The 288,358-nt window shown below is 42.4% G+C and overlaps 1 protein-coding gene across 1 annotated transcript; it reads left to right on the top strand.

Moving 5' to 3' along the window:
- The first annotated feature begins 71,537 nt into the window (after positions 1–71,537).
- klf7b (Kruppel like factor 7b) lies at positions 71,538–216,162 on the top strand. The gene is made up of 4 exons (XM_061724336.1): positions 71,538–71,971; positions 178,141–178,795; positions 193,878–194,001; positions 213,831–216,162. The coding sequence occupies exons 1-4, from the start codon at positions 71,870–71,872 to the stop codon at positions 213,880–213,882; spliced, it is 933 nt and encodes a 310-aa protein (XP_061580320.1). The 5' UTR covers positions 71,538–71,869; the 3' UTR covers positions 213,883–216,162.
- Positions 216,163–288,358: the final 72,196 nt, after the last annotated feature.

Below are 288,358 nucleotides of genomic sequence, written 5' to 3'. Positions count from 1 at the left end.
ATATATAGATAGATAGATAGATAGATAGATAGATAGATAGATAGATAGATAGATAGATAGATAGATAGATAGATAGATAGATAGATAGATAGATAGATAGATAGATAGATAGATAGATCTGTAAATGTAAATGAAGATATTAAGTGTTAAAGTATAAAATTCTTTGTTGTTTTTTTTGCTTATCTTCTCCTTTAATTGTTGTCTTTTACATGTACAAAATAAATCAATCAATCAATCAATCAATGTACAATGCTGTTGTGAATTAAAGCACTTTTGAATGAAGCCTATTCATTTCAGGTTCAGATAGAACTAGACATGTTTGTCTAAGTTGGAAGCATATTGCTGTTTTCAGTGGATGTGTAGGTGTGTGTGGGTGGCTACAGCATGTGCAATAAGGTTTCAGATCCACTAAAGTTTGGAGAAAACCACCAGGAGCACAAAACAACAAAACTTTATTTTACAAGAAATGATTTAGTTTCGTTTTTTTTTTAAAAACCTTGCTCTCTCTCTTTTCACTTTGTTTCTGCTTTCCATGACCTTCACTGGTGGGGGAAGAAAAGTCTTCCAGTAACATGATGTCATCTCTGAATAAAACATGCCGGAGTGAAGCAATGGTTCGCTGTTCTACGAATGATGTCATCTTTTTTTTTTGGTTACAGGAAAAATCTTCTGCTTGAAAGATTGAATTGCCTGTGTCATCACACCAAAACACATCAGATCTAAAAATACAGTGACACGCATTTTAAGATGCACAGGCATATACACAGCTTATCAGACTGGATGACTCATTATACATGATGAAATCATCATACATCCCTTATTGTGTCAGTTCTTAACAGTTGTAAGAGCTCTTGTAACTGAAGACATTTCACTGCTGTCAGATTTGTGTAAAGATACATTTACAGCAGGGCTGTAAATGTACTTTTTCGATCACCAGCCAATGTGGCTGGTAAGTTTCTGAAGTTACCAGCCAATCAGATTTTTCAAAAAAGACAGATTATAAGAGCCAATGAATGAATTTGATCATTTTATTAACAAAAGCTTTAAATGAATCTTACAGTGAAGTAGGGAATGTATATCCAATTAAAATAATTACAATAAAATGAAGCTTAAGTACATACAAAATTATCCTAACATTTCAATACTCATGAACCCTTGCATACTATCCAGGGATCTAATTTTACCCATTTTTGGTTCATAAAAATAAAAAATAAACTAACACTTTTTAGCTAGAAATTTGACAATTTATTTTAATGTGACCCTTCAAAATCCATAGGAATGAACAGGTTATGTTAGTAGTTAATTTACTCAGGAGAATGCATTATCAATTTTAGCACCGCTGATATATGTTACGTTTTATACACTAAATTACATTTCTTGGTATAGATAAGAGTATCGATAAATATCGGTACCGATAAGGAGTATCGGTATTGATATCGATAAATTCCTAATGATACACATCCCTATTTATCACCAGACACCACTAAACACTTTTTAGACGTAGCTTTCTTGTACAAAGGGACTGTTGTGTTGGGCGGGAAGGGAACAAAAAAAAAGAAAATAATTGTAGCAGCTGAACCTCCTATGTGATTGTTGCTGTCGTTTTCTCCCAGATGGAAGTTACTTTGGATAAAAGTGTCTTTGACAGTAGTAGTAGTAGTAATAGTAGTAGCAGTTATTGTTGTCAGGAAGGTTGTAGTGAGGACCCAGATGCAGGAGAGCAGGAGGCAGGAGTACTCAAAAACTGTGATTTATTAACTTAAACAAAACGCACGGTCAGAGCTCAGTCCACGGGACCGGGCACACCGGCGAGACAGTTCGGGGGCTCATCCTCGGGACGTAGCAGACGGGACGGGGGGGTCGTCCTCGGGGCCGGACAGACCGGCGAGACAGTTCGGGAGGTCGTCCTCGGGGCCTAGGCTTGGGGCGGTGGCTGGGGCAGGAACCTTGGCTTGGGCTGAGGCAGGAACCCGGGCTTGGGCTGAGGCAGGAACCCGGGCTTGGGCTGGGGCAGGAACCCGGGCTTGGGCTGGGGCAGGAACCCGGGCTTGGGCTGGGGCAGGAACCCGGGCTTGGGCTGGGGCAGGAACCCGGGCTTGGGCTGGGGCAGGAACCCGGGCTTGGGCTGGGGCAGGAACCCGGGCTTGGGCTGGGGCAGGAACCCGGGCTTGGGCTGGGGCAGGAACCCGGGCTTGGGCTGGGGCAGGAACCCGGGCTTGGGCTGAGGCAGGAACCCGGGCTTGGGCTGGGGCAGGAACCCGGGCTTGGGCTGGGGCAGGAACCCGGGCTTGGGCTGGGGCAGGAACCCGGGCTTGGGCTGGGGCAGGAACCCGGGCTTGGGCTGGGGCAGGAACCCGGGCTTGGGCTGAGGCAGGAACCCGGGCTTGGGCTGGGGCAGGAACCCGGGCTTGGGCTGGGGCAGGAACCCGGGCTTGGGCTGGGGCAGGAACCCGGGCTTGGGCTGGGGCAGGAACCCGGGCTTGGGCTGGGGCAGGAACCCGGGCTTGGGCTGGGGCAGGAACCCGGGTTTGGGCTGGGGCAGGAACCCGGGCTTGGGCTGGGGCAGGAACCCGGGCTTGGGCTGGGGCAGGAACCCGGGCTTGGGCTGGGGCAGGAACCCGGGCTTGGGCTGAGGCAGGAACCCTGGCTTGGGCTGGGGCAGGAACCTTGGCTTGGGCTGGGGCAGGAACCCGGGCTTGGGCAGGAACCCGGGCTTGGGCTGAGGCAGGAACCCAGGCTTGGGCTGAGGCAGGAACCCGGGCTTGGGCTGAGGCAGGAACCCGGGCTTGGGCTGGGGCAGGAACCCGGGCTTGGGCTGGGGCAGGAACCCGGGCTTGGGCTGGGGCAGGAACCCGGGCTTGGGCTGGGGCAGGAACCCAGGCTTGGGCTGGGGCAGGAACCCGGGCTTGGGCAGGAACCTGGGTTTGGGCTGGGGCAGGAACCCGGGCTTGGGCTGGGGCAGGAACCCGGGCTTGGGCTGGGGCAGGAACCCGGGCTTGGGCTGGGGCAGGAACCCGGGCTTGGGCTGGGGCAGGAACCCAGGCTTGGGCTGGGGCAGGAACCCTGGCTTGGGCTGGGGCAGGAACCCGGGCTTGGGCTGGGGCAGGAACCCAGGCTTGGGCTGAGGCAGGAACCCGGGCTTGGGCTGGGGCAGGAACCCGGGCTTGGGCTGGGGCAGGAACCCGGGCTTGGGCAGGAACCCGGGCTTGGGCTGAGGCAGGAACCCAGGCTTGGGCTGAGGCAGGAACCCGGGCTTGGGCTGGGGCAGGAACCCGGGATTGGGCTGGGGCAGGAACCTGGGTTTGGGCTGGGGCAGGAACCCGGGCTTGGGCTGGGGTAGGAACCCGGACTTGGGCTGGGGCAGGAACCCTGGCTTGGGCTGGGGCAGGAACCCTGGCTTGGGCTGGGGCAGGAACCCGGGCTTGGGCTGGGGCAGGAACCCGGGCTTGGGCTGGGGCAGGAACCCAGGCTTGGGCTGAGGCAGGAACCCTGGCTTGGGCTGGGGCAGGAACCTTGGCTTGGGCTGGGGCAGGAACCCGGGCTTGGGCAGGAACCCGGGCTTGGGCTGAGGCAGGAACCCAGGCTTGGGCTGAGGCAGGAACCCGGGCTTGGGCTGAGGCAGGAACCCGGGCTTGGGCTGAGGCAGGAACCCGGGCTTGGGCTGGGGCAGGAACCCAGGCTTGGGCTGGGGCAGGAACCCGGGCTTGGGCAGGAACCCGGGCTTGGGCTGAGGCAGGAACCCTGGCTTGGGCTGGGGCAGGAACCCGGGCTTGGGCTGGGGCAGGAACCCGGGCTTGGGCTGGGGCAGGAACCCGGGCTTGGGCTGGGGCAGGAACCCTGGCTTGGGCTGGGGCAGGAACCCGGGCTTGGGCTGGGGCAGGAACCCAGGCTTGGGCTGGGGCAGGAACCCGGGCTTGGGCAGGAACCCGGGCTTGGGCTGAGGCAGGATCCCGGGCTTGGGCTGAGGCAGGAACCCGGGCTTGGGCTGGGGCAGGAACCCGGGCTTGGGCTGGGGCAGGAACCCGGGCTTGGGCTGGGGCAGGAACCCTGGCTTGGGCTGGGGCAGGAACCCGGGCTTGGGCTGGGGCAGGAACCCAGGCTTGGGCTGGGGCAGGAACCCGGGCTTGGGCAGGAACCCGGGCTTGGGCTGAGGCAGGAACCCGGGCTTGGGCTGAGGCAGGAACCCGGGCTTGGGCTGGGGCAGGAACCCAGGCTTGGGCTGGGGCAGGAACCCGGGCTTGGGCTGGGGCAGGAACCCGGGCTTGGGCTGGGGCAGGAACCCTGGCTTGGGCTGGGGCAGGAACCCTGGCTTGGGCTGGGGCAGGAACCCGGGCTTGGGCTGGGGCAGGAACCCGGGCTTGGGCTGGGGCAGGAACCCAGGCTTGGGCTGAGGCAGAAACCCAGGCTTGGGCTGGGGCAGGAACCCAGGCTTGGGCTGGGGCAGGAACCCGGGCTTGGGCTGGGGCAGGAACCCGGGCTTGGGCAGGAACCTGGGTTTGGGCTGGGGCAAGAACCCGGGCTTGGGCTGGGGCAGGAACCCGGGCTTGGGCTGGGGCAGGAACCCGGGCTTGGGCTGGGGCAGGAACCCTGGCTTGGGCTGGGGCAGGAACCCTGGCTTGGGCTGGGGCAGGAACCCGGGCTTGGGCTGGGGCAGGAACCCGGGCTTGGGCTGGGGCAGGAACCCAGGCTTGGGCTGAGGCAGGAACCCAGGCTTGGGCTGAGGCAGGAACCCTGGCTTGGGCTGGGGCAGGAACCCGGGCTTGGGCTGGGGCAGGAACCCGGGCTTGGGCTGGGGCAGGAACCCGGGCTTGGGCTGGGGCAGGAACCCGGGCTTGGGCTGGGGCAGGAACCCGGGCTTGGGCTGGGGCAGGAACCCGGGCTTGGGCTGGGGCAGGAACCCTGGCTTGGGCTGGGGCAGGAACCCGGGCTTGGGCTGGGGCAGGAACCCGGGCTTGGGCTGGGGCAGGAACCCGGGCTTGGGCTGGGGCAGGAACCCTGGCTTGGGCTGGGGCAGGAACCCGGGCTTGGGCTGGGGCAGGAACCCGGGCTTGGGCTGGGGCAGGAACCCTGGCTTGGGCTGGGGCAGGAACCCGGGCTTGGGCTGGGGCAGGAACCCGGGCTTGGGCTGGGGCAGGAACCCGGGCTTGGGCTGGGGCAGGAACCCGGGTTTGGGCTGGGGCAGGAACCCGGGCTTGGGCTGGGGCAGGAACCCGGGCTTGGGCTGGGGCAGGAACCCGGGCTTGGGCTGGGGCAGGAACCCAGGCTTGGGCTGAGGCAGGAACCCTGGCTTGGGCTGGGGCAGGAACCCTGGCTTGGGCTGGGGCAGGAACCCGGGCTTGGGCAGGAACCCGGGCTTGGGCTGAGGTAGGAACCCAGGCTTGGGCTGAGGCAGGAACCCGGGCTTGGGCTGGGGCAGGAACCCGGGATTGGGCTGGGGCAGGAACCTGGGTTTGGGCTGGGGCAGGAACCCGGGCTTGGGCTGGGGTAGGAACCCGGGCTTGGGCTGGGGCAGGAACCCTGGCTTGGGCTGGGGCAGGAACCCTGGCTTGGGCTGGGGCAGGAACCCGGGCTTGGGCTGGGGCAGGAACCCGGGCTTGGGCTGGGGCAGGAACCCGGGCTTGGGCCGGGGCAGGAACCCAGGCTTGGGCTGAGGCAGGAACCCTGGCTTGGGCTGGGGCAGGAACCTTGGCTTGGGCTGGGGCAGGAACCCGGGCTTGGGCAGGAACCCGGGCTTGGGCTGAGGCAGGAACCCGGGCTTGGGCTGAGGCAGGAACCCGGGCTTGGGCTGAGGCAGGAACCCGGGCTTGGGCTGGGGCAGGAACCCAGGCTTGGGCTGGGGCAGGAACCCGGGCTTGGGCAGGAACCCGGGCTTGGGCTGAGGCAGGAACCCGGGCTTGGGCTGGGGCAGGAACCCGGGCTTGGGCTGGGGCAGGAACCCGGGCTTGGGCTGGGGCAGGAACCCGGGCTTGGGCTGGGGCAGGAACCCTGGCTTGGGCTGGGGCAGGAACCCTGGCTTGGGCTGGGGCAGGAACCCGGGCTTGGGCTGGGGCAGGAACCCGGGCTTGGGCTGGGGCAGGAACCCAGGCTTGGGCTGAGGCAGAAACCCAGGCTTGGGCTGGGGCAGGAACCCAGGCTTGGGCTGGGGCAGGAACCCGGGCTTGGGCTGGGGCAGGAACCCGGGCTTGGGCAGGAACCCAGGCTTGGGCTGAGGCAGGAACCCTGGCTTGGGCTGGGGCAGGAACCCGGGCTTGGGCTGGGGCAGGAACCCGGGCTTGGGCAGGAACCTGGGTTTGGGCTGGGGCAGGAACCCGGGTTTGGGCTGGGGCAGGAACCCGGGCTTGGGCTGGGGCAGGAACCCGGGCTTGGGCTGGGGCAGGAACCCGGGCTTGGGCTGAGGCAGGAACCCGGGCTTGGGCTGAGGCAGGAATCCGGGCTTGGGCTGGGGCAGGAACCCGGGCTTGGGCTGGGGCAGGAACCCGGGCTTGGGCTGGGGCAGGAACCCGGGCTTGGGCTGGGGCAGGAAACCGGGCTTGGGCTGGGGCAGGAACCCGGGCTTGGGCTGGGGCAGGAACCCGGGCTTGGGCTGGGGCAGGAACCCGGGCTTGGGCTGAGGCAGGAACCCGGGCTTGGGCTGAGGCAGGAACCCGGGCTTGGGCTGAGGCAGGAACCCAGGCTTGGGCTGGGGCAGGAACCCGGGCTTGGGCTGAGGGGCGTCCAGGACCATCACTGGAACAGCAACCGGGGTTCCGCTGAAGGAGCTGGGAGCAAAGCTAACGATGATTAATGTGCGTGTCCCAGAGGGCTTGCTGAGTGACATGGCTGCGCTCTGTACGAAGGACAACGGGCTTCAAAACTGCCCTTCAGAAACCAACGGGTCACGTGACCGAATGTTTCGTCCATTGTTATATACAGTCTAAGGCTGCACCGGGCTCTATATTGTCCTCTTTCATGAAATCTAACCAAACTTTGGTGCGTTTCCACATCCACATTAAGTTGAAAAAATTCTGACCCCAAATACGAAGCGTGTACATTGTGTCATCAAGCAAATGCGTCAGACGTTGGCAGAACCTATAACTATTGGGGGCCGGTTCTCTTTGAGAGCCTATTCTCAATTCCAATCCCTACTGTTGAGCTGAATCTCAGAAATGGGTCTCCCAACTACACTTCCCAGAGTGCACCAGTAGCAGCAAGCAGGCTGCTGGTCACCTGATCAGTCATTGTCTGATTTGGAGCACCTGAGAAAGACTGGGGGAAGCTGAGGGACAAACAAACCTTAGAGAAGGAAGAAAGAAGCTCCAAGTCCACTAATGGATTAAGTTCAAAGACGCCAATGGTCGGGGAAATGGTTTATTTATTTTCATGCTGCTTAAAAGATTAATTTAAAAATGTTTAAGATATTAACTTTTGTTTCAGTCTTCAAAGGTTTACAACCTATTAAGCTGACGTGACCAACCAACCTAAAGAGAAAATAAAAGTTGAGTTGGAAACTGAAACTGAGTTGTCCTAGCGTCCTTTGGAGAAGAGGTGGACTTGACACCTACACTGCCAGTTACAGTGCTGCAGACACCTGCACCTCCACCTCCGTCTAGCCTTTGCTAGTGTAGAGTGAGGCAAATAATAACTAACAAGTATAAATGCCAAGAACGGCACGAGCCCCATATGAACGTGTTGTGTATCGTAGTAGTAGAAATAGATAAAATCATAATTCATGCTTCAGACTCTTGTGCAGACTTTCTAGTGTTATTGTTTTCAGAACAAATTACAAAGACGTATACATGGTCCTCCATAGCTGGGATACTTGTGCTTCAACCAGCCTCTGTAGCTTCACATGTACTTTCCTAAAAATGTCCCTCCAGGTCGTGGATTGCAACACATGTGATTTGTCCTCTGCTGCTGCTACTTTTTCTTACTTGTTTTCAAGCTGGATAAAAAAATACATTGCTGTAATGTCACTAAAAATATTACTGTTGCTCAGCAGTTACCAGCTTCAAAGATATGGATCCTCTGCCCTGCTGCCCTATTTGAGGAACAGTATATGAATAAAATGAAAAAAGAAGCTGCTGCAAGCTACAGCGCTACAAACAAGAACCTGCACCACCGGCCAGCGTTTGGTGTAACAGAGTGACACAAATGACAGCAAACTAATGCAAACGCAAACATAAATGTAAACTAAACTTTGGCTTTACACACACAGTTACACATACAAACACACCTGCTTACTCACCTACATACTCACTCTGCAGTTTTGGGGGACAGATAATCGCAGTAGCCTAGCTTGATTCAGTCTCAGGGACCTGGAATGGTTGCTGTTTGTTTTTTCTCTTACAGATCTCAAAGGCTTGTGTGTTCGTTGTGCGTTTCCCTGTTTTTCTCGTTTTGGACTAGCAGCGGATGTCACCCCCCACCCCCACTCCCCACCGCGACCCCCCCTCCCCTTCACAATTTAAATTTGTGTAATTAAAAAAATAAAAAATAATATATATATATATATATATATATATATATATATATATATATATATATATATATATATATATATATAATATATATTAATATGCCTCAGGTTTTTACCAACATGGTATTAACCATGACATTTAATTTTGTTAGACTAAAAGCGCGAAAAAAGGTTTTAGTTAAGGTGTTACTATACACACACACACACACACACATACATATATATATATATATATATATATATATATATATATATATATATATATATATATATATATATATATATATATATATATATATATTAATATGCCTCAGGTTTTTACCAACATGGTATTAACCATAATATATATTACGGTTTTAGTTAAGGTGTTACTACACACACACACACATTATATATATACACAGCCAATATAAGATGATCATGGCTTATTTTAGAAGAACTCAACTCTTGAAATAAACATCAGAAAATTGAACATGCAGTCATAACAGCAGAAAATCACAACCCCCCCACCAGGGGCACAGGAAGTGACACGTGAGAACAGGCAGTGGTTAATTACTCTTAGCCCTCCACCGCCGTCCCACCAGGCGTCAGCCTCAGTTGCTCCCTATGCTAAAATAATTAATGCTGTCGCTGTCATCCCCGGTCCCTGTAGCCATGGCAATGAGAAGATTTCCCCCCCGGGGACCCCCCCACAGCTGTGAAGCAGCAGTTGGCCAATGAGGGAGTCAGTGAGTGAGTGAGTGTACGGTTCAGTGGTGATCTGAATGATTTAAGCTATGGCTTCGAGCTGCAGGTACCAGCTGCTTTCAGTCAGGTTAGGCTCATTGTCTCTCACATTGTTCATTTCCTGTGAATCAGTGCAGATGCTGTTTTATAAACTAAGAATCAACTACACACACACAAAAAAAGGGAAAATGTAGTCAGATCATGTATGGCACTGGTTCTCAACCTGAGGTCCCTGCCCCAGGTTTTTATTATGTTTTATTTTGCCATCACTGACTATTTTTCCTTATTTTTATGACATTGGAATAAACACCTGGAAGTTTTATGTACATATTGAACATGATGCAGTGCTAAGCTACACTGACTAGATATGATACTCATGAAGATGTCTTGAGTGCACAAAATAGATCATATTTAAAGTCTGTCCAATAGCTTATCATTGACATTATTTTTTGTTTTTGTTCCTAAATCATGCATGTTTTATCTGCATAATCACTATTACAGTTTCAAAGCTCTTATTGTTCCTTAGAAGTAATACAGGACTGTCTCAGAAAATTAGAATATTGTGATAAAGTTCTTTATTTTCTGTAATGCAATTAAAAAAACAAAAATGCCATACATTCTGGATTCATTACAAATCAACTGAAATATTGCAAGTGTTTTATTATTTTAATTTAGCTGATTATGGCTTACAGTTTAAGATTAAGATTCCCAGAATATTCAAATTTTTTGAGATAGGATATTTGAGTTTTCTTAAACTGTAAACCATGATCAGCAATATTATAATAATAAAAGGCTTGCAATATTTCAGTTGATTTGTAATGAATCCAGAATGTACGAATTTTTGCATTACAGAAAATAAAGGACTTTATCACAATATTCTAATTTTCTGAGACAGTCCTGTAATAGTAATTCCTACAAGAATATTAGTCAAACTGCAAGTTGTGTTTGTGATACTGCCAGCAGAATATCTTCAGCTGCAACTTTGGTGTATCACATTTTGACCAGAACAAGTGATGAAGCCCACTGTTTGCCATTAGCATCCACATCACATGCTGCACTGGAGTTTGATGCAAAAACGTGATTCATTCAGGAAAAGGGAGATAAGATGCTGTCTTGGAAATCTAAGTGTAAAATATCAGGGCGGTGAGACACTGCACTGAGCAGGTGTGAGGGGGTATAAACGATCAAACGCGTGAACATCACGGCCCTGCCTGCGCTCTCAGAACCTCATTTATGGGAACGGCACAGATGTGAACAATTGCAAACATACTTCTCTGCTCATGAATAGCATGGCATTCATGAGCGACAAATGTTCCTCGATGATAGTTTTTCACTTTTGAGTAAAGGGTTCGCATTAAAAATTCTCACAGGTAAAATAAAATGAAAATTAGGATGAAAATGTTACTTTGTATGGGGTGCACGGTTATGATGCTTTTTGATGTTTGCGTTATCAGGTGAATAAGTGTGTTTTCAGGGCTGGACATGATATATATCAATGTGTATTTCACGCCTTCTTTCAGCTCTTTCCTTTAAGGGAAAAGCCGAGCACAGCAGTGCTGATCGCCATGTTATTCAGACTGTTTTGGCTACGGCTGATAGTTCCTACTTTCTGCCATAACTTTTGAATGGTTTGACATAAAGACTCGTGGGTGGTGTCATCAGACTCGGTTCTGAGTCCTTGAACATAATTGGTGCAAATTAGCCCCGCCCCTTCTTCTGATTGGTCGATATTTGATAGTCCCCTTTTCTCTGCCATAACTTTTGAACGGGTTGTGATAAAGACGTGTGGGTGGTGTCATCGGACTCGGTATTGAGTACTTGACCTTCATTTGCATGAATTAGCCCCGCCACTTTTTCTGATTGGTCCATATTTGATAGTTCCTATTTTCCGCCATAACTTTTGAATGGTTTGACATAGAGTCGTGGGTGGTGTCATCGGACTCGGTTTTGACTCCTTCACCCTAATTGGTGCAAATTAGCCCCGCCCCTTCATCTGATTGGTCGTGAGTCGTGGGTGGTGTCATCCGCTAAATGTCCAGGCCTGAAAAGTCTACATGCAAGTCATACAAGCTTCCACTGCAGCCTGATCGTGCACAAGGGTGGAGGGCCCGTTCATCGATGCTTGCAGCTTTAATTGTATTTGACGAATAAATAATTCTCAACAGGAGCTGTGTTGTACTGTCTGTTGCTAAAAAAGTAGGGATAAAATTAAATGTTTAAAACACAGTTTCTGGTGTCCTCACTGAAAGAAACATTTCTGCAAAAACATCCTGAGTCTCACGAGTCACATACTTGTTCTGTCTGTAATGATCTTGCACCATTTCAAGTCACATTGATTTTCACTTCTGCTCGCCACAGTAATCTTGTTCACTCTCGCCATGTCTGTTTTCCTCTTCCTCCTCTGCTTTGATATCTGTCAACTACACTAGCTTTTAATGGATTGTGTTGCCATGATTATATGGGCAAACAGTCTGTTGCAATGCTCTTGAAACAGATTAGGGGATACATGTGTGTGTTTGTATGTGCACATCCCCATGGGCTTCAGAAGATGTCCTGTGGTCCTCTGTTTCTGTTGGACCCTTTAATCCTTTTAAATCAGACCCCGGTAATCCCACTTTCCTCTCAGAGCTGCTGTGGCTTCATGCAGGTGCATGCGAGCAGTTTTATAGCGCTTTTCCACTAGAACCTACTCAGCCCGACTCTCCTCCACTCAGTTTGGTTCTTTTCCACTAGGGGTCTAACGTGCCGAGTAGATACTTTTCTGTATCTATTCTGAGGTTCTAAGCTGCTGAGTCGGCTGTATCTGACATCATCACACTACAGGCCACCGATTGGTCGTGGGGTTGGAGTCAGACGTCTGAGTCAGGAGGAAAATCAGAAGAAATCAGAGAAAGAGACTCTGACGGATTCTTGTTCATTTTATTCAACAGACAATGGCAGCAAAAGTCTGTTTCATGATCCAACTCTGAGGGTCAGATGTTCATAAACCTGGTGCTGAGGAGAGAATTAAAAAGATCTAGATGGAGATAAGGAACGACCAGATCTACCAGGAGCTCTGTCTCTTCATAGCTGCTCACGGCTCCAGCTGACTTTTCAGCAGCGCAGAGACAAACTAACAAAAATTAAAAAGCGACACCGCTTGAAGCTTCTTTCACTCTTATTTTTTAACTTGATATCGAACACAAGTCACAGATCCAGCAGCACATCTATCATCTCCTCCAGGTTCTACATCTTTAGTGTTGTTGTCTTCTTCTCTTGTCTCCCACCCCCTTCATGAGACTGTCAGAACCCTGGAGAGCTCTATCAGTGACCGGCTTTGTCACCCGCGATGCACCACTGTGAGGCATCGCAGGTCCTTCCTCCCCGTTGCCATCAGACTGTACAACCAGGCCTGCTCTCAGTAGCCAAAGGACAAAAACTTGTGCAATAACTTAACAAGATGTGCAATATCATACGTGCAATATCTGCCTGTCTACCTCACACACACACTACCTGCTTTTTTTGCACTGTTTCTTTTCTTTCAATCCACTGTATATACTGCTCATATTTTGTGATTATATATATTTTTTACTTTTTAGTCTCTTTTACCCATCCCCTGCATGTGTGTGCTAAGTGTACTGCTGCCAACAAAGTAAGTTTCCCCACTGAGGGAGAAAATAAAGGATTATCTTATCTTATCTTATCTTATCTTCGTTTAGATACACAATCAAATACATCTCAGCAGCTTCTCCAACCTCCTACTTCTGCTCCAGGTGCTGAATTGTTATGGAAAAGAAACCAGGCCGAGCTGAGTCGAGCCGAGCTGAGCTGAGTAGGTGCTGGTGGAAAAGTGCCATTAGTGTGCATGCAAACTGAGGATTGGTCCTCCTTCAGATCCTTATAAATGTCATTAAATACCTGTTTTCTACATTGTAGCGATGGAAGGACGTTAGCATGAAGGCACTAGCAGGTACATTCATGAATAATCATCTCTAGCTGATTCATTTCAAACGTCTTTCATTTACTCTTCAGCCGTTCATTTATCCATTTTGCTGTGTGCTTCAAATAGTTTTCCTTAATGAAGAAAGATAATGACGTGACTTTTATTTGAAACCTAGTTTTCTCACACTAGGTGAGGGGTGCTCATCCAAAGTGCTTTAGCTGTTGTTTGATTTCAAGTTTTTTAGGATTATTTTAATTCCCTTCAGAATCAAAGAATGAGGAGCATGATAAACATGTGCTGTGATTATGCTCTTCCTTCCTTCAGTTAGTCCCCCATTAAGCCGATGCAATGCCCTCTGCCGGAGTCCCATTGTTGCATTTTGCAACATTTTTCTGTGATGGTTTACGCAGGACCTTAGAATTTCCCTTTCCTACTTCTCCTTAACTTTCATGCACAGCGTTCTTATTGTGCAGCAGGTTTTGTCTAAACAACGCCCTCTCCACCTATAGTATAAATGTTTACGTTAGCCATGCGGTTGGCGTCTTTTATTGCACGCTTCTGGTGAATTTTGATCAGATCACAACCTTATTTCCAATTTTTACGGAAGAGTAAGGGCCAGGCATGTGAAAAATAAAAATAATATTTTAAAGGAGGAAGATTTTTTTTTCATTATTCTCTTAGAGAAAAAAGGTTGAAATTTCGAGAAAAAAGTCGAAATGTCAAGATTAATGTTGAAGTACAATTTCGTGAAAAAAGTCTAAATGTCGAGAAAAAAGTCAGAAATGTGTGAATAAAGTTGAAATGTTGACAAAAAAGGCAAAATTTCGCCTTTTTTCTAGAAATTGTATTTCAACATTAATCTCGACATTTCAACTTTTTTCTCGACATTTCAACTTTTTTCTCGAAGTGCACAATAAAAATTTTTGAACATAGTTATACTCCTTAAAATACAAATAGGAAACAATTATCTTGCTATTATGCTGCAGAGCCGTCACGATCTGCCATCTAATCTGTTTGACAAGCCAAGAGTCTTTTTTTTTGGGGGGGGGGGGGGGGGGGGGGTTAACTCTGCATGCTTTGGCACAAAATTGTCATTGTAGTGTTTTTCTCTAATTCAATATTGGAAACTGTGCTACAATTCAACCATGTAATTAGCCAACTTCATAACCACAGCAAGATGTCACCAAAAACACTGAAAGTGAAACCCATCTGCTTCCTGATCTGACTCTGTGAGTGAGACAGAAAACACAACCCCTCCCTGTGACCATTGGGGATTCCTTTTTGTTTCACAACGTTGCCTGATTTTAACCTTCAACGGATTCCTCTCAAATATTCTCTCCAACTCTGTCAGCACCCCTTTTTCCCCAGGATCTGTTTATAGAGACAGAGTCTTTGAACCCCAGCAGCCTTTATAGTTCAGAGCCTGCGCGGTGGCAGCCGATAATGTCAGTGCTAATGATACTTCAGCTGGAAACACCTCTGCAGTGCCAGCCAACTGAGGCCCACGCCGCTGCAGTCCTGAATCCTAATTGCAGAGAAGTTATGTGAGGTAAGGGTTTGAAGGAGTTTTTTCAAAATAAGGAACTCCACAAATGCATTCATGAAAAAGATCAGATGGGTGAGAGGAAACAAATGGCCTAAAACTTACGTAGTTACGGAGGGGACTGCAGCCAGGATGCATTCTTCAGCTAGTATGTTAATATTGAACTGATATCGCTCTAATAACAATGATGTGATCATGTGTTTGCACCGCTGCAATGTTGCACTTTTTGTATATATACTGGGATACAGAGTCTATTCTGTTTTATTTTGTACTATTTTATACTTCTACTTTTTTTACTTAACCCTTGTGCTGTCTTCAGGTCAAGGAAGGAGGAAGGGAAGAAGGGAGGAAGGAAGGAAGGAAGGAAGGAAGGAAGGAAGGAAGGAAGGAAGGAAGGAAGGAAGGAAGGAAGGAAGGAAGGAAGGAAGGAAGGAAGGAAGGAAGGAAGGAAGGAAGGAAGGAAGGAAGGGAGGGAGGGAGGGAGGGAGGGAGGGAGGGAGGGAGGAAGGAAGGAAGGAAGGAAGGAAGGAAGGAAGGAAGGAAGGAAGGAAGGAAGGAAGGAAGGAAGGAAGGAAGGAAGGAGGAAGGGAGGAAGGAAGGAAGGAAGGAAGGAAGGAAGGAAGGAAGGAAGGAAGGAAGGAAGGAAGGAAGGAAGGAAGGAAGGAAGGAAGGAAGGAAGGAAGGAAGGAAGGAAGGAAGGAAGGCAGGCAGGCAGGCAGGCAGGCAGGCAGGGAGGGAGGGAGGAAGGAAGGAAAGAAGGAAGGAAGGGAGAAAATAAGGAAGGAAGGGAGAAAAGAAGGAAGGAAGGACAGACAGAAAGAAGGAAGGAAGGGAAAAAAGAAGGAAGGAAGGAAGGAAGGAAAGAAGGAAGGAAAGCAGGAAGGAAGGGAAAAAAGAAGGAAGGAAGCAAGGGAAAAAAGAAGGAAGGAAGGAAAGGAGAAAACAAGGAAAGAATGTATGAGGGGAGAAAAGAAGGAAGGAAGGGAGAAAATAGGAAGGGAGAAGGAAAGAGAGAGCAGGAGGAAAGAAGGATAGGTCATTTTGACCCAAAGACAGTACAAGGGTTAGATTTTTGAAGGAAAACACCAGTCCGTGCTGCTTTAATTTCGTTGTAATCCTCGTACAATGACAATCAAAGTCTGAGGTCTGAGGTCTGAAGTCTGATGCAGACAGACGGAGAGAAAGTTAAACAGACTCAAATCAAAATAGAGTAAATCATGTAGGTCAACATATTTTGTGCACCTTTGTTTTATTTGTTTTCCTTTATTTGAAACACGGCATTGCCAGCATTAAACATCTTTGCTGAACAGATGTCTTCGGTTGGCTGGTGAATTAGGAAAAAAACAATCCATCAAAGAACGAGAGTCAAAGCATCAAGTTTTGCAACTTTCACTTTCTGTGAGATTATGTCTCTGAATGTTTGCAGCTGCTTCCCTGCAGATTGTCCTTGAGGACTGAAGGTCAAGAGGCTTTTTATGCAAGGTCCCCAGAATTCAGAAGCCAGTAAACAATTCATTTATGATCAATCTGTCACCTGTGTGAAGCTGCCCCCACTCCACGCAAAACTCAGGGAAAATATTCTCAATTGTTTGTGCTGCGTTAGTGCTGGTTTGTGCAGAAATAATTTTTGTTTGTGCTGCTTTAGTTTTGAAGATATAACCGGTTTATTATGACACGATGACATCACGCAGCCCCCCACCTTTGTTGATGTCTAGAGCAGGGTGATTGAAGTAATGAATGAATGTGTGAATATTCACCTGTTCACCGCGGCGGCTGCATGGAGAGGGGGTGAGTAGGGAGAGTGTCATTCTTTGTTGACGGCTTGAATTACAAACTGAGAGTGAATATCTTGCCTTGCCTTGCTTTTAACTGTTTGTTCGGCATTGGAGGAAAATAAATACGGACACAGTTGGATAACACGGAAATGGCTGTCGTTTGTGTAGCGAGTCAGCAGTTTCCACATAGCCGGGTATTTACAAAACCGGATATTTACAAAAACGGATATTTCCCCCTCTACGTTTTGAAAAATACCATCATTTCCAGGAACCTGCATAAATATCTGTTAAGGTGCTATGAGCATCCAAACCTGCAGGGGGCAGTGTAACGAGAAGATAAAGTCATGCTAGCCAATCAGAATCCTGGAAAAAAACATCAACAAATGACACGAGTAACTTCCAGTTACTTCCAAGATGAACCAGAGTCTTTGGTTTGGAGTAACAGAGAAGTGGAGTTACTTTTAAGTGTGACTTTAGAATATAAAACAAGTAAAATACAAGAAAATATTGACGGTGGCCAAACAAATTGTAAACACAGGTCGCACTCATGATGCTGGTGACGTTTCTGTTGCATAATGCCTGAATTATGGTTCTGCGTTAAATCGACGCAGAGCCTATGCCGTAGGTGCGCGTCGCCACATACCCTACGGCGTAGGCTCTGCGTTGGTGTAACGCGAAATTTATGGAAATTAGCCATAATCTGACGTTCTGAAGCCTAAATATCCGTTTCCCTCTGTTTACAAGCAAACGTGAAAACAGAGTTTTTGCAAATCTCCACTTTGGCCGGAGTTTTCAGAAATGATGGTTTTTGGTGACTTTGAGCTTCGTTTTTGTGTAAACGAACGGCCAGAACGCATGAAAACACCACCGTTTCTGCTACGTGGAAACGGGGCCTAACATTAACAGCGGGCGTTTTACACGCCTTAAAATACAGCTCCTCTCTAGTTCCTTTCTGGAATCAGCACATCCACACAAGCACATCTCTGTGTCAGATGTATCCTCCGTTTCATTTAGCCAGATTTTTTCTACCTCCAGGGTTGAACCACTCTTCTTCTTCGCAGCTAGTTTAAAACATTTGTTTTTGCCTGCTAGCAAACATTGCCTCACAAAAAAAATCACATACTCAAGCAATGATTGTTGGTCTCTTCCCTCTCCTTTGTCTGAAAAAATACATCAAACAAATTTAATTAGTCAGACAAAAAATTATAAAATGCATTATCTTATCAAGCAAATGCAAATGTAAGTCAGGTAACAACAGGGGGGGTCAGTACAAATGATAGATTTCTTTAAAGATTTGCCAACAGATCTTTAATTGCAACAAATTAATTTTTCTTACCCCACTGGCACAACTGCTTAAAATAAGATAATTTTGACCAGATTCATAGAATATAAGGTTAATTTTATAAGGGCTGTTTTTGCAGTGTTGAAACACTTTACTCATGACCACACGCAGAAAAGCAGAAAGTCCAAACATATTGCTATGATGGATCACTTCACAAATTGCATAATGAGACTGTGTTGGAGCATTGCTCTCTGTTCATGGGGTAGACTTTGACATTTTCCTGGTGAAAAAAAAATCTTCATATTGCAGCCATTTCACATGATTTTAAATTCATTTAAGAAACAAAAATAGCCAAAGGCACATTTCTACTCCTGATAGGCTGCAGGTGTTGTTGCCGGCAGCCTGCACTGCTGTTATGTGTATGTCACTCAGCACCAACAGAACTGATCTGGAAAAAAACAATACAATAAGGTATTCCAGGGGAAGAAATAAACAAATAACTAGTCTGTCAGAAATTTGAAAATAGAGAGAGAGAGAAGACGGATGCAGTTGGTTGGGGAGATGGGTAATTGTAATCCTGAAGAGAAAATGTCAGAAGATTCAGTCATGCAACAGAAAGCTATTTCTTTTTTCTCTTGTGCAGAGCTCAAATACTGAAGCAGGTTTCACTTTTAAGCAATTAGAGATAAATCAACACTTTGCAGAATATGACAGTTAAGAATCTTCCTTCTTCTCAAGTTACAGTGTATTCAGTGGGTTAAAATGTATTTAGCTTACCTTAATATGTCATCTATAAAGTCATTTTATATGGCTATTATGCAGAAGGCAGCTCATCATTGATCATTGTGATTGCTAAACACTATTTACATCTACAGGACTGTCTCAGAAAATTAGAATATTGTGATAAAGTCCTTTATTTTCTGTAATGCAAAAATGTCATCCATTCTGGATTCATTACAAATCAACTGAAATATTGCAAGCCTTTTATTATTTTAATATTGCTGATCATGGCTTACAGCTTAAGAAAACTCAAATATCCTATCTAAAAAAATTAGAATATTCTGGGAATCTTAATCTTAAACTGTAAGCCATAATCAGCAATATTAAAATAATAAAAGGCTTGCAATATTTCAGTTGATTTGTAATGAATCCAGAATGTATGACATTTTTGTTTTTACAGAAAATAAAGAACTTTATCACAATATTCAAATTTTCTGAGACAGTCCTGTATATTTGATGTAGTAGATCATGGTGTCATCCTGTCTTTTGGGTAATTTGACACACCACAGCTGTCTTGCACTCAACCATTTTTCCATCAATCCATCAAACCTTTATTTAATCAGGAAGAGCACATTGAGATTTGAAATCTCTTTTACAAGAGTGTCCTGGACAAAAGGCAGCAGTTAAAAAAGGAATCTATGGACAAAGATGTAACGTACATAAACACGCTGGCACAACATGTCAAAGACATTATAGAATAAAATGAAGATTTGTATATTAAAGACAGCATAGCAGTGTGAGACGAGTGCACAAGTTTAACAAAGCATCTACACACGGATGAGTCCAGCACCACGGCATCCAGAGCTCCCATGAATTTCCAAGGAAACCAGTTCAGCCAACGTCAGGGTCTTTTGCAGGTTTGCTTCAAGCATATGGAGCTGCAAATGAAATTTTTTTTTCCAGGCACCTTTGACACAGTCAATAAAAATATATGATACAGCCTTCGGTCCGAAGGCTGTATGGGCCTGTATGGTTTCTACTCACGCTGGTCTGGAAATAAAATGGGAGCAAACCAGGAATATATTTATGAATAAAAATATGCGTAAAATATGTGTTTTAGTCTGCATGCTGACAAAAAAATGTAATCCAGCTTGAAAATATAAAACACAATGTGATTAGGGCGTACTCTGAAGTTTGTTATAGACCATGCATGACGATAACAGCGTCCAGAATACTTAGTTATTGTGGGAAGCATGCATATAAATCACATTACCATAGTCCGCCTTTTGTAAATATGTAAAGTACAGCCTTTTTTCACAAATTTTCTGATTTAAAAATGTTATATTATATTATACTTTTTATTAACTTGTTGATATATTAACCCAGGGGTCGGCAACCCGGAGCTCTAGAGCCGCATGGGTCTCTTTAGCGTCGCCCTAGTGGCTCCTGGAGCTTTTTCAAAAATGTTTGACCTTTTTTTCTCTTCTCTTTTTTTCCTTTTTTTCTCTTTTTTTCTTCCTTTTTCCTTTCTTTTTTAATCTCGATATTTCAACTTTTTTCTCGAAATTTCAACTTTTTTCTCAACATTTCAACTTTTTTCTCAAGATTGTACTTCAACATTAATCTCGACATTTCGACTTTTTTCTCGAAGTGCATAATGAAAAAAAATTCTTCCCCCAGTTCTAACTAATATAGAAACATGCAGCATGTGTTGCCTTCATTCTAAGGCTTATACAAGAATTTCCATTTTTTGCGGCTCCAGACATATTTATTTTTTGTGTTTTTCTTAATTAATCTTTTTGTTTAAATAAACAACTTTTTCTGGGATGTAAATCATCAAACAAGATATTTAATGCCTATAATACCTGCAGAATTTGTTTCATTGCTGTTTAGGTCCACCTTTGAGAGATTACTTAACAAGACTGTATCTCCATTTGTACGTTTTCACGTCCACAAGGAAAAAGAAACGTATGGTCATGTCCTTGGACATGAAGTAATGGTTACAGGAATGTCCCCCATGTGTCGTCCAATGAAGTGGAGTTCCTCTTAAACTGTTATGAACTCATTTCCTACAGCACTCAGGTTCTGTTACACTAAAGGGAGTTATGGCTTTGGTCATGAAAAAAATACGATTGTAGGTTTTAGGCTTCACATAAAATTAAGACATTGAAAAGCTTTTCATTTGAGAATCACTTGCTCTTTGGTCCTGGCTGAGGTTTCGCTGAAAAGGGTAAATAAACAGTATCAACATTTTTTACAAATGCACTATACAATGATATCCAAAATTGCATTATTTAGGATGAATGCTTTCAAGCATCTCGCAAAACTATAGTTTAAGTCAATGACGTAACAAAAAAATGTAACAACTGTGCTTTCAAGCCCTGCAAAGGGCTTTTATACACAGGTGTGATTTGCAGCAAAGATCTGAAAATAATGATCACCTTCTCAGTATAGACTGCATTAACCTTTGGGAAGTGTGTGTGTGTGTGTGTGTGTGTGTGTGTGTGTGTGTGTGTGTGTGTGTGTGTGTGTGTGTGTGTGTGTGTGTGTGTGTGTGTGTGTGTAAGGAAGTAATTTGAGAACAACAAAGGGGCTAATTATTTTTTTGGTCCATTCTTTTTATTTTATTTTCTGTAGTTCTTGCTTTGTTTAATTTTAACACCTCCAAAAAAACTCTCATTAAAATAAAATCCAACAGTGTCGTGACCAAGACAGCAATTAACACCACATGCGGACACATGTAATCAGTATACAATGTACAAGAAAAACAACTTTATGTTCATGTGACTACAGTGGGAAATGTAATTCAGAAGTGTACGCTGCACAGGACTGTAGCCAACCTCCCAGGATGTGGAATATGACAACCTGAAGAGAGGATAAAACGGAAGAGAATCAAGCTGAAGTCCAAGGGCAAAGTACATTAGTTTCAGATCACGCCATCCAGGCACAGATTTCTTGTGTTTTGTTTCAACATGATTGTTTGAACTAAAGTATGCGACCGAGAAGGGCTCCGCAGTTAAAAGTAATTTTTTTTTTTTTACTGGGAATGTCAGAAGAAGATGACATCAGAGCATACTCTTTGTTTTTTTTTGTATCATATATATTTATATATATATATATATATATATATATATATATATATATATATATATATATATATATATATATATATATATATATTTATATATATATATGTATATATAATTTTTTATTTTTTATTTTTTATTTTTACATTAGGGCTTTCAGTTTAGCACATTATTCAATTAATTAATTACACTGCTAATTAACGTATTATGAAAATTAACGTAATTAATTATGAGTGGCAAAATAAGCAAGCATTTTAAATTTGGCCCATTGAGGGACCCGCAGGTCACTTGGCAGTAACAGGTCACTTCCCACCTGCGTTGCTAGTCAAACAAACAAAGTAGGGTGACAACAGACCTGGATGCGACTCAGGGGAGCGACTCAGCAAATCTTTGCTGGGGCTTTGAATGGCAAGTTTATGTATAAAAAGAAAGAAGACGGGACTATCAACAACAACGCAGTGATTTGTACATTTTGTAAAAAAGAATTTTCCTATCAGCGGCGCTGTTCCAGCCTGAATTTTCATTTAAACGCTAAACATGTCCGGACAAGTTCCACTGTAAACGTTACAGCTACTAGTGCTAGCGTGAGCTCACTACGCCTCTCCTCCCGGAGGCACATGCCTGGAACACCTCCCTAGGGAGGCGTCCAGGAGGCATCCAGTAAAGATGCCCAAGCCACCTCAGCTGACTCCTCTCAATGTGAAGGAGCAGCGGCTCGACTCCGAGCTCCTCCCGGGTGACCGAACTCCTCACCCTATCTCTAAGGGAGCGTCCAGCCACCCTGCGGAGGAAACTCATCTCGGCTGCTTTATCCGCGATCTTGTCCTTTCGGTCACAACCCAAAGTTCATGACCATAGGTGATGGTAGGTGCGTAGATTGACCGGTAAATCGAGAGCTTCGCCTTTCGGCTCAGCTCCCTCTTCACCACGACGGTCCGGTACATCGACCGCATAACTGCGGACGCTGCACCGATCCGTCTGTCAATCTCCCGCTCCATCGTTCCCTCACTCGTGAACAAGATCCCGAGATACTTGAACTCCTCCACCTGAGGCAGGACTTCTCCACCCACCCGGAGAAGGCATGCCACCCTTTCCCGGTGGAGAACCATGGCCTCGGTCTTGGAGGTGCTGATTCTCATCCCTGCCGCATCGCACTCGGCCGCAAACCGCCCCAGCACATGCTGAAGGTCCCGGTCTGATGAAGCCAACAGGACAACATCATCTGCAAAAAGCAGAGATGAAATCCTGAGGTTCCCAAACCGGAACCCCTCCGGCCCCTGGCTGCGCCTAGAAATCCTGTCCATAAAAATTATGAACAGGACCGGTGACAAAGGGCAGCCCTGCCGGAGTCCAACATGCACCGGGAACAAGTCTGACTTACTGCCGGCAATGCGAACCAGACTCCTGCTCCGATCATACAGAGACCGGACAGCCCCGGACTCCATACTCACTGAGCACCCCCCACAGAATGGCACGAGGGACACGGTCAAATGCCTTCTCCAGATCCACAAAGCACATGTAGACTGGTTGGGCAAATTCCCATGAACCCTCGAGCACCCTGCGGAGGGTATAGAGCTGGTCCAGTGTTCCGCGACCGGGACGAAAACCGCATTGTTCCTCCTGAATCCGAGGTTCAACTATCGGCCGTAATCTCCTCTCCAGTACCCTGGAGTAGACTTTCCCGGGGAGGCTGAGAAGTGTGATCCCCCTGTAGTTGGAACACACTCTCCGGTCCCCCTTTTTAAACAGAGGGACCACCACCCCGGTTTGCCACTCCAGCGGTACTGTCCCCTTCCTCCATGCGATGTTGCAGAGGCGTGTCAACCAAGACAGCCCTACGACATCCAGAGACTTGAGGTACTCAGGACGGATCTCATCCACCCCCGGTGCCCTGCCACCGAGGAGCTTACGAACCACTTCGGTGACCTCAGCTTGGGTGATGGATGAGCACGCCCCAGAGTCCCCACTCTCTGCTTCCTCAGTGGAAGGCATGTCAGTCGGGTTGAGGAGATCCTCGAAGTATTCCTTCCAACGTCCGACAATGTCCCCAGTCGAGGTCAACAGCTCCCCACCCGCACCATAAACGGTGCCGGCAGAGTACTGCTTCCCCCTTCTGAGGCGCCGAACGGTCCTCCAGAATTTCCTCGAGGCCGACCGAAAGTCTTCTTCCATGGCCTCCCCGAACTCCTCCCAGACCCGAGTTTTTGCCTCCAGGACTGCCCGAGCCGCGGCTCGCTTGGACTGCCGGTACCCATCTACTGCGTCAGGAGTCCCACCGGCCAACATAGCCCAGTAAGACTCTTTCTTCAGTCTGACGGCATCCTGTACTTCCGGTGTCCACCACCGGGTTCTAGGATTGCCGCCACGACAGGCACCGGAGACCTTGCGACCACAACTTCGAGCCGCCGCGTCGACAATGGAGGCAGAGAACATGGTCCACTCGGACTCAATGTCCCCCGCCTCCCCCGGAATCTGAGAGAAGCTCTCCCGGAGGTGGGAGTTGAAGATGTCCCTGACAGAGGGCTCGGCCAGACGTTCCCAACAGACCCTCACAATCCATTTGGGTCTGCCCGGTCTGTCCAACCTCCTCCTCTGCCAGCGCATCCAACTCACCACCAGGTGGTGATCAGTGGACAGCTCAGCCCCTCTCTTCACCCGAGTGTCCAAGACATGCGGCCGAAGGTCAGATGAAACGACAACAAAGTCGATCATTGACCTCCGGCCTAGGGTGTCCTGGTGCCACGTGCACTGATGGACACCCTTATGCTTGAACATGGTGTTCGTTATGGACAAACTGTGACTAGCACAGAAGTCCAACAACAAAACACTGCTCGGGTTCAGATCGGGGAGGCCGTTCCTCCCAATCACGCCTCTCCAGGTATCACTGTCATTGCCCACGTGAGCGTTGAAGTCCCCCAGTAGAACAATGGAGTCCCCAGTTGGAGCACTATCAAGTACTCCTCCCAGGGATCCCAAGAAGGCCGGGTACTCCCCACTGCTGTTCGGCCCGTAGGCACAAACAACAGTGAGGGACCTTTTCCCGACCCGAAGGCGCAGGGAAGCGACCCTCTCGTTCACCGGGGTGAACTCCAACACATGGCGACTGAGCTGAGGGGCTATTAACAAGCCCACACCAGCCCTCTCACCCTGGGCAACTCCAGAGTAGTGGAGGGTCCAGCCCCTTTCAAGGAGCTGGGTTCCAGAGCCCAAGCTATGTGTGGAGGCGAGCCCGACTATCTCAAGCCGGTATCTCTCAACCTCACGCACAAGCTCCGGCTCCTTCCCCCCCAGCGAGGTGACATTCCATGTCCCCACTGCGAGGGTTTTGGTCCAGGGATTGGGTTGTCGAGGCACCCCGCCACGACTGCTACCCAGCCCACATTGCACCGGCCTGCCATGGTCCTTCCTGCGGGTGGTGGGCCTACGGGAAGGCGGGTCCCGCGTCGCCGTTTCGGGCTGAGCCCGGCCGGGTCCCACGGGCAAAGACCCGGCCACCAGGCGCTCGCCAGCGAGCCCCAACCCCAGGCCTGGCTCCAGGGCGGGGCCCCGGTGACGCCGATCCGGGCGACGTTACGGTCCTTCACCTGGCCCGTCACCCAGGACCTGTTTGCCATGGGAGACCCTACTAGGGGCATAAGTGCCCCCGACAACATAGCTCCTAGGATCACTCGGGCACACAAACCCCTCCACCACAGTAAGGTGGTGGTTCAAGGAGGGGTATATATATATTTTTTTTTTGTGAAAAAAAAAAAATATATATATATATATATATATATATTTTTTTTTAATTTATTTATTTACTTTTTCTTTCTTTGTCTGCTATATATTAATGGTTAATACCAAGTTGGTAAAAACCTAAGGCATATATGCATTTTTAATATATAATATATATATATATAATATATATATATATATATATATATATATATATATATATATATATATATATATATATATATATATATATATTATTTTTTTTTATGTGAGGGTTGACATCCGCTGCTAGTCTAAAACGCGAAAAAACAGGGAAACGCACAACGAGCACACAAGCATTTGAGATCTGTAAGAGAAAAAACAAACAAACAACAAGACAAGAGAACAAGCAGAGACACAAACAGCAACCATTTGGTCCCTGAGGCTGAATCAAAACTAGGCTACTGCGATTATCTGTCCCCGAAAACTGTGGAGTGAGTATGTAGGTGAGAGAGCAGGGGCCTCATTTATAAAAGAGTGTGTAGGATTCATACTAAAAGTGTACGTGCGCTCAAAAGCCGAAAATGGCGTGCACACAAAAATATCCAGATCTATGAAACCGTGTGCACGAACATCTGCACCCAATGTTCTCTTTATAAATCACAGTTCAGCTGGAAGGTTGCACAGGTGAATTCGCCTCATATCCCGCCCTCTACACGCCCACTTTCTACCATGAATGGTCAATGCAAATTACTTGATGACTGTATTTGCATATGAATGAGCCTGCTGATCATGCGCAGCGGCTCCTGCAGCCTGTTTGGGTCAGGATGAATGAGACGTGTCGAGCCACCGTGTCACTTAATTTCATGGAGATGGAGATGTTGTGGATGAGGTGGAGGCAGGAAAACCACATTATTTGGTGGTCACAGTAGTGGCATCACTAACAAAAATAAAGCGAGTGAGTGGCAGCACGTCGTTGCTGCTGTAAACGCTGTGAGTGCCACGGACAGATCTGTGGCAGAAAAAAAAAAGAAGTGGTGCGATCTGAAGGTGGAGGCCAAGATGAGAGTGGCCCAGTGTTGTACCGGTGTCATGCCAAAAAGTGATTCCCTGCCAGAATCTGATTTCTGGACACGCGAGCGCGCACAGCAGCCGGTTGAGCGATAGCGCTAAAACGTCAGATTTTCAGATTATGAAGCTCAAGAATGAGATCAAATCATATTTAGGTAGAAACAACTTTTCATTAACTGTATTTGGCCTTCAATCAATTTTTGGCAGGTGAAAAGACCCATTTTCAGGGGGGAAATCAGATTCTGGCAGGCAATCACTTTTTGCCACGACACCGGCACGGCGTGTCCTGCAGCTCCAGCAGCACCAGAGTCCTGACTGACGCTGTGCTTCAAACACAGAGGGACACGATCAGCGCTATTATATTATAAGTCTGATATGTGATGACATTAAAAGTATGACATGAATCTGGCTTCATTTCACCACCTCACCGTCTGCCTCACCAGTTCCCCATATCTTCAAAATGTTCGTGCGCTAGGATCAAAGTCTGCGTAAAGATACGCACATTTTCCCATTAGCTTTTTTTTGCGTAGAAGGTGGCTTGCGCATCTTTCAAGCCCTGTTTTGTGTGCACGCAAGCTTTATAAATGAGGCCCCAGGTGTACATGTCTGTGTAACTGGAAACTGGAACTTTTTTGACAGTTCACATGTTCTGGAGATGCTTTGCTGAATCTGCAACAGGGTGTCTTGAATCTTTCCAGATACAATTAAATCTCAAGCATATCGAGACATTCTGGACTCAAATGTGCTCCCCAGTGTCAGTTGCAGGTCATGGATCCTCCAACTGGATAACGACCCAAAACAACCAACAAAAAACAGCCAAGAAAGAACTAAACCTTGGACTATTCTGAAGGGTCCTGAAAGAGCTGAAAAATGGAGTTTGGAGAAGACTCTCTGAACTTTATCTCTTTTCTAATCTCACCTGTTCTTCATCAATAAAAGTTATTAATTAATCTTTATACGGTACACTTTAACTGTCATATTTCAAATGTATTATACCTATTAATTTCCATAAAGTTATTATAAGATGCCTCCTAAATATCAATAAAATCCTGACTGTCTCCATCTGCAGAAGTCTCTCCTTCTGGCCTTGACTTACTCGGTCTAGATTTCAATACGAAAACGTATTAATAGTGAGTGTTTTATTCGTTTCCATTTATTATACAGTAAGATAACAAGCCAACAAATGAGCTAAGTTCTTTTTGTTGTTGTCTTTCTTTTTCTTTTTCTATAGTGAACACACATGTCACTAAGTTTTTGCTTTGTTAAGTAGGAATGATTCTCCTGTTTGTTATTTGGAGTGATGATGATTTACATTTATCTTGAAAATTAATTTATCTATAATGATTCTGCGGCTCTCATCAGTGTTACAGCAATTTCAGTCTCTGTGCAGCTGACTGAAAAGCAGCAGAAAGAAACGCGAACTGGATGTTCATTGGCGTTACAAAGCTCACCGAGGAGCGGTCAGTGTCACCAGTAGGATGAAAACATGGAGCCGATTTTCAATGAGATTCTCTCATTGAAAATCTGGAATGAAGTGTCACTCTCTCTCAATTTTACCCTGAAGTCATTTGAAACAATAAAGAATGAGATTGATGAAGCTGAACATCCAGCTTTGGGGCCCCTGATGGCTTGTGGGGCCCGACGTATTTGCATAGTCTGCATATATCAAGAAACGGCTCTGAGCTGAGTGAAACAAAGCTTCATATTCCCTGCATGAATAAGGATGTCTTTCTTTTATGCAAACAGAAAGTAATTAGTTATGTTCATCATCTTCTTCATCCTTTTCTTCTTTTGTTTGTCACTTTAGGAGTCAGCACAGTGGTTCACCTGTTTCTACTGGACCCCATCTTATGCATCTTCCTCTGGGACACTAGCCAAATCCAGAAATCTCCTGTTTGGTGTTTTTCTGCTGCCTGGGCCAGGGATGCACACCAGCCGGGACTCTTGGCCTAGTCACCTGCATGTTTTAGATGTTTCCCTGCTTCAACGCACCTGATTCTAATCACTGGTCGTCATCAACATGCCTTGACTATCAGCAGAGCCGTCCCAAGGCATAAGCGAACTAAGCGGGGCCCCCAAGAGTTAAAAAATAAGATAAAATAATTTTTACATAAATACACATATGGACGAGGTACTGTTTATCTAATAATCCGTGTATAACGGATCCCAATTGACTTCGCATAGGTACAATATCCGTGGTGCTCACACGGAATTTTACAACCTTCCGTGCTGGTGCCACGGAAAATAGTGGTAAGAGGTTGTGGGCATTTCACAGATTTTTTTGAGATCAGTTTGGTTTTTCCAGGGAAGCTTTCTGTAAATAGAGGGTATGCATTGGCGTCACTTCCCCACTGGACCACGCCCCCTTAATCGCACTGAGTTCCAAAACATCAGCAAAACTGGCTGCAACTAGTAGGAGAAACTGTGTAGAAGACGGGATAACAGACGATTATCGGCTTAAATTAAAGGCAGTTGGACTTGACAGTGACCCGTACAGTTACCCCAAGAACCAGTGGTCCATGGACATTAATATTTGGTACAGTTACCCCAAGAACCAGTGGTCCATGGACATTAATATTTGGTACAGTTACCCCAAGAACCAGTGGTCCATGGACATTAATATTTGGTACAGTTACCAAGAACCAGTGGTCCATGGACATTAATATTTGGTACAGTTACCAAGAACCAGTGGTCCATGGACATTAATATTTGGTACAGTTACCAAGAACCAGTGGTCCGTGGACATTAATATTTGGTACAGTTACCAAGAACCAGTGGTCCATGGACATTAATATTTGGTACAGTTACCACAAGAACCAGTGGTCCATGGACATTAATATTTGGTACAGTTACCAAGAACCAGTGGTCCATGGACATTAATATTTGGTACAGTTACCAAGAACCAGTGGTCCATGGACATTAATATTTGGCCACCAATCCAGTTTCCTGATATTTATATGAACTTAATTTCTACGCCGGGGAAATACATGAAGCAAAGCTTGAAGGCTTACAAAAGTCTTGACGCTTGGTCCGACTTCAAGGCAGGATTTGTTGTAGAAATTAAAGTGATGAGGACACCGAACTTTATGATTTGACCGTTTAACGTTAGCTACCCAAAAATCCAACATTACCTGATACAAAATGGGAACCACAAATCCACGTTTCGGTGCCTGGAATCCAATTGTTTCTGAGAATTACAGCGATCCATTTGTCTCTCTTAAGCTTATTTTTCGGCAGTCTGTAAAACGATAACTCTGAATTTTTGCTAAATCTATGAGTACAGTCGATCGCACAACAGCTTTTTCCCATTTTAGATGTTTTCCAGTTGCTCATCTGAAAGTTTACGCTGCCACTCAGTCTTTCTGCCACTCAGTCTTTCTGACACTCAGTCTTTCTGACACTCAGTCTTTCTGACACTCAGTGGGTGTAACCGGCTGTGAAGTTGCATCTGTGACGTCATGCACATTCCCTCTATATGGTCAACATGGTCAATCCACAGAGCAGTGTTTGGGGCAGTGCAGGGTAGAGTAGCACAGGATCGACGCTAACTGTGCCGATCCTCCCTAACCAGTAATTACTCTCAACTGTAGTTGTATGTACATGAGTGGATGTGATTTGGGGCGTGGTGTATTAGTTGAAACAAGAGGTCTTTGTCTGTTTGTCCCATCTGGCAGCTCCTGTTTGTGCTGAGCACTGAGACTGAATGTGTAACATCCAGAGTAATTACCTCATCCTCTTCCAGTCTCACGCACAGTCGGAGGGACGTCCGTATGCTTCCACTGACTGACCTTGTGTGTCTGGCTGACCGCTACCCCACTGACAGTAAATACAGGACTGGCAGGACCTGGCCCAGGGCGCAGTAGTACACCCTATTTATTCTTCTGGTTATTACATGTTACTCTTCTCACCTGGTGGTTGACTAACGACACTATATATAACGATAATGACCACAACGTTATGATTAGACAGTAAACCACAGCAGAGCTGAACAGCTGAAGGATGTAAACACCTTGTTTCCGGGTTTTAACCCTGGTACAGTCTTTGGGTCAAAATGACCTAATTCTCCTGTCCTTCTTTCCTCCTGCTCTCTCCTTCCTTCTTCCCTTCCTCTTTCCTTCCTTCCTTCCTTCCTTCTCCCTTCCTCTTTCCTTCCTTCCTCTTTCCTTCCTTCCTTCTCCCTTCCTCTTTCCTTCCTTCCTCTTTCCTTCCTTCCTTCCTTCCTTCCTTCCTTCCTTCCTTCCTTCCTTCCTTCCTTCCTTCCTTCCTTCCTTCCTTCCTTCCTTCCTTCCTTCCTTCCTTCCTTCCTTCCTTCTGCTCTCTCCTTCCTTCTTCCCTTCCTCTTTTCTCCCGTCCTTCTTTCTTTCCTTGTTTTCTCCCTTCCTTCCATCCTTCTTTCCTTCTTTCCTCCTGTTCTCCCCTTCCTTCTTCCCTTCTTTTTTCCCTTGCTTCCTTCTTTCCTCCTGCTCTCTCCTTCCTTCTTCCCTTCCTCTTTTCTCTCCCTCTTTTCTCCCTTCCTTCCATCCTTCCTTCTTCCCTTCCTTCCTTCTTTCCTCCTGCTCTCTCCTTCCTTCTTCCCTTCCTCTTTTCTCCCTTCCTTCCTTCTTTCCTTGTTTTCTCCCTTCCTTCCTTCTTTCCTTCTTTTCTCCCTTCCTTTCATTCTCCCTTCCTTCCTTCTTTCCTCCCTTCTTCTCTTCCTCCTTCCTTGACCCAAAGACAGCACAAGGGTTAACTATATTTATTCCACACACATGCAGTCAAACTTACAGAGTAACTTTGTTTAGTTTTTTTTTAAACAGAACTAATTCTGCCAGCATACATTTACCAACCGTATGTGGAGCAATCAGAATGTATTGTTTGTGAATGATGCCAATAAGCCACAATTAATTGTTGAGGATGAACTTCAAAAGAGTTTGAACATGAACATTATCAAACTATTTCAGTACAGGTCCTTAAAAAGGACAATTTTAAGCTGCTCCACAGTCTATTCCAGTGATCACCAACTGGCGGCCCGCGGGCTGAATCCGGCCCTCCGAACCGTCCGATCTGGCCCGCGACTGGATTGTTCTCTGACAGCGCAGGATATGAATCCTTGAAATGTGTATGTTTAGTGATGTGGTGACGGAACAGATTATATTCTTTTGCAACAGCAACAGTTTTGTTGCAAATGAGGCAAACAGGTGACGCATTTGGGAAGGTTGGCATGATAAATGTGTACTTTTCAGTCCAGTCATCATCGTTAAAGGATCTGTTTTCCACATCAACTTTTCGTTTCATGGCCTTTGAGAGCCATTTTACCTGTATTAAGAGGCTTTTCCTATCACTTCCGTGGTGTTTGTTTTTCAAGTGCTCTATAAATAAAGTTGACTTAATTTAGTTGAGGCTAAATATCTCTATCACTCCCGGTGGATGACTGTGGTCTAGGTGATAGGAGACTGACTCATAAAGGCTAAAAATGCCTTCAGTTTTGTAATGAAATGGCATTTAAGCAGCGAAAAGGATATTTAGCAGTTTTTAGCTCAGTCAGCCGTGCTGCAGGACTGAAGGGTTAAGCCGCTCTCGCCCTCATATTTTCCATCATTCCATCAAAAACTCCTTTGTGATGCTCTAAGGGAGACCACATGATTGTTAGAAAAGATGGATTAAGATAACAAGAATAACGGAGGGAACAGCCCTGTTTTGACTAGACTTATGGATTTTAGTGTGCTTGATGTGTGAGAATTTCAGATAATTGATCCTGTGGCTAAACAAACTTTTGACCAGGATTTTAAAAGGTTGCAGCAGTTGAAGTGCTCCATCATGCAGTCATGAGCATTAGCCTGTGGCTGAAGACGTACACAGTAGTTCACCGTGGTGGGAATGAGGAGGGTTGGCCAGGATGATACGATCCCCCTCTCCATCAGGGCTCCAAGACTGGAGGCCTGGTGAGTCCTGCTCTGCAAATTGATAAATAAAACAAGAAGAACATCTGTAGTTATCAGCTGCACACGTCAAAGAACTTGCACTTTCATCCCCAAACCCAGCTCCAGCCATTTTCTACTTTGTCTGCATATAGATTCATGGTTAATTCCATGTTGGTAAAAACCTGAGGCATGCATATATATATATATATATATATATATATATATATATATGTTAGGGATCCTGTCCTTGGACCCAAGCGCACGACACCAGACAGGTTCAAGATTAGCCCAAAAAAAGGCGTAGTTTATTTTCAAGAACAAAAAGCGCTGCCTCCTTAAATGGCAGGGGAAGAAACTCACTGTAAGAATACAGGAACAAAGTCAAAAACTCCACAAAGTAATCCAAGGGAAAAGTCCTCAACAAAAACCCAAAAAGTAATCCAATCTTTCCAGGAACCCACGACCAGACACAGGAGTGACAACACGAACTCACAAGGGTCTGCAGCAGTTCTGATCCTTATAAGTGCTTCCTGTAATTGACCTGATGCGCTGCAGCTGCGTTCAGGTGCGCTCCCGTGTTGGCTCAGCTGCGCCACCGGGCTCGTCGCTGGGCGCGCAGATCTCTGGCTGTGCACTGTGCAGACTCTGCTTCTGCAGGGCGATCGGGCCGAGGGGAAACCCCAGCAGGCCGAGACATAACAATATATATATGAATTTTTAATATATAATATGTATCATGAATGTATAAGGGCTGTCAGTTTAGCACGTTAATTAGATTGATTAATTAATTACACTGCTAATTAACGTGTTATGAAAATTAACGTAATTAATTATGAGTGACAGAATAAGCAAGAATTTTAAATGTGTCCCATTGAGGGAGCCGTAGTTCACTTGGCAGTAACAGGTCACTTCCCTCCTGCTGCTGGTCAAACTAACAAAGACCTGACAGACCTGGACGACTCAGGGGAGACTCAGCAAATCTTTGCTGGGCCTTTGAACGGCAAGTTTATGTATAAAAAGAAAGAAGACGGGACTATCAATAAGAACGTGGTGATTTGTACATTTTGTAAAAAAGAATTTTCCTCTCACCAGGGCTGCTAAACGCTAAACATGTTTGGACCAGTTCCACTATAAACGTTACAGCTACTATTGCTAGCGTGAGCTCACTTCACCAACCCACGCTTGCAGAATCTGGGAAACGAAGGAGCAAAGCCACGACAGAAAAACTGACAAACTCAATGGCAAAGTGGGTTGCTGCTGATTACAGGCCGATTTCAATCGTGGAAGACGAGCCTCGAGGAGGAATGGTGTCATGACCAAACCGTATTAAAACCACATCGCACAACGAGCACACAAGCCTTGGAGATCTGTAAGAGAAAAAACAAACAGACACGAGAACAGGCAGAGACACAAGCAGCAACCATTCCAGGTCCCTGAGACTGAATCAAAGCTAGGCTACTAAGCTCCACCCATTTTCTCTCAACGCAAAGATAGCTCCAGTGTGTTGGTCCAGTCCAGTTTATGTTACAAAATGTCTCACAAATCCACATTTTTTCCAAGTCCTCCTGCATAATGACAGGATTTAACTTGTCCCTTGTCCATCATGGAAGTCCACAGTGCAGTGTGAGTTTTACAGGATGGTTTAAAAGTGCCGTCTAATGATATTTTGATGAACTGAACCTTGACATTATAGTTGCTGATCTTTTCAACATCTTCAGTTGAGTTTATGCCTGTTGGGTTTTTCTTTTATTTTCTTTCCCCCAAAATTCCTTCAGCTTCCTTTAATGGTCCACCAGCGTGCATGTTCTTGTAAACAGCAGGTGTGAGTGTGAGCATGGATGGCTTCTTAAAACTTCCCTGCATACAGTATGTGTGGGGGATGGTCGTGGAGCAAGGCAGCGTTCTTTTTAGGATCATGTATCTTTGTTGCCTGATTTAAGATTCAATACACTCCGGTGGCATGGAATGGACTGGTTTTACAGTCTGGAACCAGATTTAGTACATTTAATGAATTTGAATAGAACATCTGTAAGTATTTGCATTACGGTATGTTGCAAAAAAGCAATCTTCATCTGAGTTCAAATCCTTTTAAAAGAAATGCAACGAGCTGTTTAATTCAGCTGCAGTGAGAATCAATTGCCCCACTGCTTCTTATGAGTAGAATTTTAAAAGTGTGTGTGTGTGTGTGTGTGTGTGTGTGTGTGTGTGTGTGTGTGTGTGTGTGTGTGTGTGTGTGTGTGTGTGTGTGTGTGTGTGTGTGTGTGTCCATCCATCTTCCATCCACTCTCCTCCCTCCCATTTTTAAGCCCAGTGCTGAGCCATTAATGGAGGAGAAGCCTGTTAGAGCAACACGCCACGCTATGTCAGCAGCACACCAGGGACAAACACGCACAAACACCAGCACACACCCTGGCATACAGGCTGGAAATACTCTCACGCAAACAGAACGGCTGGAAAAAAACTCACCTTCACATATCTATATTCAAAATACACACACTCGTAGAAAAAAAGATAACACGGAGAAATCAACCATAATACAGAGTTGCTTACACACAGATGAATAATCAAGGAAATGGCAAACGTTCGCTTCCAGAACATGCACGAGCGCACCCTCTCACGCATCCCAGCAGAGCACACCGCCATAGCAACAGCCTCAAACAGCTAATCTATTCGGTGATGCAGCAGCCATCTCTCAGCAGGAGGCGTGCATCCAATTGTACCTCCGTTTGTTTGTCAGTTGTTGTGAAGTTGACAGGAATCCAATGGAATGGCAGGCCTACCGTGTCGTTTAGAGCACCTCTGCAGCAACTCAGAGACACACAGGGCAACTTTGAAAGAAAAGTACCTCATACCATGGGGGCGATTGTTGTTAAATGTTCTACCATAGTGGCAGAGGTGGGTAGTAACGAGTTACATTTACTCCGTTACATTTACTTGAGTAAGTTTTGGGAAATGTTGTACTTTTAGGAGTAGTTTTGAATCACTATACTTTTTACTTTTACTTGAGTAGATTTGTGAAGAAGAAACTGTTCCTCTTGCTCCGCTACATTAGGCTACGTTGAGCTGTTACTTTTCTTTTATCCCTTTTATCCGCGTACGTGTCAATCTCATGACATCACTGGGTGATTCTTTGGGAAAAATGTTTGTTTTTGCATGTTTTGTCACATTTACACAGACTCAAACACACACAGAGTTTCTATGAGTTCATGTTTGTTCTAGTTCTGCCTGGTTAAAAAATAAAAGTACAAAGGCTGGACATTTTGTGCTACTTGTGCTTAATTTATTTTTTTAATATGTTATTTTTATTATTTATTATATTTTATTTATTTTATTTATTAAAGAACTTGAATTTACTGTAAAATTATTTTAATTTAAGTTATTATTTATCCATTCTAATTTATTTTATTGATTTAATTTGCCTGAAGATGATTATTTTGTACTTTGTCTGTTTGAATGGTTGTGTTAAAAAAAATAAATCAGATGTTACTCAACAGTAACTAGGGTAGTTTTTTCACCAAGTACTTTTTTACTTTTACTCTAGTAATTATTTGGATGACTACTTTTTACTTCTACTTGAGTCATATTATTCTGAAGTAACAGTACTTTTACTTGAGTACAATTTTTGGCTACTCTACCCACCTCTGCATAGTGGTGAAGGCCCCCACAGTAAGTAGTCAAATCAGAATATCATCAACAATGACATGAAGATTCTGTCAGAATTTTGAGACTTGCTGTTTTTTGGTCACTGAAGCTCTAAATCTACCTTCAGTCGAAGTGTTTCACCTTGAGATCTAAGCTTATTATTCCCCGAACTGACGTGAGGAACCAGCAGCGATGAAGGGCCCCCTGCTGCGCGTCTCCACGTTGCAAGTGTCGTCAAAAAAAGCTAGCTCTTGAGCATTCTGCAAAGACGACATCCAAGTGCCAACGAGGATCAATGCTTTCACAACACGACATAACTTTGAAATGCAGAAAGCAGCTTTGGTCTATACATTATTCAATAAGAAGAAAGAAAACAAAGCAATGTTTGCATGAAGTCGGTTTGTTATTAGTTGAATTTTCAATGTACGACACGCTTCTAGCTTAGCTGCTTGTGTTTTAATGTGTAGACACTCAAAAACCTAGGTTTCCATTTAGATTAACATATCATATAGATTTATTGAAACAATATTATTTGAAGTATCTACGCTGTATGCACTGAATAACAAGAAAGGTCACATTAATGTGAAGAGCTCCATCTCACACTGAACAATCAGACGGAGCTCCTACACTGACTGACCCGACATGTTGAATCAGATTTTAAAACGTTGAACGCCGTTCACAAACTCAAGACAGATAGACATTAACCTTTGCTCCCAACAGTCTCTGTTGAACAGCTTTTGTATGAGGGCCATAATAAAACTGGTTTGTGTTTGCTGCCTATTCTGTCCTCTATTCTGTACCCGGACAATAGCTTGACAGATAGCTAACAACAAACTCCAGGAAACCATTTTCTTCCAAAGAGTATGGCTTTACTGTCGTTTCTGTAATACAAAATGTGTGTCAATATACTGCATAAATTATACAAATGAAATATCACAACATTATAAATTGTGGCATCTTCTTATCAACATGAAATGAAATACTAAACAGCAATGAACTAGTGAATATGAAATAAATGTACATGAATTGTAATCTTCTCCCTTACAGGTGATAAGACAGGCTACTGCCAACATAGGCAATGCACAGGTATCGAGCACGCAGAGACATTGGCACTTCCGGTCTTACCAAGTTCGATGATTCACCTGAAAATTATCGGGCTTGGAGGACGTCCTTTAAGAACGTCATTGATGGTCTACTACTCAGTGCCAATGAAGAGCTTGACCTTCTAGTTAAGTGGTTGGGAAGTGAGTCTGCAAAACATGTGAAGAGAATGCGTGCAGTGCATATAAGTGATCCAGATCTCGGCCTGCACAAAGCTTGGCAACGCTTGGAAGAATGCTTCGGGTCTGCGGAAGTAATTGAAAAGTCCCTCTTTGACAGGCTGGACAAATTCCCAAATTGCCAATAAAGACCCTATGCAACTGAGGGAGCTCAGCGACCTACTCCAAGAGTTGGAATCGGCCAAATTCGGGGGTTACCTGACTGGTTTGGGGTATCTAGACACTCCACGTGGTATCACACCTATTGTGGAGAAATTGCCCTACAACATTCAAGAGAAGTGGATCTCACAGGGTTCCAGATACAAAGATGAGAATCTAGTTGCCTTTCCCCCTTTTGAATTCTTCTGTGATTTCATCAGCCGAGAGGCAAGAGCTCGCAATGACCCAAGTTTTAGCTTCGCACAGGCCTCCACATTGGAGAGTAGAAAATCACATGAGTAACTCACATTTATCAAACAAATTACAATAACATTTTGCTTACACAAAGCCATCTTTACCAATAAGCTCTCAAATCAACAATGTTTTGCATATCTACTTACAGACATATCAACTTCAAGGCTTATATCAGGAGAAAACGTCTAGACGTGTACACTGTTTGGTGTCCACTGCACTAATGAGCACATGGTGTGTAACTAATTGAACACTACTGACAGAAGTGAGTGGAAAAGTACTGGCAGAAATAAAATAATACTAGCATTGCCCACTAGGGGTCAGTAATATTTAAACTGAACAGGTAACAACTGAACAGGTGACAAGACACTGCCACTTGTGACTGTACTGTGAGAAAGTCGCTGTGTGAAGTTTTCTTATTTTCAGGCATGTTATTTTGCCTTATGTGGTTCATATTGTTTTATTCGTAGTGTAAACGGTTATTCTAACGGTAGCAATATCGACCGTTAATTTTCTTCTTCTGGTTTCTTATACTGCGACTCGGTTTAACCGGTGAAGCTGAGCTGGTGAGTTTAATAAATCATTTTAATTTGTGTTAAATATCATAAATGTCTGTGAAATTAACATAGTGATGTTTATATTTATACAGTTTATATTTATATGTTTTCAGTTGATTAACTGCTGACAGCACAATCGCTCTTTAAGTTAGCATGTGTGGAGTTGCTAACCAGGAAATAAACCTGTGGAAAGACAACGGTTGTGAGTTGGAGCTGAGTGTTGGAGCTGACACTGTTTCGCCGGTCAAGCGCACGCCGTGCAGTGGGATTTATTAGTCCGATAACGTTAGGCTGGTAAAAACCGTACAGTCGCTCTACACGCCAGTTTTCTTTTAAGAAGTTAATCACTGATTGATGGAATAGTTGAGCCTTTAATAAACTGACAATATCCAGGAGCTTGTCGTGCTTCTTTTTCATATTTCCTTAAGATGCCGTGTGGGTGTCAGTGGGTAAACATTGTATGACTGATAGCACTTTTCCACCAGCACCTACTCGGCTCTACTCATCTCAACTCGGCCTGGTTTCTTTTCCATAACAATCCAGCACCTGGATCAGAAGTAGGAGGTTGGAGAGAAGCTGCTGAGACGTATTTGATTGTGTGATCTAAACCAAGAAGACAACAACACTAAAGATGTAGAACCTGGAGGAGATGATAGATGTGCTGCTGGATCTGCGGCTTGTGTTTGATATCAAGTTAAAAAATGAGAGAGAGAGAGAGAGAAGCTTCAAGTGGCAAAGCTTTTTAATTTTTTTTTTAGTCAGCTGGAGCAGCGAGCAGCTATGAAGAGACAGATCTCCTGGTAGATCTGGTCGTTCCTTATCTCCGTCTAGATCCCTTTTTAATTCTCTCCTCAGCACCAGGTTTATGAACATCTGACCCTCAGAGTTGGATCATGAAACAGACTTTTGCTGCCGTTGCCTGTCGAATAAAATGAACAAGAATCCGTCAGAGTCTCTTTCTCTGATTTCCTCCTCCTGACTCAGACGTCTGACTCCAACCCCCCGACCAATCGGTGGCCTGTAGTGTGATGATGTCAGATACAGCCGACTCAGCCGCTTAGAAACTCGGCAGAAAAGTATCTACTCGGCACGTTAGACCCCTAGTGGAAAAGAACAAAACCGAGTGGAGGAGAGCCGAGCCGGGCTGAGAGGAAAAGCGCCAATAGATAAAGCTAAACAAAGAAATTGGACCTCTGATCATTCAAAGCTGCGCTGCACTCTTTGCAAAATGTATTTCAGCTTTAGTGTAGGATCAATTGTCTTTGGCACCACAGTTTGAATCTCTTCGGTGAGACTCTTTTCATCTGTTTCTTACTTATTATTAGGTTTGCTTTGGTTTGGTACCGCAACTATTTGGTTAGAAGTCAATCATAATTAATGTAAATAACACGAGTTAGCATCACAGAGCAGCATGAGCTAAGTTGAGCCAACACAGCTAACTTGTGGTAGCTGAGCTATGGTGAGCGTAGTCCAGGCACCTTCCAGGCTTGCTTGTTCTGCCATTTTCTTATTTTTGGATTGATCCAAGTCAGCTCTGGTAAATATGGAATCCAGAATCTCTTTAATAAAGTCTGATTTCCACCCCTTTTATTGTTATGTCATACAATTACTTGAAAATTGCTAATTTTGGACTGTTACATTTTTAATTTGTGTTTTGTCAAGCATGTATTTCCCCTCATGTCTACAACCATAACAAAATATTACTTAAAAACACACCAGAAACTTTGCTAGAGAAATTAGTGCTGGTTAGACAAAATAACTTGGTTCAACTCTAACATATCAAAGGTGGATATTACAGACTATTTTTGATTTGATTTCATTTGAAGATTTTATTTCGAACATGCATGTTAAAAAAAGAATACAAAAAAGTAAAAAAATTAAATACAAATGTAGCAAACTGAATTGCTGATTTTATTTAATTGATTTATTTTATTTCACGATATGTTATTGATATGAATCTGTTAGTCCCGCCCCTTGGCGGCCCGGAAGTGTCGGGGTGACGAGTTCCGCCTCGCGGGTTTTGTTGTCCGGCAGATGAGGTGTTAATAAAGGTGCCGTGCCGTGCACGGCTGAGTTCCGACCTGACTTCTCTCTCATTCTTGTCCACACTCATCGATAACGTGAGTAACCGCTCGGCTACACAAATATATATAAAACACACATACCTACTTTAATAACTGTTCAATACAGTGATATAATACTCAATTATATGTATATATAAATATAGTCAAAAACAAAACAAACGCCCAGCATTTACTATGTATGTAGTTAATAGAAGTAATTAAAGCTGCAAGCAGCGATGAACGGGCCCTCCAGCGTGCAATTTTCACCAATAAACTCAATACCAAGTCCGATGACACCACCCACGACTCTTTATGTCAAACCATCAATTTCTTTTGTGTCTCCTGAGCGAGTTTTATGTCGAACAGACGATCCTGCTAGGAAGTGTTTGTTAAAGTACGACACATGAAAATAAATATAAATTGCATAAATTGCACCAAAATTACACGATTAATTCAAAATGGCCGACTTCTGTTCGGTTTCGGCCATGGCGCCAAGAAACTTTTCTTTAAGTTGCGACATGATACAGGTGCATGTACATCAAACCGTATTGTGGGGCTTGAGGCACAAAGTTTTCTAGGGGGCGCTGTTGAGCCATTAGGCCACGCCCATTAATGCAAACCATTAAATATCAAATTTATGGCCAGGGTTGGCTTGGGGCAAAATTTGGTGACTTTTGGGGCACGTTTAGGGGGCAAAAAGGCCCTCATTTCGTCAGAAAAATAAAAATAAAAACGACGAGAACGAGAACAATTCCTACAGATACAATAGGGCCTTCGCACTGTCAGTGCTCGGGCCCTAATAATACTTTCCATTGTTTTAAAAGCCCAGCAAAGACCGTGTCAACATGACATCAGTTCAAACTCCAGGCTTTCACCATCATTTCTTCACTGAGATTCAGGAAAGTAGACAGTAAAAGTGGGTAGAGACAGAGGACGGTGGAAGGAGAGGGGGATGTAAAAAGGAAGGAGGGACACAGCAACATGTTAACGGGAGCGAAGCATGGCAAATTGGACAGAATTTTCCGCCTGTGTGATTTCAGCACAGACCCATGCGTATATAACCACACTTAATAAGTGCCTGGGCTAATGCATTGTATAATCTTCTCTAAATTAATATGTTCAACACAATTGCCTGGTAATTAATTCCTGTCACAGCATATCCAAATGAGAAGATTAATTCAGATGTGTCAATCATAAAACCTGGATCCGTAGGCACATTATTGCTCATTGTTATGTGGTGCTGTCAGGTTTATGGTGTTATGTGTGGTGGTATATGTCTGATATGTATAAACATCCATTACCTTGGCCTTTAAAGAGCCGATGAACACGGCTGGTCATCAAGTGAAGGTCATTGCGATGACGGGATGAAGGGAAAGGCAGCAGCCTTTTGTTTTATGACTTCATAAAGAATGTAATGTCTCTGGGGGCTCTTCAGCTATCCAACATCCACCCACCATTCACTTTCATGGCCTTTCCTTTCCCACACTTGTCTTTCTCCCTTATTGTTTCTTAGTTTTCCCTTCATGAAACTCCATCTTCAGTCCGCACATCAAGCTGCTGAAACACCCACAAATGAATGTTTCTTCAATTAAAGTCTCACTTTTGGCGCCCTGAAGCAGTGCCTAGAGAATAATAACCGTTGATGAATGGCACACACACATTTGTTGTAATGTTCAAATTCATCTGATTTTGTAAGAGTTTTGGACACTTACTGATCCTGACATGAGGCTTTTTTTTTCACTTGTGCTCAAATACAGGACTGTCTCAGAAAATTAGAATATTGTGATAAAGTTCTTTATTTTCTGTAATGCAAAAATGTCATACATTCTGGATTCATTACAAATCAACTGAAATATTGCAAGCCTTTTATTATTTTAATATTGCTGATCATGGTTTACAGTTTAAGAAAACTCAAATATCCTATCTCAAAAAATTTGAATATTCTGTGAATCTTAATCTTAAACTGTAAACCATAATCAGCAATATTAAAATAATAAAAGGCTTGCAATATTTCAGTTGATTTGTAATGAATCCAGAATGTATGACATTTTTGCATTACAGAAAATAAAGAACTTTATCACAATATTCTAATTTTCTGAGACAGTCCTGTAAGAAAATCTTTTTACTGACACAGTTCACGTATGATTCAAGCCCAGTCATACAAACCAGGGCGAACTAAAAACCATTATCAAGTTATTTTACAACAACAATACTTTTTGTGTATACGATTTATACAAAAACTTGACATTGCTTTAAAATGTTCTGCTACACATGCTACACAGGTGAGTCACGTTCCAATAACAGTGTGTTGTCTCAATGAACAAGCATTAAAGCATTATCCATAACAATCCAGTTAAAAAAAATACACTTAAAAAAATACAGTCACGTGATAGAGAAATGATTTGATACTTTTTATTTTACTGGCTTTTACTTTACTATTATTTTAAATAATAGGCAAGGCAAGTTTATTTGTATGGCACAATTCAACACAAATTAATTCAAAGTGCTTTACATAAACATTCAAAGCAGAAAGACACAATTAAATAATAAATTACAAATAAAATAAAATGATGAAAAGAGGTAAAATAATAAAATATAATAAATAACATAATATAATAAACAAGTTAAAAAGTAAGGGCACTACGCTGATACAAAAACTGCTGTAAAAAAGCTGATAATCAAAGAATTCAAGTCCTCCTCATATACAGTATATATGTATGTATGTATGTATATATACATATATATATATATATATATATATATATATATATATATATATATATATATATATATACATATATATATATATATATACTGCCACAAGATATAGAATGACGGATGCAGACGACACGTGCACGTGCTGCTTAGTGCATCCAGCGTTAAAAACATACGTACTTATGCAGCGCTAAGATCTATTGTGTCCAGATATGTCAGAACCTTAAAAGGATTTTATCTCTGCTCAGTTTCATATCAAAGTAAAAGCTTTGTAATGGATGTGGGTCTCCTAGAAGTTTCAGGGAGGATTTACGGCCTAAAAATATAAACTAACTGATTGAAATTGATATAACAGACACAGACATGTGTCACACACACACACACACACACACACACACACACACACACACACACACACACACACACACACACACACACACACACACACACACACACACACACTGTCCTGCAGGCTTGTGGTTTTTCTTTATTAAGAACCAGAAAGTGCAATTAGCTGCAGAATATGGTAAACCCCGTATCACTCCCTCAGCTGGAGGATAGATGGAGGAGGGGGAGGAGGAGGGGGAGGGGGAGGAGAGGGAGGAGGAGGAGGAGCAGGAGGAGGGAGGAGGAGGAGAAGAGGGAGGAGGAGGATGAGGGAGATGGAGGAGGATGAAGAGGGAGGAGGGGGAGGAGGAAGAGCAGGAGGATGAGGAGGGGGAGGAGGAGGAGAGGGAGGAGGAAGAGCAGGAGGAGAGGGAGCAGGAGGACGAGGAGGATGATGATGAGGAGGAGGAGGAGGAGGAGGAGGAGGAGAGGGAGAGAGAGGAGGAGAGGGAGGAGGAGAGGGAGAGGGAGAAGGAGGAGGAAGAGGAGTAGGAGGAGGATGAGGGAGATGGAGGAAGGGCAGGAGGAGGAGGAGGAGAGGGAGGAGGAGGAGAAGAGGGAGGAAGAGCAGGAGGAGGAGGAAAGGGGAGGAGAAGGAGGAGAGGAGGAGGAGGAAGAGGGAGGAGGAGGAAGAGGAGGAGCAGGAGGAGGAGGAAGAGCAGGGGGAGGAGGATGAGAGGGAGGAGGAGAGGGAGAGAGAGGAGGAGAGGGAGAGGGAGGAGGATGAAGAGGAGGAGGAAGGAGGAGGAGAGGGAGGAGTTGGAGGAGGAAGAGCAGGAGGATGAGGGAGATAGAGGAGGAGGAGGAGGGGGAGGGAGATGGAGGGGGAGGAGGAGCAGGAGGGGGAGGAGGAGGAGAGGGAGGATGAGGAGGAGGAAGAGAGAGGAGGAGGAAGAGCAGGAGGAGGGAGATGGAGGAGGAGGAGGAAGAGGAGGAAGAAGATACCATTAGTTCTACTGAAACAGGAGGCAGATGTATTATGTTTATGTATAGATGTATTGTATGTGTATTGTATTGTATGTAGCTGGTGAAGGCAGACGGATGTCCCTGTTCCTGACCACACCACATGCTTCATGTCCACATGTTGGAGGGAGATTGTTTGGATTCTCCGGGTGTCAGTAACATGAGAAATATGTGAATGATGACAGTTATTGCTGGACTGTAAAGCTGCTGTGGGCCATGACGTGTCTGGCCCTCATGACTGACACTGAAACATGCATGAGTGGACGCCTCGCGGCCATTCCTCACCGTAATGGCCCGTCCATAAAACTGCTCCCATTAAGATATTGTGGTCTTTTTTTTTTTATTTCCTTCGACTGAAGCTGCATTTCCATTGACACTGTGTTTGGCATCGTCACTTAGAATAAACCTCCGTATAAATGCTTGGAAGAGGCTGTTTTACATTTTTTCTACATTGTTCACAATCAGTGCGTTTACATGAGAAGTTTAATTCCTCTTTAACTCAGAATTAAAAATTAAATCAGATTTAAAATGAGTAAAAATTACCATGTAAACACCTAATTCCGAATTAAAATGGCCATTCCGAATTAAACTTAATTCTGAAGTAAGTGGCTAGTTTATTCCGATTATCAAATCCGAATAGAATAATTCCGCAATCATTCCGCTTTAAATTAATTCCGGTCTTTCTGCGCTGTTTGTTCCCTTGCTTATATTCCGCTGGTTTTGTTTTGGAAACAAAGTTTCAAGATGGCAGCACACAGTGGTTAAGAGCAGTGTCACGACTGATGTGGTGAGGACCCAGATGCAGGAGAGCGAGAGGCAGGAGTTCAACAAAAAAAGGGTTTATTCCACAAAAAGGGCAAGGATCAAAAACCAAAGCGCTGCTTAGCAGGATCAATAACACAGAAACAGGGATAAAAAAACTGGAGGAAAAACTTGGCAGGACACATGGAAGAAAACACAGTACGGAACCACAAGGAGCAAGGGAATGACAAGACCAGATATACACAGGGGGTAACGAGACACAGGTGCAGACAATCAGGGCAGATGGAACACAGGCGGGGCAAAACAGAAACACAAACTGGGGGAAATGTCAACCACTGACAAGCAGAGACGATTTATTTAATAAATAACTTGGAGGACCCGGAAATAATTAAAAGAACAGGTGGCAGGAAACATAAAAATGGTGAGCTTTTAAAAGTTGTAGCGGATAAGCGACCAAGTTTGTTTTTCTTCCGGTAGACGTAATTTCCAGTAGACGTAACTTCTGGTCCGCCCCCCTATCCAATCAGAACCTTCCCAACCCCCAGACCTTAAGAGGAATTGGATGGAAAGCCGATCAAAAGTGTTTTCCATGTAAACCTCAATTCAGAATTACTATTTACATGTAAACTCGAAGGAAAATAGTTTAATTCTGAATTATTTAATTCAGAATAATTAATTCCGAATTAAAAAACATCATGTAACCGTTGTGAATGATTTGAAGCGCGATTAGTAAAAAGTCCTCTGACTGTGTCCTCTTTTGTGACGCTAACTGTAACCAGGTGGGGAAATACAGCCATCAGTGGTTTATCTCAATGCTCCCACTTCAAAACAGTGTTTAAAGGTTAAAGGAGTTATAGTTTTTATAAAGCACACGTCTTCTATTGTTGTTACATTTGTTGTTGCGTAGGCATTCCTGAGTTATCGTGAGGCCCTTCGACCGTCATGCTTGTCACAGTTCACAGATTGCGCTATCACTCCAGGTTCCCTCTGGCAAACAGAAATGTTCTGCTGCCTCCTGATCATCCAGCTCAGTGGTTTGGCGGTGTCTCTTGCAGCAGAACATGGTATCTGTGTCGCCTTCCTCTGTCAGGTTCTGGCAGACATGAGCAGGAGAGTTTTCTGATGGAACGCTGCATTTTTGATGTAATTCTCCGGACACAGTTACCAACTGGCTTACCGTTGGATAACATTTATCACCTTGTTACATTGTAATAGCAGAATAACAGATATACATGTAATATAGACTCATTTTTAGTCAAAACAATCTCATTACACTTAAAACAAGAGTCATTACCAGAAAAATAACTTATTATTTGACACTTTCCACCTGTTTCAAGTACATTTTCACTTGAAATAAGTAGAAAAATCTGCCAGTGGAACAAGATTTTTTTGCTTGTAATGAGGATATAAATTTTGTCCCACTGGCAGATTTTTCTACTTATTTCAAGTGAAAATTTACTTGAAACAAGTGAAAATTGTCAAATAACAAGTTATTTTTCTGGTAATGACTCTTGTTTTAAGTGTAATGAGATTTTTTTGACTAAAAATGAGACATTTTAACTAGAAATAATACAAATATTCCTGGTAAGATTTTGAGTTTTTGCAGTGCATCGTGGAAAAAATGTCCAGTCTTCCGGAAATACTATGAAATACTAATCAAATACTCCCCTGGTGTCTAGAATTGGCATCGAAAAGAAGTTTGCCAATCATCCAGAAGATAGATTTGATTGCAGCAAAAGACGCACATGGCAATTTGACAAACATAGCCATAAAAACAGGGACACAGAACAGTAACACAGACACGGTGCATCCATTTGTACACAGTGCTGGGGTGCTATTTCCTAGCAATATTTAAAAGTTTAATGGTTTGGGTATAAAGGACTTGTTTGACCTGTTTTTAGTGAACAAGGGGGGGCAATAACGCCGAGTTGATGGCAACAGTTTAAACCTGGAGGTAAGTGGGAGCCTCTCATCAGCCACAATGGCCTTTGCCTTGTTTGTTACCCGTCTGTATCTGCTTTCGAGGCTGGGTAGGGTGGCTGTTGTTACTGTCCTCCTAACAGACCTCTGTTGTGCCTCAGACGCATTCCCAAACCAGCAGATGAGGATTTCAATAAAAGCACAATAAAACATGTGGACCATTTTGCCATTAACATTAAAAGACAACAGTTTCTTTACAAGGTACAGTCTTTGTTGGGCCTTAGTGCACAGACAGTCAGACCAATTGTCCCATTTAAGTTTGTGATCAAGTACAACCCCAAGGTATTGTATTCGGTCACAGACTGGATCACCTCCCCGTTGATAAAAGTGGGCTGAAATGAATTTTGCTTCCTGAAATCAAGGGTCATTTCCTTTGTCTTTAAGGTGTTGAAGACAAGGTTTGCCCTCCCACACCATTTAAGAAAAAGGTCAAGAACTGGCCCGTGCTCCTCCTCTCCATCATGCAGGAGGCTCACTTATGCAGTAATAACAGGTCCTTACCTTCATGTGGAGATGACTTGGTCAATCCAAACCATAGCAACCGCGTAGGAGCACAAGCCAAACTGTAAGATGATGGCTCCAAACTTCAGACGCATCTGATTCAGCATGAGAAGAATGTATAGAAACTTGAACCCTGGGAGACCTCATACCCACAACCCACAGGATGAGAAGGAGCTGCTATCAAACATCGCATGGCACAGCACAGGTTTTCGAGAGATTGAAAGAAACCAGGGAAGTGGGTTTAATGTTTTACCTCATCAATGTATGTCACTGATATCAATTCAGATTCAGATTCAGATTCAGATTCAGATTACGTTTATTTGCCATTTGTGTAACACACATAGGAAATTGTCACGTTGGTAACAGTGTGCCTACTCAGTATCCTGTATCTGTCAACACTTCTCTACAGCTTTTTACACAGTGAACTGTGGCTTTCTGCTGTATGGACCCTTGGCTGGGTCTGTTATTCACTTCACCTCAGTCAGTCAGTCCATTCAAATCAATCAGTCCTACACAGCTTTGAAATATTGTAGGCTCAAATGAATGATTACAAGTTGTCTCTTGGAAGAGGGCAAGGTTGTCTCTTAGGGAGCTTTCAGACCTGTGGCCCGTTAATTTTGTTCTGATTCAGGGGCTAAATCGATACAGTTGTTTTGTTTTTTCGTTTGTGGCATTTGTGGTTCACAAGGCAACCGTCTGTAGCGGTTCAAAGCTGTTAACAAATGCCATGAACCAACTGTTCTCTCATTGGTCAGAAATGAACACGGAAGGAGTTTCCTCTTCCGTACTCGAGGAAAAACAAAGGTTGAACCACAGTTATGAGTGAGTTGTGTTGGTTGCTGTGTGGATTCTGTTCTCACTGCAAACAAACCGCTCCAGGTCTGGAATGGAAGCGAGCAGAGACCACCTCTCCTAGGATCTCGGCTCACTTGTTTTGTCCCACATCCGAGCGTGATTGCTGTGTTCACATATACCAAACCAACCGATCTTTAGGGGGAAACGCTCCCGGTTTCGCAGGGGTGTATAATCCAGGTGCCATAAAGTAAAAATCCTGTCCAGCAGTTGTTCCAACCATCACTAAACCAGCTCCTCTGCAGGTAGATGGTCGTTAGTAAAACACCTGCTCTAAATGTACAGGCTGATCCAGAAACATGGCAGGGTTTTTACTTTATGGCACCTGGATTAAACACCTCTGCTGTTTCGGAACAACTGCTCCAAACGGGACAGGTGTGAAAGCACCTTTACTTTGGCTTCTGCAATTTTATTCAAACACGTCCCCCATAATGCCAATAAAACTGCTAAATGACAATCCAGGGCAGTACATCTGGTGTTTGAACCACCAAAGAAAAAAATATTGTCCTTCACTCACACACCCATGGCTGTCTAGACCAAATTCTCTTCTCTGGAGAAGCAGATTCCCGCAGAGTTCCAGGAGTCTGTCCCAGCCATTTAGACTCATGTATACAGGCTCATGTTCCTTCTTGGCCATTGCATTGTTCTCTACAAATGTCACCTGATCTTGATTTTCATTCGAGAAAAAAGTTGAAATGTCGAGAAAAAAGTCGAAATGTCGAGATTAATGCTGAAATACAATTTCAAGAATAAAGTCGAAATTTCGTGAATAAAGTCGAAATTTCGTCTTTTTTCTCAACATTCCTACTTTATTCACGAAATTTTGACTTTATTCTTGAAATTGTATTTCAACATTAATCTCCACATTTTAACTTTTTTCTCAACATTTCAACTTTTTTCTCGAAATTCTACTTCAACATTAATCTCGACATTTCGACTTTTTTCTCAAAAAGCATAATTAAAAAATATCTTCCTCTAAAATCTTATTTTTATTTTTCTCCTGCCTGGCCCTGATACTCTTCCGTACACACATGCATCAGTCTCCCTGCAGCGGTTTCATTCGTACTGCTATCAGAACAGGCCGCGCCTCTCTGACACCATCTAATCAATGAACATGACTAACCTACTCTTAAGCTTAAAGGTTCTTCCTCACTTGCAGGTTGCTTTGAATTTGCATGTGCTAAACGACTAAACATAAGACAGTGTAAATGTAATATGAATGGTAATATCCCAATATATTTAAATGCACATCAGAACATATTGTCCCATGTCAATTGTTGTGCTCTTTGATACATGACAGATGAAATCATGTTAAAATCTCTTTTGTTTTGTCCTTTAGTTTCTACCATTTAATGAACAACAATAAATAAATGAATAAAATAAACATAAATTCATAGTCTGTATCCGTTTCTTTTTTCCCTAAAAGGAACTATGAGACTGTAAAGTCTGTAAATTACTGTGATGTGACCTAAAATTTTTATCATTCCCGTCTCATTGCGGAGCCATAAATTTCTCTAACTTCAAGCTCTCTGTGGAATTTATAGCATGTTTGCCACTTCTCTCATCCATCATCTCTTCTGAATTTAGTGAGGCGGGGGGGGGGGGGGGGGGTGTCATTTCATACTGAACAAAACGGTGAAAAGCTTCTTCTGATTTCCTGGATTTGGTCGTGTAATTGTGTTCAGCAGGAGTAAAAGGAGTTAAAGGACTGAATATGTGCCATGTTGAACTTGCCAACACAAAAAAAGAACAGGAACTATTTATAATATTATTTCAATCAAATAATAAAGATTTTGAAGATTAGTATAAATGTCAAAGTAGAGTATATAATATTTGGATTCTGCAAATGCATTGCTCTCAGAGTGACTCACATCTCCACAGACTCCTACATGCCAAGATCAAACAAGACATTTCTTAAAGGCAGCATAAATGAGTTTCTGGGTGGATATAATAACATGCGTGCAAATAGAACCGTGTACTAAAACCTTCATAATAGCTGGCTTTTAGGAGATTATGGGACTAGTAAAAGGCTTCTGTTCTGCCTTTTATTCACCGCTCATTATATCCGTCACATTAGGATTCTGTGTTGACTTTGGAAACTTAAAAATTTGACTTCATTACCAGCCTGAAAAGTTATAGTTATTATATATTTTTTTTATTTGCTCATATCCACATAAAACCTTGACTAGTAATAACTGGAAATGTCATCCGTGGAATCTTGAAAGTTCCAGCTCTGATCAGATTATGGAAATAAAGTGACAAATCCTTTTCCTCTTCTCTCCTCCACCTCTCCCAGCCGCCCTCGTCCTTGCTTGTGCAGAAACAACAAAGCACAATAAATTATATTACTAAACTGTTTGTGTGCGTGTGTGTGTGTGTGTAGAATTGGGCATAGACAGGCACATTTTAAAAGGTGTGTGTAGTGCAGAGATGCAGCCGGTACACACAGCCACACGGTATATCTCCTCTTCTGGTTTCACGTCTGCTGCTTTTCCCAGAAACTGACAGTAATGCAGAATATCGGAGCTCCATTTACCCATGAAATCATTTCTTTTATTTTTCGCCTAATCCTCTTTGTACTTCTTATGAGAATAATTTGTATCATTTTCTTTACCTTTATGTACTTGTGACCAGCAGCAGGGGGAACATAAGATAAGATAAGATAAGATAAGATAGTCCTTTATTTCTCCCTCAATGGGGAAATTCACTTTGTGCAGCAGCAGAACACTTAACACACACATGCAAAGAAAGGGTGTAAAAAAAAAAGTAAAAAAATATATAATTACAAAATATAAACAGTATATACATTGGAATGTAAAGTAAAAAGTAGTGCAGTACGGGAAAGAAAGAAAAAACATACAAAAAAAGCAGGTAGGTTGTGTATGAGGTAGACAGATATTGCACATGTTGTTATCGTCCATTACTACTGTGAACAAAGTCAGAGGACATGATTTTGTGTTTGTAAATATAAAATAAACGTCCCCAGTGCTCAAGACTTACTTTTAAAAGTGGTGACGTTCCCCAAAACCACTGAGCCCCGAGTGGGAGCCCTAGTGTCACCATTTTTCCACACTGGTGATTTCCATTTTATCTGTCCTTTATGTTTACATTAGGTTTTCAATCAAAACAGCTTGCAGAGGTTTGAAAAAACCTTATTGTTTGGCCTTAAATACCCCCTTTGGCAGTTTTAATGTTCCCATAAAATGCCTATCAAGGTATTATTTGCAGTTCTATGTGTGCTTGTTTCCTGTATAAACAGAATAAAGGGAGGACATCCCTCTCTGCTCTGATTGCTCTGCTTCATTTGCATGTTCAGGTGCTGGCGACCAGGTCATGCTGGGCTTTTCATCTGTGCGTGGAACTGCTGTGGAACTGCTGTGTTCTGTGCATGCGAGTGTTGGTAGAGTATTAGGGAGAGAAAAAATATTTGAGAGGAGGAGGATCAAGGAGGATACCCCTCCTTGAACCGCCACCTACTGTGGTGGAGGGGTTTGTGTGCCCGAGTGATCCTAGGAGCTATGTTGTCGGGGGCATCACACCCCTGGTAGGGTCTCCCATGGCAAACAGGTCCTGGGTGACGGGCCAGACTAAGAGCGGTTCACAAAGCCTGTCATGAAGAGGAGACATCAGAGGACCGCTACGTCGCCCGGATCGGCGTCACCGGGGCCCCGCCCTGGAGCCAGGCCTGGGGTTGGGGCTCGCTGGCGAGCGCCTGGGGGCCGGGTCTTTGCCCGTGGGACCCGGCCGGGCTCAGCCCGAAACGGCGACGCGGGTCCGCCATCCCGTAGGCCCACCACCCGCAGGAAGGACCATGGCAGGCCGGTGCCTTGTGATCTGGGTAGCAGTCGAGGCGGGGCCTGGACGACCCAATCCCTGGACCAAAACCCTCACAGTGGGGACATGGAATGTCACCTCGCTGGGGGGGAAGGAGCCGGAGCTTGTGCGTGAGGTTGAGAGATACCGGCTAGAGATAGTCGAGCTCACCTCCACACATAGCTTGGGCTCTGGAACCCAGCTCCTTGAAGGGGGCTTGACCCTCCACTACTCTGGAGTTGCCCAGGGTGAGAGGCGACGGGCTGGTGTGGGCTTGGTTATAGCCCCCCAGCTCAGCCGCCATGTGTTGGAGTTCACCCCAGTGAACGAGAGGGTCGCTTCCCTGCGCCTTCGGGTCGGGGAAAGGTCTCTCACTGTTGTTTGTGCCTACGGGCCGAACAGCAGTGCGGAGTACCCGGCCTTCTTGGGGTCCCTGGAAGAAGTACTTGATAGTGCTCCAACTGGGGACTCCATTGTTCTACTGGGGGACTTCAACGCTCACGTGGGCAATGACAGTGATACCTGGAGAGGCGTGATTGGGAGGAACGGCCTCCCCGATCTGAACCCGAGCAGTGTTTTGTTGTTGGACTTCTGTGCTAGTCACAGTTTGTCCATAATGATCACCATGTTCAGGCATAAGGGTGTCCATCAGTGCACGTGGCACCAGGACACCCTAGGCCGGAGGTCAATGATCGACTTTGTTGTCGTTTCATCTGACCTTCGGCCGCATGTCTTGGACACTCGGGTGAAGAGAGGGGCTGAGCTGTCAACTGATCACCACCTGGTGGTGAGTTGGATGCGCTGGCGGAGGAGGAGGTTGGACAGACTGGGCAGACCCAAACAGATTGTGAGGGTCTGTTGGGAACGTCTGGCCGAGCCCTCTGTCAGGGACATCTTCAACTCCCACCTCCGGGAGAGCTTCTCTCAGATCCCGGGGGAGGCGGGGGACATTGAGTCCGAGTGGACCATGTTCTCTGCCTCCATTGTAGATGCGGCGGCTCGAAGCTGTGGACGCAAGGTCTCCGGTGCCTGTCGTGGCGGCAATCCTAGAACCCGGTGGTGGACACCGGAAGTACAGGATGCCGTCAGACTGAAGAAGGAGTCCTACCGGGCTATGTTGGCCGGTGGGACTCCTGAAGCAGTAGATAGGTACCGGCAGGCCAAGCGAGCCGCGGCTCGGGCGGTCCTGGAGGCAAAAACCCGGGTCTGTGAGGAGTTCGGGGAGGCCATGGAGGAAGACTTTCGGTCGGCCTCGAGGAAATTCTGGAGGACCGTTCGGCGCCTCAGAAGGGGGAAGCAGTACTCTGCCGGCACCGTTTATGGTGCGGGTGGGGAGCTGTTGACCTCGACTGGGGACATCGTCGGACGGTGGAAGGAATACTTCGAGGATCTCCTCAACCCGACTGACATGCCTTCCACTGAGGAAGCAGAGAGTGTGGACTCTGGGGCGTGCTCATCCATCACCCAAGCCGAGGTCACTGAGGTAGTTCGTTAGCTCCTCGGTGGCACCGGGGGTGGATGAGGTTCACCCTGAGTACCTCAAGTCTCTGGATGTCGTAGGGCTGTCTTGGTTGACACGCCTCTGCGACATTGCATGGAGGAAGGGGACAGTACCGCTGGAGTGGCAAACCGGGGTGGTGGTCCCTGTGTTTAAAAAGGGGGACCGGAGAGTGTGTTCCAACTACAGGGGGATCACACTTCTCAGCCTCCCCGGGAAAGTCTATTCCAGGGTACTGGAGAGGAGATTACGGCCGATAGTTGAACCTCGGATTCAGGAGGAACAATGCGGTTTTCGTCCCGGTTGCGGAACACTGGACCAGCTCTATACCCTCCGCAGGGTGCTCGAGGGTTCATGGGAATTTGCCCAACCAGTCTACATGTGCTTTGTGGATCTGGAGAAGGCATTTGACCGTGTCCCTTGTGCCATCCTGTGGGGGGTGCTCAGTGAGTATGGAGTCCGGGGCCCTCTATTAAGGGCTGTCCGGTCTCTGTATGATCGGAGTAGGAGTCTGGTTCGCATTACCCGCAGTAAGTCAGACTTGTTCCCGGTGCATGTTGGACTCTGGCAGGGCTGCCCTTTGTCACCGGTCCTGTTCATAATTTTTATGGACAGGATTTCTAGGCGCAGCCAGGGGCCGGAGGGGATCCGGTTTGGGAACCTCAGGATTTCATCTCTGCTTTTTGCAGATGATGTTGTCCTGTTGGCTTCATCAGACCGGGACCTTCAGCATGCGCTGGGGCGGTTTGCGGCCGAGTGCGATGCGGCAGGGATGAGAATCAGCACCTCCAAGACTGAGGCCATGGTTCTCCACCGGGAAAGGGTGGCGTGCCTTCTCCGGGTGGGTGGGGATGTCCTGCCCCAGGTGGAGGAGTTCAAGTATCTCGGGATCTTGTTCACGAGTGAGGGAACGATGGAGCGGGAGATTGACAGACGGATCGGTGCAGCGTCCGCAGTTATGCGGTCGATGTACCGGACCGTCGTGGTGAAGAGGGAGCTGAGTCGAAAGGCGAAGCTCTCAATTTACTGGTCAATCTACGCACCTACCCTCACCTATGGTCATGAACTTTGGGTAGTGATCGAAAGGACAAGATCGCGGATACAAGCGGCCGAGATGAGTTTCCTCCGCAGGGTGGCTGGACGCTCCCTTAGAGATAGGGTGAGGAGTTCGGTCACCCGGGAGGAGCTCGGAGTCGAGCCGCTGCTCCTTCACATTGAGAGGAGTCAGCTGAGGTGGCTTGGGCATCTGTACCGGATGCCTCCTGGACGCCTCCCTAGGGAGGTGTTCCAGGCATGTCCCACCGGGAGGAGACCCCGGGGCAGACCCAGGACACGCTGGAGAGACTATGTCTCTCGGCTGGCCTGGGAACGCCTCGGACTCCCCCCGGAGGTGCTGGAGGAAGTGTCTGGGGTGAAGGAAGTCTGGGCATCTCTGCTGAGGCTGCTGCCCCCGCGACCCGGGAACGGATAAAGCGGCGGACGATGGATGGATGGATTTTTTTTCCATTATGCACTTCGAGAAAAAAGTCGAAATGTCGAGAAAAAAGTCGAAATTTCGAGATTAATGTTGAAGTACAATTTCGAGAAAAAAGTCTGACTGGGGGGGTCGGGGACGTCAGCAGCACACAGCAGGCATGTGGAAGCAGCAGCGGGATGACCAGAGGGGGGGTGGGGGTGCGGCGCAGGCCAGAACGCAGCTCCCGAAGCTCCGGCCTGCAAATATGCACAAAAGAGATAAAAGGGGGGCCAGCACAAGAAACTACAGGTACGATGGACAAAAACGATGGCTATGAGATACTTATAATAAATAAAAATGGAAATGGAGAAGAGAGGAAGGGAAGGGGAGAGGAGAAGAAGGGTGAGAGGCACCTCCCAGTGGATCATGTCGGTGCCCCCCTGCAGCATAAGCCTATAGCAGCATATCTATAGCTGTTTGAGACTAACTATTATAGTCTTGTTCTATAGCTGCAACTATGATTACTGACTCTAACACACTAGAGTTTACACTACCTAGAGATTTACTAACACCAGCTAGAGGTTTACTAAACACTAACTATAGGCTTTACTAAACAGAAAGGTTTTAAGTTTAGTTTTAAAGGTGGAGGTGGTGTCAGCCTCCTTAACCCAGATTGGAAGTTGGTTCCATAGTAATGGTGCCTGATAGCAGAACGCCCGCCCTCCAAATCTACATTTAGATACTCCAGGAACTACTAATAAACCTGCACTCTGAGAACGGAGAGCTCTGCCAGGAACATAAGGCACTATCAGGTCTTGCAGATATCACGGAGCTAAGCCGTTTTGGGCTTTTTACGCAAGTAATACAATTTTAAATTGGATTCTGAATTTTACAGGTAGCCAATGGAGCGACGCTAACACTGGAGAGACGCGGTCTCTCCTGCTGATTCCTGTCAGCACTCGTGCTGTTGCATTCTGGATCAGCTGGAGCCTATTCAGCAAATTACTTGGACATCCTGCTAATAACACATTACAGTAATCTAGTCTAGAAGATACAAACGCATGACCTATTTTTTCTGCATCACTCTGCGAGAGGATTTTCTTAATCTTTGCAATATTACGGAGATGGAAAAATGCTATTTTACAAACTTGATTAACATATGGTTTAAACAACAAATCCTGATCGAAAACAACACCAAGGTTTCTCACTGTTGCACTGGAAGCCATCGCAACACCATCTAATCCCTTCCTAAGATGCTCTGGACCAAGAATGATAACCTCTGTTTTATCTGAATTTAGAAGCAAGAAATTTACGGACATCCAGTCCTGGATGTGAGAGGAGTGAGAACATGTGTGATGTAGCATGTCCTGTATTCTGATAAACAACCTTCACAGTGCAGTAATATCCACACCATAGATCTGATTTGTTTCAGCTTCCACAACTGGATGGTGTTTGAATCCACATGGAGCCGGCGGTTCTGCAGAGAGGGTGTTTGCTCCAGCCCCTCCCGTCCATTCGTTGGGGGGTCCTTGGGCGAGATACAAAACAGAACGTTGCCCTCAGTCTGTTCGTCTACGGAAGAGTATTATGGCCATGCAAGAGAAAAAATATTTGAGAGGGGATGATTTTGTTTTTATTGGGCACTTCGAAAAAGTTGAAATGTTGAGAACAATGTTGAAATACAATTTATAGAATAAAGTTGAAATTTCGCCTTTTTTCTCAACATTTCAACTTCATTCACAAAATTTTGACTTTTTTCTCAACATTTCGACTTTTTTCTCGAAATTGTACTTCAACATTAATGTCGACATTTCAACTTTTTTCTCGACGTTTCAACTTTTTTCTCGACATTTTTACTTTTTTTCTCGACATTTTGACTTTTTTCTCAACATTTCGACTTTTTTCTCGAAATTGTACTTCAACATTAATGTCGACATTTTGACTTTTTTCTTGACATTTTTACTTTTTTCTCGGCATTTCAACTTTTTTCCGGACATTTCGACTTTTTTCTCGACATTTCGAAATTTTTCTCGAAATTGTACTTCAACATTAATGTCGACATTTTGACTTTTTTCTCGACGTTTAAACTTTTTTCTCGACATTTCGACTTTTTTCTCGACATTTCGACTTTTTTCTCGAAATTGTACTTCAACATTAATGTCGACATTTTGACTTTTTTCTCGACATTTTGACTTTTTTCTCGACAATTCGACTTTTTTCTCGACATTTCAACTTTTTTCCGGACATTTCGACTTTTTTCTCGACATTTCGACATTTTTCTCGAAATTGTACTTCAACATTAATGTCGACATTTCAACTTTTTTCTCGACATTTCGACTTTTTTCTCAAAATTGTACTTCAACATTAATGTCGACATTTCAACTTTTTTCTCGACATTTCTACTTTTTAATCAACATTTCAACTTTTTTCTCGACATTTCTACTTTTTTCTTGAAGTACATAATGAAAAAAAAACTTCCTCCTCTAAAATATTATTTTTATTTTTCTCCTGCCTGGCCCTAATACTCTTCCGTAGTTCTTCAGTGTTGTGAGAGTGTGTACGATGAGTAACGACAGAACAGAACAACTATGTGTGAACGTGTCTGTGAATGGTTAAATGTTAAATGCTGTAAACCATTTGAATAATTCAACTAAACCAGAAAGGTATAATAAAGTCTATTGACCATTACTCAACCCCTCGCTTCAGCAGTTAAAGCCAAAGCCTAGGTCTGCTGTGTCAGCACTATTATATCGTTCTGACGTAGCAGACGTGCTTAGAGAAGAGCATTGATTAGATTTGTAAACGGGAGGTGATACAAATGCGAAAACAAAAGAACCTGTCAAATAAAACATTTCAAGTTGGAGTTTACAGTTGTAAATAAAAACCAGGGTAAAAGATGACTTTTAAGCAATTAATGGTGCTCTTCACGTTGGCCCAGTGGGTTTGCAGAAATGAAGTGTGAGGCTGACAATAGATGAAAAACAACTAAATGGATGGTATTTCAGATATAGGCCACTTTGATCATGTGACCACATTTAAAACAACAGCAAACGAGTATTGTTGGTGATCAGGTTTATAGACTTCACTGCAAAAACTCAAAATCTTAACGAGAATATTTGTCTTATTTCTAGTTAAAATGTCTCATTTTTAGTAAAAAAAAATCTCATTACACTTAAAACAAGACTCATCACTGGAAAAAACAACAATTTTCACCTGTTTCAAGTAGATTTTCACTTAAAATAAGTAGAAAAATCTGCCAGTGGAACAAGATTCTTTTGCTTGTAATGAGAAAAGATAAATCTTGTTTCACTGGCAGATTTTCTACTTATTTCAAGTGAAAATTGACTTGAAAGTGCTGAAAATTGTCAAATAACAAGTAATTTTTCTGGTAATGACTCTTGTTTTAAGTGCAATGAGATTTTTTCACTAAAAATGAGAAATTTTAACTAGAAATAAGACTTTTGAGTTTTTCCAGTGTTCTACCAGTAACAGCAGGAGGAATATGTTGCACTGCTGCACTGTTGCACATTTCTTTGTATATATACCGTTTTTTACAGTCTATTCTATTTTATTTTGTACTATTTCATTTTACACTTATTCTACTTTTGACTTCAATTTTTTTTTAAGGAAAACACCACTCCGTGCTGCTTTTAATTTCCTTGTATACCTCGTATAATGACAATAAAAATCTGAATCTGAATCTGGAATCAAATGTAGTGCGCTGGGAGCTGGGTGGGATGAGCATCCTCAGTGCAGAACATGACAACAATTCTTTTGTTCTTTTGATTAAAACAGGCTCTCGTATTGCAGGCAGATCTTATTATTGGCTCTCAGTAATACATTGATCCCCCGCCCTCGACCCCCGTCCCCTCCCTGTGTTTCTGCAGTGGCAGCCGGGGCAGGAAAATCAATGAGGAGCATGTCCTGAAACAGCCGATCTCGGGGCCATCTGGCCCCGGCTGGTCCCCGGAGAGACGGCCGTCCCCGGAGACCAGAGACACAATGAAGGTGCAGAGAGAGAGTAAGAGCAGGCACACGCTGCACAACAACACACGCAAGTGTTAACTCAATAACTCGTAAATCCCCAGGAAGGGCTCCCCATCACGGATGTTACATAAGACGGAGGAAGCAGGTGGAAACGTTTTCAGGCTGATTTCAGGAACATTTGGTCTGGTACTGGATTTAGCTGTGTGACGTGTGTATGTAGATATATATAGATGTAGAGCAGATGGAGTTAATATAGAGATGGTATGGTGTTATCATCTTATTCATCATTTTATTCAATCTTATTTATTTACTGTCTAATTATGTCTTGCCGCTTTTAATGTCAATGTAAAGCACTTTGAATTACCTTTTGTTGAATTGTGCTATATAAATAAACTTACCTTGCCTTGCCTAAATAAGTATATTTATATAATGGGCATGTGTGTACAAATATATAGAAATACTCAACTATGTGTATGTATGTATAGGTAAGTGTGTGAGTATAATTATAGTATAGTTAGTTATTATAAATGATTAGTGAATGGGGGTAGGATTAAATAAGTTTACACTTCTTCCTACGCCTTTTTGCACATGTAAATTAAGATATTAAGGGCCCGATTTACTAAGATCCTAAATAAAGAGTACTAAATTGCGTGTGCACTGAAAAAGTTTGGGCGTGCTGTTGTTGCGTGGTTTGCGGGTGATCAACTAAGAATGCTTGCGCAATTGATAACAGGTGCAAACCGCAGTATTTAAATGAGGTGTTGTGTCTTAAGGTTTGCGAGCGCAGATCTGCGCCATGGAGAGTCTGGATGAATCCGTGTATCATTCGTTCTTTCCATTTTCAATTGCCAATCAAAAACCAAAACATGAAAAAGTGACTGGTTATGTTGTTATTAGTTTTTTATTATAACACAAAAAACGGAAAAACGTCTGGTTTTTCATATTTCAATTTTAGGCACAGATCAAAAATACGAAATAGAAAAACGGGCCACAGGACTGAATTTGATTTTAATATTGAATTGGTCGGGTTTGCGTGACCCGGCGGTGCTCGGCATGATCTGAGGAGAAAAAGACATCAGACACAGAGCTGGAGAGCGCTTTGATTCAATCTATTTATGAGTTAAGTTTTTATTCAGATGTCCACAGTATATTGCAAATATTATATATTATATAGCAAACACTGACAGTAAATGTGTGACAGACGGGACCATCATATGGCAAGAAGAGAAGAGAAGTGTTCAGAACAGCGCACAGAGCGCACACTAAAGGCTGATTTATGGTTCCGCGTCACACCAACGCAGAACCGACGGCGTAGGGTACGCGGCGACGCACACCGCACCGCGACCCTACGCCGTCGGCTACGCCCTCGATTTAACGCAGAACCATAATCTGTCTGCGCTGATACTGACACAGCGGGTCGGAGCGGATTTGGTCATGATGTTTAACCTGTGTTTTGTGATTAATAAGCACGGGTTTTAATTAAATGTAATTTACGAAGGATGATTTCACGTTCAATAAGATAAGTAATCAATAAATTACAAAGTTTTGCACAAAGGCTTGGCCTGCTTGTGGGCGAGTGGAGGGGGGCACAATAAGAGAAGGTGGCAAGATATAAGGCAAAGAACTAAAGAAAAAGTGGCCTTTAATAAAACTTGTGCAACCGTTTTTAAAATAGCATGCAGCAGAATAAAGACTCTCTCTCTGCGTATTCTTTGATTTTGGATGTCGCCTCCTTGCCACAATAACAGCAGCAGCAGATTAGCACCTTCCTTTCGAACGTATTAAATACAGACGCAATCACAATACGCGCAATTACTTTCAGGCTTGGTAAATCTCATTGCGCGTGTAAATGAACATATTTGCATCTTCCCCTCCCAGTATTCAGCGCTCTCTGGCGGTTACGCCCCATATTGATTATTCATCAGGACAAAAGTACTAAATGGATTGCGTGCGCTATTCTGCGGATTTCAGAGACGCAATCCTCTTTGCACGCTGTTAGTAGATCAGCTCAAACTTTGGTTTGCGGGTGCTGTCAAGTTTGCACAGGTTAGTAAACCTTTAGTAAATCAGGCCCTAAGTGTTAAAGTATGAAATTCTTTGTTTTGTTGTTTTTTTTTTGTTATCTTCTCTTTTAATTGTTGTCTTTTACATGTACAAAATAAATCAAATCAATCAATCAATACCAAATAGTCATATAGAAACTTTTTCTGTTAAGTTTTCACATATCATTATCAATAACGTTGTGGATGAACGTTTGGGCCGTTTGAATATTTCTGACATTCAATGTCTTTGTTCAGTTCTGAAAGCAGTGTTGTCTCAAATATCACATTTGAGTTTCAAATTTTGACCTTTCATTCTTGCACCCTTACTGAACTAATTATTACCAATTTGTAAGATTCACAGTTTGTGTCAGTCACGTTTAGGATGCAGGTGATGAAACCCACAGTGGGAGAACTGCAGGTGTCTGTAAGGAAACTTTGTGTAATCATGAAAACGCAGGAGGCTACTGGTGAATTAAGGAATTAAAATAGAAGAAAGAGATTATTACAATGTTACTAAAAGGTAGAACAAAATTAAACTATAAGAAAATAAATGACATGAATCTAAGGATGCATCTAAGCATTGCAACAAGTTTAGTTACAAAAGAGATAATATTTTCTTTCTACTCAAATTCATCGGATTAACATGAGTCGCCTTCAAGCAGTCTGACAGCTTTATGTGATCCTTTAAAAGCAGAGCTCACAAACTGAACAGAAAAACCAGACTGAACCCGAGCAATGTAGATCACTTTAGTATGTAAGTATTAGTGCTGTCAAGCAATTAAAATATGTTGGCGATTAATTAATTAAGATCTTTGATTAATTAATCTAATGAATCTCTTTTTTAATCTCACCTAAAAATTGCTGAGAAAAGCCCTCAACTTGGGGTGTTTTCCTTTAAATTCATTACATTATTGTAGCAGATCAAAACATTGATATATAACAACAAAAAAGTGTCTTTATAAAGTAATTTATGTATTTTTTAAAAGACTTGAACATTTCAGCCCTAGTCGTTTACATCCACTTGGCAAGAACATCCGCCAGCCGGGGTAACATCGTTGCTGTGGTAACATCATCGCTGTGGTAACATCGTTGCTGTGGTAACGTTGTTGCTGTGGCAACATCGTCCCTGTGGCAACATCGTCGCTGTGGCAACATCGTTGCTTTGGCAACATCATCGTTGTGGCAACATCATCGCTGTGGTAACATCGTCGCTGTGGCAACATCGTCGTTGTGGCAACATCGTCGCTGTGGTAACATCGTTGCTGTGGTAACATCGTTGTTGTGGCAACATCGTCGCTGTGGCAACATCGTCACTGTGGTAACATCGTTGCTGCTAACGTTAGCTGTGGCTGCGCTCCCCATAGACATATATATACGTAGACGCCCCATGGAGCTGCTGCGATACATCAACTTCATATTGGATCTTCAAGACTGCGCTGTAAACTAATACAAGTAAATGGACTTATTTTCATAAAGCGCCTTTCTACAAAGAAATGTACGTTTTACGTCTCATTTATTCATTCACACGCGCACTAGTATACTTGGGAAACAGTTAGGCACCAAATATAATATATTTAATTTTCTCAGATGGCAAAAATAAGAACTTTATTGATCCCACATAGGAGTAATTCATGTTATACCAGCTATAGAGAACAAGGTAGTGCCGAAAAACAATATATATCCCCCTCACAAAAATAAGAAAAATAGAGAAACATATTTTCTCATCAACAAAACAAATTTTAAATTTTTCAAATAAAATAATATATTTGAACCATTTTTCAGACAAAATTATACATATATATATATATATATATATATATATATATATATATATATATATATATATATATACATATATATATATATATATATATATATATATATATATATATATATATATATATATATATATATATATATATATATATAGCAGCTGGTATAAAAACATCATTTTGAACAATAATTTTTAATTCAGGGATTCTTTATGCTATTCGAAAATGAAATAAGCCTAAATATTTAACATCAAGGTGACTTATTGCTACAAAAGTATTTATAACTTATTTTTCACTTTTATTTCTCTTAAGTTGGTTTGACGTCTTTAAATCCATCTTTCCTTCCTTCCTTTAGCAGGTCGCTTCATCACATATTTACATAAAATTTGCACAATTCCCTGTCCCCGTCTGACTGACCATGAGGCCACACCCGAATACCAGCTGACCTGAATACCAAAGGGAATATTGGAAATTTCCACTTGCCATATCGTGGACGCAGGTAATGATTGCAGTTTGGGATAAAAGACAATGTGGCTTGTGATTCTAGATGGAAAGAACCTGAGATTAGTTAATTTAAAGTACATTAATAGTTACACTGACATTTACAATGATGACAAGTCCAGAAATCCTGCCATACATGTTTGAGCCAGAAGTGGATGCAGAGTAAGACAGTCGTCCGCCGGAGGAGCTGCACGTCAATGAAGATGACACACTGACGCCTCTGCTGGGGGAGGCTGTGGAAGCAACGACAAGATGGAAAAGGTTGCTGTTTCAGAAAAATTGGCAATAAGTTTACTAAATGATCATATGCTGGTTTATTTAACTTTTTTTTTTGTTGTAAAACATTTTATCTCATACCGAAAAGGAAAACCACCCAAATTTCCCTGTACAACGGCATTAAAGGTATTTGTATTGTACAGGTAATGGTATTAATCAGCATGTTAGTGGTGTGCCAGCTGGAGGTGGAGCCAGTTTAGAAAAGCTCAACTCACATAGGCAAGTTTATTTGTATAGCACAATTTAACACAAGGTAATTCAAAGTGATTTACATCAACATTAAAAGCGGCAAGACACAATTAAAACATAAATAACAAATAAAATGAAATAAAATGATAAGAAAAGAGCTTACAGATAAATGCTTGTACTTAAATGTACAAGTTTGCAAAACTATGGTTACAGATGTTTTCAAGCACTCCTTTCTGAATGATACAATATTCCATAAAAAAGGGTGCAACCAAATCATGTGCTGGTGTAACCAACTTTCTCAGTTGGTCGCACCAGTGCTACCAGTGGACAAGTTAGTCTGGAGCCTTGTGCAAGACATTTTTGACAGACCTTCTAAAGCTGTATTTACACACTTATTTTTATCCTGTCACTTAAAGCAGCACAACGTAACTTTCAACTTTTCTGAGTTTGGCGGCATCTTTTGGACAAAAGCGGTAGAGCTTTATCAGAAAGAACACTACATTTCCCATGAGCACCAGCGCGTACTGCCGGAAAACTCCTGTCCCATCGCGTGCATTTGTTTTGAGAGAAGACGGGACGCTTTTCTGTTTCACCAAGTGAACAGACGGAACGCAAAAAAAAAGATGTTAAACTGCTGGAAAGGAACTGGAATTTACCGGGATACCTTAAACAAGGAAACCAGGGAGCGGTATATGGAGAAAATAATGATTATTAACGGTCTGGATCCATATGAAATCCCTATTAAAGAATGGAGCTCCTTGTCGGAGCGCCACTCTTTAGAAAGATTTACTGCCGCAGTTCTGCAGAACCACCGTCTCCGGCTACCTTGTTTAGGAGTGTTTGGCAGCTGCTTTGGTAAATGTTTGACTCGCCATGTGTTTCAATAAATTAGTATAATAGTACAACATACAGTACATGTTTTGTATTACTCTTATTTTTCTTTTCTTTTTTTTGACTGCTTTGAAGAGGCTCCGAGGCGTGAGCAATATTTTTTTTTCCTCGTGAGATTATTTTTTTCCTCTGCAGCTACAAATCAAATCAAACAAAATTAATGGCACCGCAGAGAGCTGGCCAACAACTGCGTTTAGGTGGAGAAGTGGGGAATAAAACCCGTTTGAATGATCCGACCCCGGTCTGTGAGTGTTTGTTTGTGGTTTAATAAACCTGTGTTTTGATCCGACGCCCGTCTGTGTGCGTGTTTGTTTGTTTACTGAGGAACGTTATGTTTGGTCGGACTCGTTACAGCCGCGATCCAACCGAGCTGACGACTCTTTTACTCTTTTAATTTGTTATCTCAGATACTTGGCCTCCGTGGTTCTGCCTCCGAGCAGGAAACCGGTGAAAAGTTAAACCATTAGCGATCTTTTCCCCACGTCTGTTGTGTGGAGCTGCTGCAGCTACAACGCAACAACGGGTTACCAGCTTCTGCAGAGCTGCGCTCCAAGCCCCGCCCATTTTCGTCTCGACTACGAATCGGGAAGGAGGGGGAAGTGACGTATGCCGTAAAGCAGTCAAAGCCGTAAAAATGTGTAGTTTTTTAGTGTGGCAGGGTTCCTACCATGCTCCTCAAAGTTACATAGTGCCAGTGAAGGTGATACAGACCCCTCAGACCATGACAGAGGTTCATTAAACCTGTTGGAAGTTGATGTACCATCACAATGACTCTGGAAATATTAGATTAAGGTGGAAAAGTTACGTAGTTACGCTTTAAAGGAAATGAACTAATTAACACCGGCAGACCACTGTGTTAATTTAACACATCTGCTCTTGTTCTCTATCTTAGATGGACACTGAGAATCAGTTCTGCAGTCCAACTGAAAAGGATACAGTTGTCAACAGTGAGAGGGTAAGTTGAATGTAATGTAGACATTTGATGGAAATTAGTTTGTTTTTTAAAACTTTTAAGATACAAACATAGGATTATGAAATGTCTTGCTGCTCAAACTGTCTGGTAACAATAAATGTTACAATAAAAAAATTCCAACAGTGTCAAAAACATAGCCTGGTGTGTGCAACTGTATCCTCCTTGGACAATTGCATCCAGTGTGTGGGACCTGTGTCCTCCCTCAAGTGGCTTGGCTAATGCAGAGGTGAGATATTAAATGAATTGGCACTGTCTGGTGAAAGGTAGTAGGTGTATGTGTATAATAGAAAGCACCAGTTGTTAAAAAGTAAGGGCAGTAAAGTACAGCAGGTACATCTCATTCTTACAATGGCAAGAATTACGTTTCTATACAGTCAAAACGTACAAAGACCGGGTCAAATACAGTATTACAAAAGTAATCTGTGCCGATTCGTGCGGTGAATCAAACCAATTTGACTATTCTACGTCACAATGCCTGCATTCAGGGCTTATCCATAACTTCACGCGGTTTTCAAAAAGTATTTCATTTAAGAGTACGCTTAAATAACAAATAAAATGACTTAAAATGATAAGAGAAGAGGTAAAATAATAAAAAGCACAAGTTATTAAAAAATAAGGGCGGTTGGGTACAGCAGGTAAGTATTTACAGTAATTTAGGAGTACGCTTCAGTAAACAGTAATGTTTTTAGGCCTGATTTAAAGGAGCTGACAGTTGGAGCAGACATCTGTTCCACTTTTTGTTTTTTTATTAATATTTCATCTTTTGATCCTTATCAAACTAATATAATACACCAATACCCACCAGGTACCTGTTTGATGGATACCCTAACAGCTTAAAGACATCAGAAAGGAACATTTTATAAGACAATGATGACTGAAAAGTGAAAAACAATTGAAATATCTGAAGGAAGACGTAAACATTATGGAGCATAAAATAGAAATATTGAAATAAACTACAAGTGTTAATCTTCAGTACAGACGCTCTGCTTCTTGTATTCAAGCTTTAACACACGGGATGTGTAAAAAGACAGCAGCTACTGCTATCTGAATTAGGTTCTGTAAAAATGGTATGAGCAGAGGTGAAAGTATGCTGCTCGCTCCAGAAATACGTCCCCTCCTTGAACTCCGGTCCTGTCTTGAATGGACCACAGTTCTGGTAAGAGAAGAGAGCAGCTGTCATTATATCTCCTTAAAATTAGTCCAAATTACGAGGATAAATATGTTTCAAAATCCACAAGCTTGTGGAATATGATAAGAGAACCTGTACAACAAAATATGGGGAGTGAGCAGCTGTATAATAATAAATATAATAATAATAATTAAAGCTGCGAGCAGCGATGAATGGGCCCTCGCACCAACTATGGTCAAGGACTCAAAACCGAGTGCGATGACACCACCCACGAGTCTTTATGTCAAACCATTCAAAAGTTAGAAAGCAGAAATTAGGAACTGTCAAATATGGACCAATCAGAAGAAGAGGGGGCGCGCTTTTTGGCGTCTAGCGTCACCATGGTAACGCTTTTGACTGAGAAAAGTAATGCCCATCGTCGCAGGATCGAGACGCACATTTGGGTGAACGTTACGGTTCAGGCGAAGAAACGGCCGAAAAAAATGGCATAAATTGCGCCAAAATTACACGATTCATTCAAAATGGCCGACTTCCTGTTCGGTTTTGGCCATGGCTCCAAGAGACTTTTCTTTAAGTTGTGACATGATACAGGTGTGTAGCGATTTTCGTGCATGTACGTCTAACCGTATTGTGGGGCTTGAGGCACAAAGTTTTCTAGGGGGCGCTGTTTAGGCCACGCCCATTAATGCAAACCATTAAATATCACATTTTTCTGGCTTGCGTGCAAACTTTTGTGATTTTTGGGGCACGTTTAGGGGGGCAAAAAAGCCCTCATTTCGTCGGAAAAAGAAAAAAAAGAAAAACAAGAACGAGAACTCCTACAGATACAATAGGGCCTTCGCACTGTCAGTGCTTGGGCCCTAATAATAATAATAATACATGGAAACTATTATATGAAAAATACAAAGAGGTTTGTCATGTTTTCTGATCGTACTACCCCAATTTGACTTTCTGGACTTGCTGGGTCATGTGGTTTGGAATATATTGAAATAAATACTGACTTTTTCCATGAAAATATCAGTATGAAATAAAAGAAGTCCTCTGGAAAAGAAACTACAGGAAACAAATATTGCACAGATGTAGATCCAGAGGAAACATAGCAAACTTAGTAGCTGATCCTAAGTTGTTCTGAATGACTTTTGAATTGTCTCCATCATCATCTTCTATCCCAGCTAACTAAAGCAAATGCTGACTTTTATCAACACACTGCAGCTGATCTGACTGATATTAAGCTCTATGGGGTTTTATAAACTCCCCCAAGTATAAACATGTATTGGATAAGTTTGTTTGTGATATTCTGTTTGTTCCAAGAACACAGGCAGCTGCTTATTAAGGACACCTGAAGTTGAGGAAAACTGTTGGGGTTTAGAGATTAAATCGGCTTTCACCCCTTCCAGAGCCAAGTGTTACACATTTTTACTGTTTTATGTAGCTTTTTAATTTCTTTTTTTTCTTTTTTTACTCCACATAAAAACTTTGAGCCATCAAAAAGTGAACTATAAATACTTTTCACATCATTTCACAAATATGTTAGCAGTGCGAGGAGGTAGTTGGTAAAAGGTCCAGTGCATATTTTACTTCAATGGAAGGACCAAAAACCTCCATCTCCCAATTCTTTGTTGAAATACCTGATGTCCTTTTTATATTTAGAGAAAATTAAATACGGTATTAGGGGTTGCTCTGATAAGTTTTCTCATATTTGGGAACCTATTCTTTCTCTTGTTAATTCTTTGGCATCCTTGGAAGATTAATTTAATTTGATTTAATTTAATTATAGGGAAGTATGATATTGCTAACCATTTCTATTTTATTTTTATTTAGGGTTCCTCTTATGTCTGTTTATTTTATTTTTTATTATTTTCTATTTATTTCATTTCATTTTATTTTATTATTATTATTATTGTTTTTTTGTGTGTCCTGTATTTTATTTTATTACTTTATTTTTCCTATTATTGTCTTCAGTCAGAGTTTGATTGGTAATTGGTACTTGACTTGTTTCTAATTATGTATTTTATACACGAATCCAGCAAAACCCGGAAGTCGAGCGGCCGCCATTACTGCGGTGGCGGCTCCGCTCCTCCGCTCCAGCCCATAGACATATATACATATATAGATCCATGCTCCGCTCCCATGGATCTATTACTCCGCTCCCTGCCAGGCTCTCTTAATGTATTTGTATCATCGGAAAACTCCTGTCCCGTCACGTGCATTTGTTTTGATAGTGAATGAAGACGGGACGGACTTTCAAAACTACTTTTCTGTTTCACCAAGTGAACAGACGGAACGCAAAAAAAAGATGTTAAACTGCTGGAAAGGAACTGGAATTTACCGGGATAACTTAAACAAGGAAGCCAGGGAGCGGTATATGGAGAAAATAATGATTATTAACGGTCTGGATCCATATGAAATCCCTTCTAAAAAATGGAGCTCCGATGAGGATTTACTGCCGCAGTTCTGCACAACCCACGTCTTACTACCTTGTTTAGTGTTTGGCAGCTGCTTTGGTAAATGTTTGACTCGCCATGTGTTTCAATAAATTTGTATAATAGTACAACATACAGTACATGTTTTGTATCCCTCTTACTTCTCTTTTCTTTTTTGACTGCTATATTATGCTGAAGAGACTCCGAGGCGTGAGCAATATTTTTCTTTTCCTCGTGAGATTATTTTTTTCTTCTGCAGCTACAAATAGAGTTGATATTTTTTCCTCAACAAACTAGTTTTATCTGAAGATTGGGGTTATGTATGTATGTATTCTGTATCATCCGGAGCTGAGATAGTTCTGCCCTTCAATTAGAGACCTGTAATTGCGTTTTTTTTGGTCATCGGACGCCAGGCGATCAATAAAATATTCTTGGATACCTAAAATAAAACAAAACATAAACAGGTGTTGTTGTTGTTGTTTTTTTTAATGACGTAGCCTTTCCATAATGATTACATTTCGCGCTGCTAACGTCACACGTAACGTATGCTATATTACAGTGTTTAATCATACACTCCCTTATCTCCCTATTCCTCTATTCTTTCCTGCTTATCGCTCAAACAAATCATTATTTATAAATTAACATCAGCATTAATTTAAGATACCTTTATTATTTATGGAAGGCCACTGTCTAACATCATCAATCCAGCTATAATGATGCTGTAGAGCGTCAGGTTACAATAACAGCGCTGCGGTGGCAGATTGACACCTGCCACCGCAGCAATGGCGCCGCCGCAAGATGGCGGCGCACACAAACCGGTCGCCGGATTCGTGTATAGTGTGTGTTTTGGGGGGTTTGTTATGTTAAGTTTTGTTAGGTTAAGTTTTATTTATTTACTTTTTTTTGTATGTGTGGTAAAATATAAAAGTCTTAATTTGTCGAATCCTTTTAAAAATGTTTATTGGGTAATATGCATTACATCGACTACCCAATAAAGAAACATGAGAGAAAAAAAAAAGTCCAGTGCAATTGTATTATGTACGACGGAGTATTAGGGCCAAACTAAGACAAAAAATAAAAAAGTAAAGTCATAATAATATGAGAATAAAGTCGTAAGATTACGAGAATAAAGTCATAACATTACAAGAATAAAGTCGTAATATTTTGAGAATAAAGTCGTAATATTTTGAGAATAAAGTCATAATATTACGAGAATAAAGTCGTAATATTTTGAGAATAAAGTCGTAATATTACGAGAATAAAGTCGTAATATTTAATATATTATAAATATATAAATATAACTTCACAAAATGCTCAATATTCCTCATTTTAACAAGAAGATGCTCTTCCTGTTAGAGTTCTCATAAATTATATTCTCATAATATTACGACTTTATTCTCGTAATGTTACAACTTTATTCTCGTAATGTTACGACTATATTCTTGTAACATTTTGACTTTATTCTCGTAATATTACGACTTTATTCTCATAATATTACGACTTTATTCTATTACGACTTTATTCTCGCAACATTATGACTTTATTCTCGTAATTTTACAACTTTATTTTCATCATATTATGACTTTATTCTTGTAATTTCCAATTTTTTTTTGTCTTAGTTTGGTTCTAATACTCGTAATTATGTACAACTAGATGAGTATTTTGTGTTTGTACACTGCACACTGGTTCTTACTTTTATAAAAAACTTATAGAAAAAAGATCTTCCCTCTGCTGCCACTGCATCCCTGCCCTCCATGCAAGCACCAACACTTGAAAACCACATGGAAGGACTCCATGTTGAGATGCTACAAAAAAAAGAAAGAATAAAAGAAAGAAAAAGGAGGCGATCTCCATATCCTCTGCTCTGCTCCTGCTTCTGATGCTCACACACTTCTTTCTGTGGTTTCACAAGTCACTTTTGCCACGTTTCCTCCTCCCAGAAGCAGAGCTCTCTACCTCTCACCTCTCTGCCTGTGCAGCCTGTTATGACTGAGAAAGGAATGCTGCCGCTTTTATATAGGCCTCTAAAAATAACTCACCCCGGCGCCGGAGTGACAGCCCGCGGCGGCCAATGGCCGCGCTCCGTCCCGGGGAAGCCCCGCCCACTCCCTCTCTCCCCAGCACCTCCTTTAATTGGCCGCCAGTGACATCATCAACCCTATTTACCATATACGGTCACGCACGGGGTTGAGTGACAGCCCGGCCCCGCCCCCTGGCCCCGCCCCCCCTCTCGTGCCGGGTCGCCTGGATTGCGGCGGAGTTTCAGTTCCTGCTGCTTTTGCGTGCGGAGCGAACCTGGCAACCTGGCAGCCTTGCGCGGAGACGGACTGGCAATCTGGCAATGCGGAAATAGACCTGGCACCCCGAGCCCGCACCGCGGAGAGAGGCGTGACGGCAGGAGCCGCTCCGACTACCAGAGAATAACACACACTTTCTTTCTTTCTTTCTCTCCTTCCTCCGAGATTTTTAATTAAAGTGCTCAGGTGCGTTCATCTGCATCAGAGCTGGAGCTTTCTTTTTTTTCTTTTTCCTAATTGGTCTGGTGTGGGGGAAAAAAGAATAAGAAGAATAAGAAGAAGATTTTTTTTTTTTCTCATTTGGATTCCGGACTTCTTCTTTCTTTACTGACTTCTTTTTTTTCCCAAGAATCAAGCATGGATGTGTTGGCGAATTACAGTATTTTCCAGGAACTCCAACTCGTGCATGACACTGGTTATTTCTCCGCGATGCCTTCCCTGGAGGAGAACTGGCAGCAGGTCAGAGATGATGCTTGTTTCCTCCCACTGTTCTGATCGGTCCAGGGCGCACGGATCAAATATCATTATTATGCGCCTTTGCTTTCGGGATTTCTTTGCGGTGGTTTTTACTTGTTTTTTTTTCTTCTATCTTTCTTTTGCAAAGAGGGGAGTGGCATTCACAGTCCCCCCCCCCCATCACATGGCGCACGGCGAGGTTCGCTGACAGGAGAAAACACGCACATAGATGGAGGGGGGGGTCTCTATACGCGCTAATGAACAAACATCATTAAATAAATGCATTAAAACCCTCTAATCGTTTTTAAACACTCTCTATAAATGAATGCTTCCTTAAATGCACCTTAGACTTAATGAAAGGTGTGATTTAAAGGCAGCAGCGTGTCCATACTGCTGCGTCTGAAGCATCCACGTTTCTCTCCTCCAGCCGCTGGTGCGTAAAGCTCCCAAAACGCAGGTGGCAAAGCTGGATATATGGCTCTCCCCTCCCAGCTTTAAGGCAGGGAGCTTGTCTCATCACGTTATTCTAACCCTCTAAAGTTACTCTGTCACTGCACATTAATGGGGATTGAAAACTTTGACTAGTTTTTTGGGCATTTTCACTTCATCTGAGTTCACATTTAGGTTATTTTGTGTCCCATGAAGCAGACACTGCAGGAACATGTACATGTAGACAGTTCAGTGTGTCAGTTCAGAGCAGACTTGGAGTGAGTCTGCATTTCCTTTTTTGAGCTGATGATGGAAAAAGTGAAGGTTTGAATCCCAGAGCGTGACGTGGTTCCTTAGTGTGGCTGATATGATCAATACACCAATCTGTCAGCCTGATGTATGTGGATTATCTACACATTCTCTCTCTCTTTCTCTCTATCTCTCTCTCCCACACACACACACACACACACACACACACACACACACACACACACACACACACACACACACACACACACACACACACACACACACACACACACACACACACACACACACACACACGCTATGCAGGATGGACACGTGCCTAATAGGAATTGACTTATTCTTAAATAATACATCCACATCTGCCAGTGTTTGTTTGCAGATAATCCCGCTGAATAATGCATATCTCCCACTGTAGAACATACAGTTGACAATGCAGGAAACCCAACAGACCGTGTAATAACCTTTATTTATTGTATAAAACATTCACTTTGTTATTTAAATTGAATGAGAGCCGGTCCTCCATGTATGGACCGTGCATGTACTGTAGCCTATGCAGCATGAATGGTGAAGCTCTGAGGATTTCACCATAAAAAAAGTTCACGTGGAAAAGATATAAAACAGTTTAGTACTGAAAAATAAATGCCCCCCCGCCCCCAGTGGTGGCACCTGGAAGTCACCTTCCTCCAGTCTCTGCTGGACCTGTGAACAGCCCCATCTTCCTCCAGATGATGCCTGGTTGGTGCATTGTGTGCATTTCAGACATGTGAGTTTATTCATGAAGTGCTGAATGAAGCACAAACTGTGTTTCTCTTCAGTGACTGTCTTACTGACACCAATTGTCCCAGTACTTCATCCTATTTTTAGTGCAAACATCACACAGTTTCATCCCCAGCTACCTTTTTTTTGTCATCTGTTATCATGTTTCTAATTGATTGCGTGGGGGGGAAGGAGCAACACTCATTAGGGCTATTCTGGAGAGCTGCAGCAGCATCAGCTGCTATAGCAGGATTAATTCATCTAGGCTCCTTCAAAAACCCAAAGGATGTGTCATTTTAAAGCACAGAAAAACATATTGGGGAATGCTTAAATTAGAAATAACCCAACATGCACCTGATTCCCGGCCTCACTGTCCTGGACGTCCATGATACACCCACACACGCATGCAACAAATGCTTTAGGACCCAAGCAGAGCTGCAGCCAATTCATTATTCTGGTCATTTTTTTTAGACGTATTGACTAGTCAACGATTATTCCGGCCATGCCGTCCACATGGCGCAGCTTTAGTGCAGCCGAGGCGTTCCAGCTGCTACCGTAGCTCAGCACCAGCATGGACGAGGGGGATGTGGGGGCCGCAGCATCTTCACATGCTGCTGCTGCTAAACAAACCATCATTCCCTTCTGAGCTGTCCAGGATGATAATATAAACTCTTTAGGATTCATCTACAGGAATCATTTTGTTGATGGATTTCTATAATCAATTGGATTGAATACATCGACTTACTGTTGCAGCCTTAGAATAAAATAGTTAGTGAAATAGATAGCTTTGCTACACGTGGCAAGCTAACATGACCATCTGAGAAAACACAGAGAAAATACATATTCTTAACGCCTGGAATTTATTAATAGTGGTAAAATACACTTTAAATGAATCTTGAAAACTTCAGGTATGAATCTGAAACTGAGACTTTGGCTGCGTCCGAAATTGCATACTTTCACCCTAATGAGTAGCAAAATGAGTGTGCAAGATTTTTTTAGTGCGTCTGAAACATTAGTACGTACTCAATAGTATGTACTATCCATACTCATTCCGGAGAAATGTATTAGCGTGGATTGATGGACACTAGCCGAGCAGAAACTTCCCACAATGCAATGCAGCGGTGTTTGGTTGCTAAGTGATACGTATATGTCATAAGTATAATATTAAAGGAGCTTGAGGCCGGATTGAAGCAGAATTTATGAAAAAAATTTGTATCCGTTTTAAGTTTTCTAGTAATAATGTCAGATGAAGCGTTCCAAACAAAAAGAATGATTCCTCTAGTGTATCTCTCCTTTGCCTTGAACAGGCTGTGTGCTGCAAAATGTGCTGCAATTCGGTCCCGAATTTCCCGCGCTGTCCTGTGGATGTGACGTCACATGACGCTGCATGTGCGTTCTCCCCGTTCTCCCGTGCCGGCTTCACTGTTGGTTGCAGTACCCCCGACGGCCGTCGTGATGAAGGGTGGCGCTAGAGAGTCTAATTTCTTAAGTATAATAATATTATTATATAATATTAATATTATAATATTCGTATATAATTATATTATATAATGTCATCTTTTTGGGCCAGAATAAACGGGAAAGAGCGGAGAGGTGCTGCTACTGCTGCTATTACCATGGTAACAGCTGCTACTGCTGCTATTACCATGGTAACAGCTGCTAGTGCTGTGACAGGAGTTGTTACCATGGTAACAACTCCCCCTCCCAACGGCAGGAAATGCCGTGTGGCTCTGAGTAGTACGTCCCAATTAATGCATACTACTGATATTTACTCAAAAGTGTGCCGAACTTAAGTATACTCTTTAGTATATACTGTTTAGTATGGCATTTCGGACGCACCGAGAGAAAATAAATATTCTTAACGTCTGGAATTTATGAATAGTGGTAAAATACACTTTAAATGAATCTTGAAAACTTCAGATATGAATCTGAAACCGAGACTTTGACTCAGATTTGGTGGTAAATGCAGCAGAAATGGTCCTAACACATTTTTCAGTAATATTTTTCGTATGACACAAGTGTAGCAGCGAGAGCTTAGCATCCCCCGATCCAGCAGCTAGCTAGCTCTGACTGATGCCACCGTTCACAAACGTAGTAATAACAACTTAGAAGGTATGGCAATGTTAAACCTTACCTTTAATCATATCTTCCAGAGTTTTAGATATTAAAGCATTGTTTCCTTGGCAACAGGGAGAACCTTGTTAAGAACAGACTGCTCCTGTATAGTTCAGCCTGACGCTGGGAGTTTACCCTCCACCTTCTTTTAGGTATTTACATACATCTAATTCATGTTCAAGTTTCTACATAGTTCTTATAGTTGTGATTAATCAAATGACTTACCCTGATAATTAAATAGCATGCTTTTCAGTCACTTTATGTTTTTGAGAAAGACAGAGAGAGAAATTCCTTCTTGCTTCAGGTATGCTGAACGTAGAGGAAACTATCTTATCCTTAACAATTAACAAGACCCATAAAGGCTAAATATTTGATAAGACGAGTAGGGAGTGAAAAAAACAGCTAATAGGAGCTATTGTTTGACCAAAAAATGGATACAAATAAATGCAATTTCAAGCTAATACAGCTTATTGTAGTTTATTTTTATTTTTTACATTGGCACAAACGTGAAGGTGACTCTAAGCAAATGACCCAAATCCCTGGATTCTCCACGTGTCTGTCATGGCTGTGTTATTTCCTAAGCTTGCTTGTGAGTGGAAGTTAAAAACATATTTCATGTCATATAAGTTAAAGCACTGTGGGTTTTCATTTTTTCGCCAAAGAGCATAATTATGAAGTACTCTCAGTTTGTCAGGGTGGAACATTCTGGTTAATGTGGTTGGAAGGCCAAAACTGAAAAGAAAAGATGAGTTTAGCTGCCAGATGGTTACAGGATGTTTTTTAATTCGGAATTAATTATTCAGAATTAAATCATTCAGAATTAAACTATTTTCCTTCGAGTTTACATGGAAATAGTAATTCCAAATTGAGGTTTACATGGAAAATTCCTCTTAAGGTCTGGGGTTGGGAAGGTTCTGATTGGATAGGGGGGACATGGAGGACCACATTATTAGCATCCTTTTTGGATTTGTTTAGATTTTATTTTTGAAGCAGCAGCACGACAACCTCATGTTGATGATTTTCTTCCGTGTGCTGAGGAGGAGGGAGATAGAAGACCGTGCTTTGGCACGGCCAGCGTTTACTGTCATCTTGAAACTTTGTTTGGAAAACCAGCCCAGTGCGGAATATAAGCGTCATGGAGACAGACGGGAGAGGGAACGAGCAGAAAGAAAGACCGGAATTAATTTAAAGAGGAATGAGTATTGTGATCGCGGAATTATTCTATTCGGATTTAAAATCGGAATAAACCAGCCACTTACTTCGGAATTAAGGCCACGTTTCCACATAGCCGGGTATTTACAAAAACTGATATTTCCTCATCTACGTTTTGAAAAATCCCATCATTTCCAGGAACCCACATACTGTAAATATCTGTTAAGGTGCTATGAGCAGCCAAACCTACAGGGGACAGTGTAACGAGAAGATAAAGTCATGCTAGCCAATCAGAATCCTGGAGAAAAACATCAACCAATGACACGAGTAACTTCCAGTTACTTCTAAGATGAACGAGAGTCTTTGGTTTGGAGTGACAGAGAAGTGGAGTTACTTTTAAGTGTGACTTTAGAATATAAAACAGGTAAAATACAAGAAAATATTGACGGTTACAAACTAATTGTAAACACAGGTGTCACTCATGACGCTGGTGACGTTTCTGTTGCATAATGTGACGTTCTGAAGCCTAAATGTCCGTTTCTCTCCGTTTACAAGCAAACGTGAAGACAGAGTTTTTCTCCACTCCACAGTTTTCAGAAATGATGGTTTTTGGAGACTTTGAGCTTCGTTTTCGTGTAAACGAACGGCCAAAACGCATGAAAACACCACCGTTTTTGCTATGTGGAAACGGGGCCTAAGTTTAATTCGGAATGGCCATTTTCATTCGGAATTAGGTGTTTACATGGTAATTTTTAATCATTTTAAATCGGATTGAATTTTAATTCTGAATTAAAGCGGAATTAAACTTCCCATGTAAACGCACTGCATGGTCTCAGAAAGCAGAGAGACAAATACACACATGCATATCCACATTTTTTCCACTCTTGTTCCATCTCGCACTCTCTATCCCTCTTTCAATCCACCCATCTCTATCTCTCTCTCTCTCTCTCTCTCTCTCTCTCTCTCTCTCTCATGCATGCATGCACACACACGCACACACACACACACACACACACACACACACACACACACACACACACACACACACACACACGCACACACATGCTGGGCTGGCATGCACTAATGGAAAGCTATGGTCTGGCTGGACTCATCCTGCCACTTTCGACAGTAATTGGCCGTTTGCTGTGAGACGGACAGAACCACACACACACTGAAACAAACACACACACACACACACACACACACACACACACACACACACACACACACACACACACACACACACACACACACATACACACACGGGCAGCCTGATTTGTGCATGTCATTTATCTAGCTGTCCCTGCTCCGGGTCTTTGTTTCCTCATACAGGCTGCTTTTATCAGCTGCTTTGCATCATTGCAAAACATGTGGAAAACAGTGTCTTTATTTCTGTCTGTCGGTCTGTCTGTCGGCCCTGCTGCCTCTGACAGGGAGCCATATTCTGTGTATAAATGCAACATCTTTGCAGGTTAGGCATCACGTGATGGGCTTTAGGGATTTGCGTGTGTTTGTGGAGTGGTCAGGGATCAAACCCAGACGTCCCAATTAGATATAATCCATTTATTTCAAGGCAGACCTGCTCCAAACTCTGATGAATAACGGGTAGAAAATAGAGATAGTGAAAGCAGAAGGGGGATGAAAGTGTAATTGAAGCAGAGGTTCAGGTTTCATGTGGTTGTCGCAGAGCCGCATCACACAAGCTCAAACACTATGTGGAAAAAAGGTCTGCAGGTATCTATTTAAAAATCTTACTGTGATTTAAACCGGCTTACTCAAGCAATCCCACTCTCATCTCGCCTCCTGATTTACATGCTCTGTGTGTCTGTAGGTCTTTTCAGGCTTATTGATTTATCTGCTGTGGAGTCATTACGACACTGTGCTAGACCAAACAGCTCCGTGTTGCCCAGATACTGTGTCTCCTTTGGGCCAGGGATGGCTACTAACCTGAGTCAGTGGACTACCTACTGCAGATATGCAGACCAGGGTCCAATCACCTGCAATTCAGGGAAAGAAACTCACAGATTTGAGTGTTGCAATAGAGGGTCTGCATTGACGTCACTTCCCCACTGGACCACGTCCCCTCACTCACACTGAGTGGGTAAAAACATCAGCAAAAACAGCTGCAACTAGTGAAGAAGACGGGATAACACCAGATTATGGGCTTAAATTAGGGTCAGTTGGACTTGACAGTGACCCATACAGTTACCCCAAGAACCAGTGGTCCATGGACATTAATATTTGGTACAGTTACCAAGAACCAGTGGTCCATGGACATTAATATTTGGTACAGTTACCAAGAACCAGTGGTCCATGGACATTAATATTTGGTACAGTTACCCCAAGAACCAGTGGTCCATGGACATTAATATTTGGTACAGTTACCAAGAACCAGTGGTCCATGGACATTAATATTTGGTACAGTTACCAAGAACCAGTGGTCCATGGACATTAATATTTGGTACAGTTACCAAGAACCAGTGGTCCATGGACATTAATATTTGGCCACCAATCCAGTTTCCTGATATTTATATGTACTTAATTTCTACACTGGGGAAATACACGAAGCAAAGCTTGAAGGATTACAAAAGTCTTGACGCTTGGTCCGACTTCAAGGCAGGATTTGTTGTAGAAATTAAAGTGATGAGGACACCGAACTTTATGATTTGACCGTTTAGCGTTAGCTACCCAAAAATCCAACATTACCTGATACAAAATGGGAACCACAAATCCACGTTTGGTGCCTGGAATCCAGTTGTTTCTGTGAATTGCAGAGATCCATTTGTCTCTCTTAAAGGAGACCTATTATGAATACCAGGTTTTTTCTTGCTTTAACATATATAAAGTGGTCTCCCCTCAGCAACTCAGAGAAGGAGGAAAGCAACCAAATTCTGCAGTGTCTGTACAGCCGCCCGGATGATCCGTCCAGTGTGATGTGGATCTACGAGCCAATACGATTCTGCTCCCGTCGTTACGTAACGACAGGAGCGATGCGTGAAACCACACCCACAACTAACTCTGTCGGCCGGAGCTACCACCATTTTTTCGTAGCGGTGTATCGCGTCATTCAGGCAGCCAATCAGCACAGAGCCTCATTATCAAAGCCCCGCCCACTCAGAATCCTGCATAGATAATGAGGTTAGAGAATGGGAACATAAAGACATGGATCAGAGGCTGAATTTCTAATTTATTTAGCAAAAACAATCAAAAGCTTGTTTTTTACGACATTCAAGGCCTGTTTAAAATAGGTGTTAGATGCCATAATAGGTCCCCTTTAAGCTTATTTTTCATCAGTCTGTAAAACGATAACTCAGATTTCTTGCTAAATCTATGAGTAGAGTCGATCGCACTACAGCTCTTTCCCATTTTAGATGTTTTCCAGTTGCTCAAGCTGAAATTCTACGCTGCCACTCAGTCTTTCTGACACTCAGTCTTTCTTTTCTTTCGTAACCCGCTGTGAAGTCGCATCTGTGACATCATGCTCATTCTCTCTATTTAAGTAAAACAGAATCGAAACCTTGAGTCCAAGGACATGGAATAGGGAGACTTTTCCCTTTAATTTGTCTTGTCAGGCAGCATTGTTCCCCTCTCGCTCCAGGTTATGTCACGCTGTTGAAGGTTCCATCACGTTGAATCTTTGCAGGATTGAACCTCCGGTTGTCTGCCCCGTCTAGACAACACACTCATCTAACCTGGACGGGTTTTGCCAAATCGTCTGTTGTCGGATTCACAGGATCCACATTCCCCTTCAGATCTGGTTTCATTCAAAGTCATCAAGGCGAGGGATTTTTCCTTGTTTTTTTTTTTTTTTTAATATTTTTATCCCGGTTTTTTTCCCATTTTTACCACCCCGTGCTCCTACCTACCTAACAGTCCTGGGCATTGCCATCCTCTACCAACCCCTGCACTGAGCTCAGGTCTCCTCCTTAACCTGAGGAGTGAGCAGGCCGCATCTTTTCACCAGACAGGGTGGGGCTTCTCCGGCCGAACGTAGCGCGTGGAAGGATCACGTTATTCCGGCCAGATCCTCCCCACCCCATCTGGCGCCCCGGTTGGCCAGAGGGGGCATGTATAGCCCAGGACTGTGTGCATGTTTTTTGTGAGGGTAGCTCACACTAGCTACCCAGGGGAACACGGGGAGAACATGCAAACTCCACACAGAAAGATCCTTTCGCCAACCCCACCCATGGTGTGGGCACTGAAATCATGGGGGAACTAACACGCACTTCAGCACCCACAGCGTCCCCCGGCGGGAATCGAACCCAGGACCTTCTTGCTGTGAGACCGCTGCACTACCAGCTGCGCCACCGTGCCCCTGTCCGGGATTTTTCCTTGTTGATAAGAAAAGAAAAAATAAAATAACAGACAATACTTGGTTGCATTTGTATGATTAATAGCTATAGTGCATTTGGTTCTGTTGTGTGTTTTAATTGTTAAATCACCTGGAAAATGCATCATTATTATGTGTTTCTTGAAACCTGAAATCTGAAAATGTCTACATTTAGTGGACATTTCATGTCATTTTCTTTTCTTCCCAGTCTGCTCGCCCCATGTCTCTCATCTGCATCTCTCTCGTAGTTTGGGACACATTTACACTAACGTAAACCTTTTACCCTGAAGTGCACAATCGCTTTCTAACCTTCGCTTATTTGCACTGGTCCAAATTACTGGATAAGTCTGTAAATGTTCAACATTTTCAACTTGGTTTGGTTTGGTTTCACACAGAAAAAGAAAAATCAAAGTGTACTGAAATATGTTGCTTCAGACCACATCAGAACTTCCTCCCTTCTAAGTGGTCAGATATTGGTCATGGGAAGGAATATGGACAGACAGGAGGAGGAAGCGACGGTACGTTGTGAAGATGGAGGCTAAATGCCTGTCCTGCTTGTCCCATGTGACGGCAAACTGACGTGGATTAGTTAGAAGTGATTTACTCCTGTTTCTTGCATTTATCATGTCTGCTAAAGGCTTCAGTTCCAACACGAAGCACGGCTGACGCTGGAGAAGAACTTAATGCTCTCAAGTCATTGAAGGCACAATAACAAAGTCTGTGCATTAATCACACAGAACTATAAACTATATGATTTAACTTAGTGTGAATCCCCCAAAAAGGAACTTCTAGACTTGATGCAAGGCCTTAAATCATGTGTTGCGATCATCTTTAATTCCTGTCCTCTTCAATACAAAAATGAGTTTTACAATGAAAGCTTGTTGATCAAAGCTGTTATTAGTAATGTTGCGCGTTATTTAGGCCTGTGTTGAGAAGATTGATTTTCCAATTCTACATCGATTCTCATATTAAATCCTAAAAATCAATTCATATGTCTAAAGACCAACTTTTTTTTTCTCATCATTACATTACAACTTTTGGTATTTTTTTGTTTATGCCCAAAAAAGGAATGTTTTGTTGGACACCAGAATAACTGGTGCCATGTTTTTGCCTTTAAATATGTTTAAAGGTATGAAAACATTAAAGTTTTCAGTTATAATTGCATAAATTGTCTATATTTCTTTGCTTTATTTACCGTCTTGGGGTTACATTAGCATAAAATGATAAAAACCAAATTCTCAAAAATGGGAAAAAATAAAACCGATTTCATCCGTCTCTGTTTCCTCCCTGGATCTGTTTGGTAATTCTGACCCACAATGTTTCTGTTTGCAGCTCTATCAGCATTCTGGGAGCTGATTGGTCCTTACAGCATCATTAGCTGCAATACTTGCTGTTGAATCACAATATAATACTAGTATTATGTTGCATAACTACACAGTCATATAATTAATGCAACAGTTTAAAAACAGTTTTAATAACACTAACACAAATCAATATTGAATTGGATCCAACCAAATCTTGATAATTGATTCTGAATCTTAATTATCATAATCAAATCTATTCTTGACATTTGAATGGATCCCCAGCCCTAGCGTTATTAGTAATTGAGTATCTCTTGATTGCTCCGGTGTGAGTTTCATGTACGGCCCCCCCACCTCCCCACTGCCATTCGCTTGGTAGGTTCTGTACCGATGGAAACAGCAGCAAATGAGACAGTTACCAGACTTATTTTAAAGGAGCTTGAGGCAGGATTGTGGCAGGATTTATGAAAAAAGTTCTTATACGTTTTAAGTTTTCTAGCAATAATGTCAGATGAAGCGTTCCAAACCCAAAAGAATGTTTCCTCTAGTGTATCTCTCCGTTGCCTTGAACAGGCTGTGTGCTGCAAAATGTGCTGCAATTCGGACCTGAGTTTCCCGCGCCGTCCTGCAGATGTGACGTCACATGACGCTGCATGTGCGTTCTCCCCGTTCTCCCGTGCCGGCTTCACTGTTGGCTGCAGTACCCCCAACGGCCGTCGTGGTGAAGGGTGGCGCTAGAGAGTCTCATTTCTTAAAAGGAGCCTCATGCTCCTTTAAAAGAGATCATTTTAATGAAGCGTCTTCCAGTTTTGGCCCAGATCCAAGAAGGATACTGTGTTCACACTCACTACGTTTACATGCAGCAGTTCAATCAGGTTTCTGATCATATAAGACATCGTTCAGGTTTTTAAACTACATGTAAACACCTCAATCTGATCTACTTCAGACCTATATCAGACCTGTATCGGACATTTAATGATCGGATAGCAACACCTAGATAACTCGTTCACAGTCAGAATGTTAACACCATGTAAACGGAGACATAGGATATTTCAGTCTGAGCAGCTGGAGAATTTACTCTGGGGCTTCACCCGGAAGTGAAAGGAGACGGCGCGTGTTACATAGTTGTTTAAACACCTTTGAAAACATCGCGAAAGAGATGCAGAAGCTTCATCAGGACACCGGAGCAGATCAAAATAAAGTGGAAAAATATATGGAAGGCGTAACATTGGAGCCAAACAAAACAACCGTCAACCGGAAGTGGCTCTTTGTTGAAATGGTTACCATGGTTACCGTGGTTACAGCGCCACATAGGAGTCAGCCATGCTCTGGACATTTATCCCATTCTCTGAACAGCAGGTAAACTCAGACAAGTGATTGGTTTATCTGTCAGGAATCATCAGAAATCCCATTTCTTTGCTGCATGTAAACGTACTGACAAAAGAACCTGCACCAAGCAAGAAAGCAAGCTCAAGTTTGGATGAGGAAGACGCCTGCAGGTGTGAAAGAACCCAAAGTTTCCCTGCTTGCTCTGCTCCTCAGAGACGCTCCCACTCTCTCACAACACTGGTCTTTAAACATAAATGAAATCACACACGGCCCTGCTCCAGCGGCCCGGTATCCGGGCTGGAGAATGTGCTTGCAGGCGCTGCAGCTACTCATGCATAGTCTGTTATTTTCCCCCGCTCTCCTCTGCGCTAACCTGTTGACCCGCTGCACTGACCACTGCATGAACTGTCTTTTTCTCTCCGTCTCCGTCTCGTTCTCACTCTGTTTTTCTCTCTCACTGGCTGCCCGTGGCTCGAGGCGGGCCGGGGGAAGTTTGACAAGATAATGAATTGCCATACATGCTGCAGTTTTTCACATTTCACAGCCCAGTAACTCTGCATGTACGGATAAAATGAGTGGGTGGAGGGGTGGGGGGGTTGAGAGAAAGAGTGGGGGAAAAGGCCGTGAGAATACACCAGCAGATAAAAGTGCAGATGAAAGTTAGTCAGATGATGAAAAATGTGTCTTTCTTTTCTGGCACCTTTTCCTTAGTGTCTCTCACCGTGCACTGATGATACACGGGCTACGTTTACATGCAGTCACAATTCAGGTTATTGCTAATATTCCGGTTACTGAAACCTTGGGAATATTCCGTTTACATGGTGATTAATCATTCGGGAAATCTGGATCTGTATCCAAATTCAAAACAAATGCTGCTTCAACTTTTCTCTCACCTTCTTGTAAATCTTCTATCCCGGTACTTTCTACCGTCTACAAATGCAGAAATGTTCATATCCTTCATTACATTTCTGAAGTGATTAGTCTCCTCCTGGTCTTGTGTTTCTCCGTGTTTATAAGAACTTCCTGGACTCAAAAGACCAGGATTCCTTGTGAACAGAGCATGTGCAGAAAACAATTCCTGTTCCGTTTGATGGGGATATTCAGTTTGGTGTTTACATGACCCAATATTCAGGTTTTAAAAGGAGTAACCCAGGGCTCATATTGGGGTTTTTAACCCTTGTACTGTCTTTGGGTCAAAATGATCCAATTCTTCTATCCTTCTTTCCTCCTGCCATGCTCTCTCCTTCCTTCTTCCTTTCCTCTTCTCCTCCTTTTTTACCCTCCTTTACTCCTTTTTCTTCCTACCTCCCTTCCGTCATTCGTTCCTTTATTACCTTCTTTGCTTTTCCTTCCTTCTTTCCTTATTTTCTCCATTACTTCCTTCTTCCCTCCCTTCTTTCTTTCCTTTTCTCCATTCCTTCCTCCCTTCTTTCCTTTTCTCCCTTCTTTCCTTCCTTCCTTCTTTTCTCCCCTTGACCCAAAGACTGCACAAGGGTTGAAAACCCGAATATGAGCAAATTCGGGTTATTCAAAGGGGTTATTGGTGTTTACATGGCCGTGCAAATTTGGGTTATTGCCAATATTCTGGTTTTAAAAGGATTATTGATGCTGGAAACACAGTCACTCTCTCTCTCACACACACACACACACACACACACACACACACACACACACACACACACACACACACACACACACACACACACACACACACACACACACACACACAGTTATGTAATTGTCTGCACAGCTGCTTCCTCATAGTCACAGCAGACAGAAAGTAGAGGATGAGGCAGAAAAACAAAGGATTGGAGATGGTAGAAGTTGGAGAGCAGTGGGTGATGACAGAGAGAGAGAGAGAGAGAGATGAAGAGGTGGAGGAATGTAGCTGCTTATGTAATAATTGATCAAAATGTCAGAAAAAGTAGCTTTTTAAAACCCAGCTCAGGTAATAAATTCCCTTGTTGAATACATCCAGTGGAAGTGTTTTGTGTTCCTGTGTGGTGTGCATCAGCTTCAGAGTAAGAGTAAATCACTACAGCTTAGGTCTAACTAGACCAAATCCGTGTTTTTTCGTGACCATATAAGGATGCTGTCGTTCAGGGACAGCAAAGCAGCAAATGCTGCAAACATTTACACAAAGAGACGTTTTTTTTTTCTTGGTTTTAAACACAAACATGCAGTGAACAATCTGGTGTGGATATTCTCCTCAGTACGCACCGCTCTGATCGCAGCGGCCGTTCACGTTTTAATGTGCTCCCAAATAGAGCTGGGGATCCATTCACATGTCAAGAATCGATTCCGATTCTTAAGATTCAGAATCGATTATCAAGATTTGATCCGATTCGATTTGATTCCGATATTGATTTGGGTTAGTGTTATTAAAACTGTTTTTTGAGCTGTTGCATGAATTATAAGACTGTAGTTCTGCAACATATTAATACTAGTATTATATTGAGATTCAACAGCAAGTATTGCAGCTAATGATGCTGTAAGGACCAATCAGCTCCCAGAATGCTGATAGAACTGCAAACAGAAACATCGTGGGTCAGAATTATCAAACAGATCCAGGGAAGAAACAGAAAAAATGAAATCAGTTTTATTTTTGCCCATTTACGAGAATTTGGTTTTTAGCATTTTATGCAAATATAACCCCAAGACAGTATATAAAGCAAATAAATATAGACAATTTATGCAATTATAACTGAAACCTTTAATGTTTTCATACCTTTAAACATATTTAAAGGCAAAAACATGGAACTAGTTATTCTCGTGTCCAACAAAACATTCCTTTTTTGGGCATAAACAAAAAAAAAAGTTGTAATGTAATGATGAGAAAACAAAAATCAATCTATAGACATATGAATACATTTTTAGGAATTAATATGAGAATTGATTTAGAATTGTAAAATCAATCTTTTCAACACGACTCCCAAACACACACAGTTATTGTCTTTTCTTCATAATTCCCAACCACTGGAGTCAACACACACACACACACACACACACACACACACACACACACACACACACACACACACACACACACACACACACACACACACACACACACACACACACACTGCCATAATTCAGTAAGTGAATAAGGAGTCTATGGTGCAGAGATTAGATAAGCACGGAGCAGTCAGGCTGCAGAATGAAGGCAGAACAAATGAAGTGCTGGTTACGGCGGGAGCTTACGCTGTGAAAGCCATAGGCCTGATCTTTCAAGATGACTGGCTTTCTACGCAGGGCAACTCTCCAGCACCATTCACCACGGAGCCCGATTACTACCGTTTACAAGTGGATTTACTCATTCATCCCTGCACGTTCTCAGCACACACTGGTTATCTGTTATTGTGTCGTGACTCATCGTGGTGTATCTCCCGTGTCGCTGATTTTCCTCTGTTTTTTTTTCAAGCATTTTTTTAAGGAACTGTCTTATTTTGCAGTACGAGCTCTTATGTATGAAAATACTTTTTTCAATTTACTCTGTGCAGCTTTGGCAGAGGAAACGATTGAGCCGAGCCGAGCACAAAGACCGGTGGGAGCTGCATGTTTCTATGTTAGTTAGAACTAGGGGGAAGATTTATTTTTCATTATGCACTTCGAGAAAAAAGTCGAAATGTCGAGGAAAAAAGTCGAAATGTTGAGATTAATGTTGAAGTACAATCTCGAGAAAAAAGTCGAACTGTTAAGAAAAAAGTCAAAATGTCGAGAAAAAAGTTGAAATGTTGAGAAAAAAGTTGAGAAAAGTCAAAATCTCGAGAAAAAGTCAAAATGTCGAGGAAAAAAGTCGAAATGTCGAGAAAAAAGTCGAAATGTCGAGAAAAAAGTCGAAATGTCGAGAAAAAAGTCGAAATGTTGAGAAAAAAGTCGAAATCTTGAGAAGAAATTTGAAATGTTGAGAAAAAAGGTCAGAATTTCAAGAAAAAAGTCGAAATTTCGTGGAAAAAAGTCAAAATGTCGAGAAAAAAGTCAAAATTTCGTGGAAAAAAGTCGAATTGTCGAGATTAAAAAGGAAGGGAAAAAAGGAAGAAAAAAAAGGTCAAACATGTTTTTAAAGCTCCAGGAGCCACTAGGACGGCGCTAAAGTAGAGCCGCTGGTGGATGACCCCTGATCTAGGCCATGAAAAAAAATCTTATTTTGCAGTACAAGCTCTTATGTATGAAAATACTTTTTCAATGTACTCTGTGCAGCTTTGGCAGAGGAAACGATTGAGCCGAGCCGAGCTCAAAGACCGGTGGGAGAGGGAAACTGATGTTTCACTCCACTGTTAGTCACCTGCACGTCCAAAACCACGGACTAAATCCTTTCTGTTAAAGATTTTTGTCCTTCATTGGAACAGGAGGTGGGCAGGAAATGGGAGGGGGGTTATAAATGCTACTGTGCCGGTTCAGCCTTCATTTTCAACCGTGTATGTTGGGGAAGTTACGTACAAACGTCTTTGATTTACCAGAGGTGGTAGTAACGAGTTACATTTACTCAGTTACATTTACTTGAGTAAGTTTTGGGAAATGTTGTACTTTTAGGAGTAGTTTTGAATCACTATACTTTTTACTTTTACTTGAGTAGATTTGTGAAGAAGAAACTGTTCCTCTTACTCCGCTACATTAGGCCACGTTGAGCTGTTACTTTTCTTTTATCCCTTTTATCCACGTACGCGTCAATCTCATGACATCACTGAGTGATTCTTTGGGAAAAATGTTTGTTTTTGCATGTTTTGTCACATTTACACAGACTCAAACACACACAGAGTTTCTATGAGTTCATGTTTGTTCTAGTTCTGCTGGTTAAAAAAGAAAAGTACAAAGGCTGGAAATTTGGTGCTACTTGTGCTTCATTTATTTTTTTATTCTGTTATTATTTTATTTATTTTATTATGTATTAAGGTACTTGAATTTACTTTAAGATTATTTTAATTTAAGCTATTTTTTATTAATTTTAATTTATTTTAATGATTTAATTTGCCTGAAGATGATTATTTTGTACTTTTGTCTGTTTGAATGGTTGTGTTAAAAAAATAAATCAGACGTTACTCAACAGTTACTCAGTACTTGAGTAGTTTTTTACTTTTACTCAAGTAATTATTTGGATGACTACTTTTTACTTCTACTTGAGGCATATTATTCTGAAGTAACAGTACTTTTATTTGAGTACAAATTTTGGCTACTCTACCAGCTCTGATTGTTATTTAATGAAAGTGTTTGCAGATGTTTTCTTTTTTTTTAATGATGAATAACGTAGGAATATTCATCCGTCTTTGGCTCATCACATTCATACGTCTTTGTACTCATGAAGCTCTTTGACACCTGCAGGATCTTTCAGTCACATGAAAAGGTTTTGATTTCAGTTTTGACATTAGTCCACACTTTAAACCATTTGACTCAAAAATAGTTCAGTGACTTTTACCAACTCGTCTTCCATCAATACTGTCATGTGTGTCGCTACTTGATGACGTGCACATTTAACATCTTAACTCACTCTCAAATCAAGTTGCCATGCAACAGGTTCCTGTAGGCTCGTCACTCTTCTACTTCACTTTCACTGACTAGTATTCAAGATCACCCAGCTGAAATCACATAGTTAGAATAAAATAAGTAGTTTTGGTTCAGTTCAGGTGTTCCCAGGTAGAGATAGCTATGGTGCTTTTCCACCAGCACCTACTCAGCTCTACTCATCTCAACTCGGCCTGGTTTCTTTTCTATAACAATTCAGCGTCTGGAGAAGTAGGAGGTTGGAGAAGCTGCTGTGACGTATTTGATTGTGTATCTAAACTAAGAAGACAACAACACTAAAGATGTAGAACCTGGAGGAGATGATAGATGTGCTGCTGGATCTGTGGCTTGTGTTTGATATAGAGTTAAAAAATGAGAGTGAGAGAAACTTCAAGCAGCGTCAGTTTGTCTCTGTGCTGCTGAAAAGTCAGCTGGAGCCGTGAGCAGCTATGAAGAGACAGAGCTCCTGGTAGATCTGGTCGTTCCTTATCTCCGTCTAGATCTTTTTAATTCTCTCCTCAGCACCAGGTTTATAAACATCTGACCCTCAGAGTTGGATCATGAAACAGACTTCTGCTGCCGTTGCTGGTTGAATAAAATGAACCAGAATCCGTCAGAGTCTCTTTCTCTGATTTCCTCCTCCTGACTCAGACGTCTGACTCCAACCCCCCGACCAATCGGTGGCCTGTAGTGTGATGATGTCAGATACAGCCGACTCAGCAGCTTAGAACCTCGGCAGAATAGTTACAGAAAAAGTATCTACTCTGCACGTTAGACCCCTAGTGGAGAAGAACCAAACCGAGTGGAGGAGAGTCGGGCTGAGTAGGTGCTAGTGGAGATAGCGCCATTAGAGACAAGGATGGTTCTGTTCAGCGTCATGTGATCAGGAATAGGCTGGAGCAGATCAGTTAAATGCAGGATATTTTGCCTCTTTAAGTCAGCAGACGTGTCTGCTGGAGTCGTCCTGGGTGGAATGAACGGAGCGAGAACACATGCAGGAATGGAAAGTCTGCCAACGGGAAAAGTGTGTCAAGTGCAACTGATGATGCTTCACACATCCATAAGAACACAAGCACACGCTAAAATAGCCGTTATACTGCAAAAAGTCAAAATCTTAACAAGAATATTTGTCTTATTTCTAGTTAAAATGTCTCATTTTTAGTAAAAAAACAGAAAAATAACTTATTTGACAATTTTCACCTGTTTCAAGTAAATTTTCACTTAAAATAAGTAGAAAAATCTGCCAGTGGAACAAGATTTTTTTGCTTGTAATAAGAAGATAAATCTTGTCCCACTAGCAGATTTTTCTACTTATTTCAAGTGAACATTTACTTGAAACAGGTGAAAATTGTTGTTTTTTCCAGTGATGAGTCTTGTTTTAAGTGTAATGAGATTTTTTTTACTAAAATGAGACATTTTAACTAGAAATAAGACAGATATTCTTGTTAAGATTGTGAGTTTTTGCAGTGATCCATCTTACTTATCCTGTGAAGGACAGAGTCATATTGATAAGTTCAGAAAAATGTTTTTTATTGTTGTGTTTTGATGTATTTGATGTAAGCCCAGTGGATATTTAAAGCTTACAGAAGGCTGCATTTAACTGCTGCTATGTCATTCCTGCAGTATTTCTGCAGCTGTTTTGGTCACTGCTATTATTTGTAATATATTATATTATTTGTAATCAGCACAAATTATCTGTCCCCATATGATCAAATCCACCATCCCCCCTGATTGTTTTTTACAACTCTAGTACTGGTGGTGAGACACAGGTGCGCTGCGTCGTCTCCGTTTCCCTCTCCACATCCTGCTCAACCACGGTTTGCCATCCAATGACAAGTCTGACCTGGCAGCCGTCCACTGCTCCTATTCTCTCTTTTTCTCCTGTTCTCTGCTCTCCTGGGTCTCCCGCCCTCTCTAACCCCCCCTGTCTTTCCTTAACATCCTGTTGTTCATGTGCACTGAATTTTGCACATTAAAATAGTGGAGATGTCAGAGGAGTGGTCTGTAAAAGCTGACGGGAACAACCGTTTCCAAGTGAGCGGTGTCACTTTAGGCCCTGCTTCCTCTTCCTGATCCCTCTTCCTCTGTTCCTCAACTATAACCCCCACTGCAAAAACTAAACAGAAGACAGCTGACTAAAGCATGCTGCGTTTGGGCCCGAGGACACGAGGTTTGTTTTTACAGCATCCAAATGTCACCATGCACCAGTTGTTGAGTTGCACCACGTTCTCTGGTGTTGTTTATTTGTTTATGGGTTTATTTGTAAGGATCCCCATTAGCTATGCCCTTAAACACAGCTAGTCTTACTGGGGTCCACATTAAAAAACAATACATTTAAAACATAAAGTTAAAAACAAGACATGAAGAAAGAAAACTAAATAACACGGTAAACCTACATTAAACTTTACCGTACATGTAAATCATTATCTTAAAGCAAAAAAACCTACATGAAACATTCCAATATACAGTAAAACATCATTTAGATCAGCGGTCGGCAACCCAAAATGTTGAAAATATTGGACCAAAAACACAAAAAACAAATATGTCTGGAGCCGCAAAAAATGAAAAGTCTTGTATCACAACACATGCTGCATGTTTCTATATTAGTTAGAACTGGGGGAAGATTTATTTTTCATTATGCACTTCGAGAAAAAAGTTGAAATGTCGAGGAAAAAAGTCGAAATGTTGAGATTAATGTTGAAGTACAATCTCGAGAAAAAAGTCAAAATGTCGAGAAAGAAGTTGAAATGTTGAGAAAAAAGTTTAGAAAAGTCAAAATCTCGAGAAAAAAGTCGAAATGTCGAGGAAAACAGTCGAAATGTTGACAAAAAAGTCAAAATGTTGAGAAGAAATTTGAAATGTTGAGAAAAAGGTCAAAATTTCAAGAAAAAGTCGAAATTTCGTGGAAAAAAGTCAAAATTTCGTGGAAAAAAGTCGAAATGTCGAGATTAAAAAGGAAGGGAAAAAAGGAAGAAAAAAAAGGAAAAAAAAGGTCAAACATTTTTTTAAAGCTCCAGGAGCCACTAGGGCGGCGCTAAAGAGCGGCATGCGGCTCTAGAGCCGCGGGTGGATGACCCCTGATCTAGGCCATGGAAATCAGATCAAAAATACACCTTACCCTGTCCAGTATGTACATGTATCTGTATAAGTGTGTATGGTATCCTATACATATGATATCCCAAGGTGTTTCTTCATTTGCTTTTTGAATATTGATTTCTGAGTAATTTAGTCATATAGTGGTAAAAAATTCCATGATTTCATTGATCTATATTCTACTGTATGCTTCAGAAAATTAGTGTTTGGCTTAGGAAGTGAAAACCGGCCCTTTGCTGATTGTACTGATCTAATGGAGTTTTGGATTGTAAAACCTTCCATATTGCAAACAGAAGTGCAGCAGTTGTTTTGTTGGGGTTTCTAGAAAGTCCCCACTGATTTGCTTCATGAGAAGATGCTGCTTTGCATCTTAACCTTTTTGCAGTTTAACACCTGGTAGGAAAACAGCCGTTTCCCTGCACTTTAACTACAGTAGCTCCTCCCAACGTACTCTAGTGTGTGTGTGTGTGTGTGTGTGTGTGTGTGTGTGTGTGTGTGTGTGTGTGTGTGTGTGTGTGTGTGTGTGTGTGTGTGTGTGTGTGTGTGTATGTGTGTGTGTGTGTGTGTGTGTGCGAGTGTCTGAGTGTCTGAGTGTGTGAGTAATGACATCATTCTTTGTGTGTAGAGGATGTTGATAGTGGCAGAGGAAATGACTGTGTGTGCGTGTGTGTGTGTGTGTGCATGTGTGCGTGCGTGCTAGTGTGTGTGTGCCAGCTTGCCAGGATCAGCAGGACAGACTTGCACGTGCGCTGCCCTCTGGATTCACAAAGACTTATCTCCACAGTTGAACCTCAGCGACAGGAAACAAAGGTTTCTGGAGCTCGGACACATTTCATTCCAGCTGCATTCATGAACACGTGCACCCCCGAGCTTCCAGAATAGTCCATGTTCCAGACCAGATATCAGCACCACTCAAGGTGACCAAACTTACTTATGATTTTTGAAAAGATCCATGTCTGTAGATCATATTTTGCTAAGATAACCTTCCTGAGTGGCAGCTCACAGTTATCAGCTCATGAAGTTACCACCCCCTTCAGGTTAATTGATGATTCTAAATTGGGTTTATTATACATTTCCTGAATCTTTATGGTCCTGTGAGTATTCCAGTGTGGCAGGGTGGAGGAGCAGCAACCACTCAGGTGATGGGTCACAGGTGTGTCCCATCAACCTCTCCACCCTGCCCGCCTTTATAAGGCGTGGCTGCTCCTGGAGAAGGGTCTGGTCTGCTGTGAAGGAGCTGAAGCACACGTGTTGGTGTTGGGTGAAATAAAAACAGTTTGTGAACTGAAACTCTGTGTCCTCTCTGTCCTGTCGGTCGGGCCCCCGTAGCACTTGCCCTGCTACACTGGCGCCCAACGTGGGGCCCGACAGGATGGAGGAGGGAGGCACGGAGCGGGCCCTGGGAGCGTTGGCCCGGGCACTGGCGGACCTGGCAGTCCTGCTTCAGGGCCAGGGTGAGCGGCAGCTCACGGCGCTGGAAGCGCTGGTGGCGCCGCAGCCGACAGGCCGGGAGGCTGCGGCCGGATGGTCCCCGGCCTGAGGTTGGCGATGGGGGTGTGTGGCAGGGTGGAGGAGCTGCAACCACTCAGGTGATGGGACACAGGTGTGTCCCATCAACCTCTCCACTCTGCCCGCCTTTTTAAGGCAGGGCTGGACAGCAGCAAGGGGGCTGGAGCTGCTGGTGCATGTGTGTCTGCTTGTTCACGTGTGGGAAATAAAAAGTGGTTGTGCACTGAAACTCCGTGTCCTCTCTGTCCTGCCACTCAGGAAGGGTCATACCAAAATATCCTCTATAGACATGGATCTTTTCAAAATTCAGAAGTAAGTTTTGTCACCTTGAGTGGCGCTGACCAGTGAAACTTTGGTCTCTGGTCCCTGGACTAGAAGTTTCTGCTCTCGTGTGAAAGGCAGAAGTGTATTGAACAAATGCTCAGAGAAAAGTCCATCAGACAGACATGTGGTTCAGTTAAGATTGTTCAACCCAGCTTTTCTGATCACGAGTCCCAGTCTCAGCCCCTAGGAGGAAATAACAAAACATCACTCTCTAAGTGACGAACAAACATTGATTTCACATTAATGATGGAAGAATGTTCTTCCAATGCATTCATGTGTTTTGCACAAATAAACTCGGCGTAAATGTGTGTACTCACTCAGACAAGCCCATCTGTTTAGAACAGTGTAGCTGTTATTAAGATAAGAGTCCCTGAAGTGTTTGCTGGAAAATCATTTCCAAGCTGCACTTGAGGCTGCAGTCAGTGTGTCCGTCTGAAACCGCTCTGCTGGAGAGTTTCAGGAGGGATGTTAGGGTATAAATCACCACGGCAACACGTACACACTAACGATGATGTGTGTGTGTGTGTGTGTGTGTGTGTGTGTGTGTGTGGGCGTGGTTGTGTTAGAATGAGATGTGCAGTTGCAGAGGGGGTGGAGTGGGCCAGTGTTCTAAGTGTGCCTTTATTCATGCATAATTGGTGTGTGTGTGTGTGTGTGTGTGTGTGTGTGTGTGTGTGTGTGTGTGTGTGTGTGTGTGTGTGTGTGTGTGTGTGTGTGTGTGTGTGTGTGTGTGTGGAACAGTAAATGGGTCAGATCCAGCAGAGGAGGATGACCTTGGGAATTGTGTCCTGTTTTCCTCCAGGACTGAACCAACACACGTCTTTGCCTTTGTTTTTGGAGGACGAGGACCAAGAGCAGTGTGACAGAAAAGTTGAATTGAAATAAAGATTGCTCTTAAATGTCAGTCTTTGCTGTGGCATTAAGTCGTAAATCTTACTGAAGAAGGATGCCCAAAAGTGAAATGCTATGAACAGTCACTATTTAGTGCTTTGAATCATCTGCAAAGGCTTCACCGGTAATAATTACGGCTGGCGATCCATTCAAATGTCTTTGATTCTTAAGGTTCAGAATTGATTATCACGCTTTGATTCGATCCAATTCGATTCGATTCCGATATTGATTTAGGTTAGTGTTATTAAAACAGTTTTTTCAGCTGTTGCATGAAGGATATGACTGTAGTTCTGCAACATATTAATACTAGTATTATATTGAGATTCAACAGCAAGTATTGCAGCTAATGATGCTGTAAGGACCAATCACCTCCCAGAATGCTGATAGAACTGCAAACAGAAACATCGTGGAGCAGAATTACCAAACAGATCCAGGGAGGAAACAGAGACGGAGGAAATCAGTTTTATTTTTTCCCATTTTTGAGAATTGTATGCAATGTGTAACCCCAAGACAGTATATAAAGTAATCGAATATAGACAATTTATGCAATTATAATTGAAAACTTTAATGTTTTCATACCTTTAAACATATTTAAAGGCAAAAATATGGCAGTAGTTATTCTGGTGTCCAACAAAACATTCATTTTTAGGGCATAAACCAAAAAATACCAAAATCGATCTTTTAGACATACAAATTGATTTTTAGGAATCGATTTAGAATCGGAATGTTTTCAACACAGGCCTAATGAGAATTGTAGTTCTTGTCGGTCATGTAGACACAATCGGATCAGGGAATATAAAAACAAACATGAATAATGCTGCAGACTTGTTTGATTTTAAAAGGTTACTCGTAGGTCCTTTACAAACCTTAATGTGGGTCCTCAGAAGTCGGATCATTAGAGGACAGACCTGATTCTCCCACACGATACGGGAATAAAACACATCCTTTTCACTTGCAATACCTAATGTGTTGTTATTTTTAATCACCAAAGGCAGTAGCTGGAAATAACTGGGCACAACTCACAGAACAAAAGGAATATGGAAGTAAGACGATTAAATCTTTTCTTTTCCAACAGCACAAATCAGACTGCACAAGCATAGATGCAGGAATCCAGCACAGTCATGGAGATGCACAAACTGCAGTCATCCACTACGTTTACATGCAGTCAAAAGTGGGGTTAAGGTCAATATTCCGGTTACTGAAACATGGATAGTCAATAGTCGAATCAGTTTGTTCAACAAATCCTGTTGATGAACCTGCTGAGTTTTAGTGAAAGGGTTCACTCAGTCGTGCATGAGGCAGTGAGCAGACGGCTATTTTTGATGGAAAACGTTAAGCTTTTAAAAGTATTCCTCTCTCTGATTTCACCACCTTTCCTAGCAGACCCTGCAAGGGGAAACCTGCAGTAGAAAAGAATGGCTGGTTGAAGTGTTTTCACCGGTTCAGTGATCTGTTCAGTCCTTCCTAGCGAAGTGAACGTTGGCTCAAAACGTCCAGGAGCCATTGCCAAACTGTAGAAAAGATAAAAGACGTAAAAATGATCTAGCGGCAGGAACTTGGTGAATGTAGGGAGTTTTCGGAGGAGAGAGGATGACAGCACTGGCAGAATCAGAGCCAGATCACGCTCCATTCAGCTGCGTTTAATGTGCAGTCCCAGCTCCAATCAAGTACCAGACCATGTGCTCGACAAATGTTTCAAATTAAACTTTTTAATGGACTTATTCTAGTGATTCAGTAAACTAAAAACTACACCCATCCTTAAGTTACGGTCTTTGGAACGTTTTTGGCTGGGAAATCTTCCCCTGCTGCAAAAACTCAAAATCTTAACAGGAATATTTGTCTTATTTCTAGTTAAAATGTCTCATTTCTAGTCAAAAAATCTCATTACACTTAAAACAAGACTCATTACCAGACAAATAACTTGTTATTCGACAATTTTCACCTGTTTCATGTAAATTTTCACTTGAAATAAGTAGAAAAAAATCTCAATATAATACTAGTAGCAATATTTTGCATAACTACAGTCATATAATTCATGCAACAGCTCAAAAAACATTTTTAATAACCCTAACCCAAATCAATATCGGAATCGAATCGAATCGGATCAAATCAAATCTTGATAAGCGATTCTGAATCTTAAGAATCGGAATCGAATTGATTCTTGACATTTTCACCTGTTTCAAGTTAATTTTCACTTGAAATAAGTAGAAAAATCTGCCGATGGAACAAGATTTATCTTCTCATTACAAGCAAAAAAATCTTGTCCCACTGGCAGATTTTTCTGCTTATTTCAAGTGAAAATCTACTTGAAACAGGTGAAAATTGTCAAATAACAAGTTATTTTTCTGGTAATTACTCTTTTTTTAAGTGCAATGCGATTGTTTTGACTAAAAATGAGACATTTTAACTAGAAATAAGACAAATATTCTTGTTAAGATTTGGAGTTTTTGCAGTCCAAATGTCCCTGATTATTTATTCTATAAAAGAAAACTTTGGGACACCAGTTTGAACATGGTTGATAATGAGGACCTCTGCGTGGGCAGATGTGCTGTTTTAAAGAGACAAATGGCTGTGTTGTCTGGCCCGACACCGCCGTGCCGGCTGTACAGGGATATGTGGGTCGCCAGCTATTTTAATCCACAATGTTGTCGGGAATACCGAAGGGAATAGACGAGCGCTGTAAAGAGTGCGCAGAAATGTGCTGTACATGTGCCTGGACCGGTTGGAGGGGACGGAGCAAAATGAAGACGAGGTCCGTCTGAGAAAAAGCATGGGGAGACAGAAAGGAGCGTTAGCGGCAAACATGGTTCTGTCACTTTCAGAGAGGACAGAAAGCAGGCGAAGAACGCTTGCATTTGTTCTTTTCCCTCCATCTTTACCCGCCACGGAGCACCATGCCTCAGAGCACTTATCTGCTCATAAAGAGGAATTGTTTTAGACAGCTAGAAACTCTGCTGGGTTTTATAGCTCTGATCAAACAGTGCAGGTGTCACCACCAACACTGCTGTTCAGGCTGGATGCAGCATAAGAGGAGAGTACAGAGAAATGATGATGATGCTCCGACGAGCTGATCAGACCCCTGGACGTCACTGGACGTCAAAAAACAAAGAAATTACAGAAAAACCCAGTATTTGGCAATCTTTTATCAAAACTAGCATTGTGTTTATTGCGTTATATACAGAGGTGGTAGTAACGAGTTACATTTACTCCGTTACTTTTACTTGAGTAAGTTTTGGGACATGTTGTACTTTTAGGAGTAGTTTTGAATCACTATACTTTTTACTTTTACTTGAGTAGATTTGTGAAGAAGAAACTGTTCCCCTTACTCCGCTACATTAGGCTACGTTGAGCTGTTACTTTTCTTTTATCCCTTTTATCCGCGTACGCGTCAATCTCATGACATCACTGAGTGATTCTTTGGGGAAAATGTTAGTTTTTGCATGTTTTGTCACATTTACACAGACTCAAACACACACAGAGATTCTATGAGTTCATGTTTGTTCTAGTTCTGCTGGTTAAAAAAGAAAAGTACAAAGGCTTGAAATGTTGTGCTACTTGTGCTTAATTTATTTTTTTATTCTGTTATTTTATTATTTATTAAATCAACTTTACTTTAAGATTATTTTAATTTAAGCTATTTTTTATTTTTTATTCATTTTAATGTATTATTTTATTGATTTAATTTAAATTATATATATATATATATATATATATATATATATATATATATATATATATATATATATATATATATATATATATAGAGAGAGAGAGAGAGAGAGAGAGAGAGAGAGAGAGAGAGAGATATTTCTCTCATGAACATTAAACAGTCTTTTACAGTTTAAGGGAGCACTTTACTCCAAACAGAATTTGTTTTTCTCCACATTATAATTTGACAAGTCCACAAATTCACAATCTATTCTGACTGGAATCATTCAAACTGGAACACTATAACCGAACGCCACAAAAGTCATTTAGACAAACGTCTCAGATGAAATGGTAAAAGAATAATGACACTGAGCCCAGCAAGATACATTTAAACACAAATAAATCAGGCCAAGTTACTGAAGAGACAGAGATGATCAGACAGAGACATATGGGATATTTTTCATGACATCGTCGTATTCAGTCAAGCAGCAGGATATTAAAGACTATCCATCCAACCTTCCCTCTGTGTGGGAGTTTAAGGAATAACATCAAATACCCCTAATCTATCTATGTTATGTTAATCCAGAACTCTGTTGGAGTTTTAAGTCACCAGTGAACTTTACTCTGCTGTTTCTGGACTGAGGGAGGAAAGCTGCCTAGACCCCAGAACCCAGAGCAAACACACTCCACACATGCCCCTTCCAGGATTTGAACCTTCTTCCTGTGAGGTGCAACCACCACGCCAGCTCTACTTCCGTCATCGTATCCACATTTACTGTCATGCTGTAACAAACCCAGGAAGGAAGTGTTGGAGGAAGCCGGTAGTCTGCAGACTTCCATCCATACAGGACACAGAGAGGACAATCCAGAGCCGTCCACTCTCTTTCTACTTCTCTCTCATTCACGTTTCCTCGCTCGTTTTTGCAAATCTCCACTTTGGCCGGAGTTTTCAGAAATGATGGTTTTTGGTGACTTTGAGCTTCTTTTTCGTGTAAACGAACGGCCAAAACACATGAAAACACCACGGTTTTTTGCTACGTAGAAACGGGGCCTCAGACACTCTGCTTGATTCCATCCCTCTGCAGGGTGTGCATCTTCTCAAGCTAGAGTCATGGATGTGTGTTACTGACTTCAGAGCACCTGTGAATACTAGAAGATGTGAAGTTGGATGAGATCCAGGCTGGGAGCTGGATACTTCAGCTCTCTTTTATATGTACACTTCATGTACGTGTGTGTGCTTGTGATGCCACACAATCCTGCATATGGCTCAGTGAATAAATGTCCAGTGTTTGATTCAGACTACTGGTAAAAATGGCTAATTACTAGAGAGTTGATTGCTGGTGCGCCTGCACTTAGAAAAGACAGTGATGGCTGAGCATGAGGAGAAGGAACTTTAGGAGCTCCAAGCATGGACAATGTCATATCTTCAAATGTCCTCACATCAGTGTAGACATCACCTTGCTTTCCTTCTTGTTGTCTTGTCTTTTAATGTTAATGGCAAAATGGTTCACATGTTTTATGTGCTTTTATTGAAAGTGTTTTAACTTTCTGCATCATCTGCTGTATGTATCTATCTATCTATCTTTTAGTCAAAAAATCTCATTACACTTAAAACAAGATTCATCACCAGATAAATAATTTGTTATTTGACAATTTTCACCTGTTTCAAGTAAATTTTCACTTGAAATAAGTAGAAAAATCTGCCAGTGGAACAAGATTTATTTTCTCATTACAAGCAAAAAAATCTTGTTCCACTGGCAGATTTTTCTACTTATTTCAAGTGAAAATGTTATTTGAAACAGGTGAAATTTGTCAAACAAGTTATTTTTCTGGTAATGACTCTTATTTTAAGTGTAATGAGATTTCTTGACTGAAAATGAGACATTTTAACTAGAAATAAGACAAATATTCTTGTTAAGATTTTGAGTTTTTGCAGTGTGAACTGCAGGATACATCCCAAAGTGCAAAGAAGAAGAGTGTTTCTCCTTTAACCCCAACACTTCATAACGCAAGGAGAGTTACATCTGCCTGGTTTTTAATTCCGTACACACACACACACACCACACACACACACACACACACACACACACACACACACACACACACACACACACACACACACACACACACACACACACACACACACACACACACACACAGGCCTGCATGAGTCATGCTTCCACCGCTCTGCTCTCCAGCTAGCTGGATGAGATCAGTGACTTCCTCAAAACACTGAAGACTCTGGGGCTACAGGAGACAGAGAGACACCACGCTGTGTCTGGTGACAGAGCTGCCTCCTGGGAGACACTTAGACACACACACACACACACACACACACACACACACACATACACCAGCCCCTCCGAGGGTTCTCTTGTCTCTACTGGCTACAACACAGAATGAGACTAAAGCAGCTGCCGAGCAGACACCATTTATGAAGTGATTCCATCACTTTTAGCTGATAATTAACACCATGTTGTTGTCAATAAAGGGCAAAACTTAATTTCCTGCATGTCAAGTACAAAGCAGTTTTTAATAACTAGTAAAAATGATTCATTCATTATTTGATTCATTATTTGAATTCAATTCTACGGTGGCCGAGACCCGCCATTGCTGAAAGTAAAAGTAACGCTGCAAACAGAAATAAACGCAGCTGCAAATAAAAGAAACGCTTAGCAAATAAAATATACGCTGCAAACAAAAAGAAACGCCGCTGCAAATAAAAGAAACACTGAAAATATAAAGAAACCACGCTGCAAATAAAAAAAAAAACGACGCAAATAAAAAAGCCACAACGGAAGTGAATTACCGGGGACTATTTTTGCTGATGCACCGGTGTTTTTATGTGAGAGTGTTGTTGTTTTTGTTGTTTTTATCATTAATAATAATGCCAAGAATAATCTAAAGCGTGGGTAACAATAGTTATTTGGATGAATGTGAAGTTGAAGCTGTGTGTGGTGGTCAGGGACTTCTCCTCTCACGTAAAAAACACCGGTGCATCAGCAAAAATAGTCCCCGGTCATTTTGTTTGTTTTTATTTGCAGCGTTTCTTTTATTTGCAGCGGCGTTTGTTTTTATTTGCAGCGTTACTTTTATTTGCAGCAGCGTTTCTTTTTATTTGCAGCGTTTCTTTTATTTGCAGCGGCGTTTCTTTTATTTGCAGCGGCGTTTCTTTTATTTACAGCAGCGTTTCTTTTTATTTGCAGCGTTTCTTTTATTTGCAGCGGCGTTTCTTTTATTTGCAGCAGCGTTTCTTTTTATTTGCAGCGTTTCTTTTATTTGCAGCGGCGTTTCTTTTATTTGCAGCAGCGTTTGTTTCTGTTTGCAGCGTTACTTTTATTTTCAGCAATGGCGGGTCTCGGCCACCGTACAATTCAATTCAATCTAATTTTATTTCTATAGCGTCTATTCCAACAGAAGTTGTCTCTAGGATCTTTCCAGAGACCAGAACATAAACCCCAAGCAATTACAATATATATTACAATCAATGAATCAATGTAGCTGTGCAGCTCAAAGACGAGTCCTTATGCTACCAGGACATTGTCTCACTCATTTATAGCTTTGTTTGTTTCTGTTGTTGATGCTATTGATCGTGAGGACTGATCACTGCACTTGGTCCAAACCCTAACTAAGAGATTTAAGTCCATTCACGGAATGTTTGTGAATGTAGCAGCGTGTTAGGCCTTCTGTAGCAGCAGGTAGTTTTACAGGACCTTACACGGCAGGAACGGTTTCAGGATTATACTTGTACCTAAAGAATTTCAGGAAGTCTTCCCTAAAAACTGCTGGCTGGGGGAGGAGATGCTGTTGTTCACCTGCCTCAATATCCCCTTTAAGTATGAAATCTTCTTATTCATCACCACCATCACAGTGCATACATATTGCAAAAAGAAATGCTGCCATAAACTCAACTACTCCAGTGTTGATTTTGTAATTCCAGTTTCTTTTTCTTCTTCTTCATTGACATCATTTTTTAGTCTTTAGACAGCAAAAGAGGTGCATAACCATGTCCAGGTGGTATGGAGTGGCAGTGACATTAAGTCTGTGGTCCTACTGGATCCATCACTGGAATGGAGTCATCATGGCGGTCCGGTCCGGAACATTCCAGCCTCCTTTATGAGAAAAAATAATAAAAATGAAAGCTGCAAGCAGCCATGAACGGGCCCTCGCGCGTGCAATTTTCACCCATAAAGATCAATGACTCAAAACTAAGTCCTATGACACCACCCATGACTCTTTATGTCAAACCATTCAAAAAATATGGCAGAAAATAGGAACTATCAAATATCGACCAATCAGAAGAAGGGGCGGGGCTGATTTACACCAATTAAGGTGAAGGAGTCAAAACCGAGTCCGATGACACCACCCACGACTCTTTATGTCAAACCATTCAAAAGTTATGGTAGAAAGAAATATGGACCAATCAGATGAAGGGTGGGTGTGTTTTTTGGCGTCTAGCGTTGCCACGGTAACGCTTTTGACTGAGAAAAGTAATGTGCGTTGTCGCAGGATGGAGACAAACATTTCAATGTATAACACACCTGGGTGCACGATACGGTTCGGGCCGTATTAACGGCCGAAGGAATGGCATAAATTGGGCCAAAATTACGCGATTAATTCAAAATGGCCGACTTCCTGTTGGGTTTAGCCCATGGCGCCAAGAGACTTTTCTTTAAGTTGCGCCCTGATACAGGTGTGTACCGGATTTCGTGCATGTACGTCAAACCGTATTGTGGGGCTTGAAGCACAAAGTTTTTCTAAGTGCTCGGGCCCTAATAAAACCCAAAACAAAATCTAAATGGGAAACTACTGAAACAAAGAAAAGCTTAATGAATGGCGCAAATATATATATATATATATATATATATATATATATATATAATTTTTTTTTTTTTTCCCATTACATCACCCAGTGCTCCTACCTAAGTGACAGTCCTGGGCGCAAATATTTCCTTCTAAACGAAAAGGGGAGAAAGTTTGGGAGCCGCTAGTACAGACGTTGATAACTCAATTTCTAATCGTGATCATCTAATGGCCTCTCTGATATATTTACATTAGTCTATTAGACAATGAAGTGAAGCGAGAGGAACATAAAGGAAGGGATCAGCTGCTGGAGCGTCCTAATGGATTGACCCTTTCTGTGTGTGTGTGTGTGTGTGTGTGTGTGTGTGTGTGTGTGTGTGTGTGTGTGTGTGTGTGTGTGTGTGTGTGTGTGTGTGTGTGGTGGAGGAGGAGGGACGAAGTGGGGGATGAGGTCATTGTGTAGTTTGAGCATGCGTGACACTATGCGTGTCTGAGTGTGTGTGTGTGTGTGTGTGTGTGTGTGTGTGTGTGTGTGTGTGTGTGTGTGTGGGTAAGTGATGACTTCATTCCTTATGCATTTATTTATGATCACCGTTACACCTCAAGCAGCATGTGTGTGTGTGTGTGTGTGAGTGTGTGTGTGGTGTGTGAGTGCGTACCATCTTATGAAGAAGAACCCAAAAAGATCAAATATTCTCATCTATGATTTTTAGAATGAAAGGTCAGTATTTATGAGAAGAAGATGAAAAGACTTGAACAAGAGTGAGCCATCTTTTGTTTTTTGACTTGACGTCACAAAGGAAATAACAGAATTTGGAGATATACTCCCTTTTTAGCAGCCCAGCTCCTAACAAAGCCCAGAAGAACGGGGACTGTAGTCTGCAGTTAGTCATGGAGATGACTGTTCACTAGCTGCAATAGGAAGCATTTACACTGCAAAAACTCAACATCTTAACAAGAATATTTGTCTCATCACTGGAAAAAAACAACAATTTTCACCTGTTTCAAGTAGATTTTCACTTGAAATAAGTAGAAAAATCTGCCAGTGGAACAATATTTTTTTGCTTGTAATGAGAAGATACATCTTGTTCCACTGGCAGATTTTTCTACTTATATCAAGTGAAAATCTACTTGAAACAGGTGAAAATTGTTGTTTTTTTCCAATGATGACTCTTGTTTTAAGTGTAATGAGATTTTTTGACTAAAAATGAGACATTTTAACTAGAAATAAGACAAATATTCCTGGTAAGATTTGGAGTTTTTGCAGTGCCGTGTTGCTAAGTCCAACCCCCCCTGTCCGATGTGAAAGGTAATATAGTGAAATATATCACTTGCTAACATTTTGTTAAATAGTATGCTTAGCTTGTCTTAGAGATGCACTTTTTTCAGTTTTTCACTTGTACAGATAAAGAGAATAAAAAAACTGGAAGTGAATCTGGATCAGGGAGCGGAAGAAGATGAGATAATTGAACCTGTCACTTTACTCTTTTAATTTTGTTTTAATTGTGTTTACGGATACGCCTCATAGATTGCCTCATAGAATACAATGTAAAAAGTGTTTACAGCTGCATTTATGAACCTGTTGGGTGTTATAATGTGTCACCAGATGGAACTGAAATGTTCCAATGTGCATAAATCCTGTTTGTAGTGGACATAAACAGTCATCAGCATGGAAATGCCAGTCAGCGCTGGGAAGAGCAAACGCTGGTGCTATTAAGACATCAGTTCAACGACAACGAGGCAAACATTGTGATTTAGGAAAAACCCAAAACAACCCCCAAGACAAACACACAAACACACATAACTTTTGTATTTCAGGCCCCGTTTCCACGTAGCAAAAACTGTGGTGTTTTCATGCGTTTTGGCCGTTCGTTTACACGAAAACGAAGCTCAACGTCACCAAAAACCATCATTTCTGAAAACAAAGTGGAGATTTGCAAAAACTCCGTCTTCACGTTTGCTTGTAAACAGAGAGAAACAGACATTTAGGCTTCAGAACGTCACATTATGAGACAGAAACGTCACCAGCGTCATGAGTGACACCTGTGTTTACAATTAGTTTGGCCACCGACAATATTTTCTTGTATTTTACCTGTTTTGTATTCTAAAGTCACACTTAAAAGTAACTCCACTTCTCTGTCAGTCCAAACGAAAGACTCTCGTTCCGTCTTGGAAGTACCATATTTTCCGCACTATAAGGCGCACCTCACTATAAGGCGCACTGTCAATGAATGACGTATTTTAAAACTTTTTCCATATATAAGGCATTATAAAGCGCTACAGTAAAATAAATAAAAATAAAATTGAATTGAATACAGTAGAGGCTGGGGTTACGTTCTGCATCCATTAGACCAAGGGTCAGCAACCCGCGGCTCCGGAGCCGCATGCGTCTCTTTCATCCTTATACTGCGGCGAGAAGTGTGAGAAAAGAAAAATATCTGAAGAAAATGGAACATTCACTGATGCCTGGGCAGATTCATTTGCATTTACCTCTGATGAGAGTGGCCTACCAGTATGCCTCATTTGTGGAGAAAAACTGTCCAACAATAAACGGTCAAATGTCGCAAGACATTTCAACGATACACACAGAGCCTTTGCTGAAAAATATCCAGAGGGAGAAGAGAGAAAAAAAGCTGTTTCGGAACTGATCCACATATAAGGCGCACCGGATTATAAGGCGCATGGTCAGCTTTTGAAAAAATGGAAGGCTTTTAAGTGTGCCTTATTGTGCGGAAAATACGGTAACTGGAAGTTACTCGTGTCATTTGTTGTTGTTTTTTTCCAGGATTCTGATTGGCTAGCATGACTTTATCTTCTCGTTACACTGCCCCCTGTAGGTTTGGCTGCTTATAGCACCTTAACAGTGTATTAATGCAGGTTTGTGTAAATGATGGTATTTTTCAAAACGTAGAGGGGGAAATATCAGTTTTTGTAAATACCCGGCTATGTGTAAACACTTTAAATGACACAATGCCGTGGCTTCGTGGAGGCTCTGACTGCCTCTCGAAAATGTTTTTATCTGACAAAGTTCTGTAAATTCTGTTTCATACGTATCTGTGTTTTCCATCTGAGTGTGTGTTTGTGACGACGGAGTGGAATGTCTGTTTTCCCGGTTATCGCGCCGCCACCAGCAGCATGTGTTTGCCAGGTGATGTGTGGAATGAAGCCGTGGTCTGAGTCAGGACACAGATGTGCAGCCAGATGTGCTTTGCTGCGGATTAGAATCAGATTCTTTCTGTAGCACCGTGTTGCAGAGCAAGTGACTCACGTTTCCAGCTCAGCAGTAACCTGACACTTTTCTGACTGGTTCAAGTGTCCATTCCAAGCTTTTCCTTCTTCTCTTTGATCTGTAAACATTTCATCAAGTGGTATCATCGACAGGTGAACGGTGTTGTTGACTTTCTGCCTCTTTCACACATCGGCAGAGTTCCTGCACACACAGTACTCCCTGCTATCTCATCTTTTTCAAAAGTGCAGGAAAAGAAGCAGAGAAATGGTCTCGAAGTCTCCAAAAAAAGGAATTTTTCGATTGTCTTTTTCAGAGCTGTCAAAAGTATTCACATTCATTACTGGTTTCAAAACTATTTAAAGTATAAAAGTAAAAGTAATGCAAGGGGGAAAAAAGCCATTAAGCACAAAAGCCATTGAAAATGAATGCATCTTAGTATAATGCCAATATATTAAAGAAGCATATATGTGTACTATTGAGCATTAACATGTGTTTCAGAGAACAGAAGATATGATGACTAGTTACCTATAAGTATTGTAATGGTGCAAAAAGTCAAACTTCAGAGGCATGTTATCATTTATCCTAACCTTTATTGGAATGTACATCCAAGTTTAGTTGCAGGAATCTGAGGGAACGGATGTAAGAACAAAACTGGACAAGAACATCTGAAACAACCACAACCAAATTCACTCTATCCGGATGGAGCAATTTAACGGGAGAGTTTTTATTAAAGGCCCAAATGAAATAGAGTAACAAGGCTGTTTTTAAAATGTAAGGAGTAAAAAGTACAGATAATTGCGTGAAAATGTAAGGAGTAAAAGTAAAAAGTTGTCTGAAAAATAATTACTCCAGTATAGATAGTATAGATAACCAAAATAAGTAAGGTAACGAAGTATTTGTACTTCGTTACTTGACACCTCTGTTCTTTTTAAAAAAATGTTGGTTAAGTAGACATAGTGAAGCTGCCCATTCTCTGGAATAAAAATAGGATATGGAAGAATCTGTTAAGGATCAAGTTCACATAGCAGAGAGCAGTTTTTCCCCAAACATTATTAGATTTAGCCACACATCAGTTGGAGTGTCAGGTGAGCTGCACTGTGGACTGAGAAATAGAGAAGCTCGCTCCTGAAAAGCCAGTCTATATTCATGACCGGGTCATGGTGACCTACACGGGCAGTTAGGAGTCACACTGAATCATATTTTTGTAAAAATCGGAATAAAAAAATAAAAACAACCAAACACATCACAAATATCCAAATACCTGATTATTAAGAGTGTTTTATCTCCGATCCCCCTGTGGTTCAGTTAAGGCAGAGGTTTTCAACTGGTTTGGTCTCAGGGACCACCATTATAACCAAGAAGCAACTCGGGGACCAACTGCTTTTGGGGATGTTTGTTTTATTTTGCACCTTGCTTTTAAAAACGAGTATTGGCCTATATAGGCTATTTATTTGCATCAGTGTCTATTTTTATTTGCACCTTTTTCTATAAAAAAACAAAACAAAAAACAGTCAATGAAAAATTAATAGGAAGCCAAGAGGGCTTATAATATTACAAAGTTCACTCTCACTCATTTGACATAATTTGGATGGGTAAATTATTCAAAAAATTAATAGTAAATGGAAAATAAATTGAGTCTAAAGAATAAATATATATATTTTTAAATTATTATTGTTTTCCATTTACAATTTCACGGACCACCTGCAATACCACCACGGACCACCAGAGGGCCGCGGACCACCGGTTGACATTGACAATGAGTTAAAGGAGCTTGAGGCTGGATTTATGAAAAAAAATTGTATACATTTTAATTTTTCTAGTAATAATGTCAGATGAAGCGAAAAATAGTGAGCCCTCTAGTATATCTGTCCCTTGCCTTGAACAGGCTGTGTGCTGCAAAATGTGCTGCAAGGCTGGGGCCGCTTTTCCCGCGCTGCCCTGTGGATGTGACGTCACATGACGCTGCATGCACGTTCTCCCCGTTCTCCCGTGCCGGCTTCACTGTTGGCTGCAGTACCCCCGACGGCCGTCGTGGTGAAGGGTGGCGCTAGAGAGTCTCATTTCTTAAAAGGAGCCTCATGCTCCTTTAAGGCATCAAAGCTGGTTAAGAATGTTTAGCAGTGCGACTTTTAAAGAACTCTTTCACAATAACGACGATCGATTTCTGAATGCTTCATTTTTCATTTTTACAATGGTGCCAAAACCAAATCCCACTCAAACAATACGCCACGTACATAGCAGGCATCTTTAGCATTTTACTGCCTTTAAACTAACTCAAACATTTTTTGCTGTGAAGCACATACTGTACAGTAAAATATAAAGTTGTGTTTCGGCTTTCACACAACAGAGAATAGGGGTGGGTAAAATATCGAAAAATCGATGCATCGCAATTATCCCCGCCCTAATTCAATATGGATTAAGCAAAGCCTCTGAATGGATTCACCTCCTGGCCAGTGGGGGCGCTGTGCACAACATTTTCCTATGATTCGTTTTGTGGACGGTGGCTGCACGTGACCAGACAACCATAAAATGGTGACGATGGCAAGCGGAAAATCTTTCAGATCAGACGTTTGGACTGATTTTGAATTCCCATTTAAAGAAGGAACACGAGAAACGGACAAAAGCAGGGTGGTGTGTAAGTTGTGCCAGGCAGAACTAAAATACAACAGCGACACGACAAAAACCTGGAGAACCACTTAAGCCGACACCACGCAGATGCAACAATCTACGGCTGAAACTGTGGACCCAAAACAGATGCAACTCAACAAAGCCTTTGTCTGCAAAACTACCGCCAAGATCTGTCCGTCACAGAAGATAACGGAGTCGTGGCCGTCTTCATCTGTAAGGACTTTCGGCATGTACAGTGTTGTGTAAAATCAAGGTTTTAAGAAGATGGTACTCACATTTGAACCACGATACGCGATCATGTTGACACAGAACTGTCATGGGTTTTTTTTTATTTTACCTTTTGTACTACAGTACAAATGCACAAGTGAGTCGTTATGGTGCTGCTAAGTTTAATTGCTCAGTTCATTTCTATGTGAAGTAACATGCCACGTGTTATACCTATGAAAATAAAAATAAGGAAAGATTGCCAACAGGTATTTGTGTATTTCTACGTCTTACTGAATCGATATCGAAGCATTTAAATCAATATCGAATCGAATCGATATCGAATCGAAACCTAAAGAATCTAAATCGAATTGAATCGTGAGGTTCTTAACAATAGGCTACCCATTCCTAACAGAATATGATTGGTCCCTTATTTTATTTGATTTTTTTTCAAAGTTGGATTGCTAAGTCCTAATGTGTGCACAATAGAAAAATAAATGGAGAAAAAAAAACTCAACAATAACAGAATATTATTGACAACAGATGAAATATGATTAGTGTATTAGCCGCCACAGTAGGGCAGTCATGAAAAGTTCAGAGGGAGATTATGAATGTTGTGGTTGACATTATGGCACAAGCAGCCGGCCCAAAGCAGAATTAATTTTGTAACCCCCCCCAAAAAAGTAAGCTCTCATTGTGTCAAAAATCCCTTCCTACTCTATAATAATGCATTATTTCACAGTCACTACGTGGCAAGTCCTCGTAGGGGAGTTATGTGTTCAGGGAACAACGACATGAACTCATTCTGGATTTAGCAACTTGATGCTACGGAACATTAAAGTTATGTGATGGAAGTTTTCTACTCACATCTACGGGACAATTCAAAGTGCTTTAGGAGAGCTTGGATTCTCAGCCTGAGATATCTGTGGTATCACATGGGAGCATGTGAACGCATTGAAATGCGTGACGCTCATGGTGAAAACGTGAGACTCGGCAGCTCCGCAACAGTAAAAACAAGCAGCTAGCTGCTATCACAGCTAGTGTAATGGGATTGGAGATAGAATTTTCACAACACGAACCATCAGTGCTTGCAGCACTGATGGTTCGACCAACAGCACCAGTTCAACACAACGTGCGTCCGAATTGCCAGACTAAACAGTATATACTAAAAAGTATACTTAAGTTCGGCACACTTTTGAGTAAATATCAGTTGTATGCATTAATTGGGACGTACTACCAGAGACGTTCAATAAACTCTACAGCCCACTACGGTTCGGTTTCCTGTATCTGTGTCACGTGACTGCCCCGTCCCTTTAGGAGACCGGAAGTAGGTCCTGAGTCTATTGAGTCCTATGGGAAAAGTGAACGTGAGCACAGATTATTACCAATTCCTTCACCCCATAGTAACCTAAGTAAATATGGGACCCATTTTTCAAAAGCCACAAATATTCTGAACATTCTGACACCAAAATGGCAATTTTCAGACCGACAGATTATGAGAAAATGAACTTTGTTTGAGACCTGTCTCTGTCTGAGCAACACACTCTCGCGAGATTTGGCTCTCATCGTTTTCCCATCGGATAAAATGAAGTTTAAAACTAAAATAAAACGTGCTTCTTTGCTTAATAATACTGTTATTTTTATTATTTAAGTCTTTTTGGAAGAAAGTTGTACTGTATCTAGTGTTGTATGTTCCAAAACAATGTGGGGAGAGGGGCGGCCACGCCCACTTAGGAGACAGGAAGTGAGGTCAGAGGGGCGACCACGCGCACTTAGGAGACCGGAAGTGTATACCATTTCATACCATTGCCAGTAACGGTAATGCGCTATCTTCTGTATAGAGGATCTTTGGTACTACTCAGAGCCACATGGCACTTTCTGCACCTCCTGCCGTTGGAAGGGGGAGCCATGGTAACAACTCCTGTCACAGCAGCAGTAGCAGCTGTTACCATGGTAACAGCAGCAGTAGCAGCACCGCTCCGCTCTTTCCCCTTTATCCTGGCCCAAACAAGATTACATTATGTCATATTATTATATACGAATATTATAATATTAATATTATATAATAATATTATTATACTTAATACGTTTCTGCTTAGCTAGTGTCCATCAATCCATACTGATACATTTCTCCAGAATGAGTATGGATGGTACATACTATTGAGTACGTACTAATGTTTCGGACGCACTAAAACATCTCACATACTGTTTTTGCTACTCATTATGGAATTTGGGACGCAGCTCAAGTCTGACAGGACCAGAGGTCGTTGTGTTTGTTTTTACAGGACCAGACGTGCTGTGTAGTTTAGTTTGTTGTATTCTGCACAACCGCAAATCTGTTTGAATTGAAACGGTTGCTTGGCTTGGACTATTCCGTACCTTCATTTGACTTATTTACAATCAGTAATATTCTCTTTAGTGTAAGCTTTGAGTCAACGCTGTGATTTGGCGTGACTTGCAGCGCAGATATCACGGCTCACGTGAGCGCGCCGCGGGAGAAACATGACGAACCTCTTCTCTCCCCGGGATTATTGCTGGCTGACTGCATCTAACACTTTCTCTGTGTTTCCTATTGTCCTGCTCTCTTCTCCTCCCATCCCTCATCACGTCTTTGTCTCAGCGTTGTTCACCGTGTCGGCTGCTCTTTCTTTGGCTCTCTCATCGCTCCCAGCAACAAAGATTAGCCTGACACACGGGACACACACACACACACATACACACACACACACAATCCAGAGTCTTATAACAAGCTGTTAACCCCCATTTATAAGTGTGGCCTGTAAATCAGCTCGGTGAAAGGGAGTGTAATCCCTGCCGGACGATTTAACGGTAATCTCCATATCCTAAATAGATTACACGGACACACACACTTGCGCACACACACACACACACATTTGTTGTCTGCAACCTTTCCAGCAGACTGAAGTGAAAACATAGAAATGAATGATGTCTTGTTTTTATCCCTCACTGCTTTTCTTTCTTTCTTTTTTTTATCAAATATTACTTAGAGTCCTAGGGTCATTCAGAGTTCTGGAAATGTTTCATTATTCTTGATCACACACACCTAAAATAGTCCTTTTATAGCTCCCTTGCCTTTATGTTTTTCTAGCTGACAGTACAGAGTGACAGGAAGTGTTGAAAGTCTTTGTCACTTCCAGTCATGAAGAGGCCATTAATAACTTTATTTATTTGATTAATTCAGCCTTATTTTTAGAACTGTCTCAGCACAAAGATCTAACATTTACTATCTCTGGAGCAGTTTTCTACTTCAAACAACTTACACTTCTTGAACAGTCTTCCCAAACTTGGGACTATTAAACATTCCTGACTGCACATTCACTTGGACGTGAACATTTAGGAGAGCAGGCTAAAACTGTATTATATTTCAGAGATGTCTAGGCATGTGTTGAAAAAATCGATTTTCTGATTCTTAATCGATTCTCATACTAATTCCTAAAAATCGATTCGTACTGTATGTCTGAAGAGCGTTTTTTTTTCATCATTACATTACAACTTTTGGTATTTTTTTGTTTATGCCCAAAAAAGGAATGTTTTGTTGGACACGAGAATAACTGGTGCCATGTTTTTGCCTTTAAATGTGTTTAAAGGTATGAAAACATTAAGGTTTTCAGTTGTAATTGCATGAATTGTCTATATTTCATTACTTTATATACTGTATTGGGGTGACATTTGCATAAAAGGCTAAATACCAAATTCTCAAAAATGAAAAACCGAAATAGATCGAAAATAGAAAAAATTGATAATTCTGCCACACAATGTTTCTGTTTGCAGTTCTATCAGCATTCTGTGAGCTGATTGGTCCTTACAGCATCATTAGCTGCAATAATTGCTGTTGAATCTCAATATAATACTAGTATTAATATGTTGCAGAACTACAGTCTCTTATCAGCTCAAAAAACTGTTTTAATAACACTAACCCAAATCTATATCGGAATCAAATCAAATCTTGATAATCGATTGTGAATCTTAATAATCGTAATGGAATCGATTCTTGACATTTGAATCGATCCCCAGCCCTAGAACTGTCTTTGGATGCGATCAGAATGGCTGCACCCTTCATACACCCTTCATTTGAAAAATGAGATGTTGTTGGCCGAAAGGAATTCCAAAGCCTGCGCGCTCTGCCGCCGCCACGTGCAGCTCCGCTCCGCTGGAGATGAGCAAGCACAGATTCCTGCTAAGCCATTTTTGGCCAGGTTTTACTGTGCTGTCCCCAGACACGACTGACCCTCCATCCTGATTCCCCTGCTGCCCTTCATCACTTCAGTCTCAATCACACTTGAGCAAGCTGTCCACTTGTACAAATGTCCTCATGTTGAGCGCCCATCTATTTATTCAAAACGAGTGTGGTCACAGTGGAGAAGAGCACAGAACATATGACAGCTGTTCCAATTCTTCAGTACGGTTTCACACAGCTATTATACCTTGCTGAGTTATTAACAATTGTTACCATGAATGATGTTCAGAGACTCTAGTGATTGTGGGCTTATTAATGTTTCCTCACGTCATTTTGTGTCCAGCCTCATACACATGTCGCTTTCACTGAAAGCTGTCCCTTGTAGAGGTTTATGAAACTATTAAGGTAACGTATCTGAGTGAGTGAAAAAAGCTTTTGAAGACCAGATATGTTAGCTGGGAGGGAATTCATGAAAATCGTGCACTTGGTGACAAGTTTTTGATATTTGGCATGGTGTTAGTTATGGACATAAGGTTTTCAAAAACCACCGCAAACAAATTGGGACAGCCCCTAGTGGCCGGTTTGCAGAAAATTCTAAATGAATCAATAAGCGAGGCACTAGAGGCGGCATTGTTGGTGTTAAGTGAGTTTAAATATGCACAGCTGATGTTTTTGTGTGTTATTTCAATAAAATCCAATTCTTTCACTGTGACTTAGTTCTGAGGTGTGAATGAATGAATGAATGAATGAATGAATGAATGAATGAATGAATGAATGAATGAATGAATGAATGAAACCACTGTTCTCACCCAATTAGATTATTGATACTACAGCGATAGTGACCTGTCCAATAAACAGAAAATTGCATTCCTTGGGGGTGAAAATATGGGTCTAAAGCCCTCTATAATCTTTCTATGTGACTTCATTCTAGAGATATTGAGTTTTTTGGGCAAAAAATGACCTTGAAAATTAAATTTGACCTTCAACATGACCTTGAAATAGGAAATTTATCTCAGAATTGGATTCCTAGCACCAAAAAAGTAGAGAAAGTGACAATATTCAACAATCTAGGACTAAGAGAAGCTGAGATATGACCTTTGGTCTTTTTGGCGGGAGCCATTTAGAATTTTCTGCAAAGCGGCCACTAGGGGGCGTCACAATTTGTTTGCAGTGGTTTTTGAAAACCTTATGTCCATAACTAACACCATGCCAAATATCAAAAACTTGTCACCAAGTGTACAGTCTTTATGATTTTTGACATATTCCCTCCCACATATGTTTCTTACCTGTTTTACAGATGAGGTGAGGTATGATTGATTGCTGCTTTGGTAGTTTTCCAGTGTTGTGTATTCCTGTCTGATTGTATCAGACAGTTCTGTTTATGCTTTGTCGTTTTAAAAGGTTCCAGTCTCAGGATTGCATTAAGTAAAGTGGATTGCCTGTATGTTTTATAATCTCCCCACTGGCACCTGTAACTAACCACTCATATAAAACTATTGGGATTTATTGTCTTTTCCCTGGGCTGCTGACGAGCTTGTCCCTCTGTCCATCTGTCCCATTCTTGTGAACACATTTAAGAAAGGACTTTGTTTCAAACTGGCACAGGATTGTATAATTTAAGATTCCCTGCACCAAATTTGATAGAATTTAAAATCACCAGTATGATGGCGAGGTTGTAGCATTTCTATCCAACACATCCACTCCATTGGCATCATGATAATCCACTCCACACTTGTTGATGAAAATGTTCCCCTAAAGGGTTTTTGCCTTTTCCTAAAGACGCGTTCACCCTACTGGAGAATGAAACACATGTGAATAGATTTTAATCTACAGAACGTGGCCAACTCTCTGAGATTAAGGATGTTTTCAGACCTGTGGCCCGTTTGTTTTGTTCCGATTCAGGGGCTAAATCGATAGTTTTTTCGTTTTTAGTTTGTGGTGTTTGTGTTCACAAGGCAACCGTCTGTAGCGGTTCAAAGCTGTTAACAAATGCCATGAACCTACTGTTCTCTCATTGGTCAGAAATGAACACTGAAGGAGTTTCCTCTTCCATACCCCGGGAAAAACAACAACTATGGAGCATCGTAAGCTAGTGTGGCTAGGTTGTTTCTGTGTGTTTCTGTGTGCTGTGTGGATTCTGTTCTCACTGCAAACGAACCGCTCCAGGTCTGGAATGGAAGCGAGCCGAGACCACCTCTCCTAGGATCTCAGCTCGCTTGTTTTGTCCCGTATCCGAGCATGATTGCTGTGTTCACATGTACCAAACTAACCGATCTTTAGGGGGAAACGCTCCCTGTTTCAGAACAACTGCTCCAAACGGGACAGGTGGTAAAGCACCCTAAGAAACAATATCCAAGCGTCACTTCAGAAGAAACCTTGATGTGAACATTAAGTAGGAAGGGAAAGGATGTGATTTGGTGATCTCAAAGACATGGATGTCATAAATTGGCATTTTACAGAAACATAATCTGCAACTGGCAACTACAATGATAGAACGCGGTGTTGCAGGAATTGAAACTTGGGTCATTAATAACTGAGGGTCTTAGAAAGAAGTTATTTGCGGTCAATAAACACAACAGCAGGAGGCTGCTGGTCATATTCAATTCCAACTTGTCTATAGGCGCTTCCCACAGACCCAGGACATGACCCCCGAGCATATTTGTGCAACACGATCTCGGGGAAGTCGCTGCGCCAATACCGTTGTCATTCAGCATGGATCCACCACCTGCTCCATCCGGTATTAGCCAACTCTTCTGATGATGGTGACGCCAGTGAGGCCAAGCACCGAGTAGCGGGCCGTCATGTTACATAATGCCACTCACTAATGCCGCTTTTACACTAGTACTCAGCCCGACTCGACTCGCCTTGCCCTCGTTTATTTTCGATACCCAGATCAGAAGTAGGAGGTTGGAGAAGCTGCTGTGACGTATTTGATTGTGTATCTAAACAGAGAAGACAACAACACTAAAGATGTAGAACCTGGAGGAGATGATAGATGTGCTGCTGGGTCTTGTTTGTCTCGGCGCTGCTGGAAAGTCAGCTGGAGCCGTGAGCAGCTATGAAGAGACAGAGCTCCTGGTGGATCTGGTCGTTCCTTATCGCCCGTCTAGATCCAGGTCAGGAATGGAATCGAGCCGAGACCACCTCTCCTAGGAGATCTCGGCTCGCTTGTTTTGTCCACATGTACCAAACCAACCGATCTTTAGAGGGAAACGCTCCCTGTTTCAGAACAACTGCTCCAAACGGGACAGATGTGAAAGCACCCTAAGGATTAATCACGGTGTTTACAGTTGAAATCAAATACTAACAATCTCACTCCAGTTTTCTCTTGCATGTGCTCAGTGTAGCGAGTTTTGGGTGCAGTTTCATCCATGAGGATTTGTGTCCAGTTAACAGACACAACTCTGTTTATTGTAGATGTGCGTAATGTTGTGTATTTTATCGCTCAATGAAACAACTGTGTAAGTCTGCGCTGTTATGGTTGAAGATGTGTGTTACACATCTGCATTTTAGTGTTTGTAGTAGAAAACAGTATTTGAAGAATTGTTTACTGCTGGAACCAATGGCAAACCATGGAAAGACTTTGACTCTGTTTGTGTGTTTGTCGCATTAAACACTAGCGAAGGAGACATTAAAGCAGAACATTAGTAACAAAGCTTAACAACCTCAAGTCAGATCAATTTCATTTATTTGCCTCTGTAAGATAAACATCATCCTCCATCCCAACAACTCTCAAGTTGGACAAGGAACAACTGTGGATAAAAACATGAAACCTGACTGGTTGACACAGGCAGACACGCTTCCTGAAGTAGTTCTAGCTATTGTTCAGGTGCATACTGCTGCAAACTGAGGTTTAAATCAGTCAGTTTTAGTGCTTTAATGCAACAGTTTGACGAGAAAAATCTTTAAGAAGTTAAAATATTAAAGCAGCACAACGTAACTTTCAGCTTTTCTGAGTTTGGCGGCATCTTTTGGACAAACCGGTAGTGTTTTACCAGAAAGAACACTACGTTTCCCATGAGCACCAGCGCGTACTGCCGGAAAACTCCTGTCCCGTCGCGTGCATTTGTTTTGAGAGAAGACGAGACGCTTTTCTGTTTCACCAAGTGAACAGACGGAACGCAAAAAAAAAATATGTTAAACTGCTGGAAAGGAACTGGAATTTACCGGGGTACCTTAAACAAGGAAGCCAGGGATGGATATGGAGAAAATAATGATTTTTAACGGTCTGGATCCATATGAAATCCCTACTGAAGAATGGAGCTCCTCGTCAGAGCTCCACTCTTTAGAAGGATTTACTGCCGCAGTTCTGCAGAACCACCGTCTCCGGCTACCTTGTTTAGGAGTGTTTGGCAGCTGCTTTGGTAAATGTTTGACTCGCCATGTGTTTCAATAAATTTGTATAATAGTACAACATACAGTACTGTGCTCCAAGCCCCGCCCATTTTCGTCTCGACTGCGAATCGGGAAGGAGGGGGAAGTGACGTATGCCGTAAAGCAGTCAAAGCCGTAAAGATTTGTAGTTTTTTAGTGTGGCAGGGTTCCTACCATGCACCTCAAAGTTACATAGTGCCAGTGGAGGCGATACAGACCCCCCAGACCAGGACAGAGGTTCATTAAACCTGTTGGAAGTTGATGTACCATCACAATGATGATGATGAAATATTAGATTAAGGTGGAAAAGTTACGTAGTGTCGCTTTAACCTTTACAGACGGAATAAACTTCAGGTTATTACCCTGCAAGTTTATTCATTCATTTATTTACTTTATTAAATTCAATTTTATGTATAGGCTATAGCGTCTATTACAACAATGTTGCATCCATAAGCGCCACGAATGTATAGAATATTATTGTTGTTGTTTTTTTGAGTGACAGCTTCACTGCAGGCTCTGGTGTCAAATGGCTAGCTGTTATCACTTTAGTATTTACTTTAGTAATACTGTATTTGACCCGGTCTTTGTAGGTTTTGACCGTATAGAAATGTAATTCTCGTCAGTTGTGTGAAATAAGACCTGGAAACAGGCATTGTGGCATAGAATTGTGAAATTGGTTTAATTCACTGTACGAATTGTTACAGATTACTTTTGTAATACTGTATTTGACCCGGTCTTTGTACGTTTTGACCGTATAGAAACGTAATTCTTGCCATTGTAAGAATGAGATGTACTACTGCCCTTACTTTTTAACAATGTATGTGTGTATATTAAAATACAGTCTATGTGAGTCACCTATCAGGGACACTGAAAGTCAAAGTTTGCTTTTGAACTCGAAAACAGGAAACAGTGAAATGTTGTGGCAACACATGCAATCTATTATTTGATCAGGCGTGTGTGTGTGCTGTCAGCAGTATACTAATACATCAGGGGTTAAAGTCAGCATGTACGTCGTACGCAGAATGTCCTGACAGTACACACACACACACACACACACACACACACACACACACGCACACACACACATGCACACACACCCAGAGCACCACCATTCTGACATCATATATAAACACCTTCATCATCTGCAACGTTGTTTAACAGCTTGTGGTGTCTGTGCACAATGCGTGGGTGATAAAATCAGGCTTGCTGTTCAAAGCAGCAGTCGTTTAAACTAAATGATCGTCACTAACAATAACCTCATTTAAGTGAATGAGAAACAGGCAAACGAGCGACAGTTCAGCAAATAAATGCTGGGCGAGCTAATGAGCTCCCGGCCTGTACGGAGGGACAGAGAGCTGAAAATAACAGATTAATCATAATGTAGTCTCTTCTTTACGCAGCGGATTGTGCTGGCCGTGAGGAAACGGTGCAGGTTGCTGACTGATGTGATAATGTGAACGTTGTCAACGTGAAGAATGTCATATTCCTGAATGAAGTGAGATTGGGCTTGGGTGAGACTGATGACCCTGGCAGCAGATGCCCTGGGTTCTCCAGCGGTGATTACATTATTTGACTTCCTCTCCCGGCCTGCCCCGTCAAGCAGCCGTCAAATCCAACCCCACTTCTACTGGGATTGAATTTTAATGGCACAACCTGGGTTTCTGTTCAATTACAGAGAAGATTCTCAGCCAACAATCCCTTCCTTAAAGTGGAAAACAATAGAGCAGGGATCGGCAACCCGCGGCTCTAGAGCCACATGCGGCTCTTTAGCGCCGCCCTAGTGGCTCCTGGAGCTTTTAAAAAAATGTTTGACCTTTTTTATCTTCCTTTTTTTCTTCTTTTTTTTCCTTTTTTTTCTCCTTCTTCCCTTTTTTCCTTTTTTTCAAATTTTTTCTTCTTTTTTTTCCTTTTTTTTTCCTTCTTCCCTTTTTTTCCTTTTTTTCAATTTTTTTTTTCTTTTTTTTTCTTCTTTTCTTTCTTTTTTCTTCTTTTTTCCTTTTTTTCTCTTTATCTTCCTTTTTCCTTTCCTTTTTAATCTTGTCATTTCGACTTTTTTCTGGAAATTTCGACTTTTTTCTCGACATTTCGACTTTTTTCTTGAAATTTCACTATTTTCTCGAAGTGCATAATGAAAAAAAAATATTCCCCCAGTTCTAACTAATATAGAAACATGCAGCATGTGTTGTCTTCATTCTAAGGCTTATAGATACAAGACTTTTCATTTTTTGCGGCTCCAGACATATTTGTTTTTTTGTGTTTTTGGTCCAATATGGCTCTTCAACATTTTGGGTTGCCGACCCCTGCAATAGAGCAACACAAAACACGTGCACAGGAAAAACAAACGGCCAAAACACACACGCACACGCACGCGCACACGCACACGCACACGCACACGCACACACACACACACACACTGCAGTAGAGTCCCAGTCATCCAGTCCAGGGTCATTGTGAAAGGCTTGAATGAAGGTTTTGAGAATGACTCCGTACTACTTAGTGGTGATAACTGTCTGCCAAATGTAAGTAAATGAAACTAATAAGAACACTTTGAGGCTGCACGTCACCTACAGCAGTTCAACCCCCACCCAGCAGTTTTATGCACCACACTGAAGTACCTAATCCTTATGGCGCTTTTCCACCAGCACCTACTCGGCTCTACTCATCTCAGCTCGGCCTGGTTTCTTTTCCACTACAATCCTGTACCTGGAGCAGAAGTAGGAGGTTGGAGAAGCTGCTGTGACGTATTTGATTGTGTATCTAAATGAAGAAGACAACAACACTAAAGATGTAGAACCTGGAGGAGATGATAGATGTGCTGCTGGATCTGTGGCTTGTGTTTGATACCAAGTTAAAAAATGAGAGTGAGAGAAACTTCAAGTGGCGACGCTTTTTAATTTTTGTTAGTTTGTCTCTGTGCTGCTGAAAAGTCAGCTGGAGCCGTGAGCAACTATGAAGAGACAGAGCTCCTGGTAGATCTGGTCGTTCCTTATCTCCGTCTAGATCTTTTTAATTCTCTCCTCAGCACCAGGTTTATGAACATCTGCACCTCAGAGTTGGATCATGAAACAGACTTTTGCTGCCGTTGCTGGTTGAATAAAATGAACCAGAATCCGTCAGAGTCTCTTTCTCTGATTTCCTCCTCCTGACTCAGACGTCTGACTCCAACCCCCGACCAATCGGTGGCCTGTAGTGTGATGATGTCAGATACAGCCGACTCAGCAGCTTAGAACCTCAGAATAGTTACAGAAAAGTATCTACTCTGCACGTTAGACCCCTGGTGGAAAAGAATCAAACAAGTCGAGTCGAATCGGGCTGAGTAGGTTCTAGTGGAAAAGCTCCATTAGGTCTCAGCTGGAGTCTTTTCAAACTAACAGAGAACCCGCTGTCAGCGTCAGTCGCTGTTTTCTTCTGGAACTCAGTCTTATTTTTGTGACAGGGCGTCAATGCTTCAAAAAGCTTGAGTCATTTCCAGCTGTGGGATGAGTAAACCAGAATACATTTCTCAGTGTAAATTAAATTATTTAAAAGATCCTCCATGCTTTGAAATCAAGAAATATAAATATGTAAATCATAAGATCTTATTTTAGAGCATACACTCTTCTGTACTTAATATAGAAAGTAATTTACGTAATCTTTACGTAATTTATGTCTGCACTTTTTCATATTTTAAAATAAGTCACGTGCTATTTTCTCTCCTATTATTCTCAATCTGAGCATTACTCATTTTTATACGGAAGAGTATTAGGGCCAGGCAGGAGAAAAAAATAAAAATAATATTTTAGAGGAGGAAGATTTTTTTTCTTCATTATCCACTTTGAGAAAAAAGTCAAAATGTCAAGAAAAAGTCAAAATGTCGAGAATAATGTTGAAGTACAATTTCGAGAAAAAAGTGAAAATGTTGAGAAAAAAGTCAACATTTTGTGAATAAAGTTGAAATGTTGAGAAAAAAGGCGAAATTTTGACTTTATTCACAAAATTTCGACTTTATTCTTGAAATTGTATTTCAACATTAATCTCGACATTTCGACTTTTTTCACAATTAAAAAAGCTTCCCCTCTCAAATATTTTTTTCTCCTGCATAGCTCCAATACTCTTCAGTATTTTTATAATAAGAACTCACCATTTTGTTTGTCCCATGTTAAACATTACAGAAATACTGTGAATTGTCAGCACTGTTCAGCGGCTGCATTGGTTTGTGTCATAAGCATCTAAGCATCATTAGTTTTAACCTATCTGGGGTTGAGAGCACATGGTGGGCCTCTGATTAGCTCTGTAACCTCTCACTTCCTGCACGTCCTTGTTCCCCCCGTCTGCATGAAAGTACCAAACTGAGCATCAGCAGCATAAATAGCTTATGCACCTGAGCCCGGCATCCTAAAAGTGAGCGACTCTGAGAGTAGCAGGGTGCTGCGGTCACAGCATCAGGATTACACACGATGCTTTGCTGTGTGTATACATAAATATGAAATCACCCTGGCCTCAGACGGCATCTGCTGAATCTGCTGAGTGCAGCTGGCCCGGCTTCATGCTTTTACCTCCTTTCCGTGACACCAAAATGGCGTGAAAAATGTCCGTGAAGCCGGTCCCGCCACGCACACTTGCCTTGCAGGACCCGGCGCTGCGGGACGCGGAGGACGGGGAGGTAAAGGCCATGCTCAGCACAGCTGGACTGGCCTTACAGCGGCTTCTTCCTGACTCGCACATGCACCAGGACACGCTCCGTCACGGATGGATGGTGATACCGTCACAAACTGAAGAGAAGAACATGCAGCAGTCGTGGAAGAATGTTCCAAAGCAGGACTCAAAGCAGTGCTACTATACCTAGTACTGGAGTTGTAAAAGAAATCAGGGGGGATGGTGGATTTGATCATATGGGGACAGATAATTTGTGCTGATTAAAAATAATATAATATATTACAAATAATAGCACTGACCAAAACACCTGCAGAAATACTGCAGGAATGACATAGCAGCAGTTAAATGCAGCCTTCTGTAAGCTTTAAATATCCACTGGGCTTACATCAAATACATCAAAACACAACAATAAAAAACACTTTTCTGAACTTATCAATATGACTCTGTCCTTCACAGGATAAGTAAAATGGATCACTGCAAAAACTCAAAATCTTAACGAAAATTTTTGTCTTATTTCTAGTTAAAATGTCTCATTTTAGTAAAAAAAAAACTCATTACACTTAAAACAAGAATTTTCACCAGTTTCAAGTAGATTTTCACTTAAAATAAGTAGAAAAATCTGTCAGTGGAACAAGATTTTTTTGCTTGTAATGAGAAGATAAATCTTGCAGATTTTTCTACTTATTTCAAGTGAAAATTTACTTGAAACAGGTGAAAATTGTCAAATAAGTTATTTTTCTGGTGTTATTTTTCTGGTGATGACTCTAAATGTTGAAATAGCAGTAAAACCACATTCATTGATGAAATTACATAAGGGATGGAAAGGGGGGATGGCAGTTTTACAGGGGGGATGATTTGGACCATTTTTATTTCAGGGGGGATGATTTGGACCGTTTTTATTTCAGGGGGGATGCCATCCCCCCTCATCCCCCCTCATCCCCCCTCAACTCCAGTACTGGTTTTACCTGCTGACTGAAGCTGATGCTCAAGTAAAACTCACATTGCTCCAGAAAGCACAACCATAAAAGTAATCAAGTGTAAATTAGCATATTTATCCTGATTGCAGCAGCGGCAGTGTGCACGCTGCTGCGTGTCTCTTATACAGACACCCCTGTGGATCTGGGTGGAGGGAGGATAATGTGTGTATTTGCGCATATAGGAGCGCATATGTGCCGTCTCATCTCTGTCTGCTTGGCAGCAGCGCAGGCTCGTGTCTTGGCATTATCGTAATGTTTTACATCAGCGGGTTCAGTGGGTTCAGTGCAGCATTTTTCAGTTTCACTGGCAGCAGTTGCACAGTTTACCTTTCCATGATGGTTTCATCATAATCATGTTGTTTATTTGATATACCAATGGTAAATAGTCAAGCGGTGATCATTGAGATGTTCCTCATACTGTTGAGCTCATAGGACTAGGTAGTACAATCCCTTAGATCGATCAGAACTTGGTACTTTGGACTTTTCGTAGCAATGAGGGGTGGCCTTTGTCTACTTGTCAAGCGACGGAGCCTGCCATCATGGATAGCTAGTCCATGACAGCCCCGTTGGGGTTGTCATGGACATGGTTGTCACTGGAATATATGCAGCAAAGGAAATACCTAACATTGCAGCCTCATGCACAGCCTTTATTACCATTGTCACTTGTTTTGTTTTGTCAAATTTGTAAGTCATCTCAAAACCACTCCCTCTCTCTCTCTCTCTCTCTCTCTCTCTCTCTCTCTCTCTCTCTAAAACTCTTTTTTACATCTTTAATTGTTTGCACGACGTATAATCTTTAGATATAAACAGCACTTTGTACAATAGAATGTGTGTAACTTAGTTGTGCAATCTCAAATGCATAAACATCGTAATTATCTTCATCGTCATAAAAAAACATATATATCTATATATATATTAATAAAATAAGTATATATGATATATTATTATGATATATATCATGTATTAAAATGCATATATATATATATATATATATATATATATATATATATATATATATATATATATATATATATATATGCCTTAGGTTTTTACCAACATGTTATTAACCATTAATATATAACAGACAAAAAAAGAGTCGTTATCTTCATTCATACCTACAAGAATAACAGGATTAAAGTTGCAGAAATATGTTGTATTTCCACATTGATTAACTCCATTCTGATAAAGCTGAAAAAGTTTTGTGACTTCTTCTTTGTTTTTTCTTTCTTCAATCAATCAAGATGCATTTGCGTAGTCATTTTAACACCAGGTGTGATTAGTCAAGTCTAATTAGTAGACTTTTCCTATAATAGTGGCATAAAATGAACAATGCAAAACATTAAAAATGTTTATTGCAGTTATATGTTAGGTATAATCATCATGACAGCACCAAGAGCCCATTATGTAACTCATGCCGTACATAGAGAAACAAGAATATAATATAATATTATATTCAGATCATTTCAGATGTATATAGTGCTGTGGATTCAAACCATTTTATTTGTCCGTTAGGGAGAACAATTATCAGTTCTGACTGGTTCACTTTGAATTTTACTTTGAATTTTATCTTTGTGTCATGTCCGAAGACCCATCCCTTACAGGATTATAAGACACCAGAAACAGAAAATCATCAATGTACAATATCACACTCACTTAATTGGGAGCTGCACAATGTACACCGGAAAAACAAAATAAATTAATTAAAATTAAAAAAATTAATAAATAAAATAAAAATACTTAATATTTATTTCTCCCCAACATAAAACCAGAATGGATATTTTCACATATATGTTACTTTTCTTCGTTTATCCCATGCTCTCTAAATAGTCAGCAAGTGCAAATACAAATACTAATCAAAAATCCATTTGAGCCTCTCAGCATCACTTACCCACATCAAATCCAAATTCTTACACCAATCAAATAATTTCTGTTGTAGCTCATGATACAGAGGACAATAAAATACAAAATGGAACTCATTTTCAATATCATTAATGTCACAGTAAGGACAAATCCGCTCTTCTTCTGGGACGCCCCGATAACGTCCCGTCTCAAGATTCCACAACGGATTTGGACTTCACAACTATAACAACTTTTTATCATACTAAATATTCTTAAAGGAGCATGAGGCAGGATTGAGGCAGGATTTATGAAAAAAATCCGTATACAAGTTTTCTAGTAATAATGTCAGGTGAAGCGTTCCAAACCCAAAAGAATGATCCCTCTAGTGTATCTCTCCGTTGCCTTGAACAGGCTGTGTGCTGCAAAATGTGCTGCAATTCGGTCCCGAATTTCCCGCGCTGTCCTGTGGATGTGACATCACATGACGCTGCATGCACGTTCTCCCCGTTCTCCCGTGCCGGCTTCACTGTTGGCTGCAGTACCCCCGACGGCCGTCGTGGTGAAGGGTGGCGCTAGAGAGTCTCATTTCTTAAAAGGAGCCTCATGCTCCTTTAAATTTGGTTTATACAATATGTCCTGTGACCATTTGATCTGATTTACATTAAACAAGGCTTCCTTAGCCAAAGAGACATTCACAATCCTCATAAATATATCATACTTCACATGCCCATGCACCTTTTATTGTGACATACCATTTTAATATTTTCTTGGCAATTCTATATTGTATTGTATCTGTTTTTTTCCAATGCTGAAAGGACATTTGGTATTTGAAATTGGTTGTGGAAGTAGTGACAATTCTGATTGATAATGACGAGGAGCACACCAGCCTCGGTGCAGGTTGTTTTCTCTCTTCAACTGCTCTCTGACGTTTCCACGAGACGTGTACAAAACCAAATGACAAGCCAATTCCGTACATGTAACGGTGTGCACAGCAGCGGCTTTTTTAATCAGCACAACATAGATTAAAGAGCAGGCGACTTCAAATGAAAGATGACTGGTTCATTTTATACCTCAGTAATATTCTTCTTCAAGAAAGTGATGATGGATCTGTTGGCAGACGATTGATGTTGGACCAAAGCAGGGCCAGACAGAACGTTTCAGACCCGGTCCCGGTGTGTCCCGGCCCTCGCCGCTGGGGGAGGGGACACACGAGACAGTGTCAATATTGAAACAGGCTAATGGGCTACTGAATGTGAAGAGTTCTGCCTAATGTTCCCAACAGAGCTCCTAGCAAAACCATTAAAGCACTTTTATATGAGTAGACAGGCACAATGCAGTAACTCGATTTATGGGGTACTTTCATGGTCAATTAGGATGGAAGAGAGAAGAGATAGGCCTGATAGGGGAGGCTATATCAGTGTGTGTGTGTGTGTGTGTGTGTGTGTGTGTGTGTGTGTGTGTGTGTGTGTGTGTGTGTGTGTGTGTGTGTGTGTGTGTGTGTGTGTGTGTGTGTGTAATGTGAGTATATTAGTTTTAGACAAGGTTACGCCTGTTTTCGTCGATATTGTTCCAAGCTATACCACTTGCAGTTGAGTCATGTAGACGGGCTGAACACATGCGCAATTAAAATGCTGTCAGTCAAACACAAGTAACTATAACTTAGTACAGAACTGCCATCCCCCCTTTCCTTCCCTTATGTCATTTCATCAATGAATGTGGTTTTACTGCTATTTCAACATTTAGAGTCATCACCAGAAAAATAACACCAGAAAAATAACTTATTTGACAATTTTCACCTGTTTCAAGTAAATTTTCACTTGAAATAAGTAGAAAAATCTGCCAGTGGGACAAGATTTATCTTCTCATTACAAGCAAAAAAATCTTGTTCCACTGGCAGATTTTTCTACCTATTTCAAGTGAAAATCTACTTGAAACAGGTGAAAATTGTTGTTTTTTCCAGTGATGAGTCTTGTTTTAAGTGTAATGAGATTTTTTTTACTAAGTTGAGACATTTTAACTAGAAATAAAACAAATATTCTTGTTAAGATTTTGAGTTTTTGCAGTGATCCATGTTAGAGTTGAGGGGGGATGAGGGGGGTTGGCATCCCCCCTGAAATAAAAACGGTCCAAATCATCCCCCCTGTAAAACTGCCATCCCTCCTTTCCATCCCTTATGTCATTTCATCAATGAATGTGGTTTTACTGCTATTTCAACATTTAGAGTCATCACCAGAAAAATAACTTATTTGACAATTTTTTTTTGGAACAAGATTTTTTTGCTTGTAATAAGAAGATGAATCTTGTCCCACTGGCAGATTTTTCTACTTATTTTAAGTGAAAATCTACTTGAAACAGGTGAAAATTGTTGTTTTAAGTGTAATGAGATTTTCTTTTACTAAAATGAGACATTTTAACTAGAAATAAGACAAATATTCTTGTTAAGATTGTGAGTTTTTTGCAGTGATCCATTTTACTTATCCTGTGAAGGACAGAGTCATATTGATAAGTTCAGAAAAGTGTTTTTAGGGCCCGAGCACCTTCAGTGCGAAGGCCCTATTGTATCTGTAGGAATTCTTCGCGTTATTATTAGGGCCCGAGCACTTGCAGTGCGAAGGCCCTATTGTATTTGCAGGAATTTTTATTATTATTATTATTAGGGCCCGAGCACTTGCAGTGCGAAGGCCCTATTGTATTTGCAGGAATTTTTATTATTATTTTCCTGACAAAAGGAAGGCCTTTTTGCCCCCCTAAACATGCCCAAAAACTCACCAAATTTTGCATGCAAGCCAGGCCTGGCGAAAAATTTGATATTTAATGGTTTGCATTATTGGGCGTGGCAAAATGGCTCAACAGCGCCCCCTTGAAAACTTTGTGCCTCAAGCCCCACGATACGGTTTGACGTACATGCACGAAAATCGGTACACACCTGTATCATGGCCCAATGTAAAGAAAAGTCTTTTGGCGTCATGCCCGAAGCCGGACAGGATGTCGGCCATTTTGAATTATTCGTGTCATTTTGGCGAAATTTATGCCATTCCTTCGGAAGTTAATTCAGCCCGAACCGTAACGTGCTCCCAAGTGTGTTATACATCAAAATGTGCGGCTTCATCCTCCGACACCACGCATTACTTTTCTCTTTCAAAAGCGTTACCGTGGCGACGCAAGACGCCAAAAAGCGCGCCCACCCTTCATCTGATTGGTTCAGACCGAAAAAACTTTGCGCCTCCAGCCCCATAATACGGTTTGACGTACATGAACGAAAATCGGTACACACCTGTATCATGTCACAACTAAAAGAAAAGTCTCTTGGTGCCATGGCAGAAAGAGAACAGGAAGTCGGCCATTTTGAACATTCTGAATTAATTGCGTAATTTTGGAGCAATATATGCCATTCCTTCGAGAATTAATTCAGCCCGAACCGTATCGTGAACCCAGATGTGTTATACATCAAAATGTGCGTCTCCATCCTGCGACTACACGCATTACTTTTCTCTTTGAAAAGTGTTACCGTGGCGACGCTAGACGCCAACAAGCTCACCCCCCCTTCATCTGATTGGTCCATATTTGATAGTTCCCCAAAAGGCACCAAATTTGGCATGCAAGCCAGGCCTGGCGATAAATTTTATATTTCATGGTTTGCATTAATGGGCGTGGCAAAATGGCTCAACAGCGCCCCCCGAAAAACTTTGTGCCTCAAGCCCCACAATACGGTTTGACGTACATGCACGAAAATCGCTACACACCTGTATCATGGCACAACTTAAAGAAAAGTCTCTTGGAGCCATGGCCGAAACCGAACAGGATGTCGGCCATTTTGAATAAATTGTGTCATTTTGGCGAAATTTATGCCATTCCCTCGGCAGTTAATTCAGCCCGAACCGTATCGTGAACCCAGATGTGTTATACATCAAAATGTGCGTCTACATCCTGCGACACCACGCATTACTTTTCTCTTTCAAAAGTGTTACCGTGGCGACGCTAGACGCCAAAAGGCGCGCCCCCCCTTCATGTGATTGGTCCATATTTGATAGTTCTCCAAAAGTCACCAAATTTTGCATGCAAGCCAGACATGGCGATAAATTTGATATTTCATGGTTTGCATAAATGGGCGTGGCCTAACGGCTCAACAGCGCGCCCTAGAATACTTTTATCTGCCATAACTTTTGAATGGTTTGACATAGGAAGTTGTGGGTGGTATCATGGGACTCTGTAATGAGTCCTTAAGCTTCGTTGGCCTTAATTAGCCCCGCCCCTTCTTCTGATTGGTTGTCCCGATTTTCTGCTATAACTTTGGAATGGTTTGACATAGAGAGTCGTGGGTGGTGTCATCAGATTCTTTATGGAGTCCTTGACCTTCATTGGCCTGAATTAGCCCCGCCCCTTCTTCTGATTGGTTGTCCCTTTTTTCTGCTATAACTTTTTAATGGTTTGTCATAGGAAGTTGTGGGTGGTGTCATGGGACTCTGTAATGAGTCCTTAAGCTTCGTTGGCCTTTATTAGCCCCGCCCCTTCTTCTGATTGGTTGTCCCTTTTTTCTGCTTTAACTTTTCAATGGTTTGACATAGGAAGTCGTGGGTGGTGTCATTTCTGATATGCTTTTGGGGGGCGGTGGCCGTGAGTGCGAGGGCCCGTTCATCGCTGCTTGCAGCTTTAATTATTATTATTATTTTCCTGACAAAGTGAAGGCCTTTTTGCCCCCCTTAACATGCCCAAAAAGTCACCAAATTTTGCACCCTAGTCAGGCCTGGCGAAAAATTTGATATTTAATGGTTTCCATTAATGGGCGTGGCAAAATGGCTCAACAGCGCCCCCTTGAAAACTTTGTGCCTCAAGCCCCACGATACGGTTTGACGTACATGCACGAAAATCGGTACACACCTGTATCATGGCGCAACTGAAAGAAAAGTCTCTTGGCGTCATGCCCGAAACCGAACAGGAAGTAGGCCATTTTGAATTAGTCGTGTCATTTTGGCGAAATTTATGCCATTCCTTCGAAAGTTAATTCAGCCCGAACCGTAACGTGCCCCCAAGTGTGTTATACATCAAAATGTGCGTCTCCATCCTGCGACAACACGCATTACTTTTCTCTTTCAAAAGCGTTACCGTGGGGGCGCTAGACGCCAAAAAGCGCGCCCACCCTTCATCTGATTGGTTCGACAGAAAAAACTTTGTGCCTCAAGCCCCATAATACGGTTTGACGTACATGAACGAAAATCGGTACACTCCTGTATTATGTCGCAACTAAAAGAAAAGTCTCTTGGCGCCATGGCCGAAACCGAACAGGAAGTCGGCCATTTTGAACATTCTGAATTAATTGCGTAATTTTGGAGCAATATATGCCATTCCTTCGAGGGTTAATTCAGCCCGAACCGTATCGTGAACCCAGATGTGTTATACATCAAAATGTGCGTCTCCATCCTGCGACTACACGCATTACTTTTCTTTTTGAAAAGTGTTACCGTGGCGACGCTAGACGCCAACAAGCGCACCCCCCCTTCATCTGATTGGTCCATATTTGATAGTTCCCCAAAAGGCACCAAATTTGGCATGCAAGCCAGGCCTGGCGATAAATTTGATATTTCATGGTTTGCATTAATGGGCGTGGCAAAATGGCTCAACAGCGCCCCCCGGAAAACTTTGTGCCTCAAGCCCCACAATACGGTTTGACGTACATGCACGAACATCGCTACACACCTGTATCATGGCACAACTTAAAGAAAAGTCTCTTGGAGCCATGGCCGAAACCGAACAGGACGTCGGCCATTTTGAATAAATTGTGTCATTTTGGCGAAATTTATGCCATTCCTTCGGCAGTTAATTCAGCCCGAACCGTAACGTGCACCCAGGTGTGTTATACATCAAAATGTGCGTCTCCATCCTGCGACACCACGCATTACTTTTCTCTTTCAAAAGCGTTACCGTGGCGACGCTAGACGCCAAAAGGCGCGCCCCCCCTTCATGTGATTGGTCCATATTTGATAGTTCTCCAAAAGTCACCAAATTTTGCATGCAAGCCAGGCCTGGCGATACATTTGATATTTCATGGTTTGCAATTAATGGGCGTGGCTAACGGTTCAACAGCGCCCCCTAGAATACTTTTCTCTGCCATAACTTTTGAATGGTTTGACATAGAGAGTTGTGGGTGGTGTCATGGGACTCTGTAATGAGTTCTTAAGCTTCGTTGGCCTTAATTAGCCCCGCCCCTTCTCCTGATTGGTTGGCCCGATTTTCTGCTATAACATTGGAATGGTTTGACATAGAGAGTCCTGGGTGGTGTCATCAGATTCTTTATGGAGTCCTTGACCTTCATTGGCCAGAATTAGCCCCGCCTCTTCTTCTGATTGGTTGTCCCTTTTTTCTGCCATAACTTTTGAATGGTTTAACATAGAGAGTCGTGGGTGGTGTCATGGGACTCTGTAATGAGTTCTTAAGCTTCGTTGGCCTTAATTAGCCCCGCCCCTTCTTCTGATTGGTTGTCCCAATTTTCTGCTATAACTTTGGAATGGTTTGACATAGAGAGTCCCGCTTCCTGATTCAAATATCTGCCGGCCCCGCCCCCCGACCAATCAGTGGCGAGTAGGGTGATGACGGCCCCGCCCCCCGACCAATCAGTGGCGAGTATGGTGATGACGGCCCCGCCCCCCGACCAATCAGTGGCGAGTAGGGTGATGACGGCCCCGCCCCCCGACCAATCAGTTCCCTGTAATGTGGTGACCTCAGAAATATTCCCGGCTCAGCCCGGTTAGAACCTCGGTTGAATGGTTACAGAAAAGTAATAATTAAAATAGTAGGGTTTTACTAATATTTATAACTTACAAATATTAAAAAAATTAGGAAAAAAAAGTTCCAGACATTTTATCGCTATGTTGGTCTGTCCTAAGCCAGTAGGTCAAAAGAAAGGCATAGCTGAGACTTAGCTCAGCCAGATTATTGCGGTCTTTGGTGCCAGAGGTTGGGAGTTCAAGCCTGGCAATATGCCCGAAACTTTTGTCAGCAATTTTTGTGTTTTTTTTACATCAAAATGTTCGTCTCTGTCCTGTGACGACGCACATTACTTCTCTCTTTCAAAAGTGTTACCGTGGCGACGCTAGACACGAAAAAGCGCTCGTCCCATTCATCTGATTGGTCCATATTTGATAGTTCTCCAAAAGTCACCAAATTTTGCATGCAAGCCAGGCCTGGCGATACATTTGATATTTCATGGTTTGCATTAATGGGCGTGGCCTAACGGCTCAACAGCGCCCCCTAGAATACTTTTCTCTGCCATAACTTTTGAATGGTTTGACATAAAGAGTCGTGGGTGGTGTCATGGGACTCGGTATTGAGTCCTTGACCTTCATTGGCCTGAATTAGCCCCGCCCCTTCTTCTGATTGGTTGTCCCGATTTTCTGCCATAACTTTTGAATGGTTTGACATAGAGAGTCGTGGGTGGTGTCATCAGACTCTGTATGGAGTCCTTGACCTTCATTGGCCTAAATTAGCCCCGCCCCTTCTTCTGATTGGTTGTTCCTTTTTTCTGCTATAACTTTTGAATGGTTTGACATAGAGAGTCGTGGGTGGTGTCATTTCTGATATGCTTATGGGGGGCGGTGGACGTGAGTGCGAGGGCCCGTTCATCGCTGCTTGCAGCTTTAATTATTATTATTATTATTTTTCTGACGAAAGGAGGGCCTTTTTGCCCCCCTAAACGTGCCCAAAAAGTCACCAAATTTTGCACCCTAGTCAGGCCTGGCGAAAAATTTGATATTTAATGGTTTGCATTAATGGGCGTGGCAAAATGGCTCAACAGCGCCCCCTTGAAAACTTTGTGCCTCAAGCCCCACGATACGGTTTGACGTACATGCACGAAAATCGGTACACACCTGTATCATGTCGCAACTTAAAGAAAAGTCTCTTGGCGCCATGGCCGAAACCGAACAGGAAGTCGGCCATTTTGAATTAGTCGTGTCATTTTGGCGAAATTTATGCCATTCCTTCGAAAGTTAATTCAGCCCGAACCGTAACGTGCCCCCAAGTGTGTTATACATCAAAATGTGCGTCTCCATCCTGCGACAACACGCATTACTTTTCTCTTTCAAAAGCGTTACCGTGGCGGCGCTAGACGCCAAAAAGCGCGCCCACCCTTCATCTGATTGGTTCGACAGAAAAAACTTTGTGCCTCAAGCCCCATAATACGGTTTGACGTACATGAATGAAAATCGGTACACTCCTGTATTATGTCGCAACTAAAAGAAAAGTCTCTTGGCGCCATGGCCGAAACCGAACAGGAAGTCGGCCATTTTGAACATTCTGAATTAATTGCCTAATTTTGGAGCAATATATGCCATTCCTTCGAGAGTTAATTCAGCCCGAACCGTATCGTGAACCCAGATGTGTTATACATCAAAATGTGCGTCTCCATCCTGCGACTACACGCATTACTTTTCTCTTTGAAAAGTGTTACCGTGGCGACGCTAGACACCAACAAGCGCACCCCCCCTTCATCTGATTGGTCCATATTTGATAGTTCCCCAAAAGGCACCAAATTTGGCACGCAAGCCAGGCCTGGAGATAAATTTGATATTTCATGGTTTGCATTAATGGGCGTGGCAAAATGGCTCAACAGCGCCCCCCGGAAAACTTTGTGCCTCAAGCCCCACAATACGGTTTGACGTACATGCACGAGAATCGCTACACACCTGTATCATGGCACAACTTAAAGAAAAGTCTCTTGGAGCCATGGCCGAAACCGAACAGGATGTCGGCCATTTTGAATAAATTGTGTAATTTTGGCGAAATTTATGCCATTCCTTCGGCAGTTAATTCAGCCCGAACCGTAACGTGCACCCAGGTGTGTTATACATCAAAATGTGCATCTACATCCTGCGACACCACGCATTACTTTTCTCTTTCAAAAGTGTTACCGTGGCGACGCTAGACGCCAAAAGGCGCGCCCCCCCCTTCATGTGATTGGTCCATATTTGATAGTTCTCCAAAAGTCACCAAATTTTGCATGCAAGACAGACTTGGCGATAAATTTGATATTTCTTGGTTTGCATTAATGGGCGTGGCCTAACGGCTCAACAGCCCCCCCTAGAATACTTTTATCTGCCATAACTTTTGAATGGTTTGACATAGGAAGTCGTGGGTGGTGTCATGGGATTCTGTAATGAGTCCTTAAGCTTAGTTGGCCTTAATTAGCCCCGCCCCTTCTTCTGATTGGTTGTCCCGATTTTCTGCTATAACTTTTGAATGGTTTGACATAGAGAGTCGTGGGTGGTGTCATCAGATTCTTTATGGAGTCCTTGAACTTCATTGGCCTGAATTAGCCCCGCCCCTTCTTCTGATTGGTTGTCCTTTTTTTATAATAAAATTGCCGCGAGCCGCCAGTCGCTCTCGCGCTGACTCCCGCTTCCTGATTCAAACGTCTGCCGGCCCCGCCCCCTGACCAATCAGTGGCGAGTAGGGTGATGGCGGCCCCGCCCCCCGACCAATCAGTGGCGAGTAGGGTGATGACGGCCCCGCCCCCCGACCAATCAGTGGCGAGTAGGGTGATGACGGCCCCGCCCCCCGACCAATCAGCTCCCTGTAATGTGGTGACTTCAGAAATATTCCCGGCTCAGCCCGGTTACAACCTTGGCAGAATGGTTACAAAAAAAGTAATAATTTAAATAGTAGGGTTTTACTAATATTTATAACTTACAAATATTTAAAAAATTAGGAAAAAAAAGTTCCAGACATTTTATCGCTATGTTGGTCTGTCCTAACCCAGTAGGTCAAATAAAAGGAATAGCTGAGACTTAGCTCAGCCAGATTATTGCGGTCTTTGCTGCCAGAGGTCGAGAGTTCAAGCCTGGCTTGATATGCCAAAATTTTTGTCAGCAATTTTTGTGTTTTTTTTACATCAAAATGTTCGTCTCTGTCCTGTGACGACGCACATTACTTTTCTCTTTCCCCTTCTTCTGATTGGTTGTCCCGATTTTCTGCCATAACTTTTGAATTTGAGTGGAGTTTGCGCGCGCAGCTCCCGCGGGGGGAGGGGCTGATGTTCAGCGCGGCCGCCATCTTGGTCGAGGCGCCGCATTGACTGCCTGAGAACGTCGGGCGTGGCCGCCATCTTGGATCGGTATCGCTTTAACTCTAGAGCGTTCACTTCTATTGTGGAAGGAGGTGTCTGCATAAGTAAAATAACTATAACTCACTTGATTTTCAACCGATTTTCACGCGGTTTGCTTTGTTACAAACGGCAGACATGTAGCTATGATACAGGATGCTTGATGTACGTTAAATATGCAAGCTTTCATGCTAAAATACGTTCTGCAGGTAGTCACACTTCAGGTATACACACACACACACACACACACACACACACACACACACACACACACACTATATATATATATATATATATATATATATATATATATATATATATATATATATATATATATATATATATATATATATATATATATACACACACACACACACACACACAATATACACAATACAAAATACAGTATAGCATATTAATGAATGTATTAATATATTTGAATAACAGACATAACAAGCTTAAAAACAAAAAACATAACGGATGACAGCATACAATTGTCATAATGGAGAAAAAAAAGAAACATTTGGAAGGAGTGTGTGTGTGAGGAATTGTATATTAGTGTTATAAATTGAAATTATATAATAATGCAATCGCTATGATATATCATTTTACAATATAATACAGTCAAAAATATATGAAATGAAGCAACATACAATGCAATAATACAATATGCTATATTACTGGGTACGCTAATATGAAATAACAACATGTAATATAATATGGTATAATAGATTAATATAATATCATACATTCTGGACCATGAGATACAGCTGTACTGTATGATCGTCGTTCATTTGAGTGATCTGATTTTTTTTTTCATGGTTTGCATTAATGGGCGTGTCCTCACGGCTCAACAGCGCCCCCTAGAATACTTTTTTCTGCCATAACTTTTGAAAGGTTTGACATAGAGAGTCGTGGGTGGTGTCATGGGACTCGGCATTGAGTCCTTGACCATAATTGGTGACAATTAGCCCAGTCCCTTTTTCTGATTGGTTGTCCCTATTTTCTGCTATAACTTTTGAATGTTTTGACATAGAGAGTCGTGGGTGGTGTCATGGGACTCTGTAATGAGTCCTTGATCTTCTTTGCCCTGAATTAGCCCCGCCCCTTCTTCTGACTGGTCGTCCCTTTTTTCTGCTATAACTTTTGAAGGGTTTGACATAGGAAGTCGTGGGTGGTGTCATTTCTGATATGCTTATGGGGGGCGGTTGACGTGAGTGCGAGGGCCCGTTCATTGCTGCTTGCAGCTTTAATTTATTGTTGTGTTTTGATGTATTTGATGTAAGTCCAGTGGATATTTAAAGCTTACAGAAGGCTGCATTTAACTGCTGCTATGTCATTCCTGCAGTATTTCTGCAGGTGTTTTGGTCACTGCTATTATTTGTAATATATTATATTATTTGTAATCAGCACAAATTATCTGTCCCCATATGATCAAATCCACCATCCCCCCTGATTGTTTTTACAACTCCAGTACTGCAGATGGGTATGGGACTGACTAGACATTGAGTGAAACACTAATATCAGTTTAAATGTTCACCTGGGGATCCCTCAAATGTCAGTTGCTCAGGCTGAATAATAAAGCTTGACATTATTTTTATGAAAAAAGAGCTCCCTGTGGCTGCACCTTATCACCTTCTTTATTACCTTTTACACAGCTGACTGCAGGTGTGACCAAGTGTCCCTTTCATCTTCAAAAATTTCCAGATGACTCTTCCCCGAGGGGGGATTTATATCAAATAACGAGTATCAGACCGGCAGCGATGAGTCGCCCGCTTAAATCTCAGCGCACACGAAACCAAACGATTATTGATCTGAAAGCAAATGTGCGCTGCTTTGTTTGAAAAGACTGGAGTCTTCCCAGTGTTCACAGAGCGGTGTGTGTGTGTGTGTGTGTGTGTGTGTGTGTGTGTGTGTGTGTGTGTGTGTGTGTGTGTGTGTGTGTGTGTTGTTCAGTCAGTGTGGCAGTGAATCAGTCTCTGGTTGTACTGGTTGTTTAGGCAGATTTGAACATCGATTAGAGAGCAAAACAGTAATTGAACTCTTGGCTGGAGCTGCTGTTGTTCAGAAAAGAACTCTGGGATGAAACATAAGACGTCGTAAATTGATCTGATCTCATTTTGACTAAACTTCAATGTATATTCAGTGGGCTAATCTATCATGGATGTATCCAAGCTCACCTAAAACATTAGAAACATTAAAACGTCCTCTTTATTACGATTCAAATTCACAAACTCAAAACGAGGTACAAAAAGAGGAACGTGGTGCAAATGAGAAAAAACGTGCTGCAAAAAACAAAGACAAATGCAGCATCATCAAACGCTGCAAATAGAGAAACGATGCAAAGCACAAAAACCATATAAAACAAGAAACCATCTTCCACGTTTCTTTATTATATTTTACACCAGACGATACAATGTACAGCATTGTACAGTGATGTAAACATCGTATATAAATATAGTCAGATAAAAATCACATTACCGTTCCCGCTGTATGTTTAAACCATGGATGTAAACACTGTGGTTCAGTCAGCAGCGCCCCCTGCAGGTTTGGAGCACTTCCTGTTGTAGTGACCGGTTATGAAGCGTTTTTCTTTTGAAGATGGTTTCTTGTTTTATATGGTTTTGTGCTTTGCATCGTTTCTCTATTTGCAGCGTTTGATGATGCTGCATTTGTCTTTGTTTTTTGCAGCAGGTTTTTTCATTTGCACCATGTTCCTCTTTTTGTACCTCGTTTTGAGTTTGTGAATTTGTGAATTTGAATCGTTTCTGTACTTGAAGCCGTTTTCCTTAACTGAGACGCATTACGTTTCAGTGCGTTTGGCCCTTGTCGCCCACTGTACTTTATATCTCAAACCAAACTCTATGAGTAACTTGGACGTCTTGAGTGACAGGCAGGTGTTTCTCTCTGATTTTGTTGGAGTATTTTAAAACATAAGGCGAAACCCCAGCCAACCCTCTGCCTATCTGTTCACCCAGTGCAAAGCTCCTCTATCAAACTCTTGGCCTGCACTGTAGGTGGAGTTCCTTTCTACTTTTTTGCAAAACAAAAGTAACAATTTTGAAATTGTACCTAGGTAGCGCTGCAGGGGGGGCGCTGTTTTCACTGAATGGAAAAAACTGTTTTCATTACACTTTTGCACTAAACTGGATTATTGACACGTCTAAAAAAATGAAGGTTTATTGTCCTCAACCACTTTGCGTTTGCAGATTAGACCCCGTTCTTATCCCTGGATGAAGAACACATGTTTGGCGTGCGCTCGGCGATGTAAATACATGGCGTGTTGTTGCCTCCCGGTGCCTAAGCCTCGGTTTTGCACTTCTCCACTAGGGGTCTAATGTGCCGAGTAGATACTTTTCTGTATCTATTCTGCCGAGGTTCTTAGCTGCTGAGTCGGCTGTATCTGACATCATCACACTACAGGCCACCGATTGGTCGGGGGGTTGGAGTCAGACGTCTGAGTCAGGAGGAGGAAATCAGAGAAAGAGACTCTGACTGATTCTTGTTCATTTTATTCAACCAGCAACGGCAGCAAAAGTCTGTTTGATGATCCAACTCTGAGGGTCAGATGTTCATAAACCTGGTGATGAGGAGAGAATTAAAAAGGGATCTAGACGGTGATAAGGAACGACCAGATCTACCAGGAACTCTGCTCACAGCTCCAGCTGACTTTTCAGCAGCGCCGAGACAAACAAGACCCAGCAGCACATCTATCATCTCCTCCAGGTTCTACATCTTTAGTGTTGTTGTCTTCTTCGTTTAGATACACAATCAAATACGTCACAGCAGCTTCACTCCAACCTCCTACTTCTGATCTGGGTATTGAAAACAAACGAGGGCAAGGCGAGTCGAGTCGGGCTGAGTACTAGTGTAAAAGCTCCATTAGTGAGTGGCACTATGTAACATGACGGCCCGCTACTCGGTGCTTGGCCTCACTGGCGTCACCATCATCAGAAGAGTTGGCTAATACCGGATGGAGCAGGTGGTGGATCCATGCTGAATGACAACGGTATTGGCGCAGCGACTTCCCCGAGATCGTGTTGCACAAATATGCTCGGGGTCATGTCCTGGGTCTCTGGGAAGCGCCTATAGACAAGTTGAAATTGAATATGACCAGCAGCCTCCTGCTGTTGTGTTTATTGACCGCAAATAACTTCTTTCTAAGACCCTCAGTTATTAATGACACAAGTTTCAATTCCTGCAACACTGCGTTCTGTCATTGTAGTTGCCAGTTGCAGATTATGGTTCTGTAAAATGCCGATTTATGACATCCATGTCTTTGAGATCACCAAATCACACCCTGTCCCTTCCTACTTAATGTTCACATCAAGGTTTCTTCTGAAGTGATGCTTGGATGTTGTTTCTTAGGGTGCTTTACCACCTGTCCCATTTGGAGCAGTTGTTCTGAAACAGGGAGCGTTTCCCCCTAAAGATAGGTTCGTTTGGTATATGTGAACACAGCAATCACGCTCGGATACGGGACAAAAGCAAGCCAAGATCCTAGGAGAGGTGGTCTCGGCTCGCTTCCATTCCAGACCTGGAGCGGTTCGTTTGCAGTGAGAACAGAATCCACACAGAAACCGACACCACTCACTCATAACTGTGGTTCGATGCTCCATAGTTGTTTGTTTTTCCCGGGGTACGGAAGAGGAAACTCCTTCTGCGTTCATTTCTGACCAATGAGAGAACAGTTGGTTCATGGCATTTGTTAACAGCTTTGAACCGCTACAGACGGTTGCCTTGTGAACACAAACGCCACAAACGAGAAACTAAACATCTGTATCGATTTAGCCCCTGAAACGGAACAAAACAAACGGGCCACAGGTCTGAAAACACCCTTAATCTCAGAGAGTTGGTCACATTCTATAGATTACAATCTATTCACATGTGTTTCATTCTCCAGTAGAGTGAAAACGTCTTTCGGAAAAGGCAAAAACCCTTTAGGGGAACATTTTCATCCAACGCAGACCGAGAGGGCTGTGATTGGTTTGCTTGATAGCAACGCATTTCCGGTTCCGGTTCTAGAAGCAGTAGTGAACTTTCAGCTCTCTTTTCTTCGTGTGTGTGTGATTTTTTTTTTTTTATTGGGTTGTTTTGGTTTTTTGCACAATAGTTGTCCTTATCTCTTTGATTCACTTTGACCGCAGGCAGGTGGAAGCAGCAGCGGGATGACCAGAGGGGGCGGGGACCACAGGCAGGTGGAAGCAGCAATGGGACGAACGGGGGGGGGGGTGTTTGGGGGGACCGGTTCCGCAGGCCAGCACGCAGCTCCTGAAGCTCCGGCCTGCAAACATGCACAAAAGAGAAAAAAGGGGGGCCAGCTCAAGAAACTACAGGAACGACAAGAAACTACAGGAACGTATACGGAATATCCAACACAGATCATGACAAGACATACTTGCGCACACATGCGAGCAGCTTCTGAGGTACCAGACGCTGCTCCCGGCTTCACACAGATAAACACTCTGCACCGTCTCTGTAGCAGTGCTGCAGTTGCCCTCAGAGAGCTGCCGCAGCAGTCAGTGGAAGATATTTTTAGTGTGTAAAAAAAGAATCAGGTAGCTACCTTAGTACAGTTTTCCCCTCTGTTTCTGACAGCACAGTCAGAGAAAAATGTCTGAATGAAATGGTTCAGCGGTTCGAGGAACGGTTTAATGTGAAGCCCTCATGACTCAATAAATGCAGCAAGGTGAAACGCAGCACAAAAGCCAGAGTTGCGTTGAAACTTTAGGCTTGTGTTCATTTTAATTCGAAGTTTTTAAACTCTGTCATAAAAGTTGCATAAAAGAGGCTATCTGCTGTGCCACACCAAAAGCAGCATCATCCATGTAATTATTAATCATCATCATCACTATCGTCAATTTAATATGCATTTCTTTTCACTCTCATCTATTTGGCTAATGGAAAACCTTACATATCAAATGCACAATATCGATGTTTTGTTACCTTTGATACTTCAGGAAGGAATGGACACATAATTAAACATTGGTAAACATTTCAAAGCTGAGAGTAACTGCAGGTTTTTCGATGTTTACAACACCTTACTTATATACGGAAGCGTATTGCATTCACTTGTGACAAAAAAAAAATCTGCTCTGTTTTTCTGAATTAACAAGTTAATTATCTCGGAATTCCGAGAAAAGTTTTAATGAAAAAAAATATTCTGCTCTGTTTTTCTGAATTAACGAGATCATTTTCTCAGAATTCTGGGAAAAATTTGAATGAAAAAAAATCTGCTCTATTTTTCTGAATTAACAAGTTAATTATTTCAGAATTCTGAGAAAAGTTTTTTTTTCTTTTAAACTTTTCTCGGAATTCTGAGATAATTAACTCGTTAAACTGAGCAGATTTTTTTTTCTCAAGTGAATGCAATACGCTTCCGTACTTATACATCCAAGCAAAACATTATCATTGATTTAGAGGCATGTTTATAACATAGTTTTCAGTGAAATATGTCGCCCGGTTTCTCTATTAAGGTATTTTGGTTTAAATAATAATAATGTGCAGGGTTTACATGCCTTATTTCCTGCATGGCAATCCTCCAATATATTTTGGGGGTGCACATATTTTAATAATTTGTATGGAAATGATAGTTTCGTTTAATTCCTGCTGCTATTTGTTTCCATTCTGACTGGAAGTGAAACCTGACTCATAATGGGCCAAAAGTCTCTGCTTGTGGAGAATTTGCAGTCTTGTAAATGTGAATTACTTTTTTTAAATTACAAGCCAGTTTTCCCTTCTCATCTGAGCATCATCATTCTCTTTATATTCACGTCATGCTTTGTCTTCCAACCGCTTGAAGCTTTTATCAAACCTCTTGGCATAAGTGTCTCCTTATGACTCACATTTACTCTCATTTAAGTTCTGGAGTCAATGGCTTTCCTCCCGTCGAGTGTTGAACTTTCCGTTTGCGGCTCTCCAACGCTGGTGTTAATGGAAGTGAACAAAAGCACTCAGGGAGAAAAGCACTCAGTGCTTCAAGCAAAGGTTGACGAAAACTGTATTTACATGATAAAAACACGAGTGAGATTTATTCAGTGTTTCATTCTCAAATTAGAGAGGAGTAGACTTTAACGATCCCGGCGCGGAGATACAGTCACTGTAGCAGAATGCTGAAATTAGACGGCGTGAAAACAACAGCATTTAAATAAAATGGAAGTTAATCTGGATTTTACTGGACTATTTGAACATTTTGAGCACAAGTACAGAACAGAAGTGAGAATACAAAAATGGCTTCTGTTATTAAAGTTGCAAGATTTAATTATCGATCAAAAACAGTACTTGATGTAAAATTGTCAAATTAATAAACAAAATTATATACAGGACTGTCTCAGAAAATTTGAATATTGTGATAAAGTCCTTTATTTTCTGTAATGCAAAAATGTCATACATTCTGGATTCATTTCAAATCAACTGAAATATTACAAGCCTTTTATTATTTTAATATTGCTGATCATGGCTTACAGCTTAAGAAAACTCAAATATCCTATCTCAAAAAATTATAATATTCTGTGAATCTTAATCTTAAACTGTAAGCCATAATCAGCAATATTAAAATAATAAAAGGCTTGCAATATTTCAGTTGATTTGTAATGAATCCAGAATGTATGACATTTTTCTTTTTTTAATTGCATTACAGAAAATAAAGAACTTTATCACAATATTCTAATTTTCTGAGACAGTCCTGTATGCATCAAAAATCATCATTCGTTTACAATCAGCTCAGCTGTCCACATGCATTTATACAAACGGTAGACAATCAATGTGTGTTATGCACTCTCTTTTCAATCATAAACAGTAGGAGGAAATTATACAAATAAACCAAACAAAAGAAATGATTCAAGACCCATTCATGCAGTCTTGTCCAAAGTTTAGACAGCTGTCTCAGTGTCCGCATGCACCTGTGCGTGCGTGCGTGCGTGCGTGCGTACGTGCGTGCGTGCGTGCGAGCGTGCGTGCGTGCGTGCGAGCGTGCGTGCGAGCGTGCATGCGTGTGTGCACTGACAAAGGGCCATCAGCCGGGGTAAATGGTTTCTGCTGGAGGACGAGCGTCTGCAACCAGAGACGACCTGCAGGCAGACAGAGCTGCAGAAAGAGTCGGCTCATTAGCATTAAAGCTCAACAGACAGATGAGCAGATGATTCTGCCACACATTTCAGTCTTCATTTCATCCAATTAATGAAATAACAAGGACCCACACACGCACACACACACACACACACACACACACACACACACACACACACACACACACACACACACACACACACACACACACACACACACACACACACACACACACATAGACTGAGGGACACATGGAAAGGCCAAGAGTCTGGTTAAGCAGTAGTAAATTATTCCTCAAATTAAAAGCCTGTACCTGCTGTGTAAGTGTGTGTGTATGTGTGTGTTAATTAATTTTATGTCCCTGTATTTAATTACGGACAGTAAAAGTAGTGTGCCTGTGTGTGTGTGTGTGTGAGTATCCGTTGTGTGGAGTGTGACGCTCCCGTCTGACTCTCTGTCTCAAGTGTCAGCCCGTCCTCAGACGTATCCGTCTGCGTCACAGACAGGATGACTTCACTGTTCTGCCTCATGAATCCAGCATGTGCTGTTTTAGTGTGGACACTTTTTCTGTCACTGACTTCTGTTCGGCGGAGAGGCCTCACCATATCATTTTAAAGAGGCCATAACTCACACCGCGCTCACTGCTGCACCAACTTTTTTCCATTTCAGTGTTCAAGGCTCCGTTTTAGCTCTTGTCCCCACATGCCCCCCCACTCCCCCCACACAGGGGATTACACCTGAAATTCTGCTTTTTTAGGTTTCACTGTTTTTTATTAGTTAAAGGGACACAGCAAGATTTGAGAACTGGACTCGACTCGCCCTCGTTTCTTTTCAGCACCCAGATCAGAATTAGGAGGTTGGAGTGAAGCTGCTGTGACGTATTTGATTGTGTATCTAAATGAAGAAGACAACAACACTAAAGATGTAGAACCTGGAGGAGATGATAGATGTGCTGCTGGATCTGTGGATTGTGTTTGATATCAAGTTAAAAAATAAGAGTGAGAGAAGATTCAAGTGGCGACGCTTTTTAATTTTTTTTAGTTTGTCTCTGTGCTGCTGAAAAGTCAGCTGGAGCCGTGAGCAGCTATGAAGAGACAGAGCTCCTGGTAGATCTGGTCGTTCCTTATCTCCGTCTAGATCTTTTTAATTCTCTCCTCAGCACCAGGTTTATGAACATCTGACCCTCAGAGTTGGATCAGAAACAGACTTTTGCTGCCGTTGCTGGTTGAATAAAATGAACAAGAATCCGTCAGAGTCTCTTTCTCTGATTTCCTCCTCCTGACTCAGACGTCTGACTCCAACCCCCCGACCAATCGGTGGCCTGTAGTGTGATGATGTCAGATACAGCCGACTCAGCAGCTTAGAACCTCTGCAGAATAGTTACAGAAAAGTATCTACTCGGTAGTTAGACCCCTAGTGGAGAAGAACCAAACGGTGATGAGTGGAGTCGGGCTGAGTAGGTTCTAGTGGAAAAGCTGCACATGCTCAGTCTCCTCCCGTACCAGAGCAGCATTAGAGGGGCAGGTTAGTAGAACATGTTGGTCTGGTCTCCCTGACTCAGTGACCTCTATCCATCAGAAGTTGGTGCATATACAACCCCTGCCCCGCCGCTGACCCTGAACCCTGAGCAGCCTGAACCCTGAGCAGCCTGACTGTGCTGGGTATGGATGAACCATGTAGCTGTCTGTGGTGCTGAAGCAGCAGAGGCTGGTGTTGTGACTGCTTTGCCCTTTACCAGGTCTGTTTTGAACCTATAGTATTGGACAGTAAGTCCAGTCCTACCCCTGAATCTTACATACATTCTTACATATAACCAGAGTTTCAATAAACTTACTTATAAAACACACATAACCAAACACCCCTACTTTAATAACTATTCAACATATAATGATATAATACTCAATTAAATATAGTCAAAAACAAAACCAATCAAAGCAAACTAAAGAAAACAAAACAAACTCCCAGCATTTAGTTGTGCTACTATGTATGTATGTAACAATAAAAGTAATTATAATGCATAGTATTACATTATCATTACTTTACTATAATACTACAATATAATAGAGAACAATAGACAGCAATGATATAACAATGTACTTGAATAACTATATAAGAGTAGATATGCTATATATACTGGTTCATATATCTACCTCCAATTATATAAATAAAAATTACTATAAATCTATATATCTACATATAACTATAAATCAATATATATTAATAGAGATATAGATATATACATACTGTACCTGTGTATAATATAACTCAATATATCTCTATACATACCTACGTATAACATATCTTAGGGCTGGGCGATATATCGAGATTTTTAATATATATCGATATATTTTCAAACGCGATATGGTACGAGACAATATCGTTTATACCGATTTAAAAAAATATATTTTTTTTTTTTCAAAATTTTTTTTTTTTTTTTTTTTTACGATTTTGATATAGCTTATTTTGTGACAAATTGACTTGAATGTTTTATTTGAGATTTGCACAAATGTTTTGTTATTTGCACAACTGTCAACCTCAGTGGAAAAGTCTGCCTGTTACTGTCTACATTGTATTAATTGCACAGTGTATTTTAATTTAATTGTTATGCAGGAAAGGGATATTTGTTTTATTTTATTCAAGAAGCATTTTTATTCTATATATGCAGGCAGTTTATTTTTATTTTTATTTATTTATTTTTATTTTTATTTCATTTGTTTTATACATTTTGATATTGTGCAGACCTCTGTTAATAAAGGAACCTGTGTGACATTTGGCACGAGGCTTTGTATTAAAACTGACTGTTTTTTTAAGGGTTTGCCTCAGAAAAAAATGAAGCTAACAGAGATACTATGCTATAATGCTTTGGGGGAAACCCCAATTATGGCACAGAAAAAATATCGATATATATCGAGTATCGCCATTCAGCTAGAAAATATCGAGATATGACTTTTGGTCCATATCGCCCAGCCCTAGCATATCTATATCCATAATATAAATCTATATGTCTACATATATTTAATAAATATACATATCTACATGTTTATTCGCATATCTACATGTTTATTGTTAGTATTATTATATTGTATTTTTTTTGGTATTGTTTCATTTTAATGTATACTGTACAGCACTTAATAAATGTGATATATAAATAGAATTGACATTGACATTATTATATTGAAGCCTCTCTACTCCCAAAGTAGGCTCCATTTAGCTAAAATGACTAAAAACCAACACGTATTTTGAAAAGTAACATTAATAACAGTGTTTACAAGCAGGAAAAGAATAGGCTGAAACCCCGGGGGGAAATACCGTAATATCAGGATCCCTGGGGGGAAAACCCTCGGCCTCATGTGCTGGGATGAAGACATGAATTAGTGAATGAGAAATGAACATGTGAAGATGAAATAAAGGGAGAGGAGGACAAAGAGGAATCATTGACCTCTGCTTTGTGAATGATGGAGGAAGAAGCATGCGGAGAATCGTGTGTGTGTGTGTGTGTGTGTGTGTGTGTGTGTGTGTGTGTGTGTGTGTGTGTGTGTGTGTGTGTGTGTGTGATGAAGAGATGCACGAGGGATCGGGGGGGTGCAGAGGTGATGCTGGGGAGGGACATGCATGAAAAGATGGTGAGAATAGAGAGACGGTGGAGAGAAAGAGGGGGAGAGGAGCCAGTTACGCAGCAGGAACGTCTGAGTGCTCTCTCCATCAGAGACTGTTGATTAAAATTTCATTGGTTGAGGCTGCAGGTCGGAGGTGAAGCGCTGCATGAGTGTGTGTGTGTGTCCGTGTGTGAGTGTGTGTGTGTGTGAGTGTGTGTGTTTGTCCGTGTGTGTGTGTGTGTGTCCGTGTGTGAGTGTGTGAGTGTCCGTTTGTGAGTGCGTGTATCTGTAAAGCTGAAATCCTCCTGCCCTCGTGCACTGAGTCACTCCTGTACCCTTCACTCCCATTGGCTAATTGTTTTTCTTTGTCTCTCATTGTTTGGATCTCATTGCTTTTTCTAATCAGCGCCCTGATCTATTTCCAGTTTGATTCCTGTTGAATTAGGCCACATTTCCCCTTCTACGTTTTGAAGAATGCCATCATTTACACGAATACTCTGTTAAATACTCTATGCTATGAGCATCCAAACCTACAGGGGGCAGTGTAACGAGAAGATAAAGTCATGCTAGCCAATCAGAATCCTGGAAAAAAACATCAACAAATGACACGAGTAACTTCCAGTTACTTCCAAGATGAACGAGAGTCTTTGGTTTGGAGTGACAGAGAAGTGGAGTTACTTTTAAATGTGACTTTAGAATATAAAACAGGTAAAATACAAGAAAATATTCACGGTGGCCAAACAAATTGTAAACACAGGTGTCACTCATGACGCTGGTGACGTTTCTGTCTCATTTTGAGTTTTTGAGTTTTCAGAAATGATGGTTTTTGGAGACTTTGAGCTTCGTTTTCGTGTAAACGAACGGCCAAAATGCATGAAAACACCACTGTTTTTGCTCCGTGGAAACGGGGCCTAAGAAACACTAACTTACTTAGTTTCTTATACCACTTACAAGGTGCAGTTAGTGTGGACAAAATAGCCAGATATGACCATGGTGGATACACATAAATGTAAACTGAGCTCTCAGTGAATATCTTAAAGTGTATCAGCAATTACTTAATAAGAATTAACAATCAGTTAAAGAATTTTGGATTCAAGTTCAAGTTTGAGAATTCTTTTTTTGATTTTAATGTACCTAAATATGGTTTAGTCATTTGCTATTTTTGATTTGTTGTTTGTTGATACGAGTTACACTAACTAATGTCAAACATTTATTGACTTACATGTAAATAATGGATCTGTATCTATAATAAATAATGGATCTGTATTAAGGTATTTTGGTTTAAACATAATTGTTCAGGGTTTACATGCCTTATTTCCTGCATGGCAATCCTCCAATATATTTTTGGGGTGAACAGCATATTTTAATAAGTTGTATGCGAATGATAGTTTCCTTTAATTCCTGTTGCTATTTGTTTCCATTCTGACTGGAAGTGAAACCTGACTCATAATGGGCCAAAAGTCTCTGCTTGTGGAGAATTTGCAGCCTAAGAATTAACGATCAGTTAAAGAATTTTGGGAAAAGCGATTTTTGATTTGTTGTTTGTTGATACGAGTTACACTAACTAATGTCAAACATGTATTGACTTACATGTAAATAATGGATCTGTATCTGCTTATTTCAACCAAGTTGTCTATTTTATTCATATGCATTGGAGTTTGTTATGAGATATTTGTTCTTGCAGAGAAATTCATTCAAGACTTACATCAATGCAAGTTGAAATTGATCTTCTATCAATATTTAAGCGTAAGAACAAGACAACCTAAATGCTTACAAAATTGCTAATTGCAAAGTGATTCCTACATTCCTGTACCACTGCAAGCCATTTTGAACGTAGTTTGTTGACCAGAGTCTGCTCTGCTACATCACATGCTTGCTTTTCCTGACTAGTTGGATGCCTTTCCATTTTCACCCAGAGGCAGTTTCTTCTGCAGTTATTTACGGTGGGCGACAAGGGCCAAACGCACTGCAACGGCCTAATGCGCCTCAGTTCAATTCAATTCAATTCAATTTTATTTGTATAGCGTCTAATACAACAGATGTTGTCTCTAGACGCTTTCCAGAGATCCAGAACATGAACATGAACATAAACATAAACATAAACCCCCGAGCAATTATTATATAAACAATGGCAGGTAAAAACTCCCCTAGTGGGAGAAAAACCTTAAGCCAAACAGTGGCAAGAAAAACTCCCCTTTAGGAGGGAAGAAACCTTGAGCAGGACCAGGCTCATAAGGGGGGACCCTCCTGCCGAAGGCCAGACTGGGGGAGTCAGGGACGTCAGCAGCACACAGCAGGCAGGTGGAAGCAGCGGGGGGGGGGGGGGGGGGGGGGGTGCTGGCAGGCGGAAGCAGTTAAGGAAAACGGCTTCAAGTACAGAAACGATTCAAATTCAGATTCAAACTCAAAACGAGGTACAAAAAGAGGAACGTGGTGCAAATGAAAAAACGTGCTGCAAAAAACAAAGACAAATGCAGCATCATCAAACGCTGCAAATAGAGAAACGATGCAAAGCACAAAACGATATAAAACAAGAAACCATCTTCAAAAGAAAAACGCTTCATAACCGGTCACTACAACCGGAAGTGCTCCAAACCTGCAGGGGGCGCCGCTGACTGAACCACAGTGTTTACATCCATGGTTTAAACATACAGCAGGAACAGTAATGTGATATAATGTGGTTTATATCACTGTACAACGCTGTACATTACGAGACGTTTCTTTATTATATTTTAACGTTACAGTCAGCTGTTCGGTCTGACAGGAGACATTTCTCTGCATGTTTAATGTCATACAACACACATGCAGTCGTGCTACAGGTCGTCCAGAACAACTCCTCTGCTTATAAAGCAGCTGCACTCACGTCGCCTCATTCTTCCGTCAGGTCTCTTCTCCATTAAGCTCTTTTTTATTGAAGCCTCCTCCTGCTTTTCACATCAGAACCCACGGGGCCCGCTATTTATCCTGCTGCTTTTTCAATCAGGGCAGAGTGAGAGGAGAGCTGAACAAACCGGCAGCGCACACAGGTGTTCACGCCAGAACTGTCAGCTTTGTCATGCTAATATTATGCTGTTCTTTATTTTTTGTTGCAACTGCAAGTTTAATATCACAACCTTTGGTTGTCTAGTAGTGTGTGTGCTCAGAAGAAATATATTTTGAACTCCACAATGAAGTGTACCTGTGTCTTAAAGTCCGGAAAAGCTGTGCAGGCTTGTATCTTTGTTTTCATGTATGGAAGTAATTTAGTCTTTTATGTACAGTAGGTATTGGCATCAACGACATCATAGATTTACAGAACAGTCTGCTGTACTGTGTGTTTTGGTCAAGATATAACATGTGTGACTTATTGCACAAAATAGAGGGTATGATGATGGGTATTGATGGCACTTACTCACACTGAGCGGCAAAAACAGCTGCAACTAGTGGAGAAGACGGGATAACAGCTGATTATCGGCTTAAATTAGCGTCAGTTGGACTTGACAGTGACCCGTACAGTTACCCCAAGAACCAGTGGTCCATGGACATTAATATTTGGTACAGTTACCAAGAACCAGTGGTCCATGGACATTAATATTTGGTACAGTTACCCCAAGAACCAGTGGTCCATGGACATTAATATTTGGTACAGTTACCAAGAACCAGTGGTCCATGGACATTAATATTTGGTACAGTTTCCAAGAACCAGTGGTCCATGGACATTAATATTTGGTACAGTTACCAAGAACCAGTGGTCCATGGACATTAATATTTGGTACAGTTACCAAGAACCAGTGGTCCATGGACATTAATATTTGGTACAGTTACCAAGAACCAGTGGTCCATGGACATTAATATTTGGTACAGTTACCAAGAACCAGTGATCCATGGACATTAATATTTGGCCACGAATCCAGTTTCCTGATATTTATATGTACTTAATTTCTACGCCGGGGAAATACACGAAGCAAAGCTTGAAGGCGTACAAAAGTCTTGACGCTTGGTCCGACTTCAAGGCAGGATTTGTTGTAGAAATTAAAGTGATGAGGACACCAAACTTTATGATTTGACCGTTTAACGTTAGCTACCCAAAAATCCAACATTACCTGATACAAAATGGGAACCACAAATCCACGTTTCGGTGCCTGGAATCCAGTTGTTTCTGTGAATTGCAGCGATCCATTTGTCTCTCTTAAGCTTATTTTTCGTCAGTCTGTAAAACGATAACTCCGATTTCTTGCTAAATCTATGAGTACAGTCGATCGCACAACAGCTCTTTCCCATTTTAGATGTTTTGGAGTTGCTCAAACTGAAAGTTTACGCTGCCACTCAGTCTTTCTGCTGTGAAGTCGCATCTGTGACATCATGCACATTCCCTCTATAGTGACAATCTTAGCAGTAAGATTCAGAACAGACGAAGTGTTTGGTTTGTTATGAAAATCTCCCCCCGTGCATCTCATATTATCATGGCTAAAATAGCGGAGGCGCTCTTGTGTTTGCTGCACCTCAGGGTGCAAATGCTTTGAATACTGTAGGTCCAACACCATCAGTATAACCGAGTTCCTTCCAAGACTGTTATTTATTTTTTCAATTTAAAGTTCTGATCAGGTGGTAGTAAAAGTGTCCGACTTTGTAGTAGTTTTCTAAATCTTCTCCTGACCTGGTGATAAAGATAAGCAGATGTGGTGAATTAAAGGCGTCTCATCAGTAGAACTCAAGGCTGTTCACTTTGACTCTAAAAATTATCAACCTGTTCTGATTGGATTTGATTATGTATTCGGGGTGCAAGTTTAAAAAGCCTAAGGCTTAGTGCTTTAAAACATTGATGGAGGCAGTAAAATACGTGACAGGATTGCAGTTTGGTAAGAGCTTTGAGTGCCCTGCTGGGCTGATGAGCGTCCAGCAGAGCGATGCAGCAGAGGACTAGGGACCGGTGGCGTGTCTGAGACGTGGACTGGTGTCTCTGGAATGGCAGCTGTTCTCCGTCCCGCAGAGGTTCAGCTGCATTATTCATGCTGCTGTGTTCCACAGCAGGACAAAATGCTGCTGAAAAACCCTCCTGGTTTGGGTCTGAGGCTGTTGTTGTTCAGGATTTCTCCAAGGACTTCCTCCAACGCTGTGATATGCATGCAGATATTCCTCACCTTAAACCCCATTTAGCACCTCCGAGATCACCTCTGTCATCGACTTTACGTCAGTACGTTTACATGCAGCAAAGAAATGGGATTTCTGATCGTATCAGATAAAGACATCCACTTGTCTGAGTTTACATGCTGTTCAGAGAATGGGATAAATGTCCAGAGCATGGCTGACTCCGTGACGCTAGGTGGCGCTGTAACCATGGTAACCATGGTAACCATTTCAACAAAGAGCAACTTCCGGTTGACGGTTGTTTTGTTTGGCGCCAATTTTACGCCTTCCATATATTTTTCCACTTTATTTTGATCTGCTCCGGTGTCCTGATGAAGTTTCTGCCATCTCTTTCGCGATTTTCATTTTGGTGTTTAAACAGAGGTGCGCCACGCTGATGCAGCTCCAACTGCCACTCAGTGCACGCTGCACTCTTTAGAAAGAATTTACTGCCGCAGTTCTGCAGAACCACCGTCTCCGTCTACCTTGTTTAGGAGTGTTTGGCAGCTGCTTTGGTAAATGTTTGACTCGCCATGTGTTTCAATAAATTAGTATAATAGTACAACATATAGTACATGTTTTGTATCCCTCTTACTTCTCTTTTCTTTTTTTTTGACTGCTATATTATGGTGAAGAGGCTCCGAGGCGTGAGCAATATTTTTGTTTTCCTCGTGAGATTATTTTTTTCCTCTGCAGCTACAAATAAGAGTTAATATTTTTTCCTCAACAAACTAGTTTTATCTGAAGATTGGGGTTAATTGCACCGCAGACAGCTGGCCAGCAACTGCGTTTAGCTGGCGAAGTGGGGAATAAAACCCGTGTTTTGATCCGACCCGGTCTGTGTGAGTGTTTGTGATTTAAGGCTGATTTATGGTTCTGCGTTAAATCGACGCAGAACCTACGGCGTAGGGTACGCGGCGACACGCACCGTACGTTGCGCGTCGCCTCGTACCCTACGTCGTAGGTCTGCGTCGATTTAACGCAGAACCATAATTCAGGCTTTACTGTGTGGAAGGTTTGGTCGTTACAGCCGCTATCCAAGTGAGCCGACGACTCTTTCACTCTTTTACTTTGTTATATCAGATACTCGGCCTCCGTGGTTCTGCCTCCGAGGAGGAAAGCGGTGAAAAGTTAAACCATTAGTGATCTTTTCCCCACGTCTGTTATGTGGAGCTGCTGCAGCTACAACGCAGCAACGGGTTACCAGCTTCTGTGGAGCTGCGCTACAAGCCCCGCCCATTTTCGTCTCGACTGCGAATGGGGAAGGAGGGGGAAGTGACGTATGCCGTAAAGCAGTCAAAGCCGTAAAGATTTGTAGTTTTTTTGTGTGGCAGGGTTCCTACCATGCTCCTCCAAGTTCCATAGTGCCAGTGAAGGCGATACAGACCCCTCAGACCATGACAGAGGTTCATTAAACCTGTTGGAAGTTGATGTACCATCACAATGTCTCTGGAAATATTAAATTAAGGTGGAAAAGTTACGTAGTGTCGCTTTAATACTGGTGTGATTGTAGGCATCAAAGTGTTAATTCAAGGCTAAGGCAAAATATCGAGATATATATCGTGTATCGTGACATGGCCTAAAAATATGGAGATATTAGTAAAAAGCCATATCGCCCAGCCCTACTTCACCGTGGTAAGGACTGGATCTCCCACAGTGGCTTTCAGAAACCTGAAGAGTCTGCACTCTGGCAGAAACCTGCAGACACACAGTTTGTTCAAGTAATGTCGGCTTTGTCAAAGAAGTCTCATTTAAGTAAAAGGCTTACAGCTCCTGGCATTTTTGAATTCTACATTCTATGCTTTAATTCATTGTAAATGATCTTGAAAGAGACTGACAGTTTTAAAATGTAAGAAGCACTGATATCTTGCCTCGTTTATTATAATAAAATTCCAAATTTCCTGTTTTAGATATCATCTACAGTGACTTGGTTAGTGTGGCGCCTTCTTTCTTCATGTTGGCGTTAAATGTTCTGGCTCTAAGTAGTTATTATTAGATCATAGGCTCGGCGGTTGTAAGTGGATGTGTCTGTGCTGCAGAGAGCGCCACCATCTTCACAGGCAGTTTCACTAACAAGCACCAAACACAGATCTACTCTGCAGAGCTCGCCGGGGTAGAGAGGCAGCTGCTCGCCGCCACTGGCTCTCGTTTGATATTGTACACACTCTCGAGCGCGAGGCATCTCGTATTCACACACATCAGTTAAAAGTCATTATGCTCTTCTCACTCCTCCAAACACGCATATCCTCTGTGTACACAGCCACATCAGCAAATTAACTGAATAAAGAGCCTCTTTTTTGGCTTTTCTTTTGAGTGGCTAATTAGCCATCAGAGCCTGCTGTGTGGAGAGAGAGATCTATCAAGAGGTACGGCTTCAAAGAGCAGTTTATGGAAGCCAAAGCACTTTAATTAGGACCTATTTGTACGAGAAAGCAATGGAAAGAAAAAAAAAACATAATTTGAGGCAAAAAGCTCCAACGAAGTGCAGGGGAAATAAACAAATTGTATTACACACAGATAAAGGGAGACAGCAGCAAACTAAAAGCATTAGGAGGAAGGAGAGGAGATGCTTACAGCAGGCTTCCTACAGCAGGGGGAGTGGAAACTTACACTCATCACTTTCCTCTTGCAGTCAATGAGAAGTTTCATGTGAAAGCTGCTGTCATACGCCGTATTTAGGCTGATTAAGACTAATGAGCCAACGTGTTAAACAGATGCTTGTTGTGCTCTTGGTTTGTGAGATTTAATTGCAGGAACATGTCAACAAAGGTCTATTATGACGGGTTGCCACAGCAGATCATTGTTTCTGGCTTTTTTCCCCTAATTATCTACAAATTACTACATTAAAACACCTATTCCGCATGAAAAAGCATTAACTAACTTCAGACATGGAGGATTCATTTGTTCTACGTGATTAAACTGGCCATGTGAGCAGTGAGATGATGCTGCCTCCAAAACAACCTCCCATTCCACAAGCTGCAGCTCTGCTCAGAAAATACTATAAGGTTCAAAACTGTTCCCACACACGGTCGTGTTCCACAAAGAAAAAGAGTTTAGGCCTCAGTTATAGGCAGTACTCAAGTTGAGGGGGGATGAGGGGGGATGGCATCCCCCCCTGAAATAAAAACGGTCCAAATCATCCCCCCTGTAAAACTGTCATCCCTCCTTTCCATCCCTTATGTCATTTCATCAATGAATGTGGTTTTACTGCTATTTCAACATTTAGAGTCATCACCAGAAAAATAACACCAGAAAAATAACTTATTTGACAATTTTAAAAAACACAAACACAAAATTGAAAAAACAGGCTAACCAAGGAGCCCACTAAAATACCGTATTTTCTGGACTATAAGCCGCTACTTTTTCCATAGGTTTTGAACCATGCAGCTTATACAAAGGTGCAGCTATTCTGTGGATTTTTCTTCCACCGCTCGGGGCGCTCTAACTGGAATTACAATCAAAACTAAGACAAAATAAATGCAAAGAAGAATACGCTACTTCTTCTTTAGCAGATAGAAGTAGAAGCAGATTTCAAACAGATAAATAGATAAATAAATAGCGGTTATTTTCTCTTGGTTCTGTCCCGTTTTAATCAGCAAAGTTGCTGCCGTGTTAAAAGACACTGTTAAGAAAGGATGTATTTAGGTACAAACATGTACATCATTTACAGTTCAAAATGGTTCTGTACATGTAGTAAATATCTAATCTAACAACATAAATATCTGCAGCTAAATATCTTTTTTTTTTTAAAAGAGCGGATGCGGCTTATATACAGGTGCGGTTTATAGTCCAGAAAATAAGGTACATTAATTCAATTTTCAATTGGGTCCCTTGTCCTGAGCATGTACGAACAGTGGCGATGAAAAACGTATTTTACCAAGAAGAAACCTGGAACAGAACCTGCACCGATGAAGAAAGAAAGAAAGACAGAAAGACAGAAACGAGATTGTAGCAAACACCAAGAGAATAGTCCAGGGATTCCTGCTGAAATAAAACAAGAGAGAGGGAAAGTTAATGGCAGTAATAACGGCATCGACAAACATGAAACGTTAACAGGAAACATTTTTCTGAGGCATTTTTTTTGCTATGTTACCTGAAATTCCCATTACACATTAATAGCAAACAATTAACTTGATGCTCCTGTGCCAAAGCAAAACAAATCCTAATCAACTGTGAAGCCACTGGGACTATAAAAACATCATCCAATCATTGTTAGACCCACATGAAGTCATTAGATCATTAGCTTCTATGTCAAACTTGATCTTTTTTTCCCAGTAAGCACAGTTTTGTGCTTTCGAGGAGTGGCAGCTCTGAAAGAAGTGGGTTAGACATTTTCACAAGTGCTGCTTTCAGAATCTGTCTGACTTTTACTGCTCTTGTGTCTGTGAGATGATGTCGGCTGCAGAACGGGGGGGCTTGCATCTCCACATCTCCACTGAATTTGGTGTGGTTTTCTTGTGAAAAAAGCTACCTTACACTCAGTACTGGAGTTGAGGGGGGATGAGGGGGGCCCCCCTGAAATAAAAACCTCCAAATCACCCCCCCCCCTGTAAACCTGCTCAAAAAGGAGTAGGAAGACTCCTCTCAGAAGAAACTAGTACCGTTTTGGTCCCGATCACGGGACTCTTGCAGGGTTTTGAGCTCTGAACTTTTACTGATGTAAGGCTGGTGTAGAGTTAAGCCTTACCTTATTAAATTAAACCTTTTTGGGGTGGTGAGTAGGATAAACACGGGGACAACTTCTGCTGAGTTCCAGTGTACTTTAATGTCCCTCAACAGTGTAGGATTTTAGAACATCAACACAGCACCTAGTGCCGTACTGTGGCGTATCACTCCGCCCAATCTAAAACAGACTCATCACTACAGATAAACTGTTATAAAGCATTACAAACTGTAACAATAGGGCAAATGCACAGCATTGTTTTGTATTTTGTGTCTTTCAAATAAAATACAATTTTTTCTATGTTCCTCATTCAAGGTTGTTAAAAAAATACAGCTATAATATCGTATTGTTATCGTGACCTCAATATCGTGTATCGTACCGTATCATGAGATTAGTGTATCGTTACACCCCTAATATATATATATATATATATATATATATATATATATATATATATATATGTATATATGTATATATATATATATATATATATATATGTATATATGTATATATATATATATATATATATATATATATATATATATATATATATATATATATATATATATATATATATATATATATATATATATATACCGTATTTTCTGGACTATAAGCCGCTACTTTTTTCATAGGTTTTCAACCATGCAGCTTATACAAAGGTGCAGCTATTCTGTGGATTTTTCTTCCACCACTCAGGGCGCTCTAACCGGAATTAAAATCAAAACTAAGAAAAAATAAATGCAAAGAAGAAAAGGCTACTTGTTCTTTAGCAGATAGAAGTAGAAGCAGATTTCAAACAGATAAATAGATAAATAAATAGCGGTTATTTTCTCTTGTTTCTGTCCCGTTTAATCAGCAGAGTTGCTGCCGTGTTAAAAGACACTGTTAGGAAAGGATCTATTTAGGTACAAACATGTACATCATTTACAGTTCAAAATCCTTCTGTACATGTAGTAAATATCTAATCTAACAACAGAAATATCTGCGGCTTGAAGATCTTTTTTTTTTTAAATAGAGCGGATGCGGCTTGTATATATTTTTTTTTATTATTTTCTTAAAAATAGAGCGGATGCGGCTTATATGCAGGTGCAGCTTATAGTCCAGAAAATATGGTATATACACACATACAAATATTATATGTATTAATTATAATAATGTAATTATAATATAATATTATATATATATCTGTTCGACAAGACTGAAACATATCAGCTGTTCTTTTGGCTCTGATATTTGAATTGGACCAGTAAGGCCTCTCTTCCCTGTGTTGTTAACTCTGTGTTGTTAACTCAACGCTGGATGATTTTCTGGGACATGTATTCAACGGTCGAGCCTGTGTAGTTCATGTAGAGTCATGTTGTTCAGTCATTTATCACCACATGTGAAGCAGATCCTCAAAGGAAGTGTCACTTTACACATTTCTGTAAATGCCTCCATTTCTTCGTCATCCTAATGGCTGGCTAATATTGGTAATAGGCAGATAAAAGTGTGTGTGTAAACACGGACGGGACATCGCCTGCTGAATCCACTTCAGCCTGTTTGTTGAGCTCTGTCCTCCATCATCCTTTGTCTGTCAAAAGCTCTTAGTGCTTCTATCCCGAGTCCTGTGCTCTCTGCATTCATTATTAATGAAGCTCAGAAAGCAGAGGACACACACCGAGCAGGGCCGTGCGTCACCGGCAGATATTCCAGATAAAATATTAACTCTCACATGCAAAGGGAAAAGAGGCAAAGCAGAGGGGCAGGATAGAAATGTCTTTATTCTTATGTTTGTGTCTGTGTAAATATCTGCTCACGTTAAATACACCAGCAGACTAATCACGTGTATATTTAGAGGGCTTGTTCTTACAGATAAATAGATTTCTAACAGTTCAAATAGACATTTGCAGCTTTTCAGTGAAGGTAAATGTGCTCATCCGGAGCTGACATCAGCACTGACCTACCCTTCCTACTAACCTTGTTCCACCGTGACTTCATACACTATTACACACATAAATAAACTATGAGAATATTTATGACATGTAGATATGAATACATTATCCGCGACTTCAGAAGCTTTCACTTTGCAGTGTGTTCATACTTGATGGTTTACATGCACCATGTGATCGTCTCTGGATGTCTGACCTCAGACGACACCAGGGGAGCAGACGCACACGTTAACCCCGGGATGGGACAAAGACAAGAAATATAGACATGTTTTTACTCAAAATTTACTTGATAATTCAACTACATGAATTGAGTTATATTGCCTTTTTTTCCCAACTTTTCAACCATCTTTACTATGGAGACTATTGAGGTCTGTGAGTTTGAGACTAGAATTAAATATACGTTAAAAGCAAACACGTTTTAGTACATAACTGTAGCTGCAGGGCTGCTGGAGATGCTGAGGTGTCCCTTGGCAAGATGCTGAATTAGACCTTGCCCCATTCAGTTTCAGTTTCATTTACTTTATTTGTATAGCACCAGTTTACAACAAAGTCACCTACAGGATGCGCTCAAAGTTTAAAAAATTAAATATAATTTATAGACATAATACATTTGAATGTGTGATCTAAACGGAGAAGACAACACTAAAGATGTAGAACCTGGAGGAGATGATAGATGTGCTGCTGGGTCTGTGGCTTGTGTTTGATATCAAGTTAAAAATGAGAGTGAGAGAAACTTCAAGCAGAGACGCTTTTCTTTTTTGTTTGTTTGTCTCAGTGCTGCTGAAAAGTCAGCTGGAGCCGTGAGCAGCTATGAAGAAACAGATCTCCTGGTAGATCTGGTCGTTCCTTATCGCCATCTAGATCTTTTTAATTCTCTCCTCAGCACCAGGTTTATGAACATCTGACCCTCAGAGTTGGATCATCAAACAGACTTTTGCTGCCATTGCTGGTTGAATAAAATGAACCAGAATCCGTCAGAGTCTCTTTCTCTGATTTCCTCCTCCTGACTCAGACGTCTGACTCCAACCCCCCGACCAATCGGTGGCCTGTAGTGTGATGATGTCAGATACAGCCGACTCAGCAGCTTAGAACCTCAGCAGAATAGATACAGAAAAGTATCTACTCTGCACGTTAGACCACTAGTGGGAAAGAACCAAACTGAGTGGAGGAGAGTCGGGCTGAGTAGGTTCTAGTGGAAAAGCGTCATAAGCCTGGATAAATAGGGAGCATTATGACTGGAATATAACCCAACACTAGCATCGCCAGCCTCACCAATCCACTTTTCAAACCAACCACTGCTGCAGAATAGCTAATAAAGCCTTGGATCAACAAGTTTTTAATGCAAAACCAACATCAGTCAATCACTAGCAGTTCCTATCCCACTGCATTGCCACTGTTTGATGTCTTTTGTTGGAAACTAATCTCGTAGTTATTCACACCTTGGTTGCATGTCTATCCAACGCCTTCCACAAGCAGTTTCTTAGGCCTCTGCTGCTACTTCCCCCTGGAAATCAATGTCAAACCTACAGAAAAGCAGACTAAATCCTCGTGTCAAAGAGGAAAAGAGTTAGGATGGCTGGCCAGGCTGCTCTGACATGAAATCAATGCTAAATCAATATGCACAACATGAAGCTCCCCAAATGGAAAAGCTGAAACCAACATCAAAATGCTGCTAGCTGCTGGTTTCCTTTGAGCAGTCAAATCTTTGTCTCCGTAGCTCTTTTGTGATTGTTGTCTGGAAGTTAAGACAGTATAATCAGTATAATCCTCTGGTGCTACAATTAGCTGCTTGTTTTGGCAAAATAATAACTGTATGTTGTCAAAGTCAGCGTATTGTTTGGTTGTGTGATGGTTTATCCATGTAGTGAACTTGGGAACAGGACAGCTACCTGTCATGTGCTCTGGCGCGTTATTAAACCGGACTAAAACTGCTGGGTTTAGTTTTTTTTAACTGAGGTGAGTTTTGGTGATATTTATTAATGTTCTCGGTCTCTATAAAGAGTATTAGGAAACAGTATTAGGAAAGATTATTAGGGCCAGTCAGGAGAAAAATAAAAATAATATTTTAGAGGAGGAAGATTTTTTTTTCATTATGCACTTCGAGAAAAAAGTTGAAATGTCGAGATTAATGTTGAAGTACAATTTCGAGAAAAAAGTTTTGTGAATATAGTTGAACAACAAGGTTCAGAATACAAGAATTGGCTTTATAATATTGATTTGAAACACATATCACACATATGCAGTTGCGTAACTTCAGAAACATCCCCTTAACGTTCCACTCCAAGGATGTAAGTTAGTTGATTGGTTGGTTGGTTGGTTGGTTGGTTGGTTGGTTGGTTGGTTGGTTGGTTGGTTGGTTGGTTGGTTGGTTGGTTGGTTGGTTGGTTGGTTGGTTGGTTAGTTGGTTAGTTAGTTAGTTAGCAACCGTAACTAACGACATTTACACTTTATTCACAAAATTGTATTTCAACTTTATTTACGAAATTTAAACTTTATTCATGAAATTGTATTTCAACATTAATCTCGACATTTTGACTTTTTTCTCAACATTTCAACTTTTTTCTCAAAATTCCGACTTTTTGCAGGGACTGACAGAAGTGCACAATAAAAAAAAATCTTCCCCTCTCAAATATTTTTTCTGCTGCATGGCCCTAATAGTACACAATCATTTATTTAGCATGAAATCCTCCATTAGCAGTGAAGCTCACCTGTCTGATTGAGGGCTGATTGAGTCCAGCCCAGATACAGTTAGTACACGGTTGTGCGTACATGTATGACAGGATAAGCAGCGACAAACCATTTTAGTACTAGTAGTAATAAAACAGTTTTAGTTTTCAAATCCCAGCCTGAATATGAGCCCGACTTCGAATCTAACAGCTCTTTATTTCTGAAGCAGTTCACTGGGCTGCATTTGGACTCTGCCCTAAAACTGTTTTGTTCACAGTCCTAAACTCCCTGTCAGCAAAGCAGCTTTTTTTCACCTCGGTGTGTCAGTGTTTGCACTGATGATTCACCGAGCAGCGTTGCACGTCCACTGCAGTGCTAGAATCCAGCGCCTGCCTGGCCTGTGTGTGTTTGTGTGGCTGTGTTTGGGAGATTTTCCATTTGACCTTTCTCCATATGGTGTGGGACGGAGCAGGGGGAGAGGAGGTGAGCCCTGCACATGCTATCAGTCTGAGCCGTGAGACACACACAAGCCCTCACATCCTCCTAGTCCTGCCTTTGTGGGGAAATGTCATCCACAAGTGAGCGGCTAACCTTTGTCTCCACCTTACCCAGGTTATAGCCAGTACTGGAGTTGAGGGAATCAAAATGAAATAAAAACGGTCCAAATCATCCCCCCTGTAAAACTGCCATCCCCCCTTTCCATCCCTTATGTCATTTCATCAATGAATGTGGTTTTACTGCTATTTCAACATTTAGAGTCATCACCAGAAAAATAACTTATTTGACAATTTTCACCTGTTTCAAGTACATTTTCACTTGAAATAAATAGAAAAATCTGCCAGTGGGACAAGATTTATCTTCTTATTACAAGCAAAAAATCTTGTGCCACTGACAGATTTTCTACTTATTTCAAGTGAAAATCTACTTGAAACAGGTGAAAATTGTTGTTTTTTCCAGTGATGAGTCTTGTTTTAAGTGTAATGAGATTTTTTTACTAAAATGAGACATTTTAACTAGAAATAAGACAAATATTCTTGTTAACATTGAGTTTTTGCAGTGATCCATTTTACTTATCCTGTGAAGGACAGAGTCATATTGATAAGTTCAGAAAAGTGTTTTTTATTGTTGTGTTTTGATGTATTTGATGTAAGCCCAGTGGATATTTAAAGCTTACAGAAGGCTGCATTTAACTGCTGCTATGTCATTCCTGCAGTATTTCTGCAGCTGTTTTGGTCACTGCTATTATTTGTAATATATTATATTATTTGTAATCAGCACAAATTATCTGTCCCCATATGATCAAATCCACCACCCCCCCTGATTGTTTTTACAACTCCAGTACTGGTTATAACTCTAGCCCCCAAAACCAAATGTTAACCCTCACATAGACATTTAACCCTCGTACTGTCTTTGGGTCAAAATGACCTCATTCTCCTGTCCTTCTTTCCTCCTGCTCTCTCCTTCCTTCCTTCCTTCTTTACTCCTTTCCTTCTTTCTTTCCTCCCTTCCTTCCTTCTTTCTTCCCTTCTTTCCTTCTTTTCTCCCCTCGTACATTCTTTCCTTGTTTTCTCCTTTCCTTCCTTCATTCTTTCCTCCTTTCTTTCCTTCCTTCCTTCTTTTATCCCTTCCTTCCTTCCTTCCTTCTTTCCTAACTTCCTTCCTTCTTTCCTCCCTTCTTCCCTTCCTTCCTTCTTTCCTCCCTTCCTTCCTTCATCCCTTCTTTCCTTCCTTCCTTCCTTCTTTTATCCCTTCTTTCCTTCCTTCCTTCCTCCCTTCTTTTCTCCCTCCCTTCCTTCTTTCCTCCCTTCTTTCCTTCTTTTCTCCCTCCCTTCCTTCTTTTCTTCCTTCTTTCCTTCTTTTCTCCCTCCCTTCCTTCTTTTCTTCCTTCCTTCCTTCTTTTCTCCCTCCCTTCCTTCTTTTCTCCCTTCTTTCCTTCTTTTCTCCCTCCCTTCCTTCTTTTCTTCCTTCCTTCCTTCTTTTCTCCCTTCCTTCCTTCTTTCCTAACTTCCTTCCTTCTTTCCTCCCTTCTTCCCTTCCTTCCTTCTTTCCTCCCTTCCTTCCTTCATCCCTTCTTTCCTTCCTTCCTTCCTTCCTTCTTTTATCCCTTCTTTCCTTCCTTCCTTCCTCCCTTCTTTTCTCCATCCCTTCCTTCTTTTCTCCCTCCCTTCCTTCTTTTCTTCCTCCCTTCCTTCTTTTCTCCCTTCCTTTCTTCTTTTCTCCCTTCCTTTCTTCTTTCCTCCCTTCCTTCCTTCTTTTCTTCCTCCCTTCTTCCCCCCCTCCTTCCCTGACCTGAAGACAGCACCAGGGTTAAATCCGTGCAGGCCACACGGTGCTCCTTTTTTCCCCCCAAATCCACATTGAGACCCAGCCGTGCTGCTGCTGCTGCTGCTGCTGCTGCTGCTGCTGCTGCTGCTGCTGCTGCTGCTGCTGCTGCTGCTGCTGCTGCTGCTGCAGCTGCTGCTGCTGCTGCTGCTGCAGCCGTGCTGCTGCTGCTGCTGCTGCTGCTGCTGCTGCAGCTGCTGCTGCTGCTGCTGCTGCAGCCGTGCTGCTGCTGCTGCTGCTGCTGCTGCTGCTGCTGCTGCTGCTGCTGCTGCTGCTGCTGCTGCTGCTGCTGCTGCTGCTGCTGCTGCTGCTGCAGCCGTGCTGCTGCTGCTGCAGGCCTGGGACGTGGTTGTTGCCTGATATTCACGGTACGGAGGAGAAACAGATGAAGGAAAAGGTCATACCTGTGATGTCAGAGTGTGTGCGGTAACTATTGGCCGTGAGTTTGATTGCCGCTCGCTCCATTTACACAGCCCCGGGCTCCCTGTACCCTCTGTCCTCCCTCCCTCCTCCTATCCTCCTCCTATCCTCCTATCCTCCCTATCCTCCCTATCCTCCACCAGGAGACACACAGACCTTTCTATTTATGTTTTCTAGTCCAAGTTAAACAATAGTTGGGTATACTCACAGAAATCACTGACAGAGACTTTATTTACTCAGACAACTAATGCGTGCACGGCTGCAGTTGTGTCTGAGGACCATGAATAATGTATGGAACACGTACAGTTAAGTCGGCAAATGTAATTCTTCTGAGGCCCCGGAAAGATAAGACGCATAACGATGATTTGAGATGGGGATTTTGCACACTCTTATGAAAGTTTTGTTTTATCTTTGAAATATTTTGCATTTGAAGTGCAAACGCCAGCAGTTCAAGTCCCTCTGGGATAAAATGCAGTCTTAAATAAAATTAAAGCTGCAAGCAGCGATGAACGGGCCCTCGAACTCACGTCCACCGCCCCCCATAAGCATATCAGAAATGACACCACCCACGACTCTCTATGTCAAACCATTCAAAAGTTATAGCAGAAAAAAGGAACAACCAATCAGAAGAAGGGGCAGGGCAAATTCAGGCCAATGAAGGTCAAGGACTCCATACAGAGTCTGATGACACCACCCACGACTCTCTATGTCAAACCATTCAAAAGTTATAGCAGAAAATCGGGACAACCAATCAGAAGGAGGGGCGGGGCTAATTCAGGCCAATGAAGGTCAGGGACTCCATAAAGAATCTGATGACACCAGCCACAACTCTCTATGTCAAACCATTCCAAAGTTATAGCAGAACATCGGGACAACCAATCAGAAGAAAGGGCGGGGCTAATTAAGGGCAACGAAGCTTAAGGACTCATTACAGAGTCCCATGACACCACCCACGACTTCCTATGTCAAACCATTAAAAAGTTATAGCAGAAAATCGGGACAACCAATCAGAAGAAGGGGCGGGGCTAATTAAGGCCAACGAAGCTTAAGGACTCATTACAGAGTCCCATGACACCACCCACAACTTCCTATGTCAAACCATTCAAAAGTTATGGCAGAAAAAAGTATTCTAGGGGGCGCTGTTGAGCCGTTAGGCCACGCCCATTAATGCAAACCATGAAATATCAAATTTATTGCCAAGTCTGTCTTGCATGCAAAATTTGGTGACTTTTGGAGAACTATCAAATATGGACCAATCAGATTTCAAAATGGCCGACTTCCTGTTCGGTTTCGGCCATGGCTCCAAGAGACTTTTCTTTAAGTTGCGACATGATACAGGTGTGTACCGATTTTCATGCATGTACGTCAAACCGTATTGTGGGGCTTGAGGCACAAAGTTTTCCGGGGGGCGCTGTTGAGCCACTTTGCCACGCCCATTAATACAAACCATGAAATATCAAATTTATCGCCAGGCCTGCCTTGCATGCAAAATTTGGTGACTTTTGGGGAACTATCAAAAATGGACCAATCAGATGAAGGGGGGCAGCGCCTTTTGGCGTCTAACGTCGCCACGGTAACACTTTTGAAAGAGAAAAGTAATGCGCGTAGTCGCAGGATGGAGACGCACATTTTGATGTATAACACATCTGGGTTCACGATACGGTTCGGGCCGTATTAATTCTCGAAGGAATGGCATATATTGCTCCAAAATGACGCGATTAATTCAGAATGTTCAAAATGGCCGACTTCCTGTTCGGTTTCGGCCATGGCGCCAAGAGACTTTTCTTTAAGTTGCGACATGATACAGGTGTGTACCGATTTTCGTTCATGTACGTCAAACCGTATTGTGGGGCTTGAGGCGCAAAGTTTTTTCTATCTGAACCGATCAGATGAAGGGTGGGCGCACTTTTTGGCGTCTAGCGTCGCCACGGTAACGCTTTTGAAAGAGAAAAGTAATGCGCGTAGTCGCAGGATGGAGACGCACATTTTGATGTATAACACACCTGGGTGCACGTTACGGTTCGGGCCGTATTAACTGCCGAAGGAAGGCATAAATTTCGCCAAAATGACGCGATTAATTCAAAATGGCCGACTTCCTGTTCGGTTTCTCGACATGACGCCCAGAGACTTTTCTTTAAGTTGTGTACTGATACAGGTGTGTACCGATTTTCGTGCATGTACGACAAACCGCATTGTGGGGCTTGAGGCACAAAGTTTTCAAGGGGGCGCTGTTGAGCCATTTTGCCACGCCCATTAATGCAAACCATTAAATATCAAATTTTTCGCCAGACCTGGCTTGCATGCAAAATTTGGTGACTTTTTGGGCACGTTTAGGGGGGCAAAAAGGCCTTCCTTTTGTCAGAACAATAAGAAGAAGAAGAAGAAGAAGAAGAAGAAGAAGAAGAAGAATTAAAGCTGCAAGCAGCGATGAACGGGCCCTCGCACTCACGGCCACCGCCCCCCATAAGCATATCAGAAAAGACACCACCCACGACTTCCTATGTCAAACCATTCAAAAGTTATAGCAGAAAAAAGGGACAACCAATCAGAAGAAGGGGCGGGGCTAATTCAGGCCAATGAAGGTCAAGGACTCCATACAGAGTCAGATGACACCACCCACTACTCTCTATGTCAAACCATTCAAAAGTTATAGCAGAAAATAGGGACAACCAATCAGAAGAAGGGGCGGGGCTAATTTTCACCAATTATGGTAAAGGACTCAATACCGAGTCCCATGACACCACCCACGACTCTTTATGTCAAACCATTCAAAAGTTATGGCAGAGAAAATTATTCTAGGGGGCGCTGTTGAGCCGTTAGGCCACGCCCATTAATGCAAACCATGAAATATCAAATTTATCGCCAGGCCTGGCTTGCATGCAAAATTTGGTGACTATCAAATATGGACCAATCAGATGAAGGGGGGGTGCGCCTTTTGGCGTCTAGCGTCGCCACGGTAACACTTTTGAAAGAGAAAAGTAATGCGTGTAGTCGCAGGATGGAGACGCACATTTTGATGTATAACACACCTGGGTGCACGTTATGGTTCGGGCCGTATTAACTGCCGAAGGAATGGCATAAATTTCGCCAAAATCACACAATTAATTCAAAATGGCCGACTTCCTGTTCGGTTTCGGCCATGGCTCCAAGAGACTTTTCTTTAAGTTGCGACATGATACAGGTGTGTACCGATTTTCGTGCATGTACGTCAAACCGTATTGTGGGGCTTGAGGCACAAAGTTTTCCGGGGGGCGCTGTTGAGCCATTTTGCCACGCCCATTAATACAAACCATTAAATATCAAATTTATCGCCAGGCCTGACTTGCATGCAAAATTTGGTGCCTTTTGGGGAACTATCAAATATGGACCAATCAGATGAAGGGGGGGTGCGCTTGTTGGCGTCTAGCGTCGTCACGGTAACACTTTTGAAAGAGAAAAGTAATGCGTGTAGTCACAGGATGTAGACGCACATTTTGATGTATAACACATCTGGGTGCACGTTATGGTTCGGGCCGTATTAATTCTCGAAGGAATGGCTCATATTGCTCCAAAATTACGCGATTAATTCAGAATGTTCAAAATGACCGACTTCCTGTTCGGTTTCGGCCATGGCGCCAAGAGACTTTTCTTTAAGTTGCGACATGATACAGGTGTGTACCGATTTTCGTTCATGTACGTCAAACCGTATTATGGGGCTTGAGGCGCAAAGTTTTTTCTGTCTGAACCAACCAGATGAAGGGTGGGCGCGCTTTTTGGCGTCTAGCGTCGCCACGGTAACGCTTTTGAAAGAGAAAAGTAATGCGTGTTGTCGCAGGATGGAGACGCACATTTTGATGTATAACACACCTGGGTGCACGTTACGGTTCGGGCCGTATTAACTGCCGAAGGAATGGCATAAATTGCACCAAAGTGACACGATTCATTCAAAATGGCCGACTTCCTGTTCGGTTTCGGCCATGTCGCCAAGAGACTTTTCTTTAGGTTGTCCCATGATACAGGTGTGTAGCAATTTTCGTGCATGTACGTCAAACCGTATTGTGGGGCTTGAGGCACAAAGTTTTCCGGGGGGCGCTGTTGAGCCATTTTGCCACGCCCATTAATGTAAACCATTAAATATCAAATTTTTCGCCAGGCCTGACTTGCATGCAAAATTTGGTGACTTTTTGGGCACGTTTAGGGGGGCAAAAAGGCCCTCCTTTCGTCAGAAGAAAAAAGAAAAAAAATTAAATTCCTACAGATACAATAGGGCCTTCGCACTGAAGGTGCTCGGGCCCTAATAATTCCTGCAATTACAATAGGGCCTTCGCACTGCAAGTGCTCGGGCCCTAATTAACAAACAAACACACAAAAATGCTCAAAATGATCAAAGCTGCATAACATTAAATAATTTGATGACTTTAGATTCTCATGTCATTTCAAAGCTTTGCAGATATAAAGTTAGCCAGCATTTCCAGGCTAGGTGCCATTACAAAATTGCAGGTTTTTAAAATATAAAGACAGAGATGACAACATAAATGTCAGACTTGATAGTCCTAAGTGACCTTCCAAATTAACATAAAAAATCAGGGAAAAAGAAAAAAATGAAGCATTAAATCGTGTATAACACTGTGATTGCATAAGACTGGACACCCTTTCATAATGGGGGTTCTCAGTCACTATGACTACGTTTACATGCAGTCAAAATGTGGGTTATTGCTAATATTCTGGTTACTGAAACATTGGGAATATTCTGTTTCCATGGTAATTAATCATTCAGGATATCTGGATCAAACCAACGATGCACGGAGAACATCATGACGCAATTCCCGTCATTTCCGCTTCTTCTTCCTGTATCTAAATTCAAAACAAATGCTGCTTCACGCAACTTTTCTCTCACCTTCTTGTAAATCTTCTATCCCGGTACTTTCTACCGTCTACAAATGCAGAAATGTTCATATCCTTCATTACATTTATGAAGTGATTAGTCTCCTCCTGGTCTTGGATTCTCCGTGTTTATAAGAACTTCCTGGACTCAAAAGACCAAGATAGAAAAATACTAATGAGGAGAGAGATTAAAAACTATCAAAGGCACTGAACGTACGGGAACACTGTCAAAACCACCAACATAAAATGCACAGACGTCTCAAAGATCATGTTGTACGCAGACGATGGTGTCTCGTTCATGTCCACCATGGGTGTGCCTGCAAACAGAGGAGCAGCAACATCCACAGCTCCTTAATGTTTATCTCATTCAATTTACATCAGCCTTGTGTCACTTTGTAATAAACACTGATTCTATCCTCTTGCTTTAGTCCTCTTTTTATGTACGATCAATTCAACACTGCAAAAACTCAATCTTAACAAGAATATTTGTCTTATTTCTAGTTAAAATGTCTCATTTTAGTAAAAAAATCTTATTACACTTAAAACAAGACTCATCACTGGAAAAAACAACAATTTTCACCTGTTTCAAGTAGATTTTCACTTAAATAAGTAGAAAAATCTGTCAGTGGAACAAGATTCTTTTGGTTGTAATAAGAAGATAAATCTTGTCCCACTGGCAGATTGTACTACTTATTTCAAGTGAAAATTTACTTGAAACAGGTGAAAATTGTCAAATAACAAGTTATTGTTCTGGTAATGACTCTTGTTTTAAGTGTAATGAGATTTTTTGACTAAAAATGAGACATTTTAACTAGAAATAAGACAAATATTCCTGGTAAGATTTTGAGTTTTTGCAGTGAAGTGAGGAGGTAAAAAATGTGTTATTCCAACTTTTTGAGGAACAGTGTATTTTCTAACTTTGAAAGTGAACATTGGCCAGTGCTGATGAAAACTGAGCTGTCCGTGAAGTGAGAAGTGAGCAGTTTAACAGTCAAACCAGCACGTAGCATGCCAGTTGAAGCATATCAATAATGTGATTCGTTTACAGTAAGAAAGATTGAACTTGAATCAAATAATACAAGTGGAGAAGGTGTTTTCATTTCAATGTTACAGATAAAGTTATTCCATGTTTTCTTCATTTATCAGTCGGATAAGCGATTGAAAGTGAAGATGCTAGTGTATCGATACAACTGGAGTCTATTTAATGAAAAAACAGAAAAGGCAATATGTTGTTTCAACAATTCAAGTCATTATTTGTGTGTGGTTCACTGAACTGAAGTTACATTTGTCAAGCAGCAAAAACCATCAAGAGAAGAGCTAAAAATTAAATATTTTCTCTTCTTTAAAAAAATAAAATAAAACTAACCCACATAACAGACTGTCAATTGATTTTATTGTGCTGGCTTTTTTTATTTATTTACTCATTTGTTTTTAGAATAATCTGATGACATCCAAAGCTTTGCAACGAAGAGCATGTAAAGATTCCTCACAAATCCATTGCTACTGTAGGGCCACTTTGTCATTATGTGATTATCACTGAAGGGAAGGGCTGTGATTTTTATCATTTATTGTAAATGACTCCCAGCATGAGGAGCAGCTGTTGTTATAAATGATCAATGAACGCGGCTGCAGTTTGTCTCGTGATGAAACCCTCGCTTGGTTTAACTGTCGCCCCAGATTATCTGACAGCTATTTGATCATCTCCATTATTGGAAACCAGATGTATTACTGAGGGAATGATTTAATTTAAAGACATAATAAGCCCTATTTTTTATACTTGGATAGATATTGTAGAACAGATAGCAATTAATTAAAATCATATAAATGCTTAAAAAAACAGCAGCCGTCGTGACAAAAGGCAGTTTCCATTGCAGCCGTGGTATCAGCTTTCCAAATGACATTGTTACATGCATGTTTACCATTTTTCAAGTTTCCTTATGAAGCGATGTACCCCCCCAAGAAATAGCTTTGATTTTTATTCATATGCAAATTTGCATCCTTAAGAAAAAGGGTGAAGAAAGTGCCTAAAGAAAGTTGAGCTTATCATGGCTGCACAGATGTGGAGACCTTACGTGCCAGTTCTGCTCGTGACTTAGACGTGAGTGGAGTAAAGCTGCAGCGCTGGCCCGTCTGAATGGACGGAGTCAGCCAGCTGTTGCTAAACAGAGGAAATCGTTTTAAACATGTGTATCGTGGCTGTAATTTGCTTCGGTGACAGAGGTGGAAAAATCAGCTGCAGTGGCCGTTGGACAAACATGAAATCCATTTTCCAGGAGAATACGGTACAGACGGGGAGGGGAGCTGCAGGGCAGAAACAGAGCCGGTTCCCATTGAGAATGTGCTGAATGGACGGAGCTGAGCCGACTTTGGGCCTAAACCAGGGGTCGGCAACCCGCGGCTCTAGAGCCGCATGCGGCTCTTCAGCGCCGCACTAGTGGCTCCTGGAGCTTTTTCAAAAAATGTTTGACCTTTTTTTTCTTTTTTGTCTTCTTTTTTCCTTTTTTCTTCTTTATTCCTTTCCTTTTTAATCTCGACATTTCATCTTTTTTCGCTAAATTTTGACTTTTTTCGCGACTTTTTGACTTTTTTCTCGACATTTCGACTTTTTTTGCAAAATTTTGACTTTTTTCTCGACATTTCGACTTTTTTTTCGTCATTTCGACTTTTTTCTCAACATTTCGACTTCTTTCTCGAGATTGTACTTCAACATTAATCCCGACATTTCGTCTTTGTTCTCGAAATTTTGACTTTTTTCACAAAATCTTGACTTTTTTCTCGACATTTCGAGTGCACAATGAAAAAAAAAAATCTCCCCCCAGTTATAACTAATATAGAAACATGCAGCATGTGTTTCTTCATTCTAAGGCTTATACAAGACTTTTCATTTTTTGCGGCTCCAGACATATTAGTTTTGTGTGTTTTTGGTCCAATACGGTTCTAAAACATTTTGGGTTGGCGACCCCTGGCCTAAACAAAGACAAAAAAATGCAGATTGAACAAAAATAGACCTTTCAATCCCCAATGAAGACTTTAAGAGGACTCCTCAGCGGGATGAGCTTGTTGTTCACATTAACAGTTAAAAAATATGAGAATTATACAAAACCACCTCTGCATCTTGACTCTGAAGACTGGTGTTTGTCTCCAAATGGAAACATATTTAGCAGTATCATGTGTTTCACTGTCTTTAGGGTGTTTTATTTGAATATACCTCATTATCCTGTGATATTCATCAGAAGAACTGTTTTCATCCTGACCATCCTGAATGATCTGCTACAGACATGTGAGACATCACCTGCGTCCAAGAGAGAGACATAAGATCATGCAGCTAGTGCTCTTAGATGTTCTGCTTCCCCAGGGAAAGATTCCCTTTAGGAGTTCAGGATGGAGGTGAATGTGAGAAGAAATCTTGGGATGGGCCGTAAACTGTCGTCACATCAGCGATGACCTACAGCAGGTGCTGGGAGAGAGATGGAAATACTTGATCCATGTCCCATCAGGCCTGTTTTAATTCTCACTAAGTTGTGGGTGTTGAGGTATTTCCTACAATATTTAACTCTTGTGCTGTCTTTGGGTCAAGGGAGGGTGAAGGGAGAAAAGAAGGAATGAAGGAAGAGAGAAAAGATGAAAGGAAGGAAAGAAGGAAGTAAGGAAGAAAGGAGAATAGAAGGAAGGAAGTAGGAAAGGGAGTAAGGAAGGGAGAAAAGATGGAAGGGAGGAAAGAAGGGAGAAAAGATGGAAGGAAGGGAGAAAGGAAGGAATGAAGGGAGAAAAGGAAAGAAGGGAGGGAGGAAGGAATGAAGCAAAGGAAAGAAAGAAGAGAGGGAAGAAGGAAGGAATGGATAAAATAAGGAAAGAAGGAAGGAAAAGCAAAGAAGGTAATAAAGGAACGAATGACGGAAGGGAAGTAGGAAGAAAAATGAGTAAAGAAGGGTAAAAAAGGAGGAGAAGAGGAAAGGAAGAAGGAAGGAGAGAGCATGGCAGGAGGAAAGAAGGATAGAAGAATTGGGTCATTTTGACCCAAAGACAGCAAAAGGGTTAAAAAGCCAAGCGAGGTGAGCCTCTATTCATTTGAGATGTTTCAGTGAACACTTTATTTAAGATAACATGCAAGTTGTTCAGGAAACATGGGCAGATCTTATATTGGAGCTTTTCCACTAGTACCTACTCAGCCTGGCTCGACTCTCCTCCACTTGGTTTGGTTCTTTTCCACTAGGGGTCTAACGTGCAGAGTAGATACTTTTCTGTATCTATTCTGCCGAGGTTCTAAGCTGCTGAGTCGGCTGTATCTGACATCATCACACTACAGACCACCGATTGGTCGGGGGGTTGGAGTCAGACGTCTGAGTCAGGAGGAGGAAATCAGAGAAAGAGACTCTGACGGATTCTTGTTCATTTTATTCAACCAGCAACGGCAGCAAAAGTCTGTTTCATGATCCAACTCTGAGGGTCAGATGTTCATAAACCTGGTGGCCATACTTCACTTCCATTTGGCATGCTTTGTAAATCGCTTTGCTTTTGTCCAGATCACCTTTCTTATTGTCATTTCTGAACCCCAAATGGCACCAGATACTTCCACTCCTCTTTGACGCCATGTTCATTGTTTGATAGTTTCACACCACGCGCATCCGTGAATTAAATGACGTGATTGCTGGGATTAAAGTTCACCGGGAAAAAGTAGCTCAGGTGGTAGAGCGGGTCGTCCAATGATCGGAAGGTTGGCGATGCTCCATCCCAGTTGCTGTCGTAGTGTCCTTGGGCAAGACACCTTACCCACCTTGCCCCGTGTGAATGTGTGTGAATGTGTATGAATGTTGGTGGTGGTCGGAGGGGCCGTTTGGCGCGATATGGCAGCCACGCTTCCGTCAGTCTGCAGGGCAGCTGTGGCTACAAACGTAGCTACCACCACCAGGGAGAATGTGTACAAATGAATAATGATCTCTGTAAAGTGCTCTGGGTGCCTTGAAGGGCGCTATATAAAACCAAGTCATTAGGGCCCGAGCACCTTCAGTGCGAAGGCCCTATTGTATCTGTAGGAATTTTTTTTCTTTCTTTCTTTTTTCTTCTGACGAAAGGAGGGCCTTTTTGCCCCCCTAAACGTGCCCAAAAAGTCACCAAATTTTGCACGCAAACCAGGCCTGGCGAAAAATGTGATATTTAATGGTTTGCATTAATGGGCGTGGCAAAATGGCTCAACAGCGCCCCCTAGAAAACTTTGTTCCTCAAGCCCCACAATACAGTTTGACGTACATGCAAGAAAATCGGTACACACCTGTATCATGGCACAACTTAAAGAAAAGTCTCTTGGAGTCATGCGCGAAACCGAACAGGATGTCGGCCATTTTGAATTAATCGTGTCATTTTGGCGAAATTCATGCCATTCCTTCGGCAGTTAATACGGCCCAAACCGTAACGTGCACCCAGGTGTGTTATACATCAAAATGTGCGTCTCCATCCTCCGACTACACGCATTACTTTTCTCTTTCAAAAGCGTTACCGTGGCGACGCTAGACGCCAAAAAGCGCACCCACCCTTCATCTGATTGGTTCAGACAGAAAAACTTTGCGCCTCAAGCCCCATAATACGCTTTGACGTACATGAACGAAAATCGGTACACATCTGTATCATGTCGCTACTTAAAGAAAAGTCTCTTGGCGCCATGGCCGAAACTGAACAGGAAGTCGGGGATTTTTTACATTCTGAATTAATGGCGTAATTTTGGCGAAATTCATGCCATTCCTTCAACAGTTAATACGGCCTGAACCGTAACGTGCACCCAGGTGTGTTATACATCAAAATGTGCGTCTCCACCCTGCGACTACACACATTACTTTTCTCTTTCAAAAGTGTTACCGTGGCGACGCTAGACGCCAAAAAGCGCGCCCCCCTTCATCTGATTGGTCCATATTTGATAGTTCTCCAAAAGTCACCAAATTTTGCATGCAAGCCAGGCCTGGCGATAAATTTGATATTTCATGGTTTGCATTAATGGGCGTGCCCTAACAGCTCAACAGCGCCCCCTAGAATACTTTTCTCTGCCATAACTTTTGAATGGTTTGACATAAAGAGTCGTGGGTGGTGTCATCAGACTCTGTATCCTTGACCTTCATTGGCTTGAATTAGCCCCGCCCCTTCTTCTGATTGGTTGTCCCTTTTTTCTGCTATAACTTTTGAATGGTTTGACATAGAGAGTCGTGGGTGGTGTCATGTCTTATATGCTTATGGGGGGCGGTAGCCATCAGTGCGAGGGCCCGTTCATCGCTGCTTGCAGCTTTAATTATTATTATTATTCTAATAAAAAAAACTATCTTTAGACATACAAATCGATTTTTAGGGGCACAGTGGTGCAGCTGGTAGTGCAGCCGTCTCACAGCTAGAAGGTCCTGGGTTCGATTCCCGCCGGGGACGCTGTGGGCGCTGAAGTGCGTGTTAGTTCCCCCATGACTTCAGCACCCACACCATGGGTGGGGTTGGCGAAAGGATCTTTCTGTGTGGAGTTTGTATGTTCTCCCCGTGTTCCCTTGGGTAGCTAATGTGAGCTACCCTCACAAAAACATGCACACAGTCCTGGGCTACACATGCCCCCTCTGGCCAACCGGCGCCAGATGGGGTGGGGAGGATCCGGCCGGAATAACGTGATCCTTCCACGCGCTACGTCCGGTCAGAGAATCCTCACCCTGTCTGGTGAAAAGAAGCGGCCTGCTCACTCCTCAGGTTAAGGAGGAGACCTGAGCTCAGTGTAGGGCCCTCCCTGGGTTGGCAGAGGAGAGCAATGCCCAGGACTGTTACTTAGGTATGAGCACTGGGTGATGAAATGGGTAAAAAATCGGGGATAAAAAAAAATAGACATACAAATCGATTTTTAGGAATTAATATGAGGATCGATCAACACAAGCCTAATGCTACAGTATCTCATCAACGCATTGTTTTGCCTTCTGCAGCATTCACCTTGCTGCTTTAGAATCTGATTATGAAATATATGGTTTCCTTTCATTTCCATTTCACATCTCACCAACACTCATTCACCCTTTCCTTCGGGTTGTTGTCAGTTTAAACACCTGTGTCAGGTTTACTTTAGCCTCTGTAGATCACACTCTCATATACCACACATTGCAGCAGAATGTTGATGATGACAGGTGGGATGAATCAAAAATGCTGTCCCCCTCAGTAGCTGCAGGAACTTCACAAAACACCAAAGTTTACACAGGTAGCTCTTAAGGTCATAAAAGTGGGTTAGTGGCTGGAAGGTATTTTTGGCTCGTATTCCTTGAGGGGGTGTCAGGTGCCCTTCACCGTAGTGGGGGCTGGAGGCCGGCAGCCCAAACACTGCGGAGATGCTGCGCTTCTGCCAACAACTAGAGCTGGAACGGAGACGGATGGAGCTCTGTTTAAAAACTGAAAAACCCGAGCATATTTTTCCTTAATTTCCCCGTTTCTTATTTTACTTTCCCTCCGTAACCTCATTTTCCTTCCCGCATCTCTGGATTTAACTTCCATGGCTGGTTGATTTGGTTGAGCAAAGGGGGAATAAGCAAGGGCTCCACAGTTCAGGGCCCGGGAGAGCTCAGCCAGGCAGCAACAATCAATCACACACTAAATCCCTTCCCTCACAGGACTGTCGTGTGCCAGGTGACATGGTCAGCACTTTGAGAGAAATATAAAGCCTCCAGCAGCTATCTGAATTGAAATAGACTGGTAAACCTGCGAGGATATAGATGAGCTCGTACTGTATGTGAATCTTACGTTGGAGGTGACATCTAGTGTCACTAGAAGGAGAATTTACCAACTCAATTATGCAACAACGTTTGTTAGTCTCTCATGTACTACACTTAAGTCTTCACGCTGCATTTAGCTATGAATGCAAGGCTGGGGATCCATTCAAATGTCAAGAATCGATTCGATTACGATTCTTAAGATTCAGAATTGATTATCAAGATTTGATTCGATCCGATTCGATTCCGATATTGATTCGGGTTAGTGTTATTAAAACAGTTTTTTGAGCTGTTGCATGAATTATATGACTGTAGTTCTGCAACATATGAATACTAGTATTATATTGAGATTCAACAGCAAGTATTGGCAGCTAATGATGCTGTAAGGACCAATCAGCTCCCAGAATGCTGATAGAACTGCTTTAGGAAACATGGTGTGGCAGAATTATCAAACAGATCCAGGGCAGCAAACTTTTCCCACATTCCATTTAAATATTTTCCATTTTCAGTCTATTTCGGTTTTTAATTTTTGAGAATTTGGTTTTTAGCATTTTATGCAAATGTAACCACAAAACAGTATATAAAGTAATGAGGTATAGACAATTTATGCAATTATGACCTAACACTTTAATGTTTTCATACCTTTAAACATATTTAAAGGCAAAAACATGGCACCAGTTATTCTTGTGTCCAACAAAACATTCCTTTTTTTGGGCATAAACAAAAAAACACCAAAAGTTGTAATGTAATGATGAAAAAAAAAATGAAAAATCGATCTTTAGACATACAAATCCATTTTTAGGAATTAATATGAGAATCGATTTAGAATCGGAAAATCTATTTTTTTAGAATAGAATAGAATAGAATACTTTATTGTAAATATACATGGGTACAGTGAGATTGAAAGCAGCATCGCCTCTCCAGTGCAAGACAGTGCAAACAATAAAACATATAAGAATATAAGAAATATAAATAATATAAAAATATAAAAAAAGGTTAAGGTGCATTTGAATAGTGAAATCAAGACCTGAGATCCTATCTACAGATAATAACATATAGTTACACATGTGGTGGAATGTTGCACAGATAGTCCGGGAAAAGTATTGCACGGTAAAAACAGTAATTGCACATGAAGGCATTCACATGCCTACAGTATATGAGAGGTAAAGGTTTGTGTTCTAACTGGGTCTGCCCTTCTCTTGCAGACATGTCTAGAGTTGGAGCGGTATCTTCAGACGGAGCCCAAACGCCTCTCGGAGCTCTTTGACGAGGAGCTGGACTGTCTCTTAACGCCGGCCTTCATGCAGGGCGGCGACAGCGACGAGGACCTGATGGACCCCATCCTCCCCAGCCTGCCCGACCAGCCCAGCCCTCCTCCCCTACTCCTAACGCTCCCCAAGGTCCAGGCCAAACTCCTGCAGGTCTCCAACCCCGGCAAGAGCCAAGCGGTAGCGGGGAGCGAAGCCCTCGCGGTCAAGGATCAGGCCCCCGGCGGAGGAGTCAGCGCCGCGCAGCTCAGCGCCGCCGTCACGTCCTTAACACCTCCGTCCTCACCGGAGCTCGGCCGCCACCTCGTCAAGCCCACACAGACGCTCACTGCGACGGCAGACGGCACGTTAACGCTCAAACTGGTGGCCAAGAAGGTGGGATTAGGAGCGGCTAAACTGGTGGCGGCGCGAGCGTTACCGTCCCCGCCGAGCCGAGGACGAGCCCTCAGCGACAGCGAGCAGGGAGCTGCAGGAAACCTGGGAGCAGATCTACCCGAGAACAAGAAGAGAGTCCACCGGTGCCAGTTTAATGGCTGCAGGAAGGTTTACACCAAGAGTTCCCACCTCAAGGCACATCAGAGGACCCACACAGGTAAAAGACTAATCTCCCTCTCTAATAGTTACTGAGAATAGAATGCTGATGTTTTGAATAATTCAGCACTTTTTTTTTACATCACAGACTAGCAGACTTCTTGTTTCCTCTCTCTACCTTAAGCTCTTTTTAACTAAATCTATGCAGATTGGAACATGAATCCCTGTCCTTATTTTTAAATTTTACCAAATGAAGTGTTTGTTAACCATATGTGAACATGCAAGGAACCGAAAAGACTTTGAAATATGTCCCTATTTTGCAATTAAACACCAATTTGCTAGTAACGCTCCTCACATTTATGCCCTAAGTTGAGTCAAATTGCTTTTGTGCATTTTTCAATGCATCAGAGAAACACATTGAGAATCCCTGTTTACTGCTCGAGGCAAAAACAAGAAGTGAAGTGCAGGCCTGACAGAATATTAGCAGGATAAGTGTTGATGTCTGCAGAACTTTATGTCCTAATAGTAACTCAGATATGTGCCAAAACCTGAATCTCTCATCAGGGCTAAGCAATGACCCAGCGTCAACCAACGTACATTAGATTCAGATTAGATTCAACTGTATTGTCATTGCACATGTCAAAGTACAGGGCAACGAAATGCAGTTAGCATTGTTGAAGAATAATATAAAATCCAGTTCAGAAGTTTGCTGTGGTGTAGTGAGTTTTATTCAGTAGCCGGCGGTGAGCAGACCTACGCAGAGCGTGTCTGGGTTGGTGTGCTGACCCAGAGTGGTTGGAACCATGACTTTTTATACAGTAAGTTCAAAGCACAAAAGGCAGGAATAAACGAGCCAAGTGAGAGACAAAAGCAATTTACAGTCGGATGTGATCTGTGGACAAATGCCGTTATCGGGCATTTGGCATGACTGTCACTAAGTTGTAAATTACCCCATAGGGTGTTCTCGTGGTTCAAGTCTGTGGCCAAATGAGTTGGTATTAAAATATCAGTAAGTCAGGAACTTCGTCATATGGCATTCCCGTGGTTTCAAGTCTTTGTTGAAGCTAGTTCCAAGGTGTGGCCCCTGCAGGGGGTAGGAAGCTGGAGTTTCAGGTCAGCCACGGTGTCACAATGCCTCATCAGCATCTAACCGGAAGTGCTTATGCAGTGAAATAAACACAATGTACAGCATATACGCATATATACACACATATATATATAAATATGTATGTACACAGTGCAGGTTAATAAATAGCTATTGCTACAAGGTGCAGTTCAGATATGAATGAATGGCTTATATATCACGGACAGATGAGTTGTGATTATATGATTTACAACAGATGTTGTGTCATGTACATATAATAAAAAAGGTACTTTGATTTGTGGACCTGCTACAGAACTTGGTCAAAAAATCATTTCTTTCAAGAACTTGTCTATCAGATGATGTTCCACAATTATTTATCCCGGTCTTGATACCAGCTCGGGGCCAAACAGCATCGCCTCAGTAATTACCTGATGATTGATGGACTTCTAGTAAATGACTTTTAGTTCCGTAAAGTGCAACTGGGTCCGACCTGCAGCTTTAGCTCCTTTCTACCGCTGGCTTCTCAGCGACCCTGAACCGGAGCTCACACCGGGCTAATGAGAGCAGGGGAGGAAGCTGTTAGAGTTCTCCAGTGCAGGATGTGGTGAAGGAACACGAGCAAGGAACCTGACTGATGATGATTAATTGGCTTGATAAGGAAACGTTTATATAGCATTTTCTAAGCAGTTGTCACACTAAAAGACGGGTCTGTGAGTATGACGACCTGGTTATTGCTGCCTTATTTTTGGCAGACACTGATTGACTGATTAAAATTGTTAAAGGAAGTGTGTGTTTGTTGGGCAGTATTGCTACTCTGTAGTATCTAAGGGCACATTTAAAGGACACATTCGTAGGTATGCAAAATCACAAAAAGGATACCTCGGAATAAACACAAATCTACACCTATGTATGGAAATATCATGGCCTGTAATGTATGTTACTGGGATTACAGTTGTCGGCTTCTTTTAAAGAGACAGGAACTAGGGATTTGTCAATTCTTAGATTTCCACTAATCTGTTTTGAAGTCAGAATACCTGCTGATTTGAAGAGCATTGGCCTGAATCCTTCTCTTATCTGTATCATGAGCCTTGTGCCCACTTGTACCTCCTGAAGCCAGCATTATTCAACTTTATCTTTAATTACACCATCAATTTGCAGTATCCATATCAGCTCATGTCCTCCAGTTGTCACGATCCAGTGTTAGCGGTCTGCAGGGTCCCAGCATGGCCTGAAGACAACCACTGTTTTAATACTGGCAACCTTCGCATCATTAATCCAGCGTGTTACAGGCTTATGTTATCCCTGTAACCACTGCACGCCCGTGAGTGTGACTTTACACTCCAGGGCTGCACGTGGCATCACTGGAGGAGCCTCCACTTCTGTGGCTTTATTATAGATAATCCAGAATGGAGCAGCTAGTCGTCTGGAACCATGACCGCCAGCTGCAGTATCTTTAATCTTTTGATGATTCGGCAGTCGAGTCATGCTAACCAACGATTCACTTTCACTGCTAGAATCATTCACTGAAAGAAAAAAAAAAAAAACACCCTGAAGATGCTCCAGCTTTCTGGCTTTGTGTGTGCGAGCATGTGTGTGGTATAAATGTGGGGGTGGTGAATTCCCTCTCGATGTGTTCATTACAAGCACTGCGCTGTGGTTTAATTAGCTTAATCCTCTTTTTGGGTTATTATGACCATAAATCATTGAACATACATGTAGGCAGGGATTAACGTTGCAGAGACTACAGGGAGGAGCAGCTTCAGAAAAGCCTGCGCAGCGTCAGTACACTTACTGTAACACAGCACTCACCAGAGGCCATTAGAAACATCATTACACTGATGTGTGTCAGGCTCGGCGCCGTCCGTGCATGTGCTGCACTTCTGCTTAATCATATTCCAGTCTTCATGTTCAAAACTATTTTGCTGAGATGCAGATGTGATGTGAAGATTTTATAACATGAGCATGTTCAATTAGGGATGATTTGTAACATTCAAAGATGTGAAAATGAATTCAGTAAATCTCTGCAGTATCCAGTCAGACCTTGTCTGAGGCAGAGCCAGTGATTTTTTTGTATTTATTCTCTCAGCTTTTTTCAGTTGGCTCTTTAAAAGTATTGGATAGCTAATAATTGTATCCTTCTTTGAGTTGCTGTCCAAAATGATGTGCTTAGCCAGATAGTTGGCACCCAGGTTAGTGGAATCAAAGAGAAATATTGGCCCACAAAAAATCCGTGGGAATACTGTGCCTTTCTTTGCAGATCATAGATACACTGAGTGGCATGTTATAGCTCATGCAAAATGATGATATAAGTCCATTACTACATGATAAGCTGGGGATTGGTATAGTCAAATTCAGAAACTGCAAACTATGAGGGGGTGGGGGGGGGTTACCATGACCAAATGCATCTGATAGCCATCCACAAAGTCTTGTAAGATTCAATTTTCAATTTTATTTATATAGCATCTATTACAACAGAAGTTGTCTCTAGGATCTTTCCAGAGACCCAGAACATGAACATAAACCCCCGAGCAATTATTACATAAACAATGGCAGGTAAAAACTCCCCTAGTGGGAGAAAAACCTTAAGCCAAACAGTGGCAAGAAAAACTCCCCTTTAGGAGGAAGAAACCTGGACCAGGACCTGGATCATAAGGGGGTAGAAACCTGGACCAGGACCTGGATCATAAGGGGGTAGAAACCTGGACCAGGACCTGGATCATAAGGAGAAACCTGGACCAGGACCTGGATCATAAGGGGGGGTAGAAACCTGGACCAGGACCTGGATCATAAGGGGGGACCCTCCTGCCGGAGGCAAACATACATTTCAACTTTCTAGGGGACAGATGGATTCTCACATTATTGTCCTTCTTCACTATTTCATTCACTTTGTACAATCCGTTTTACCTTCAGCAAAATCATCCCAGTCATGATACTGCTATTACTATACCTTACAACTGTCACTCTTTTGTCCGGTGGTTAAATACCTTATCTTTACTCAACCAAACTAATATCTGATAACTGCCAACATACATTCGTGTCAACCGTCCATAGAAATGTCCGGCAGAGGGCTTTCTGTTTGTCCATGCGGTCCGCTGCAAACGTCAGTGGAGTTTGGAGAAAATCCTATTGTTGTAGCAGATGTTTCACTGCTGAATAAAACCAGATCAAACCAGCGGCGCGAGGAGAACATCATGACGCAATTACAGTAATTTCCACTTCTCCTTCCTGTATCCAAATTCAAAACGAATTCTGCTTCGCGCAACTTTTCGCTCACTTTCTTTTAAATCTTGCTAATATATTTATAAAGCCTCACTTGGCCGAGCCCTAACGCTGGGGCCATGGTAGATTTAGGTTACACGCGGACACGCGGCACTGTTGACTTTTCCCTGCCGGCTCTGCTCACTGCTCACTCGCTAAACAGTCCCCTCACAAACAGTGTCCAGCGGCGCTACGTTCCGCCGCGCTGCGCGGCGCTCCCAACGTTGTGTACGCTACTCACCGGTATTACGGTATATGAAAAATTCATATCATAAGAAAAATAAACACCGGTATTCGGTATGAACCGGTATACCGCCCAGCACTAATGGGTCCTTGGTCCTGCGTTGTCCCTGATCATTCAAACCAGTTTCATATTGCAGCTGAGGCATCTTCCAAACCACAGCTGCACCAAGAGATGTTCCTTTCTTGTGCCGAGGTATTGTATGATCCTCTGTCTGATCTGTTTCGAGCCGTTTGGACTCTCTCATTGCAGTGTGCTGTGGTCAGTCCGATGAATGCTGCCAAACAGATGGGTTTTTTTATGTTGTCATAGACATGCTTCAATCAATCATCTTCACTAACAATGGTGAGCCTTTGCCTTTGGCAACACAAGACATCAATGAACACCTCTTGATTAATAATAGTGGATATATCTTTTTGATTTTGTAGGAATCATTTTGATATCCTAAAGTGTCTTGTTCATAGCTGGAAACAACTCAAATGGAGTCCTTGTTTATAGGTACAAGGGAAATGAGGGGAGAACACAAATGCTGCAGGAGATCCGGGGGCCGAAGTTACTGGCAAAACCCTTAATTTATAGAAAAAGAAAAAACCCTGCCACAAGTAAGTATTCCTAAAAAGGTTCAACATCACTAAAGATTAAAGAAGCAAAAGGAGGAGCAACAGGAGAACTAGGGTTAGGTTTAGGTTAGGGTTAGGGTTAGGTTAAGGGGTTAGTCAGGGTTAGGTTAGGGTTAGGTTAAGGGGTTAGAGTTAGGTTAAGGGGTTAGTGAGTTTTAGGTTAAGGGGTTAGGGTTAGGTTAGGGGGTTAAGGTTAGGTTAAGGGGTTAGAGTTAGGTTGAGGGGTTAGTGAGTTTTAGGTTTAGGGGTTAGGGTTAGGTTAGGATTAGAGGACTGATCCCTTCTCCAGCCGGAGAAGGGGCGTGCACGGGCCATCCCCCCTGCCCTTCCGTAACCCAAGTCCCCCGGAGGCACACGGACATGCTAGCGGTGTCTGCCGTAGCGCACCACGTGCCACCCATACTCCATTGTGTTACTTTGTTTTTTGCTGTTTCTGTTGTTGTTGTTTCTATATGTAAATCAATAAAAGAAATAATAAACTAAGTGAATTGAATAAATGAAAAAAATATAATGAATTGAATAAATGAAAAAAATATGTAAATGAACTATGGTGTGCTAAAAACAAATGGCAACGTTTCGAGCCAAGCAGGCTCTTCATCAGGCCAAGCACACCAAAAAACTGCAGGCTCGCTAGCTCGAATAGCTCTGTCAAGCTCCTCCAGGATGTGTTCACCTCGAGAGTCTGAGCTGAAAAGGGGTTAAGGGGTTAGTCAGTGTTAGGTTTAGGGGTTAGGGTTAGGTTAGGGTTAGGGTAAAGGGTTAGTCAGGGTTAGTTTAAGGGGGTTAGGGTTAGGTTAAGGGGTTAGGGTTAGGTTAAGGGGTTAGTCAGTGTTAGGTTTAGTGGTTAGGGTTATGGTAAGGGGTTAGTCAGAGTTAGTTTAAGAGGTCAGGGTTAGGTTAAGGGTTAAGGGTTAGGTTAAGGGGTTAGGGTTGGGGTTAGGTTAAGGGGTTAGTCAGTGTTAGGGTTATGGTTAGGTTAGGGTTAGGGTTAGCTCCAGATCAAAACCTGGAGCAAAACGAAATGGGCGTGATGGGGAGACAGGAAAGAGTAGAGGAAATATTGTATATTGACAGGTACACACGATCAGGGGAGCAGACTTCCAAAATAAAATCAGAACAAAACAGGAGATCCGAGAAAAAGTACAAGAAAATAAAAACAAAGCCCAGTAGAAACTCCAACATGACACTTTTAGCTGCTTTATTAGATTACATTAGATTAGAGCTTTATTCGTCAAAGAGCCAGCATCCCGGTTTTGCTGGAAGAGGGTCGTCGTTTACAGCTGTACAGGCTGAAGATGAAAACATGCCCAGCAGACTATGGTAGCATACAGGTCCCAGGATGTTTGCATCACTGCCGCATTCAAACTCAGCTCTCAAGAAATCTGTATAAGATTTCAGAGATGTTAGAAAAATAAATCACGTCTGGTTTGCAGGACAGCTAGTTCTCAGATATTAATTCTCAGTTGGCATCTGACTTTCCAAGCCCTGAGCCGTAACCCGCCCTGCCCCCACCCTCAGCAGGTAACACCACAGCCTCATGTGGTTTAGGGGTAACATCCAGCTGACCTCCCCTCACACCTGAACCTCCGCACACACCCACTCTCTCTCTCTCCCTCCTTCTCCTCCTCTCTGCCATTTGCTCATTTAGTTTGGGTTGCCAAGCAACTGCATCACACTCTTTATAATTGGTTGGTGGTTGGTGGATTGTCCATGCCTGTTAATCTCTCTCTCGCTCTCTCTCTGTCTGTCTCCCCACCCCACCCCTCATACCCTCCCCCTCCTCCTCTCTCTCTCTCAGTTGCTAGGTGACTTTATCATGCATCCTTTCCTTGCCGTGCTATAATTGGCTGGCGTCATGGTTGCTGTGGCGCCGGGCCCAAGCTGGCCTTGCTTCACTCCTCCAACAGTGTGTGTGCACGTCTTACGGAGGGGTGTGTATGTGCTGCTTGAGAGGGATCCTTATAAAAGGAAGAAGGGGAGAGCTCTGGCCAATTACAGAAAGACGGGTGTGAAACGACCGCCTGTCTGGCACCTGCGGCCCCCACTCTCACCGCAGATCACACACACATGCGTGTGGAGAACCACACTTTTCTGCAAGAGGATGAGTTGCCAAGTGGTTTGCTATTGAATGTTGAAAATATGGTCCCATAATAAGTCCTGAGTGAAAAGGACTATGTAAAGTGAGCAGGAAGACTCACGCTTGCGGATACTGCTGCTGAACATGGATGATTTTGGTCGGGGGCTCTTTAGAGAGCTTAAAGTAATCTGCTGCAGAATCACTGACACCCACATTTTATACAGCTGCACCTGAGCTATAGCAGAGGCTCCTGTACCCCTTTCAAAACCAGACCTGCATAGAGTGCCTTCATGGGCAAATATGAGCAGCCTGATTTTTTTTTTTATTTTCACACTAAAATAACTAACCAGTAAAAGCATTGTGCTGACTGCAAATGTCTTTATTTCTCCCTGCTTTACTATTTTAAAAATAGGAATGAAGGGCAGTTGCAAGAAGACAGAATCATTTGCTTCAATTAAAGGGAGGGAGCAGGAAAGGGGAGGATGCAAGGATAAAGCCTGATTTAAGGTTCTGCGTTAAACCAACGGAGAACCTACGCCGTTGCTGTGACGCCGTCGTGAACCTTCAGACTTCTCCGTCACTCCAGTTCGCCACGGTGCAGTTCCCCCCCAGAGCACTAGTTGATACTTTGTTTAACTTCCGGCTTTTCCGGTCACAGAGAATCAAAGAGATAAGGACAACTATTGTGCAAAAAACCAAAACAACCCCAAAATAAGAGAGATACGAAATAAGAAAAGAGGGCTGAAAGTTCACTACTGCTTCACAAATGTGTTGCTACCAAGCAAACCAATCAAAGCCCTCTCGGTCTGCGTTGGGTCTGCGTCTCCTCGACGCGTAGTTACATTGTTTGGGAGGTGCACGTCAGACTACGGCGTAGGCTACGGAGAGACGCCCGCGTAGCCGCGTACCCTACGTCGTAGGTGATTTAATGTCGAACCATAATTCAGCCTTAAGAGGTGAAAAGGTTCAGGATTTTAAATACTGGGGCTCAAATGGGCAGAACAATGGTGGTGGTGGTCGGGGGGGGGTGTGTGAAGAAGAGTGTCTACAGTTATCTGTGAAAAACATCCATGGTTGAAAGTCTTGGACATACAGCACTTTAAACACTGCTGAAATGGTTTGGAGGACAGACAGTGAATACATTCATAGTAAAGATGCTATAGATGGAGCTGCCAGAAGGAGAAGACTAGGGCTGGGTATTGTTAAGAACCTCACCATTCCATTCAATTACGATTCTTTAGGTTTCGATTCGATACGATATCGATTTGATTCGATATTGTTTTAAATGCTTCGATATCGATTCAGTAAGTTGTAGAAATACACAAATACCTGTTGGCAATTTGCCTATAACACGTGACATGTTACTTCACATAGAAATGAACCGCGCAATTAAACTGCATATATGACTCACTTGTGCATTTGTACTGTAGTACAAAAGTGAAAATAAAAAAAAACTATATGACAGTTCTGTGTCAACATGAAAAGTAAAGTGCATGTAAACTTAGATAAAATGTCTTTCCTCTTGGACATTGACCCTACTTTTGTCCATTTCTCGTGTTCCTTCTTTAAATGGGAATTCAAAATGAGTCCAAACGAAAGATTTTCCGCTTGCCATCGTCGTTGTTTGGTCTCTTTCAGCCACCGTCCACAAAACGCAAATCATAGGAAAATGTTGCGCACAGCGCCCCCCACTGGCCAGGAGGTGAATCCATTCAGAGGCTTTGCTTAATCCATATTGAATTAGGGTGGGGATAATTGCGATGCATCGATTTTTTTGATATTTTTACCCACCCCTAGACAAGACCAGAGCTAATTTTAGGATGTAGTGAAAAAGGATATGTGGTTGGTTGGAAAGAGAGAAGAAGAAGTAGGAAAACTAAAATGGAATAATAAAGTTCTGTGTATCCACTGGCAGGGAAATGTTGCAGATAATGTAAATAATGTGGTAATGACTTTAACAGTTTAACGTTAAATGCCTCCGTCTCCTTCCAGTAACGGAAACAGCTGTTAGTGTGTTCTAGCTTCAGGACCGTAGCAGAAACATGTTGCACTACGACAAGAATGATTCGTCTTGTGTAGAAATAAACAGCTTGTTCTTAGATAACAAATCCACATTTAAGAAAACAGGACTGAAAATGTCATTCTACACTTTTACCAACAGATTTGCCAAAACTTTCAACAATTAAATTATAATAGTTGATTGAAGTTTATGTTTGTTGTTTTATTGATTTCTTTAACTATCATTGTTTATATAAGAAAAAATGCGTTGTGGTAGGAACTGATAAGTTCATTTTAGTTCACGTTTAATTGGCACCCTGAAATACCAAGAAAACTGTTTACTTCCCCAAGGTTGAGCTGAATGGTATCCATTATGACATAGATCAAATGTTTTTCACATCTGTAACCTTTTATTTAAAGGTCGTGTCAAAATTGCCTCATGGACACAAAGCTTTATGAAATTCTTTGTCAGATTCCTCCATGGGTTCTTTCAGTGTGCACCTCAACCCTGTAGAGGTTAAAGCAGGGCTGAGGAGGACGACGCTTTCTGTTCCACAAACATGCAATTCTCCCACGAAGTCATTGTTAGTTAGACAAACAGATCTGAAAATCTGAAAGCCACAGTCCATTTATTTGCCTCGTGTGTGATGAAGTGCACTGTGACTACGTTTCCATGCAGTCAATAACCCAGTTGTACACGGCCATGTAAAAAAACAATAACCCCTTTGAATTTAAAAACCCGAATATGACCCCTGGGTTACTCCTTTTCTAACTGAATATTGGGTCATGTAAACGCCTAACGAGATATCCCCATCAAAAGGAACATGAACTTGTTTGCTGCTCATGTTCTTTTCGCAAGGAATCCTGGTCTTTTGAGTCCAGGAAGTTCTTATAAACACGGAGAAACACAAGACCAGGAGGAGACTAATCACTTCATAAATGAACATATGAAGATTTTGGCATTTGTAGATGGCAGAAAGTACCGGGATAGTGACATTTACAAAAAGGTATACTGTTTCCTCACGCATGGAAACACATTATTCCCAATGTTTCAGTAACCGGAATATTGACTGCGTTTACATGCATCAATAACCCTTTTAAACCCCGAATATTTGCAATAACCCGAATTTGCACGGCCATGTAAACACCAATAACCCCTTTGAATAACCGGAATTTGCTCATATTCCGGTTTTTAAAAACCCGAATATGAGTACCGGGATAGCCAGATTTACAAGAAGGTGAGCGAAAAGTTGTGCGAAGCAGCATTTGTTTTGAATTTGGATACAGGAAGAAGAAGCGGAAATGACGGGAATTGCGTCATGACGTTCTCCGTGCGTCGCTGGTTTGATCCAGATATCCCTAATGATTAATTACCATGTAAACGGAATATTCAGAACGTTTCAGTAACCGGAATATTAGCAATAACCCGAATTTTGACTGCATGCAAACGTAGTCCATGAGGCAGCAGTTCCTCCTGTTGTGGAACTTGGGTACTGACTGCAGAGTTTGAAAAGGCAAATCCTGCAGAATGCAGCTCATAATGAGGAATGTCTTTAGTCTGGGAGCAGCACCCGTCATGTGAAGGAGTCTGTGGATGAGCCACGACTCTGATGGAATAAACAGTCACATTTTGGGGAACTAGAAGGGAAGAAGGCATCATTTATAGTCCGATGTTCCTGCTGCACATCACCTTTTACTGGTCGTTGCATCACCTTGCTGTCAGAGTTGCTTTGCACCTCGGCTCATGTGAAGGTGTCGTTTTTTCTGGTTGGCTTATTCTGACATGATGATTCAAGTGTGGAGTTAGGACGATGTAAAGAGACAGCTCCAAATCTACAAGCAGTTTCATCCTCCTGACGGTGTGAGGAGGTCAGGTTGAACCCAGCAGCACATTTTACATCTATCTTCAAATGAAAAAAGTGTAGTATTTTTTTTATTCTGTGCATATCAAAATTCAAGATGGTTAAACTGGAACACATGTCTTAAAAATCAGCATTACACTGCAAAAACTCCAAATCTTAACAAGAATATTTGTCTTATTTCTAGTTAAAATGTCTAATTTTTAGTAAAAAAAATCTCATTACACAAAACAAGACTCATCTCTGGAAAAAACAACAATTTTCACCTGTTTCAAGTATATTTTCACTTAAAGGAGCTTGAGGCCGGATTGTGGCAAGATTTATGAAAAAAATCTGTATACATTTTAAGTTTTCTAGTAATAATGTCAGATGAAGCGTTCCAAACCCAAAACAATGAGCCCTCTAGTGTATCTCTCCTTTGCCTTGAACAGGCTGTGTGCTGCAAAATGTGCTGCAATTCGGTCCCGAATTTCCCGCGCTGTCCTGCGGATGTGACGTCACATGACGTTGCATGTGCGTTCTCCCCGTTCTCCCGTGCCGGCTTCACTGTTGGCTGCAGTACCCCCAACGGCCGTCGTGGTGAAGGGTGGCGCTAGAGAGTCTCATTTCTTAAAAGGAGCCTCATGGTCCTTTAAAATAAGTGGAAAAATCTGCCAATGGAACAAGATTTTTTTGCTTGTAATGAGAAGATTTTGACTAAAAATTAGACATTTTAACTAGAAATAAGACAAATATTCCTGGTAAGATTTTGAGTTTTTGTAGTTTAGCTCTTAGTTTCAGTACCTGTAAAGGCCAGTAAGGGACTGATTATGTAATGATTATTAATTTAGTTAAAAAACAGTTAAATGTACAATTTCGAGAAAAAAGTCGAAATGTCGAGAATAATGTTGAAATAGAATTTCAAGAATAAAGTCAAAATTTTGCCTTTTTTCTCAACATTTCGACTTTTTTCTCGACATTTCGACTTTTTTCTCAAAATTGGATTTCAACATTAATCTCGACATTTCGACTTTTTTCTCGAAGTGCACAATAAAAAAAAACCTCCCCTCTCAAATATTTTTTCTCCTGCCTGGCCCTAATACTCTTCTGTAGGTATCCACATGACTCTAGTGAATTTATTTATGGACTGATTCTCCTCATGATTTGTTCAGCTGGGTCACGCGGAATCTTCCGTTACTATAAAGGAAGATAAATACAGCCAGAGTTTTGCAAAGTTTGGAGTTCTTGTAGGTTGTTCTCTATATGACCTCAACCAGATTACCTTATGAATCAAAAGATAACAATGCTCATAATTAATTCATGATCCTTACTGTGCCGTGGTTAGATGCCGTTTATATGAGACAAAAGATTTGCACCAAATGCCTCCTTCACCTGAAGACACCTCTTTGCATCACGCATGGAAGCTTGTTTTAGGGGGGGGCATGCACAGGGCAGGAACCTCCAGCATTTGTTGGCTTTTTTCATTTTTTATCCTGTCTTTTTAATTTGAAAATTAAAAAAGCTGAGAACAGCTGGCTCCCGTGTGAAACTGAACATTTCTATTGCAAATAACTTGGGTTTCCACCGTGTTTTGTAATGCTTCAGAGTCCACATTAGTTCCACTTAGCTGTGAATTGGTGCATATTTGTCTTCTTAAGAGGATTGGTGTGAACTGTGATGGGAGTGCAGGGGCTGCTGGGACATCTGGCTAACTGACTGTAAGCTGCTATATTACTCCCCATTAAGAGTCATTAAGACTCCAATTATAGTTACCACCCCCCCGTTCACACTCGTGCACAGCAGGGGTCTGCGTTTAGGTGCGGACCGTTTTTCAAACCACAAAAACCTTGTGTTTCAGGTGTTTAAATGCTTGAAATGAAATTGAAATAAATAAAGATTTAATTGTCGCATGTGAGCCCAAGCTGAGTCTTTGCCACAAAGCCGTGTTTTTTGAAGCTCTGCTGTAAATAAGCTGCATGCATGCTGTTACTTTTTTACTTGTGCTATTAGTTTCTGCTTGTGGGAATCTGGTGTAAGGCCAGATTTGCTGCTTTCCCTGCTGACCCAACGCACACACACACACACACACACACACACACACACACACACACACACTAACATACTTGTATTTTGCACAGTTAGACATCAGGGCTACACTGCAAAAACTCAAAATTTTAACGAGAATATTTGTCTTATTTCTAGTTAAAATGTCTCATTTTTAGTAAAAATTACACTTTAAACAAGACTCATCACTGGAAAAAACAACAATTTTCACCTGTTTCAAGTAGATTTTCACTTAAAATAAGTAGAAAAATCAGCCAGTGGAACAAGATTTTTTTGCTTGTAATGAGAAGATAAATCTTTTCCCACTGGCAGATTTTTCAACTTATTTCAAGTGAAAATTTACTTGAAACAGGTGAAAATTGTCAAATAACAAGTTATTTTTCTGTTAATGACTCTTTTTTTAAGTGTAATGAGATTTTTTGACTAAAAATGAGACATTTTAACTAGAAATAAGACAAATATTCCTGGTAAGATTTTGAGTTTTTGCAGTGTAGTCTGAAGCTAGTCCTTCATGGTACACACACACACACACACACACACACACACACACACACACACACACACACACACACACACACACACACACACACACACACACACACACACACACACACACACACACACACACACACACACATCTTAGAAATAAAAAAGTTGAATAAAAAACACATGCACACACAGCTGGAAGGCTTTCTATCGTGGAGAGATAACTACAGGCTGAGAACAATAGACCATCTCTTCTCCCATCTGGTGAACTGGAGGATGAAACTTCATTTACATTTCAGATCCCTGCACCTCAGGGTGTGTGTGTGCATGTGTGTGTGTGTGTGTGTGTGTGTGTGTGTGTGTGTGTGTGTGTGTGTGTGTGTGTGTGTGTGTGTGTGTGTGTGCATGTGTGTGTGTGTGTGTGCATGTGTGTGTGTGTGTGTGTGTGTGTGTGTGTGTGTGTGTGTGTGTGTGTGTGTGTGTGTGTGTGTGTGCTGGGGAGGGGGGGTAATAGAGGGAACAAAACGGGATTCATTTCAGGGTGAATTTGGGATTATGAATTAACACGCTGCAGTGCTGAAAGACTTCATTTACAGCTAATTGAGTGTGTTGGCTCATTGAAATGCCCGTTGTATTAAAACTGCTCCGCCCGGCCGGTCCCTGGGCTGTGTGCGTGCGTGCGTGCGTGCGTGCGTGCGTGCGTGCGTGCGTGCGTGCGTGCGTGCGTGCGTGCGTGCGTGCGTGCGTGCGTGCGTGCGTGCGTGCGTGCGTGCGTGCGTGTGTGTGTGACAGAGAGAGTGAGAGAGCTAGGGGTGGCAACCTGTCTATTAGTGAACAGCTGTAGTTTAGACCAGTGGTTCCCAACCTTTTTTCCTTGTTTCCTACTTGTGTCTAAGACCAGCCGGGCCCCTGACCCGTACGTACTAGCACCAAAATGGTCTTTAATTGAAAAAATGAACATTAATTATGTTTTTTTATATATTTCTCTTTGGTTTACTCTGTATACATATGACTTTGTTTTTCTCCAATGTCACCAATGCATAAAATACAGACAAAAGGACATAAACATATTTCTGAAAAATGTCTCTTTTAATATGAGACCAACATTTTTTAACATTTTTCCTTTAACAACCTGTCGGAGTTGATTAAATGTTGAATAATGATATAATAATAAGGAATGAAATAATTTCCTTTGTTTGTCACCAGTGTATAAAAAACACAAAAAATATTCAAGACATTCATTATTTATTCCTAACAATGTCTTATGAATGACTCTTTCGCAAATAGAATTTTTACAACTGCATGATTTCAAAGCAGACAAAGTTTTGCGCCCCCCCAGAGATCTCTGGCGCCCCCCCAGGGGGGGAGGACCCCAGGTTGGGAGACACTGGTTTAGACATGTGAAATCAGATGTAGAAAGTGTAATAAAATGTGACGGCCTCTCCCCTTTCCCTCCTTTTCTCCTGCACCCTCTCAGGTGAGAAGCCCTACAAGTGTTCATGGGAAGGTTGTGAATGGCGCTTTGCCCGGAGTGACGAGTTGACGCGACACTACCGCAAACACACCGGAGCCAAGCCCTTCAAGTGCAACCACTGCGACAGGTAAACAGCAAGCATCCTCATGTACACAACACTGCTACACTGCAGCACGCATGGGAGCACATGCACGTTAGTTAAGGCAAGGGAAGTTGATTTGTATAGCACAATTCAACACAAGGTCATTCAAAGTGCTTTACATCAACATTACACAATTAAACAGTAAATAACAAATACAATGAAATAAAATGATAAGAAAAGAGGTAAAATAATAAAAAGCACAAGTTGCTAAAAAGTAAGGGCAGTACACTGCAAAAACTCAAAATCTTACCAGGAATATTTGTCTTATTTCTAGTTAAAATGTCTCATTTCAGTCAAAAAATCTCATTAAACTAAAAACAAGAGTCATTACCAGAAAAATAACTTGTTATTTGACAATTTTCACCTGTTTCAAGTAAATTTTCACTTGAAATAAGTAGAAAAATCTGCCAGTTTTATCTTCTCATTACAAGCAAAAAAATCTTGTTCCACTGGCAGATTTTTTTTACTTATTTTAAGTGAAAATCTACTTGAAACAGGTGAGAATTGTTTTTTTTTCCAGTGATGCGTCTTTTTTACTCTGATAATGAGTCTCTTTTTTACTAAAAATGAGACATTTTAAGTAGAAATAAGACAAATATTCTTGTTAAGATTTTGAGTTTTTGCAGTGTAGATTCAGCAGGTACATATCATTCTTAAAATGGCAAAAATTACGTTTCTATATGGTCAAAACGTAGAAATACTTGGTCAAATACAGGATTACAAAAGTAATCTGTAACAATTCGTACGGTGAATTAAACCAATTTGACAATTCTATGCCACAATGCCTGTTTCCAGGTCTTATTTCAGTGTTTAACCAAGCACAGAAAGAAAAATACAGTTGTGTTGTTGTTGGTCTTCCGCATGTGTCCAGGTAAATACTCCAGGGAATTCCCACAAATGTTAGATGGGGCAATTCATGGTTTTAGAAATGTCTTCGGGATGTGGTTGGTAAAAAAAGAATAGTAGCTGCAGAAAAATACTTGTCTGTGTTAAAGGGAAATCTGTTTCCCCAGCTGGCTGAGAGGAGCCTTGAGTGTTGGGCTAGTCCTGGTCAAGGCCACGGCCGGGCCCGTAACTGGTCCAGCTGTTGCTGTTGCCGGGCAACAGGCTCCCTGTCTCGTTACGTGTCTCGCAGGCTTTTGCTCACATGTAATGCAACAGGACATTTGGGGTTCAAAAAAGAGAAAGGAAAAACTTTGAAGCTCATGGAGCTGAGTGACAATCAGGGTAGAAACTCAGTGTCATTTCAAAGTCACACTTGTACAGTTGCTCCCTGCTCCCTGCGCTGCACCTGCAGCGCTGAGCCCCGTCTGGTTACTGTACTTCAGTCATAGGTAGGGTCGCCACCTGTCAGAAATAGAAATAAGGGACGCCCCCATTTCAGCAGCGCAGGCGCCAAAAAAAAGGGACGTCCCCAAAACGTCTAAACTGCATAGAAATGTATTTATTTTATATGAAAAAACTAAGTTTAAAGTGCTTTAATAGCATTGAACTTGCATGACTGTACAGACAGACAACCATACTAGCAGCTGAAATAACCTCCTATGCTATTTACGTCCAGCAAAGATGTAGAATATAGATACAGGTGAAGGTCGGGAAATTAGAATATGGTGTAAAAGTTGTACATGTATCCATGTTCTTTTTTTTTATTTTTTATTTTTGTGTTTCACTCATAGTGACATATACCGTCTTATTTGCTCAGGAGTCAATATAAGTAATATAAGTTGTAAAAACAATGTCCCATGCACACTGACACACATGTATTATTTATATATTGCATTATTAGTTTGCCATCACTTTTGTGTAGTTATACTTTTTGTATGTTAATCTTGTGTTCTTTATAACACATGACATTTTAATAACTTGGGTGGAGGCTTCAAATAAGCCCATTGGGTTTTTTACCTCTTCCTGCACCTATAGTATTTATATTTGATATTTCCTGTATATTTTTAAAACAATAAACTAAACTAAACTAAATAAACTAAGTTCATTTATTTCAATAATTCAACTTAAAAGGTGAAACTAATATATTACATAGTCTCATTACATGCAAAGCATGATATGTTAAACCTTTATTTGTTATAATTTTGATGATTGAATTGTTTATTGATTTCATATAATATTAAAATTGAAAATTTTTATTTGGGGTTTTCATAAACTGTGAGCCATAATCATCAAAATTATAACAAATAAAGGCTTGAAATATCTCACTTTGAATGTAGTGGGAAATAATATATTTGTTTCACCTTTAGTTGAATTTACTACGAATGAAGTTATGCAATATATTCAAATTTTCTGACATTCACCTGTATATTATGACAATTTATGATCAATAAATAAGAGCATAATATCCGTATCGATTCAATACGGAACGCAACTTTTAATTCCCAATTTCCAGGGACAGGTGGCGACACTATTCATAGAGCAGGCCTTGTGTGAGCTGCAGCTGATAATTGTTGAATAATCACATTTACAGCAATTACAGCAAACATATCTATCCGGTTTGAAAATGGCGGAGAATACAGAGTGATCATGGCTGTTGCACATCCACCTGCAGCGCAGGCTGCAGCCGAGGCTCCCACTACCATGGACTTGTTTGATACAGATGTATAAACATAATTATCTATGTATTGTTTATCTGCAGTGGTCCCGCTACATCTTCATAAGTTTTGTCTATCCAGTCAGAAGCGTCCCTGTTAGCAGAGTTTATAAGTTGTTGTGTGCTTCCACAACAGGTCAGATGAGTGAGCTCGGCACTCACAAATCATGTTTCATTTCCTGTTATTTCAATAAAAGTCTCATATGCATCTCAGGAAGGTGAAGCAAGTCATTTCCTTGAGAGTATAGACTCACTCTGAGTTAATCACAGTGTTTACTTCACTGATCTCACAAAGCAAACATGGATAGGACTGACAACTGGTAACACAAATGGGTTGGTCGGTTCGTTTTCTAAAAACATCTCCGTTATAGCCAATACTGGAGTTGAGGGGGGATGAGGGGGGACGGCATCCCCCCCTGAAATAAAAACGGTCCAAATCATCCCCCCTGTAAAACTGCCATCCCTCCTTTCCATCCCTTATGTCATTTCATCAATGAATGTGGTTTTACTGCTATTTCAACATTTAGAGTCATCACCAGAAAAATAACACCAGAAAAATGTGACAATTTTCACCTGTTTCAGGTAAATTTTCACTTGAAATAAGTAGAAAAATCTGCCAGTGGGACAAGATTTATCTTCTCATTACAAGAAAAAAAATCTTGTTCAACTGGCAGATTTTTCAACTTATTTCAAGTGAAAATCTACTTGAAACAGGTGAAAATTGTTGTTTTTTCCAGTGATGAGTCTTGTTTTAAGTGTAATGAGATTTTTTTACTAAAATGAGACATTTTAACTAGAAATAAGACAAATATTCTTGTTAAGATTGTGAGTTTTTGCAGTGATCCATTTTACTTATCCTGTGAAGGACAGAGTCATATTGATAAGTTCAGAAAAGTGTTTTTTATTGTTGTGTTTTGATGTATTTGATGTAAGCCCAGTGGATATTTAAAGCTTACAGAAGGCTGCATTTAACTGCTGCTATGTCATTCCTGCAGTATTTCTGCAGGTGTTTTGGTCACTGCTATTATTTGTAATATATTATATTATTTGTAATCAGCACAAATTATCCGTCCCCATATGATCAAATCGACCGTCCCCCCTGATTGTTTTTTTACAACTCAAGTACCGTTTATATCCGTGGTGTGATAGGAGCAGTTTGCTGTAATATCACTGTGCAACAATATTTTACTTGTGCCTGAAAATGACCAATAAACATTACTTTATAATACATTCAACATAATCCAGCGGGGAATCAGAGTCTCTGATAAATGATAAGTAAACTACATTTTTCATCCAGCTTCATTCTACATGCATCCAGAAATCCATCCAGTTAGTGTGTGGATGGATGATGCATGATCCATCCACACACGTTCACAACACTTCCAAAACGATGTGGGGAGACAGGAGACACTTAGGAGACAGGACTCTCTGAATGATCTGCTTGCTTGCTGATTGGGTAACGTATTGCGTCACGCATCGCGTCACTTCCTGGTGTTTGCGGTCTGTGCTGCTGCCGTTTCACGGCGTTGCAGGCTCAGATCTCTCCCGACTTTTTATCTAAAACTTAGACTGTTTTCTGGTAAAATAGCACTATATCTGGTACATTACTGTCTTTATTTCAACACTCGCTCATTTTCTCTTCCGTAACTTTCACTGTCACCAATCACCGATACATTTTCTGTCCGTTAGCCTCCGTTAGCATCTTAGCATGGCCGCTCCGGCTCCCACCGCTTCACCTCTTTCCTGCTCAGTGTGTGAAATGTTTAGTTATTCCTCTGCCTCCTTTAGTGAAGACGGTAAGTGCTTAAAGTGTAGTTTATTTGCAGGGCTGGAGGCGAGGCTCAGTCAGTTAGAGGTCCGGTTCGGCCAACTAAACCATAGTCCGAGAGCCTCCTCAGCTAACCAGGCTAAGCTAGCGGCGGACCGGCCCGTAGCAGCTGAGCGTAACCGCTCCCCTGCAGCTCCCGAGCAGCCGGCCAGGCAGGGCAGCTGGGTGACGGTTCGGAGGAAGACTAGTCTTAAAGGGCTCACGGAACACCACCACCCGCTTCATGTGTCTAACAGATTTTCCCCACTTAGCGACACATCTGTTGAGAAACCGACCCTGGTGATTGGAGACTCCATAGTCAGACATGTGAAGCCGACTCCAGAGACCTTAGTTAGGTGCATCCCGGGGGCCAGAGCGGGCGACATAGAAGCAAATTTGAAGCTACTGGCAAAGGGTAATCGTAAATATGGTAAAGTTATCATCAATGTCGGAGCTAATGACTCCCGTCTTCGCCAGTCGGAAGTAACCAGAATGAATATTGTCTCGGTGTGTAACTTCGCCAAAACCATGTCAGACTCCGTAGGTTTTTCTGGCCCCCTCCCCAATCTGACCAGCGATGACATGTTTAGTCGCATGCTCTCGCTCCGCCGCTGGTTGTCTCAGTGGTGTTCAGAAAACGACGTGGACTTTATTGACAACTGGGAGACATTCTGGGGAAAGCCCGGTCTGATTAGAAGGGACGGCATTCATCCCACCCGGGATGGTGCAGCTCTTATGTCTAGAAATCTGGCCAATGTTATTAGACACTCCCCCTGACAATGCAGGGTCCAGGCCAGGATGCAGAGCTGTAGTTTAACAGGGCTGGAGGCGAGGCTTAGTCAGTTAGAGGTCCGGTTTGGCCAACTAGACCATAGTCCGATAGAATCCTCTGCGGACCGGCCCGTAGCAGCTGAGCGTAACCGCTCCCCTGCAGCTCCCCGGCAGCCGGCCAGGCAGGGCAGCTGGGTGACGGTTCGGAGGAAGGGTAGTCTTAAAGGGCTCAGCGACACATCTGTTGCTTCTCAAGGACCAACGCCTGCCAACAAAACTGTAGGATTGCATTATGTAATTAGCGACTCTAAAACTGTAGGATTACATGATATTGGCGACTCTGGCCAGGTGCCTAGCAAAATAGAAGTGGTTGCAGTTCCCCGCCCTCCAAAAGTTCACCAGGTGCAGCGTTATAGAGGCGTTAACCAAGATAACCTTGTAAAAATTAAAACCAATGCACATTTGGTACCAATTACAGACCGAAAAATTAGATGCGGACTACTAAATATACGATCATTAAGCTCTAAGTCTCTGTTAGTAAATGATATAATTACAGAGAGCAGGAGTGATATTTTCTGCTTAACAGAAACATGGTTACAGGAGGAAGAGTATGTTAGTTTGAATGAATCAACTCCGCCCGGCTACTTTAATCATCACATTCCTAGAAGCACGGGCCGAGGCGGAGGAGTCGCAGCAATTTATAACTCCGGTCTCCAAACAAAAATTGAACCCAAGTGCAACTATAATACATTTGAAAGCCTCATGCTTGGTCTGAAATTTCCGAGCCGGAAATCAGAGAAGCCAGTTGTGTTAGTGGTAGTGTACCGGCCCCCTGCTGGTGCGTATCTGGAGTTTTTGTCTGAATTTTCAGATTTCCTTTCTGGATTATTGATCAGCACAGATAAATTCATCATAGTGGGTGATTTTAACATTCATATGGATGTTGAAAGCGATAATCTTAAATTAGCCTTCGATTCTCTTCTAGAATCAATGGGTATCTCACAAAAAGTGGATAAACCGACGCACTGTTTTAATCATACTCTCGATCTCGTTCTCACCTACGGTGTTGAAACTGATGGTCTGTTGGTGTCACCTGTAAACTCCCTTTTATCCGACCATTACTTAATAACGTTTGAATTTAATTTTGTTGATGTTGAAGTGCAAAATAGGAGGTATTATTTTAGCAGATGTTTGTCTGATGAAGTTATTGTTAAATTTAGGGAGGCCATTGCTTATCTTACGACAGTGCGAAATAGTGATGTAGTCGAGGCCAGTGACCTGGGTTCTACCTCTGCAGATGTTGATTTCCTTGCTAGTAACACTGCTGATTTGTTGCATTCAGCTTTAGATGAAGTTGCTCCTTTGAAAAGGAGGGTTTCTAGCCACAGGAGCTTAACTCCCTGGTACAATTCAGATATCCGCATGTTGAAACAAAACGTGCGTAAAATGGAAAGGAAGTGGTACTCTTGTAGGTCTGTAGACTCTCATCGTGAATGGAAAGATATTCTAATAGTATATAAAAAAGCCATTCGCAAAGCCAGAACAGCTTATTATTCAACGCTGATAGAGGATAACAAAAGTAACCCACGTTTTCTGTTCAGCACTGTAGCCAGGCTGACAAAGAGTCACAACTCTGTTGAGCCGTGCATTCCTGCAGCTCTCAGTAGTGAGGACTTTATGGGCTTCTTCAACAGTAAAATCGCGAGAATTAGAGAAGAAATCAACCAGCCGGTTGTAGGTGTTTCTTCAGCTTTAGCGACTTCCCTAGGCTCTGACTTGTCTCTAGACTGTTTTGATCCTATAGACCTCCCTGAGCTGACTTCACTCGTTAATAGAGCTAAGTCAACCACATGTATGTTAGACCCCATCCCGACTCGTCTATTCAAACATGTTTTTTCTCTTATTGGTACGACAATACTGGACCAAATTAACCTATCCCTAAGTTTAGGATATGTACCACAGGTTTTCAAAGTCGCAGTAATTAAACCTTTACTTAAAAAACCTTCTCTTGACCCAGACACCTTAGCTAATTATAGACCAATTTCCAACCTTCCATTTGTGTCTAAAATTCTGGAAAAGGCAGTTTCAAGCCAGTTATGTGACTATTTGTATAGAAATGATCTGTTTGAAGTCTTTCAGTCAGGGTTCAGAATGCATCATAGCACAGAGACAGCACTTGTTCGAGTCACGAATGACCTCCTTATGGCCTCAGATAAGGGATTAGTGTCCATACTGGTTCTACTGGACCTCAGTGCTGCTTTTGACACTATAGATCATGGCATTTTACTGCACAGGTTAGAGCATGTTGTTGGGATTAAAGGGACAGCTCTATGTTGGTTTAAATCATATCTATCTGACAGGTTCCAGTTTGTTCATGTACATGAGGTTTCTTCAGAACAGTCAAGGGTCTGTTATGGTGTTCCGCAGGGTTCAGTGCTAGGGCCAATCTTGTTCAGTTTATACATGCAGCCGTTGGGAAGTATAATCCAGAATCACGGCATACACTTTCATTGTTATGCTGATGATACGCAGCTCTATTTGTCTATGAAGCCGGATGAAACAGAACCGTTAGTTAAACTTCAGGCATGTCTTAGGGACATCAAGGACTGGATGTCCAGAAATTTCCTGCTTCTAAATTCAGATAAAACAGAGGTTATCATTCTTGGTCCAGAGCATCTTAGGAAGGGATTAGATGGTGTTGCGATGGCTTCCAGTGCAACTGTGAGAAATCTTGGTGTTATTTTCGATCAGGATTTGTCGTTTAAACCATATGTCAATCAGGTTTGTAAAATAGCCTTTTTCCATCTCCGTAATATTGCAAAGATTAGGAAAATCCTCTCACAGAGTGATGCAGAAAAACTAGTTCATGCGTTTGTATCTTCTAGACTAGATTACTGTAATGTGTTGTTAGCAGGATGTCCAAGTAATTTGCTGAATAGGCTCCAGCTGATCCAAAATGCAGCAGCACGAGTACTGACAGGAATTAGCAGGAGAGACCACGTCTCTCCAGTGTTAGCGTCGCTCCATTGGCTACCCGTAAAATTCAGAATCCAATTTAAAATTTTATTACTTGCGTATAAAGCCCAAAACGGCTTAGCTCCGCATTATTTGCAAGACCTGATAGTGCCTTATGTTCCTGTCAGAGCTCTCCGTTCTCAGAGTGCAGGTTTACTCGTAGTTCCTAGAGTATCTAAATGTAGATTTGGAGGGCGGGCGTTCTGCTATCAGGCACCATTACTTTGGAACCAACTTCCAATCTGGGTTAAGGAGGCTGACTCCACCTCCACCTTTAAAACTAAACTTAAAACCTTTCTGTTTAGTAAAGCCTATAGTTAGTGTTTAGTAAACCTCTAGCTGGTGTTGGTAAATCTCTAGGTAGTGTAAACTTTAGTGTGTCAGAGTCGCTCCTGTAGTTTCTTGTGCTGGCCCCCCCTTCTCCTCCCTTTTCTCTCTTTTGTCCATGTTGCAGCATCCTTTGCCGGACACCGGAACCTGCAGGTGGTCGTGGGTGGCTTGTAGCTTGCATTACGGAGCACAAGTCTTTTCCTGACCCTGCACCCCAACCTGGGACTTGCTGATTGGGCCGGAGCTTCGGGAGCTGTGTGCTGGCCTGCGGTCCCCACCCCTGGTCATCCCGTTGCTGCCCCCCCCTTCTCCTCCCTTTTCTCTCTTTTGTCCTGCAGGTGGCCATGGGTGGCTTGTAGCTTGCATTACGGAGCACAAGTCTTTTCCTGACCCTGCACCCCAACCTGGGACTTGCTGATTGGGCCGGAGCTTCGGGAGCTGTGTGCTGGCCTGCGGTCCCCACCCCCGGTCATCCCGTTGCTGCTTCCACCTGCCTGCTGTGCTGTTGCCGTCCCTGACCCACCAGTCTGGCCCTCGGCAGGAGGGTCCCCCCTGATGAGCCTGGTCCTGCTCAAGGTTTCTTCCCTCCTAAAGGGGAGTTTTTCCTTGCCACTGTTTGGCTTAAGGTTTTTCTCCCACTAGGGGAGTTTTTTACCTGCCATTGTTTATGTAATATCTGCTCGGGGGTCATGTTCTGGGTATGGGTCTCTGTAAAGCGTCTAGAGACAACTCTGTTGTATTAGACGCTATATAAATAAAATTGAATTGAATTGAATTGAATCTCATGTGGCAATGAGACACTGTAATGAGCTTCAAAAGAATAAACTTCCTTTCTTACACACCAGAAAATCCAATATTCTAAATCAACAAAGATAAAGACAAAATAATGCAAATGAGTCGTTTTGACGTGAGCATTTTCTTAAAGACTTTTCCTTTGTTCTCAGCTCTGCAGGAAGAGCTCAGTTGAGGTGTTATCTGGCAGGATAATAAAGATTCAACACAGTGGCTTATGGTGTAGTCAATTTAATGATAAGCATTGTTATTGTTTTAAATGAAGTTAGTTCCTAGTGGATTTGTATTACAAAGCAGGGAGAAGTGTGTGCATGCAGAACATGCCCGTGCTCGGAAAGTAACTGCAAATGTATTGACTTTCAGGTCGTGCTATCTGCTCGGCGGTACGGGGTTTTGTTTATTGATCCCACGTCAATGTGTTTGTTTTACCGACTCACGTCTGAGAGAAACAAAAGAGAAGCAGATAAGGACGCACAAGTCCTAAACCAAAGGCAGACTGAAAGCCTGACGGAGCAAAGCCAGCGATGTGTTTGTTAGTCTGCTAGTTACATTGTCACTGCTTGGTGTGTGTGTGTGGGTGGGTGTGTGTGTGTGTGTGGGTGGGTGGGTGGGTGTGTGTGCTTACTCATGCTCCTTTTTAATGGATTCTGGCTATTGGCAAGCAGATCGCAGCTAATTGAGTGGCACCAAATGCCAGCTCCACTTGAACATACACCCCCTCTCTGCAAATGTGTGTGTGTGTGTGTGTGTGTATACTGTATGTGTGCGTGTGTGTGTTTGCTCTACCTTCCCAACACCCCCACGGAAACTTTCGCCCTAGAGACAGTGTAATTGGCTGTTTTTGGTTCCCTCTAGTTTGGGTTTTAGGCATAAAACCCCCAAGAAACCTGCTGGAATCCTCTAATCCCGGCTGAGAGCTGGGACTGTATTAGCTCCTTTACACACACACACACACACACACACACACACATGCACAAGCACAGTATGCAAAAACACAAAGACGTTCACATGCAGTCATGTTGGCTCACGTGAATATGTCATTGTTCAGGCGCTTGGTCACACAACAGCACAGAAATTAGCTGATTCACTTGTACGCACAGCTGAGGCCCCGCCAACCTCAGACGGTCCAGACGTGAGTCGTGGGGGCCTTTGCTTCCAACGGGGGGTCTGAAGCAAAGGTCCTACTCATTCGTTGACTCTGACATATGCTTAAAACTTAAATTTAGGGTGCTTTCACACCTGTCCCGTTTGGAGCAGTTGATCTGAAACAGGGAGCGTTTCCCCCTAAAGATCAGTTTGTTTGGTACATGTGAACACAGCAATCGTGCTTGGATGCGGGACAAAACAAGCGAGCCGAGATCCTAGGAGAGGTGGTCTCGGCTCGCTTCCATTCCAGACCTGGAGCGGTTCGTTTGCAGTGAGAACAGAATCCACACAGAGCACAGAAACACACAGAAACAAACTAGCCACACTCGCTCACGATACTCCATAGTTGTTGTTTTTCACGGGGTACGGAAGAGGAAACTCCTTCCGCATTCAATACTGACCAACGAGAGAACAGTTGGTTCTCATGGCATTTGTTAACAGCTATGAACCTCTACAGACGGTTGCCTTGTGAACACAAACGCCACCAACGAAAAACGAAACAACTGTATCGATTTAGCCCCTGAATCGGAACAAAACAAACGGGCCACAGGTCTGAAAGCACCTTAAAACTCATCACAACTGTCAAGGAACATTTCAATGCACATTGTGTCACAGTGTGTCAGGGATCAAATTATTCCTAACAGAGTGTTTCAGCTCCAGTATGGCTCTTGTCCAACATTCCCCTTGGGGGCGGGGATACAGCTGATGGATACTCCAGCATCTAAAATGACTGTCAGCATATTATAAAGTATATGTTATATGTTAAGTTTCTCTGTGACCGACCGGTGACATGTCCAGGGTGTACAGTGCCACAGTGACATGATGGTTGGACGGATGGATGGATGGATGGATGGATGGATGGATGGATGGATGGATGGATGGATGGATGGATGGATGGATGGATGGATGGATGGATGGATGGATGGATGGATGGATGGATGGATGGGTGGACGGGTGGGTGGACGGGTGGGTGGGTGGGTGGCTTGTGTGGGTGTGTGGATGAATGGCATGAGTTTCATTTCTTAAGTTATACCCTGTTCCCAAAAATAAAATGACTGTTTGGATAATACACTTTTGGGGGTGGGGGTTGTTTTTAATGGAGTTTTTTAACACTGAAATGTATAAACCTAGCTGAATGCACTAATAATGTCCTTAATTTCAGTGGTTCAGCTTAAAACCGTTGATGAAGCAGGTAGTTTGGGTTGATGTGTCTAGAAAGACTTGATTTGATGTACTTAAATGTTTCTCAACCTTGAGGATTATATGTCTCTACTGTACATCATCAAGTCAAAATTCACTGTGTGCAACACCTTTGATTTAGTTTTCGACAATACACACAATTACAGCCCTAGAATCGCTAATATTTCTGTTTTGGGTATTCTGGAGCTCATAAAACAAGATGGATGAAATATCCAGCATCACACAACTAAGATGCACGTAGATCAATACAGTAATAGACAAGCACACACAGAACTACACACTCAAACCCATGCACACATCTGTGGTGGGCGGAGTCCACTCAATATTAGCATGATAATGGCTAAAAGTGCAACAACACAGAAGTTAACATTTGATAGAATGTTTGACGTGACACAATTTCTCCTGGACACACACACACACACACACACACACACACACACATGGGAGTATGTTATTAATCCTGCCTAATCAAGCAAAGACCCCCTGATGTTTTCATGGAGCTGGAAGGAGGAGGAATGATAACGAAGAGGACAAAAAAAGAAGAGGGGAGGATAAGAAGGAAGCGTGTGTGTGTGTGTGTGTGTGTGTGTGTGTGTGTGTGTGTGTGTGTGTGTGTGTGTGTGTGTGTGTGTGTGTGTGTTAAGAGAAGGGGAGGAGGGTGGAAGGGGGTACCAGCTGGACTGGCTGCTACACCCCCCCAACAGTGAAACAGTAGCTGGCATGGCCATCTGTCCAGTACAGATCAGTGAAGGTTTACTGTAGGTACCACATGGCCGGCGACGAGCTGACGGGAAACACCAGACAACAGACAACAAAGAGCAGAGTTCAACTGTACAGAAACGGCATGTTTTCTGTAAATATTAGCACTTTCTTTTTCACAGCACGTGTATTTAGCTAATACAAAAAAGTTAAATAAAAACCTCCATCCATCAAGGGTGTTTTGCCAGAATGCCAAAGTTGGTGTGTTTTGGTTTCGATGACTCAGCACTCATTAGTGTTTTGGCAACGTCTGTTCTTGAAAGATTGCAAACGAAGCCCTTTACAGTCTTCACTGTTGGTGTGCAGATTTAAAGGTGAGATGCAGCAATAATTACAACAGCTTTTTTAGTTCACGACATCAGATACTCTGGCAGCTCACCTGGCGTGCACTCCGTTCTCGGAGTGCAGGTTTACTCGTAGTTCCTAGAGTATCTAGATGTAGATTTGGAGGGCGAGCGTTCTGCTATCAGGCGCCATTACTATGGAACCAACTTCCAATCTGGGTTAAGGAGGCTGACACCACCTCCACCTTTAAAACTAAACTTAAAACCTTTCTGTTTAGTAAAGCCTATAGTTAGTGTTTAGTAAACCTCTAGCTGGTGTTGGTAAATCTCTAAGTAGTGTAAACTTTAGTGTGTCAGAGTCGCTCCTGTGGTTTCTTGTGCTGGCCCCCCCTTTTCCTCCCTTTTCTCTCTTTTGTCCATGTTGCAGCATCCTTTGCCGGACACCGGAACCTGCAGTGTGGGAGTGAGGGGGGCAGGGTAACGGCCCCTTTTGGGCGGGGGAGAATGTTCGTCCCTCAAGACTCCTCTCCCTGGCCCTGCCCCTTCTCAACCTTTCCCCGACCCTGCACCCCAACCTGGGACTTGATGATTGGGCCGGAGCTTCGGGAGCTGCGTGCTGGCCTGCGGTCCCCACCCCTGGTCATCCCGTTGCTGGCCCCCCCTTCTCCTCCCTTTTCTCTCTTTTGTCCTGCAGGTGGCCGTGGGTGGCTTGTAGCTTGCATTACGGAGCACAAGTCTTTTCCTGACCCTGCACCCCAACCTGGGACTTGCTGATTGGGCCGGAGCTTCGGGAGCTGTGTGCTGGCCTGCGGTCCCCACCCCCGGTCATCCCGTTGCTGCTTCCACCTGCCTGCTGTGCTGTTGCCGTCCCTGACCCACCAGTCTGGCCCTCGGCAGGAGGGTCCCCCCTGATGAGCCTGGTCCTGCTCAAGGTTTCTTCCCTCCTAAAGGGGAGTTTTTCCTTGCCACTGTTTGGCTTAAGGTTTTTCTCCCACTAGGGGAGTTTTTACCTGCCATTGTTTATGTAATAACTGCTCGGGGGTCATGTTCTGGGTATGGGTCTCTGTAAAGCGTCTAGAGACAACTCTGTTGTATTAGACGCTATATAAATAAAATTGAATTGAATGAATTGAATTGAAGTTGTTTCATGAAGCTGCTAACCAACCCAAAGTGTGGCTTAACATAAGGAGATTCACCTGTGCAAGTTACATGGAGGTAGGTAGGTAGGTAGGTAGGTAGGTAGGTAGGTAGGTAGGTAGGTAGGTAGGTAGGTAGGTAGGTAGGTAGGTAGGTAGGTAGGTAGGTAGGTAGGTAGGTAGGTAGGTAGGTAGGTAGGTAGGTAGGTAGGTAGGTAGGTAGGTAGGTAGGTAGGTAGGTAGGTAGGTAGGTAGGTAGGTAGGTAGGTAGGTAGGTAGGTAGATACATATAAAACAAGAACCTTAGAGAGAGTCGGAGGATAAAGAAAATACACTTGGACACTTGAAAAATAGATAAGATAAATAAACAAGATAAATAAATAGGTACGGTTGTGTGGCAAGAGTCAGAGTGTAAAGTCACAGGCAGATCCAGTCCAAGTGTGTGATCGTGGTTCTGACAGGTGGATGAGTTATATAGTCTAATTACAGTGGGTAGGAGAGATTTCCTGTATCGTTCCTTAGAGCAGCGAGGATGGTGAGTCTGTTGCTGAAGCTGCTCTTCAGCTTGTCCAGTGTTTTGTAGAGGGGTGAGAGTGATGGTCCATGAATCATGGACTGCTGGCTATCATAGACCATGATAGCCAGCAGTCTTGCTAGCATCCTCTCCTCCACCACCTTTTCCAGGGGGACAAGCTTAGAGCCAACAACAGACTCTGCCTTCCTGATGAGTTTGTCCTTTGCCTTGACGTTGGCGTCCTTTGCCTTGACGTTGGCGTCCTTTGCCTTGACGTTGGCGTCCTTTGCCGCAGCATCTTGTTCCAGACATGGAAGGACCTGAGCCTCCTCAGGAAGTGAAGCCGGCTCAGGCCCTTCTTGTAGACGGCCTCGGTGCTGGTGGACCGGCCCAGTTCATTGTTTAGTGTTAAGCCTGAGTTATGGTTCTGCGTTAAATCGATGCTGTGCCTACGCCGTCACCGTGACGCCGTCACGGTGACGCCGTCGTGAACCTTCGGACTTCTCCGTCACTCCATTTCTCCGTGGTGCAGTACCCCCCATGACCGCTAATTCGCGATCTTTTCCTGGATGGTTTATCCGACTTTTTCCGGTCACAGTGAATCAAAGAGATAAGGACAACTATTGTACAAAAAACAGCGTGTGGTACGCGTCGACGCGTACCACACGCCGTAGGCACGCCGTCGTTTTGACGCAGAACCATAACTCAGCCTTTACACCCAGGTACTTGGAAGAGTCCACTAAATCCACATCTGTCCCACTGATGCTGGAGGGGGCAGGACAGGGGCTTGTTCCTCCTGAAGTCCACCACCATCTCCTTCGTCTTCGCTACGTGGTTCTCCCTGCACCACTTCACAAGGCGGTCCCGTAGGTCCCCCAGGTCCCCCAGGTCCCCCAGGTCCCTAAGCTCAGCCTTAGCTCAGATTTAGCTTATGGAAATGACCTAAGTTAGATATTTTAATGTGTCTGCGGGTTAAAGAGCAACAAGAAATGAACGTCAGTATTCCGGGATCAGCTCATGGACATATAAAACAAGAACCTTAGAGAGAGTCGGAGGATAAAGGAGATCAGGAGTCCGTTTCGCAACTATATGTTTAGTGCCTATGTGATGGGTAACAACTAAACATCGATGTAGAATCCCAGTCCAGAAAAGTTGAAACAATGCTCATGAACCCACCTTTTTTCACATAGAACTCCAGCATATGTTGAAAGTGAGACATTTTACCATTTCATTTGAAATATTAGGTCACTTTGAACTTGATGGCCGGGTGGACACATCTCAAAAAAGTTGGGTTGGGGGGATGTTCACGGATGTGTAGATACTCTTCTGTTTCAACATCAGTCTGATAACTTTGCGTGTTGTAATGGTGAGCTTTTTCAAGGGATATGACACATCAGACAGGACATTTGAGGCTTGCATTGTTCCTTTTAGTTAACTTTCCTAACTACGTTCTGGTATTTCTTCTATGTGCCTTGTGATGGCGTTAGACGTTATTGTCCTATTCATGTCTTATCGGTTGCCAGCAATCTTAATGTTGATAAGATGCACAGTGATGAAAGAAAATACTTGTTGAGTCTCATCAAATATAATAAAAATGAAAGGAAAATTTGTTTTCAAAGACTTAACTCTGCAGCCTCTTTTTATAAGATAATAATATTCTTTCACTTGGAACAATCTTTAAATGGCAGCTGAGACATAAACCACACAGCTTTTTGACTCTGAAAGCAAGACTAAGAGGATAACATGCAGCGGATACTAGTTCATCTTTAATCAGATCTTGCATGAATTTATGCTTTATGGTACAGTAGGTCAGCGTAGAATCAAATGCGGCTGCCTGCAGATTCTGAAACTTAGGAGCATGAATCACATTCAGAAGCAACCTTTAGTGTTTAGCTCTTTGTCTGCTTATATCTGGATTGAACAACAGCCACCCTAAACACACACGCACAAACACACATATAATAGGCTTGACTAATTAATAATGAATAAAGCCTCTGGCAAATTGAATTTTTAATTTCTCATTTTCATCTTGCCCACATTTTGTTTTGCCTCTCCTTTAGTCGTGTCATTTATGTTGAATGTTAAATTGGATGTTCACCTTTAATGTGCTTACAATCAATAAAGCGAATAAAGTAATAGAACTAAAATACAGGTACTTGTGACATTGTGAATCTTACAGTATATTATCCATCAGCAGCATCTGGTTTTATGTCATCAGGTGAACTCGGAGCTGAGTTAAATGGCCCGTCGGAGTGCACCGCCAGCCCTGGTGCAGTAGCCTCCGTGATCACACTGCATATCTAATTAGTCTCTACAGTTGTATTTTACTCTGAGCTGGAGGACTGATTGCAGCCCTGCTGTGATTTATGACCATGATTGAGTCATGTTTAGGAAACCACTGAGGCTGAACCGGCCTTTATTCATCTTTAGAGCTGGCTTTCACTGCTGTGATATGATAAAGAAGGACAGCTTAAATTCACCAGTTTGAAAATGAAGTGAGGCTCGTCTCCGGTACTTCTGTGTATGACTAGATTTGCGTGTTAGCATTCTGTCTGCTTCAATCTTCTATTCCTCCTGGCTTCTGACACCACATTTAGGCAAGTATTCATTCAGATTTTGCTCACTAATCACAACCTATAATGTTTGAAGGTGCATTTCACTTGTTTTAACTGTCTCAAAAAGATTCCCACTGCCTAATATACATTTTCCCCTGTCAGGTAAACTGCATTAACCCCAACTCCCTGGCAAAACCTACTATTTTTCAAAATACCTGAATGCAGTGACTTTTTGCTCTGTGTCCATTTAACATTTGACTGTGAGACAAGTGAGAAGCTAGAAGTGATTATTTGGATTTCCTTTGAAATTGGCACAGGCACGTGGAAGCAGCAACGGAATGACCGGGGGTGGGGGGGACCGGGGCCGCAGGCAAGCACGCAGCTCCCGAAGCTCCGGCCTGCAAACATGCACAAAAGAGGAAAAAAAAGGGGGCCAGCACAAGAAACTACAGGAACGATGGACAAAAATGATAGTTATGAGATACTTATAATAAATAAAAATGGTAATGGAGAAGAGAGGAAGGGAAGAGAAGAGGAGAAGAAGGGTGAGAGGCACCGCCCAGTGGATCATGTCGGTGCCCCCCTGCAGCATAAGCCTATAGCAGCATATCTACCACGAAGCTATGTTTGAGACTAACTATTATAGTCTTGTTCTATAGCTGCAACTATGACTACTGACTCTAACACACTAGAGTTTACACTAACTAGAGATTTACCAACACCAGCTAGAGGTTTACTAAACCCTAACTATAAGCTTTACTAAACAGAAAGGTTTTAGTTTAGTTTTAAAGGTGGAGGTGGTGTCAGCATCCTTAACCCAGATTGGAAGTTGGTTCCATAGTAATGGTGCCTGATAGCAGAACACCCGCCCTCCAAATCTACATTTGGATACTCTAGGAACTACGAGTAAACCTGCACTCCGAGAACAGAGAGCTCTCTCAGGAACATAAGGCACTATCACGTCTTGCAAATAATGCGGAGCTAAGCCGTTTGGTCTTGTCTTTCCCTTGCTCCCTGCTGGTCCGTACTGTTTGTTCCTCCGTGTTTTCCACGTCAAGTTTTTGTAGTTTTTTTGGTCAGGTTCATGTTCTGGTTTTGTATCCTGCACTGCAGCGCTTTTGGTTTTGTTTTGACAAATAAATCCCCGTTTTTGGGAACTCCTGCCTTCTGGTCTCCTGCATCTGGGTCCTCACATACCACTCCCTGACACGTTTGTACTTCAAAACCGACAACAGTCCTCCCTTAGCTTTGCTACTACACCGCACATCTTCCGTCTGTCTTGTGCTGATACTAGTCTAGTTTTTGCTCTGCCTGCATCACATCTTTTCTCTCTCTGCTTGGTTGTATGCCTATCCGAGGCAGTTCCCTCTGCTACTGTTTGTCCTGTTTGCTGGAGATCAGTGTTGAATCCTGAATAATCAGACTTAATTCTTCTATCATCAAATAGGAATGGAATTAAGATGACTCGCCAGTTTAAAATCAATAGTGCCAAAGTTTTTAGCAGTACTTGATAATTGCGTAAACAATACAGTAATCCCTGGCCATATCGCGGTTCACCTTTCACGTCTCGCTGCTACACAGATTTGCATGTCGTGTTCTGCATTCTGATTGGCTAAACAGTCTCCCCTCTTCTTCACTTCCTGTGTCAATAACGTTGGTTGCTTAGCAACAGTGCTGAGAACGGCCAATGAGCTTCAGCACCAGCTCAAGAATGGGACCTTTGATGAATCGGTCATTACAGTCTCAGATATAATCCATGGTGCATGTCGCTTTAGAAGAATCTTTTTGTCCAGAAGAAAAAAGAGCCACAACAACGACCCATAACTATGTTCTTCTCTGGAAAAAACACACCTGTACCGCGGCTTTAGGAGAAAAAGATGCTACAGAGCGAGTCAGGATGCAGCGGCTCAGAAGAGCAGGGAAATACGCGCCAGTCACAATCTGTCCTACTGTACTTAATGTATGTTTTTTCATAATCCTTTTTCATTTTCTCCCGGTCAAATCCAGTTACTCGGGTCGTGGTGGGGCGGGGCTGATCTCCGCAAATTTGAAGCCTTGTAATTGTAAAAAAAAAAAAAAAAAAAAGGTTACTACTTCACGGATTTCACTTATCATGGGTTCTTTTTGGAACGCAACCCAGCTAAAAACCAGGGATTACTGTAGTGCCAAAGTTTTTATCAGTACTTGATAATAACATAAACAATACACAAACTCTTGGCATGTCTCTCCATCCTTAGGGATGTCCCAATAATGTGAATTTGATCTGCCAAAGACATCCCTGCCGTCAGTTAGGTGCTCAGAACAGCCGCCAAACAAACGGCTGGGTTGGGAATGTTGTCTGTGCTGACTGGATAAGCTGAAGGCAGCCGTCTCAACGTCCTCTTTAAGGAGGAGCTCGGCTATGCTTCAATTCCAGCCCGCTAGTCGTTACCCAAGACTCTTGCTAATAGAAAAACAACTTCATCTGGAGATACCGTTGTCCATTTGGAAGACTCATCCAAGCTTTACTTTAATATTTTCAAGGTTCAAAGTATTATTATTAGTAATATTATCATCAGTTTATTTTCTCATGATGGAGTCTATTTTGAGAAGGTCACCCTTCAGCAGAAACGGCGCCGTCAACATAATGATGCCAATACCGTATTTCAAAGCTGGCATGGTGTTCTAAGACAAGAGTGTGAGGTGGAAGCTTCTCCCTTTACTCCTCAAATTAATGGTTAAGATCACCAAACAGCTCAACTTTGATCTAAAAAAATTAAAGGACAAAAATGAATAGTAAGTCCACATGCGTAGCTGTAAACTGTTCTGTTTTTTGCTGAGTTTTTGCAGTGCATAGCACATATGTCATGCATATTTTCAATGTTAAATGAGAATTTCACGCATGGTATCTCTTTTTCTCTCTGCAGGTGTTTCTCTCGATCGGACCACCTGGCCCTGCACATGAAGAGGCACGTCTGAGGGCAAACCAAGCAGAGGAGTCGGGGTGGGAGGAGCACGAAGAGGAGGAAGAGGAGGAGGAGAAGTAAAAGGAGAGAGAAAGATGGGCAATCACACCACCAACCGCCCGCCTTGTTCATCCTGTCCATAAATCGGTCGCCTCAAAAAGGCCATCGGAGTCGGGACGAGGAGGAAAACAAGGAGCAGCTAGATTGTTGTTTTTCTTTAAAAATTACACATTTCGCATTTTTGCAATAGTTAACATTTCACACACCCGTCTTTGAATGCATCATCCCGGTGAACCCCGGCATCTCTCACGCTGCTCTGGGGGCTTGGACACTGCCAAACCAATAACTACTTAACTCGCTTGACGAAACATTGCGTCGCCTTATTTTCTTTCTCTTTATTCAGTGTGTTTACATTATTGAGTCACTTTGGTGAGGAAGCAGTCTGGTGGGGGAAATATCCAAACGTTAGCTATTAGTGCTTTTGCCGGTTTTTTGAAGTCATATACTCAACTTTTTTGATTTTTCTCGTTGCTGTTTTTTCATACACGGAACGTAAGAAACCATCATCTGCCGCAGTCAGCCTCTGTAATCTACGTGAAGAAAACAACAATGCCCGTTCTGCAGGAGCGAGAGACTGTAAGACTATAAAGCATGGCTGACAATCGAATCATTGCCTCGGTCATGCCGCTGCAGTTCTCTGCCTCTCCACCAGAGGGCGTTTGCATCTCTCAACCTTCACTGAGTTGCCTGCCGCCTCCGCAGGCCATCTGACAGAAAATGCGCAGCGACACTTTCTTCCCTTTTTTTCTACTTAGAGGACGATGATAATTCTTATTGTTGTTATCAAAAACGAATGACACTTTGCTCTTTTCTCTCTTGGAGAAAAAATGTCTTAAAACTCACTGAAATGTGTTTTTAGAAAAAAAAAAAACAAAAGAACTGAAAATCTGAAGATGACTTCAGCAGGAATGTGTGGGATGAGAACGAAAGCGTTGTTGGTCTTTTAAAAACCCCCATGTGCACCGACTCTTGCATCTACAGTCTGGAAGGAATCAGCAGATGTGGAAAGACTAAAAAAAAACACAATCAACTCTCAGAAAAGGGAATTTGTGTTTTTATTTGGAGTGGAATAAAAGCAGAGAGCTGAAAGGTCTTCATTTTTCTGTGCTGCTCTTTCTGCCCTCCAACTCAACTGCAGCTGAAAAACAAAATCTCGATACGACCTCCAATGGTCTCGTACTCTACCAGTCAGGAAGAGGACTCGCTTGGAACTGGAAAACCTTTTTTTGGGGTCTTTTTTTATTGTTATTATTATTGTTATTCCGAAGGTTATCCATGTGCGCTTTCACAGACTCTGAGATCCATCTCCCTGGCAGCACCGTAGTGCAGAACAGAGGTGGAAGATCTTTGGTTGCACCGTGTGACCACGTGGGACTGAAGATGCTGAGCGACCATTGCCTGTTGGTTCTGAACAGACATGGTCCCATTCAACCTGTCAAATTTGCCTGTTTCGTATCCATTGACTGCACTGACTTTTTCAATGTTATCTGTGCTTTTTTTTTCTACCGCGATAAATACGGAAAAAAGCAACACAAAGAAAAAAAATCATAAAAAGACTGGAAAAATACAACACAAAAAAACCTACAAAAAAGAAACAATTCAATTTCACTCTACACTTTGCATACAGAACAAGCACACATACTCCGTTAACACACAAACACACGACAGTTCCTGCGCTCACGGCTCCCTCTCGAGATAAGACGAATAAGATTTAGGAAAATAATTTTTAAACTAATTAACAGAGCCGGAAAATAAAACATTGCATGACAGGCTTTATTGCAGATCTACACACACTCCAGCTCATGAACACACACACTAATACTCTTCCTGGAATTATATGTTCTGCTCCCAAATCTTTTTTCACAGTAGGAATTTAGATACTGTTGTTTAGTAGAGGAGTATCTTATAGCTCTCGGCTGGAGGTAACAAACGATTCCAAATCCTTTGAAGTGAGAAATCAGCTTGTTCTCGGCTCCAATAATTACCCACATAACCCTCGCTGCAGTTTGGGCCTCTCATTTAATCAGAGTTTTACTTCTTAGAATCTGGTTATATACAGCAAAGTGTAGTTATCAGTGTTTTCATTAGCAATAATCTAAAGTAAAGCAGTCAGAGCAGATTAAATATTAAAACAACTAACAGTCACATACAGTACGGAAGAGTATCAGGGCCAGGCAGGAGAAAAATACTAATAATATTTTAGAGGAGGAAGATTCTTTTTTCATTATGCACTTCGAGAAAAAAGTCGAAATGTCGAGAAAAAAGTCGAAATGTCGAGATTAATGTTGAAATACAATTTCGAGAAAAAAATCAAAATTTGCGTGAATAAAGTTGAAATGTTGAGAAAAAAGGCGAAATTTCGACTTTATTCACGAAATTTCGACTTTTTTCTCGAAATTGTATTTCAACATTAATCACGACATTTAGACTTTTTTCTCGACATTACGACTTTTTTCTCGAAGTGCACAATAAAAAAAAAATCTTCCACTCTCAAATTTTTTTTCTCTTGCATGGCCCTAATACTCTTCCGTACATACAGTGAGTTTGCAGACAGAAGTATTAAAGAGACTGCTTCTCTAAAAGTCTGGTAAATCAGCTTTCTAATCACGGAAAGCTTCTTCTCCCGAGACAGCCTGCCTCTGAAATCCAAGCTCCAGTTTTTAATCACCTAATGAAATTAAGCCGTTTTTCATTTTCAAACCTGATGAAAGATTGTAAAAATACCGAGAACAGGTAGTGATATTGTGCAAAGTTTTCATATAACGAGCTCCTGATGTAATAGGGTTTAGGGCTTGTTGACTCAACTGCTTGGTTTTCAAAGCTACACTTAAATGTTTTATGAAAACAGTGATTTTTATCTGTGACTTGCATGTAACCATCAACACTGAAAGTAAAACAATGATAGATGAGAGGAAAACTGGGGCATCCTCAATGCCTCCTTCCTTTTGCTCAGCGGTTGCAGCAAAAAAATCTAAAAATCTCGCCTTGCAACCTGGGCATTGAACACCAACGCACACACGGCTGCTCCATCCGCCCACTAACTGACGCCCACACGCCCCGTAGCACATGCAAACGGTCGTGTACTAACTGCTGCTGACTGGCGTGGTTGGGGAAAGGTCCAGGTTCCTGAACGTGGGGGGGGGATTTCATCTGACAGCTGGCCCTGCCAGCCTTTTATTAGGTAAAACAGTGAAAACATTCACCTCCAGGGGGGTTTATGGTGCAGCTTTGAACAATCAATACCAAAAACCTCCAGCTTGGAACTGCCCTTCAGGCACGGGCACCGTCTCCCCGGGTCAGGAGAGATCAGCGGGACGCCGCCTTCACCAGTCCTGTATTGTATCTAGCGGCAGCTTTCTCTACTAACTCTTTCCTCTGGCTAAATATGAGAAAGCATCTCATGTTTGGGATGAATCCAATGTTTTAATTTTTTTTTTTACCTTCACTGTTACCTGTTTTCTTTGACAAAAAGCTGTGTCGATGCTTGTTTTCCTCACCCTGGATGATGCAAATTCATGTAGAAAAGGCATGCAGAGAGATGCAGAAGGCAGCCCTCCTTTACAGAACGTACAATCAGAAAAGAATTGGGATCGCAGCACTTTTGTCAGGCTTTTGATGGTGTGAATGCTCAAAAGTTCCCGTGAAGCATACTGTGACGAAAGCGGCCATTAGGCAGTGGTTAAAAAACAAACTTAACTGCTGAACGAGTGCACAGCTATGTGTGTGTGTGTGTGGGGGGGGGGTGGGGGGAGGCGGGGATATCAAGTTGAAACAGCTATAGTGTTGGATTTCTGTTTTAATTTATTTATTCAATGACTTTTTTATCCTAAACAAATGTTGACATATCTATTCGGGTTTAGTTCTGACCCCTCATGCATTCATGCAGCTCACGGAGGTCAAAGATCTGGGTCAAATAAAAGTGATGCAAGGACACGTCTTGCACTTCACTGACTCAAACTTGAGACGAGACAAAATCACACCATCTGATCAGGTTAGTTCACATTGCGCTTGCACGTTTTGGAGGACACATAAGACTCATTATGGTTCTAATTGAATAAAGATTTGATACACTCACAGGTCACTTTTATTATACCTAATAAAGTGGTGAGCGTATAGAGGGAATGCATTGACGTCACTTCCCCATTTACGTCCCCTTACTCACACTGAGTGGCAAAAACAGCTGCAACTAGTGGAGAAGACGGGATAACAGCTGATTATCAGCTTAAATTAAAGGCCGTTGGACTTGACAGTGACCCGTACAGTTACCCCAAGAACCAGTGGTCCATGGACATTAATATTTGGTACAGTTACCAAGAACCAGTGGTCCATGGACATTAATATTTGGTACAGTTACCAAGAACCAGTGGTCCATGGACATTAATATTTGGTACAGTTACCCCAAGAACCAGTGGTCCATGGACATTAATATTTGGTACAGTTACCAAGAACCAGTGGTCCATGGACATTAATATTTGGCCACGAATCCAGTTTCCTGATATTTATATGTAATTAATTAATTTAATTTCTACGCCGGGGAAATACACGAAGCAAAGCTTGAAGGCTTACAAAAGTCTTGACGCTTGGTCCGACTTCAAGGCAGGATTTGTTGTAGAAATTAAAGTGATGAGACCGAACTTTATGATTTGACCGTTTAACGTTAGCTACCCAAAAATCCAACATTACCTGATACAAAATGGGAACCACAAATCCACGTTTCGGTGCCTGGAATCCAGTTGTTTCTGTGAACTGCAGCGATCCATTTGTCTCTCTTAAGCTTATTTTTCAGCAGTCTGTAAAACGATAACTCCGATTTCTTGCTAAATCTATGAGTACAGTCGATCGCACAACAGCTCTTTCCCATTTTAGATGTTTTCCAGTTGCTCAAACTGAAAGTTTACGCTGACACTCAGTCTTTCTGACACTCAGTCTTTCTGACACTCAGTCTTTCTGTCACTCAGTCTTTCTGACACTCCGTGGGCGAAACCCGCTGTGAAGTCGCATCTGTGACGTCATGCACATTCCCTCTATACCTAATAAAGTGGTGAGCATAGTTTATACATTGATTTCAAACATCTAAAATAAATCTGCTTACAAAATGACTATATTTGAGTAAAAACTTGCAAACAAAGTCAATAGATCATGAGAGTTAGTTCTGTGTCCTAAAACGATGAGCCTTTGTGAATGACATCATTTGTGACCATTTTTAAAACTAATAATGCTTATGAGCATTAAACAAATGAAACTTGATCGCTTCTTATTTAAAATCCCGCCTGACATCCAACAGATCGCAGCGTCACTTCAGATACAAACATCTCCCTTCCTATATCTCTCACAGCAGTTTTTCTGTCACAGCGTTTGCTGCAGGTCCCCGATCCTTTTCCAGACGCCTCCGGGCCGTCCAGCTCTGAACAGCACGGCGATCCTGGGTCGCCCTCTTTGGCTGCAGTTTAACTAATGAGAATGTCTCCGGGTCCCAAAAATACAAGTGTTCTGGAAAACAAAAAGCGGGAACAGTGAGCCAAGGCTTTTTCCAGCTGTCTGCAGCTGGAAAAATCAGACTGATCTGATCTAGGACAAGTACCGGGGACTCTGAGACACGGCCTAAAGATTTGATGAAAGGAGGATTCATAAAAATGATTCACGCACATGGATATAAAAATTATTACATCAGCCATAACATTTTATCTTATGGATTACAGATAAGAGAAATTAAAATTTATCTGAAACTCCCAAACAACATTTAATCCATGTCCATCAGCCCTCAAAGTGCCATTTTAAATTCCTTCCATCCCTCCATCTCCACCCACCTCCCCCTCCTTCCACAGCAGTTGTCTAGCACTATCGGCGGCAGGATTCTTGAATGCACACTTTAAACATTATTCCCAAAGATTTGCATATTTGCAAGTTAACTGCCGTGAATGTAGTAGATGTAGTGGAAAGATCTGAGGAGACGAGATGCAGACGAGGGGCGATGGATAAAAGGTGGAGGGAAAAGGGATTGTCTTTCTTACACGGCAATCACGCTAAATCTTAAAATGCGGACGAGTTCTGACTCTTCTTGCCACATAACATTTTCAATTTTGTGTCTTATCAACTGAAAGCTGGAGCTGGAGCTGAACTCATTGCTCATAAATGTAAAATAACGTTTTCATGGTCTCATAGGGTGCCCAGTATAGCGGCGCTAGCAGCTTAAGCAGGAGTGAAGTAGCTTTAGTTTCAGTTAGCCTGTTAGCATCGTCGTTAGCAGCACGCACTGTCAAGTCTCATTTCCAAGTCAAAGGTGGGCCTTAAGTCTTTGGAAATATTGAACAGTTGTGGAATCTCATGTTACGTCACCAACATCACACAAATGTACCACTACTAAAGGTGTTTTCCCTCTGAAAGGTCAGTCTGAATGAGGATTTGTCAAACATGAGGCCTTTTTTTCCCTCTATTGTAGAGCAAGCCATACCCCAAACTATTTGACGTCGCTGGCTGTAATTATAATTATAAAGCACAGTCCAAAGCAGACTGTAGTCCCAATTACAGGACTGTCTCAGAAAATTAGAATATTGTGATAAAGTTCTTTATTTTCTGTAATGCAATTACAAAAACAAAAATGTCATACATTCTGGATTCATTACAAATCAACTGAAATATTGCAAGCCTTTTATTATTTTAATATTGCTGATTATGGTTTACAGTTTAAGATTAAGATTCTCAGAATATTCTATTTTTTTTAGATAGGATATTTGAGTTTCTCTTAAACTGTAAACCATGATCAGCAATATTAAAATAATAAAAGGCTTGCACTATTTCAGTTGATTTGTAATGAATCCAGAATGTATGACTTTTTTTGCATTACAGAAAATAAAGGACTTTATCACAATATTTTAATTTTCTGAGACAGTCCTGTATATTATTTTATCTTATCTTGTATGTCCAAACCTATCTTGGGAATTCTTGAAACATTTACATAATATTAATGTACTATACCTGCACCAAAGTAAGCAAAACTAAACAGTAATTATCTTCAACACAAATTTATTTTAGCAGTTTGACCATCAGCACGATAGTTTTTCAAACTGTTAAGTTTCCAAAACAATTTAAGAAATATATATTTATATATTGTGATATGGAATGAAACTTTTTTTAAAGCAAACAGTTAATGAAAAAAAAACTCATACAAACAAGTGTCTTATTATTTCTATCATTTCATGATTGATAAGTTTATTGAAACTAGCTCGCTGGAAGCGAGTTGACTGGCTAATTTTGAGTCTTCATTTCCATTACCCTTTTTTTCCCAGCAGAAAAAAATCAGCATCTCCTATGTTGTTTCATTCAGTATTGACAACGTTGGTTGTCAATGCAAGTTGATGTCGTGATGAAGCCTCTCCAGACAGCAGCCACTTTAGCTATCGTACAGTGTTGAAGAAATTCTCAGTCAAATTAGGAAAAATTCCTAAGGATTAGGTTTTTCTCCCACTAGGGGAGTTTTTACCTGCCATTGTTTATGTAATAATTCCACGGGGGTTTATGTTCATGTTCTGGGTCTCTGGAAAACACCTAGAGACAACTTCTGTTGTAGTAGACGCTGTATAAATAAAATTGAATGGAATTGGAATTGGTGAAACTGAAATTTACCAGTTGAAGTTGACTCTTTCCAAAGAGTGTTTTTCAATGGCCGGCCTATGAAATTATTGCAGATTTTTCTTTTAGTCGGCCTAATTCCATTTGGACCAATACGGCTAAATATTTACATATTGTAAATGTTTCATGAATTGTCCTGGAATGGGGTAATTTACCAGAAGTAGTGCCAAAATCACTTAATGACAATTTAGTTTGCTGTCATTTCTTCAGCATTGCAGATCAGTGGCCCATTTAACCAAGCTGTCACATGAGAGCCAAAAGATAACGTCCTTGTTTTTGCCTTGACATTTCGCTTACCTTTGAAAGCCCAAGAATCAGTGAACACATTTTGAACTGTCCAGTCAGTTTAGGAGCATGCAAACCCTCACGTTCAGTCTCAGACCTTCCAACCAGGGAGAAAACTGACTTTAGTAAATCCTCTGTGGTCCCGCCGAAGGACCGAGCATCAGTTTCCACAGCATCCACCATATCACCTGAAGAGAAATTGTCACTTCTGGCAGCTTTTGTAAATACCGTAAGATCCTAAATAAAGACCGCTCTGTGTGAAATTAACTGTTTGTGGCAACAGCACCTCTCAGAAATTTCTATAGATCTGCTTTAGTTTTTCGCAGCCATTGCACTACATGATTATACTTAGCTCTAGCACTCTTCATGTGCGCACACTGCTAGCATAGTCTCTGTTCGAGCACTCTTTACAGTATCCACTTAACATTTGTTACACGACCAGGATGTACTTTGCCACCGAGAACTATTTTCTGCTGTTTCACTCGCGATGGATCGGACTGACACGTCTGTGTAACCCTCCAGTGAAATGCCTTTTTCATCACGACCACCCTGGGGGAGTACGTATGTCGTACTGTACCTGCTCACACAGTCATGCTGTAAACTTCATTGAACTTTCTTGGTATCAGTGGCATCCCAGAATGACTCTGTCCGTGACTGTGTCCGTGTTTGTCCATGCTTGATGTGTCGGTATATAAGAGATTCACTCATCTCACCCCCATGTCTGTATATTTCACTTAACCCGCACCAGTTCCCCCCTCCACTATAACTGAGCCCCAGCGTGCTCTTAAATCCAGCTGCTCCGAGAAGCTTTCTCTGCAGATATGCAGCTCGGGACCTCCAAGCAGTTCTTCTGCGATACTGCATTAACATTTTCCACAGTGTCAGCTGAAAAATCCTCGACTGGCACAGTTTGTTTAAGTTCCATTAATTCATCCTTGTAGGTGCTTTTCCCTCTCTGTTACTTAGGCAATGCCTCCTTTAGTCCTGGCTGCCTTTAGTACCGTTACACCCCTCAGTGTGTGATGAGAGGATTGGTGTCAAAGGTTTCTGTTTTTCTTCGTTGTATGATTCCCTAAACCATTCCATTGGTACAGTTTTTATATATTAACGAGTTAAAAATGGAATGTGGAATTGTTTTTAACATTTTCTGAAAATTGGTGCAAATTCATCTTTTTTTAACGCTTTGTTTTTTTCAGTGTGTGTCATAGTTTCATACTGAAGGTTTTCCCTTGTCTCACAGAAATTTACTATAAAGGTGAACCAAAACTAATTTCTACCAGGGTTATGCCATGTAGCACCCTATAATGTAATGATTTCCTATAATGTAATAATTTCCTATAATGTAATAATTTCCTGAAAATGTAATAACGCCTGAAAATGCAATTAAATTTGCACTTAACTCAATCGAAAATGTAATGAAACCCAATAATAGCTTCCCCAATAATGTAATAAAATATCCTGACCGATATTGTAATAACATTTTAACCAATAATGTAATACCTTATTACGTTACTCAAAGTCTGCAATTTAACCCAATAGTCATTCTGGTGTTTCAAATCCAGCGTATATAACATTCTTAGATACTTAAAACACAAAATGTAGAACTCTGGACTGAAAATGAACATATATATTACATTATTTGTCAAGTATTACGTTATCAGTTTTGGAAAAGAAAAAAAAAAGACCCACCTGAAAATGTAATAAATTCCCAATAATGTAATAAGGTATTACATTATCGGTAAAAATATTATTACAATATCAGTCAGGATATTTTATTACATTATTGGTGAAGTTATTACATTATTGGATTTTTTTACATTTTTGATTGAGTTAAGTGCAAATTGTATTACATTTTCAGACATTATTACATTTTCAGGAAATTATTACATTATAGGGTGCTACATGCCAACTGGTTATGACAAGGTATTGCTGCCCATTTCAACACACTTAGATTATGAACAGGGAAAAAAACGAATATACAAAGAAATAATGTGCTTATTTGTACGGAAAATTAAAAAAAAAATAATGTTGCACTTAAAACAGTCCACACAAACAGAAACTAATCTGCCGCCAATCCTTCCTCCACGTACTGAGCGGTCAAGTACGCATCAATGAAAATGGTATTCTTGCACCTTTTTATGATCCAGTATGTACACATTCAAACCACATGTGTTGAAGGATCACAAGTATATATATTTTGGGATGAATGGACAAGCTTGTGTGTATTCAGCATCAATCAACCTTTCTCACCTGTTTTACACTGATACTGTCATATCAACTACAGGTCCATGAACTTTCGCTCCATGCCCCCTTCCCTCACTTTCGTCACCTCTGTTCAGTTTGTTTTATTTTAATTTCTCTTATTTTACTTAAAATGTTTTGCTGTACAAAGTGTTTAAAATATTATTTGTATTATATGATGTTAGTATGGTAATGTTCTTTATTAAGGAAGAAGAAAGTTTATTTTTGTTACTGGTCTGTTTCATAATTCTTTTCTAAATTGGTATTGTAAGATATCTATGCAAGAACTGTTAAGTGGAGCATTTTTATTTAAGAATGTAATATGTGTAATAAATGGTAGAATCTGGTTATGGGAGTCTATGGTCTGGTTTTTTTTCCCCTACAGAACCATTTCTTATTTCTCTTTCAGACTAGAGGATTTCACGCCCGATTTAACAGTTAAAGAACTCACCAAAGTGTTCCATAGATGGTTAGCAACTGAGGCCACGTTTACACATAGCTCTTCTTCGTTTAGATCCCACAATCAAATAAGTCACAGCAGCTTCACTCCATCCTCCTACTTCTGATCTGGGTGTTGAAAAGAAACGAGGGTAAGGTGAGTGGAGTCGAGATGAGTAGGTACGAGTGTAAAAGTGCCCTAAGAGAACCATTTATTGTTTTCAGGAATTCATTACTTTGATTTTTTGTTGTTTTTCAGAATCAGCACAGAGCCTCATTATCATAGCCCCGCCCACTCAGAATCCCGCATAGATAATGAGGTTAGAGAATGGGATGATAAAGACATGGTTTAGAGGCTGAATTTCTAATTTATATAGAAAAAACAACCAAAGGCTTGTTTTTAAGACATTCAAGGCCTGTTTAAAATAGACATTAAATGCCATAATAGGTGCCCTTTAAGCTGCACTGAGGCCTCACTTGTGGCCAGATTGTCCTTTCAGCATGCACTACTTTCCAGCACTCAGTATTGGATTGACGTAGTGGTATCGACTCTGGATTGCCCTGATCACGTCTTCTTGTCTCTGCCCCAACCGTCTGCTCATCCACAACAATCCTTCTGTCTGCTCCCTCTGCACTTTGTTTGCTCCGTTTATAGTCCGCCCAGTTGGTTTAAATCATTTTTAAATGATAGATCATTTTTATCTGACAGCACAGACAAGGGTCTGTTATGGTGTTCCACAGGGTTCAGTGCTAGGGACAATCTTGTTCAGTTTATACATGCAGCCGTTGGGAAGTATAATCCAGAATCACGGCATACACTTTCATTGTTATGCTGATGATACGCAGCTCTATTTGTCTATGAAGGATGAAACAGAACCGTTGGTTAAACTTCAGGCATGTCTTAGGGACATCAAGGACTGGATGTCCACAACTGTTTTGCTTCTAAATGCCGATAAACCAGAGGTTATTATTTTTGGTCCCAGGTATTTTAGGAAGGGATTAGATGGTGTTGCGATGGCTTCCAGTGCAACTGTGAGAAACCATGGTGTTATTTTCAGTCAGGATTTGTTGTTTAAACAGCATATTAATCCGGTTTGTAACACAGTTTTTTTCCATCTCTGTAATAACACAAATATTGGGAGCATCCCCTCCCAGAGTGATGCAGAAAAACTAATTCACGCGTTTGAAACTCCTAGACTAAATTACTATAACGTATTATTAGCAAGATATCCAAGTAATTTGCTGAATAGGCTCCAGCTGATCCAAAATGCAGCAGCGCGAGTGCTGACAGGAATCAGCAGGAGAGACCACGTCTCTCCAGTGTTAGCCTCACTCCATTGGTCCCCGTGAAACTAATTCGAATTTGAAACTAAGTCAAAATGTTATTACTTGCGTATAAAGCCCAAAATGGCTTAGCTCCGCAATATTTTGCAAGACCTGATAGTACCTTATGTTCCTAATAGAGCTCTCCGTTCTCAAGGTTTAGATTAGATTAGATCTTAGTCATTGTTATATAACAATGAAATTAAAATTGCCATCAGTCAGTGCTAAAAAACAAAAAGATAAATACCATAGCAAACAAAACACTTACCACAAAATAAAACAATTAACTGATTAAAACCAATAAACAATTAAAAATAGCCTACACATGCACACAATCCCTCATATCAGTTTACAGAAAAATTAAGTTTTGTTACAGCTCTAGAAGTCTCTAAAACGGGTTGTTCTAGTTTTTATTGCTCTGTACCGTCTACCTGAGGGCAACAGTGCAAACAGTGTTTTTAATACAGCAGGTGCAAGTCCTCCAGTGGGGGGAGGGGGCAGCCCATGATTGTTTGGGCTGTATTCACAACCCTTTGTAGAGCCTTCCTTTGAGCCACCGTGATACTGGTATACCACACACAGATGCAGGACGTCAGTATGCTCTCTATGGAGCACTAATAGAAAGATACCAGCGGTTTTTCCTTGATATTGTACTTCCTGGGGACCAGTGGCACCGGAAGTGGGGGGGCCTAACTGGCCGCAAGTTTAACGGTTTCAGTGTGGACAGAGAGCGTCCGATGTCACGCAGCTCGACGCGATAGTTGGACGCTTGCATGCATTTATGACACGGTGTAAACGGATCTTAAAGCCTGGATTAGAGTTCTGCGTTAAATCGACGCGTACCCTACGCCGTAGGCTCTGCGTTGGTGTAACGCGGAACCATAAATCAGCCTTAACGCGGAACCATAAATCAGCCTTAAGTTGTGAATCACTCCTCAAATGCCCCCTATATTGCAACACCTACGGTAAAAAGACATTTCATTCCCGCCTATTAGGTAAAACAAATAGCCCCTGAACTGAACAAAAACGGCCTAGTGCTGGCTCCGACTGCGTGGAAGATTGTTGTTGTGACTTAGAGACGGGTAAAGCTACACATACACACTTTTTGGCCCCCGCACTTCTGAAATGAATCCGACGCCCCTGCTGGGGACCCTCAGGAAGTATAGTCTTTGCAGGGCCTTTTTTGTCAGCCTAAAGGTGTTCAGGTTCCACATGAGGCCCTGCTAAATATGGAAATCAGCTACGCTCTCCACACAGTCTCCCCCCGACGGTTAGTGGTGTAGGGTCCATTTTTTCTTCCTGTAGTCTATTATGCGCTCTTTAGTCTTTGAGGTGTTGAGGAGCAGATTGTTCTCCCTGCACCACACTGACCGCCGCTCCACCTCCCCCATGTAGGCGAACTCACCTCCGCCTGAGATGAGCCCCACCACTGTGGTATCATCAGCAAACTTCACAATGGTGTTACGGTTGAAAGATTCTGTGTTTGTTTGTCTGGCGAACCATAAGAAAACTAGTGGAATAGAATCAAAGTTAATACAAGCTTTTAATATATCAAGCACAACGTTTTCCGGCTGGAGGTACAATTCTTTCAGACCACAAGGTAGGAGAGAAATGCACACGTGGTCATCGATCCAGTTCAATTTATACTAAAAAGGGAGGTGTTCTTTGTACCTGAATCTCATTGGTGGAGCCAGCTATGGGAAAGACCCCCGAACATGTCAACTCCAGCCCTACATCTACTTTGATGGTCTCCCACCTTGGGTGTCAACCCAGATCATAGATAAGACCCCCCAATGCTAAAACATTTGTTTCTCCCCATTGTCTTCTCTCAACAAATGGTATGTGTATTTGTATTTAACCCCTACATCTAAAGTAGTCTGGCCGTAACAGAGTCTGACTCCGTGACTAGATGAAAGTGGCTGTCCTGCTGAATATGAGGTTACTTTGCATATAAAGAGAAACCCACCAGTGTTAGGATTTCATGAAATTGTTAAGAGTTTGAAGAGTTTCCAACACGGTGATGGACAGAGGTGCAGTCATGTACAGAGAATAAAGCAGGGGGCTCAACACACAGCCCTGTGGAGAGCCAGGACTGAGGCTGAGGGCAGTGGATGTGTGTTTCCCCACCCTCACTCTCTGCTGTCCACCGGTCTGGAAGCTCCTAATCCACATGAAGGTGGAATGAGGGAGACCCAGGTCCCCCAGTCTGTGAGGGAGGATGGTATTAAAAGCAGAGCGGTAGTCCACAAATAGCGTCTGCACATAGCTCTCGTGCTGCACCAGGTGTGACAGAGCAGCATGGATGGCTGTGGTTACAGTGTCCTCAGTGGATCTATTGGCTCTGTTGGTAAACTGGTGGGGATCAAAGTCAGGAGGGAGAAGTGCTGTGATGTAACCCCGGACTAGTTTTTCAAGACACGTTTTCAAAACACTCAAAACACAAAGCACTCATCACCACCGGGGTGAGTGCCACTGACCGGTTATCGTTGAGGCTTGAGATGTGAAGTTTCTTGGGTATGGAGACTATGGTGGAAGATTTCATTCAGGATGGGGCAGTGGACAGGGCCAGAGACTGGTTGAAGATCCTGATAAAGACACCAGCCAGCTGATCAACCAGCCGGTTGTAGGTGTTTCTTCAGCTTTAGCGACTTCCCTAGGCTCTGACTTGTCTCTAGACTGTTTTGATCCTATAGATCTCCCTGAGCTGACCTCATTCGTCAATAGAGCTAAGTCAACCACATGTATGTTAGACCCCATCCCGACTCGACTATTCAAACATATTTTTTCTCTTATTGGTACGACAATACTGGACCAAATTAACCTATCCCTAAGTTTAGGATATGTACCACAGTAATTAAACCTTTACTTAAAAAACCTTCTCTTGACCCAGACACCTTAGCTAATTATAGACCAATTTCCAACCTTCCATTTGTATCTAAAATTCTGGAAAAGGCAGTTTCAAGCCAGTTATATGACTATTTGTATAGAAATGATCTGTTTGAAGTCTTTCAGTCAGGGTTCAGAATGCATCATAGCACAGAGACAGCACTGGTTCGAGTCACGAATGACCTCCTTATGGCCTCAGATAAGGGATTAGTTTCCATACTGGTTCTACTGGACCTCAGTGCTGCTTTTGACACTATAGGTCACGGCATTTTACTGCACAGGTTAGAGCATGTTGTTGGGATTAAAGGGACAGCTCTACGTTGGTTTAAATCATATCTATCTGACAGGTTCCAGTTTGTTCATGTACATGAGGTTTCTTCAGAACAGTCAAGGGTCTGTTATGGTGTTCCGCAGGGTTCAGTGCTAGGGCCAATCTTGTTCAGTTTATACATGCATCCGTTGGGAAGTATAATCCAGAATCACGGCATACACTTTCATTGTTATGCTGATGATACGCAGCTCTACTTGTCTATGAAGCCGGATGAAACAGAACTGTTAGTTAAACTTCAGGCATGTCTTAGGGACATCAAGACCTGGATGTCCAGAAATGTCTTGCTTCTAAATTCAGATAAAACAGAGGTTATCATTCTTGGTCCAGAGCATCTTAGGAAGGGATTAGATGGTGTTGCGATGGCTTCCAGTGCAACTGTGAGAAACCTTGGTGTTGTTTTCGATCAGGATTTGTCGTTTAAACCATATGTCAATCAGGTTTGTAAAATAGCCTTTTTCCATCTCCGTAATATTGCAAAGATTAGGAAAATCCTCTCGCAGAGTGATGCAGAAAAACTAGTTCATGCGTTTGTATCTTCTAGACTAGATTACTGTAATGTGTTGTTAGCAGGATGTCCAAGTAATTTGCTGAATAGGCTCCAGCAGATCCAAAATGCAGCAGCACGAGTACTGACAGGAATTAGCAGGAGAGACCACGTCTCTCCAGTGTTAGCGTCGCTCCATTGGTTACCTGTAAAATTCAGAATCCAATTTAAAATTTTATTACTTGCGTATAAAGCCCAAAACGGCTTAGCTCCGCATTATTTGCAAGACCTGATAGTGCCTTATGTTCCTGTCAGAGCTCTCCGTTCTCAGAGTGCAGGTTTACTCGTAGTTCCTAGAGTATCAAAATGTAGATTTGGAGGGCGGGCGTTCTGCTATCAGGCACCATTACTATGGAACCAACTTCCAATCTGGGTTAAGGAGGCTGACACCACCTCCACCTTTAAAACTAAACTTAAAACATTTCTGTTTAGTAAAGCCTATAGTTAGTGTTTAGTAAACCTCTAGCTGGTGTTGGTAAATCTCTAGGTAGTGTAAACTTTAGTGTGTCAGAGTCGCTCCTGTAGTTTCTTGTGCTGCCCCCCCCCCTTCTCCTCCCTTTTCTCTCTTTTGTCCATGTTGCAGCATCCTTTGCCGGACACCGGAACCTGCAGTGTGGGAGTGAGGGGGGCAGGGTAACGGCCCCTTTTGGGCGGGGGAGAAGGTTCGTCCCTCAAGACTCCTCTCCCTGGCCCTGCCCCTTTTCAACCCTTCCCCGACCCTGCACCCCAACCTGGGACTTGATGATTGGGCCGGAGCTTCGGGAGCTGCGTGCTGGCCTGCGGTCCCCACCCCTGGTCATCCCGTTGCTGCTTCCACCTGCCTGCTGTGCTGTTGCCGTCCCTGACCCACCAGTCTGGCCCTCGGCAGGAGGGTCCCCCCTTACGAGCCTGGTCCTGCTCAAGGTTTCTTCCCTCCTAAAGGGGAGTTTTTCCTTGCCACTGTTTGGCTTAAGGTTTTTCTCCCACTAGGGGAGTTTTTACCTGCCATTGTTTATGTAATAACTGCTCGGGGGTCATGTTCTGGGTATGGGTCTCTGGAAAGCGTCTAGAGACAACTCTGTTGTATTAGACGCTATATAAATAAAATTGAATTGAATTAAATTGATCAGCTCAGTGTTTCAGGACATGTCCAGGGACGCCATCGGGTCCAGCAGTCTTCCTTGGGTTGACGGCCCACAGTGTGTCCCTCACCTCGTTCTCCTCTAAAACGAGGATAGCTGTGTTGTGGGTCACTCATTGTTGGCTTCACCTTGAAGCGGACAAGGAGGAGGTTCAGCTCCTCTGCCTGTGAGGCGTTGCCTTCCGCAGCTGCAAGGTTAGCCCTGTAGTTGGTGAGATGCTGGATTCCCTGCCACACCTGCCAGCTGTTATTACTGTCAAGATAGCCCTCAATCCTCCTCCTGTAGTCAGAATTGCCCACTCTGATGCCTTTTAGGGCTAGTAGTCATAGCTGCAGCTACAGAACAAGACTAGAGCAGCTGGTCTTAAACACAGCTATGCTGCTATAGGCCTATGCTGCAGGGGGACTCCAACATTATCCACTGAGTGGTGCCTCTCACCCTTCTTCTCTCTCTTCTTCTCTTTCCTTTCTTCAGCTCAATTCTCAGTTATTAATTAGAAGTATATCATGACCAGAATTGTGCTCCATTGTTCTTGTAGTTTGTTGTGATGGTCTTCCCATCTCTGAATGCACAACACCGGAACCTGCAGCGTGGGAGTGAGAGAGGCAGGGTAACGGCCCGGTACATGTTTGTAGGCCTCATGAGTTGGTTTCCTACTGACATGCTGACTGTAATCCCACCCTCTGACCATCTCAGTGTCTGCTGTCTACATCTATTTTATACAGTCATTCCTGTAGTGCAACAACTAACCATGTATCAGTAATATGTACATGGAACTCTTAGTTCTCCTGCTTATGGATAGTTAATACTAATATATCTTGTCTTTTGTACTTTTGACAGTGTGTCTGTGTCTCTCCTTTCTCTGTTCGTCATTCTCTCTTTTAATGCTCTACCCGGCAGGCCCTCTCCCTTCATGATCCAGGTCCTGCTCAAGGTTTCTTCCTCCTAAAGGAGAGTTTTTCTTGCCACTGTTTGGCTTAAGGTTTTTCTCCCACTAGGGGAGTTTTTACCTGCCAGTGTTTATGTTTACATAATAATTGCTCGGGGGTTTATGTTCTGAGTCTCTGGAAAGATCCTAGTGACAACTTCTGTTGTAATAGACGCTATATAAATAAAATTGAATTGAATTGAAAAGTTAATTATCAAAGGAATTGACGGATAATTTTCTACCAATTGGGTTTTCTATAAATTTACTCAAACATGAAGTTTAGTTTGTTGAACAAGCTATTCACTGTACTCTGAGCAGTAATTAAGGTTCTTAATTAAAACACACAACCATGCATGAGTGAGATATTTGATTGAACAGTCAACCGGTACAACGTTAATATTCTCATACAAATTTCAGTTTGTCATCACACCTGCATCAGGGTGCATTTATTCTCTGTAAAAATGTGCAAATTTCAGTTACAGAATCTCTTTAATACAAACGATCAGCACCCCTCCCCTTCAGAAAAGCACTTGAAGTAAAAACCGTGAAAAAGCCTGAAATCATCCATGTGTGGCTGCTCAAATGTAATTAAGTGTAACATGGTTTTGCATTATTCCTTGGTGTGAATATTTAACACGGATGGACATACCCTTTCCAGGTGCTCACATGAACACGGACACTGTAGGGACAATCGGCGTGACACTAGAACCGATCATGCTGTCAACACTGGTGGTGCTTTAAGTCTTTATAGCCAAATCATTTGGTCTCATGAATATCCACAACTCCTGCCTCCCTCTAAATGACTTCATATTTAATTAGAGCTAATTTGTTACTGACTGAGTTGACACACAGACCAATGTCATGCAGACTGAAAGAGGTAATCAAATAATTAATGGCCAATTTGGGATCAATTAAGCATCAGATGGTTGCTCATATGCAGTATATCTGCGGCGTAAGCCTTTCCTCTTATACAGAAGAAAACAATTAACTAATTAAAAAGGTCCAAATTGTGATTGTATTCCTCTGGAATGACAAACTTGATATTCATTCCAGTGATTTAAATCGTCTGAACAGGTCTCTTAGCTTTAGGGTCGATATGCAGTTTTCAGTACTACATTTGCTTATGTTTCATTTGCTTACAGAGCACTTAAGATGAAGACATCTCAGCAAAACCAACAGAGAGGATTATCATTTCTCAGCAGTGGGTTGTGTGGGCTACAAAATGGGAATTCACAATGCTGATTAGTACGGGCATTTGGAAGTTTTTGCAAGCTTATTCACTTCTTGTCGGAGGCGGAGAAGGAAGGCAAGTGAGCTGTTTATAATCTTATTCAGCAGCATTAGTCTGTGTAGTGGTGGTAAGTGTTTAGAGAAACAGCAACCATCAGCTTTCCTTAACAGCATGACAAACAGAAATGTGGTGAATTTCATGAGAGTATTCTGTACTTATCTCCCAGAGGAACCATGTCAGCTCATTTAAGAGGGTCTAAAACCACTCTGTCCACCAGGGCCAACCTTATAATGTTGCTGCGAATTGAAAATTAAAATATAACAAGATATGGTCACTGTGAAAGGATGTATGCCCACTAAGAAAAAAAGCATCCTTTGCATCCTTTTGATACAATGAAAATTAAGTTCTGGTGACAGAGTTATACTGGTCTTATAAGGTTGCTTTTTAGTAGCATTGTCTGAAATACCATTTCAAATGACTAAATGAATGAAACATTCATTTAAACACTCCATCCTCCTTCAGAGGCTCACCAGTATTGGTCTCTCATCACACTCCTGTAGTTGGCTTGCCAGCTACTTCAATGATCAAATCCAGCTCATAAAGACCGAAAAGATCCTGTTTCTACCTCTCACCATCACCAAAGGGATGCCACAAGGCTCTATCCTAGGCCCAACTGATCATCTGATTGTTAGTATTAAATAAAATCATTAAAAAAAAACACAAAAACAGAACGGAACAAAGAAAACTCTTCAACTCTTCAACTCTTCCAACATGTTGGAAATGTATACCAACTTGTGTGTGCTATGTAGTCACTCTACATGCTATGCACCAATATCTCTTATTAGGAATATAAACGTATCGACATAAGTTTTAATAAACAGAGCAAAACACAGGTAATCATAAATGTTTATTGTATTTAAACGACCACATATTGGAAACACTGCAAGAACGCTACATCCCAGGTGGCAGCATGGAAAACGTGGAGTGGACTTCCGTGTACTCATTCCTATTCAGAGATTCACCACTCTACCAACAGTCAAAATAGAGCTTTTCAACGCTCAATCCCTCACTCTTAAAGCTCCACTCATCAATGAACACATTCACTAGCAAGGACCACGCCATCAACAGGATACGTTTAAATGATTTATTGATACGAAGATGATGACGATGACGATGGTGATGATGATGGCGATGACGATGACAATGACGATGACGATGATCTATGGATCGGTCGATGCGTTGTGGGGAAGCTGGTAGGGAATCCGCCGCAGCGCCCGGGCAACGACGAACCCCCAAAACCGTGGATTATTTAAGGAGATGAGACTGAGCGGATCTGAGGTCGCTAAGATCTGAGCGAATGTAGCGATGATAGTTGGGAGGACCATCGGCCCACGGGCTGTATGAGGTGCTCTGGGATACGTAGCGGGAGGCTGAAGTGGCGGCTCCGATCCTAAGGAGTGACCGGAGTAGTGCGTTGGGGAGATGCCAGATAAGGAGAGTATATGGCAGAAGCGATGGTGAAACCAGAACTGGTGACGACTGTCCTGACTCGGACGCAAGGATCTGTCGAAGATGTGCTCTGTGTTTTCCAGGAAAGCAAGTAGTTGGCCAGGGTCTCGAAGTATTCAGGGGCGTCTTCGGGGATGAGAAACGAGAAAGAGAGTCGGTGATGGTGGTGGAGTGACCGGGGACATGTGCTGCATGGAGGATAAATAGATGTATGGCTGAGTGCCAGACTAGACGGCGCATGAACGGCATGATGGATGTGGAGTTGGAGCGTCCTTTATTAATTATGTCGATACTTATCGATATGAAGATGATGGCGATGATGGTGGCGAAGAGATAACGATGATGATGGCGATGAATGATGATGGCGATGATGATAGCGATGACGATGATGATGATGGCGATGATGATGGCGATGACGATGACGATTAAGATGGCGATGAAATATGATGGCGATGACGAAGGCGAAGACGAAGGCGATAACGATGACGATGGTGATAACGATGACGATGCCGATGACGATGGCGAAGATGATGGCGATGATGATGACGAAGGCGATGACGAAGGCGATGACGAAGGCGATGACGAAGGCGATGACGATGACGAAGGCGATGAAGATGGCGATAACGATGACGATGCCAATGATGATGGCGAAGATGATGGCGAAGATGATGGCGATGACGAAGGCGATGAAGATGATGGCGATGACGATGACGATAACGATGATGATGCCAACGACGATGCAAATGACGATGGCAATGACGATGATGATCTATGGTTCGGTCGATACGTTGTGGTATTCGTTTGCATGCTCTGAGGGCCATCCTGCTGCGAACCATCTGCCATCGTAAAGCCCCCAAAACCGATTGAAGGAGCAGCATCAGTGTATGGATTGATGTCGTGGGGGTGAGCCAGTTGGTCATCATGAAGAAAGTGATCCCCTTCCAGGTGGCAAGGAGGTTGAGCCACAACGAAGCTCGGCACGGCTCGAGTTGTCTGGGGAGATGGGAGACAGAGATGGAACAGCGGAAGCGATGGATGGCAAGTGGGAGGTGAAGGCCCGCCCTTGGGGAATAATGCGCATGGCAAAATTGAGGTGGCCCGGGAGGGAGAGGAGTTGGCGTTTGGTGCAGCCTGGGGCTAAGAGGAAATAAGAAGACCAATTAATAAGAAGACCGATTCGGTTGAGCTTTTCGGTTGGAAGAGAAGCCTGAAACAGATCCGTATCGAGAGTGATACCGAGGAATTCGAGGTAGGTGGAGGGGCCCGCCGTTTTCTCAGCGGACAATGGAACCCCGAGTTCGGAGAAAACGGAAGTCAGGGGGACCAGGCCAGAAGCGGGTGGCGATGAGAGAGGGGTAACGATGAGGAATCATTCAAGAGATGGACGAGGAAGGAATGCCGTGGTTGTTGGAGAGGATCCAGCAGAGGGCCTCTGAAAGTGTCGAAAAGTTAGGGGCTGCTCTTGCGGCCGAAGGTGAGCCTGACTGCAAGTAGTATGCACCTCGCCAGTGGACGCTGAAGTACACCAGCCCGGAAGCGGGTGGCGATGAGAGAGGGTGCCAGAAACCCTGGCCGGATCTAGCGGCTGTAGTTGGTGGAGGTGGGCTGGGGGGGGCAGTGGCATCCCGGTGCCAGTAACCCCGGCTGAAGTTAGCTGTTGTAGGTGCTGGAGGTGGGCTGAGGGGGGCAGTGGCATCCCGGTGCCAGTAACCCCGGCTGAAGTTAGCTGTTGTAGGTGCTGGAGGTGGATTAGGTGCTGGAGGTGGGCTGAGGGGGGCAGTGGCATCCCGGTGCCAGAACCCCAGCCGGATCTAGCTGCTGTAGTTGGTGGAGGTGGGCTGGGGGGGGCAGTGGCATCCCGGTGCCAGAAACCCCAGCCGGATCTAGCTGCTGTAGTGGCATCCCGGTGCCAGAAACCCGAGCCGGATCTAGCTGCTGTAGTGGCATCCCGGTGCCAGAAACCCCAGCCGGATCTAGCTGCTGTAGTGGCATCCCTGTGCCAGAAACCCCAGACGGATCTAGCTGCTGTAGTGGCATCCCGGTGCCAAGGACCTTGGGGAGGGAGGGAGGAGATTGCTGGTGTGGGTGGAAATCCGACCTGCGACGACGGCTATGGGCTGATCCGGATTGTCCGCGTCCTCTTCCCTCTGATGGCGGAGGCGGGCTGGAAGACTGGAAGACGGTGAGCTGCAGTGATGCCGGATGTTCAGAAGGGATGAACCGGGTATAATGTGGACGACTGAAGAGACAGAAGTTTCTGGGCGGCTGTCGGGCTCGGGAGAGCTGTGTTTCGGGCACGGCGGCGGCTGAGGAGTTTACCTCCTCCGAAACATGGCGGGGTGTGCTAGCATCCCGGTGCTAGTAACGCCGCTGAGTTAGCTGTTGTAGTTGCCGCGGGTGGGCTGAGGGGGGTGCTAGCATCCCGGTGCTAGCGGCCCCGGCTGAGTTAGCTGTTGTAGGTGCTGGGGGTGGGCTGGGGGGGGCTAGCAACCCGGTGCTAGTTACCCCGGCCCCGAAGTTAACTGTTGTAGGTTTGTTTGCGCAGGTTTGGCCAGAACCGGAGAAGTGCGGGAAGCGAAAGCGTTGGGATTTTTTTTTTGCGCAGTACCGCGGCTGGCCACTGGAAATCTTCTGAGTTCGAGAACTGGGGGTCGACGTCACGTCGTCGGAGTTGGCGTGATGACGTCATCCGGAAGAGAGCAAGTGTCGGCGGGGCTGATGGCATGGCAGGCTGATGAGATGGTTGAGAAGAACAGGCGGTGGTCCTATGGAGGGTGGCGACAGTCCAGCCCGAAACACCTGTAGAAGGCGGGCCGTCGGGGCCCCTGCCGGGTGTGGCGAAACCGCGGGCGGATTGCGCAGCCTGGGCTGTTGGATCAACGGCGAGGGATTGTCCGCGGCGCGTCCCCTTCCGGCCGATGACCGAGGCGGGCCAGGAGACTGGGAGGACGCCATGGCGGGCTGCCGCAATACCGGATGTTTAGGAGAGATGGACCGGACGGGATGGACCACTCGTTTCTGAGTGTGTGTCGCTGGAGCCGCGGGCTCCGCGCGTGGCTGAGAGAGAGAGAAAAAAGGGTTAGAGAAACACGTGCGCGGCGGAAGAATAAACCGCCGCCGGCACGGCAGCCGACGGCGCAACCTGCGCTCTCGGGTTGGCGGCGAGGAGACACAGGAGATGAGTGGCGACGATCCGGATGTTGAGGAGAGATGGACCGGGCGCGGACCGCTGAGGAGACGAGGCTCCCGGGCGGCCCCGCGGCCGCCCGGGAGAGCGGCGCTTCGGGCGACGGCTGAAAGTTTTTCTCCTCGGGATCTTGATCGGCTGGTGTTTGCTGGTGATCCCGTGCAAGCTGATCGTTGTCCGATGGTGATCGACACGAGATCCATGCCGGCCGTCAGACCCGCCGGAGCGTGGCGACGCCGGGGCCGGTGGATTGCGCACCTGCGGCGCTTCAGGCATGGCACGGCTGAAAGTTTTTTCTCCCCCGGATGTCGATCAGCTGGTGTTTGCTGATGATCCCCTGCAAACAAGTCTCATCCGATGGCGATCATGACACGAGATCCATGCCTGAACGGGTGAGTAACGATCTGAGATACGAGCGTGTAGTAGTGTTGTCATGCTTGCGGTTCTGGTTCGGAGAACGAGAGTGAACGTGCTGCAGAGACGAGAGCGAAGATGATCTGAGGGTTAGGCTGGTATTTGAAGGTTTGCCGGAAGAGGCGTGGTGCCGGAGGAGGCGTGGTTGAGGCGTGGTCCTGCTCCCGAAATTCGCTTGTTAAGCTCCAATTCTGGATAAGGGCTTGGATATCATGTGTCTCACTGAAACCTGGCATCAGCCTGGGGTTTTTTCAAGCCTGAATGCAGCCTGTCCACCAGGTTACTGCTATACACAGAAAGCCTGCAGGAATGGTCGGGGTGGTGGCCTCGCCATTTTTCATAAAAATGAGCTGAAATATCATCCCTCCCCCTCACCCCGCCATCCTGATTTGAATGCCTTGCTGTTCATTGTAAACCACCTTTCCATATGACAATACTACTTATTTACCGGCCACCCAAACTGAAACCAAATTCCGTTTTCATCCCCGAAATCCACGACCTTCTCACATCACTCTGCACCTCACCCTCAAACATAATAACATAATAATCCTTGGAGATGCCAACATTCACGTCGACAACCCCTCCTGCCCCTTAGCATCCGAATTCCTGCAACTCATCGACTCCCTCAACCTCTCACAACATGTCCATGTCCCCACACACAGGAAGGGCCACACACTGGATTTGGTCATCGCTGACACTGCCCCGGTCAGCAATCTGGTCGCCTATGAAATGGGCGTGTCCGACCACAAGGCCATTTCCTTCATTCTGCCATTTCCTCCCTCCCACACTAAACCCAAACGTCAAATTCATTTCAGAAGCTTCAAAAACATGAACCCAGACACCCTGACTGCAGACCTCAACCATCTCTCCTCTACCACCCACTCATCAGCCACTGAGTCGGTGATATTTTACAACTCATCACGAGCAGTCTCCTTGCCCCACTTCAAACCAGAACTGTCACCTTTTCCCACTCAGCTCCATGGTTCACCAGCGAGCTATGAAAAATGAAGGCGGCTGGGTGTGTCCTCGAGGGGCGTCACATTGCATCTGGACTAACGGCCCACAAATTGGCCTACAGGGACCATCAAAAGGCATATTCCGAGGCCCTCAGAGAGACACGGACTAACTTCTACTCCAACATCAATAACAGCCCTGGCAACTCAAAACCGCTTTTCTCAACCATAGACCACTTCATAAAACCACAAACCCCCTCAAACAGAGCAGCCACAACAGAACAGTGTGAAGAATTCCTTGCGTTCCTCAGAACAAAAGTTGACAACATTCGTTCCTCCCTCTCCGCCCCCCCTACTTCTTCTGCCCCAACAGTCAGCCCACAGCCTGGGCCTTCCCAGCCTCTCTGCTGCTTTTCTCCCACCATGCAACAAGAGGTTGAGGACACCATCGGCCGAAAGAAGCCATCCACCTGCTCCCTGGACCCCCTTCCCACAACCCTGGTCAAACTGCACATCAAAGCCATAAGCCCCCTGATCAAAGAAGTAATTAACCTCTCCCTACAGTCCGGCCACGTTCCCCCAGCTCTGAAAATGGCCATCATCACTCCCCTTCTCAAAAAAACCACCCTAGACCCAGAACTTCGTGCAAACTATTGACCCATCTCCAACCTCCCGTCCCTCTCCAAGGTCCTGGAGAAAATAGTCGCCACCCAACTACAACATCACTTGAACAGCAATAACCTGGCCGAAAAATTCCAGTCTGGTTTCCGCTCCGCCCACAGTACCGAAACAGCAGTGGTCAGGGTCACCAACGACCTTCTCATGGCAGCTGATGATAGCTCCCCTTCCCTCCTCATCCTCCTGGATCTCACAGCTGCATTTGACACCGTTGACCACACCATCCTGCTACACCGCCTTCGATCCACCATTGGACTCTGCAATACCGCCCTGGACTGGTTCAGATCCTATCTCGCCGAAAGAACTGAGTGTATCTCCTCAGTTCGTCACCTGTGGTGTCCCTCAAGGATCTGTACTCGGCCCCACCCTATTCACCCTGTATATGCTTCCCCTCGGCCATGTCATCAGCAGGCACGGTTTAGCTTTCCATTGTTATGCTGATGACACACAGCTCTACATAAAACTGGACCCATCGTCAGCAGAGTCATCTTCATCCACACTCACCATCTGCCTGGAGGAGATCAAGGCGTGGATGAAACAGCACTTTCTACAACTAAACAGCGGCAAAACAGAAGCCATGCTCATCGGCACCCCACACCAGGTTAAGTCATCCCCCATCACATGCATCACCTTTTCTGGCCAGGATATCCCACTGTCATCTGTCATTACCAACCTGGGTGTTAGAATGGACCCCCACCTCAACTATGAGGCCCACATCAAACACCTCTGTCAAACATCCTTCTTCCACCTCAAAAACATAGCCAAACTTCGCCCAATCCTGTCCCTGAAAGATGCTGAAAAATTGGTCCACGCCTTCGTCTCTTCCAGGCTCGATTACTGCAATGCACTTCTCATCAGGATCCCAAGCAAGAGCCTTCAAAAGCTTCAATACATACAGAACATCTGCTGAAAGTGCGCAGATACGACCACATCACTCCCATCCTCCACTCACTGCACTGGCTCCCCATCTCCTCCCGGACAAAATACAAAATCTCCCTGTTAACCTACCAATGCGTCCATGGCAACGCACCCGCTTACCTCAGGGGGCTGATCCATACTCAGTCCCCCACCCGCACTCGTTCAACAAACAACAACCTCCTCAAACCCACCAAGACTAAACTGGTCACTATGGGAGACCGGGCCTTCTGATCCGTTGGCCCTAAACTGTGGAACGCCCTCCCCGCCCACCTGAGAGAACCACAGTCAATTGACTCTTTCAAGAGCAGACTTAAGACCCACCTTTTCAGGAAAGCATATGCCAGCTAGGATTTATGATTTGCCATTGATTTTTATGACTTTTTTACATTTTAGTGATGATACTGCTGCTTTTTAAAAAAAATTTCTTAATTTCCCTGCCTTGAATGCTGTAGCACTTTGAGATTCATCGAATGTAAAGTGCATTATAAATTAAATTCATTATTAGGGCCTGAGCACTTACAGTGCGAAGGCCCTATTGTATCTGTAGGAATTTTTTTTCTCTTGTTTTTTTACTTCTACCGACAAAATGAGGGCCTTATTGCCCCCCTAAACGTGCCGCAAAAGTCACCAAATTTTGCACGCAAGCCAGGCCTTTAAAAGATAGATTACCAGAGTGTGCTGAATCACCAAAGAAAATATATTCTGTTTTATCTTCATTTAAGTGCAGAAAATTTCGCCCCAGCCACATTTTAATTTCTGCAATGCAGTCAGAAAGGGTTTGAAGAGCACCACTTTTGTTTGGGAGCACAGGAAGATAAATTTGCAGGTCATCTACATAGCAGTGAAAAGCTACGTTGTGCCTGGCTATGATAGAGCCCAAAGGCAACATGTAAAGCGAAAACAATAAAGGGCCCAGTATGGGGCCTTGGGGCACACCACAGAACAAAGGAGCAGCAGAGGAGGACAGGTCGCCAATCATTACAGAAAAACTTCTGTTTGTCAGGTACGATTTAAACCATTTCAGCGCTGTGCCACGAATACCAGCACACTGATTAAGGCGAGAGAAGAGGATTGAATGATCCACTGTATCAAATGCCGCTGTCAGGTCTAACAAAACTAAAACAGCAGGACATTTAGCATCAACGGAAAGGGCAATGTCTTTATGCACTTTCAACAGTGCGGACTCAGTGCTATGCCTTGTCCTCAACCCAGACTGAAATTTTTCAAGAACACAGTTATTTTCTAAAAACGATTGCAGTTGAGTAAAAACAATTCTCTCAATGACCTTTGAAACAAAAGGCAAATTAGAAACAGGTCTAAAATTGGACAGAACACTGGCATCAAGATGTGCTTTTTTAAGAAGTGGTCTCACTCTGGCATGTTTAAAAGAATCAGGGACGTATCCTGAGCTAAGACAAGTGTTCATTAAAACCAGGAGGGAAGGCCCAACAGTAGAAAGCACCTCTTTTAGCAATTTAGTTGAAAGAATGTCCAGAGGACAACTTGTAGTTTTCATATGTACAACAATATCAGTGAGGGACGAAAGAGAAACAGGATCAAAATGGTCAAACACGACAGAGTGTGAGGCAGTAACATGCTGGTCCGAGCCTGTACTGCCGCTGCTCAGTGCTCTAACAGACTTCACTTTATCAATAAAAAAGTGTAAAAAGTCCTCACAGGTGGAAACAGTGGCGTCACTCAGAGGAGAGGTGTGGGGGTTCACAACAGAGTCTATAGTACAACACATGAGGACAATGTCCATTAGTAGAATTAATATTGGATAAATACTTGGACTCCACCTCTTTCACAGCCCTCTGATACTGAGTGAGACTGTCCCTCAGTATTTCAAGCGATACATGTCATTTATCCTTCTTCCAGCGTCGCTCTGCCTGTCTGCAGCGCTGTCTGAGGGTCCGGGTAGAGCCATTCAACCAGGGGTCAGCCTTAGGTTTAGAGGACCTGCGGCTAAAGGAGCAGTAGTGTCCAGGATCCCAGTGCATGTAGAATAAAAAGATGACAGAAAGCTGTCAGGGCATTCAGGAGGAACACTCTTATTAAGGGTAGAGAATTCAGAGTCCACAAAAGCAGCAGAAAACTCCCCAGCTGTTGAAGAAGTAATAATCCGACAGTGAGAACCTGGAGCCGGAGGCTTACTGACAGGGGGAGGAGCAAGAACACTGAAAATTATGGGCAAGTGATCTGAGATGGGACTCTCAGAAATTTCCACCCTTGTGACAGCAGCCCATGAGAAATGATTAAATCCAAAGTGTGCCCAGCTTCATGAGTCGGCCCATCCACAGACTGAGTCAAGTCAAATGATGCCAGAAGGCATTTAAAGTTGTTTGCCATTTTATCAGAACAGCACAAGTGGATATTGAAATCCCCACAGATCAGGAGTTGATCATAAGATCGGACAAGCACACTCTATTGTGAACAACTGCACTTCGAAACAAGAATAGTTATTCACACAGAAAGGCTTGCATCTAAAGTCATCCGTGAATACTGTAGCAACTCCGCCTCCATGGCCAGATGATCGCTGTGAGCTGAGGAAGGAGCAGCGAGGAGGGAGGAGCTCAGTGAAGGCGCTGTCATCACCTGGTTTAATCCACGTTTACGTCAACAACAGAAAATCCAACTCACGGGTTAAGAAGAAGTCATTCAGGATGAGCGTTTGATTTGCAACAGACCTCGTGTTAATGAGAGCAAAGCGCATCGGTGTGCGGTCAGTTTGCTCAGATGCACGAGCAATAGGTCGCATGTGTTGCTGCACGGAGCCTCGTCTGCAGACGCCGGCCCGCCGCGGGCGGCGGGGATGTAGGTAGCCGCAGCCCGGGACAGGTGAACGGAGCCAGCTAATCTCCTAGGAGCGCTGCACGAAGAAGCCATCGTACTTCCAGGAAAGCCATACGAGCCGACGAGGATCATGTGCTGAGGGCCAGGTAGGCTCTCAGTCTGACGAGTGTACCGCTTCGTTTCCCCCGCTTTCTATGGCAACGTTTGCGGGGCAGGTGAACAGGTAGACGCTGCAGGTAGTGGGGCACAGAGGCCAAAAACTGTGGGAGCGTCTTTGATTGTCCCCTACATCCATAGATAATAGGCTTTATCACTGAATCCTGTATATTTAGCAAGGTCTGGCGATCATACGTCAGTAGCGGTGACACATTCTTAACAAAAAGTGTTATTAACAGCAATAGGAGCAAAAACACAGAGCAGAGGTAGACAGCCTGCCATGCACAGCGGCGCCATCTTGTGCCTGTTATTCAAGGGAATTTTTGACATGATGTATTGATTTGACTTTAATTGTATTTTATTTCTCACGCTCCATCGTTGACAGCTGGATCGGTGCAGCGTCCGCAGTTATGCGGTCGATGTACCGGACCGTCGTGGTGAAGAAGGAGCTGAGTCGAAAGGCGAAGCTCTCGATTTACCGGTCAATCTACGCCCCTACCCTCACCTATGGTCATGAACTTTGGGTAGTGACCGAAAGGACAAGATCGCGGATACAAGCGGCCGAGATGAGTTTCCTCCGCTGGGTGGCTGGACGCTCCCTTAGAGATAGGGTGAGGAGTTCGGTCACCCGGGAGGAGCTCGGAGTCGAGCCGCTACCCCTTCACATTGAGAGGAGTCAGCTGAGGTGGCTTGGACATCTGTACCGGATCCTCCTGGACGCCTCCCTAGGGAGGTGTTCCAGGCATGTCCCTCCGGGAGGAGACCCCGGGGAAGACCCAGGACACGCTGGAGAGACTATGTTTCTCGGCTGGCCTGGGAACGCCTCGGACTCCCCTCGGAAGAGCTGGAGGAAGAGCTGGAGGAAGAGCTGGAGGAAGAGCTGGAGGAAGTGTCTGGGGTGAAGGAAGTCTGGGCATCTCTGCTGAGGCTGCTGCCCCCGCAATCCGGGAACGGATAAGTGGAAGAAGATGGATGGATGGATGGATGGATGGATGGATGGATGGATGGATGGATGGATGGATGGATGGATGGATGGATGGATGGATGGATGGATGGATGGATGGATGGATGGATGGATGGATGGATGGATTTTATTTGTAAGATGGGAATTATTATTAATTATTGTTCCCTCTTGCTGTTGCTCATGTTTGAAGTGGCTCTGTTTGTGTTCTGGGTTTGTCTGAGGTGCTTTTAGTTCTGTCTGAGGTGGTTCTGCTATTTTTCGGTGTGGTTTGGGGTGGTTAATGGTGGGGTGGTTAACCCCTGGTTCTGGGTCGGGTGTTTCTGATTGTATTTGTGCTAGTTTTAGGTCTGTCAGTGGTGGTTCTGGGTGTGTTTGGGGTCGTACTGGTTCTGTCTGAGGTGGTACATGGTGGTCAATCATGGAACTGAGCCCATGCAAGTTCAAGTGGTTAAGGTTTGTTAATGAACCGTAACCCCTGCTTTCCAGGGGGTGTGGTTCTGGTTGTGTTCGGGGTGGTTCTTTTTCTGGGCCATGTAGTTCCTGTTATGTTCGGGGGTGGATCTGGTTCTGTCTGACATGGTTCTAGTTGTGTTCACGGTGGTTACTGGTGGTTGATAAACCTCACCCCCTGCTTCTCAGGTTTGTTAATGAAACACCACCCCCTGCAAAGCAATGGAAAATTATTTTTAGATAAGTCAGTTTATAGAAAATGCGCAATAATCTTGGTAAGTATACTGTGATGGGAGGATATTAATCAGATTTTATTACTGTGCGCTTAACTCAGAGGTCCAGGATGTAGAAACCTTTTTTCAAGGCACGTCTTTATTCAGAATATCAGCATTTGCTGAGTCTGACATGTTGCCTGTACTGTTGTTGAAGGTGAAATAAATTATTGGATGCATTATGGGATGTTGTGGATGGGGATGAATGGACCTTTTTGTCAAACCAGTTGCGACCAAGTTTTATCACAGGTAAAGTAATAGTTTACATCCCAGCTACACATGATCGTGATGTACAACAAAAACAAAACTGCTCAGTTGTTTTTTGTTTCATTGATCTAGTTTCTTTAGAGGCTGATAAATTAAAGATTGTAGTACAAAGAAGAATCCTCAAATTTCAGATGGCGTTCTTAAAAGCAGCCTTAGATCATGAAGGGTTTATCCTAAGGATCAAAAAAAGAATGAATACACCCTTTATAAGCTATACCCACTGCAAAACCTACAGGGGAGTGTGATGGGTTTGCAGTGAATAAAAATGAACCTAGAACTCCCACTGAGTTGCTCTTGTGCAGGTGAGTTTCTTTGCCATTGGCGTCCCGGTGCTCTGGTTAGTTTCAAGCTGCCAAGCTCAATACAGCTCCTGTCAGCCTCTGAAGGTGGGAACTCTGATTAGCTGTGACTCTCCCTTCCTGGCCTTCAAGCTTCATGACAGTCAGTGTTGATAGTGTTTTGCCGTTTCTAGATCAGTTTGGATTTGAGTTTTGCTGCTGTTTCTTTGGCTAAGTGGCTTGCATGTATAATGGAGTGAAATGAGGAAGAAAGCAACACAGTTCAGTGTGCCTGGGGTCACTGGATAGGAGTCTGGACTACTGCAGGTCAGTGTGTCAAAGAAGAAGTGGTCTATGTATATCTTGTCTTTTACATGTTCAGATAAGTGAAGTATTACAGCAAAAGCCTACAGAGGTCCACAAACAATCGAGCCGTTAGCTTATCTATGACTTACAGCCACTCAGGAGGTCAAACATATGTTAGCCTGCTATCACTGCTAATCTCTGTATCCCTGCCAATGTCCGTTTCCCTCACAGTCAACCTCAGTAATCTCTTACACACAACTCACACACACAAATACCCAATGGTTATTTGAATAACCAGGTAATATTTGGTTTTCTGTCAGGATTGCAGGAAAAGGGACCACATCCAGGAGACTATGGGGACGAGAAAAATCAAAGTCCTTAAATATCAATAAAAAAAGTGCTGCAAATGCTGGTATGAGGAAAAGGCAAAAAACAACAATTACAAAAAACAAAAGAAAGTAGATGAATAACATAGAAAGCAACAGAGGGAGTAGGACTGACAAAAAAAAAACAAGAAAATGAATTCCTCTCAGTTAGTGTGCAAAGACAGTATGGGGGAAACCTCCGTTTTGAAATTCTCATAATACAACAGTTGCTGTGTACTCACTTAGAAGCGTTGCAGCAACTATTGAGAATAGGTGTAAGGGTGGGAGATGATTTCAGCCGAAACAAATGCTCTTCAAAGAAAATATCATATAAGGGGGTCAGCAACCCGCGGCTCTAGAGCCGCTTGCGGCTCTTTACCGATGCCCTAGTGGCTCCCTGGAGCTTTTTCAAAAATGTTTGACCTTTTTTTTCCTATTTTTCTTATTTTTTTCTCTTTTTTTCTTCTTTTTTTTCATTTTTTCTTCTTCTTTTTTTCCCTTTCTCAACATTTCGACATTTCGACTTTTTTCTCGAAATTGTGACTTTTTTCTCGAAATTGTGACTTTTTTCACGAAATTTTGACTATTTCCTCGACATTTCGACTTTTTTCTCAACATTTTTACTTTTTTCTAGACATTTCGACTTTAGTCTGGAAGTGCATAATGAAAAAAAAAAAATTCCCCTGTTATAACTAATATAGATACATGCAGCATGTGTTGTCTTCATTCTAAGGCTTATACAAGACTTTACATTTTTTGCGGCTCCAGACATATTTGTTTTTTGTGTTTTTGGTCCAATACGGCTCTTTCAACATTTTGGGTTGCCGACCCCTGCTCTAGGGTTTTGGTTGGCTTGGAGTTTTCCATTTTCTTTGTATCTTGGCCTCCATTTTTGGTTTTGTTGTTTTGTTACTTTGGTTTTAGGGGTTTGTTCATCTTCCCGATTTTTCTAGATTCATATATTGTCTATTGTCTGTTCTTCAGGTAACTCTGCTTTATCTGGTCTTTTACATGTTAACCAGTTCTTTCTCATTTTGAAAATGCCATTCCATGTGTGTTGGTTCTCCTGTTCTCCTCTGTGCTTGTTCACTCCTGTGTCTCATCAGCACCTGAATCTACATACCGTCCTACGTCATCTACTTGTTATTGTCCCTGTTTATCTGTCATGGACTCTGTAGCTTCCATTGTGTTGTTAATTTGATCATCGTTGTTTACAGATTCTGTCTACTCTTTGATTCATGAAGACTTTCGGTGCGTCCGAAATGCCATACTAAACAGTATATACTAAAAAGTATACTTAAGTTCTGCACACTTTTGAGTAAATATCCGTAGTCTGCATTAATCCGGACGTACCATTAAGAGACACACGTCACTTCCTGCCGTTGGGAGGAAGTGACGTGTCACAGCAGCAGTAGCAGCTGTTACCATGGTAACAGCAGCAGTAGCAGCACCGACATTACATTGACATTATATAATATTATTATATACTAATATTATAATATTAATATTATATAATAATATTATTATACTTAATATTATACTTATGACATATACTTATCACTTAGCAGCCGCTGCATTGCATTGTGGGAAGTCCTGCTCGGCTAGTGTCCATCAATCCATACTAAAAAAATTCTCCAGAATGAGTATGGATATAGCATACTATAGCATAGAAACATGAGTACGTACTAATGTTTCGGACACACTAAAAAATCTTGCATACTTATTTTGCAAACTCATTAGGGTGGAAGTATGGAATTTCGGACGCAGCCTTTGACTTTATGAAAACATTCTATTTTCTCCTTAACGAGTAGGCTACTATGCAAATACAGTTAAATCCAAAATATATGACCACCTGCTAGCCCTCATTATGGCTATGTGTTAATACAGAGCCTGTAAAATTGATATCAGATTTTTTTTGGCCACAGTAAGATTTTAAAGTATTACATATATTAATCTAATTATTTAATCCATGGCCATACATTATAAGGATGTGGCCATAACAACAAAGTTTTTCCCACCAACTATTATGTTATACAAATATCCACTAAATGTAAATGTATTGTTTTGAATGCTCATACTTGTGTATGAGCATTCAAAACAATACATTTACTTCCAGTTTCACAGGGAGAATACACAAGCAGACCTGCAGCTCAAATAAATCTCCTCTAAACTGCAACATAAAATTGAATTGTAATATGTAACATTACAATCTAATCTTCAACAGCAATCTAGGAAATGTTCCACTTTGAGCAGATGAGTACTGCATGTCCTTATTACAGAGAATGAAACATCATGCAGCAAGGTTTCTACCCACATCTCTTTCTGTCTCAGTCAGGACTTCTGCTGTTTGCTTGACTCTATCGCCAGCTGTACTGTAAAGCCTTAAATTATTCAGTGCCTGCTCAGATTGAGAGAAAAGGAGAAGCAGGAGGGAGGAGTGATATTGTCTTCGACGGCACCCTCTATTTTTTCCTCCCCTTCCATCTCACTGCACATCAGTTCAGACAATGTTTACCAGAATAAATCCTGTCCTCCTTCCTCCTCTCTACTGTCGTGTATACGCTTTTTCCTTAGTTTTCTTCTGATATAAATCACTGGACAAACCTATTGAGTTAATTTAGTAGAAAAGACAATTTATTTCATATTACAGCAATTAGAACCATGCATGTAGAAGTGTATCTGATTCTCTACATGATGAAAACTGTTATTTGTGAAACTGGTCAGTAAAAGAAATAGATTTTTATCATAAGTGCACAGTTTATTGTATACTGTTGTCAAGTCAAGTCTTGTTTTTTTATAAAGCACTTTAAAAACAGCTGACCAAAAGTGCTGGACAAGTGAAAGGAAAACAAAATAGGACAACATAAAACTCATAAATAAAATAAAACAATCATGGTGAGTTAAATGCTAGTGAATAAAAATGAATTTTGAGATGAGATTTTAAAAACGCCATAGAAGGAGCCAGGCGTATGTGCAGTGGCAGCTCGTTGCAGAGTTTGGGGGCAGTAACTGCAAAGGCCCTGGTAGGATAGGTAACACAGGTTTTCAAAGTTGCAGTAATTCAACCTTTGATTAAAAAAAACTTCTCTTGACCCAGACATTTTAGCTAATTATAGACCAATTTCCAACCTTCCATTTGTATCTAAAATTCTGGAAAAGGTAGTTGCAAGTCAGTTATGTGACTATTTGTATAGAAATTATCTGTTTGAAGTTTTTCAGTCAGAGTTCAGAATGCATCATAGCACAGAGACAGCACTGGTTCGAGTCACGAATGACCTTCTTATGGCCTCAGGTAAGGGATTAGTGTCCATACTGGTTCTACTGGACCTCAGATAAGGGATTAGTGTCCATACTGGTTCTACTAGACCTCAGATAAGGGATTAGTGTCCATACTGGTTCTACTGGACCTCAGATAAGGGATTAGTGTCCATACTGGTTCTACTGGACCTCAGATAAAGGATTAGTGTCCATACTGGTTCTACTGGACCTCAGATAAGGGATTAGTGTCCATACTGGTTCTACTGGACCTCAGATAAGGGATTAGTGTCCATACTGGTTCTACTGGACCTCAGATAAGGGATTAGTGTCCATACTGGTTCTACTGGACCTCAGATAAGGGACTAGTGTCCATACTGGTTCTACTGGACCTCAGATAAGGGATTAGTGTCCATACTGGTTCTACTGGACCTCAGATAAGGGATTAGTGTCCATACTGGTTCTACTGGACCTCAGTGCTGCTTTTGACACTGTAGATCAGCATTTTAGTGCACAGGTTAGAGCATGTTGTTGGGATTAAAGGGACAGCTCTACGTTGGTTTAAATCATATCTATCTGACAGGTTCCAGTTTGTTCATGTACATGAGGTTTCTTCAGAACAGTCCAGGGTCTGTTATGGTGTTCCGCAGGGTTCAGTGCTAGGGCCAATCTTGTTCAGTTTATACATGCAGCCATTGGGAAGTATAATCCAGAATCACGACATACACTTTCATTGCTATGCTGATGATACGCAGCTCTATTTGTCTATGAAGCCAGATGAAACAGAACCGTTAGTTAAACTTCAGGCATGTCTTAGGGACATCAAGGACTGGATGTCTGGACATTTTTTGCTTCTAAATTCCGATAAAACAGAGGTTATTATTTTTGGTCCAAAGCATTTTAGGAAGGGATTAGATGGTGTTGCGATGGCTTCCAGTACAACTGTGAGAAGCCTTGGTGTATATTAATCAGGTTTGTAAAACAGAGTTTTTCCATCTCCATAATATCGCAAAGATTAGGAACATCCTCTCACAGAATGATGCGGAACAAATAATTTCACGCATTTGTATCTTCTAGGCTATATTACTGTAATGTGTTATTAGCAGGGTGTCCAAGTAATTTGCTGAATAGGCTCCAGCTGATCCAAAATGCAGCAGCGCGAGTGCTGACAGGAATCAGCAGGAGAGACCACGTCTCTCCAGTGTCGCTCCATTGGCTACCCGTAAAATTCAGAATCCAGTTCAAAATTGTATCATTTGCGTATAAAGCCCAAAATGGCCTTGCTCTGCAATATTTGCAAGACCTGATAGTACCTTATGTTCCTAACAGAGCTCTCCGTTCTCAGAGTGCAGGTTTACTCGTAGTTCCTAGGCACCATTACTATGGAACCAACTTCCAGTTTGGGTTAAGGAGGCTGACACCACCTCCACCTTTAAAACCAAACTTAAAACGTTTCTGTTTAGTAAAGCCTCTAGTTAGTGTAAACTCCAGTGTATTAGAGCCAGTATTCATAGCTGCAGCTACATGTGAAGACTAAAGTAGTCTCAAACATAGCTTCATCCTAGATATGCAACTATAGAGCTATGCTGCAGGGGGACACCAACATGATCCGCTGAGCGGTGCCCATCACTCCTACTTCTCTTTCCTTTCTCAGTTATTAAGTATTTCATAACCATCATTGTTCTCCATTGTTCTTGTAGTTTGTTTTGCTGGTCTGCCCCTCCCCTTTTCTCTTTTGTGTATGTTTGCAGACCAGAGCTTCAGGAGCTGCATGCTGACCTGCAGTCCCCCCTCTGATCATCCCACTGCTTGCTTCCACCTATCTGTATGGATGTCTGGTAGATGCCTGCTGACATCCTGACCTGCAGGGTGAGCGAGGTCCTGCTCAAAGTTGTTTCCTTCCTAAAGGGGAGTTTTTCCTTGCCACTGTTTGGCTTAAAGTTTTTCTCCCACTAGGGTAGTTCTTACCTGCCATTGTTTATGTTATCTTCATGTAATAATTGCTCGCTATATAAAATATATATATATATAATTGAATAGGGATGTTTTAATACCATAAATGCTGGGTGAATGTAAGTAGAAATACCGTCTTCTCTGTCCAGAATGTGGACATTACTGTCCTCAAGACTGTAGAGTTGAGGGGCGTGCTGTCTTCTGTTGAGTTGTGCATTTTCCCCTCCTATGAAGGTCTGTCCATCTGTTCGAGTAAAAGGCTGCTACATTTTTGTATTGTAAGCTGTTTTCATCTGAGGGTACCGTTTGGTTAAAGTGCTAGGAACAATGGAAATGCATTTCCTCCGATATGCCAATATGTCTGCAAAATGTGTCTACTAAAGAATGGAATATAAACATTACTTGACCTTAATTACCCCACCGAGGACTATGCCTACTCGACCTGGTGGTTCGTTGCTGTTGGACCACCATCATGTGATCATGTGAACTCTGAACTCTTATTGACTGTTTATGAACACTTGTGAATTCGACTTTAAAGCTGGCTCAATCTTCAGTCTGAAATCGTCTTTGAATGCTTCCTAAAATGGCCGCTTGGTAAAGGACTACAGTGTGCTTTGGATGCGGCGCCTGAAGGGCACGCGTCCAATCACTGGCCAGGCGCTGATGACGTCAGTTTCGTGGAACGAAAACTCTTTTTTCCTCCCACCTCTGCCTCTTTTTCCCCTCAGCCAGCGGCAGGATACATCCATCACGACATATCCCCTATTTTTCCTGAGAGCTGGGTGGAAGACCCGCTTTGGACCTGGATTGACCGGCCAAACATAAGATCTGATCCGAGTGCGACGCACTATTAACTCTCCCGTCTCGCTAACTCCTCTTTTCGTTCTGAGCCTTCTCCTGCACCAGGAACCGTGGCGTTCCGAGGACGACCGCCCGCGTGAGCCGGCCGGAGTCGGCCACTTCCAGCTGCGCCATGCGCTTGGTTCGCTCTGGTGCTGCTGGTGCTGCAGCCGCGGTGCAGGACACGCCGGGCCGGGAACCTCCTCATCACCCACCGCGACAACTGGAGAGTGACTTAGGACAGAACAAATATGTTGCCACTACTGTGACCAGTGTTGGTCAAGTTACTTTGAAAAAGTAATTAGTTACTGATTACTGATTACTGAACCAAAAAAGTAATACTGTTACTTTACTGATTACTTATTTTCAAAAGTAATTAGTTACATTACTAGTTACTTTACTTAGTTACTTTTCAAAAACATGATGCACAACCTGAATACACTTTACTGGAACAATATAAAACAATATAACTTTCAGTTTAATTCTATTCTTTGTGCATATTCCACCATATAAAATTAAATGACAATAAGTAAATGAAACGGTCTATTTTTAAACTTGTTTTTATTATTTTCAGTCTTAAATGTATGCACATTGCGTCAGGCAAAATGCGAAAAGTCATGAGATATTTTCACAAAACAAATACTGCATTTAGTAACGCAGTAACGCAGCCTTCTTTCAGAAAAGTAAAGGTAATCTAATTACTGTTTTTGCAATTGTAATCCCTTACTTTACTTGTTACTTGAAAAAAGTAATCGGATTACAGTAACGCATTACTTCTAACGCGTTTCTGCCCATCACTGACTGTGACCACCAAATAATGTCATTTTCCTGGCCTCCACCTCATCCACAACATCTCCATCTCGGTCTCCGTGAAATTTAGTGGCACGGTTGCTCGACACATGACTCATTCATTCTGACGCGCAGCAGAAACAGGCTGCAGGAAGCCGCTGCGCATGCTCAGCAGGCTCATTTATATGCAAATACAGTCATGAAGTAGTTTACATTGACCATTCATGGTAAAAAGTGGACGTGTCGAGGGCGGGATATGAGGCGAATTCACGTGCGCAACCTTCCAGCTGGACTGTGATTTATAAAGAGAACATTGCGTGCAGATGTGCGTGCAATGCGTGGTTTTATAAATCAGGATTTCTTTGTGCGCCCGCCATTTTCGGCTTTTGAGCGCACGTACACTTTTAGTATGAATCACACTCTACACACTCTTTGATAAATGAGGCCCCTGGTCATTAGAGACACAGATGAGCTGGAGAGATTCAAGCGAGCACTAACAGGATTGAAGGTAAAACAGAGAACACAAACTCTTCACCATCAGGATGGCACTTACTACACATACTAGCAATTATTTCTCTTCATCTGTTGACAGAAGATCATCTTTTATGACTGTGAACTGTGTGTAATTAAATGATTTCAGTTCTATTTTATCAGAGTACAAATGTAAGGACATGGATGATGACGTTGAATAACTTTTACAACTGTTACTCAGAGGATCAATTCAACGGGACGGTTCAAGCTGACAATAATCTCTCTATTATACATTTCAACAGCAGTTCAAACAACCGTTCAGTATTTCATCTCTGAAACGTGGATCAGCATTGAGAAAGGAGCTGGATGGATATTAATTCAACTACATAAGCAGAGAGGGGAAGACTGGTGGAGGGGTAGCTATATATGTGGAGAAAAACCTGAAGTATAGTGTGGTGAAAAAAATGACAAGAGTGATGAATGATATATTTGAATGTATCAATATTTAACAAAGATAATATTGATAAAGTATATGAAATAATGATTACCTTCAAATTATTGTATGATAGGACCTGTCCAAATACAGAAATACACTAAAAGAAATACATATTGAGATCCACCATGGATCACAAAGGTATTGCAAAATCTCAGTAAAAAAAAAAGAACACTATAAAGAATTTATAAAATATAGAACTGAGGAAGCTGAGAATAAATATAAAACATATAAAAATAAATGGACAATTATTTTAAAGATATCAAAACAGGAATACTATAGCAAATTATTAGACAGGAATAAAGACATCATTAAAGGTATTTGGAATATATTGAACAATGTCATCAGGAAAAGTTGTAGACGGACGAATTATCCACAATATTTTACCAATAATGATGAAATCATTCATGACATGAATGATGTGCTTAATAATTTCAACAGGTATTTTGTAAGTGTTGGACCAAAGCTGGCAGAACAAATTCGTGATGTCTGGTTTCCACCCAAAACACAGCACAGAAACTGCCTTAATCAAGATTACCAATGACCTCCTCCTGGCAGCAGATTCTGGCGTTCTCACCATCCTCATCCTCCTTGACCTCAGTGCCGCCTTTGATACCATCTCCCACTCCATACTCCTGGAATGCCTGGCTGGCACTGGGGTCTCTGGTACTGCAATGAAATGGTTCACCTCATATCTCTCTGACAGGAAACAGTTTGTTCAAGGGAACAAGCGGTTCTATCCGATCCTTCTGGTCGAGGGATTCACGCCGGCAGGACAAGGCTGGAAACGCCAGTAGGACTGCTAACCATGACGTATTGGCTTCTCTTCCTAGGACGGCGGAGCTTTCTCCCTCCAACTCTTTTAAATTCTCCACCTTCAATGTACGCTCACTAACGAACAAAGCACTGCTTATATCCAAATCCATCACGGATTTAAAACTGGACTTTATATGTCTCACCGAAACTTGGCAACAGCCAAACGACTTTTCCCATCTGAATCAAGCATCACAGCTTGGGTTTGTTTATATCTGTAAATCACGCTCTTCCGGGAGAGGTGCTATGTCTCCTAATGTTATTTTAACTGGTGATTTTAACATTCATCTTGATAAGCCCACTGAAACATCTGCCAAAGATTTTATTTCTACCCTGAACAGTTTTGACCTGGTTCAATTTGTTAATTTCCCAACCCACAACAAAAGGCATTTTCTCGACCTAGTTTGCTGTTCAGGAGTCACACCGTGTAACCTCAGTACTGTTGATTTTCCCACTTCTGACCATAAGCTTGTCATCTTTGATATTCATCTTCCACTTTCAAAATCCATCCAGAGCCGTCCCATATCTTTCAGAAACCTTAAAAATATAAATATCACTGAGCTTAACAGTCTAATTACACACATGTTTGGACAGGTGTTAAAACTGCTGCACGTAAAACACAACCGGTCATCTGCTTATCATGCTCAGAGCCAGGGCGCTTTGGAGCGGTTCCATCTAACTCTCCTCCGGGCGTATTGCACGGGAGAGAGACTGGGAAGAGGGTCTGCCCTGGCTGATGTTGGCCGCGAAGGAGGCTGTGCAGAAAAGTAGAGGTTTCAGTCCAAATGAGCTTGTTTTTGGTCATGCAGTGCGAGGACCCTTGGCGGTGCTTAAGGATAACTGGGTGGAGCCTAAAAATCTGATTGATTTTGTAAACGGGTTTAGACATCGATTGTTTGTTGCTGGTGCAATGGCCAAGGAAAAGTTGCAGGTGGCGCAAGGCAGGATGAAAGAGATATATGATCGCGTTTTCCCCAGGAGATCAGGTGCTGGCTCTCATGCCTATTGTGAGCTCACCGTTTCAGGCAAAGTATGTCCGCCCGTACACTGTTTCTGAGAAGTTGTCAGACTTAAATTATTTGATTGCAACACAGGGGCGGAAAAAGTCGACACAACTTTGTCACGTTAATCTCCGTAAACCATATTACAAGCGTAATGCAGATTTTTGTCAGACTGATGGGGATGGTGTGAGTCCTGCTCTCCTTATCAGTCCGGTGTCGTTGACACACGAAGGAGATGGGGTGCCAGAACAGGATGACAGTTTGTTATATGGCCGATTGAAGAATTCCAAGTCACTCTGTTGTCTCACTTGCCTGAGCCTAAGAGTAGTGAGTTGTCTGGATTGTTGTTGAAATATCCCTGTCTGTTTGGAGACACTCCTTCGCGCACTAGCTGGATTGAGCATGACATTGATGTCGGGGACGCACTGCCGATTAAGCAGCGGTTTTACCGCATGTCCCCTGAGAAGCTCAAATATCTAGACGCTGAAGTCGAGTATATGCTTCAGAATAACATTGCTGTACCGTCTATGTCTAGTTGGGCCTCTCCTTGTATTTTGGTGCCGAAACCAGATAAGACGCCGAGGTTTTGTACGGATTTCAGAAAAGTGAATGCTGTCACCAAACCAGATTCCTTTCCATTGCCGCGCATGGACGATTGTATAGATCAGGTGGGGTCTGCCAAATTCGTAAGTAAATTCCATCTGCTTAAAGGATATTGGCAGGTGCCTTTGTCGAAGCGCGGGCAGGAAATATCTGCGTTTGTCACGCCGTCAGGTCTGTATTCTTATACAGTGATGCCATTCGGGTTACGGAACGCTCCAGCCACATTTCAGCGGCTGATGAACAGAGTTGTATCAGGTCTGGATGGCTGTTCAGTTTACTTGGATGATCTTGTAATTTACAGTGATACTTGGCATTCTCATCTTCGGTGCATCCGTGCACTGTTTGAACGACTGGCCGAGGCGCGGCTCACCATAAATCTAGCAAAGTGTGAGTTTGCTATGGCAATGGTGACGTATCTTGGTCGTGTGGTGGGGCAAGGCAGTGTGGCTCCTGTACAGGCCAAGGTTCTGGCAGTTGAAAAGTACCCGCAGCCTACAACCAAGAAAGAGCTTCAGCGGTTTTTAGGCTTAGTGGGTTACTATAGGAGTTTCTGTAAGAACTTTTCTACAGTGGTGTGTCCTCTGACTGACTTGGTGAAAGCAAAGGCGAAGTTTGTTTGGTCCTTTGAGTGTCAGCAGGCTTTTGACAATGTAAAATGTCTCCTGTGCTCTTCTCCTGTTTTAGCAGCGCCATGCTTCGATCGTGAGTTTATGCTCCAGGTAGATGCCAGCCAGGTGGGAGCAGGTGCTGTTTTGTTGCAGGGAGATGAACAAGGGGTGGTGAGGCCAGTCAGCTTCTTTTCAAAAACGTTTAACAGCTACCAGTGTAATTACTCTGTAATAGAGAAGGAAGCATTGGCACTAGTATGGGCTCTACAACATTTTGAGGTGACCTCCACACCTCACAAGTTGGTTTATTTTGCGTTGCCGTATTTTTCCTTTAAAATAAATAGCATATTTTTATTTGCACTGTGTTGTTGTCCATTTTTGTCATGGCCTACGGGCCAGTTTATGACAGCACTTCCATTCATTTCTGCTCCCCTCACTCCCTCACTGCTTCTGAATTGGTTGATCACTATAATACCAACCTCCAATATGCTCTTGCCCCCCTGAAAACTCGCACAGTTACATTCACTCTGTCCTCCCCCTGGTACACCCCGGAGCTTCGCCAGCTTAAAGCACGGGGTCATCAGCTGGAGCGATTAGTGAGGAAAACCAGCCTAGTGGTACATCAGCAAATGTATCTTGACCATCTCATTTCCTACAAATCTGCAATCAACATAACCAGGTCCATCTACTATTCCCATATCATTAACTCTGCTGACAGCAACACCCATACTTTATTCTCAACTGTCAACAAACTCCTGAAACCAGCTGAAACTCCGTCTCATCTCATCTCCACCTCACAGTGTTGGCTCAACAGAGTTGTGACTCTTTGTCAGCCTGGCTACAGTGCTGAACAGCAAACGTGGGTTACTTGTGTTATCCTCTATCAACGAGGAATAATAAGCTGTTCTGGCTTTTCAAATGGCTTTTTTATATACTATTATGGCGCTTTTACACTAGTACCTACTCAGTGCGACTTGACTCGCCACGCCCACGTTTTGTGCTTTTACACTACGGGTGGAGGCGGGTGGAGGTGTGCCGAGTAGATACTTTTTCTGTAACTATTCTGCCGAGGTTCTAAGCGTGCTGAGTCTGTCCTGGATCTGATGTCATCACACTACAGGCCACCGATTGGTCGGGGGGCGGGGCCGTCAGACGTTTGAATCAGGAAGCGGGAAACGGCGCAAGAGCAGCTCGTGACTTCCTCATTTTATTCAACAGGCAATGGCAGCGCAAACGTCTGTTTGGTGATCCAACTCTGAGGTGCAGATGTTCATAAACCTGGTGCTGAGGAGAGAATTAAAAAGGGATCTAGACGGGCGTTAAGGAACGACCAGATCCACCAGAGAAAAAAAAAAAAAAAAAAAAAGCGTCGCCGCTTGAAGCTTCTTTCACTCTCATTTTTTTACTTGATATGGAACACAAGTCACAGACCCAGCAGCACATCTATCATCTCCTCCAGGTTCTACATCTTTAGTGTCTTCTCGGTTTAGATCACACAATCAAATACGTCACAGCAGCTTCGCTCCAACCCGCCCACTTCTCATCTGGCATCAAACGAGGACAAGGCGAGTGGAGGCGAGACGAGGCGTGACGAGTCACGCTGAGTAGGTACTAGTATAAAAGTGCCACTAGACTATCTTTCCATTCACGATAGGAGTCTACAGACTTACAAGAGTACGACTTCCTTTCCATTTTACGCACGTTTTGTTTCAACATGCAGATATCTGAATTATACCAGGGAGTTAAGCTCCTGTGGCTAGAAACCCTCCTTTTCAAAGGAGCAACTTCATCTAAAGCTGAATGCAACAAATCAGCAGTGTTACTAGCAAGGAAATCAACATCAGAGGTAGAACCCAGGTCACTGGCCTCTACTGCTTCACTATTTTCCACTGTCGTAAGATGAGCAATGGCCTCCCTAAATTTAGCAATAGCTTCATCGGACAAACATCTGCTAAAATAATACCTCCTATTTTGAGAAAAAAAGAAAGGTCCATCTAGCTCACCAAAGACCTCACTTTAGAGAGGAAGATGCTGGGCAAAGAGAGTTGATGTGGTGGTCTTAACCATCCGCGCTTCCCTCGCCTTTTTATTACATTCTTGTTTTCGCCTGCAAGCACTTCTGCCCAGCTGGGTAGAGTGCAAAGCCTGCGGTGTTCTGGAGATCTAAGGGACGAGTGGGAGATCGTGATAGAAGTGTCAGAGAAATGTGATCCAATTCCAGAAGTTTAGGAGATGTAGGATTGAAAGCAGAACTATGGCTATATACATTATTCCTTTGGCAGGAAAATTTCTCAAAAAAAATCATCAAACTTAAATTGCCATTTCACAAAGACTGTAAACCGCATCAAAACACTGCTTCAATGTGTTCTATTCCATACTTAAAGTTTGAACGCTACCTGTAAGTGAAAGTATGCTTTTCAAGGATTTGACAAGGGTTGTTTTAGATCCTGGATTATCTTTAAAAAATGTTTTAGCATTTGAAGTAAAAAAAGTTATAGCGGGAACAACCTGAACGTTTTGATATCTGAATCGTTGAAATAGGTCAGAACATGCAGAATTCGTTAGATGCCGAAAATACAATACACAATAAATTGAACACTGAATCAGCATTCAATTATTATGTTTTGGGAAATATGCCATTTTGTAATGTCCTATAAATGTTGTTTTAATACAATAACCATGTCAGCAGCACATACAGTGTAGTCTTCAAAAGATGAGATAAAAAGATATGAAGAAAAAATGTCCAAGCTTGAAGTTCTTCTTGACCATTCTGTCAGTGTAAACCATCCACCAGTGAACAGCAGTGAAGCAGACTGTGGCAGGCTGCAGGTCAATCTTGTAACAGTTAACTGTGGTAGTCATGCAACATTTAGTTTAATATACGCTATAAACAATATATATCCTTCGGGAGGTATCATTTGAGATAATTATGGTTTTACGTGTTTGTTTCACTGATTGTTTCATATTTCATCTAATGCTTCGCTAACAGATCCTCATAAATACATTGGTTGATAATAGCTGGCACATTAAAATAAAATCAAAAGGTAAATTAAATCTTCTGGTCATTTATTCAGTTCTATTTCCAAAGATCTTTCTTTGTATGAAGTCCATTTAGGTGTTTTCTGCACCTGGTGCATCCTGAAGCTTCCCATTGTGAAGTAGGAAGAGGAAGCATGACCCAACACACAGTCAAACACACACGCTCAATTCACAGTGACTGTGTTTCCATGCATCAATAACCCTTTTAAAAACCAAATATTGGCAATAACACGAATTTGCACGGCCATGTAAACACCAATAACCCCTTTGAATAACCGGAATTTGCTCATATTCAGGTTTTTAAAAACCCGAATATGACCCCTGGGTTACTCCTTTTAAAACCCGAATATTGGGTCATGTAAACGCCAAACAGAATATCCCCATCAAACGGAACAGGAATCTGTTTTCTGCACATGCTCTGTTCACAAGGAATCCTGGTCTTTTGAGTCCAGGAAGTTCTTATAAACACGGAGAAACCAAGACCAGGAGGTCACTTCACTTCATAAATGTAATGAAGGATATGAACATTTCTGCATTTGTAGACGGTAGAAAGTACCGGGATAGAAGATTTACAAGAAGGTGAGGGAAAAGTTGCGCGAAGCAGCATTTGTTTTGGATTTGGATACAGGAAGAAGAAGCGGAAATGACGGGAATTGTGTCATGATGTTCTCCGTGCGTCGCTGGTTTGATCCAGATATCCCGAATGATTAATTACCATGTAAACGGAATATTCCCAATGTTTCAGTAACCGGAATATTAGCAATAACCCGAATTTTGACTGCATGTAACAGTTGTCAATCTAAGCGTTCCTATTATTCCGAAATATTTTTTAATTGTTGTGACTTGTACATTTACCTTGTGTGGAAATAGTACAGGGATAATCTGTTTCTCAATATGTGTTTTTGTAAAACGCCATCTGTTACAGTCAAAGTACCATTGTATGTACCGTTAAAATCAGTAAAATGCGTTCTTAGCCCCTTTTATCAAGGATTTATCCAGGGAAGTAACGGCAGAAAGCTTAACCTGTTAAAGTTTGACATATGAAAGACTTCACAGAAAATACAATAGTTTTTCTTTTTTAACCTGACGTGTTTATCATAAAAGCAAATTAAAAACACCCCAAATTTTGTCTCATCAAAAAAAATTTTTATAGCATTCTGAATGAACTGGCAAACTTATTTTAGCTTCTTTTTTTTTAGGTTTTTTATAGATTTATTTGTTTTGTTCGTGTTTTTTGTATAAAATTATCATTATTACATTTTTATGGGTGGTGCGCAGAGGAGAAAGTTAAAATGAATTGTTGTGTAAAAGAGTGTAGTTTAAAGATATTTTTAATGCAAGAATACCGTTCTTCTAAATTCAATAATGTCCAGATAGAAAGTATTTGAATAGTCTTAAATAGAAAAATATAAAAAAGTAATAGTTGAACATTTTTCCATGTTCAGTATGTTTTTTTTAATGTTCAATTAAACCGTAGGCAGTTTTGATAATGCGTAAGCCTTATCCTCGAGTACACTGGTGTTTAAATACAGAAACACAAAGATTGAACTACATCCCTCCATTCCTGAGTTGAAGACTTGCAACCATATAAAAACAAGAAAAGAAAAATGTGTGTAGGATCAGAATTAATATATAGCTCGTTCTTTTTAGGCTCTCAAATCTGCAGGCTGGAAGGTTTTACTATGACAAAAATTAACTTGGATTCTCTCTTCTAAATGTATGTGTGCTTTTTATGCACTATAGTGTTACCACAGTTGAAGATGAGTTTATGGATAAAAATTGAATGACATGCACATTTATTGAACCAATTTTCAAAAAAATGGTCAGAAATGATCTTGTTTTAAACAAATGCCTTTGACACATTTTGACCTGTGAAAATCACTTTAGTTTGGATGTATGGACTCAGAACCTTGTTTTAAGGAAGATACACATATTTTCTGCTCCAATAACTTAAAATGTGTAATAATTTTGACAAGGGAAGATATATTGTGGCACATATAGTACAATTTCTCCTGGTCATGTCCTTCTAACCTAACTCTTGTGATCACCGTGCAATTTTTTATTGAAGAGTTGTTGTTTTTTTGGCGGGGGGGGTTATATTTAATTTTTTCCAGGACATATTTCCCATTTCATTTCACCATAAGTGGTGTAGATGATCTTCAAGCGAAGCCTCAAACAAGTGTTTCAATACTCACATATGCATTTTTCCTCAGTGCAAACGGCCATGCTTTTAACTTGATCAAATGTAGTTACTATGGCAACTGTGCCTCACTGAACTGCTTTGCCCCTTCATCGCTGCAGAAATTGTGTTAGTAAGGAGTCTCCTCACAGCCACTGGGCAGGAAAAACAATTACAGTAACCACTTTCAATGTGCATTTCAAAAAAGGGAGCATGCCCTTTAACTTTATAAAACCCTGACTTATGACTTACAAAACAGAAACATTCAAGCTTTCGGCCGAGCGAAACCTCAGAACAAAGGCGCGACTTTGAAAGGAAAATGTTTCAATAACATGTCATTGTGAAGGTCAAGATTTTCAAAGTCTTGAAAGATCTGCAGTTGACTTTTTAACACTCTGGGCGTGACTTCAATTAGCCTAAAGCTTTCAAAAAAAACCACATGCCATTCTATTGGTGAATCATTCGATTAAATCATTATTTTAAATAATCACAATAGGGCATCAACAACATAAATGGGACCTCAGATAAAGTTAGTGTGTGTGGTTTGGGACTGTGTGTGTGTTGTCAGTCCGTTCATGCTGTGTCCAGGGGTGACAGCAGAAGCTTTGGTCCTGTCACTGCTCATCGCTGCTTCACATCCACAGCGCTCACAACATGACAGTGTTTCTGTTCCACGCAGAGGGCATTGGGGCATCATTACCATCTGGCTATAAGGCTATTCTGATGTCACAGATAGGCCAGTGAGCACACACACACACACACACACACACACACACACACACACACACACACACACACACACACTGATCATCCAGACTGTTTGCACTTGGGGAGCAACAGTGGGAAGGAGGCGACATGAACGTGAGTCTAGCTGCTGTGACAGTCCGTCCAAATTGAGCGCCAGCACTCTGGTGGCAGTTGGCCCGGTTCCTTCTCACTGCTCCATGACATTCCCTCAGTCAGTTCTCCAATGCACACACACATACACACACACACACACACAGTCACACATCCAGGCTGTATCTTCCAGCGGGCCTCATTGTCTCGCTAGACTATCCACATGAGTCATTAGTTCCCTTGAGTAACAGACACACCAATGTGCCCTTTTTTATTGAGCAAATGGTTAAAATTTCAGTTACTTTGTCCTCTTTCTGCACAACATACAAGGACACATTTTTTTTTACCTCCAATAAACAGTTTATCCCTCTTTTATTCATTCATTAAATGAGCGTTACATGTTATAACAGCCAAGCTTTTTTTGCAGTAGTAAGTGATTTCAACCTTTTTCTGGTTTGAGCTTTTGGAAAAGTTAAAGGATTGTTATAAAAATGCAGAAACTGATAATTTCATATTATTCAAGAGGAGAGCCAAAAGGACATTTTACAGAGTCAAAAAAAAAATCTCAGGATCCATAACCAGCTGCAATCGTACATGCATAGATAAATAACATAGATTTTGTTTGGTAACAAATTTCAGCAGAGCATAACCATTCAGTCAGGAAAAAAGCTGACAAGTATACCTAACAACAGGGAACAGCAGCTATAACTGGCCTCAATGGAAAAGAATAATAAAGCTATTGTCAGCAAACAGGAACATATTAAAACAGAGATAAAGGTTTGCTTTCAGACAGAATTTGAGGTTCAGATCTGATGTGACAAAGATCAACTGATGTACACTACTCACTCTACTTATACTCAAGGAGTATTATGCTCTGGTCCTGTTATGGGGAGGGTATGGGGAGCCAATTCAATCAGTCTATCCTTGTAGAGCGACTCTCTGGGCGGTCCTTACACGATGACAACAAAGTGCTTACATTAAAAGTGTTGATGGCGGCAGATGAGGAATACGGACTGCTTGAATCAGGTTTGGCATCAACAGTTAGAATTTCATCAAAAATTTTTTACAGAAGACAACACTCAAATCAATTCCTTCGTAAGGTAGATGTACGTATATGTTGTTTCACTGACGGGCTACAGCAAAAGTTTAATTTACTCTTCTACGCAACACAACCGCTGAATCGTCTTCATTGCTCTGAATGCATCACTTTGTAGGTGCTCTGATTGGTCATAGCGCTAACCAACTGCGTGCAAAAGAAGTTTGATAAGCAAACGTAAGCACTACCCCTTCAATCAGGAGGTCCTATGGATCGTTTTCCAGACCCTAGAAAGATGTAGATGCTGTAATCCATTAGGTTATTTGTCTGCTCCTCATCCTGTAAATGAATAAATTCCTGTAACTTAATTTAAACCAATCAGCAATCAGTCTCTGGACTGTGAGAACACGAGAGAAAGGCCTCTCTGCGTTAGTTGCATAACCAAAATCCTTTTCTCTTAATTAGGTGTGCTAACCTCAGCTAGTTAGCTATGTTTTGCCATAAAAAAAAGGGTTTGTCTTTCACTATACACAAGTAATTATATATTAAAAATAATGGGTCAAAAGAGGGAGAACATTCATAGAGCAAGCAACTAGTTTTATTATTTTATCCTGCATGTTATGTGGTTATCAGTTCAAAGCAGGATAAAATTGTTTTAAATTGTGTATGAAATGAAGCATTTAACATCCGCCATTTGAAAAGTTTTTTATTTAAATATACTCTGGGACCAAACCAGGCAGAATGATGTAAGGCCACACTTCATAAAATTAATCACAATGCATAACATCTTCTGACAGATTACTGCATTCTGTAAAGAAACTGGTGTTGTACAAGGTTCTAATTTTGCTTAACTAGTAGAAAAATGGATGAATGTACAGCACTCATCCCTGGTGAGTTTCAACTTGTCTTCTGAGAGCCATTGGTCTCAATCTAATTTTCCCCCTCCTGCCATGTTTATTCTCTTTTTTCCTCCCTTATCCCTCACTCTGCCTCCATCCTTTGCAGATTGGTCCAATTAGTTCTTAGCCGCTATGCTACCGGTTTCCTGCAGATGTCTGTGTGCTTAGATGAGTGCATGTTTGTTTGTGTAGCTGTCTCTGTAATTGCCATCCGGATTGTTCTGCATGTCAGTAATGTTATTGTTCACTCTGACTCACAATGCAGGCAATAGGGCTGCAACTAACGACTATTTTAATAGTCGACTAGTCACCGACTATTGAAACAATTAGTCGACTAATCGGATAATTAGTTCTTTTTTTTTATTTAATATGAGGTTGCTTTAATTATGTGACAAATGATAATAAACAACAGAAAGATGGCACTAGAGCCCTGATATAGCAGGACTGTTTTCTTCATTCTGCTCCCACATCCGCAAAACTCTGAGAACTCATGCCCGCACGGCGCACAATAATAGAGATGCATTGATTTAGTGTCTTCTCCCGTCCCGCAAGAGAAATGTCCTGGACAAATCTATCTGATTTAATGTTAACATGATCATTGTGGAGTTTGATGGATAATTGACAGTTCATAGGTCACCTGACTGAAAGTTAGATGCAGATCCGTCATTGTCATCATCACACAAGATTTTTCAGCTTTCGCGCATCAATTATGATTGAGGTTATAGCAACTAGAGTAGCTGTGAGTGGCTCAAATAATACTAATAAATAACATGAAATAAAGAAAGTTAACGAATGAAACAAATTAATTTAACAAATGAAAACAGGCTTAATATATAAGGCGAGTCCGTTTCGTTCAACACTCCGACGGGCTTTCTCTTCAAATGCATTACCGACGTGCTCCTGTGAAAAACAAGGTCGGCTTTGCAAACCTTGCAAGTCATCTTTTTATTCGCCGTATCGAGGCTAAAATGATCTCAAATGTTTGAAGTTTTATTACCTGCAGCTGCTGAGACTATCGTGCATGCGCGACTCTCGGCAGTGACTGTATTGAAGTGAGACGCCTCACTCCGTTGGAAAAACACGTCTGGCGACAATTGAATTAATTGTTGACAATTTTGATTATCGATTTTTGTCGACAACGTCGACGAATCGTTGCAGCCCTAGCTGGCAAGTAGGGCTGTTTAGGTGCATAAAGGTGTGAAGCACTACTCTAGCTTTGGTCAGTTATACCAGTCATGGGTGAGTTAATGCTTCGGTCCACAGAGGCGCTACCAGTAAAGTCAAACACCATGTAAACACCAATACTGTTACATCTACAAACAGTCTCCCTCTGGTGTCTGGACACCCTGAGAGCATTCTCACAGGCTGACTAGCTCAATGGTTAGGAGGGTCAACTGTTAAAAAAGCCAACTTAGTAAATAAAAATGAAAACAACGTTGCTCAGAGTACTCCATATAAAATTCATTCATATTCAAGGCCATCCTGTCTGAGCTGCTAGTGCCTATGCAACATTTCCTTTGATATTGCAAAGACCGGTACACCAGGAGCCCAAGCTGGAAAGTACCAGATACATCATTCCAGTGTTAAAAAGAAATCCTTGTTCAATGAAATTGAGTATGTTGCATTTTATGTATCCAAAACCGAAATATACTCAAAAAAAGGTAGCAAAATCAGGGTACCTTTTTCATATTACAAGTTAAGGAGAACAAAAATACCCTATTTTAGTTTGGCTCTCCTCACCATAGAAATATGGTTACGTTCCAATAGCTTTTCATACTAGAGTTTACTTAAGAACAAGCATCAGGGTCATCATACAATCTCGAGTCTAGAGGAGTCATAACTTTGTTCTAATGTACTTTTTCATTTAATGTTTGCTTAGATTTTGGCATCAAAGTGGCACAATTAGGTCTAGGCAATACACTTTTATAGTTAGGTTTAAGCTCTAAAGCCATTTGGATTGATTTGTAAAACAAAGCTACTTGGTTTGGTTTATGTAATGATTATGGTTGGGTTTAATATACTTAACTTCAAACTGTTAAAAGAGCTGAAAAATAAATATGGCATTAGAAAATCCAACTTTCTAAGAAATTAATGTTTGACTAGGTCCTCTGAAATTAAAAAAGAAATGAAAGGCATTTATTAATTTAACTATATTGACTCATCTGTTCAATACTGACCTCCCTTCCATTTCATTGTCATTCTCCATTCCTCATGGGCTTTTTTGTCGCATTTTATTCATTTTCAATTTCTGTGATCATTAATTTTGTTTTAGTTTGATTTAAATGGCATTTTCTCAGCCATTTTCTCACCTGTAACAGCAGCAACCCATGTATCATTCACACTAAGTTGGATGAAGTGTGTGTCCACTAGGGATGCTGCCATCCAACTTTTTCACTTGCGATCCGATACCGCAGCATATATTTAATCCGCGGATCGGATCGCAGCATTCGTAGTGTCCACTTTGGCTGTGTGTGGATTGCGTGTAATGGAACCGAATCATATCATCTTGATGTGAACAGAAGTAAAACCCTTTGACGAGCTAAATACGTCAGTAAAATTTCACATTAAAGGACCTGAATTGGACAAACCCTTCTTTTGTCATACACAGACTTTCTAAACAGTGGTTTTGGAGCTCAATGTTTGGAGCTCCAGTAGCTGGCATCTTGGAAAATCTGATTCTGTACTGCTCCCAGTTAATCAAAAGTGGGGAAATAGGAATGAACAATCCTAGCAGTTGGTTTGTACACAACTCATTTACTACAAGCTTAGCTAGGTTTAGCACATGCTAATCTGTGACGCTAACTAAAATTACAAAACTTTGTGATCACATCAGTCTCTCATCCTTGTTTTAGATGTCTTTATCAAAAAAAAATCTGAATAGAGGTCTGTCAGGGCAGAAACAAGGACTACTGGCTCTGGGCTCTGCCAAAGACGCAATTGTGATGATCTATTTTGACAATTAAAACAATAAACGATATTTTCTTTAAAACAAGAATGATATGCTTTGTCAAAAGCCAAGTAGTTTACTGAAAACCATTTGACATAGTAGATGTTGACTTAATTTATCACTCCTTGTAATTTATAGTATGTTTTTTGTTTTGTTTTTGTCTTTGCTTCTTGTCTAGATACCTCTGTTACTTGTCCAATATATCCATTCTTTTTCAATGTTTGAATCCAAATTACTAGTTTTGTTTTGTATAAAACCTCCTCAGTTGAGGTTCATAAAAGGGTAGGCATAATAAGCCTTGGCTTCAGCCTATACGTTTTCGTTGCCATTTAAAATATTGGACTATTTTTATGTTGTATTATGTTGTATCCAAATGGACCGAAATAAAACTCAAAATCAATAGATTGCAATGCCCCTGTCTGTGATAGGCATGAGGTTGAACCCCAGTATAGCACAGATCGAGGCCAGTGGAACAGTTCAATTTATTAGCCAAAAATCAGTCCTTCTACGCAGAAAACTTCAGGTAGGAAATCCAAGCAACCAAGAATCAGACAAATGACAAGTAGGCAGAGTAGTCAGGAACCAACAAGACAATCCCGAGAAAACCTGCTAGAAGGGTTTGCATGGAGCTAAGAAAATCAGGCAAAGACTGAGTGGAAGGAGTGTGTATATCTGGTGAGGGGGCACAGGTGAAACTGGTTGCACTGATGAGGTGGGAGTGGCAGGTAGGAGTCAGGGGAGGAATCATGACAGTCACTTAAAAAAAATCTATTTTCTGTGCCTGTTTTATTCTGTAATTCCACATTTCATTATGCATAATTAGTTTGACTTGCATATGTGTATATACCGTATTTCGCGGACCATTAGGCGCACCACATTATAAGGTGCAATATCAATGAACGTGTCAAATATATCAAATGTCAAATGTACATTCCTTTATCATTTTGTTCTTTTCAATTGGGCTTTTATTTTGAAATGACAGAACTAACGTCAGTTCCTGCTTAACTACATAACATTTAGGCAAGAAAACTGTGGCGAAGAAACGTTAGTGGAACATAATTAAGCTGCTTCAAAGTATACTAAAGGTTGCTAAATGTGACACATTAGTACCAATAGCTGGAAGAATTTCAAACATGTTCTTTCTGGTAGAAATAATTTTAATTCTTAAGAACTTCAAGTTATCACTGGTGACAGTTAAAGGAATACACAGATCAAAAGGACTACAAATCCTGGGCAGCCTGGCTACAGCGCTGAACAGAAACCAAGGGTTATTCGTATTTTCTTCTATTATGGTGCTTTTACACTAGTACCTACTCAGCCCGACTTGACTCACCTCACCTTGCCCTCGTTTCTTTTCAACACCCAGATCAGAAGTAGGAGGTTGGAGTGAAGCTGCTGTGATGTATTTGATTGTGTATCTAAACAAAGAAGACAACAACACTAAAGATGTAGAACCTGGAGGAGATGATAGATGTGCTGCTGGATCTGTGGCTGAGAGTGACAGAAGCTTCAAGCGGCGACGCTTTTTTTAGTTTGTCTCTGTGCTGCTGAAAAGTCAGCTGGAGCCGTGAGCAGCTATGAAGAGACAGAGATCCTGGTAGATCTGGTCGTTCCTTATCACCGTCTAGATCCCTTTTTAATTCTCTCCTCAGCACCAGGTTTATGAACATCTGACCCTCAGAGTTGGATCATCAAACAGACTTTTGCTGCCATTGCCTGTTGAATAAAATGAACAAGAATCCGTCAGAGTCTCTTTCTCTGATTTCCTCCTCCTGACTCAGACGTCTGACTCCAACCCCCCGACCAATCGGTGGCCTGTAGTGTGATGATGTCAGATACAGCCGACTCAGCAGCTTAGAACCTCGGCAGAATAGATACAGAAAAGTATCTACTCGGCACGTTAGACCCCTGGTGGAAAAGAACCAAACCGAGGAGAGTCAAGTCGAGTCGAGCTGAGTAGGTACTAGTGGAAAAGCGCCAATAGTGATGAATGAAAAGCAGCTCTGGTTTTGTGAGTGGCTTTCTTATCTGACTATCTGTCTACAAACTAAACAAACTTTCCAGCTTTCTTGAAGTCTGCTTTAAAACCCTCAGTTATGAATTAAACCAAGGAGAGGCTTTTAAACAGCTTCCATGTTCCGTTCTTTAGAACGATTTAAGCTATGGGGATTGAAAAACATGTTCTCCAGTCTGCAGTGTAAAAAAAAGCTTTTCACTGTGATGAGCATTTTTGAAAAGCTGGGAGTGGAATCTTCTTTAGTGTGGTTTCAAGGACTGAACTAGAGAAAAAAGATTAATTTTACAGCACATCTATGGTCTGTATACATGGTCACAGCACATTACATGTTTTATGTGCTTGAAGGTTTACTGTCAGTCTCTCGTCTCTTTCCTCTCCCCCATTGTTATTTCTCTGTTCTCTGAGCCTCTTTCATCAAGGCCCTCAGGTCAAAGGAGCAGCAGCTGTTTGAGGCTGTTTAGCAGCCTGGGGCTTTGACCTCTGATCTCCACGTTGCAGTACTGTGTCATCCATTCATACTCAATTTAACAATATGAATGAAAGCAGAGAAGGATGTGCAAGCCAAATCAATGAGCAAACATGCCTGGAATTTAGCAGCCTTGCTGCATCTTCATACAGAGAAGGAGGATGACCTTTTTTAGTCCCATAACAATTCCATGTTGAGCGATGATGTGCTTGCTGTCAATAAATGTCATTCTGTGTGGGTTTTTTCTCCTTTTTTGAAGTCATGTGCCTGACAGAGGGCAAGCTTCAAGAGATGATAAGGAACTGAAGAACTGAAGTGAAGATGGTCATTTTCAAAGATGATGTGGAATTACTTTTAATTACCATTTTGCTGTAAACACATGTTCCTTTCTCATTCCAAACTATTTTTTCCAGCCATTTTGGTCCCTAATAACACACTTACACTTTTTACCATAAATTAAAAGACATAGGATCGTCTTCATTCTGTGACATTCATTTAAATTTATAGATAATTCTTGTTGAAACATATGGTATTACATCTGTCCATGTCTTTTTAAATAAATGTGCAACTACTCTGTTTGATTGTGGTTTTAGCCTCAGTGAAATCAAATATTCTGGGCACTTTGAGCATGCTTTGTGGAAAATGCCCCACGTTTGGATTGGTTAAGTTTCATATTCTTACAGTAATTACGTGTAACATAAGAATTGGCTGATATAAGGTTTCTATTGTGTTGATTCCATCCATCCATTTTCTATACCCTCTTTATCCTTTGCAGGGTCACGGGGTGTGTTGCATCCTTTATAAGATCATTTATTTCCTATAATTTAATATCAGCACTTGATGCTACACTGTTTGCCTGTGAAAAGTAATATGATTTACAATTTAATACACCTATAGGTTAAACAAATATAAGAAATTAAAGAAGATGAATTACATTTGTCAAAAATAACAACAGGCTTACATTATGAAACCCAATAATTAAAACTCAAACAGAACTTAAATATATTTATAATTGTGTATTATTTGAAATAATACACTTTTAAACAATTTCAATCTGATTATTTCAGCTGAAACTTTGGTTATGTTAAAAAGTGCTGGAAGCACATTTATTATCTTGATTTAAAGTTAAAAAAAAATTGAATATTTTGGGGGAGGAAAAGATAAAAGACAGCATTTTTGTTCCTACCCCCACATCATAAAGATAGTATTTGGCTGATATTATTAGACCCTCCCCCTGACCATCCAGGGTCCAGGCCAGGATGCAGAGATCCAGTCTTACACGCCTCTCCGCTACATTTTGAGGACTACCGCCTGCCAATAAAAATATAGGAATAAATTATTTTATTGCCGATTCTAACAAGGTGCCTAGCAAAACAGAATTGTTATCGATCCCTAGCTCTCTGAAAGTCCACCAAGTGTGACGTGATAGAGGTGTTAATCAAAAATACCTTGTAAAAATAAACACTGTTTGACATTTAGTGTCAATTAAAGACCCACGACTTAATATAAGATCTTTAGGCTCCAAGTCTCTATAAGTAAACGATCTAATTACAGAGACCAGGAGCGATATTTTATGTTTATCAAAAACATGGCTACAGGAAGAAGAGTATGTTAGTTTAAATGAATCAACGCCGTCTGGTTATTTTAATTATCATATTCCCCCGAAGCACGGGCCGAGGCGGAGGAGTAGCAGTGATCTATAACTCCATTCTTCAAATAAAATATAAACCAAAAACTAATTGAATACCTTTAAAAGCTTCATGCTTAGTATAAAACTTCTGAACTGTAAATAAGAAAAGCCAGTTTTGTTAATGGTAGTGTACATGGCCCCCTGAGTTTTCACATTTTCTATCTGTTTTATTGCTCAGTATAGACAAAGTCACCATAGTGTGTGACTTTAACATTCATAATTCATCATTCGTAAGTAGTAAGTAAAGTAAAGGATGCCGTCAGACTGAAGAAGGAGTCCTACCGTGCTATGCTAGCCTGTGGGACTCCTGATGCAGTAGATAGGTACCGGCAGGCCAATCGAGCCGCAGCTCGGGCGGTCCTGGAGGCAAACCCGGGTCTGGGAGGAGTTCGGGGAGGCCATGGAGGAGGACTTTCGGTCGGCCTCGAGGAAATTCTGGCGGACCGTTCGGCGCCTCAGAAGGGGGAAGCAGTACTCTGCCGGCACCGTTTATGGTGCTGGTGGGGAGCTGTTGACCTCGACTGGGGGCATCATCGGACGGGGGAAGGAATACTTCGAGGATCTCCTCAACCCGACTGACATGCCTTCCACTGAGGAAGCAGAGAGTGGGGACTCGTGGGGTTCGTAAGCTCCTCAGTGGCACCGGGGGTGGATGAGATTCACCCTGAGTACCTCAGGTCTCTGGATGTCGTAGGGCTGTCTTGGTTGACACGCCTCTGCGACATTGCATGGAGGAAGGGGACAGTACCGCTGGAGTGGCAAACCGGGGTGGTGGTCCCTCTGTTTAAAAAGGGGGACCGGAGAGTGTGTTCCAACTACAGGGGAATCACACTTCTCAGCCTCCCCGGGAAAGTCTACTCCAGGGTACTGGAGAGGAGAATACGGCCGATAGTTGAACCTCGGATTCAGGAGGAACAATGTGGTGTTGTGCAACAGGAGATTTAGCTGATCAGTTATCGAAGGTTATTAATAATTTTATTCAAGAATTATTAATAATTAATAAAGTCGACTATTTATCAAATTGAATGATCAAAATGATAAAAAATCCTCGGGCACCACCCTGTTCCTTAAGCAGGGAAATGATAACTTTTCACAGCAGAAAATCAGTCTCAGAAAGGTTTATGCCTATATAATTGAAGGGTGAGATTCGAGCGCTGACTCTGTCAAAACAATCAATTGTGACCAAAATTGCATGAAACAACAAAAACCACTCATTAAAAATCAACCAGAATTTATTTACATACAGGTGGCAAAAGATGGTAAATGCAACACCCAAATAAATCCTGATGCACACTACGATAAACAAAAACAATTAATTAACAAGAAAAACAACAATCAATAAAAATAGGAACTTGAATGCATGGAATGAAAAAGAAATCAAGCGATAACAAACATGATATCAACGACCATCTACGGTTTAAAACGTGGCTGCAGTGTTTAAAGATGCCGGGGCTCCTGTGGTATTTAAAGATGGCGGAACCCTCTTCAAGCCACGTGCACTCAGACCGGATGGTGATCCCAGTGTTTTAAACCGTGATCAACTGGCGAAACGGCGCCACCAAATGAACAAATAACCGTAATATGCACACAGTAATTTAATTAAGGCAAGGCAAGGCAAGGCAAATTTATTTATATAGCACAATTCAACACAAGGTAATTCAAAGTGCTTTACATTGACATTAAAAGCGGCAAGACATAATAACAAATGGGTAAGAATAAGAAAAGAAGTAAAATAATAAAAAGCACAAGCTGTTAAAAAAATAAGGGCAGTAGAGTAGAGTACAGCAGGTTTAATTTACGAGTACACTTCAGTAAACAGTAATGTTTTTAACCCTGATTTAAAGGAGCTGACAGTTGGAGCAGACCTCAGGTCTACAGGAAGTTTGTTCCACCGGTGAGGAGCAGAATAACTGAACGCTGCCCAAGGGCGAAACTTTAGTTTCAGAGGTGGGGGGGACACAACATTTGTGCGTGTAGCTGTAGCGTGGATGTGCAGTGTGGCTTTGTAAGACTATGGGCCAAATCCACAAAAGGATTGCGCGGCTTTTGCGGCCGCTAAACCGGTGAAAATGAGACAAAAAGAGAGCGTCTAATTCACAAAGCACCCGCAAAAGGCGAATTGCTCCACAAACTGCGCTGCCAAGCAAATAGTGGCAGTCTGCGCCGGTGCCATTTGCATGCATGCAAATTAGGTAATATTCATACATTCGACGCAAAATTGCCCCCTTTCTATGCAAATAAGCCTCATTGCAAAAAGCGCCTAATTCACAAAGGCCAGGGCTATTTGCCACACGCAAAAATAGTGGAGCAAATACCGTCTTTCAGTAGCGTGTGTTAACTGCGCGCAAACTCCTCACTCCCCGTCTGTCTCTGTTTCTCTCTCTCTCTTCAATGCCATTCAAGCCTGTGTGATACTGAATGATATTAAGGGTGAAATCTACATTCAGACATGACTGTAGACAATCAGATCAAGTGGGGTTGTGGACTTATCGGATTTAAAAATAAAAGTAACAGGACGGAGTTCAGGATTCATCCATACATAAGGGGCTGCTTTATTACAAACAATTCCACCATATAAACATATACATCTAGAATGTGTGTGTTTAACAGCTGACCTGTAGGTGTGTGTAGCAAAACAAAGAACATGAATTACCATTAGATCCTGATCTGATCCCGATCCATGAAGTTACTGGTGCTGTGCCTTGTGCGTAAATGCGCACAGCCTCTTAACATTTGACATTTCATTAGCTTATGTCATACAGACACTGAGGTCTTTTGATGTGTGTGTGGAGATGATGGCTATGTTCTACCACACGATGGTGGCCAGTGCACTCTTTTTTGCTGCTTTGTGTTGGGGGGGCAGCCTTGCAATCAAAAACACCAGGCGACTGGACAAACTGGTCATAAAAGCGGGCTCAGTGTTGGGCAGGAGTCTGGACCCGCTAAGATCTGTGGTGGAGAGGGGCACACTGAACAAACTGAATGCTATAATGGACAATAGCAGACACCCTCTCCACAGCCTCCAGGAGCCACAGAGGAGCAGGAGCAGGAGCAGCTGCAGCAGTCGGCTCCGCAGCCTCCGCTCACTGCGCTGCAGAACGGAGCGGTTCAGGAGATCCTTGCGTCCCCGCAGCAATAAGACGTTGTCCTGAACTCAGTTTCACACACTCACCTCTGCCACAACTGGACTATATTTTAGTTTGCACTTTACATGATATTTGTTTAAAAACCTTATATGTTTATTTTAATATTATGAATGTGCTTTTATTGTCTGAATGGAAGTGTGGTTGATTTTAATGTTTATGTTTTGATGAGCTGCTAGACGGTTGAATTTCCCTTTGGGGATGATTAAGGTTCTATCTATCTATCTATCTATCTATCTATCTATCTATCTATCTATCTATCTATCTATCTATCTATCTATCTATCTATCTATCTATCTATCTATCTATCTATCTATCTGCATGCGAAATACTAGAAGTACAAATACGTGAAAGTTGAGTCTATTGTGCTCTCTGCAGTTTTCATTATGGACCAATCTGTGTGCTGAAATACGGAGAAACTGGAAACAGCTCCGCTCACTCAGACAAGTGCAAATTGCACTCAGCCGCAAAACTTTATGGGCGTGTTTGCGCTGGTATATCATTAGAGCAAAATCTTTTGTGAATAGGACCTTAAAGCGGGGCAAATTGCGGGCGCTAATGCAGCGCAATTCACAGCGCTATTTGCGGGCGCAATCTGTTCTTTGTGGATTTACCCCTATGTGTGTGTGAATGCGAACAATCAAACAATTTGAATATGCATTTACTTTTTTAGACACTTTTTAACTTTTTTTTTTGCCCGTTTTGGGAAAATGCTGGATCTGCATTCTTGGCCAGGCTTGATTTTTCATTTTCAAAACCTTGGGCTCAGAAAAAACATAGGATTCCATTGACTCATAATGGAGCCAAGGAAATTCACAGTACCACTTCTCTTGAAATCTTAAGGTTTTGTTGCTGAGATGCTGTTCTACAATCACTTTTGGGCTAACATGGTTGGGTTCCTGCCTGCACTTCTTCACTTGCGCCTGTCTCCACATATTTCTCCTATGAAATATGAAAATAGATCATGTTCATTCCTTCCTTTCCTTATAAACAAAGGGCCGTCAGTACCTTCACAAAGTGTGTCTTGATGATTCGCAATTACAGGCTGGGCCTACCGTTAGTTTTTAAACTGTAAAAAGTGGGGGGGACAAAAACATGATTTTGAAAAGTGGGGGGGACATGTCCCCCCTGTCCCCAGTGGAAATTGCGCCCATGACGCTGCCTCACCTTGCTTGGTTCTGGTTCTTGGGACACACAACAAACCAGATCCAGAAGACCTAAGGGGTCTGGGAGCTTCATAGGGTGTCCCGGTCCCTGGTGTGGGAGAGTGCTCGAAGGAAAGAAAGGAGTTAGCAGGCAGAGAGTGAGAGTCGAGAGCGCCGCGCTCTGGTATCCGATCTTACGCCCGGCCCGGCTAGTGCGGGCCTCAACGGCTCCTTGAACCCCCCCCCACAGCTCTGAAAAAGCTGCTGGACAGCAAACCGCGTCCGTCCTGGCTCGCTGGCTGAAGAGAAGAGAAGATAGAGCGTTTTTTGGGGGCTCCTGGTATTTCAAGGTTTTGGAGGAGGTTCTACTATAAGTCCAGTCCGCCCCTCAGGGGATCACAGACTCCCTGCTGGGTTCAGGGGAATTTTCCACTGTGTCTCATCCCCCCAGGTGTCGTAAACTGTAGGGGGTTCCTCTGGTAACTTTCCGTTCCCCCCCCCCTTTGTTCTCCAGACCACGCTGGAGGTGTCATAAACTGACCATTGAGGCAGGGATCATGAAACCTTAGCTAGGCTTCGGCCCCTTTACTGGTCAAAGAGCCTGAAAATGTTCATATACATTTACAGTATAAGTTCAGAGTTCACATGAGCACTAGATGTGGTCCAACAGTGGTTTTCGTCCCGGTCGTGGAACACTGCACCAGCTCTACACCCTCCGCAGGGTGCTCGAGGGTTCATGGGAATTTGCCCAACCAGTCTACATGTGTTTTGTGGATCTAGAGAAGGCATTTGACTGTGTCCCTCGTGCCATTCTGTGGGGGGTCAGTGAGTATGGAGTCCAGGGCCCTCTATTAAGGGCTGTCCGCTGTCCTCTATATGATCGGAGCAGGAGTTTGGTTCGCATTGTCGGCAGTAGGTCAGACCTGTTCCCGGTGCATGTTGGACTCCGGCAGGGCTGCCCTTTGTCACCGGTCCTGTTCATTATTTTTAAGGACAGGATTTCTAGGCGCAGCCAGGGCCCGGAGGGGATCCGGTTTGGGAACCTCAGGATTTCATCTCTGCTTTTTGCGGATGATGTTGTCCTGTTGGCTTCATCGGACCGGGACCTTCAGCATGTGCTGGGGCAGTTTGAAGCCGAGTGCGACGCGGCAGGGATGAGAATCAGCACTTCCAAAACCGAGGCCATGGTTCTCCACCGGGAAAGGGTGGAGAAGTCCTGCCTCAGGTGGAGGAGTTCAAGTATCTCGGGGTCTTGTTCACGAGTGAGGGAACGATGTAGTGTGAGTTTGACAGACGGATCGGTGCAGCGTCCGCAGTTATGCGGTCGATGTACCGGACCGCCGTGGTGACGAAAGAGCTGAGTCGAAAGGCGAAACTCTCGATTTATCGGTCAATCTACGCACCCTCACACTCACCTATGGTCATGAACTTTGGGTAGTGACTGAAAGGACAAGATCGAGGATACAAGTGGCAAAATCATCCATTGGTCTGTTAGAAACTATCCCAACTCAACTACTCAAAAATGTTTTCTTTATTATTGGTAGGACAATATTGGATCAGATCAACTTATCCCTGAAATCAGGATATGTGCCACAGGTTTTTAAAGTCACGATAATTAAACTTTTACTCAAAAAACCCTCTTTTGAGCAAGACATTTTAGCGAATGATAGCCCAATTTCCAACCTTTTATTTACTTCTAAAATTCTGGAAAAGGTAGCTGTAAGCCACTTATGTGACCACCTGTATGGAAAGGATCTATTTCAAGTTTTTTCCGTCAGGGTTAGGCATACATCATAGCACAGAAACAGCACTGGTTAGAGTCATTCAGTACTTTACATGCACTAACAGAAAGTCAAATTGTTGCCTTAATCCGATACATATCTAATTTAAAAAAAAACATGTATAAACCTTAGCTGGGCTGTAGTCGAACTGAACTGAAGCTCCTGAGATGGAGCTTTTGGTGCCAGGTAATGCGTCCTAACTCTAGTTATTCAGGCATGTATACGCAACCAAATGCCTAGTCGAGCTAGTGACTGCCCTGGGACTCCCCCTTCCGGAAGTGACGACGCCGCGAAAAGCCAGAATATCAGTAGGAGACAGTAGGAGAAGAAGACAAACAATTAAGAAGGAATAGGAAGAACGCCAACACCAAAGTGCGTGTGTCGCCACCTAGCATCACAGAGTTGAACGCACCTCACTCAATAATCGATTGTCTTCTTGCGCATGTATACGTGGATTTCGCTGAATCTCCAGTTTAATCCTTAGCTATTGATTAGGCATTGTGACACCGTGGCTGACGTGAAACTCCAGCTTCCTACCCCCTGCAGGGCCGAAACCTTGGAACTGGCTTCAACAAAGACTTAAAACCACGGGAATGCAATGTGACGAAGTCCCTGACTGACTGATATGTTAATACCAACTCATTTGGCCACAGACTTGAATCACGAGAATACCCTATGGGGTAATTTACAATTTAGTGACAGTCATGCCAAATGCCAGATAACGGCATTTGGCCACAGATCACATCTGACTGTAAATTGCTTTTTGTCTTTCACTTGGCTTGCCTTTTGTACTTTGAACTTACTGTATAAAAAGTCATGATTGCAACCACTCTGGGTCAGCACACCAACCCAGACACGCTCTGCGTAGGTCTGCTCACCGCCGGCTTACTGAATAAAACTCACTACACCACAGCAGACTTCTGAACTGGATTTTATATTATTCTTCGACAATTTGGTGCTGTGCCCGGATGACAATAGACCTTTGATGGAAACTCCTTTTTCCAGACCAACGACACACCAGTGACTTCTATCCAAATTATTCAGAGGTAAGGGGTCCGTTTACAAAATCCCAAATTATTGTTGCTGGGTTGTTGTCGAAAGTCTGTGAATTGGAGTGCCAGAGAATGGTTGACGTCATCCTGAAATTTTAGGTAAGTTTGCTGTGTGTGGTTGTGAGCAGGGGTTATTGAGAAGGTTACTTTGTAGAGATGTTTAGGAATGCTTGCAGTTTCATAACACTTGAATTTGATTGTGTTATGTGATATGTGTTAGAATGTTTCGCTTCTCCTGCCTTAGAATTTGACTTGCTCTTCTAAAAAGGTTTAATATCTTGGGTAACATTAAAGAGAGAATGGCCAGAGTGCCATGGTTGGTCTGGGTACCAAGAGAATAGTCCAGTGGGACTTATAGCATATGCAGGACTTGAGGTCCATAAGAAGTGTTTGGAACACTGAGAAATTTGTGGGAAATAGACATATATGTAGAGGAACTGGTTTTAATAAGTGGGGATGATTTGCTCTCCCAAATACTTGGAGATATATTTCATTTTAGTAAGGATCTGACACGCTCTCCTTACATCAACAGGAATGATTTATATCCTCTGAAGTAGACTGATGATCGGAGGAATTAGCAAGTGATTTGTAGGTAAAAGTAAGTGTAATTGAAGGTTTTTTGGAAGGGATCTTACAGAAAAACTTTTGAATAAAACAGGACGGAGGCTTGGGTGGCCTGTAGACTGTGATACATTAAACAGGTGGATTGGTAAAAACAAAAGAATGATACTCAAATGAAGAATAATTGTTTAAAGAAATTGCCTTAGTTACAATTGAGCTTTGTGTAATTGATGCAGTTCCACCGCCTTTTTTGCCTCCCATGAGAGAAAATAACAAATTTTAATTTGGGGGGGAAGCCTCAGTGAAAATAGCTGGTGTGTCAACATCAAGCCAGGTTTCAGTTAAAAAGAGGCCATCGATATAGCTGTCTAAAATCAGATCATTCATGATAAAAGACACATTTAACAAAGATACAACATTTAAAAGGGTTAAAAGTTGAAGAAAAGTTTTGTTGTGGGATCATGTTTCTCAAAGGTATTTGATGTATGGGCCGGAGACATCTAGAGATAGTGACTGGATTTGACTGGAATTGTTTGTAATGGCTAATGGTGATGTTAACTGGTATAAAGTATACTGCAGATGAGGCTATAACCAGGGGGGGATGTGCTGCAGGTGTTATATCGTCAATCTGTGAATAGTTTATTGGAGTGAAGAGTCAGATTAATGTTCATAGATAGTAATTTGGATCCTGTATGATTTGGATGTATGCCGTCATGTTTGAAGAGGTATGGTCTATTGTAAAAGGTTTTGAAGTTATCAACATATGGAATGTTGTTGAAATTGCAGTGTCCTTTTAGCCAGACGTGAAGCTGTTGTAGGTGGCTGAAATTGACGTCCCCAAACCGAGGGGACGGAAGTGGAGATAATGCATTGTTTCCTTAACTGTTTAATACTGTGGATGAGGGTGATAAAGTCTTGCTTGAGGGTCTCTGATTGCTGCAATTTCAGGTTGTTTGTGGCTGCTTGGACTACTATTGTGGTGACAGAGGGGTTGTCTTCTAAAGCTCATGGGTGGAGTTGGTGATGTCATTGACGAGCGCACCTGGGTAACAGAAAGTGCGGCACCTGGTTATGCATACATGTCTGACCATGGATGTTCCAACGAAGAATGTGTCTGGGCCATGTCCGAGGGAGCCAGACCGGGTGGAGCATGTCGGGTCCTCGGTCCAGGGGCGACACGAAGCGAGGCGGTAGACCTCACAACAGAGAAGCCAGCAGCAGTGACTGTAGGCGTAAACACCCACGCTCCTGGCCCGAACTGTGACGAGTCCAGGTGTTTCCACTCACCAGCGTTGTGCAAGTTCCTACTTCTCATTAACTAGTTCAACGTTCAGTTCACATAGTTTAAAAATGAACAGTTCATGTTCATAGTTCACCATTTTCATTTTGAACTAGTTCAAATTCAGTTCATTTCAATATTTTTAGGTGATAAGTACGAATGAAACACCCCCTATCCTAAAACTGTTCACTGTATACAATCATGTATTGTCCTAGTGGCTTTTCAACTTTATTCAGAGGCTGTAAATCTCCAACAATGTAGTCCATTATCAGTGTGTCTACCTGTTGCAGGTAAATCCTCCCCCTGAAGGAGCAGCAGTGGGACTGGGGTCGTTTGGGGCTGTTGGGTCTTCTTGGTCTTTCCTGATGACTTGTTTTGATTGTCAAGGACTTGCAGATATTTTCTCCCACTGGACAGATGCTTTAACTCCACATAACGTTTCAAAGTTGACGAGGCAGATGTTCTGACTTGTTTTCTCAGCGCAGGTGGACATCATTTGCACAAAAGGTTAGATTTTTACGGTTGGACTCTTTGGGAGACGATGTGTAAAATTCCCGCAGATAATGATAAGTGCATCATCATCTGACGTCTCGCTGACGCTGCGTCTGCAATGTCTCTCTCTTCACTGGTCATGTAAAGACACCGAGCTCGGGCCGCCGTTGCCATGGAGCTGGTGCCCGTTGTTATGCTAGCGTGCACTGCATTGTGGGTAATGTAGTGTGAAGTCGTCGTCTCGTCAAGTATTTTAATTGCGCGCGCCGCTCGCTGGTGAAATGTATTCAGTAGTAATTGGACAGTGAAGCTGAAACTCACATAATCTGAACAGTTCAAATTCCAGTTCGTGATCTGCAGAATGAACAAGTTCATGTTCAAGTTATTTATTTGCAAATATGTTGCGTTCAGTTCAACGTTCTCACAGAAATTAACGTGTTCAATGAACGCGTTCATTTGAACGTGTTCATGCACAACACTGCCACTCACTGCGTTTCTGAGGAGCTGCCAACGCTTTGGTGAGGATGATTGGGATCGTCTAGCCTTTTTTCTTGGCGCGAGCGCGAGGAGAAGCAGTCCCGGAAAACTGCTCCGCTCCAAGCCCTCAGTCCCAGCAGCTACAGGTCCACAGCTGGCTGTCGGAGGGGCCGGGATCCTGAAGGATGTGAGCGACTGCAAAGGCTCAAAGCGGTTGAACAGGATGAGGTCATCACAGTCCGAGGCTTTCTTCCTACGGCAGACCACCTCAGTCCAAAGTTCATGCCTTGGTGCTGAGCTTGAGGAAGCCAATGTCCCGAAAAGCTGCCTTCAGTGAAGCCATTTGCATGGACTGCTCAATGCCAACATCCAAAAGTGAATTAAGCAGTTCAGTCTTGGATTTTAGTTCGTTCTACAGTATCTGGAGGATTGACAATGTCCTTATTAGTGGGGCAGCCAAGATCTGCTCAGAACCACTGTTGGCAGCCATCTTGAATCAGCTACAAACTGAGGATGTAGTTTATGTCTGGCAGCCTTTCACTTCTTATTAATGGCTACATTTTCATCCATTATTGATTAATTTTCAATTGCATACCGGCCGTGAGAAATGAATAATAAGCCAGTGAAAAGGAAAACCAAGGACGTCTTCAGATTTTACATAAACCTTGAATCCTCCAGGTTCAATACATAAACAAGTAAGAATTTTGGAAATGTTGAAAGGTTGAACTGATGCTTTTCTTAATTCCAAATCAGTTGTTTTTTAAGGTTTTCTTTTCTGCCAGGGCCCTTTCACTCAGACGATTTGTGTCTGAAAGACTCGTAATGATTCTGTAAGAAAATCCACTCAATGAAAATAGTGAGAAATTTAATGTGCCAACAGATAGTCTCAAATTGAATTTTGAAAATATGGGACATTGATTCTAAAGCATTGGAACAAGTAATAGTAACACAGTATCAACGAATATATAATAATATGTATCTCAGCTGGAGATGTCTGTGAGTTTGCGAGTGAGTGAGTGTGTGTGTGTGTGTGTGTGTGTGTGTGTGTGTGTGTGTGTGTGTGTGTGTGTGTGTATGTGTGTGTGTGTGTGTGTGTGTGTGTGTGTGTGTGTGTGTGTGTGTGTGTGAGATGAGAGAGAGAGAGGGTGGATGGGTGGATGGTTACTGGTGCTGATTATGTGACAGAAGAAAAACACAGATGGGCAAAATCTCCAGAGTCTTTCAAATGAACAGGCATCAAGCAGCAGGAAAACAAAAAAATAACAGTAATACTTTAACTTCTAAACAATAATCATGTGGCCATAGGAGTCATGTTTCAGGAGTATTGCCACCAGTAATCACCTCTGAACCCTCTGGAAAGTGCTGTTGTTGAATCTGACAAAACAAAAAAGGACTTTTTTTTTTATATGAATCTGTTTTTTTCTATTTATCCTCATATAGGCTCAGTCAGAGCAGCTGTTTCAGGTCAGGCAAAAAATACAGTAAAATGTAACATTTCCACTTCAGCATTCTCTGAAAAACCAGTCAGCATTTACAGTCCATGGGGCTGTAAATGCAGGAGTGTTCCTATCCAAAATACACCGCCCCATTGCCAATTTAACCAAACGCTGGAACTTCTCAAATGATGGAGCCTAAATCTGACTCTGAAATTTGAACTTTGATATCAGTAACAAGCAGACCACTAAAGATTATCCCAGGAGGTTTCCATGGTAATTATTATACTCATTGGCTTCATAAAGTTGGATTTAGTTTTTTGATTCAAATGCAATATGCAAATTGTTTCTATGCTGGAATTGAAATTTTAAATGTGACAAATGCAGTTACATTTCACCTAATGTTGAAAACCTATCCTGTCAGAAAATACATAAGGTTAGCTTAACTTAGTATTTTTTACATCATCACTTACCTATTACGACCTGATATCAGCATGTTATAAAAATAGAAGAAACCATTTGAAACACCATTTGGCTCACAAGTATGGCTGTTATACTATATACTTTATATTATATTGGATACAAAAACAACAACAAAATCCTTTTTTAAAACAGTGGATGGTAGGTTGATATTGAAACAAAAGAATCCTCCTTAGACTCCTGCTAAAATTTTTAAGGACAGTGTTGCAATGTTATCGCACATCCTTATATAGCGTCTGTAGCTTTTCTTCCTCGCCATCGGCTGTAGCATCAGACAGAAAGAGAAGAAAATGAAACATGAAAAGGGTTTAATTGACCATGAGACTTAACATATTCAGGATTTTAAACTTGGGATCATATCCAATACCGACCTATCAAAGCTGTTGATATGCTGCTCATTATATGAACTTCTCCTCTCAGAAAATACGACCAGAGAAAATCAAGCTTGCCTTGGCTTCCCATAACCTACAGGCATCATAGCCTACACCAATATAAATAAGATCACATCAAATATAAACTTAGCAAGAAAAAGCCATCTGCCAACACTTACACTGATTACTGCTGCGAGCTGGAGGGCAACCAATCACCAGGAGGAAGAGACTCGACTTTAGATAACAATATTAAGCAGATGTAATAAAGCAAGGTGCATGCTGGGAAGTGGTAGAGGAAAAATTCAGATGTAGGTTCAGCTCAGCTTGGACAGTTAATGTACATAACTGTATCATTTCAAACACTGTATATGTTACATTGACCCTCCGGGACAGCTCTAATAATTGTTACACTTGTACCCTTCAGCGCAAAAAATGTGCATTTCATAAAGTAACTATAAAACATATTATACATTAATATTATATTCTACTTTCATTTAGCTATTTTTTTTCACCTACATCTGACCTAATTATTGATATCAAATATTCATGATTTTTTAAAGATTTTAGCCTTTAAACCCTTAAATGCTAGGTTTTTGTCACGATGCCACCATGTTTTTAGATAAAAAAAAAAAACAGAAAAAATGAATTATTTTCAATATACTACATGCAAAGTAGATTTTTTTTTGTTTTGGATCATTACAGCCTGGGATATGTCAATGATGAGCAGCAACAGTGATTTTCATGCATTATTATTTTTGTGCAGTGTCAGATACTCACAATTTGACCCTTCAGTGCAAAAAATATGCATTTCATAAGGTAGCTATAAAACACATTATACATTAATATTATATTCTACTTTAAAGATAACTCTTCAGCATTCATATGCTTAAATCCATTACCACCTAAAGTGAAATATCCAAGCTTGGAGTGATGCTTATATTCCACATACTTTCCAGACAAAGACCCCCTTGGTGGAGTTGAATAAATATTGGTCCAAGGTAATAGCTAAGACTCTGGAAGTGGAAGGGGACCGAAGTCTCTTCTGTCCTTTCAACTGTCTGCGTTACAGTGTTGGAACCAGCAGGATCCACTGACTTGGCAAACTAATTCTTCATACCACTTGGAGCCAGTAGCGCACCACGTTTGCTGTTACCAACCACTAATGAAATAAAAAGCCAAGAATCAAAGACAACAATGAGATGATCATTGAGGGAACTGAGGTGGTTGCTGGTTTTCTGTTTGCATTCACAGCAATGGTGGGGATGAATGACAAGAGAAGACTTGAAGTTGAAGGAACGTCGAGAGAACTGAACAACATAACCTCCTGCTTATGGACCCAGTCAGCACTAAGTCAGTAGAACCAACCCCCACGCCCAGACAGCAGTTTATTGGGTGTTATGTAAGGGATAACGTCCGACGAGGTGTACATTATCATAAATATATGGACGACGCGGGGGCGTGAACCAGTTTGCCTCCGCGAAGTCCATATATTTCTGATAATGTACACTTAGAAGGGTATTATCCCGCTTATACCACAGTCACTTACCAAAAAACATAAATATTAAATCAGTTATTCATGCTTTAATTCATTTTATTCATGCTCTCGTCTGCAACCTGGTAAGTTACAAAGTTTTTTAACAAGCCATAACTCAGTTTCCTTGGTAACACCTGAGGGTCTGACTAATACCTGGAACAATCACTACCGTCCCATAAGGTCCTTAATGGACACAGTGTTGATTCTCCAGTAACTAGGACGGACCTGAGATACGACTCAGCAACAGGAGATATTCTAGTCCACTCACCTATTTTCTTTTCTCTCCTCTTCTGCATCCCAGTCATCAAAATTGTTAAATTCACCAAATAAATTAAAAGAAATTACAAAACCACTCATGTCTCCGTCCTGCGGTAGCCGGATCTTCTTCTCTGAATCTCCGTTGCCGTGGTTACCACCTGGCAGTTGATCCAGTAATGATATTAAAGTTATTAGGCAATTTGACCGAACTTGTTTTCTAGGTGTAGGCAGGGCCGCCGCAAGGGGTGTGCGAACCGTGCGACCGCACGGGGCCCCGCGCCCCAAGGGCCTCGCGCTATGGGCGTTTTTTTTTTTGTTTTGTTTTTTTTTTTTTTTATTTATTTATTTTTTTTCCCTTATAAATATCAACAGTCACGTTCCATTACAGACCTAAATGTGTACTGGTCTGTGCATATCAATAAATATATGTGCAATGATGCGCATGTCTGTTGTTCAATACAACTGATCAGACCAAGCGCAGACACAAGCTGCTCTGATCCAGACGGTGGAGTTGGAACAAACTGTCACACAATGTCGAGAGAACGAGACAGATTCAGGAAATTTCCATCAGGGGATGAAAAAAGAAAAAAACGAAAGAAAATGGAAGAGTTTAATGCCTCTCTGAAAGGCTTGTTTGATAAATTTGTTACAAAAATCACCGATCCGACCGGGTCTCAAGCAGCCGTGGGGCCCCACGTCCAGGCAAGCCAAATGATGATGAGGCAGGGGAAGGTATCCAGCATTTTGCTAATTGGAGAGTTAAAATTGCGAATATAGACACCCGATCCGACCCGAAAAACCCAAACATTTCGCAAGCGCCCCCCCGGCGATTTCGCACAGGGCCTCGCAAATCTCCCAGACGGCTCTGGGTGTAGGTTATCACTTTTAATGGACACCTGCCAGCCAATCAGAATTAAATATTCACACAGACCGTGGTATAAAATGAAATATGTAACACAACACAGGGTCTTGCCTTGCCTGTGTAAGTTTCCAAAAATGGTCATGCTTGATGAGGAGAGGCATCCCAACTGTCCTGGCATTGTGACATGAGCTTGGACCCCTGCTAATGGAATTCGCCTGACTATAACATTTAAAAAAAGGAAATATTGATGAAATTATGGCAAAGTCAGTCTTTTACAAAAAAAACAGAATGTTAAATGTCTAAAATGTAGTGTTTTTTTTTTTTTTTAATCTTATGCTTCTATTTTTGCTGAGGTTGAGAAATAAAAGGTTTTAGTGAACAGCTTTGAGTGGTCCAGAAGGCCTTGGGTTTTAGAAGACATTTTTAAACAAAGCCTCGGGTCATAATGGGTTAATTAACTTGTCTGCAGCGACAGTGCTCTCTGTGTGTGTGTGTGTGAGGGAGGGTGGGTGTGTGTGCTGGCAGAGGACTGTGAAATTGTCCAATTAGCGTGATCTCCCATTGATCCAAGGAGAGCACATATGATATTTTGGAGTAAGTTTGAGCTATGGCACGGTTCCTTTGAATTTATACAACTCTCTCTGGTTGTACAGGTCTGGTCAAGGTTTATTACCACTCTCAGTGATTGTTTCCTTAACCTAAAGTCTAACTAAAACCAGAGAATACCATGACATTTGCTCCAGATGTGTGATGCCCTTAATGTTTGATTGTAATTTGACTGCCATTGTCAATATATCATTAAGATAGAGTTTTTGCCCACTGGAAAATGTTTATGGCCAAGGAAAGAATAGAAATTAGTTTAACACCTGTGAAAATGACACGTTTAAATCGTTTGTAACTATCAAGGAGTAAGGCAACATCTAATAAAAGGAAAATGAATTAGATGCTCACTGCACCAGATGGAGGGAGTTAAAAAGAAGACAGATGGACAATGAACTGCTTCATCGCGCCAATATGTAACAACCATATTTTCTTCTGCGCTGTGTTTCTTCCAGCAAAGATGTTATGGACCCACGGAGTGCGACGGCAGTTATATTCAGAAAAAAAAACTGTAATAATTTATCATTGGTGGCATGATTTTCTCATCTGTATAAGATA

This window comes from Cololabis saira, chromosome 6 (assembly GCF_033807715.1).
Source record: "Cololabis saira isolate AMF1-May2022 chromosome 6, fColSai1.1, whole genome shotgun sequence".
Classification (NCBI taxonomy): Eukaryota; Metazoa; Chordata; class Actinopteri; order Beloniformes; family Belonidae; genus Cololabis; species Cololabis saira.
The sequence above is the reverse complement of the archived record's forward strand: the minus strand, read 5'-3'. Positions and strand labels throughout refer to the sequence as shown.

Excerpts from the sequence above, each read along its gene's own strand:
- klf7b (XM_061724336.1), top strand. The coding sequence starts at position 71,870 with ATGGATGTGTTGGCGAATTACAGTATTTTCCAGGAACTCCAACTCGTG. Across the intron at positions 71,972-178,140 it reads TGGAGGAGAACTGGCAGCAG|ACATGTCTAGAGTTGGAGCG; the intron begins GTCAGAGATGAT and ends CTTCTCTTGCAG. Across the intron at positions 194,002-213,830 it reads AAGTGCAACCACTGCGACAG|GTGTTTCTCTCGATCGGACC; the intron begins GTAAACAGCAAG and ends TTCTCTCTGCAG.